Here is a 288,358-nt window from a genome sequence, read left to right on the forward strand (position 1 = left end):
GTGCTCTACGGGCTGTTCCCAGGGACGCACACCGAGACAAACATCAACTGCTGCTGGAGGACTATCAATTCGGTGAAAGACGCCCTTTGGTCTGCCCGAAACTTGCTGGTCTTCCAGCGCAAAGAGTTGTCCACCACCGAATGTTGCAGACTGGCACATTCCAAGGTCCAGGACTACGTGCTGAGGGACGCACTAAAGCTTGGGGCAGCCGCAGCAAAGGCTCAATGGGGAAAGACCACAGTGTAAGGTTCCCCCACCAAGCTGGACTGAGGGGCTGGAACCATGGGAAGCCCCTCGAACTGTATCGTTAATATTCTCAATTGCTGTAAATGTAAAACTGTAATTGACATGACAATTGTGAAACGGAAGGGTTGGGAAGAAACTCATGACATTATTGAAAGAAACTGATCTCTTTTGCAATCTTTGTATTTTTTCGTGCTGTTTGGAAACTGTTTGGCAATGTAATTTTTACAGATTTTTATGAATAAAGTATATTTTGGAAATAAAAAAAAAAAAAAAATGGTCAGTGGCGTCTTTGCCTCCTGTTGCTATAACTTATTTATCATCTCCAGCATGCCCTGTCAACAGCAGAAGATCACAAGTAGCCTGGGGCTCAGCATAGGCCTGACCACTCACAGGCCTCCCTGACGGTCAGGGGCCACTCTGTTTCAGCCTCAGTCAGCTGCCTGGGTGTGCGTGCAGTGCCTTCACCAGGGCCAGCTGAGATACATCTAAGGATACTGAGGGAAGAGAGGGTGGAAATCACAGAGGCACTGGCCATAATTTTTCAGTCTTCCTTAGACTTGGGGGTTGTGCCAGAAGATTAGAGAATTGCAAATGTTACACCCTTGTTCAAAAAAGGCTGTCAAGATAAGCCCAGCAACTACAGGCCAGTCAGTTTAACTTCGGTGGCGGGAAAACTTCTAGAAAAAATAATTTGGGACAAAATCAATAGTCACATGGACAAATGCAACTTAATTAAGGAAAGCCAGCATGGATTTATGAAGGGAAAATCATGTTTATCTAACTTGCTGGAGTCTTTTGAGGAGGTAACAGAGAGGGTTGATGAGTGCAATGTTGTTGCTGTTGTGTACATGGACTTTCAAAAGGCATTTGATACAGTGCCACACAACAGACTTGTGAGCAAACTTGTAGCACATGGAATGAAAGGGACAGGAGCAACAGGGATACGAAATTGGCTGACTGACAGGAAACAAACATTAGTGGTTAATGGATGCTTTTCGGCTGGAGCAAGGTTTGTCGTGGAGTTCCCAGGAATCAGTGTTGGGAGCCTTGCTTTTCCAAATATATATTAATGACCTAGGCCTTGGTGCACAGGACACAATTTCAAAGTTTGCAGATGATAGCAAACTTGGAAGCATTGTGAAGTGTGAGGAGGATAGTGTAGAACTTCAAAAGGCCATAGACATGTTGGTGGAATAGGCAGACAGGTGGTAGATGAAGTTCAATGCGGAGAAATGTGAAATGATTCATTTTGGGAGGAAGAACATTGAGACACAATATGGAATAAAGGGTACGATTCTAAAGCGGGTGCAGGAGCAGAGGGGCCCAGGTGTACATGTGCATCTGAAGGTGGCAGGACAGGTTCAGTCGCTACCTCAGCAGACACTGGGCCTTTGTAGTCTGTATAACTCCTTTCCCTTACCCTCCCTTACACCTCTGCAGTGCCTTAGGATGCTTCTCTACATTAAAAGGTGCTAAATAATTGCAAGTTTCTGTCGCTCACTGGATAACCCTCCTGAGATGGAGGCTTGGGGGTAAACACTCCAACATTTTTGACCTCAGGATGTCCCAAAGCACTTTTCAGCCAATCAAGTATTTTTTGAAGTGTAGTCATTAAATGTAGGAAACACAGGAGTCAATTTATTCCCAGCAAGGTCTCACGAAGAACAATGAAATAATGACCCGTTCGTCTGATTTTGAAGGTGTTGGTTGAGGAATAAATCTTGTTCAGGACACAAGATGTTTCCCTGCTCTTCCATCAAATAGTGCCATGGCATCTTTTACACTCTCCTGAGAGCATGGACAAAAAGAAACTTTCAAACAATTGAGACTGAAATCAACAGTATAAATGTGATTTGGAGAATTAAAATTTAAATGATTCTATTCTCTAAATCCTGCCTGAAAAGGAGCAAGAGATTAGTGTACGATTGTTGTGAAAAGAACAGACATCAGTGCAGCTACGGATGTAACAAACAACCGGGACAAAAGGGAACCTGCAGATTTGGTGTACTTGAATTTCCAAAAGGCATTAAATAGGCTGCCACATCAAAGGTTACTACACAAAATAAGAGTTCATGGTGTAGGGGGTAACATATTAGCATGGACAGAGGATTGGCTGGCTAACAGGGAGCAGAGAGTAGGAATAAATGGGTCATTTTCAGTTTGGCAGGATGTTACTAGTGGAGCGCCAGGGGGATCAGTGCTGGGGCCTCAACTATTTACAATCCACATCAATAACCTGAATGTAGGGACTGAATCTATGGTGGCTAAATTTGTAGATAACACTCTATTGTTTGAAAGTTTCTTTTTGTCCATGCTCTCAGGAGAGTGTAAAAGATGCCATGGCACTATTTGATGGAAGAGCAGGGAAGCATCTTGTGTCCTGAACAAGATTTATTCCTCAACCAACACCTTCAAAATCAGATGAACTGGTCCTTATTTCATTGTTCTTAGTGAGACCTTGCTGGGAATAAATTGACTCCTGTGTTTCCTACATTTAATGACTACACTTCAAAAAGTACTTGATTGGCTGAAAAGTGCTTTGGGACATTCTGAGGTCAAAAATGTTGGAGTGTTTACCCCCAAGCCTCCATCTCAGGAGGTTTATCCAGTGAGCGACAGAAACTTGCAATTATTTAGCACCTTTTAATGTAGAGAAGCATCCTAAGGCACTGCAGAGGTGTAAGGGAGGGGAAGGGAAAGGAGTTATACAATCTATAAAGGCCCTGTGTCTGCTGAGGTAGCTACTGTTCACTGAAATAGCAATAAAAGTCTTTGAATTAGTCTCGGCATCTCTGGGATAGGGAGAGGAAAGTTGGCCAGGAAACCCACCATGTTGCAGTCCAGAGACTCCTGCTTGAACTGATGACTTCACTGTCCAAGATCACCTGGGCTTTATGGTTGATATTGGAAATTGGTTCCTGTGGAACTGTATTGCACTAAAGAGAGGAAAAGCAATATTTAGTTATTTCTGGTGAATATATTCCCTCGTCGCACACCTCTGATGGTTTGAAAATCTGGTTTGAAATTGGAATTTGTTTACCGAATGTTGTTCGGGAGAACACGTGGGAGAGCAAATGGAGGCTGGCCACAAATGAAACACTGTCCAAGATCCATCATTAACCCCGATTAAAAGGTGAAAAAGTTCCTCTGCAGTTAGTGGTTAAAAAGTAATTTTCAAAGAAACAGAAACAAAAACTGTAGCAGTCAGTCATCTTCATTACACCCACCAGGCTGGATTCTGTGCTGGAGGCAGGACTCACTGCACCCATCCAAAAAGATGGGGAGAACCCCGCCTCTGTCTTTTTGTGCCCCCCAGCGGTGATCCTCCAGTCCTTTTGATTCAAGGTTTTAGAAGTTGAGATTTCCATCCCTTTAAAGACTTTAAAGAGACGGGCATCCTGCCTCCAAGAGCTGCTGGCCAATCAGAGGGCAGGCAGCTCAGCAGTATCAGCAGCGCCACCATGACCGGTGGCCACTGCCAGTACTGCTGAGGTCTCAGACCCAGGCCCAGCAGTGGAACCCCAGAACAGAGGTAGATGAGGTGGGGTCTTTGGGGCCAGTCCGGAAGGCTCCAGCAAGGATGGGGGGAGGTGGTCATTCAGTCCAGGAGAACAGGGGTTCCGGGGGGGTAAAGTTGTTCCACCTCCCACGGAGGAGGGACACCCCCCCTCAAAGCATGCAGGGAGAGCACCTTGTTTTACAAAGTGTCCTCCCTGCACGGTGGACGCCCCCCTCACTGCTGGTAACATCCCAGCGGCGACGGGAAGAGGCCTTGAATTGGCCATTAATTGGCCACTTGAAGGTGTCAATTGGCCTCTGGGCGCAAATGTGGTTGTCAGCCTATCCTGCCTCCAGGAAGATCGCTGGTAAACGGGGCCCTCTGGCCCGCCTTGCCCTCTGCTACTGGTCACAATACTCCGTGTCCCCCCGCCTCCGATTCTGCCTCACTGGGGCCCTAAAATCCCGGCCACCATTTTACATCATGTGGCCTAATACTGTTTTGGTGGTTGCATATAGTTGATGTGTGTTGCCTTCATAGAGGATGAAAAAATCAAGTCTGGAACATACAGGAAATTAGATTTAGACCACCATCCTGAAAGATTCTTTAAAAATTATTTACACTGTTACTTGATTTCATGTTAATCACCAAAGTTTGTGCAGCTTGCTATTCTGGCACCTTGAATATCCTTACCCTTCTCTTCTTCTTATATTCTCTGTGGCAAACCTTAAAGACTTAAACCATCTTATTTGCATCCATAGAAACAGGAGGCCTCTCAGGCCATTCAATCAAATCATAACTATTTTCTCTCTCAATTCCATTCTTTGGAATCTCAATTCCATTTTTTCCATTGCCTTTTAGCCATGACCCAACAAAACAATCTACCTCTCAGCCTTGAAATTTTGAATTAACCCAGCATTCCTAGCCTTTTAGAAGTTCCAGATTTCCATGCTCTTTGTATGAACAACTGCATCCCAATTTCACACCTAAATAGCTTAGCTCGAATTTTCAGATTGTGCCACCTTTTTTGGAATTCCCCCACCAGAGGAAATTATCTTCATTTATCCCAATAAATCCCTTTATCATCTTAAACAAATCAATGGTAACACTTCAACCTCCTAAACTCAAGTTTATAAGCCAAGTTTATGCAATCGATCCGAATAATGTCACCCTTTAACCCACCATATCATTCTGTGCAGTACCTCCTGCACAACCAATCTACCCATCCTGAGGTGCCCTAAACTGAATGCAGTATTCCAGATAGAGTCTGATCAAGGCTCTGCACAACTGAAGCATCACTTCCTCTCTTTTGTATGAAACCTCCTTGAGAGGCCAACATTCCATTAGCTTTTTGATTACTTTTAATATCTATGAACTAGCTTTTAGTTATTTGAACAAAGACACAAAATCTCTCCGTTTATTCACCTCTCCTAATCTCCCACCACTAAGAAACTATTCCAATTTCTTTCTCTTTTATATAAAGTGGTTTACCTCACACTTCCCCATTTTGAACTCCATCCGCCAATTCTACCTACTCACTTAATCCGTTTATGTCCCTTTATAACTTCTGGTAGTCATCTGCACAACTTACTGTGTCTCCTAACTTAGTGCCATCTTCAAACTTAGATATGTAACTCCATTCCTTCATCTAATTCATTGATGTATATGCTGAAAAGTTGACGTCCCAATGCTGATACTTGGGGAGCACCAATTGTCACCTCCCACCAATCAGATAATGAACCCTCATCCACACTACCTCCTACCTCCCAACCAATTACCGATCAATGCCACAAGCTTACCTCGATTTCTGGGTGTCTTTGACCAAAAAACATAAAAAGAACTGAGAAATAGGAGCAGGAGAAAACCATTCAGCCCTTTTGAGCCTGCTCCAACATTCAATAAGATCATGGCTAATCTTCTACCTCAACTCCAGCTTCCCACACCCTCCACATAGCCCTTAATTTCCTTAGTCTCCAAGAATCTATTGATCTCTATCTTGATTATATTCACCGACTGAACATCCACTGCCTTCTGGAGTTAAAGATTCCAAAGATTCACAACCCTCTGAGTGAACAAATGTTTCATCTCAGTTTCATTTCATCTCTTATTCAGAGACTGTGATCCTCAGTTCTAGGGTCAGCAGCCAGGGAAACATCCTCCCAGCATCCACTCTATCAAACTCCTTAAGAATTTCATCCATTTCAATGAGATCACCTCTCATTTTTCGAAACCCATCTAGCTCACTAATAACCTTAAGGGAAGAAAATCTGTCGTCATTACCTGGTCTGACCTACATGTGACTCCAGACCCATAGCAAAATAGTTGATTCTTAACTGCCCTCTGAAATGGCCGAGCAAGCCTCTCAGTTGTATCAAATTGCTATAGAAATGTTGAAAAAGAATGAAATTGGACAGACTACCTGGCATCGACCAAAGCACTGGAAACAAAGGCAGACTCTGCTCAATCGACCCTGCAAAGTCCTCCTCACTAACATCAGAGGAGTTGTGCCAAAATTGGGAGAGCTGTCCCACAGACTAGACAAACAGCAGTTTGACATATCATACTCACAGAATCATACCTTACAGTCAATGTCCCAGACCCCTCCATCACTATCCCTGGATATGTGCTGTCTCAGCAGCAGGACAGATCCAACAGAGGTGGCAGCACAGTGGTATACAGTTGGAAGGGAGTGGCCCTGGGAGTCCTAAACATGTGGTTCAGACCTCATGAAGTCTCGTGATATCAGGTAAAAGCAATCCTCCTGCTGATTGCTACCTACTGCCCTCCTTCAACTGAAGAATCAGGACTCCTCCATGTTGAACACCACTTGGAACAAATACTGAGAGTGCAAAGGCACAGAATGTCTGGGTGGGGGACTTCAATGTCCACCACCAAGAGTGGCTTGGTAGCACCACTACTGACTAAGCTGGCAGAGTACTGAAGGACATATCTGCTAGGCTGCGCCTGCGGCAGGTGGTGAGAGAACCAACAAGAGGGAAAAACTTACTTGACCTCATCCTCACCGATCTACATGCCACAGATGCATCTGACCATGGTAGTATTGGCAGAAGTGACCACTACACAGTCCTTGTGTGGACGATGTTTCAGTTGTCCCACTGAGGATCCCTTCCATTGTACTGTGTGGCACCACCACCGCATTAAATGGGATTGATTCAGAACAAATCTAGCAGCACAAAACTGGGCATCCATGAGGCTCTTTGGGCCATCAACAGCACAAGTGTATTCAACTACAATCTGTAACCTCACGGCCTGGCATATCCCTCACCATACCATTACCAGGGATTCAATCTTAGTTCAGTGATCCGTGCAGGAGAGCAGGCCAGGAACAGCACCTGGCATACCTAAAGATGAGGTGTCAACCTAGTGAAACAACAACACTGGACTACATGCAAACAGCAGAAGCAGCATACGATAGGCAGAGCAAAGCAATCCCACAACCAAAGGATCAGATCAAAGCCCTGCAGTCCTGCACATCCTATCATGATACCAATAAATGGCTGAATGCACTGGATACAGCAAAGGCTATGGTACTAACAATGTTCAGGCTGTAGTACTGAAGATTTGTGCTCCAGAACTATCTGTGCCATGAGCCAAGTTGTTCCAGTACAGCTAATAGGCTGGCATCGACCTGACAATGTGGAATATTGTCCGGGTATGTCCTGTCCACAAAAAAAAGAACAAATCCAATCCAGCCAATTACCACCCCATCGGTCTACTCTCAATCAACAGCAAAGAGATGGAAGGTGTCATTGTCAGTGCGATCAAACAGCACTTATTCAGCAGTAATCTGCTTACCGATGCTTAGTTTGGGTTCCACCAGGCCCACTCAATTCCAGACCTCATCACAGCCTTGTCCAATAAGGGATAAAATAAGTGAATTCAAGAGATGAGGCAAGAGTGATTATCCTTGACATCAAGGCAGCATTTAGCCGAGAATGGCATCAAAGAGCTCCAGCAAAATTGAAGTCAGAGTCATTTACAGCATAGAAGGAGGCCAGTTGGCCCATCAAGTTCATGCTGGCTCTCCAAACTTGGAAGTATATTTGGTCCCCACATCCAAATCATTTATATAGATTGTGAACAGCTGTGGCCCAAGCACTGATCCTTGTGGTATCCCACTAGTAAAAGCCTGCCATCCTGAGAATGACCTGTCTATTCCTACTCTTTGCTTTCTGTCTGTTAACCAATTCTCAATCCAAAACAGTACATTACCTCCAATCCCATTTTGTTTACTAACCTCCTGTGTGGGACCTTATCAAAAGCCTTCTGAAAATCCACATACAGCACATCCACTGGTTCTCCTTTATCTATGCTACAAGTAACATTCTCAAAAAACTCCAACAGTTTTGTCAAATCTGATTTCCCTTTCATCAATTCATGGTGATTCTGTCCAATCATATCGTTATTTTCCAAGTGTCTAATTATCACATCTTTTATAATAGATTCTAACATTTTCCCCACGACTGGAGTCAAACTAACAGGTCTGTAGTTCTCCGTTTTCTCTCTCACTCCTTTCTTAAATAGTTGGGTTACATTTGCTACTTTCCAGTCTGCAAGAACCCTTCCAGAATCTATAGAATTTTGAAAGATAGCCCCTCTAATGCATCCACCATCTCGAAAGCCACCTCTTTCAATAATCTGGGATGTAGCTCATCTGGTCCAGGGGATTTATCAACTTTCAATCCAATTAATTTTTCGGGTCCACCTCTTTATTTATACTAATTTCTTTCATTGTTACAAGTCCCTTGGTTTCCCTGGTACTTCTGGGGGATTTTCTGTATCTTCCTCCGTGAAGACAAACACAAAGTCATTGTTTAGTCTCTCTACCACAAAGTGTCCTGTCTCCACCTGTAATGGACCCACATTTGTCCGAACGAATCTGTTTATTTTCACAGACCTAAAGAAGCTTTTACAATTGCTTTTATGTTTCTCACTGGTTTGCATTCATAGTCTCTTTTCCCTTTCTTTATCCTTTGCTGGAATCTAAGTTGTTCCCAATCCTCAGGCTAACCACTTTTTCCAGCAACCTTATAAACCACTTCCTTTCATCTAATGCAATCTTTACCTTCTTTTGTTAGCCACATCATCAACCAGAAACTTAACTGGACCAGCCATATAATTACCGTGCTACAAGAGCAGGTCAGAGGCTGGAAATTCTGCAGCGTTTAAATCACCTCCTGACTCTCCAAAGCCCGTCCACCATCCACAAGGCACAAGTCAGGAGTGTGATGGAATGCTCTCCACTTGCCTGGATGAGTGCAGCTCCGACAACACAAAAAGCTCGACAGCATCCAAGACAAAATAGCCCGCTTGATCCATCACTGTCATAAAGTGACAACAGTGTAACCACCTGCAAGATGCACTGCAGCAACTCACCAAGTCTCCTTTGACAGCACCTTCCAAACCTGTGACCTCTATCACTAGGTGGACAAGGGCAGCAGACACATGGGAATAACACCTCTTGCAAATTCCCCTCCAAGCCACACACCATCCTGATTTGAAGCTATATCGCATTTCCTTTACGGTCGCTGGGTCAAAATCCTGGAACCTCCTTCCTAATAGCATAGGGGTTCAAGAAGGCAGCTCACCATCACCTTCTCAAGGGCAATTAAGGATGGGCAACAAGTGCTGGCCTTGCCATCAATGCTCACATCCCATGAATAAATTTAAAAATTCTTGGCAATCTAGGCCTAGTTTACTCTGTCTCTCCTCATAACAGAATCCCCTCATCCTAGCAATTAGCGTAGTAAACCATTGTTGCACTCCCTCCAAGCGAAGTGTATCCTCCCTTACAATATGATGACCAAAACTATAAACAGTATTGCAGGTGTGATCTAACTAAGACCCTATCCACGGTTGTCATTAGATTTCTTCACTCTATTACAAAGGGATTGGTGATTTAAAGGATATCACACTATTTGCCTTCTGTCTCTACATGTTAACTTGCTGATTTGTGAACAAGAACACCCAGCTTCCTCTGAATACCAACATTTCCTCGTCCCTCAATTGAATATTCTGTTTTTTTATTTCTCCTTCCACAGTGAAAACATTTACTTTTACCAATAACCACTTGTATGGAATAAAAATTGAAAGTGCTGGAAATGCTCAGCAGGTGCCTGAAACATTAACTCTGCTTCTCTCTCCACAGATGCTGAGTATTTCCAGCACTTTCTGTTTTTATTGCAGATTTCCAGCATCTGCAGTATTCTGCTTTTATTTACCTCTTTTATGGAACCTTATCAAATGCCTTCTGGAAGCTCATATACACAACATCCACAGACATTTCCTTATTTACCTCATTAGTGACTACCTCAAAAAATTCAACTAGATTAGTCAGACGTGACCTATCCTTCACAAATGCATGCTGACTCTCTGATCAGTTCATACTTGTCCAAATCCTCGGTCACTCTGTTTCTGATGATATGGCAGGGAAACTACTGGAATCAAATTTCAACTGATAAGTTTGCAGATTCCTGGTTTCTCCTTGCCTCTCTAAACAATAAATAATGGAAAGACATTTCCTAATACACACTCCAACCATACAATTGCAGAATCTAGAAAACTTTGGAAATTATATCCAACACACCTACAATTTCCTCATCTATTTCCTTCAAGTTCATTGAGTGGAATCCATCAACTCCTGGAAATTTGTCTCACGGAAATTCCATTATTTCTGCATTATCATTTTACTACTTGTATTCAATCCAATAGCTTCCTTCCCTGAATTTATTTTTTAGGTTTCCCAGTGTTGATAACATTTTAATCATCTTCTACTATGAAAACATATCAAACAGGTCTGCAGTTTCCTTATAGCTCCATTGTAGCCTCACCTCACCATATTCATTCTTAATATAGTTATCAAATTTTTACTGTTAGCTTTGACAGCTCTTGCAAGTTTTTTCTTCCACATTTCTTTTCGCACAGTTTATTAATTTGAAAGAAAGCACTTGAAACTTTCAGAATCTTGGCATGTCCCAAAGCAATGTACAGCCAATCAGGTACATTTGAGATGTGGTCATTGTTACAATGCAGGGAAACATAGCAGGCAATTTGCACACAGCCAGATCCCACAATCAGCAAAGAGATAATGACCAGAGAATCTGTTTTGGCTGGTTGAGGGATAAATATTGGCCAGGGCACCAGGGAAAATGCTCTTGCTCTTCTTCAAATCGTGCCATGGAAACTTATGGACAGTTGAAGGGGCAGACAGGAGTTCAGTTTAACGTAGTATCTGATATTTAGCACCTCTGACAGTGCAGCACTTCCTCAGGACTGAGCACAATTGTCAGCCTAGATTATGTGCTCAAATCTTTAGAACTCATGAACTTCTGATTGAGAGGTGAAGACTGCTGCCACTGTTGCAAGGGCGACACCTACTTCTGGCATCATTGTCATGGTATTGTGGTAATGGTCAGGGCTGGAAGCAGTAAAAGCCAAAAGGCTAAAAAGTTCACCACTGCCCTCCCTCCCTGCTGGTGCTACACAAATGTTTATTTTTTTTTTAACTGATCATTTTTATGCACTTCACTGCTCTGGCTCTAGATCTATATACAAGTCGTTAAGTACACACACACACAAACAATGAATGCAAAAATTAGCCAGGTCCTTGCTACAGTCATGACTTTTCTTTTGATAGTGATAACAAATGTTTGAATCGAAAATATTCTGTCCAATATAAAATGTTTAAATTGACAGATATGTATGTATCTATCTTTATATCTGTGGCAAAAGAGGTTGCTTCCATTCATTCACTTAGTTTTGCTTTAAACAATTACAAAGAAATACATAAGATCTGACAGCACAGAAACAGACCATATGGACCCAGCTAGTCTTTGCTGATGTTTATGCTCCAACATGTCTCCTCCCACCCAACTTCATCCCACCCTGTTAACATATCCTTCTATTCATTTCTCCCTCATGCACTTGTGACAAAAGTCTTGGTAGTGTTGAGTGTCATTGTCTTGTAAAATGTCGGGCCCTTTAACAGAACACTTGTACAGGATCCTCTGTCAGATATAATCAGTGATGAAGGTTTCCACAAGTGAATACTCCATCAGCCTTCACAACATATCGCTATTTAAGTAAACTTTGTTTCCATGTTTGCAAGAGTTTTTTTTTAAAAAGCAATGAATCCTAATGACCTTTGTTCCGTATGTTGTGCCAGTGACCTCACAATGGTCTGATTATTGCAGCATAGATCTGTAACCATGGGAAGTGTTTCAGTTATGACAACATAGTGAGCAAGGATTATAATCACCTTTTTGATTAAAAATAGCGGCACGATGACTTGTGAAGATGATATACAGTCAAATCTAAAATGTAAATGAGACCAGCATCAGATTGAAATCAAATCTAGATTAAACACGAAAGGTCAAAACAGGATTAATAAATGTGAACAGCAGACTTAAGTTTTCTTGCAGTCACTTATGCCTCTATTCCTTTGCCTTTTCAATGTCCACTTTGTCTTCCTCAAATATATAATACCATGTCCAGTCAACACTCGTCTATGTATTGATCCAAACTCAATCTCCCCACTCCAGTTGCCGACATGTAGTCCTCCATGGTTTCCATGTGCTTCTGATAGTCTCCCTGGCATAGATCCCCTTGTACTTGTGTTAAAATGGAGCATGGAGCATCTTCCTTCGTTTTATATCAGCTTTTCAATAAACCAATACCAGCGAGCATGGGCTCGCTGATAATTTGACATTTGCCCTGTTCCCTCAAGATCTGAATGACCTTATTAAAATGTCACAGGACAACCAACATGTGCCTACTCGAACAGCCTGGGATCTAATCCTTCGGCTACCTCAGTCACTGCTGTAATCTAGGAAAAGCACCAGCCAACTTGCACACAGCAAGCTCCCACAAACATTTTTCCCAGCAATGCGATAATGACCACATAATCTGTTTTAGTAATGTTGTTAGAAGGATAAATATTGGCCAAGACACTAGGGAGAACTCTACTGTTCTTATTTGAATAGTGCCACGAAATCTTATGACCACCTGGGGGGCAGACAGCGCATTGGTTTAAAGTTTCATCCTAAAGACAGCAACTCCAACAAAGCCACAGAAGAAACATTTTCCTGTTGGTCGACTTTAGGCATAAAGCAGACAATTTGTTTCTGATGGTGGGGAGGTGGGAATCATGACCAAATGAAATATAGACATAAATTCAACAGGATTACTCCCGTTGGCATTCATTCGTCCATGTCTCCCACATCTGAATCTGGACTCAAACTCGAATTTTTAGAAATTCTGGCCACACAAATTGATTTCAAAATACCTCAAATCTCTTCTCACGAGCGTGAGTAGCTCTTCGTATATTCTGTTCTTTCTCTCTGGTTGAACGATTATTAACTTTCCTAATCACAACTATTCAGGAAAAAAAAGTGATGCACACTTAAATGAAGCAGCACTGAAGTCTACGATGTTTCAACACATTGACTCAAGATGATATGAAGGGACCTAACAGCTATCCTCAGGTTTAAAGTGTGTTGACATGGTTACTGGTTTATGCTGTCATAGCCAGACCATTGTGAGGTCACCTGCACAATGTGCAGGACCAAAACTTATTGCATTTAAATATAAACATTGATAGCAAAGAAATGAAGTACACTGGAACAGTTATATGTTGCAAAGTTGGTGGAATATTTCACCTTTCATCACTGATTACATTTGACAGAGCTCCTGTGCCAATGTTCAGTTAGAGAACCCTATGTTTTACTAGATAATGATATTCAATACGACCAAGAGTTTTGATACAATTGCCAAAACCAAACATGAGGGATTGAATGGAAATGACCTCTATTGCCGCAGAGACATAAATATGTATTGGAGTATCTGGCATGTTAGTGTGTCAATTTAAATATCTTACAAAGTAGTTTGACTGGAGAGGCGAGGTTTGTTCTCCTTTGGTGGGTTTTGATGGAGTAAATAACGATGGGAAACAGATGGCACAGATTTAAGTTAATTGGCAAAAATTCTGGGGTGGTGGGGGGCGGGGTGCAGTGGGGATGAAGGAGAACGAGAATTTTTTGAATAAACATTGCAAGTTATGATCTGGAATCTACTGTCCAATGTTGGCGGGAGTCAATTCAGTCATGACTTTTATAGGGAAATTGGCTGTACACTTGAAAAGGAAAAATCTGCAGCGCTAAGGGGAAAAAACAGGGAATTAGACCAATTGGCTATTTCTCTCAAAAAGCTGGCAGTGCTCCGATGGGCCGAAAGGCCTCTTCCTGCGCTGTATGATTCTAAGAAAACTGGAGGTGCTTTAGCTGAGTCATGTGGGGATGGAGAGCAGCAAGCGCTTGGTGGTGGGGTAAGGGTGGGTTGGGGGTAGGAGGGGAGCGAGGAAGCGGACAATTCCAACATGATACCAGCTGCTTATCACGAATATTCTACCTGTACCAGGAACATGAAGGTGACTTTTAATTGTCATACAAACTTCTGCTGCAGGGAAGTCATTTTCAAAAGTAGAAGAAATCCTTTCTTATCATGAAACCGGTGCAACACTTTGATAATAGATTATTTTTTCTTCCGTTCCTGCCAATTTTCCTCCCTCCACTCAAAGAAAAGGTTGACTCCTTCTGTGCACGGTTCCATGTACCTGTAGCTTTGAGGCACTTCTCCAAAGCAGCCATTTGCATTTGAGCCAGGACAGTGAGTACTCGCAGCCTAACTGACCACACCGAGAGCAGAGGGGGGAAGCAAGAGAGAGATCACCAATCCAACAGAACCCACACCAGTGTCATACACACAAATGGATGTCACTAGACAGCAATCAGGAGCAAGGGCCATGATCATTTTGCCCTCCCTAATTAGAGGGTAGGTGAGGCCAATTGTGGCAATCCCACCACCATGCCAGCTGAGATGAACTAACATAGCAAAGAATGCAAATTGAATCTGGAACCTTCCTGGACTGCACTGAGTACTGCTGGAGGGCACAGAGTGTGAAGAAGGGAGTTCGGTAAAGAGGGGAACTATAAATTAATTAAGAAAAAATAAATTAAACTAATTTCACACAATAATGTTGGCAGGAAAGGTGATGTGTCAGGGAGGTAGTATGTGGAAGCTCCTGGATGCCACGGCAATCCATAGCAACCATGTCTGTAGTAAGTGTCTGTGGCTTGAGGAGCCTCGGCTCAGAGTAGCTGAGCTGGAGCCGGAGCTGTAGACACTGTGATGCATCGGGGAGTGGGAAAGTTACCTGAACACTTTGTTCCAGAAGGTAGTCACACCCCTCAGGATAGGGTTGTTTGTTTTGGTCACTGGTCAGGGTCAGGAGGGTGTGACTGCAAATCAGGCAGGTAAAGGGATCGAGAAGGTGGAAGTGGAAGAACCTCAGCCCTTGCAATTGGGCAACAAGTTTGAGGGTCTTGCGGCTTGTATGGACAAGATTGAGGGCTGTAGTGTGGATGAACAGACTGACCGTGGTACCATGGCTTAGGAAACCGTTCAAGTGGGGGGACAAAAAAAGAAAGTAGTGGTAGTAGGAGACATATAGTGAGGGAGAATGACACTGTTCTCTGCAGCAAACAGCGAAAGTCCAGAAGGCTGTGTTGCCTGCCTGGTGCCAGGGTTCGGGACAACTGCTTAGGGCGAGAGCGGAACTTACAATGGAATGGGGAAGGTCCAGCCTTCATGGTCCATGTAGGTACCAATGACGTAGGGAGGACAAGGAAAGAGGTTCTGCATAGTCAGTATGTGGAGCTTGGCACCAAATTAAGAAGCAGAACCGCAAAGGTAATAATCTCTGGATTATTACCTGAGCGACATGGAAATTGAAGTGGGGCAAATACGATTAGAGAAATGAATCCCTGGCTCAAAGACTGGTGTGGTAAAAGTGGGTTTCGGTTTGTGAGGCACTGGCACCAGTACTGATGAAAGTGGGGGCTATACCGTTGGGACAGTTTACATCTGAACTGTGCTTGGACCAGTGTTCTAGCTAGCCGCATAACTAGAGACGTAGAGATGGGTTTAAGCAAGGGATCAAATTTAGGAAGATGTCGTTAATCAAGGAGTTGAGACAAGGCCAGAGATAAAGGTATGAATATGGGAAAGATAAATACATGCCAAGACAGGAAGGGACAGTGAGTACAAATCTAAGAGTAAACCAGCAGACAGACTCGAGGTTACAAAAATAATAAAAGGACAAAACTAAAGGCTCTGTATCTGAATGCATGTAGCATTCAAAACAAAACAGATAAACAGATGGCGCAAATAGAAATAAATAAGTACCATCTGATAGCCATTACACAGACATGGCTGCAGGATAACATCGATTGGGATATGAATATTGCAAGGTATATGACATTTAGGAAGGAAAAGGAAGGTGGGAAAAGGTGGAGGGGTGGCTCTGTTAATTAATGATGGTATTCGCACAATAGAGAGGGATGACTTAAGTTCAGGAAACCAGGATGGAGAAGTGATTTGGATTGAGATGAGAAATGATAAAGGCAAGAAGTCACTTGTGGGAGTGATATACAGGCCCCCTAATAGTAACCACATGATAGATATTAAGGAAGAAATAATGGGTGCTTGTCAGAAAGATGCAGCGATAATCATTGGGGATTTCAATCTACATATAGACGGGAAAAATCAGATGGGCAAAGGTAGCCAAGATGAAGAGTTCATAAAATGTTGTCAGGATCGTTTCTGAGAACAGCATATTCTGGAGCCAACCAGAGAGCAGGCTATACTAGACCTGGTATTGTGCAATGAGATAGGAATAATTAATGTCCGAATAGCGAAGGTGCCCCTCGGCAGCAACGATCATAATATGATTGAATTTTACATTTAGTTTGAGGGAGAGAAGAATGGGTCTAAAACTTAAATAAGGGCAATTATAAGGGCATGAAAGCAGAGCTAGTAAAAGTCAACTGGCAAAGTATGTTAAGGGATAGGTCAATAGGGATGCAGTGGCAGACATTTAAGGGAATATTCCAGAATACACGGAATAGATACATTCCAATAAGAAATAAAAATTCCAAGGGGAGGACGCACTATCTGTGGTTAACTAAAAAGGTTAAAGATGGTATCAAACTTAATGAAAAAGCATATAATTTCACAAAGATGGATGGCAGGCCAGAAGATTGGACAGAATATAAAAAGGAACAAAGAACGACTAAAAGATTAATGAGGAGGGAAAAATTAGAGCACAAGAGAATGCTGGCTAGAAATATAAAAACAGATAGAAAGAATTTCTATAGATATGATTAAAAAGTTAACAAAGTGAGCGTTGGTCCAATAGAAAGTGAGTCTGGGGAATTAATAAGGGAAAATAAGGAGATGGCAGATGAATTGAACAGATATTTTGCATCAGTCTCCAATATAAAGGATACAAGTAACATCCCAGAAATAGCTGTAAATCAGGAAGTGGAAGGGAGGGGGGATCTCAAGAAAATTACAATCACCAGGAAAGTAATACTGAGCAAATTGTTGGAGCCGCAGGATGCCAAGTCCTCGGGTTCTGATGGACTTCATCCTAGGGTCTTAAAAGAAGTGGCTAGTGAGATAGTTGATGCTTTAGTTTTAATTTTCCAAAATTCCCTAGATTTGGGGAAGATTCCATGAGATTGGAAAATAGCCAATGTAACTTGTTTATTCAAAAAGTGAGGGAGACAGAAAGCAGGAAACTACAGGCCAGTTAGCTTAACATCTATCATAGAGAAAATGTTAGAAGTTATTTTGAAATATATATATAAATATATATAGTAGGGCACTTAGAAAAATTCAAGGTAATCAGACAGAGTCAACATAGTTTTGTGAAAGAGAAATCATGCTTAACCAATTTATTGGAGTACTTTGAAGAAGTAACGTACTGTGGATAAAAGGGAACTGGTAGATGTACTGTACTTAGACTTCCAGAAGGCATTTCATGAGGTGACACATCAAAGGTTATGGTGGAAAATAAAAGTTCATGCGTAGGGGGTAACGTTTTGGCATGGATAGAAGATTGATTAGCCAACAGGAAACAGAGAGTAGTATTGCAAGAGGTTTTATTTTTGCACTAAAATATTCGCATTTTATGTGTTTTAAAAACAGAAAAAAGGATTTTCAGTAGACTTGGACACCTGCAAATAGCTGGAATTTTTGGATGTTGACTTTGCATACAAGGATAGGAAAAACAAGCAATTTCAAAGAAACAGCAAGGGATTTTAACCTCCTGAGAGCAACACTTTGAATGACAGGGGAGACTGTTTGTCTGGTCACGTGATCAGTTCAGAAAGGCTTTTTACTTTCTCTTTATTCTTTTCTTTGGGCCTCCTTATCTCGAGAGACAATGGATACGCGCCTGGAGGTGGTCAGTGGTTTGTGAAGCAGCGCCTGGAGTGGCTATAAAGGCCAATTCTGGAGTGACAGGCTCTTCCACAGGTGCTGCAGAGAAATTTGTTTGTTGGGGCTGTTGCACAGTTGGCTCTCCCCTTGCGCCTCTGTCTTTTTTCCTGCCAACTACTAAGTCTCTTCGACTCGCCACAATTTAGCCCTGTCTTTATGGCTGCCCGCCAGCTCTGGCGACTGCTGGCAACTGACTCCCACGACTTGTGATCAATGTCACACGATTTCATGTCGCGTTTGCAGACGTCTTTATAACGGAGACATGGACGGCCGGTGGGTCTGATACCAGTGGCGAGCTCGCTGTACAATGTGTCTTTGGGGATCCTGCCATCTTCCATGCGGCTCACATGGCCAAGCCATCTCAAGCGCCGCTGACTCAGTAGTGTGTATAAGCTGGGGGTGTTGGCCGCTTCAAGGACTTCTGTGTTGGAGATATAGTCCTGCCACCTGATGCCAAGTATTCTCCGAAGGCAGCGAAGATGGAATGAATTGAGACGTCGCTCTTGGCTGGCATACGTTGTCCAGGCCTCGCTGCCGTAGAGCAAGGTACTGAGGACACAGGCCTGATACACTCGGACTTTTGTGTTCCGTGTCAGTGCGCCATTTTCCCACACTCTCTTGGCCAGTCTGGACATAGCAGTGGAAGCCTTACCCATGCGCTTGTTGATTTCTGCATCTAGAGACAGGTTACTGGTGATAGTTGAGCCTAGGTAGGTGAACTCTTGAACCACTTCCAGAGCGTGGTCGCCAATATTGATGGATGGAGCATTTCTGACGTCCTACCCCTTATGATTCAAGGAAGATCATTGAAGAGGCAGTTGATGACGGTTGGGCCCAGGACACTATCCCGAGGAGCTCCTGCAGTGATGACCTGGAGCTGAGAAGAGTGACCTCCAACAACCAAACCATCTTCCTTTGCGCTCGGTATGACTCCAACCAGCGGAGAGTTTTCCCCTTGATTCCCGTTGACTCCAGTTTTGCTTGGGCTGCTTCATGCCATACTCGGTCAAATGCTGCCTTGATGTCAAGGGCAGTCACTCTCACCTCAAGAAGCATTGAACAACTGTCCAATTGACATCTTTTAATCGATGATCATATTTAAACCTGTTCATCTTTTAAAATCAGATCGTAGCTTTCAAACTATTAAAAAGACCTTCAGCTGGTAAAGTGAATATGAGGTCCAATTTAAATATTCCTTTCTCTTCACACACACATAATTGGTCATTCTGAATTTATGGCAATGTCCCTTTGTGAAAACAAATTTATCAATTATATCCTAGTGCAGAAGTACAAGGTCATTAAACTAAACATTCAATTAAAAAGTAGTACAGGGATTAATTCCTGTTTTTCGGGTTCATAATTAATAGACAGGGGGATTAGGATCTGGAATGCACTGCCTGAGAGTGTGGTCGAGGCAGATTCAATCATGGCCCTCAAAATGGAATGGAATCATAGAAAAAAAATTGCAGGGCTACAGGGAAAAGGCAGGAGAGTGGCACTAGGTGAGTTGCTCTTTCACAGAGATGGCACGGATACGACAGTCTGAATGGCCTCTTTCTGTGTTGTAACCATTCTATGATTCTATGAAAATCCTCTAGCCAAAGCTAGCAATGTGTTAGAAAATCACATAAAATATCTATTAGATTTATGACTGCAGTGAAATCATTGCTGCTTGTCCGAATAAAAATGATAACTGTGGGAGAGGAATCACCTTAGAATTGATCATTTACATGGGTTGTTCTATGTGACTTCAGATACTTAGAAAGGCTGGATTCTCTTGGCTTGCTTACCCTGGCAGTACAATCCAAATCTCACACCATGAGCAACCCCTGCCCCACCCAAAATGATATTACATTTTTGCTGCACATGATTTCACACTCCTGCTTGGCTGTTCTTTATATTGAAATGGGAAAGCAACAGGAGCATGGCTTAGGGTGCAATGTTCCATCTTCCTCATGCCAGGGCAGGCTATTCTCAATCATGCTTTCATTCTGGTCCAAGAACAAGCAATTGTAAATTAGGTTTTTTCACTGGATGGCAACAATCCCTGAGAGTCTTTGCAAATCATTTATGAATTGGAAAGACAGCTGGACATCCTGTTGAGAATATGGCAGAATATGAATGATTTCCTTGGGGAAAGAGTGGAAATGTTAGTCAAAGACAATGCAGCCTGTTAATTTTAATATCAGGTGTGAAATGAGGATGTAACAATCCAGAACATCAATCGGAATAATATCCTAGGCATTACACATGCAAAATCTAATTATTCTGCTATTCTTCAGTGCATAGTTCATTTAGTCTTTTGTCAATTAAAGAAAGAAAGAATTGTCTTTCCTCAGGATGTCACAATTGATTGAGGCACTTTTGAAGTGCAGTCTGTGTTGTAGTGCAGGGAAACATGGAAGCCCATTAGCAACATCTGGCCATCTAGCACCTTGGTATTGACAAACTCTTTTGATTTTAACCAGTCTTTGAAACTAGGCTTTTAAAAACATCAGTTCAGACAGCAATGTTAACACTGTGAACTGCTCACCTCTTGGCGAGTTCATGAACCAGTCCATGATATATTCACACCAACAGAAGCATTAGGTAAGAAGTCTACCTCAGGAAGTTTTTACATGTAAATATATGCAAGTTTTACAGCAGTAAGTGTGGAAATTAAAATTAACATGACTTATCTTGGTTTTGGTTGGGGAATAACAGGCTGCATTGTCTTTGACTAACATTTCCAATCTTTCCCCAAGGAAGTCATTCATATTCTGCCATATTCTCAACAGGATGTCCAGGTGTCTTTCCAATTTAGAAATGATTTGCAAAGACTCTCAGGGATTGTTGCTATCCATTAATCTACACGCATCACTTAAATAAATAGCCATTGGGAACAGTTGTAAGAGGAATTCTGAAGGTAAAAGATCCAAAACTTGCAGCTTTTGTGTAGTTTCTTTATTTAACTGTGTCTATGAAATGCAGAGGTTTTGGGATTTCTCAACAATGAAGTACCTACCAGATAAGCCCACCAGCCTGTCATTCATTATTCTGAATGACCCTAAAATATCAGCTTAGATTCAATTTAACCCTGAGTGCTGTCATATTGTTTATCCAGAACTCGCAGAATTTTTTAAAATATATATGACAAAGTTCTGACACTCAAAATACTTCCACTTGCAGTGGGGGTAGGGTGCTTATCAATCCATTCAACTCTTTCTCCACTCCCAACCCTTCTTCTTCTTTGGCCTTCTTGTCTCGACAGACAATGGGTAAATGCCTAGATGTGGTCGGTGGTTTGTGGAGCAGCGCCTGGAGTGGCTATAAAGGCCAATTCTCGAGTGACAGACCCTTTCACAGACACTGCAGATAAAATTGGTTGTCGGGGCTGTTACACAGTTGGCTCCCTCCTTGCGCTTCTGTCTTTTTTCCTGCCAACAGCTAAGTCTCTTTGACTCGCCCCTCTTTAACCCCGCCTTTATAGCTGCCCACCAGCTCTGGCGATCGCTGGCAACAGTCACAGGACTTCATGTTGCGTTTGCAGCCGTCTTTAAAGCGGAGACATGGACGGCCGGTGGGTCTGATACCAGTGATGAGCTCGCTATACAATGTGTCCTTGGGGATCCTGCCATCTTCCATGCGGCTCACATGGCCAAGCCATCTCAAGTGTCGCTGGCTCAGTAGGGTGTATATGCTGGGGATGTTGGCCGCCTCGAGGACTTCTGCATTGGAGATATGGTCCTGCCACCTGATGCCAAGGATTCTCCGGAGGCAGCAAAGATGGAATGAATTGAGATGTCGCTCTTGGCTGACATACGTTGTCCAGGCCTCGCTGCCGTAGAGCACGGTACTGACGACACAGGCTTAATACATTCGGACTTTTGTGTTCTGTGTCAGTGCCCCAGTTTCCCACACTCTCTTGGCCAATCTGGACATAGCAGCGGACGCCTTTCCCATGCACTTGTTGATTTCTGCATCAAGAGACAGGTTACTGGTGATAGTTGAGCCTTGGTAGGTGAACTCTTGAACCACTTCCAGAGCGTGGTTGCCGATATTGATGGATGGAGCATTTCTGACGTCCTGTCCCATGATGTTCGTTTTCTTGAGGCTGATGGTTAGGCCAAATTCATTGCAGGCAGCCACAATCCTGCCTATGAGTCTCTGCAGACACTCTTCTGTGTGGGATGTTAATGCAGCATCGTCAGCAAAGAGGAGTTCCCTGATGAGGACCTTCCATACTTTGGTCTTCGCTCTAAGACGGGCAATGTTGAACAACCTGCCATTTGATCTTGAGTGGAGGAAAATTCCTTCTTCTGAAGACTTGAATGCATGTGAGAGCAGCAGGGAGATGAAGATCCCAAACAGTGTAGGTGCGAGAACACAGCCCTGTTTCACCCCATTCAGGATCGGAAAGGGGTCTGATGAGGCACCGCTATGCTGAATTCTGCCTTTAATATTGTCATGAAATGAGGTGATGATACTTAGTAGTTTTGGTGGACATCCGATCTTTGCTCGTAGTCTGAAGAGACCACGTCTGCTGACGAGGTCAAAGACTTTGGTGAGATCTATGAAAGTAATGTAGAGGGGCATCTGTTGTTCGCGGCATTTCTCCTGTGGCTGGCGAAGGGAAAACAGCATGTCAATGGTAGATCTCTCAGTGTGAAAGCCACACTCTGCCTCAGGGGAGACACGCTCAGCCAGCTTCTGGAGTCTTTTTAAAACGACTCGAGCAAAGACTTTCCCCACTATGCTGAGCAGGGAGATTCCACGGTAGTTGTTGCAGTCACTGCGGTCACCCTTGTTCTTATAAAGGGTGATGGTACTGGCATTGCGCATGTCCTGTAGTACTGCTCCCTTGTCCCAGCATAGGCAAAGCAATTCATGGAGTGCTGAGAGTTTAGCAGGCTTGGCACTCTTAATTATTTCAGGGGTAATACCGTCCTTCCCAGGGGTTTTTCCACTGGCTAGAGAATCAATGGCATCACTGAGTTCCGATTTTGTTGGCTGTTTGTCCAGCTCATCCATGACTGGCAGAGAATGGGCTGCATTGAGGGCGGTATCAGTGACAACATTTTCCCTGGAGTACAGTTCTTGGTAGTGCTTCACCCAGCGGTCCATTTGCTTGCGTTGGTCAATGATTGTGTCCCCTGATTTAGACTTGAGGGGGGTGATCTTCTTAATGGTTGGCCCAAAAGCTCTCTTAATGCCATCATACATTCGTCTGATGTTTCCAGTGTCGGAGGCTAGCTGAATATGACTGCATAAGTGTTGCCAGTAGTCATTTGCACAGCGTCTGGCTGTTCATTGTGCAGCGCTTCTGGCTACTTCAAGTGCTACGGATGTTAACTCGCTGGGGGCTTTCTTGTAGTTCAACAGTGCAAAGCGCTTAGCGGCTATGACAGGTTCCAGCTCTTCAAAGTGAGATTGAAACCAGTCTGCATTCTGCTTCTCACGTTTGCCATAGGTGGTTATTGCTGAGTCATAGATGGCGTCTCTGATGGGCCCATTTGGTCTCTGCATCTCCTGTAGGAGTGTTTTGAAGTGCTTTTTCAAGTGAATTTAGAAACTGATGGAACAGCTGTGGATAAGAAATTCTGCACTGAAATTCTTCCTCTTCTCCCCAGCCCTACTGAGAGAGAAAACATGAAACTGTCCCTGTGCAAACAAGCAGGAATCCATCTGTGAGAAAGAGTTGTCCCCCGAGGAAAGAGTCCAGAATTTGTAGGTACGGGAAAATTTGCTAAGATGAAACATTTGAGAAGACGTGTTCCCAGACGAGAAAAGGAGGAGGGGTAAAGAGGTAGAATAAGTATTGTGTGCTACAAAGTTCATCGTCACTGGGTCAAAATCCTAAAACCCTCTACCTAATAGCACTGTGAGAGTACCTTCATCACAAGTACTGCAGCGGTTCAGAAGACGGCTCATCACCACCTTCTCTAGGGCAATTAGGGATGGGCAATAAATGCTGACCTTGCTGCTAACACTCAGAACCCGAAAATTAGTTTTTAAAATAGGTGCAACTTGGGACTACAGATACGTAAAATGATTTGAACTAAAGACAAAACAATGTATAAGAGCAGGTATTGTGCCTTTACTGTTCTTAACCTGCGTTCATCATAATGGATCAGAGTCAGGCCAAGGGTGAAGGAAAAGGGGTGGGGGGGTGGATAGGCTAAAATTCAAAAATCTAAATACCCACCCCAACCCATCTTGAAATCCTACGTCCAGTTTTAATGGAGACAGGTTTGGGGGTGGATGACTAACCTGCTCTGGAGAGGCAGGCCAGTTAGTTAAATATAATAAGACTACTACCACAAATTTTAACAGACTCTTAGACTGAACACCTCCAGACTGGGCTTCCTGGGGCTCGGAAACCCAACAGCTGAAAGGCCGGACCAACAGCTAAGTGCTTTTCCAATACTGCTTCCCACCAGCCCTTCAAGCAAACCTGCTTTCCTCCCCTGGTTTCCAAGTTCCTTCTCTCCACTCAATTCAAAGCCCCCTCTCTCTGCACCCCCACTCCCATGATCTCTCCCTCTTTCTCTCCTCTCTGCTCCCGAGCTGAGGCTTACCCAACCGATAGGCATCAAGCCTCTCAATCTGGCCAGCTGTCACTTGAGCAACGGAGAAAAACATTGAGATGAGGACTTGCTGTTAAATTCAGCAGGATCTCCACCTTCCCCGCATTTCTGATTTCCACTGCCAGTGCAACCCGCATGCTCCCAACACTTCCTCCCCGCAAATATGAGGACCAAGGTTTCTGCTGGCAGTTTTAAGAAGTGAGGTCTTCTTTCGCAAAACACAGATACAATTCAAGTGGACTTGAGGAGAGATATTGCATAATGTTATTGCAAAACCTCTTGCACATTCACTCGAAGGCCCCTCACTTCCTCTTACACTTCTCAGTATTTTCCCATTAATCTTGTATTCCTTTGCCTTGTTTGACCTCCTCAAATGCATCACCTCACACCTCTCCAGGTTGAGTTCCATTTGCCACTTTTCTGCCCATCTGACCAGACCATCAATATCTTCCTGCAGCCTGCAGCTATCCTCCTCGCTATCTACCACACAGCCAGTCTTTGTGTCATCTGCAAACTTCTTGATCATGCCTGCTACATTTATGTCCAAATCATGAATATAATACCAGAAAAAGCAGGGGACCCAGTACTGATTCCTGCAGACTGCTGGTGGAAACAGCCTCCAGTTGCAAAAAGGGTCGCAGACCTGAAACTTTAACTCTGTTTCTCTCACCACAGATGCTGCCAGATCTGCTGAGTATTTCAGGCACTTGCTGTTCTCATTTCTGAGTTCGACCATCCGCAGTACTTTGCTCTTATAATTGAAGTCAGGTCATGTTTCCCAAGGAAAACCAAGCAGCTGTGGATGGAAGTGGCCGAGGAAGTGAGCAGCAGCAGTGTGATCTCTTAAACTTGGATACAGTGCCGCAAGAGATTCAATGATGACATAAGGTTCAGAAAGGTGACTTGTATCCCACTTTTAGGGCTGAATTTTATTAGCGTGCTGCACATCGCGGCAGCGTGCTTTAAACGTGGCAGCCTTCCGATACAGAAGCACCAGCGCTGAGCCCCGTGACATTGCATGCAGGGGCTCATTTAAATGGGGGGGGGTTTCAGAGCCGCTGCCCCTGATGATGTAGAGGGGACGGCTGCTCTGTCCCCGGCAATGGCGTCCAGTATCACCGCGCAGGCGCCGGTTCCATTTTTAAAGGACTTAGAGCCCTTCGCAAAAATTAGAATTTTTAAAGAGAAATGATTGTTACTTTACATGAAAAAAAATCATCAAAAGCTGGAGGCCCTCTCCCAACTCCCCCAAAGGTTGTTTTATATTCCAGTGTGACAAGCAATACATTTTTTTCCCACCCTGAACTGGCCCCCCCAACCTCCTTTTGCCCTTCAACCCCTTTTTACCATCCTCACGGCCAATAAAAAGGTTTTCCCCACTCCCCCACTCCCACCCTGATAATTTCGGTCCTCCCCCTTCTCCACCAGTGTCTCGCCTTGGAACTCCATACGGAGTTCCGAAGGCGCACAAGTTGCGGCTCGCGGCCGTAAAATCGACATGGGACGGCTGCCGGGACCAGACTAATGTTGATTAGCATCTTATCTTAATTAATTTTAATATTTAACATCTAAACAGACAACATTCACACACCCTCAGCTTACTGACATCTCACACCCATGTCTCACAGTTAACCTCCACATTTGGTGTCATTTCCTCCTCTCCACACATTCCATTTATCACACTCATAACTCTCTACTTTCCCTCCTTGCAGGAGAGAGTGCAAAACTCAAGGAAGAGGCAGAGAACTGGTGATAGCCCTCCAGTGTTTGCCACCCTGACGGCCACTGACAATGTGTGCCCACCAAGCCCACAGTGAAAGGAGGTCTTGCTCCAGGAGACAGCAGATGTCAGCAATGACCTCTTGTGAAAGCCTGAGCCTCATGAGGCACCAGTGCTCAGACACACTGAAAATGCTGATTCTTTGCCTCTGGCCCCAGTATTTGGAGTGTTGCCTCCTTCGAGCTGGATCTCTGTCCATCCCCTCTGTCATGTGATGCAACATGTAGCTAAGGAGAAGGCAGCTGATGCTGTTGCTGGTGTTGCTCCTGCTGCGCCTGCTTTTGTTGGTGTTGCTGGTGTTGTTGGTACTGTTCCTCTTGTTCCTCATCAGAGGTCCAAGGTATAGCTGCATAAGCTGCTTCCATGGTGCACTGAAGACAGGCAGCAGGAACAATCAGACCAAGTTGAATAAAGTCCAAAGTAAGTGAAATGACTTCCAAAAGCTTGGAAAACACCCGTGAAGCAGTGAAAGCACAATCTCAGAACAAGTGCTGCAAGCACAAGCCTTTGCCATAGACATGTCAATAGCTATGCAATTTCAATATTGAAAGCCTTTTAAGCTGATCAGTTTTATTGATCAATGGCTCCCCACTGTGCTCTTGTCTTGTTGACCCTGGTGAGTTCCACACAGTTCAGGAAACCCATGGTCACGTTGGTGATTTTTAGTCTTGATGACCCTCTTGCACAATTGTGGTGGCTAGTGTCCATCTCCAGAGCTCCTTATCAAGTGGAGAATTCCTGGGCCACTGTCAAACACACAACTATAGCCTGGAAATCACAGTCAGCAATATCATCACATGCATACATAACAACATAAAATAAGGCAGGGAATGCCTCTGTTCAAGGAACAGACAAAGGAATTTGATACAAGCTTCCTAACCATTCAGATGACATTATCCCACAGCACCATTTCCAGGTCCTTCAGTCTGGTACATTTTACACATCTGTCCATATTTCTTCAACTTAATTTTCCAGTTGTAAATCACTTTCCCACTCTGTTCACCTCATCTTTCAGCCTTGCCTCATTCTGTAAATCTTATTTGGCACTCTTTTGTCCTGCCTATTGCTACGAGAGTACTTTGACTTTTTTTTAAATTTTGAGGACTTGTGCTTTTAAAACTGAAAAAGATTCCATAGATGCTGGGTTTTGTGCTTTTTTAAAAAGAGGTCATCGGAAGGTCTTTTGGACTTGGTTTGTAAACAACCCTTACTGGAAGTCACTGTCTTCAGATAAGTACCCAGCAGGGGTGGCGGGTCGGGGGTGGCGGTACAGTTTGGCCTGGGGAAGATGTTTACTGAGAAGTGACAGGTCAAGATTTATAGGGAATTGGTGTGTGAACTGTTTTGAAGACTGTTGATTTTGCCTGCCAAAAAAAAGAAACACCCAACTCATCTCTTTCTCTCTATTTGAAAGAAACCCTGCATATTCAGTGTGACAGTCTCCTCTTTCCCTTTGTATTTGAAGAAATCCTGCATATTGAATGTGTGGGAACTAAAATTCCTAAAGTTGCACTTCTCCTGAGAAGCTGGAAAAACCTGCCGGATAAATCCTCGACGCCGCCTGAATGGATTGTTCCAGAAAAGGATCTCTGTGACCCATCACCGTATACCCAAATGCCAGACAAAAAAGGGCATTCAACATCTTTCAATTTCATTCAGATGTTGCTGTGAAGTGAAATGTTATAAGATTGAGCATTGTCCCATTATCCTTCTGTGTAAGCTAGCAAGGTGTGTTTTTGCAGTTAGACGACTAAGAGCCAGGGACAGGAACAATACCAAGTATTATGTGGAGAATGTGACAAAGTGAATTTGATATTGGAGATGTAGTGAAATGCTACCTCAGGACATCCTGAAATGCTTTACAACCAATGAAGTACTTTTGAAGTGTAGGCATAGTTGTAATATAGGAAACGTGACAGCTATTTTGGGCACAACAAGATCCACATGAGATAATGACCAGATAATCTTTTGTTAGTGATAGAATCATAGAAAGGTTACAGCACAGAAGGAGGCCACTCACCCAGTCCCACTCCCCCACCTTTTCCATGTAGACCTGCAATTTTTTTCTAATCAGCTAATTATCCAATTCCATTTTGAAAGCCATGATTGAATCTGCTTCGACCACACTCTCAGACAGATCATTCCAGATTTTACAATCGCTGTGAAAAGAAAGGTCTTCCTCATGTCAACATTGCTACTTTTGCCAATCACCTTAAATCGGTGTCCTCTGGTATTAGATCCGTTCAATGGGAACAATGTCTCCCCATCTACTCTATCCAGACCCTCATGATTTTAAACACTCCTATCAAATCTCCTCTTAATCTTCTCTTCTCCATGGAGAACAGCCCCAGATTCTCCAACTGATCCACATAACTGAAGTTCCCCATCCCTGATGTTGACTGAGGGAGAAATCTTGGCCAAGACGTTAGGGAGGACACACCTGCTCTTCTTCAAAGTAGTGTCATGGGATCTTTTATGCCCACCTGAGAGGGCAGAGATAGCCTTGGTTTAACGTCTCATCCCAAGGACAGCACTTCTGACAGTGCAGCACTCCCTTAGTATTCCACTGTAGTGTCATCATAGATTTTTGTGCTCGAGCCCCTGGCATGGGATTTGAGACCAAAATCTTCAAACTGAGATGATAGTGTTACCCACTGAACTGACACCTGCTCTGGCAGGTGGCCTGTCATTTGCAACCCCAGCGAACTATTCAGCCACTAATTGAGGGCAATGGCATCTATAATGTACAAAATAAATCCGAGGGATGCATTTTGGCAGGAGCAATCAGGCAGCCCCATACACTATGGAAAATCAGAGTTGAAATGGCAGAGTGGAACAATGGGATCTAGGGGTACAGAATAACCTATCATTAAAATTAGCAATGCAGGTTAACAAAACCATCAAAACTTCAAACAAAACACTGGAATTCATTTCGAGAGGGATAGAATTGAAAAGTAGAGAAGTTATGTTTAACTTGTACAGAATTTTAGTTTGACCACAGGATATAGAGACACAAGATACAAAAAAGATTTACTATGTATGATACAAAAACTGAGAGGTTATTACTATCAGGAAAGATTGAACAGGCTGGGGTTCTTTTCTCTATAAAAGAGAAGAATGAGGGGTAATGTGATAGATATCCTTTAAGATTTTGAAGGGGTTTGAAGGGGTAAATGTAGGGAAGATATTTCCAAATGGTCGGGGGGGGGGGGGGGGGGGGTGGGGGGCGGGGGAAGTCAAAACTAGGGAACCTAAATACAAGATAGTCAATAATAAATCCAATAGGGAATTTAGAAGGAACTTCTTTACTCAAAGAGTGGTTTGAATGTGAAAATCTCTATTGCATGGAGTGTTTGAGACAAATCACTTGGATGCATTTAAGGGGAAACTAGATAAGGATATGAGGGAGAAAGGAATAGAAGGATAAGCCGATGGGGTTACATGAAGTAGGGTAGGAGGAGGCTCATGTGGAACATAAACACTGGCATAGACTAGTTGGGCTGAATGGCCTGTTATTTACTGTAAAATGTAAAATTCTCTGAGTATTTATCCTGGATCAGTTCTACTCATTTTTATGAGATTCGATTTGTTTTCTTAGCAATCTGAATAGTAGCCAATGTGCACTGCTCAGGAAGTTTTCACTCCTCTAACAGCCTGTGTGTCTGTAAGGTGCAGCAGAAGCACAGACTGAACCCATTGCAGTTTATTTGGGTGGGAACATGTTAGGGCTTATTTTATGATTAGATACTTCCAGCAAGGAGTAGCAATCCCAGAGAGCAGTTTAGGAATTGTGAGCCTGTAGCCCATGATTTTCTGTCCAGAATAAGAACTGTGCTTTTCAGCCCTCTACCTCCTGTAAACACCACTCCTTGAATCAGCACTTTTATTTCCTTCTTTGAGTTTCTGCCTATGCTCCAGAAGTCAGTGGTGGAGCTACCAGGAATCCTCTAATATCTCTCCCCAGTTGGTCATTCTTCCCTGCTGAGCATGGACAATGAGTTCTAAGTCCTATCCTATCTTATCCTCACCAAGCATCGACAAGCTCATCCTTCTAGCAATCGATTGCTAGGTAGCTATCAGCAACAGGTGCCATGGCTGATTTTACACCTCCTTAGCTTGAGGATGCTGATGCCAACTTGAAATTCCTGTGTTAACCAAGTTGAGATCATGTGGCCCAGCACAAACTAGCAATTAAATCTAGAATTTGCCCAATGTATATATGGTTTGGAGTCACATTACTTGGTGGTGCTTACTCACTCAGTCATTGGGGTTGGCACATTTGAAAGAGCAGGAGGTCTATTTTGGAATATGAGCTAGGAACATAAGAACAGGAATAGGTCATTTAACCCCTCGAGCCTGTTCTGCCATTGAATTAGATCATGGCTGATATGTAGCCTAACTCCATCCACCTGCCTTAATTCCATAGCCCTTAATAATATTGCCTAACAAAAATCTATCAATCTCAGTTTTGAAATTTGCAGTTGACCCCCAGCCTCACAGCTTCTTGCAGGGGAGAGTTCCAGATTTTAAACTACCCTTTCTGTTAATATATGTCGAGTCTATGGGGGAGGGTTATCAGTTTGAATCTCAGCAATCTAGCGGTGATAGGATGGAATCTGAGCTTTATTTAACAGTAGTTTTGTCACGGCCGATTTGTGGTAATAACAAGAACGTATAAGTACTTCCTAACAGCATCCTGCCACCTCAGATGATGTACTCGACAGGTGGAAAAATGCTTCGTCAAACAAATCTGGCTGACAGCGAGTGAACCTACCTGCTGTGAACAATCAGTCAATCAAGGGTCATTGTCAGGTTAGATCGAATTTAGATTCAGGCCTCATCAATGAGATCCCAGTAGCCTACTTCTATTGTGAGCTCGACCAAGTCTACCACCAATAAAGAACCATTTCTACTGTAGAAATCATCAGACACTTGCATCTCTCATATTATTTTTTCTCAACAGATGCTATTTATGGTTAGGATCCTTCTGCTGAACTCTTCACTGCTTAACCATGCCCCCTCTTCGTGCCCACCGCCCAGATATATGTTAGTTACTTACGCTGGATGTTTAATGTACATGATGGGTAGAAATTCATCCAGTGGCAAGATCTTCCCTGAAGTCTCAGCTGCCACCAGTTTTTTTGGCTTCTTGCTGGGATATGACGGAGGCCAATGTCCAGTAGGAATAATCTGCTTCTACTCGGTTCATAATGCCAGGCAGACATTTTTAGCTGTTCCACTTGCACCTAGGTCCGACCAATGTAAATGAAGTAAAAACAATGGAAAATGTAAGTGACTTTGTGGGAAAGGAGCAGACCAAAAGGTTAAATATAATCCTGCATCCACTCCCGATCCTAAACTCAGTATGATGCATAGATAACTGAACAAGAGTGTTAAGAGAAAAATACTTCTAAAGTGTAATTCGACAACATATGATCATAGATATAACGCAAAATAATAGAAGTATTAACATAAAGGAATACTCAAGGACAGGCCTTAACATTTGCGTATTCACAATACTCACTTGCTTTGACCTGACAGTAACTGGTCTTCCAATTGGAATCATTATCTTCATACAGTTTGAGGCTGGACACTGGTTTATGGCATTGCATTGTTCAGCTTCTATTCCCAGTTTCCCATACTGAGCCTTATCATTTGACTCAAGAATGACATGAAGGTCCTCGCTCTGACCAGTAAGTCAGGTGCTTTGAAGTAAAAAGTAATTTAATTTATTTTACTCAAGGTGTAAACTGAAAGGAGCACTTTCCGTTCATTCCATCCAGTGCCAGGATCAACTGCTCCCAGGTCAGATAGAACACGGCTGTATGCAAAGTAAAGCCCCAAAGTGCTTCATCCCAAAATTAGAAGGGCAACATCTACTGCATCATCCTGTGGTCTCACTGAATGATATTCCTGATTTAGCACTGATTTAAGGGGGAGATTTTCTGTTGTGAGCCCATTCTGCCTAAAAGCTAAACTGAGACTGCCCACACTCATTTCCTTTCAGATCATTACAGTCAGCAGAGCAGACATTCATCCCATTGACCTAGGCTGGATTGGAATCAACACTCACAACTGAAAGGCCAATGTTCACCTGCCACATCAGATTGTCCGAAGAAGTTGAAGTCTTTTTTTTGATTTAAGCTTGGGAGCAGCATTTTTTGAAAAAAATATTCAGATATAAAGCCTGCGTTGAGCCATTTCAAAGAACATTTCTTAAAAATATGAAAGCAAGGGGGCTAATGCCAAGCCTATATAGATCCTGCAAAATTATATAATTGCATCTCCAAGCCCATAAAAATCAAAGCCATCTCTTTTTCATGGCTGTTTTGGGAGCAGCGTCCAGTGGCCCCTTTAAGCAAAACTGGTAAGGCCTCTCTATGCCCAGTAATACCGGGCAGAGTGTCATTACACGTATGCCTGCCCGCTGGTACTAGAAAATTGAGCTGGGTCCTACAAACAGCACAGGGAATCGACTGAAATACTGTTGCAGAGACGTGGACTGGCCCCCTCTTTCAAGACCCTCTTGAAAGTCAGGTCAGGTGGGCCTTAAGGCCATAAGGCTGGATTTTATTCACACGCGGGCGAGAAATGGCGGCCTGCACGTGCAGGTCGTGTGCTGCTATGCCGCCGCGATGTTGTACACGGTGGCTCATGTAAATGCGCCAGTCGGCCCGTCCTCCACAATCACCTGCAGGGGAGGGGCTCTCCGATGCTGGCAATGCTACAGGGAGGCGGTGGCGTAGTGGTATTGTCACTGGACTAGTAACCCAGAAACCCAGGGTATTGCTCTGGAGACATGGGTTCAAATCCTACCACAGCAGAAAGTGGAATTTGAATTCAATTAATAGATCTGCAATTAAAACGCTGGTCTAATGATGGCCAGGAAACCATTGTCGATTGTTGTAAAAACCCATCTGGTTCACTAATGTCCTTAAGGGAAGGAAATCTGCTGTCCTTACCTGGTCTGGCCTACATGTGACTCCAGACCCACAGCAATGTGGTTGACTCTTACATGCCCTCTGAAATGGCCTCGCAAGCCAATCAGTTAGGGCAATTAGGGATGGACAATAAATGCTGGCCTGGCCAGCGTCGCCCACATCCCATGAATGAATTTTTAAAAAAATGACGTCAGTTGCCTGTGTGAAGGTGCTGCCACATTGGTAAGGGACGGCCAGCACCTTTGGGTCATTTACATTTTTAAAGACGTACCCTCCCCAATGTATCGATTAAAAATCTATTGCCCCTTTCCCACCCCACAGTAACAATTTAATTCAGCATTTGCCCTCTCCCCCCCACCCAAAACATTTCCATTCCATACTTGAACTTTCCCCCACCAAACTGAACAAAGTGCAGAGGAATACCGACCCTCCCCTACACCAGTGATGTAAATCTGACCCTGTCCCCTCACCCGCACTAAAAACATAAGATCCCCCCCTACCCCTCCACGGTGGCACCTGCTTTCCCTAGGTGGGAAAGTGAAGGCACGTGATTATTAGACAGAACATGAAATGGGAAATCATTGGGACATTTTAAAAAGGTAATGCATTAATTGTGGGGACTTTAATCTGCATATAGACTGTGACAATCAAATTGGCTACTGTGCTCGAGAAGATGAATTTGTAGAATGCTTTTGTGACAGTTTCTTGAGGCATGTAATGAGCAGGGTTAATAAGCAACATCATAGTAAAAGATCCACTGGGAAATAGTGATCATAATACCATTAAATTTCATGTTTAAATTTGAAAGTGAACACATTTCAATCACAAACAAGGATCTTAAACTTAAAGCCAATTGCGAAGGTATGAAGAGAGAACTGGCTAAGGCTAATTGTGTAAAAAGACTGAAAGGTATGATGGGAAATGAACAGTGGGAAACATTTAAAGAAACAATTCAAAGGGTGCAACAAAAATACATTCTGTTCAAAAACAAAAACTCATCACCAAAGACTCACTCAGGAAGTTAAGGAGAGTATTAGACTAAAAGAAGAGGCTTACAATGTTGCAAAAAATAGCAGAAAGTCTGAGGATTGGGAATGTTTTAAAAACCAGCAAAGGTCCACCAAAACGTTGATAAAAAGGGAAAATAAAGAACATGAGAGTAAACTAGCCAGCAATATAAAAACAGATTGTAAGAGCTTTTATAAGTACATAAAGAGGAAGAGAGTGGTTAAAGTAGACTTTGGTCCCTTAGTGGCAGAGACAGGAGAAATCATCATGGGGAATGAGGAAATGGCAGAGGCGTTGAGCAGATATTTTGTGTCTGTCTTCACAGTAGAAGACACAACGTCCGTACCAGAAATGGACAGTCACCTAGGGACTGAGGAAATTAAGGATATTGATATCGGTCGAGAAAAAGTCTTGGAGTGACTTGATAGACTAAAATCTGACAAGTCCCTGGCACAAGATGGCCTACAACCTAGGGTTCTAAAAGAGATAGCTGCAGAGATAGTGGATGCGCTGGCTATGATGTTACAGAATTCCTTATATTCAGGAATGGTCCCATCAGATTGGAAGTTGGCCAATGTTACACCGCTTTTCAAGAAAGGAGGTAGAGAGAAAACAGGGAACTACAGGCCAGTTAACCGAACATCAGTAGTTGGGAAAATGCTGTAAACTATTATTACAGAAGTCTTAACATTGCACTTGGAAAAGCATAGTATGATTAGATCAAGTCAGCATGGTTTTACGAAAGGGAGATCCTGTTTGACAAATTTATTAGTTGTTTGAGGATGTAACTATTAGAGTATTGGGGTAAATTAAGGGAAACCAGTAGGTGTAATAGACCTGGATTTTCAAAAGGCATTTGATAAGGTGGCACATAAAAGGTTAATTGGCAAGATAAGGGCTCATGGTAATAGGGTAATATATTTGTGTGGATACAGGATTGGTTAAACCGGTAAGTGTTGATGTTCAGAAAGACTTGGGGGCACTCGTACAAGGAACGCACAAAGTTAACATGCAGGTGCAGCAGACCTTTAGGAAGGCAAATGGCATGTTGGCCTTTATTGCAAGGGGATTGGAGTACAGGAATAAAGAAGTCTTATTAAAATTGTACAGGGCTTTGGTGAGACCACACCTGGAATACTGTGTGCTGTTTTGGTCTTCACATTTAAGAAAGGATAGACTTGCACTAAATTGGTGCCTGGGATGAGGGGCTTGTCCTATGATGAGAGGCTGAGTAAATTGGGCCTAAATTCTCTGGCGTTTAGAAGAATGACAGGCAATCAAATTGAGACATACAAGATTCTGAAAGGGCTTGAGGGGGTAGAAGCTAAGAGATTGTTCCCACTGGGCAGGGAATCTAGAACATGGGGAAACAGTCTCAGGATATGGGGTCAGTCATTCAGGACTGAGATGAGGAGAAATTACAATACTCAAAGAGTTGTGAATCTTTGGAATTCTCTACTCCAGAGGGTTGTGGATGCTCCATCAATGAATACATTTAAGGCTGTGATAGATAGATTTTTGGTCTTGCAGGGAATCAAGGGATATGGGGAGAGGGCAGAAAAGTGGAATTAAAACCCAAGATCAGCCATGATCATATTGAATGGCAGAGCAGGCTTGATGGGCCATTTAGTCTACAGTCATAGAGTTTTACAGCACAGAAACAGGCCCTTCGGCCCACCGCATCCATGCTGACCATAATGCCTATCTATACTAATTCCACCTGCCTGCATTAATTCCTTATCCCTCTCTGCCTTGCTCATCCAGATGCCTCTTAAATGTCACTACTGTTCCTGCCTCCACCACCTCCTCAGGCAGCTCATTCCAGATACCCATTATTCTTTGTGTGAAAAATTTACCCCTTTGATCCCCTTTCAACCTCCTCCCTCTCACCTTAAATCTGCGCCCTCTAGTTTTAGTCACCCCTACCATGGGAAATAGACTCTGGCAATCTACCCTATCTATGCCTCTCATAATTTTATACACCTCTATCATGTCCCCTCTCAGCCTCCTTTACTCCAGGGAAAACAGATCCAGCCTATCCAATCTCTCTTTATAACTACTTCTGCTTCTATTTCTTGTGTTCTTAAGTGCCGGCCGCTGCTCTGCAGATTGTGGGCTGAAGGTAAGATAGTTGTTTATTGGATTAAAATTTTTGCATTGCCCTTATTTAAATATATTGATCCGGGTCCCGTCGCCCAGCGGCGGGGGGGTGGGGATTGCGGGGTGGGGGCGACCATGGAGCCTCGCTGCCGGCAGGCATATCGCGCTCCGTGGCGGGCTACTGCCGGAACGATCTTCCGCACCCAACCCCACCAACATACCCACCCCTCCCCCTCCCAAATACCCGTCACGGAGTTCAACGTCAGGAGCTCAGTAAAATGCTGACCATAGAGGTATTTACAGTACAGAAGGAGGCCATTTGGCCCATCGAATCCATGCCAACTGTCCACGGAGCTATCCAGTCAGTCCCACTCCCCAGCTCGATCACCCTAGCCCTGTGAGTTTATTTCTCTCAGGTGGCTGTCCAATGTCCTCTTGAAGTCATTGATCGTCCCCACTTCCACCACACTTGTGAACAGCAAGTTCCAGGTCATCACCACCTGCTGTGTAAAAAGGTGCTTCCTCATATCCCGCTTGCATCTTTTGCCTAAAACTTTCAATCTGTGTCTCTGAGTCCATCTGCCATTTGTTAATGGGAATAGTTTTTCCCTGTCTAGCATATCTAAGACTGTCACAATCTTGCACACTTCGATTAAATCTCCCCTCAATCTCCTTTGTTCTAAGGAGAACAAACTCAGCTTTTCCAACCTAATATTGCACTAAACTTTTCCATCCCTGGAACCATTCTGGTATATCTGCTCAGCAGCCTCTCAATGACCCTTACATTCTGCCTGAAGTGTAGCCAGCCAGTGAACTGTCGTTTCCCTATTCTTCAATGTGAATGGGGAGGTTTTAAATGATTACTTTTCATCGGTGTTCACTATAGAGAAGGACGATGTAGGTGTAGGGATCAGAGAGGGGGATTGTGATATACTTGAAAATATTAACATTGAAAGGAAGGAATGTTTAGCTGTTTTAGTGAGCTTAAAAGTGGAGAAATCCTCAGGCCCATATGAGATGTATCCCAGGCTGTTGTGTGAGGCAAGGGAGGAGATAGCAGGGGCTTTGACACAAATTTTCAAATCCTCTCCGGCCACAGGAGAGGTACCAGAGGACTGGAGGACAGTGAATGTGGTACCATTATTCAAGAAGGGTAGCAGGGATAAACCAGGTAATTACGGGCCAGGAAATGAGAGTCTAACATCAGAGGTTGGGAAAATATTGGAAAACATTCTGAGGGACAGGATTAATCTCCACTTGGAGAGGCATGGATTAATCAGGGATAGTCAGCATGGGCTGAAGGGCCTGTTTCTGTGCTGTATAAATCTATGACTCTATGACACCCCAATAACTATACAATTAATTACCTGCCCTTTCCCCTGCCCAAAACACTTACCTTGTGCACCTGACCTTCCCCTCCCAAAGTTCACAAACTGTCAATTTTACCCCTTCCCACCATTCCCTACACCAATGAAAGGACTCTGACCCTGCTCCTCCCCTGCCGCACTGAAAATGTACCTGCTCCCCCCATCCCCATCAGTGTTCCACCTTGGATCCCTGAACGGGAATCCTAAGGCACGGAAGTGCAGGCCACCGGCACCAATATCACTCTGGGACAGACGGCAGGAGTGAGAAGGTAATTTATTTGTTCATTTAATATATTTTACATATTAAAATCTGGCTGACATCACCAAGCAGCGGGGGTGCCTGGGATGGCAGGTGGGCCGCCACGAGGTCTCGTCGCCGCTGGCAATATCGGGCCGGGCCTCCCCGGAGCCGAGGCCTATGGCAGGGCTCTGCCGGAGGCTAACCCCCATTATCGGGGAGTCTGTAAAATTCAGCCCAATAGGGCAGTAATAATGGGGGATTTCAAAAACATGAATATTAACTGGGATAGATTAGAGTGAAATGTGCAGAGGGGGCAGAATTCCTAAAATGCATTCAGCAGAACTTTTGTAGCCAGTACATAGCAAGCTCAGTGAGAGAGGGGGTGGTTCTGAACTTAATTTTAGGTAATGAAACTGGGCAGGCGGAAGGGCTATCTGTTGGGGAGCACTTTGCTGGAAGTGATCATAATTCAGTTAGATTTAGAGTAGTTATGGAAAAGGACAAAGACAGGCCAGGAATAAAAGTTCTCAATTGGGGAAAAGCTAATTTTACTTGGCTGAGATGTGATTTAGCTAAAGTGGACTGGAAACAGCTACTTGAAGGTAAATCAATGCCAGATCAGTCAGAGGTTTTCAAGGAAGAGATAGTGAGGGTGCAGAACAAGTATGTTCCCTTAAAGAGAAAGGGTGGGACTAACAAATCCATAATCCCTCGGATCTCAAGGGGTTTAAAGGAGAGGACAAAAAAGGGAAACTTATGACAGAGACCTCGGTCTCAATACTGCAGAAAACCAAGGGAAGTATAATAAGGGTCGGGGTGAAATTAAAAGAAGAAATTGGAAATCAAAGAGAGGACATGAAAAAATATTGGCAAGTAAAATCCAGGAAAACTTAAAGATGTTTTATAAATACACAAAGAGCAAGAGGATGGCTAAAGAATGAGTATGGCCAATTAATGACCATAAGGATAACCTGTGTGTGAGGAGGAGAATGTTGGTAGAGTTCTCAATGAATGCTTCACTCCTGTTTTTACAAAAGAGAGGGACGATACAGACAATGCAATCAGGGAGGAAGAGTGTAAAATATTAGTTGAAATTAACATAGTGACCGAGGAAGTATGAAGGGGTTTAACATCTTTGAAAGTGGATAATTCCCCAGGTCTGGATGAAAGGTATCTGGCCATCATTTTCCAATCCTCTTTCACTACAGGTATGGTGCCTGAGGACTGAAGGACAGCTAATGTTTATTGTTTAAAAAGGGAGAAAGGGATAGACCATGTAATTATAGGCCAGTCAGCCTAACCTCAGTGGTGGGAAAATTATTGGAAAAAATTCTGAGGGACAGGAAAATCTTCATTTACAAAGACACAATTTGTTAAGGGAAGGTCATGTCCAACTAACATGATTGAATGTTTTGAAGAGGTAGCAAGGAGGATTGATGAAAGTGCATTTGATGTGGTCTATATGAATTTAACAAGGTTTTTGATAAGGTCCCAAATGACAGATTATTCTTGAAATTAAAAGCCCATGGGATCCAAAGCAAGTTGGATCAAAGTTGATTCAGAGACAGGAAGTAAAGGGTAATGGTCGGCAGGTGTCTTTATGACTGGTTGGTTGATTCCAGTGGGGTTCCGCAGGGCTCAGTACTAGGTCCTTTGCTTTTTGTGGTATATGTCAATAATTTGGTCTTGAATGTATGGGATATGATTAAGAAGTTTGCAGTTGATACAAAAATTGGCCCTGTGGTTGATAATGAAGAAAATTGTAGACTGCAGGAAAATCTCAACTGGCTAGTCAGGTGAATGGAACAATGGCAAATGAGTTCAGTCGGAGAAGTGTGAGATAATAGATTTGAAGAAGGCTAACAAGGCAAGGGAATACACGATAAATGGTTGGATACTGAGAAATGTAGAGGAACAGAGGGACCTTGGAATGCACATTCACAGATCCCTGAAAGTGGCTGAACGGATAGATAAGGTGGTCAAGAAGGCATATGGGATACTTGCCTTTATGAGCTGAGGTGCAGAATATAAGAGCTGGGAGGTTATGCTGAAACTGTATAAAACACTAGTTAGGCCACAGCTGGAGTACTGTCAGCAGTTCTGTTCACCACACTATAGGAAAGATGTGATTGCACTGGTGAGGGTGCAGAGCAGGATGTTGCCTGGACTGGAGAATTTTAGTTATGAGGAAAAATTGGTTAGGATAGGTTGTTTTCTTTGGAACAGAGGAGGCTGAAGGGAGATCTAATTGAAGTGTATAAAATTCTGAGGTATCTAGATAGAGTGACTAGGAAGGCCCTGTTCCCCTTGATTGGGATGGGCGAGGGGAGTGGTCCATAACCAGGATTTAGGATAGGACTTGGCAGATTTAGAGGGGATTCAAGGGGAAACCTTTGCACCCAGAGGGTGCTGGGGATCTGGACCTCACTGCCTGAAAGGGTGGTAGAGGCAGAAACTCTCATAACATTTAAAAAGCACTTGAATATGCACCTGAAGAACCTACAAGGCTATTGTGGGCTGGCGTGGATATTATGAGTGGAATGGCCTCCTTCTGTGTTGTAGATTTCTATGATAGTTTGAGGCCATTTGGCCTGTCATGTCCATGCCAACTCTCTTTTTGTAAACAGATTACTGCTGAGAAAACGTATTTATTTTTTCTTTGACCCATGTGTGTTTGTGTTTATGTGTGTGTGTGTGTTTGTGTATGTGTGCTTGACTAATTTAGAAGGGAACTTTCATATTTCAATATGTGTGTTAATGCTTTGTATTTTTACTGAATAAGTATTGTTTTATAACAAATTAATTATTTCATTGTTTATTAAAGAAACCTGGTTTGTGGATTTTATTCTGAAATAAAAATAGAGTCTTTAATTGGCCACATCAGTGTTTGGGTAAACATTTAAATATAGGGCGGCACAGTGACGCAGTGGTTAGCACCGTAGCCTCACAGCTCCAGCGACCCGGGTTCAATTCTGGGTACTGCCTGTGTGGAGTTTGCAAGTTCTCCCTGTGTCTGCGTGGGTTTTCTCCGGGTGCTCCGGTTTCCTCCCGCAAGCCAAAAAACTTGCAGGTTGGTAGGTAAATTGACCATTATAAATTGCCACTAGTATAGGTGGGTGGTAGGGAAATGAAGGGACATGTGGTAGGAATATGGGATGAGTGTAGGATTAGTATAAATGGGCGGTTGATGGTCGGCACAGACTCGATGGGCCGAAGGGCCTGTTTCAGTGCTGTATCTCTAAACTAAACTAAACATACGTTGTGACCTGTGGAGAAATGGAACTAGAGAAAAACAGTGCACTCCTCCAGCCTCGGTCATAACATATAATTGGGGGCTCTGTGCGGGATAACCCAAAGCCGACAATGTGCAATTATAAGTGGGGTAATAATAATTGAAAAGGGGAAAAGGAAAACACCAGGTTTCCTGTGCATTAGAGTAAAGTTTACATTACCGGAATGGCTTTGTCAGTTGCTACAACCTTTCTGGAGAGGGAAGATTTATTCCTGAGTGATTTAACAATCTTAACCAAGGCTAGGCTAAAAGAATTGGCAGAAAAGTTGGAGTTAGAGTTAAAATCATTTGCGAAGAAAGCAGACTTGTTTTTTATTCGTTTATGGGGATGTGGGCGTCGCTGGCCAGGCCAACATTTATTGCCCATCCATAATTGCCCATGAGAAGGTGTTGGTGAGATTTCTTCTTGAACCATTGCAGTCCATGTGGGGTAGGTACACCCACAGTGCTGTTCGGAAGGCAGCTCCAGAATTTTGACCCAGTGATAGTGAAGGAATGGCAATATAATCCCAAGTCAGGATGGTGTGTGGCTTGGAGGGGAACTTGCAGGTGGTAGTGCTCCTATGTATCTACTGCCCTTGTCCTTTTAGGTGGCAGACGTCGTGGGTTTGGAAGATGCCGTCTAAGGTGCCTTGGTTTGTTGTTGCAGTGCGTCTTGTAGATGGTACACACTGCTGCCACTGTGCGTCGGAGGAGGAGGGAATGAATGTTGGTGAATGGGGTGCCAGTCAAGCGGGCTGCTTTGTCCTGGATGGTGTTGAGCTGCATGAGTGTTGTTGGAGCTGCAGCCGTCCAGGCAAGTGGGAAGTATTCCATCACACTCCTGACCTGTGCCTTGTTAAGGGTGGACAGCTTTGGGGAGTCAGGAGGTGTGTTACGCGCCACAGGATTCCTAGCCGCTGTCCTGCTCTTGTAGCCACGGTATTTATATGGCTACTCCAGTTCAGTTTCTGGTCCATGGCAACCCAGGTGATAGAGGGGGATTCAGTTATCGTAATGCCATTGGTCATTGCCTGGCACTTGAGTGGCGCGAATGTTACTTGCCATTTATCAGCCCAAGCCTGGATATTGTCCAGGTCTTGTTGCATTTCTACACGGACTGCTTCAGCATCTGAGGAGTCACAAATGGTGCTGAACATTGTGCAATCATCAACGAACATCCCCACTTCTGACCTTATGATTGAAGGAAGGTCATTGATGAAGCAGCTGAAGCCCAGGACAATAGCTGTATAAAATGCTAGTTAGGCCACAGCTGAGTACTGTGTACAGTTCTGGCACCACACTATAGGAAGGATGTGATTGCACTGGAGAGGGTGCAGAGGAGATTCACCAGGATGTTGCCTGGGCTGGAGCATTTCAGCTCTGAAGAGAGACTGAAAAGGTTGGGGTTGTTTTCCTTAGAGCAGAGAAGGCTGAGGGGAGATATGATTGAGGTATACAATATTAAGAGGGGCATTGATAGGTTAGGTAGGAAGAGATTTTTTCCCTTAGCGGAGCAGTTAATAACCAGGGGGCATAGATTTAAGGTAAGGTGCAGGAGGTTTAGAGGGGATTTGAGGAAAGGTTTTTTCACCCAGAGGGTGGTTTGAATCTGGAACGCACTGCCTGAAGAGGTGATGGAGGCAGGAACCCTCACAACATTTAAGAAGTATTTAGATGAGCACTTGAAATGCCATAGTATACAAGACTACGGGTCAAGTGCTGGAAAATGGGATTAGAATAGGTAGGTGCCTGATGGCCGGCAGACATGATGGGCTGAATGACCTGTTTCTGTGCTGTATAACTCTATGACTCTAAAATCCTGAGAAACCCCAGCACTCATGTCCTGGAGCTGAGATGATTGACCCTCAAAAACTACAAGCATCTTCCTTTGCGCTTGGTACGACTCCAACCAGTGGAGAGTTTCCCCCCGCCCCCGATTCCCATTGACTACAGTTTTGTTAGGGCTCCTTGACGTCATACTCTGTCAAATACTGCCTTGATGGTCAAGGTCAGTCACTCTTACCTCACCTCTTGAGTTCAGCTCTTTTGTCCATGCTTGAACAAAGGTTATAATGAGGTCTGGAGCTGACTGGCCCTGGCGGAACCTAAACTGAGCATCACTGAGTAGGTTATTGCTGAGCAAGTGCCGCTTGATAACACTGTCGACGACTCCTTCCATCACTTTACTGATGATCGAGAGTAGACTGATGGGGTGGTAATTGGCCAGATTGGATTTGTCCTACTTTTTGTGTACAGGACATACCTGGGCAATTTTCCACATTGCCGGCTAGATGCCAGTGGTGTAGCTGTACTGGAACAGCTTGGTAAGGGGTACAGCAAGTTCTGGAGGTAATAGCACACCATTTGAAATTGGAATGAGGAAAAGGCAATCCAGATGATAGTTCAGTTGAGTTAATTAGAATTCAGTTGCAGATGAAGCAGATTGAAGAGGAACAAGAAATGAAAAAAAACTTGGGAGCAAGCAGGGTGGCAGGAGAGAGAAAAAGAGAAAGAGAAGAAATGGAGCAAGAAAGGATATTGAAATTAAAAAAGCAAGAACTAAAAAAGGGTGGCCTTGACCCGGATGAAAATTCTAGTGAAGAAAGACCTGACTCCAACCCAGGACGCCACGGAGGGTTCTTGAAATTTTGTACTCGCCCACCCAATGATTGAGGAAAGGGGTACAGAGGCATTTTTATTTCTTTTGAAAAGATAGCTAGAAAGATGAAGTGGCCGAAGGAAAGCTGGATACTGCTCATGCAAAGCAGATGGATGGGCAGAGCTCATGAAGTTTATGCCATGCTTTCTGAGGGGGCTTCTGCAGATTATGAGATGGCAAGAAAGGCTATTCTCGTCGCTTATGAGTTAGTCCCTGAAGTTTACCGGCAGAAATTTCAGAACTTTGGAAACAGCCTGGGCAGAATTATACAGAATTTGAGAGGGTAAAGCAAATTAATTTTGCTCGTCGGATGCGAGCATGAAAGGTCAAGGCCACATATGAGACCCTTAGGGAAATAATTCTCTCGGAAAATTTACAAATTCACTCTCTCCGTTAGTACGAACCCATGTCGAGAACAAGAAGGTTCCAACAGCCAGACAGGCAGCTGAAATCGCTGATGATTTTGAGTTTGTTTACAAGCCCAAAGCCTTTCTCTAGCACCCTCACAAACCTGAGAAGGATAGAAGGTGAAAGGAAGGCAAGTAGCTGGGGATAAGAAGGGACAGCTGGGAATGTCCTCAGACCAGAAAGGAAGATGCCGAAAGTGGAAGTCAGGTTCGAAAGCCCAAGTTTTCACAAGGTGGGACTCCTTCATGCAGGGGTAAACCCATGGGACTCAATGAGGTACAAAGCTAATGCGGAGCAAGGGGCCCTGACAGAGAGTATGACAGATCAGGCTGAAGCTCTGACTGCAACTGTAAGGCCAAGTACAAAAACTGGTGTGAGTGCAGGGGACATGAACAGGATACCTGAGAGGTATAGGGAATTCTTGTCAAAAGAAAAAGAAACACCTTGGACTGGATTTTATAGAATCTCCGATGCCAGGAATGGTGGCGGAGGGGCCATGATGATCGCAATAGATGAGGCTTGCTACCGACCCCGATGCTGGCAGGCCCCATCCTGATCTGGGCGGCGAGGCCCAATGGCGCCGCCCCCCCAACTCTGGCGACGGGACCCGCATTAAAATATGTAAATTGTTACTTACCGTTCATTAATATGCAGGCCGCAGCGATCCAGGCACCAGGTTGTGATCGTCATTCGAAACTGAAGCACTGGCGTGCCTTCATGTTCACATCTGTAAAAAACTGACGGCATTGAAGCATCAGTCCTTGGAGCAGGCGACGGTGGGTGGGGTTCTCTGATGACCAGGACATAACTCTGCATGAAATGGGGTAAGTAAGTGGGGTTCTCCGATGACCAGGACATAACTCTGCATGAAATGGGGGAAGTAGGTGGGGTTCTCCGATGACCAGGACATAACTCTGCATGAAATGGGGGAAGTGGGTGGGGTTCTCCGATGACCAGGACATAACTCTGCATGAAATAAGGGCTGGGACATAACTCTGCATGAAATAAGGGAGGGATCTTCTAACGTAAAGGGAGTCACGCAACGCACGCTAACATTTGTTGGAGGGGGGTGGTGATGATGGGGGCTGACCCTGCAATTGGCTGTTTGGGGGAGGGGGGGAGCAATAGCACTTCATGACCCCTTTTGTGTGGGGTATGGGCTAGAAATGGTATGGGGTCAAAGGTCATGTGGCCGATGGTTGCATCCTCGCAACGTCAATAACATGACCGTGTTCATGCTTCTCCACTTTCATGCAAAGCTAGTATGGCCGATGTCATACCATACAGGTGATGATGGAACGAAAGTCTTTATGACCCTATGACTCGGTTATAAAATTAAAACCTGACCCAACAACAGCCAACCCGAACCGGACCTGAGCCTGAGTCCTTTAATTTTTTTAAATGCCCGACCCGACCCGAAAATAACAAACATATTATTGAAACAGATAAAAATTGTAGATTAAAACAAAAACAATACAAAACTAAACAGTCCAGTCCAGCCCAACCCGACCCGAGCCTGAATGCTGGATGCAGAATACAGACCCGACCTGACCTGACCCGAACCCGATAGATGTAGTTGGATTTGGTCGGGTTCGGGTCGGGTAGCCAGGCTTTAGATGGAATGCAGTTGAAGCACCAATGTACATCACTGTCAGGCCTGATATTTGCCGTTGATCCACTGAAGGCACCGAGTTCACCTGCAGCGTTCAGATGGGGCTGGTCCATCCTGACTCTCTTGATCCAAGTGCCGTGAGGAGCCAGCAACAGGCAGGCACAGCCCACGTAGCAGCTCATGGAAGGGAGCAACAGCAGCCACCAAGGCACTCTCGAAGCCTCAGAAGATTGCAGGTCGACAGGCCCCGTATGATATACCTGCACATGTCAGAGCACCAGTGTCAGAGGCGGCTGTGGATGTCCAGAGATGCTGAATGATGACCTGCAGCCAATGGGTTTTGCTGAACACCTTATGCCTGTGGCCCTCAAAGTCACCGCGGCTCTTACCTTCTGAGTTCCGCAACATTTGTGTTGAGATTTGGCTCTCATTCACAGTACTATTGTCCGTGGGGGTTGGGGGTCCTTCCCCATACTCCACAAAGTCCAGGTTTAAAGTCATGTTGTGGAGGGGGAGGGGATCGTGATCTTACCTCTGCCCCCTTTAATATCTCTTTTCTACGAGAGATATTACTTCCAATGAATCTTCTGCCGTGATGAGTGTATTGTAAGTTCCAGCCAAATTGTACATTTCTATAAAGTCTTTCTTTAAACAGTCTATACATTTGCATCCATCATCCCAAATCCCTTCTTACACAATCTTTCCGATTTTTCTCTTTTTACTTTTCGTTTTAACTTGCATGATAATTTTAACACATACAATATTGCAATCAATTGTGCAATTACTAGTACATGTGAAGCAATTCGAATCCAGGAAGGGATTTCAATATTAAACCCAGTATCCCACTCAGGTGGGGTAGTTATTCTGCTGATCCCATCTCTTGTGTCCCTATTTTTCTGTTCCAGAGTGTAATAATGCTTATGAGAGAGCTCCACTTCCTTTACCAGTTTTGTCAAATGCTCGGGTAATGATGGATATCATACCCAAAATGGACTATGTATTCGTGAAGGTTTGGTAAAGCATCAGTCACTGTTAGATTTACTGAGCTATGGAAGGACTGAGATAGGGATAATCCTTTCCTGTGAAATTGTACCTCGATCTGGGGTTTAAAACAAAAGATCGAGTCGTAAACTGGGCACCATGTGTCATTGTGTATCTATACTGGTAGCAGCACAGTAGGTTCCATTACCCTGATATGCAACCTGGGGAGGAATATGGTTCTGAGCCATCACCTCCATAGTACAGTTGATGGGCTGTGTACTTTCAGACTCAAACCCAATACTGGTCAGTCAGACTCATTGAGGTGATACTGATACAGCACTTCATGTGCGCCCCTTCCCCGACACCCTTTCAGATCAGTGCCAATCATAAGAGTTCCCCCACTTAGCCACATAAACCCTTTGCTCTTCCTTCCACCACTTGTTCTAACACAATTTCACACCCTGCTATCTCCCCATAATCCATCTGTATGTGTTGTTCCCCAATCTTTCCCAATCCCCAAATTCATCACCCTTTGCCTTGTCTGTCTTATGTAACCACTACCACCATCCCACGGGGATGCGTCCCTGACATTCTAGGCCACCTGCCTTCCCTCTGTCACCTGTACCTTGCTGGTTGTGATATATAATTTTGGGCAGGGCACTGATGATTCAACGAATATACCCAGTGTGATTGGAATACTTGGATGAATTTGACCTCAACCTACCCAGCCACCTTCCCTCAAGGAAGTATGTAGCTATCCCATCAGTGACCCATGTCTTACCCCGCTGTGTTACAGTGGGCCTGGCTCGTCCCATATACCCGTAAGTGAAAGACATCTCGGTGCGCCTTTGATCCGTCTGTCCTGCTCCAATCAGGATTATCATCACACTCAACCACAGGGTACTACCCGTCTTGTGTTCCTGGCTCAACTTTGCTTCTGCAGAAAAGGAAAAGAAAAGGAAATAGCATCACTCTGTGAGGAGTCTTCCCTCCACAGGTCAGACTTAGGTTATGTACAAATTTACACTACCTGAGAGATCTGACCCTCTCCACAGGTGAGATTTCCTGTTATGTTACTTTCCACTGTGCCGCAATCACCGTGTCCCCTTTTGTTTTTTCCCAGGTTGGTACTTTTTTGCGGTTCGTAGTCAGTGTGCGAGGAGGTGTCCAGGGCACCTTGGATCGGTGTGAGCGACTACCACTCCTTACCGTCCTGCTCACTAGGTCTTGCCTTTAAACAAATGAAACTCCCTTTTTCAAAATTAAAACCCTTTTATTTAAATTTTTCCCCCAAATTGTCCTATTCCACCCTTTAAATTCCTTTTGGCAAATGATCCTTTGTTCTTCCCATAGTTTTATTTATATTTTAGAGATACAACACTGAAACAGGCCCCTTTGGCCCACTGAGTCTGTGCTGTTCATCAACCACCCTAATACTAATCCTACATTAATCCCATATTCCTACCACATCCCCACCTTCCCTCAATTCCCCTACCACCTACCTACACTAGGGGCAATTTACAATGGCCAATTTACCTATCAACCTGCAAGTCATTGGCGATAGGAGGAAACCAGAGCACCCAGCAGAAACCCACGCGGTCACAGGGAGAACATGCAAACTCCGCACAGGCAGTACCCAGAACTAAACCCAGGTTGCTGGAGCTGTGAGGCTGCAGTGCTAACCACTGCGCCATTGTGCTGCCCAAGCCGTCTGAGTTTAAAACACACAGTTTGAGCATGTTTTTTTTTCCAGTCTCTAACTTGCATGTGTGAATTTCTGTCTGGAATAAAATCCCCACAAGTTTAACGAAACAAAATTCCATACGAATTGAAATTTGGATCCGAAATTCCAACTCAAATTTATAACTTCGAACAGCTACTCATTGCCATTACAGTTCCCTTTTAACAAGGTCACAATTCTTATTGTGAAATCCCCTTTAACCCAAAAGTAGTAAAACTTAGACTACAAAGTCACAATTTCAGAAAACAAACTTAAAACATACATCCTCCACACAGAACCTGTATTACACACACACATTCTCCTGCTGGTAACTTCCCACTTGCATTCTCCATTCACACACCTTAAACTTTATCCACTTAAATCAATCAACACATGTTATACAAAGAAACAAAAGAAAATAACTTAAGTTCTGGATTCTAAGGTCTTCTTTCTTCAAGGTCCCCTTTGAAGCAACTGTAAGTAGGAACTCAAGACAAGGTGAATTTTCAAAGTACAACTTCAGATGAAATTTAAACCTAACAGCAGCCTCACACAGCATGGGAGAGAACCCCCTATATCTCTATCTCTCAGAACAATGAAACAATCATTTTTTTCAGTTCAATATCCATGTTATCATAACTTCTTTCTCACTTTTACATCCATTAAAAAACCTCTTGAAACACATTAAACAACCAACTGTTTCAAAATCACATACAAAAACAGATCACAAGGGGTTAAACAACCTTGAAGTGACACAGACTCAGAGAAATCAGAGACATGAGTCACGCTTGCTCCCTCTCAGCACAAGAGCACAGCACAATTAGAGTTTAACACTTTCAACATCCATTCAGTGACAGACACTGAACATTGGAGCACAGACACACAAAATCAAACAGGACACTAATAAAACATACAAACAGAAAACTGAACCAACTCACACACACACAAGGTTTTCTTTTACTGTTCATGCAGTGTTTTAAAACCTGCCATGTGACTCTTCCGATTAACTTCCTCCAACCATTATCTTTCAATCCGAGCATCTTTCTCTGTCCTTTGCCCATAACCTTAGTTTAGTTTAGAGATACAGCACTGAAACAGGCCCTTCGGCCCGCCGAGTCTGTGCCAACCATCAACCACCCATTTATATACTAATCCTACACTAATCCCATATTCCTACCACATCCCCACCTGTCCTTATATTTCCCTACCACCTACCTGTACTAGGAACAATTTATAATGGCCAATTAACCTATCAACCCGCAAGTCTTTGGCCTGTGGGAGGAAACCGGAGCACCCGGAGGAAACCCACGCAGACACAGGGAGAACTTGCAAACTCCACACAGGCAGTACCCAGAATTGAACCCGGGCCGCTGGAGCTGTGAGGCTGCGGTGCTAACCACTGCGCCACTGTGCTGCTGTAATGCGGCCACCAGAAATTTCACTGGATCTTCTGCTTGCTCTTTCTCTGCCTCTACTGCCTGTGATTTCCACCCTGAGGAACTCCCGCTTCCTGATTTCCCCCCTTTCGGAGACTTACACTCCCTACTCCAGTGTCCCGTTTTCCCACAATTGAAACATGACTGGGATCTGTCTGCATTACCCACTTCTTGCTTCCATTCCTTTCCACCACTCACACTTCCCTTTATTTTGAGTACCTTTCCCTTTTGTTTATTCTCCTCCCCCCAGTCAGATTTAAAAGCCAGAGTCAGTTTCCTTAACACACCTGCCTCTGTATTTGTCTCACCCTCAGGGTCAAACCATGATTCTGCCCTTGCCCTGAACCGTGGCAAGCTGTTAGCGACTAGGGTCCTCAACCAATGATTCCTGGGAGCTCCTATCAGCTGCACTTGGGCGAGATTTCGTCCAGCAGCTTTCATTTATATGGGTCATAACCTATCCGCAAACGCCTGCAGTGCCTCGCCTGCTAGCTGTCTGGTCTGCTCAAGCTGCAAGAAGGACTGCTCTGATTATGTCCCAGCACCACTAACATTTCCTCCTTTAAACCGTCCCTGGTTCCCTTTCCCAACTTAGTAGCTGCAGACAGACTCTGATACAGCTTCCCATCTCGGGACAACAGGATCAGTTTCTTCATTTCCTCCTCATCTCAGTTATGAATTCCTCCTATCTGCTCTATGCTAACGAAATGGACAAAGGCATCCCCTCCAATCTTCAGTTTCGGCACACTGGTTAGTATTTCCCGCAACTGAAGGGTCGCATAGGGGAACACATAATCGCTCTGCAACGGCAGGGGTGGACCGAAGTTTTGCTGTCGCGGGGGCACATTGGTCTCGGTGGTCCTGGTGCCTCAGATGCCGGCTGACACTCTCTATACTGGGTCCCATCATCGGATGCCCTTCTCTCCACATCCCAGTCTATCCCAACTTCCCCTGGTGCCGTAAAACAAGCCATGCCCCTGGTGCTGGATAATCCTGGGTCAGCTTACAAATTTTCTCATTACATGGCCCGTGATCAGCCTCTTCATGTATCCGACTCTGAGCTACCCTGTATGCCACCTTGATATCCTTCAAATGCCCCTCAGCCTTGTCAGCTCTCTCCAAGTTCTTGGCACTTTCCTCATGCTGAGCCTGACCCTCCCTTTTACACTCTGTGACCTGGCACTGTAGGTACGCTATCGTATTCTTGGACATTTCCTCCTGTGCCTTCCTCTCCTGCATTTCCTTACTTAGATCTTCCATTAGCCGATTCACTACAGCCTCTGTCACTCGCCCTGTTCTCTGATTCCCTTTTTCCTATACTAACTGTTTAACCCTTTCTGTGAGAACTTGAATTTGTTTCTGCATAAACGGGAGCCAAATTGCTTTTCCTTTTGATTTCTTGTACTTGCTGCCACCTGTCCACTCTGCTGCCCTCTCCTGGGGACTGCCAGAATGCATCATTTCCAGCACCCATGGGTCAGAAAGGTTTAATTTGCTCCACACATACTGAGATACCCTATCCTCCATTGAGGGTTTCTTGCCTATGACCCTGTCCATAATTTTAATTTTGTTCTTAACCTAAAGTCTTGCCATGGTCGCTAAGACATTCCGTTCCCGTACCCCCTTACGACAGTTCTTGGACTTTAGGAATTACAAGAACAAAATTGCACACGACACAGGGTTTGGCTTAACCATGAATTGTTGTTTTATTGAATCCAATAATATCCCTAATACAGACGCCTCTCTGGTTAGTTGAAACAGAAATAAAACAAAACTGTCCTTCGTACAAAGCATTCTGCAGTAACTTAAAATTGACACCTCAATTCCGAGCTGAAGCCCTCAGTGATTTGACCACTGTTCCCAGTTATCCAAAACAAAGTCACTACTACTTGGCTCAAACTTCCCAGTTACCCAAAACAAAGTCACTACGACTTGGCTCAAACTTACAAATTTCAGGCAAAAACACTACGCTTTTGTCCCAAAACCCTCAGACTAAGATCACTACAATCTGGCTGAAAACACTTACAATCACCTACATGGCCGGTCGGTCCCGGTGTTGATTGTAGGTCCTGAGTCAAGATGACCAACTTTGACCCTTCTTCCGACTGCAGCCCCCACAGTACAAACCGCTTGAAGACTTGACTGAAAAACTTACAATCACCCGCATGCTGGTTATTGCCAATGTTGATTGTAGGCCTGGATCTGAGATGACCAGTCCCCATCCTTCTTCATATAACTGCAGTGCCAAACCCTTCGAGGAGGGGATTCCAATCCTACAGTTGTCACCTGCTGGCATGCATCATTAACACAGTAAAAAGTAGAAACACATTTAATGAGAAGTTAACAAAACATGTACGTTGCGCCCGTGATAATCCATATGTGTAAATGTGCCTTTGTTTAGGCGCTTGCAGGTGCCCATTCGCCGTGCAACCTCTGCACTAGCAGCTTGACTGGAAGCAGGCTGCTGTTCAGGACGTCCTTTGGCTTTAGATGACTAGGACGGTCATCCTCTGGGCTCACCAGGCTTGGAGGGCCCCGGCTGGCTGAGGGCGTCCTGAACCAGTGCAGGGCTCTCCTCTGACATCGTAGCTGCTGGAGCTGGACTCACCGGCAGAGGGGCTGAGGAGTCAGTGTCCACATTGGAATCGCCCTGAGGGGAGAGCCCACATATAGATGAATGGCTCTCCTCGTCCCTCTCAAGGCGTGTAGGAACCTCGCTATTCTCCTGACAAAGACCAGGTGCAGAGACAGTGTCCAGGCCACTGATCCCTCTCTCACCTAGCCACTGCTGCATCCAGCTTATGGCCAAGTCCCTGGTTTTCAGGTCAGCGTTCGTCTATGTGATGTGACTCTCCATGAGGGTCACCATCCTCTCCATGGAGGAAGCCATGTGTTCATTTGCTCGTCCGTGGCAGCTGTCATGGCCTGGATGGATCATGGCTGCGTATGGCATGTGGCATCTCTGGCAGATGTTGTCTTACCTCTCCCTGCAACTCCAGAGTCCTCTGTGCTGTCGACACCAGAGGGTCATCATCAACCTGGGGCTCAGCATAGGCCTGGCCACCCAAAGTCCTCCGACTGTCAGAGGCCTCAGCTGTCTCAGCTTCAGCCAACAGCTCGGGTGCATGTGTGGAGTTCTCACTAGCTTGTGACCCAGACTCTAGAGCTGAATACATTCCCACTGAGGTGAGTGTCTCTGCATTGGTGGAAGGTGCTGGCACTCTCCGGGACCTCCGATGCCACCTCAGAGCATCGCCCTGCCAGATACAATTGAAGAGCATAGTTTTAGGTTCACTGGTGTACATATCATTAACATGATGGCATTGTGTCCAATAATGACATATTTCTGATAATAACTGCGTTTGTCAAAGAGATGAATGTTCACCCTGGAAGCCAAGCTCCACCTCTGACATTGGACATCCTGCACGTAGTTTGAGGATCTCTTCTTCAGGCTGGGTCAGTGGTCAGATGTCCGGCACAGCTCCTCCAGTCATGGAGGACTCCCTCACATTGTGTGCACTCTTTGCCTGGAAGAGCAAGGATGTAGATGTTAACCATTGATTTACACTATATGACGCATTGCACAACAGGGCCGCTGCAATAAAAGGCGAATGACAGTCAGTGTGTCAGACAGACTCAGCCTGTCATGTAGGACCAAGCTCTGGGGCGCAAATGAGGGATTGACTCTTTCACATATGCATACACCCATGTGGCATCAATCCTCCCCGCCCGGCCTCTCTGTGTTTGACACGACAATGGCACTCACCTGCCACTCCAAACACGGGTAAGATGGGGCCCAAAGAAAAAAGTGCCACTTACCTTTGCCGAGCGAATGAGATCGTTCATCCTCTTGCGACACTGGATCCAGTCTCGGTGGGTGATCCAATGGCAGTTTACCTTCTCTGCAATCTCCATCCAGGCTTGCTTGGTCAGGCGGGAGGGCCTCTTCTTGCCATCGCTGGGGAAAAGAACGACACGCCTCATTCACACAGCCTGGAGGAGGCTGAGCAGGGAGGCATCGCTGAACTGTGGGGCCACCCTGAATCATACCACTGACATCTTTCAAAGTTGCAGGGGTGTTGTTGTCAAGATGTTTCTCTGGATTCAGCAGTGTGCAGACAAAATGGTTAGAGTTCACCTTTGTAAATAATGCAGGGCTGGCTGCCATTTAAACCTGGCGCCAGCACCTGATTAGTCGTCAACTGACGCCATTTACGCCATCGTTCAGCCCACCCCCTGTGTCATTGGGACGGGTCGATGCTGCGGCCATGCTAATGAGCTGCCACGCTTGGAATTGCCGATTCCGGCAGGAGGGTTTTAAAATACAGCCCCTTATCCTTCAAGTGATGCATGTAGACCTATAGTAATACTTACGGATACAGGAGCCACCCAAACTCTTTTGTTGGGTAAAGGCATAATATTTCCAACAGGGAGCACACCGAATGCCAAGGTTTTAATGAATGGTATCGGCAGAGAGCATGTACCTGTACCTTTGTATCTGGTGTACCTGGACTGTGACCAAATGTCTGGAACAGTAATCGTAGGAGTTGTCCATAGTAGTAACTTCTCGAATAGTCACGGAAAGACCAAGTGACGTCAAAGAGACAGAACAGTTGCAGGAAAAGGTTCCAGGAATTTTTCCTTCATGTGTAGTGATCTGAGCAATAGCGAAACAAGTTCCAGTGACGGAGGTCAATTAGCACCACAGATAACCCAATATCTGAAACTTTCTTTGAGAATTTAGATAATCCACAGGAAATGCTCCGTAAGTCTTCTCTGAACAAGGCTCAGCAAGCCGATCTCGAGTTAAGTAAAGTGGTACAAATGGCTCCAGATGAAGCTGAAGCAAAGGGAGTTCCAAAAGGCTACTATACTAAAAATGGTCATGATCTTTAGTGTGGCTTTTTCTTTGTCACACTGGAGAGGGAGTGATTGGAAAGGAATCAAAAATTATTAATTGAAGCAAAAAATGTTGTAATCCAAAACATTTTAAGGATTTTCCCGAAGTTTCTGTGCCTGACTTAAATCCTGTGAGTTCATTAGCATCATATCAATGATGTTTTAGGTTCAAGAAAATGTGCAGAGCAAAAGGGGCTGTGTGTGAACATAAAATTGTTTTTTATTTGTTTTGAGGCGCTTCACATTTAATTACTGTATGTTTGGCTGGAATGTTTACATTCTCCTCGTCTGTTGTCATGCTCACACAAGGGGTAATTATGAACTATAAAGTAAACTGAAGAATTAAATTCCAAAATGGACACACTTTTGCTACAAGACAAAATGGAGTAAGAGGCCAGGTGACCTCTCCTGTACTGAGAATATACTTGGTGACTTCTGGAGACTGAACTCATCGTCACACCTGGACCAGCTTGGAGAAAGCTTGAAATGCAATCAGTCCATTCGATGTTCATGGTACCTATCTTCAAGGATTGGGTTGACCATGACTTCACAGAGACTCCAAACTCCAAGCCAAGATAATAGGTGTGAAATACCACCACTTTATCAAGATGGGCAACATTCAACACCATTGTCTAACAATTGCCACACGTTGAGAGACATTGTATGAACATATCAGGGGAGAGTAGTTTTGGCCACTTGAAAGAAACCAAGCCTCATAAGGTTCTTTATTATAAAAGGGACTTTTATGTGCAGTAAGCCAGAGAGCAGGAGACAGAAAGCCAGCAGCTAGGAGGCTGAGAGATATCAATTCTAGCCAAGAAGAGAACCCTGACAAATTACGATCTTTAAAACAGAGGCAGAGGCTGAAAAGTGACCCTGAAAATTTCCCATCCAAGAAATTGTAACAGGATTTTATTTAGAGATACAGCATTGAAACAGGCCCTTCGGCCCACCAAGTCTGTGCTGACCAACAAGCACCCATTTATACGAATCCTACATTAACACCATATTCCCTTCCACATCCCCACCATTCTCCTACCACCTACCTATACTAGGGGCAATTTACAATGGCCAATTTACCTATCAACCTGCAAGTCTTTGGCTGTGGGAGGAAACTGGAGCACCCGGCAGAAACAAACGCGATCACAGGGAGAACTTGCAAACTCCGCACAAGCAGTACCCAAAACTGAAACCGGGTTGCTGGAGCTGTGAGGCTGCGGTGCTAACCACTGTGCCACTGTGCACCAATGAATTTTGACTGTATCTTAACCAAAGGAGTCGGCAGTAAAGAATTCAACAATGTGAATCTTTCCATGTTCCGACTTCAGTAACCAGGAAAAGGAAAAACTGGCCTGCACGTTTCAACATTTCCTCCCAGGAAAACCATCAAGGGTTCACAGTGAAATCTATTTAACCTATCGGACTTATCGGGGGAGACGGTGGCGTAGTGGTATTGTCACTGGAGGAGTAACCCAGAAACCCAGGGTATTGCTCTGGGGACATGGGTTCAAATCGCACCACAACAGAAGATGGAATTTGAATTCAATTAATAAATCAGGAATTAAAAGCTAGTCTAATGATGGCTATGAAACCATTGTCGATAGTTGTAAAAACCCAGCTGGTTTGCTAATGTCTTTCAGGGAAGGAAATCTGCTGTCCTTACCTGGTCTGGCCTACATGTGACTCCAGACCCACAGCAATGTGGTTGACTCTTATATGCCCTCTGAAATGGCCTAGAAAGCCACTCAGTTGTATCTAACCGCTACGAAGTCAATAAAAAGGAATGAAACCGGACGGACCACCCGGCATCAACCTCGGAACTGGAACCGACAATGGCAAACCCAGCCCTGTCAACCCTGCAAAGTCCTCCTTACTAACATCTGCGGGTTGTGCCAAAGTTGGGAGAGCTGTCCCACAGACTAGTCAAACAACGGCCTGACATAGTCATAGTCATGGAATCATACCTTACATACAAGGTCCCAGGCACTGCCATCACCATCCCCTCGTATGTCCTGTCCCACCGGCAGGACAGACCCAGCAGAGGTGGTGGCACAATGGTATACAGTAGGAAGGGAGTTGCCCTGGGAGCCCTCAACATCGACTCTGGATCCCATGAAGTCTCATGGCATCAGATCAAACATGGACAAGCAAATCTCCTGCTGATTACCACTTACCGCCCTCCCTCAACTGATGACTCAGTACTCCTCCATGTTGAACAATACTTGGAGGAAGCACTGAGGGTGGCAAGAGCACAACATGTATTCTGGGTGGGGGACTTCAATGTCCATCACTAAAAGTGGCTCGGTAGCACTACTACTGACCGAGCTGGCCGAGTCCTAAAGGACATATCTGCTTGACTGGGTTGCGGCAGGTGGTGAGGGAATCAAAAAGAGGGGAAAACATACTTGACCTTGTCCTCACCAATCTGCCTGCTGCAGATACATCTGTCCATGACAGTATTGGTAGGAGTGACCACCGCACAGTGCTTGTGGAGACGAAGTCCCACCTTCACATTGAGGATACCGTCCATCGTGTTGTGTGGCACTACCACCGTGCTAAATGGGATAGATTTCGAATCGATCTAGCAATGAAAACTGGGCATCCATGAGGCGCTGTGGGCCATCAGCAACAGCAGAATTGTACTCAACCACAATCTGTGACCTCATGGCCTGGCATATCCCCCACTCTACCATTACCATCAAGCCAGGAGACCAACCCTGGTTCAATGAAGAGTGCAGGAGGGCATGCCAGGAGCAGCACCAGGCACACCTCAAAATGAGGGGTCAACCTGGTGAAGCTGCAACACAGGATTATCAGCATGCCAACCTGCATAAGCAGCATGCGATAGACAGAGCTAAGCGATCCCATAACCAATGGATCAGATCTAAGCTCTGCAGTCCTGCCACATCCAGTCATGGATGGTGGTGGACAATTAAACAACTAACTGGAGGACGTGGCTCCACAAATATCCCCATCCTCAACGATGGGGGAGCCCAGCAAATCAGTGCAAAAGATAAGGCTGAACCATTTGCAACAATCTTCAGCCAGAAGTGCCGATTTGATGATCCATTTCGGCCTCCTCCTAAAGTTCCCAGCATCACAGATGCCAGACTTCAGCCAATTCGATTCACTCCATGTGATATCAAGCAATGACTGAAGGCACTGGGTACTGCAAAAGCTATAGGCCCTGATAATAGTCCGGCAATAGTACTGAAGACCTGTGCTCCAGAATTTGCCACGTGCCTAAGCAAGCTGTTCCAGTACAGCTACAACACTGGCATCTACCCTGCAATGTGAAAAATTGCCCAGGTATTTCCTGTACACAAAAAGCAAGACAAGTCCAACCTGGCCAATCACTGCCCCATCAGCCTCCTCTCATTCATCAGTAAAGTGATGGAAGGTGTCATCAACAGCGCCATCAAGCGGCACTTGCTTAGCAATAACCTGCTCAGTGACGCTCAGTTTGGGTTCCGCCAGGGCCACTCAGTTCCAGACCTCATTACAGCCTTGGTTCAAACATGGACAAAAGAGCTGAACTCAAGAGGTGAGGTGCGAGTGACTGCCCTTGACTTCAAGGCAGCATTTGACCGAGTATGGCATCAAGGAGCTCTGGCAAAATTGAGGTCAATGGGAATCGGGGGAAAACCCTCCGCTGGATGGAGTCATACCTAGTGCAAAGGAAGATGGTTGTGTTGTTGGAGGTCAATCATCTGAGCTCCAGGACATCACCGCAGGAGTTCCTCAGGGTAGTGTCCTAGGCCCAACCATCTTCAGATGCTTCATCAATGACCTTTCTTCAATCATAAGGTCAGAAGTGGGGATGTTCACTGATGATTTCACAATGTTCAGCACCATTCGTGACTCCTCAGATACTGAAGCAGTCCATGTAGAAATGCAGCAAGACCTGGACACTATCGAGGCTTAGGATGATAAGTGGCAAGTAACATTCGCGCCACACAAGTACCAGGCAATGACCATCTCCAACAAGAGAGAATCTAACCATCTCCCCTTACATTCAATGCCATTACCATCGCTGAATCTCCCACTATCAACATCCTAGGGGCTAACATTGACCAGAAACTGAACTGGAGTAGCCATATAAATACCGTGGCTACAAGAGCAGGTCAGAGGCTAGGAATCCTGAGGTAAGTAACTCACCTCCTGACTCCCCAAAGCATGTCCACCATCTACAAGGCACAAGTCAGTAGTGTGATGGAATACTCTGCACCTGCCTGGATGGGTGCAGCTCCAAAAACACTCAAGAAGCTCGACACCATGCAAGATAAAGCAGCCCACTTGATTGGCACCCCATCTACAAACATTCACTCCCTCCACCACCCACGCACAGTGGCAGCAGTGTGTACCATCTACAAGATGCACTGCAGCAATGCACCAAGGCTCCTCAGACAGCACCTTCCAAACCTGCGATCTCTACCAACTAGAAGGACAAGGGCAGCAAATGCATGGGAACACCACCACCTGCAAGTTACCTTCCAAGTCACACACCGTCCTGACTTGGAACTATATCGCCGTTCCTTCACTGTCGCTGGGTCAAAATCCTGGAACTCCCTTCCTAACAGCACTGTGGGTATACCTACCCCAAATGGACTGCAGCGGTTCAAGAAGGCAGCTCACCACCGCCTTCTCAAGGGCAATTAGTGATGGACAATAAATGCTGGCCTGGCCAGCGATGCCCACATCCCATGAATGAATTTTAAAAAATGCATGCTATCCTTTAATCTCTATCTTTTCTTGTGTGTGTGCGTGTAAGAATGGGTGAAGTTGCGAATTTTTGGATATTGTTTCAGAAATATTTATGTCTTTTAATCCTGCGGCAAAAACCTGTCATTTGACTGTTAATTTGACCAATAAGATGCTCAGGGTTGAAAATACTTTTGAAAACACTTTGTGTGCAGTCAATTGGGAGGTGAAAAGTGGAAATCATCCCTATCATCTTTCACCTGTCCATACCACCGTAGATGTTTTTCTTTCTTCATAGACTACTGGGTTGTGCAGTGTAGATAGCTCAATTGAGTTGGTCTGATTTTAATTTTTCATGCAAATCTACACAAGCAGCTAATGATGCCTGAAAACCCGCCGCTCTCCAGCACTCCTTCCCTTTGTTCTAATGCTGACAGAACTGTCTTTTTCCAGCTCACAATTTACTGGGGTCTAATCTTGCTTCTGAAATTATATGTCGATAAACAGAGTATGCGAAGGAGATGGGCTATTGTGTGGCCAGAACAGCGGTTAGAATTTTTTGCAGAGGACGTGGAAATGGACATTGGAAACAAAGGTTTAAGTTTGGGAATACAAACAGGAAAATCGTTGCTTTACATACAGTGGGAGGATTTGCAGCTGAACTCTGTGCCAGAAATGGACTTGTTCCACTAAGTTACTGTGTTGCTTGGCTTTGGTGTATGTAACAGGATTGCTAAAACTTCAGATCAGAGTGCTTCAACATCATGAAGAGGAAGATAACAAGTGGTTACCTTGGAAGCATAAATGGTAAAAGTTGGTTATGCTTCTCTTTGTGTTCCATTTAAGCATTGGGTCTAAGGGAACCAGTACCAAAGCACCTTCTGGCTAGCATTCCTTGTCACTTAATAAGTTGGCCTTAGTGTAGTGCCATGGCTGAAAAATATTACATTGTCCTTTCTGCTGACTATAAATTTTAAATGAAATTGATATTCCACAAGTTTTTTTTTCATGCTTGAGCTACAACAAAAATCCTTCATGATCTCATGGATCCTTAGTAAAGTCTGAGATTAAATTTTTAATTGATTCCTATTGTGCCAACATCAATTCGGCTTAATTTGCTTCTAGCCAAAGGGGAAACTGAAGCAAAAGATTTTCAACATGTGTCCTCGAAATGATGCTGTTTCTGTAATATCCATTTGGTACCAAAATTAAATCAAGATTGAGCCCTCGGGGTTTCCCAACATGTTGTCAGGAAGATGCTGGGTCATGAGTTGGGAGAGGATAGGACACTTTTCTCTCATTGGCATCTTGTACATTCATTCATGTATGTCATGCATACTGTGTCGTAGGTAACTAACTCCATATCATCTATCTCAGTTAGTTTAAACACTGATATGCGGATTTATATTGATTCTAAAACTAGAAACTTTTTCAACCTGTTTCACTGTGTGAAGGGATTCTGTGTTCTGGGTGTCAGGAATAACATGCAATGGGGAATGGCAAGTGTGTTGAATGTTTCTTTGCTCAAACTTTGAAATGGGAGCAGTTTGCATTTCTTGTCAATTTAATTAATGTCGCAAAGACTCCCTAAAGTGCTTGAAGTCCCCATGAGCTTTGCTGCGGAATACTTTCCTGCCATTTTGAGAGCAGTACATGGAGTAGACCCAGTTTCTTCAATTCTCCCTCCAGGGGTCTCTAATTAGACACAGCACTGTATTTGAATTCTAGCTGCAAAGTTTCAGCAGCTTCTCCAGAGGGATTTACTCTGTTTTGGGTTTGGTTCTTCTACATCGCAATTCAATCCAAGACAGGGTAAGAGAGGTAAAGGAAGGAGTGGTTTAAAATGTTACCTTGAAGGAAGTGCAGATACAACAAGCACCCAACAAGAGTGCAAGATGGTTGGGGGTGAATACAGTTTTATCTCCCTTCTTCCTTTCCTCCTCTGCAATAACTAATTTACATATATAGAAATGCCAATATCAGGATTACGCTGGGACCGAGATAGTTATGATATAGAGATTACATGACAATTGTCCATTCGATAACATCTGGAATACATTTACCCAAATTTGGTAAATAGGGTGTCGAGGACTAAAGCAAGGGAAAGTTGCAGCAAGATGTAACATCAAATGTTAGCAATAAAATTGAAGCTTCGCCATCTTCGGTAAATGCTGTAAATGTACTTGCATTCATCTTGTTGATGCTATTTACCAATAATTAATTATGGTCATGTTTACATGTGTGTTTTCATATTTAATCTAAAGCAAACTTCAGATACATCCTGTAAGCACTATTGCCCGGACGAGTGATCCCACAGACGCTTGCGTGAAATGTGCCTGTACAAATTATTTGTGGAAACATTTTTGAGCATTTACAGGGACTGGAGATGCTTATTCATAATCAAAGAAAGGCCTTTTTGTTGCCTTTGGATTCAATTTAGATTATTTTGACCTGGAGCTGTTCTTTCTGGTGTTTCAATTTTTTCCACCAAAGTAGTTTCACATCTGATATCTAATTGCAGTTGGAAATGATCTGCTGGGATTCTGGCCCAGCTGTTTACAGTAGGTCATTGCAAATCAGTGCTGATTTTAAGCTCAAATAACCTAACAGTGTAAAAGAAAAAAAACTCAATCAACACAGGACCACAGCCAAGATCTTTGGAATTTGATAAAGTTGCTGGTTATGTGGGCAGTACAAGGTTTGAAAAATAATATCGTTGAGGCAATCTAATTTTATTTATTGATGGTTTACTTGCCTTACAGTATACCTAATGCTTTTGAACATGGTAGTTAATGTGCAACAAATTCTCTACATGGAAATCCAAGTTACAGCTGTGATACAGAAGGGTACTGGGATGAAGGAATATTGAGTTTTCTGATAGTGGATGATCACGACTACATAGGCTTGAGGTTGAATGTTGAACTGGAAAGGCTGTGTTGTGCAGGTCATTTCAGGTTTGTTGGGAACCTTATTTTGCCCACAATACCTACTTCTTTCTCTCTTAACGCCATTGCCATTGAGCTGCTGTTCTCCGAACACCTTCCTCAGACCCGTCAGAGCTGGCGTTGCAGATCATTCTCTCATCCAGCATTATCCTTGTCATCATCATGGAACTCCCCAAACAAGTGTCCCTTTGAACCCTCTGTTCTAGTTAACAATTGCCCTATCTCTCACCTTTCATTTCTACCAGAGACTTGAATGTGTTGTTGTCTCCGAACCCTGCCTAACACTCCAGCTTCTTGTTGAATCCCGCCAATCGGATTACTGCTCCACTCACTGAAATAGCCCAAACCAAAGCCATGAACAACATTCTCTGTGCTGTGGCAGCGCATTCTCCCTCCTAGTCCTCCTTGACCTGCTCCCTGACACTCCTGCAACCTTTGACAAAGTTGACCGCACCATCCTTCTCTATCACCTTTCCTCTGTTCTCCGTATTAGTGCAACTATTTATTCACCACTCTCTCCACTTCTCCACTCCCATTATTATGTCCAACTACTTGCCTGACATTCAGTCTTGCACGAGCCATAATTCCTCCAGCCAGTCATTGACCCCTGTCACTCCATCATCACCCATTCTGTGAACCTCTCAGGTTAGTGTCCTGGCTGTAACCATTGTTGACAACTTTAGAGTCCAGTTCAATTCCATATCCTCTCCATGACAAAGACTGCCTCCACCCCTATCTCAGTCTAACTGCGCTAAAACCCTCATTCATATTTGTTCCCTCCAGACTTAACCAGACAAAATCTTCCGGGCCTGTTTCCTCCAGAAACTTCAGGTTTATCAAACTCTGCTGCTTTTATATCCTGATTTTTTCCCAAATATATCAGTGTACAAAACTAATGGTCATTAACCAATTAGCATAAGAATGTGTTTGTTGATAACGCAACCACTGGATGGTGTACTACTCATGCCTGACAAATGTACAGTATCATTGACTGAAATGCCGCTGTCAGTGATGTCAGCTGCCTGTAATAAAGATGGTGCTGCTCAGTCTCACACAGAAAAGTGCATGCACTCCGCAATGGCTTCTCTTCCCCGCTCCCTCCTGCCCAACCGTTCACACTTCCCTCCCACCCAACCACTCGGACAGTCGGTTAGTGGTGATGTCAGATTAATGTTGGCAAGTGTTCTGACACTCGGATGACGTCTGCGATCACTCTGCATTGTCAGGAGACAGTTTGTTAGTGTAAGCTAAGAACTAAAGAGAAACAGGAATAGGTCTTTCAGTCTCTTTGAATTATTCCTCCATACAATTCCATCATGGTTGATCTGTGTCTAATCTCCATTACCTTCCTTGATTCCGTAACACTTGCCTAGGACTGATTTAAACCCAGGATTCTGAGCTGTCACTAAGCCTTTGGCTGGGGTAACACCATAATTTGCTATAAAAAAATAGAATATACAGAGAAACTGATTTTTTTTGTTACAAAAGACTGGAATAGTCAACCTCTAAATTTTCTCCAGATCCAGAAAATCTGAAAGAGGTTGTCATGGACTGAGAGAGATAGGAAGTTTACAAAGTCCGACAGCACAAATATGCAAGTAGTGTAAGTTTTTTGTGTGTTTGTGTGGGGTGGGGGTACAGACTGTGTTATTCTTAATCAAAATAGAGTTTATTCAGCACAGTCAGAATTTACAATGCAATATTTAATAATGGCAGTAGTTATATAGCAGAGTGCAGAGTTTCCTCAGTCTTGCTTCCCGAGCCGCTGTGGCGCAGTCTCCTTTCTTCAAGTGTGCTGCTGATTGTAGTCTGTTTTTTCCTTCGAATCAGTTTGTTTCCATGGTTCTCAACCGCCTTCTTTTATCCTTCTCTGTGGTTTCCTCAAAGTCATATTAGTCCACAATCCAACATAGCTTGTATGATTAGTTCAGAGTTGATGTCATTGTCCATACCGTGTCTCTTTCTCTGCCAGCATGTACACACTAACAAATGGTTAACAAGTTCTTACAAAAGTTTAAAAGATCAGATTTTTACCAGTAGGGGCATAATTGTGGTTGTCATTAGGCATCCTGCCTTATCTCAAAAGCCACTTCTGCTATAACTGTCAAAGCCATTTCTGCAATCGTACTACAGCAGATACTCTCTTTAATAATCTTTGCAATATAGCATACAAATATACATTTCATAGCTTAGCAAACATAATTTCAGATATAAGGTATACAACTTAATCATAATGTAAGGCATTGACACACCTAGTACAAACACCCATTTAGCCCCTCACGCATGCTCAGCCATTCAATGAGATGATGGCTGATCTGTGACTTAACTCCATATACCTGTCTTTACCCAATATACCTTCACATATCCCTTAATACCTTCAATTAACAAACATCTATCAATCTTAGATTTAAAATTAACAATTAATCTAGCATCAGTTGCTGTTTGCAGAAGAGAGTTCCGAACTTCTACCATCTTTTTTGTGCAGAAGTGTTTTACTTCTGGAAGGTCTGACCTAATTTTTAGACTATGCCTCTAGTCTTAGGCTCCTTAAGAATGGAGAAGTTGGGACTGTTTTCTTTGGAGAAGAGAAAGTTGAGAGGAGATTTGATAGAGGTATTCAAGATCATGAGGGGTCTGGACAGGGTAGATAGGAAAAACTGTTCCCTTTGGTGGAAGGATCAAGAGCAAGAGGGCACAGATTTAAGGTCATTGGCAAAAGAAGCAAAAGTGACATGAGGAAAAACCTTTTCGCGCAGCAAGTGGTTCGGATCTGGAATGCACTGCCTGAGAGTGTGGTGGAGGCAGGTTCAATTGAGGCATTCAAGAGGGAATTGGATTGTTACCGGAAAAGAAAGAATGTGCAGGGGTATGGGGAGAAGGCCGGAGAGTGGTACTAGATAAATTGCTCTTTCGCAGAGCCAGCACAGACGGCAGGCCGAATGGCCTCCTTCTGTGCTGTCACAATTTTGTGATTCTGTGAACTAGCATTACTGTAAGATTTTCTTCAAAGCATCCATATTAAAATATAGCAACCCATAAATTCTGCAGCAGACGACAACTTGCACAATTTAATTGAAGCTAAACAGTAAAAACAGATTAACATAGCAGTTTATTCACCCCTTAATTCCCACAGTAGTTTCCACTGCCAAATTCTCAGTAGCTTTATTTGTATTCAGGTATCTGCACGGAGTAGAATCAATTGCCCAGGTAAGTGGGAAAACTGCTAGAATGATGCTTGATGGCAAAGGTTTATTCCTTATTTCCCCATAGCTAGTGAAGCTGCCTTGAAATATGAACAGTAGTTTCATGAAATAATGGATCTGAACATAAACAATATTTAATGTAATGTAGCAAGGGCATCGAATGGATTTTGTAAATAAATACTTGCAGCAATCACACTGTTATGGTGCAATTTCTCCTTCCTTTCTATTCCATGTATTTGAAACTTGAACAAGTGCACGATTGGACCTGTCCCAGATTTCCAGCTGTTAAGCCATGTCTTTCAAAAGTTACCCAATCTGATTTACATATTACATTGAATTCATTCACCCAACTGGTCTATGCTGGTGTTTTTATGCTCCACATGAGCATCCTCCCACCCTATTTCATCTAACCGTATCAGGTATACCCTTCTGTTCCTTTCTCCCATGTACTTATCCAGCTTCCCCTTAAATCCATCTATGCTATTTGCCTGATCTACCCCAGGTAGTAGTGAGTTCCACATTCTAACCACTTTTGAGTAAAGACATTTTTCCTGAATTCCCTATTAGATTTATTGTTATTCCTCACCAGTTAATTCTTCCATATTTCTTTCATTCACACTAATAGTTGACCTCCACAAATTTAAGTGACTTCTATATGATTCCCCCTGATGATATGGTACTGAGGAACAAATGGTTAATATTACATTGATAATTGGTCATAAAGGGGAAAATTTATATGATGTGATTTCTCGCTCCAGGTTTTGGAACTTCAGCAACAGCTGGCGACACTGTTTGTGAGGATGAGAGCTTCATGGATAGCATGTTTATAGATGTGGTCACCCCACAGCTTAAGAGTATGCAGGGAGAGAGGGAATGGGTGACCACCAGATAGTCAAGAAGAAACAGGCAGGTAGTGCAAGAGACCCCTGAATGTATTTCACTCTCCAAAAGGTATTCAGTTCTGAATACTGAGGAAAGTGATGGTTCATCTGGGGGATGTAGCCAGAGCTAAGGCCATGGCATCACAGGTGGATCAGTTGCACAGGGGGGCACAGGGAAGACTGGAAGAGCGCTAGTGATAGGCAATTTGATAGGGGAGCAGAGAGACATTTCTGTGGCCGCAGACATGAATCTAGGATGGTATGTCACTCCCTGGTGCCAAGGTCAAGGACGTCACTGAGCAGCCGCACAGCTTCCCGAGCATGGAGGTTGAACAGCCAGCAGTCGTGGTCCACGTTGGTACCAACAACGTGGGTAGGAAGACGGATGTGGTCCAGCAGAAAAAGTTTACTGAGCTAGGTAAGAAATTAGAAAGTAGGACCTCAAAAGTAGTCATCTCCAGATTACTCCCAGTGCCACGCGCAAGTGAGTACAGGAAAAGAAGGATAAGACAGATAAATGCGTGGCTGGAAAGTTGGTGCAGGAAGGTTTTAGATTCTTGGGACTGGCTCTAGGGGAGATGGGACCTGTACTGGCCGGACGGGCTGCACCTGAACAGAGCTGGGACTGAGTTCCTTGTGGGATGTTTTGCTAGTGCTGTTGGAGAGAATTTAAACTAGTCTGGCAGGGGGATGGGGACCTGAAGGTAGACTCAGTTGGGACAAAGTCAGAAATGAAAATGGAAGGCAGAAAATTAGTGGATGAATTTGGAAGGCAAAGGAAACAATGTTAAAAAAAGAGTTTGGCAGTGCTCAAGGATATCGACTTCAATGCAAGGAGTATAGCAATAAAACAGACGAGCTGAGGGCACAGATAGACACATGGCAGTATGATATCATAACTATTAATGAAACATGGCTAAAGGAGGGTCAGGAATGGCAGCTCAATGTTTCTGGTTACAGGGTTTTCAGATGCAAAAGGAAGGGGGACAAGAAAGGAGGGGGAGTGGCAATTTGGTTAAGGAAACTATTACAGCTCTGAGGAGGGATGATACGTTGGAAGGTTCATCAAATGAGGCCACCTGGATTGAGCTAAGGAACAAAAATGGGGCAATCACACTACTGGGAGTGTACAATAGACCCCCAAACAGTCAGAGGGAGATAGAAGATCAGATATGTAGGCAAATCTCTGAGAGGTGCAAAATCAATAGTGCAGTAATAGAGTAATAGTAGGGGATTTTAACTTCCCCAATATTAACTGGGATAGTTTAATTGTGAAAGGAATTGAGGGAGAATACTTGGGATGCATTCAGGAGAACTTTTTGCCCAGTATGTAGCAAGTTCAACAAGAGGGTGCAGTTTTGGACTTAGTTTTCAGAAATGATGCCGGGTAGGTGGAAGGAGTGGCAGTGGGAGAGCATTTTGGTGGTAGTGATCAGAATTCAGTCAGTTTTAACATAATTATGGAAAAGGACAAGGATAGAACAGGAGTTAAGAGTTCTCAAGGACTCCCACAGCTACCTTGACTACAATTCTTCACACCCTGCCTCCTATAAGGACTCCATTCCATTCTCCCAGTTTCTCTGTCTCCGACACATCTGCTCTGATGATGCTACCTTCCATGACAGCGCTTCTGATATGTCTTCCTTTTTCCTCAACTGAGGATTCCCCCCCCCCACCCGCCACATCTGCGGTTGACAGGGCCCTCAACCATGTCCAGCCCATTTCCGGCACCTCTACCCTCATGCCTTCCCCTCCTTCCCAGAACCATGACAGGGTTCCCCTTGTCCTCACTTTCTAGCCTCAGCCTTGATCCAAAGGATCATCCTCCGCCATTTCCACCACCTCCAGCATGATGCCACTACCAAAGGCATCTTCCCCTCCCTTCGCCTGTCAGCATTCCGAAGGGATTATTCCCTCCGCGACACTCTGGTCCCCTCCTCCATTACTCCCACCACTTCGTCCCCTTCCCACGGCAACTTCCCCTGCAAGCGCAGGAGGTGTAACACCTGCCCATCTCCTCTCTCCTCACTATCCAAGGCCCCAAACATTCCTTTCAGGTGAAGCAGCGATTTACTTGTGCCTCTTCCAATGTAGTATACTGTATTCGCTGCTCACAATGTGGTCTCCTCTACAGCTTAAGAGGGGAGACAAACGCAGAATGGGTGACCGCTTTGCGGAACATCTCCGCTCAGTCCGAAAGCATGACCCTGAGCTTCCGGTTGCTGGCCACTTCAACACCTCCCCCCCCCACCCCTGCTCTCATGCTCACATCTCTGTCCTGGAATTGCTGCAGTGTTCCAGTGAACATCAATGCAATCTCGAGGAACAGCATCTCATTTACCGATTAGGCACGCTACAGCCTGCCGGTCTGAACATTGAGTTCAATAATTTCAGAGCATGACGGGCCCCCCATTTTACTTTTATCTTTAGCTATGTTTTCTTTTTTTTGAGTTTATTTTATTTTAGTTTGTTCAGTTTGTTTCTACTATGCCTACCCACTTTTTTCATGTTTGTGCTGTTCGGTTTTCAGTCCATTAACACTCTATCTGTACCAATGCTTTGTCTATCAGCACACCATTAACATAGTGTTTGCCTTTGATCCATGACCTTCTGGTCAGCTATTCTGTGACCTTGTTCTATCAATACCTTCCCTTTTGTTATCTCTTGCCCCACCCCCACTTTACTTGCTTAAAATCTTTTACATTTCTTATATCTGCCAGTTCTGAAGAAGGGTCACTGACCTGAAACATTAACTCTGCTTCTCTCTCCACAGATGCTGCCAGACCTGCTGAATTTTTCCAGCACTTTCTGTTTTTATTTCAGATTTCCAGCATCTGCAGTATTTTGGTTTTATTTTAGTTATGAGTTCTCAATTGGGGCAAGGCTAATTTTACTAAGCTGAGGAGTGATTTAGCTAAAGCAGACTGGAAACAGTTACTTGAAGGTAAATCAATGTCAGAGCAGTGTGAAGTATTCAAAGGGGAGATTCAAGGGCGGCAGAGTAAATATGTTCCCACAAAGAAAAAGGGTGTGATGGCCAGATCTAAAGTCCCATGGATGTCAAGGAGGTTACAGGGTAAGATAAGGCAAAAAAGGAAAGCTTATGTCCGACACCGAGAAAGTGGAGGAGTGAAATCAAAAAGGAAATTAGGAAAGCAAAGAGAGGGCATGAAAGAATATTGGCAAGCAAAATCAAGGTGAATCCAAAGATGTTTTATCAATACATTAAGAGTAAAAGGATAAATAAGGAAAGAGTAGGGCCCATAAAAGATCAAAAAGGTAACCTATGTGTAGGGGTGGAAGATGTTGGTATAGTTCTTCATGAATACTTTGCATCTGTCTTTACAAAAGAGGGGACAATGCAAATATTGTAGTTAAGGAATATGGGTGTTAATTATTGGATGTGATAAACATAGGAAAAAAGGTAGCATTACTGGGATTCGTATCCTTGAAAACGGATAAACCACCAGGGCCGGATGAAATGTATCCCAGGCTGTTAAAAGAGGCCATGGAGGGTCTATCTATCATTTTCCAGTCCTCACTGAATACAGGTGTGGTGCCGGAGGATTGGAGGACTGCTAACATTGTACCGATAGACCAAATAATTACAGGCTAGTCAGTCTAACCTCAGTGGAGGGCCAATTATTGGAATCAATTCTGAGAGACAGGATACACTGTCACTTAAAAAGGCCAAGGATAGTCAGCATGGATTTGTTCCCTGGTCTGGCCTACATGTTTTTTTTTATTCATTCATGGGATGTGGGTGACGCTGGCCAGGCCAGCATTTATTACCCATCCCACTTGCCCTTGAGAAGGTGGTGGTGAGCTGCCTTCTTGAACTGCTGCAGTCCATTTGGGGTAAGTATACATTGCCATTAGGAAGGGAGTTCCAGGATTTTGACCCAGCGACAGTGAAGGAATGGTGATATAGTTCCAAGTCAGGATGGTGTGTGTCTTGGAGGGGAACTTGCAGGTGGTGGTGTTCCCATGTATTTGCTGCCCTTGTCCTTCTAGTTGGTAGAGGTCGCGGGTTTGGAAGGTTCTGTCTAAGGAGCCTTGGTGCATTTCTGCAGTTCATCTTGTAGATGCTACACACTGCTGCCACTGTGCGTTGGTGGTGGAGGGAGTGAATGTTTGTAGATGGGGTGCCAATCAAGTGGGCTGCTTTGTCTTGGATGGTGTCGAGCTTCTTGAGTGTTTTTGGAGCTGCACCCATCCAGGCAAGTGGAGAGTATTCCATCACAATCCTGACTTGTGCCTTGTAGATGGTGGACAGGCTTTGGGGAGTCAGGAGGTGAGTTACTCGCCTCAGGATTCCTAGCCTCTGACCTGCTCTTGTAGCCATGGTATTTATATGGCTACTCCAGTTCAGTTTCTGGTCAATGGTAGCCCCTAGGATGTTGATAGTGGGGGATTCAGCAATCGTAATGCCGTTGAATGTCAAGGGGAGATGGTTAGATTCTCTCCTGTTGGAGATGGTCATTGTCTGGTACTTGTGTGGCGTGAATGTTACTTGCCACTTATCAGCCCAAGCCTGTCTTTTGTCCAGGTTTTGCTGCATTTCTGCACGGACTGCTTCAGTATCTGAGGAGTCACGAATGGTGCTGAACATTGTGCAATCATCCGCGAACATCCCCACTTCTGACCTTATGATTGAAGGAAGGTCATTGATGAAACAGCTGAAGATGGTTGGGCCTAGGACACTGCCCTGAGGAACTCCTGCAGTGATGTCCTGGAGCTCAGATGATTGACCTCCAACAACCACAACCATCTTCCTTTGCGCTATGTCTGCCTCCAGCCAGTGGAGGGTTTCCCCCCTGATTCCCATTGACCTCACTTTTGCTCGGGCTCCTTGATGCCATACTCGGTCAAATGCTGCCTTGATGTCAAGGGCAGTCACTCTCACCTCACCTCTTGAGTGCAGCTCTTTTGACCATGTTTGAACCAAGTCTGTAATGAGGTCAGGAGCTGAGTGGCCCTGGCGGAACCCAAACTGAGCGTCACTGAGCAGGTTATTGCTAAGCAAGTGCCGCTTGATGGCACTGTTGATGACACCTTCCATCACTTTATTGATGATTGAGAGTAGGCTGATGAGGCAGCAATTGGCCGGGTTGGACTTGTCCTGCTTTTTGTGTACAGGACATACCCGGGCAATTTTCCACATTGCAGGGTAGATGCCAGTGTTGCAGCTGTACTGGAACAGCTTGGCTAGGCACGTGGCAAGTTCTGGAGCACAGGTCTTCAGTACTATTGCCGGAATATTGTCAGGATCCATAGCTTTTGCAGTATCCAGTGCCTTCAGTCGTTTCTTGATATCACGCGGAGTGAATCGAATTGGCTGAAGTCTGGCATCTGTGATGCTGGGGACTTCAGGTGGAGGCCGAGATGGATTATCAAATCAGCACTTCTGATTGAAGATTGTTGCAAATGCTTCAGCCTTATCTTTCGCACTGATGTGCTGGGCTCCCCCATCATTGAGGATGCCACCTCCTCCAGTTAGTTGTTTAATTGTCCACCACCATTCACGGCTGGATGTGGCAGGACTGCAGAGCTTAGATCTGATCCGTTGGTTATGGGATCGCTTAGCTCTGTCTATTGCATGCTGCTTATGCAATTTGGCACGCAGATAGTCCTGTGTTGCAGCTTCACCAGGTTGACACCTCATTTTGAGGTGTGCCTGGTGCTGCTCCTGGCATGCCCTCCTGCACTCTTCATTGAACCAGGGATGGTCTCCTGGCTTGATGGTAATGGTAGAGTGGGGGATATGCCGGGCCATGAGGTTACAGATTGTGGTTGAGTACAATTCTGCTGCTGCTGATGGCCCACAGCGCCTCATGGATGCCCAGTTTTACATTGCTAGATCTGTTCGAAATCTATCCCATTCAGCAGGGTGATAGTGCCACGCAACACGACGGATGGTATCCTCAATGTGAAGGCGGGAGTTCGTCTCCACAAGGACTGTGCGGTGGTCACTCCTACTAATACTGTCATGGACAGAAGCATTTGCAGCAGGCAGATTGGTGAGGACGAAATCAAGTATGTTTTTCCCTCGTGTTGGTTCCCCCACCACCTGCCGCAGACCCAGTCTAGAAGATATGTCCTTTTGGACTCCGCCAGCTCGGTCAGTAGTGGTGCTACCGAGCCACTCTTGGCGATGGACATTGAAGTCCCCCATCCAGAGTACATTTTGTGCCCTTGCCACCCTCAGTGCTTCCTCCAAGTGGTGTTCAACATGGAGGAGTACTGAGTCATCAGCTGAGGGAGGGCGGTAGGTGGTAATCAGTAGAGGTTACCTTGCCCATATTTGACCTGATGCAATGAGACCTCATGGGGTCCGGAGTCGATGTTGAGGACTCCCAGGGCAGCTCTACTCCCTACTGTATACCACTGTCCCGCCACCTCTGGTGGGTCTGTCCTCCCGGTGGGACAGGACATACCCGGGGATGGTGATGGCAGTGTTTGGGACATTGTCTGTAAGGTATGATTCCGTGAGTATGACCATGTCAGGCTGTTGCTTGACTAGTCTGTGGGACAGCTCTCCCAACTTTGGCACAAGCCCTCAGATGTTAGTAAGGAGGACTTTGCAGGGTCAACAGGGCTGTGTTTGCCGTTGTTGTTTCCGGTGCCGAGGTTGATGCTGGGTGGTCCGCCCGGTTTCATTCCTTTTTATTGACTTTGTAGCGGTTAGGTACAACTGAGGGTTTGCTAGGCCATTTCAGAGGGGATGTAAGAGTTAACCACATTGCTGTGGGTCTGGAGTCACATGTAGGCTTGACCAGGTAAGGACAGCAGATTTCCTTCCCTAAAGGACATTAGTGAACCAGATGGGTTTTTACAACAATCAACAATGGTTTCATGGCCATCATTAGACTAGCTTTTAATTCCAGATTTATTAATTTAATTCAAATTCCACCTTCTGCTGTGGTGAGATTCGCACCCTTGTCCCCAGAGAAATGCCCTGGGTCTCTGGGCTAGTAGTCCAGTGATAATACCACTACGCCACCGCCTACCCCAGACCCACAGCAATGTGGTAGACTCTAAAAAAAATGCTCTCTGAAATGGCCTAGCAAGCCACTCAATTCAAGAGCAATTAGGGATGGGCAATAAATGCTGGCTTAGCCAGCGATGCCCACATTCCATGAACGAATACAAAAAGACATCTTGTCTGACTAACTTGATTGAATTTTTTGAAGATGTAACAAGGAGAATTGATGAGGGTAGTGCAGTTGATGTAGTCTATATAGTGTCATAGAGTTATACAGCACAGAAACAGACCCTTCGGCCCATCGTGTCTGTGCCAGCCATCAAGCACCTTACGATTCTAATCTTTATTTTAGCAAGGCTTTTGACAAGGTCCCACATGGCACACTGGTTAAAAAAAAAGCCCATGGGTTCCCGGGAAATATCACAAACTGGATACAAAATTGGCTGTGGCAGTAAAACAAATTGTTGACGGGTCTTTTTGTGACTGGAAGGCTGTTTCCAGTGATATTCCACAAGGCTCAGTACCAGGGCCCCTGCTTTCTGTGGTAAATAATTAATGATTTGGACAGAAATGTAGGGACATGATCAAGAAGTTTGCAGATGACACAAAAATTGGCCTGTGGTTGATAGTGAGGAGGATAGCTGAAGACAGCAGGAAGATATCGATGGACTGGTCAGGTGGGCACAAAAGTGACAATTGGAATTCAATCTGGAGAAGTGTGAGGCGATGCCCTTCCTAACAGCACTGTGGAAGTACCTACCCCTCATAGACTGCAATGGTTCAAGAAGGCAGCTTACCACCACCTCTCAAGGGTAATTAGGGATGGGCAATAAATGCTGTCCTAACTAGCCACGCCCACGTCCCATGAATGAATAAAAAAAATTTGGGGAGGTCAAACCAGGCAAAGGAATACACAATTAAAGGGAGAATACTGAAAGGTGTAGAGGAAGTGAGGGAAGCAGTGTTTAAAAAGAGCAGCAGCAGCGGGAAAGAGACTGAGTGAGAGCAGCGGTGTTTAAAAAGAGCAGAGACGGCAGGAAAGAAGGAGACTGAGTGAGAGCGGCGGTGTTTAAAAACAGCAGTGACAGCGGGAAAGAAGGAGACTGAGTGAGACCAGTGGTGTTTAAAAAGTACAGCGACAGCGGGAAAGAAGGAGACTGAGTGAGACCAGCGGTGTTTAAAAAGAGCAGCGGCAGCGGGAAAGAAGGAGACTGAGTGAGAGCAGCGGTGTTTAAAAAGAGCAGCGACAGCGGGAGAGAAGGATACTGAGTGGGATCAGCGGTGTTTGAAAAGTGCAGCGACAGCGGGAGAGAAGGATACTGAGTGAGACCAGCGGTGTTTAAAAAGAGCAGCGGCAGCGGGCAAGAAGGAGACTGAGTGAGACCTGTGGTGTTTAAAAAGAGCAGAGACAGCGGGAAAGAAGGAGACTGAGTAAGACCAGCCAATAGTCCTCTTACCTTCCGGGGCAGGAGCAGAGAGGACCTGTGTGAGAGCAGTCAGAGCTCTTCCAGCGCGCCTGAGTTTTGAAAAAAAAAGCCGACAGTGACATCACAGGAGAGCTGCAAGATGATTGGTTGGTGAGTAGCAGCTGTTAGAATATCTCAAAAAAATAAGGGGAAAGTTGTTTTTTTTGTTGAAAATAAAACCTCTGGTGATAAGGTGAGCACTACTAAAGTGTTTTTTTAAGGACTTTATATTGAAGTGGGTAGAGCAAGGCCCCTCGTGTAATTAGTATTTTTTTAATTCAGGGAGTAACTAATTAACCTCAGGGTAAGTCATGACAGGAGAGCTCAGCCCCGTGATATGCTCCTCCTGCGCTATGTGGGAAATCAGGGACGCTTCCAGTGTCCCTGGTGACCTTGTGTACAGCAAGTGTATCTAGCTGCAGCTACTGGCTACCTGCATTGCGGAGCTGGAGCTGCGGGTGGATTCACTGTGGAGCATCCGTGATGCTGAGGAAGTCGTGGATAGCACGTTTAGTGAGGTGGTCACACCGCAGGTAATGGCTGTACAGGCAGAAAAGAGATGGGTGATCACCAGACGGAGTAGTAGGCGTAGGCAGGTAGTGCAGGAGTTCGCTGTGGCCATCCCTCCTCAAACAGATATACTGCTTTGGATACTGTTGGGGGGGGCGGGGATTACCTCCCAGGGGAAAGCAGCACCAGGCAAGCTCGCATCACCACGGAGGGCTCTGCTGCACAGCAGGGGAGGAAAAGGGTTGGAAGAGCTATGGTGATAGTGAATTCTATCGTAAGGGGTGCAGATAGACGTTTCTGTGGCCACAAACGAGACTCCAGGATGGTATGTTGCCTCCCTGGTGCTAGGGTAAAGGATGTCTCGGAGCGGCTGCAGGACATTCTGAAAGGGCAGGGTGAGCAGCCAGAGGTCGTGGTCCAAATTGGTACTAACGACATAGGCAGGAAAAGAGATGAGGTCCTGCAAAGTGAATGCAGGGAGTTAGGCAGAAGGTTAAAAAGCAGGACCTCGAGGGTTGTAATCTCAAGATTACTCCCTGTGCCACGTGCTAGTGAGGGTAGGAATAGGGTGATTAGGCAAATGAATGCGTGGCTGAAGAACTGGTGTAGGCGGGAAGGCTTCAGCTACTTGGATCATTGGGATCTCTTCTGGTGCAGAGGTGACCTGTACAAGAAGGACTGGTTGCATCTAAACTGGAGGGGGACCAATATCCTTGCGGGAAGATTTGCTAGCACTACTCCGGACTGTTTAAACTAGTCTTGCAGGGGGGTGGGACCCAAAGTAGCAGTCTCTCAGATAAGATAGTTGAGGCAAATGTAAAGGTTAAAGCAAGCAAGTCAAGTAGGCAGGCCGGACAGGGGCAGGACAGGGAGCGTGAAAGGTCTGGTAGGCTAAACTGCATTTACATTAACGCAAGAAACCTTACAGGTAAGGCAGATAAACTCAGAGAATGGATCGGTACATGGGATTGTGATATTATAGCTATTACAGAAAAGTGGTTGAGAGATGGGCAGGACTGGCAGCTCAATGTTCCGGAGTACCGATCCTTCTGGTGTGACAGACGTGGAGGTAAGAGAGGAGGGGCAGTTGCACTATTGATTAGGGAGGACATCACGGCAGTACTTAGGGAGGATATCCCAGGAGGAATGTCCAGCGAGGCCATATGGGTAGAACTCAGAAATAAGAAAGGGATTCCGGAGAAGGGTCACTGACCCGAAAAGTTAACTCTGCTTCTCTTTCCACAGATGCTGCCAGACCTGCTGAGTGGTTCCAGCATTTCTTGTTTTTATTTCAGATTTCCAGCATCTGCAGTATTTTGCTTTTAATATAATAAGAAAGGGGTGATCACTTTGATGGGATTATACTGTAGGCCCCCCAATAGTCAGAGGGAAGTGGAGGAGCATATATATAGGGAAATCACAGATAGGGGTAGGAATTATAGGGTTGTAATAGTAAGTGATTTTAACTTCCCTAATATTGACTGGGACTGCCTTAGTGCTAAGGGATCAGATGGGGAAGAATTTGTTAAGTGTGTGCAGGATAGTTTTCTGAAGCAGTATGTGGATGGCCCTACTAGAAAAGGGGCTACACACGATCTCCTCTTAGGAACTGAGGATGGGCAGGTGGGTGATGTGTCAGTGGGGGAGCACTTTGGGACCAATGACCATAACTCTATTAGCTTCAAGATAGATATGGAAAAGGGCAGGACTGGTCCTCAGGTTGAAGTCCTAAATTGGGGGAAGGCTAATTTTGATGGCATCAGACAGGAACTCTCAAAAGTTGAATGGGAGAGGCTGTTTACAGGTAAAGGGACATCTGGCAAGTGGGAGGCTTTTAAAAGTGAGATAGGAAGAGTTCAGGGCCGGCATGTTCCTGTTAGATGGAAGGGCAAGGCTGGCAATTTTAGGGAACCTTGGTTGACGTGGGATATTGAGGGTCTGGTCAGGACAAAGAAGGAAGCATATGTCAGGTATAGGCAGCTGGGATCGAGCGAGTCCCTCGAGGAATATAGGGGATGTAGGACTACACTTAATAAGGAAATTAGGAGGGTGAAAAGGGGCCATGAGATTTCCCTGGTAGATAAGATCAAGGAGAATCCTAAAAGATTCTATAAGTATATTAAGAGTAAAAGGGTAGCTAGGGAGAGAGTAGGTCCCATTAAGGATCAGTGTGGCAATCTATGTGTGGAGCCACAGAAAATGGGCGAGGTCTGAAATGAATATTTCTCGTCCGTATTTACCGTGGAGAAGGTCATGGAAGCTAGTGAGTTCAAGGGAGGGAACACCGATATCCTGGAGCATATCAACATTACAAAGGAGGAGGTGCTGGAGGCTTTGAAGCGCATTAAGGTGGATAAATCCCCAGGGCCTGACCAGGTGTATCCTAGGATGCTATGGGAAGCAAGGGAGGAGATTGCTGGGGCCCTGGCACAGATTTTTGTATCATCATTAGCCACGGGTGAGGTACCGGAAGACTGGAGGAAAGCTAATGTTGTGCCTTTATTTAAGAAGGGCAGCAGGGATAAGCCAGGGAACTACAGGCCGGTGAGCCTTACATCAGTGGTGGGAAAGTTATTGGAAGGGATTCTGAGAGACAGGATTTATATGCCTCTGGAGAGGCATGGTCTGATTATGGATAGTCAGCATGGCTTTGTGCGTGGGAAATCATGTCTCACGAATTTGATTGAGTTTTTCGAGGAGGTGACCAAGAGGATTGACGAGAGCAGGGCAATGGACGTTGTCTACATGGCCTTTAGCAAGGCCTTTGACAAGGTCCCGCATGATAGGCTGGTCCAGAAGGTTCGAACACATGGGATCCAGGGTGAGCTCGTAAATTGGATACAAAATTGGCTTGGTGATAGGAGGCAGAGGGTGGTAGTGGAGGGTTGTTTTTCAGATTGGAGGCCAGTTGTGTGCCGCAGGGATCGGTGCTGGGCCCTCTGTTGTTTGTCATATATATTAATGACTTGGATGTGAATGTAAGGGGCATGATTAATAAGTTTGCAGATGACACCGAAATTGGTGGTATAGTGGACAGTGAAGAAGGTTGTCTTTGGTTACAACAGGATATAGATCAACTGGGAAAGTGGGCAAGGGAGTGACAAATAGAATTTAACGCAGACAAGTGTGAAGTGATGCATTTTGGGAAGTTAAACCAGGGCAGGACATATACAGTGAATGGCAGGGCCCTGGGGAGTGTTCTTGCGCAGAGAGACCTTGGGGTGCAAGTACATAGTTCCCTGAAAGTGGCAACACAGGTTTACAGGGTGGTGAAGAAGGCATATGGCATGCTTGCCTTCATCGACCGAGGCACTGGGTACAAGAGTTGGGACATCATGTTACAGTTGTACATAACGTTGGTTAGGCCGCATTTGGAGCACTGTGTGCAGTTCTGGTCACCGCACTACAGGAAAGATGTGATTAAGTTAGAGAAGGTGCAGCAAAGATTCACAAGGATGTGCCCTGGTTTGGAGGGCTTGAGTTATAAAGAGAAACTGGATAGGCTGGGTCTGTTTTCCCTGGAGCGAAGGAGGCTGAGAGGGGTATATAAAATTATGAGAGGCATAGATAGGATAGATAGCCAGAGTCTGTTTCCCATGGTAGGGGTGACTAAAACTAGAGGGCATAGATTTAAGTTGAGAGAGAGAAGGTTTAAAGGGGATCAAAGGGGTAAATGTTTCACACAAAGAATAGTGGGTATCTGGAATGAGCTGCCTGAGGAGGTGGTGGAGGTAGGAACAGTAGTGACATTTAAGAGGCATCTGGACAGGTACTTGAATGAGCAAGGCGTAGAGGGATATGGAATTAATGCAGGCAGGTGGGATTAGTATAGATAGGCATTATGGGTCGGCATGGATGCAGTGGGCTGAAGGGCCTGTTTCTATGCTGTACGACTCTATGACCTTGGAGTGAAAGTCCACAGATCCCTGAAGGTAGCAGGACAGGTCGATATGGTGCTAAAGAAGGCACGTGGAATCCTTTCCTTTATTAACCTAAGGTATAGAATTCAAGAGCAGGCAGGTTATGTTGGAACTGTATAAAACATTAGATCGGCCACAATTGAGTACTGTGTGCAGTTCTGGTCACCTCATTACAGAAAGGATGTAATTGCACTAGAGGGTACAGAGGAGATTTACGAGGATGTTGCCAGGACTGGAAAATTGCAGTTATGAGGAAAGATTGGAAAGGCTGCGGTTGTTCTCCTTGGAGCACAGAAGGCTGAGGGGAGATCTGACTGAAATGTACAAAATTGTGATGGGCCTGCATAGAGTGGATATGAAGGCCTATTTACCTTAGCAGAGAGATCAGTCACTAGAGGGCATACATTTAAAGTGATTGGTAGAAAGATTAGAAGGGAGATGAGGAAATGTTTTTTCACTAAGAGAATGGTGGGTGTCTGGAACTCACTGCCTGAAAGGGTAGTAGTGGCAGAAACCCTCAACTCATTTAAAAGGTGTCTAGATATGCACCGAAAGTGCCATAACCTTCAGGGCAACGGACCAAATGCTGGAAGGTGGGATTAGGCTGGGTGGCTCATATTTCAGCTGGTGTAGACACAATGGGCCAAGTGGCCTCTTCCTGTGCCATAAACTTTCTATGATTCTATGAGTGCTCAGGTTGTGTCTGGATTCCAGTAACTCTCTGCATTGGTCACTAATCAGAAAATAGCACAATGCAAAGGGTGCTCTGATTATTTAATAGAAGGCATGTTGAGTATTCAAAACATTAAGCATTTAAAGGGAAACTAAATAAGTACATAAGGGAGAAAGGATTCAAATGAATATTTGTTCACAGCATCCACACATAGCTTGTAGTATAACAATGAGGTGGGAAGGGAGGGCTGGCGTCATTTTTAAAGGGCTTTTCAGCTCTTACATTTCATTTTAATTTTTAAACACACATTGCTTCATTGCTTGAAAATTTATTAACAATAATTAAATAAATGTTCCCAGCCCTTCTTCCCCCCTCCCACCCAATAACCTCATGTTTTATTCCTTGCCCTTTCCTCCCTGCAAAATACTTACCTTGTGCTCCCGACCTTCCCCCCCTCCCCCACCAAAGTTAATAAACTATGAACGTTACCCCTTCCCATCACCCTCGAGATCAACTGGAAACATTTAACCCTGCTCCTGCCCTGAAAACTTACCTGCTCTCCACCCCCCCCCCCCCCCCCCCGGCAACCAGTGTTCTGCCTTGGATCTCCAAACGAAAATCCGGAGGCACAGGAGTCCTGGCAACCGACCTAAATATTGCAGTAGGACGGCCGGCAGGAGCTGGTAAGTCTTTAATTTACATTCATTACCATATTTAAATCATGCTCGCATCGCCAAGTGGTGGAGGGGGGCGGTGGTGGCCACCATGAGGCTTCGCTGCCACAAACAATATGGGGCCGGGCCTTCCCGGCTTCGAGGCGGGCCTTTCCTGGAGGCATTTGCCAGGTCCCGCTGCCATGCCCTCCATTGGATTTCACAATGCTGATACTGATACTACTTTTTGTTTTATGATTAGTAATTTTGACTCTTCTGGATTTTGTTTAACAAGAGACTTGATAGCTGTGCATTCAGTTGAATAAGAAAAGATTGCTCTTTGAGTTTGATCCAAATTTTACAGGGATCGCTGAAGAACTGAAACTACTGTCATTGGTGGAAGTCCAGTTATGATAAAAAATTCTATGTTTTGTCTTTATGATGATATTGCTCTTTGTGTGCTCTGCCTGTACGGATTTTTGACAAAGTGGACTGTTGAAGAGTGCATGAAACAGAAAATGCCAGTAAGACACACAACAGGCCTTGGGTGTATCTGTGGTGAGAATGGACAAGTTCATGTCGTGGGTGTGAACCCACCCCGCAGACGTTGACTGATCCGCTGTGTGTTTGCAGCATTTTCTGTTCTTACTCGAAATGTGGTTCATGGTGACTGTTGCATTCCCAGTCCCAAGAAAATTGTAAATCACAACAGCAGATGCCATTTTTTTGCAGCATTTAAATTCTTCTCCTTGAAAGCACAGTTCCCTCTGGCAACCAGAGCTATCCATGGTTCTCCTGATCTGGGTGTGAAGTATTCTGTGTTCGGGTCACACCCCAGATGGTTCCAGTTGGTCCTGGGGATTTCAATCACCCCCTGCACATTATCTTTAGGCGAACTGTCACCATACCCGCCGCGTATAATTTTAGTCATGTACCCAGCTGCAGAAAACACATTTAGTTGAGGAAAAAGTGACTAGAATCGCAAAGGCACTGGGAATTCACATTTTGGTAAAGGAGGGGGTGTAGGACATGTCAAACATGACATCCATGTGCTGTGGAATAAATAACAGCTGGGAGCTAAGTGGTTCACTGGAAGAAAAATTGTATGATCCTGCGTTTCAGCTGACCCTGTGTGATGAAATAGTTTAAACAGAAACTGAGGCTGATTGAAAGTCTACTATGAAATACAAGACTAATTACTCAAGCGTAAAAGTGCAAGTTACAGGAAGAAATGGGCTGGATTTTGTTTCCCCGCTGCCAGGAGTGGTGGTGGGTGTAGAAAATGCATCTGGCACGGATGGGCCACGTGCCACCACACCAAAGCGATCTTCAGCCTGGTGGCTCATTACAATATGCAAGGTGGCCATCCCCCCTCCCCCCCAATCACGTGGTGGAGCCAGCCTTGGCGACACCGTGTATGGCGTCATCTATCTCTGCACAGGCACTGGCGCCATTTTTAAAGAGTTGCCAGCCCTGCTCAGAGACTGCAGAGTTAAACCCCTGTCCCCCACTCTACACCAAAAATAAATGTTTGTCCTGTTTTCCCCCCACACCGAAATTGCAGTTGACCCCTTTTTCCCAACAAGTGCACAAAGTTCATCGTTCACCACTTCCCCCCCCCCACCCCCAAACTGCACAAATTGCTATCTTCACCCTTCCCCGCTCCCCCCAACCTGCCCTGCAACTGAACAAAATGCAGAGGTCATCCCTTCACCAACCATCCCCCCAACCCTCCCCAGCTACATTAAAAATACTGAGTTCCCCCTTCCCACCTTGGTGGCACCGTCTTCAGGAAAGTGAAGGCCGAAGAGTGCCTCCCATCACACAGAAGATCCAGATCCGAGGGTAAGATGGTGGGGAAGTGTATTTAAATAGATACATGAGCTTTATTTAAGTATTTAAAGCAGGGTCTTGTCACCGAGCGGTGGAGGAGCCACCAGGGAGCTTTGCCGCCGCCGGGAAGATCGGGCCCAGCAATGCCGGCATTGGGCTCCATGGCAGGCCGCTACTGCCGCAATCTTTCACCCCCCCCAACACCACCCCCCCCCCCCCCCCCACCACGGAGCCTGACATCGGAAGCAGAACAAATTCAGCCCAATATGTGTATTACTATTGGCAAGTGATCTGTGATTCATCAGGTGCTGTAAAGCATTTATTGACTTGAGGAAGAGGTATGATTTAATTAAAGCTGTTTTTTTTTGCAGAGGGCGAACTACACTGCAATGCACAATAATTCCTGGTTTAATAAACTGCCTCGAGCTTTCAGGTTTTCAGGACCAGTTCTCCTTTCTTCTTGTTTGTTGGCATCCTTACATCTATGAAAGATGATGGACATACAGCAAACAATCCATTTAAATGGGGCGTCTTCTCTTGGTGCACCTTTGTTGATGGCTCTGAAGGCCATTCCTTAAGAGGCAGGTTCTGCCACAAGTGTTGCAGGTGAAGCTGTCAAGTGATGCTCTGAGTTGTTGTTTTTGACGTTGGCGCCTGTTGCCACGCTACCATAGCAACTAGTCATCATGGTAGTGCACACCAGTCCACAGGATGTGTCGCCATTTCCCTCTTTCACCAACTAGTGACTCAAGAGCGATAGTCAACATTTAGAGCCTTCAATTCACGCTTGCACGTATCCTTGGAGCAGAGCTTTGGGGGCCCCACTGGTCGTCTGGCCCCGGCTACCTCATCATACAGAAGGTCCTTGGGTATGCGACCGTCTTCTATCCTGCGGACTTGTTCAATCTACCGAAGCTGCCTTTGTTTGATTAGTGCCAACACACTTGGGAGCACTGCCTTTGAGAGGACTGATTTTTGTCCTGCCAGGAAATATCCATAAAGCACAACAGACAGTGAAGATGGAAATTATCGAGCTTCTTTTCCTGGTAGATGTAAGTTGCCCATGTTTCACAGCCATACAGCGAGGTGCTGAGAACACAGGCCTTATACACCATGAGCTTGGTCCTATGTGTCAGCTTGGTGTTACTCTATGCGCCTTTCGCAAGTCGGAAAAAGGTGGTAGCTGCTTTCCCTATGCGTGTATCAAGCTCTGCATCAAGGGACAGATTCTCTGTCACTGTGGACCCAAGGTAGCAGAACAGTAGTTTTGTTGAAAGAAACACAAGAAAGTAAGGATGGATTTGAAGTAAATCACAAATTTTGAATTTTCTGTCTTTCTGTTGCTTGCTGACATGGAGGAGCTAGCTGGGAGATGTTGGTGGGCATTACTGTGTGAGAGCTGAACTAACATGAAAAGTCGAGTCATCCCAGGTTAATGGCTGGCTGACTCCAATGTTAATTCCATTTCCACATTATCACCTGTAGTAACTCCCCCTGCAGATCAATTCTCTTGAAATCACTGTTCAATGAAAAAATTAAGGACAATAATAGGATTTTGAAGATGATTGGAATTCAACGTACAGTTTAATGTTGAAATTAAATTCCCCCTTCCTGGATGTACCACAGGCAAACTACCCACTGGTACCACATCCAGGTGTCAGCCTGAATACAGCATTGACAGTCCATTCAACCAGGTGGGGGTGCAGGGGTATTGCAGCAGGTCCAATCCTGCACTTGTCTTATGAAAATGCATACTTTTCAGAGAGAATTGCTGGATTGCAATCACTATGAATTCGAGCTGCTCTTTCTCCCCCTCCCCTTCCCCCGCCATTCCTGAAGTTAATTGTAATACTGCTATTACTGCTCCAACTGAACAGCTTTGAGCCTGGGATATTCTTGTTCTGTGTCAAGAGGGGAGCTGTTTGTTTTTTGTTTTTAAAAGGATAATGTTGACAGTTACTGGGAGTTAACCGAGAGCTGTTGGTGCACTTGAGTACAAAGAAATGCAATCACCTGCAAACCAGTCGTGTGTCTGCAATGTTTCAACTTTAACTGTTAAAGGAGATCATTTCACTAATACATGAAATGATCAGTTCCTTTCCAGTAAGAGTGAAAGGGTCCATATTCTGATGGATTTCCTTCCTATCTCTGTATCCTCCTCCAGCTCTGAAACACACAGGTATGTGATGCTCCTCCAATTCTGGCCTCTTGTGCATCCCTGAATTTCATTGTTGGCGACCATGCTTTCAGCTGCCTTGTCCCAAAGCCCTGGAATTCCCTCACAAAACCTCTCTGCCTCTCCACCTCTCTTCTCCTGTAAGACACTCCTCAAAATCGATCTTTTTAACCAAGCTTTTGGTGATGTGTCCTATTACCTCTTCATGTGGCTTGCTGTCAATTTTTGCCTGTTTCCATTCCTGTGAAGTACCTTGGAATGTTTTTACTATGTCAGAGATGCTATAGAAATGCAAGTTGTTGTTGAGATATCTTTTGTTGCATTGCACAAATTTTTTTTTCAACACCCTGTAGGTGGAAGGAGACCAAGTTCCTCCAGGTCACACCAGCAGTCAGTCAACAAAAAAGATCCGTGCAATAAAGGCCGACACGTTACAACAACTTGGAAACAATTTGTTGACAGCTTCTGGAGACGGTGATTCGAATTATACCAGAATCTGTTTGTTAACGTACCGAGCATTTGCTTCTCCAGAAGCTGTATTGGATCTGCTGCTGGACAGGTGAGAGCAAATAATCTTTGTTTAATGGCAATGACAGGATTCTTCAGCCAGGTTATTTTCATATCATGAATCTACCAATCTGGATAGGAATTACTGAAGACCATCTATTGCAAGTGTCAAAGTTCACTGCTCATGGGCTGGGTGTCCCTCCCAGTTCTCGATAAGAAGGGCAATGCTTTGCTGCTGGAAGCTCTCCTGGTACAATACCATCTAAACACTTCTTCTTTCAATGCCCTTTAGTGAAATGACGTACAGTCCATTCCTTACTGATGCCTTGCAACAAACATTGGTACATTCCAGGCTGTCGACTCAGTTAGACAGAAGTTATTTGAAGGCTAACAAAAGATTGTGCCCACTACATTTGGTCTTTGCACGTATTTACGTTTTTACCCAAATTCGCAATCAATAGACGACTATTCTAGTGTTTAATGTGGAAAAATGTTAAAATCTCATATTCTGTGACTTTCTTTTATATTCTCAAGCATTTGTGTAAGATATTTCTTAAAGAGGAAAATTTGTGAATGTTTTGGGCCCATCGAGCTGAATTTTACTGACCCCCCCCCCCCTCACAACATCAGGGGTCGTGGCGGGGGTGCAGGGGGCACCAGAAAATCCTTCCGAGACAGTCCCGCCACGGGCCTCGACCCTGGAAAGGTCCTGCCCCATTTTACTGGCAATGGCGAAGCCTCAGGGACCCCGCCGCTCGGCAAAAAAACTGCATCTGTAAATAAATTATAATTAAAGAATTATAACTCATCGTGATGGCTGTCCCATGCCAATATTCCAGCCGGATGCCGGAGGTCCTGCGCCTTCGGAGCGGAGATCCGAGGCATAACACAGCTGTGGAGAGGGGAGGAGTGAAATTTTCAGGGCAGGTGGGAGTTCTAGTGGGAAAACCTCCTACTCTTGGCTGAGGGGATGGTGGGAAGGGAGCGAACTTCAAAGGTAACGAAGTTCAGGGGGGAAAGTTCGGCATCAGAATAAAAGTTTGTTTGGGGGGCGGGGCGGTGGGACAAAGCAATTTATATATTGAGTACTCATTGTGGTGGCGGGGGGGGGGGATGGGTCGGTGGGCGGGCGGTAGGAGAGAGGATTCAAAGTGAGATTACAATTTTATTTTTATAAAGATGTAAATGACCTGTCAGGCATTTTTGCACTTTAAAAATGGTGCCGGCGCCTGCACGGTGGTGCCGGATACCATTGCTGGCAACGAAGCACCCTCCCCCTCGACATCATCAGGGGTGGGCAGTCCGCCCACTCCATGTTAATGAGCTGCCGTGCAAAGTATCGTGGCGGTTCCACAGCGCACGTCCCACACGTGCACCGCGCACTTTTCGAAGCTTGCTGCTGAGAACAGCGCCGAGCTATTAAAATTCAGCCCAGTGTTTCCTCCTTCATTTCCAGTAGGAAATATTTTCTGTTGCACAACCTTCCTGCAGCCTCATGAATTCAATGATTTGAGTTCTGCGTGGTTCTATAACTCCTCTTGATAACATCCTGTGACGAGCTGGTAGGTTGTATCTTTGCAAAAAGGCACGCCAGTTATTGCCAGCCCCCCACGTCCCACCTCCCGACATCCCCCCAACACCTGTCTCCCCCCAAAGAAGGAGGCACCCAGCATGCTGAGGCACTCCATCTAGTGGTTTACGGTACAATAGAATAAAGTATAACCTCAGAACTCAAATCCACAACCACGTGGCAATGTTTTTGCTTAATCTTTTACAAAATATCTAATTGATCTTGGTCCCATGCCAACGCAATGTTGAGTGCAAATCATACAAAATTTGAAATGTGCAGTGAATAATGATCTGGCACCTGTGTTAAAGTTTAACACAGTAACAGAGGCTTTCAGTGTGAGGCTGTATGTGTCAGTTGGAGCTACCTGCAACAAGTTGTACCCTGGATGTGTAAATGTCTGAGGGGGGAAGGTTATTTTCAGTAAAAGAGGGCTTTAAAACGGGCTTAAAGACGATCAAAGTGCTGAAATTGAGTGCAAAGAAAGAAGCTTTTATGGGAAATGTGTTGACAAAATCTTGGTTAAATAAAGTCTGCTTATGACTGAAATAGCAAGATACAACAAACAATTCTGCAACTGCAGCAGTTCAAATACATTTTAAACACCATCAGTGATTAGACTTTGGACTGAATTTTCCATGTCTGCCACCGAGATAGGCGGCCGACGTAAACTATGGCTGGCTGCCCGCGTGGATCACTCGACGCAGAGCCGGTGCAATATTAAAGGCAGCGGTCATTTAAATGGCGGGCATTCCATCCTCGACAATGGCATCAGGCGCCACTGTGCAGGCACCGACGCCATTTTTAAAGGGCTTCCTGCACTTCCATTTAATTTAAATATTTAAAGGACAATGATTGTAAAAAATTAAATAACATTATCCTGACCCTCTCCCACCGCCCTGCCAATGACCATGAAATTCATTACCTGCCCTCTCCCCCACCCCACGAAACACTTACCTTGTGCTCCCAACCTTCCCACCTGCAAAGTTTATCAACTTTAAACTTTACCCCTTCCCGTCACCCCCAGACCAATGAAATTAGTTTTACCCCACTCCGCAACCCCCCCCCCCACCCCACCGTCCTGCACTGAGAAATGTACCTGCTCCCCCGCCCCCACCAGTGTACCACCTTATATCACCAGATGGAGATCCAATGGCGCGGGAGTGCCGGAATCCCGCTCCAATATGGACGGACAGCGGGAGTGTTAAGTATTTAATTCATTAATTTTACTAAATTAACATATTTAAATTTTGGTCCCTTTGCTGACTGGTGGGTGGGGATGGGGGCTGCTGCCATGAGGCCTCACCGCCGCTGGCAATATTGGGCCGAAAATTTTCATTTGCTGTAAAATGTCAAAATGTAATTGGCATGACAAATGTGAAATGGAAGGGCTGTGAGGCAACTCATGATTGTAATGAAGCAACGGACCTCTTTTGCACGGTTTGCACGGTTTGTATTTTTTGACTTGGTGCTGTTTGAAACTGGTAATGTCATTTTACAGATTTTTATGAATAAAGTATATTTTGCAAATAAAAAAAAAATTCAGAATACAATAATGTGAAAGGAAATTGCTGGAGAGCCAGCAGTTCCTGTAAATTTATATAGGAACTTCCTCATGAAGGCATCCCATAGCAGTACAGTGAACATCCTGCCAGACCATAGCAATCACATTAAACATTGACTGCCTCTCTAATACTTACATTATTCCGAGAGATCAGAGAATTTAAAAAAAATTGTATCAGCACAAAACATCCAAAACTCTTCAACAGAAAATTGCTTGAATTTCAATATCAAGGTTTTGAGTTGTTTACCTCAAGTTGACAATTCTGGACTATACAGCCAGAGTAAAAGAAATGGGTTTCCCTCCTCCTTCCCCCTTGCTTTTTGTCCATCCGATCTTGCCAAGCCAGTCTCACTGCGGTGTCCTGTGAACTTCTTGTGAAAGTTTGAAAAAATAAATCACCATTTAGTGCAATCATACATCTAGATTGTGACATGTTCCTGGTATCCTGGCTTTGGCAGAACTCCCATTCTGTTGCCACTGAATGTTTTGCATTGTGCCATAATCTAACTTGCCCATCTGGCTCCTGAATTCATGAAGTCAAGTACTTTGTCCAAGTAATGTTTACTCATGTTCAAATTGTGATAGTTAAAAGCTTTCAATGGTATTCGACAGCAGGCAGCATCACATCCATGCAATTCTGCATAAATCATCAGAGATTAACAGGAACCTGGTTAAGTTTTTGCTCTTCACCAAGATTGCTGAGGTCATTTTAGTGCCCTGGATCAGGTCAGTTATCTGAGTAGAAGCTTGGGATTAAACCCAGGATTATTCTGGTGTGTACAGCCGATGAACTAAACTCAGAAATATTAGAGAGGAAGGAAAGAAAATGCATCAAAATATCTTTCCTAGAAACAGCCCATAATTGCAAATATGTATTAAGCTTTGGTGATAATTGGAGGATGTGCATTATGAGGAATGCTTGCTACATTGGTGTTCTCGATCAAACGTTAAGTTGTGTCTGCGATGCGCATTGAATGGGCAGTGCTTCATAAAGAGTTTGAGGTTTTTTGAAAGTTGAGAGAGTTGAACTTAGGGCCAAAGTTTGGGAATCTGTTTCAGTACTTGTGCAGTGGTTCATTCTTTCTTCTTTCCACCCCGACCCCACCATCACCATCACCACCACCCATGCCAATAAATCCTGGCAAATATAAAACAGCCAAATATTAAAGTTATGTTTAACTTAGAATGGTTCTATTTGGGTTCTGAATTTAATTTGGTGTCAGGCAGATATTCCAAGACTGGAAGTGAAGCATGCTGAACTGGACTAGATTAGAGCTTGGAGAGGAGGAATACACCCATGAGACAGCAAGGAAATAATTAGCTGGGATAACTGACATATTAGATTTTATCAAGGTTTGGGTTAAAGGGCTCAAATGTATTTAAACGGTCATAAAACAAATGGTTGTATATAATTTCTGTGTGTGAAATACGGCTGCCATTTTAAATTTTGTTTGAAGGGTCGTTGCTGGCTTCCTCCTCTCTCCCTGATTGTTCCATAGATTTAGATCCTAATCTGTACCTGATTGATTTGAATCGGCATGAAAGCTGGGCCTTAGCATCTGTGGATGGAGATGGAAAAATTGGGAATAGATCCATTGTTGATTTATTGTGTAAGAACTCCTGCTCTCCACAGGATGTGATGTCAAGGAATTGTGGAATGGACACCTTGTGTGCTGTATCATTCAACCATCGAGGCTGCCAAATGCTGACCAGTTGTTTCCATACTACAAAGAAGGAAGAAAAGGAGGAGGGCTGACAGTATTGATTTCAGGAGAATATTACAATACTGGAGAGACAGGATGTCCAAGAGGGGCCAAGGGCAGAATCGATTTGGTTAGAACTAAGAATCAACTGAGCTACCATTACACTGCTGGGTGTATTCTACAGACCACCAAGCAGTGGGAATGATATAGAGGAACCCATTTGCAAGGAAACTACAGAGGAGTGCAAGAATTATACCGTAGTTTTAATGAAGGATTTCAATGATCCTAATATAGGCTGTGATAGAAATAACAAAAAAGGGCAGAGAGTTTCAGAAGTGTGTTCAGGAGAATGTTCTGGAGCAGTATGTTTCCAGTGCAATGAGGAAGAAGGCATTGCTGGATCTGGTTCTAGGGAATGAGGTGGGTCAAGTGGATCAAGTGTCATTCGGGGAACATTCAGGAGACAATGATCATAGTACATAAGTGTTAGGTTAGCTATGGAACAAGACAAGGAACAATCCAGAGTAAAAATAATGAATTGGGGAAGGGCAAATTTCAACAGGGTGAGAATGGATCTGGGGCCCAGTTGAATTGGAACTAAAGATTAGCAGACAAAACCTGTCAACAATGAGTTATTTTATTTATTTATTTTGAGATACAGCACTGAAACAGGCCCTTTGGCCCACCAAGTCTGTGCCGACCAACAAACACCCATTTATACTAATCCTACATTAATCCCATATTCCCTACTATATCCCCACCATTCTCCTACCACCTACCTACACTAGGAGCAATTTACAATGGCCAATTTACCTATCAACCTGCAAGTCTTTGGCTGTGGGAGGAAACCGGAGCACCCGGCGGAAACCCACGCGGTCACAGGGAGAACTTGCAAACTCCGCACCCAGTACCCAGAACTGAACCCTGGTTGCTGGAACTGTGATACTGCAGTGCTAACCACTGCGCCACTGTGCCACCCAAATCTTTAATGAGAATAATGTTCAGATACAATGGAGGTCCATTCCCACAGGGGGCAAGGTAGTTGAAACAAAGCCAGAGCTCCCTGGATGATGAAAGGGACATGGTAAGATGAAGCATATTGCAGGTTGATATACAAGGGAGAACCAGGCTAAATATAGAATGTTCAGTAGGAAAGCGAGAAAAGAAATAAGAGCAACAAAGAGAGCATGAGAAGAGTCTGGCAGCTAAGATAAAGGGGAACCCAAAGTCTTCTATAGACATATAAATAAGAAAAGGGTGCTGAAAGAAGAGGTTGGGCCAATTCGGGATCAAAAAGGAGATTTGCACATGGAGGCAGAGGGCATGACTGAGGTACTAAATAAGGACTTTACATCTGTCTTTATCAAGGAAGATGCTGCCAAAGTAATAGTGAAAGAGGAGGTAGCTGAGATACAGAATGGGCTACAAATTGATAAGGAGGTATTAGAAAGACTTGATAAGTCACCGGGATCAGATCAGATTCATCTGAGGATACTGAGGGAAGTAAGAGTGGAAATTGCGGAGGCACTGGCCATAATTTTCCAATCCTCCCTTGATACAGGAGTGGTGCTGGAGGACTGGAGAACTGCAAACCTTGTACCCTTGTTTAAAAAAGGATGTTGGATAAATACAGCTACCACAGGCCATTCAGTTTAACCTCAGTGGTGGCAAAGCTTTTAGAAACGATAATCCAGGCCAAAATTAACAATCACTTGGACAAATGTGGATGAATTAAGGAAGCCAACATGTATTTGTTGAGACTGAATCACGTTTAACTAACTTGACTGAGTTTTTTGCTGAGGGTACTGCGGTCGATGTGGTGTACATGGACTTTCAAAAGGCGTTTCATAAAATGCTGCAAAACAGGCTTGTCAGTAAAGTTGAAGTCCATGGAATAAAAGGGAAGTGGCAGAATGGATACAAAGTTGGCTGAGTAACAGGAAACAGTCATGGGGAATGATTTTTTTTTTGGGTTGGAGGAAGGTATATACTGGGGTTCCCCAGGGATCTGTATTAGGACCACTGCTTTTCAATCTATATTAATGATCTTGACTTGAGTGCGCAGGACACAATTTTCAAGATTTTCAGATGTCAAAACTTGGAAGTAATGTGAACTGTGAGGAGGATGTTGTTGAACTTCCAGAGGACATAGATAGGCTGGTGGTCAGTCATGTGGCAGATGAAATTTGATACAGACTGTATGAAATTATACTTTTTGGGTAGAATTATTTTCTGCAGCACAACCTTCCTGCAGCCTCATGAATTGAATGATTTAGGTTCTGCATGGTTTTATGACTCCTCTTGATAACATCCTGTGACCAGACAGTAGGTTGTATCTTTGCAGAAAGGGAAGGCAGTTATTGCCAGTCCCCTTATTTACATCCACACTATGCCCCACTCCTGTCAAAATGAATATACCCAGCATGGTGAAGCACTCCATCTGCTGGTTTGGAATAGAACCTTGGAACTCAAATCCACAACCATGTGGCAGTATCTTTGCTTAATTTTTCACAAAATATCTAAATGATCTTGGCCCCATGCCAACGCAGTGTTTAATGTAAATCATGCAAAGTTTGAAATGTTCAGTGAATGGTTTACAACGATGATCAGGTATTATCAGGTATTGAAGTTTAACAGAGTGACAGAGACTTTCAGTGTGAGTCTCTATGTGGAGGTTGGAGCTACCTGCAACAAATTATACCCTGGATGTGTAAATGTCTGAGGGGGAAGGTTATTTTCAATAAAAGAGGGTTTTAAAATGGGCTTAATGACAATCAGAGTTTATGAAACGAGTGCAAAAAAAGAAGCTATTCTGGGAAATCTGTTGTCCAGATCTTGGTTAAATAAATGTCTGCTTAACACTGAAATATGCAAGATACGACAAATCCATTCTGCAGTAACAGAATTGAAAAACATTTTAAACACCATCAGTGATGAGCCTTTGGTTTCTCCCCCTCCTTTTCCACCACTTTGCATTCTTTACCTTCCTGTGCTCTAGATGTTGGTAGATTTGTTTGCCAGTTTATGTGCTTCTCAAATGGTGAATTGGGGTCACTGTTTAGAACTCAGTCAGGGCACAAAAGAATTTTCACCACTGCTGAGCTGATCACCTTCAGTTGATGTGCTCGGATTTTAGAGGAGCAAACAGTATTCAGGGAAAAGAGTTTCCAAATTTTCTTATGATTGTAAAGTTTAAGATAATTGGCAAATGAACCAGAGGAATTGAGAATTTTTCCTTTGAAGGGACTTGGCGAGTTGCTGCAGTGCATCTTGTGTATGGTGCACTCTGTTGCCACTTGTTTATGATGGTGGATGAGGTGCCAATCAAGCGGGCTGCTTTTGTCCTGGATGGCATCGAGCCTCTTGAGTGTTGTTGTTGCTGCACTCATCCAGGCAAAGGGAGACTATTCTATCACATTCCTGACTAGTGCCTTGTTGATGGTGGTTAGGCCCTGGGGAGTCAGAAGGTGAGTTACTCAGCACAGAATTCCAAGCCTCTGACCTGCTGTAATAGCTGCAGTATTTATACAGCTGGTCCAGTTGAGCTTCTGGTCAATGGTAACCTGAGATCTGAGTGACTGAGGGGGCAGCACAGTGGCGCAGTGGTTAGCACCGCAGCCTCACAGCTCCAGGAACCCGGGTTCAATTCTGGTTACTGCCTGTGCGGAGTTTGCAAGCTCTCCCTGTGACCGCGTCGGTTTTCGCGGGTGCTCCGGTTTCTTCCCACAGCCAAAAACTTGTAGGTGATAGGTAAATTGGCCATTGTAAATTGCCTAATGTAGGTAGGTGGTAGGGAATATGGCATTACTGTCGGGTTAGTATAAATGGGTGGTTGTTGGTCGGCACAGATTCGGTAGGCCAAAGGACTTGTTTCAGTGCTGTATCTCTAAATAAATAAATAAAAACCCTCGACCATCACCCTCTGCCTCCTGCCACGAAGCCAATGTTGGATCCAATTTGCCAAACTGCCCTGGATCCCATGGGCTCTCACCTTCTTAACTAATCTCCCATGCAGGACCTTAGCAAAAGCCTTACTGAAGTCCATGTAGACTACATCAACTGCTTTACCCTCATCTACACATCTAGTCACCTCCTTGAAAAATTCAATCAAGTTTGTTAGACATGATCTCCTCCTGACAAAGCCATGCTAACTATCCTTGATTAATCCCTGCCTCTCCAAGTGGAGATTAATCCTGTCCCTCAGAATTTTTCCAACAGTTTCCCAACCACTGATGTTAGACTCACCGGCCTGTAATTACTTGGATTATCCCTGTTACCCTTCTTGAATAATGGTACCGCATTTGTTGTCCTCCAATCCTCTGATACCTCTCCCGTGGCCAGAGAGGATTTTAAAATCTGTGGCAAAGCCCCTGCTATCTCCTCCCTTGCCTCACATAACAGCCCAGATACATCTCATCTGGGCCTGGGAATTTATCCACTTTTAAGCCTGCGAAAACCCCTAGTACTTCCTCCCATTCATTGCTAATTCGTTCAAGTATATTACAATCCCCCTCCCTGATCTCGACGCCTACATCATCCTTCTCCATAGTGAACACAGATGAAAAGTAATCTTTTAAAACCTCACCTACGTTCTCCAGCTCCACACACAGATTGCCACTTTGGTCCCTAATAGGCCCTACTCTTTCCCTGGTTATCCTCTTTCCCTGAATACACTTATAAAACACCTTGCGATTTTCCTTTATCTTGCCCGCCAGTGTTTTTTCATGTCCCCTCTTCACTCTCCTGATTAGTTTTTTAAGTAACCCCCTACACTTTCTATACTCCTCTCGGACCTCCTCTGTTTTCAGCCCTCTGAATCTGCCATAAGCCTCCTTTTTTTCCCTTATCCAATCCTCTAGATTCCTTGACATCCAGGGTTCCCTGGACTTGGTCCTACTCTTCAGCTTTATGGGAACATGTTGGCCTTGAACTCTCACTATTTCCTTTTCGAATGACTCCCACTGGTCTGATGTAGATTTTCCTACAAGTAGCTGCTCCCGGTCCACTTTGGCCAGATCATGTTTTATCATACTGAAATCGGCCTTCCCCCAATTCAGTACCTTTACTTCTGGTCCGTTTTTGTCCTTTTCCATAACTACCTTAAATCTTACAGAGTTATGGTCACTATCCCCAAAATGCTGCCCCACTGACAATTCTACCACTTGTCCGGCTTCATTCCCTAGGATTAGGTCCATACCGCCCCTTCTCTCGCAGGACTTTCTACGTGCTGGCACAAGAAGCTCCCTGTATGCATTTTAAGAATTCCGCCCCTTTTAAGCCTTCAGCACTCAGACTATCCCAGTTAATATTGGGAAAGTTGAAATCCTCTACTATTATTACCCTATTATTTTTACACCTGTCTGGGATTTGCCTACATATCTGCTCCTCTATCTCTCCCTGACTATTAGCAGGCCTGTAGTACACTCCCAGCCAAGTGAAAGCCCCCTTTTTGTTTTTAAGTTTTACCCATATGGACTCAGTTGAGGAACCTTCTAAGATATCATACCTCCTTACCGCAGTAATTGACTCCTTGATCAACGGTGCAATACCACCTCTTCTTTTACACCCTCCCCTGTCACGCCTGAAGATTCTATACCCTGGAATACTGAGCTGCCAGTCCTGCCCTTCCTTCTACCATGTCTCTGTGATAGCAATAATATCATATTCCCATGTGTTAACCAATGCCCTCAATTCATCTGCCTTACTTGTCAGACCCCTTGCGTTAAAATAAATGCAATTCAGCCTTGCATTATTCGCTTGTGCCTTGACAGGTCTATATTTGCTCTGCCTTCCAGACTGACTTATTTTCTCATCTATATTTGGCCGTGCATCACCCTCTACTGTACCTCCACTCTGTATCCCATCCTCCTGCCAAATTAGTTTCAACCCCCTCCTGCTCCACCCCACCACCACCCCCCCCCACCCAAACAGCACTAGTAAAACTCCCTGCAAGGATGTTGGTCCTGTTCCGGTTCAGGTGCAACCCGTCCGACTTGCACAGGTCCCACCTTCGCCAGAAACAGACCCAGTGATCCGGTAAACTAAAGTCCTATCTCCTGCACCATCTCTTCAGCCACGCATTCATCTGCTCCATCCTCCGATTCCTATACTCACCAGCACGTGCCACTTGGAGTAATCCAGAGATTACAACCTTTGAGGTCGTGCTTTTTAATCTGCTACCGGGCTCCCTAAATTCTTGTTGCAGGACCTCATCCCTCTTTCTACCTATGTCGTTGGTACCAATGTGAACCACGACCTCTGACTGTTCACCCTCCCCCTTCAGAATGTCCTGCAGCTGCTCCGCGACATCCTTGACCCTCGCACCAGGGAGGCAACATACCATCCTGGAGGCAGGTTTGCGGCCACAGAAACACCTGTCTCTACCCCTTATGATAGCTCTCCCGCTCTTTTTCCTCCCCTCCTGTGCAGCTGAGACACCCGTGGTGCCACAGACTTGGCTCTTGCTGCATTCCCTGAGAAGCTCTCTCCCCCAACTGTATCCAGGCGGAAAATCTGTTAGAGAGAGAGATGGACCCAGGGGACTCCTGCACTACCTAGTTCTTCTACTCTGCCTGGCGGTCACCCATTCCCTTTCTGCCTGAGCAGTCTTTACCTACAGTGTGACCACCTCCCTGTACGTGCTATCCACAAACATCTCAGCCTCGCGGATGCTCGACAGTGTCCCCAGCCGCTGCTCCAGAACTAAAGTGCCGATTTTGAGCAGCTGCAGCTGCAGAAAATTCCTGCACTCAAGTTCGCCCTGGACAATGGAAGTCTTCCCGACATCCCACATTGCACAGGAAAAGCACTCCACACTGCCGAGCTGCCCTGTCATGACTTACCCTTAATTTACTCATTTAAATTACTCATAAATTAGAGATTATTTACACTTGGGATCTTGATTCCCTAAAAAATCACTACTTACTAGAAAAAACTGTAGACCTTACCTTTCTCTTTACTTACCTTCCTATTTAGTGATACTCCCTAACAGTGGTTACAGTCCCAATATGGCTGCCACGGGCTGTGAATTTTCCTTGTCCCTCTGGTCTACATCTCAGGTCTGGGTCTTAAATCTCCATCACCCATCTTAAATGGCCACGCGTAGGTGGCAGGTCCTATGTGGGTGCAAGAACCAGGGCCACATCACAACTGAAGTGTAATGTAACCTGTATTCACATGGGAGCCATGACTAGAGAAACTGCAGGACTGTATAAAACACAGCAAAGTGAGAAAAACTGTGTCCTTGTGACTGCAACAGCAAAGAAGGAAGAGGTAAAGCCAAGTGCGTTAAAAACATCCAAATCTTTGAAGATCATTGATTCAAAAGAAATCCAAAAGAAGTCAACCAAACAGAATCTGTTTTCAATCAGTGGGCTGTGGAATGTGTTCCAAAATAGACATCAAAATAGATTTATTAACAGTTGTCCTTGAAGGGATCGCTGAGAAAAGTGAAAAATCTCAGCAGAATATATCAAATACAATCCATCATGCAGAGGAGGGGATCATTTCAACTGAAGACCATGAGCGACAGAGAGCCATGCAGACCACCTTAGAGCTTCTGAAAGTTTACTTGCAGAAGCTCAACGTCAGTAACCTTGCGTCTGGAAATATTATGGGGACTCTAATTGGACGATTGATGCTGTGCTGTGCAGACAGTTCGCTACCTGTGTGACAGATGGCCCTGGTCTCTGTGTACACCATCCTGTCCATTCAGTTATAATATGAAGGTACCGATCTGGATCAGCAACAGGAGCAGCTAGAGGATCTGAACACACTCAGAGAATAGTTAGACAACGATGACCTTTCAGTCCTCTTGCAAAAATACCATCAGATCGCAAAGGTAATTTCCAAGAATTTTCCCCATAACCAGCTGTGCAACTGCTCCTCATGGTCTTTAAAGGACTGTCTGACCAATACCCCAGCTGTTCCTTTGCAGCCGCTGTGCTCCTAAAAATCATTAAAAGGTAAGGCAGCAATCCGCGGGACTAGGTCTCAGAAATACTAGACATGCTGAGGGTTGGGTTGGAGTCAGTTCCTTATGAAGATGTAAAACGTTCAGTTCTATGTATTTTCACCATTTTGGCCTGGCACAATGTAGCAGCAGTTGTGTCCCATCTCCTCATCTCCCCCATCCCATCGGAGAAATTTGTCAGAGAAGTGTGAAGATCAGTGGCCGAAGACACAAAATGTGCAGTCAGGACTATCAAGGAGCTGGTGTACACACCTGGGAAAAGAACCTGCCCCATCAGTGGGACAGAAAACCCTATTCGACTGCTGTATCACTGGTTGCTGTCTGCGGGCTGTGTGAGAATACAACTAATCCTGAGCTGGCAGAGGCAGTTAATACATTATTCCCACTGATATTCAGTATCCTAATTATTCCCTTAACCAGCTGTGTTAATATTTCTCTGCTCGATCGTTCAGATACTGAATTGCAGCAGAGAGATTTTGCAGCCCTATTTCAAACATCATCAAGTTGGGATTTGTGTAAGAAGTGTGTACAGACACTAAAGGTCCTTCCAGGCCAAGCAACAAATGGGGACGTCGTTGAAAACATGAAGAGAAATGAAGGATGGCGCCAAAGGATGAAGCTGAGCCACTTCGACAAGGGGGTCGTTGTGTTGGCCACAGCAATGGCAGAACATGCTGGCTACAGTCTGCCGCATATTGTGAATCAACTGGCTTCTCACATCATTAGGCTCCAAGACTGTCAGGCAGTGACAGTAATCACCTCTTCGGTGAACTGCTGAAAGCTCCACTGGTTTCAGGGCCTTAGCTCACAGACACTGTGGTAAACAGTTTGATAAGGTATTTGCTGTATGTCTCTCCTGTTACCCAGTTGCTGTGTGTCTGGGCCCTGAGAAATATTAACTTTGGAGCTAAAAGACAGTCTTGGAGCGTGATGGACACAATGATTAGCCTGTTGGGGAATGAGCAGAACTCGGAGTTGCTAACGCATGTGGTGCTGTCCTGCCTGAGTAAGAACATAATCCAGCCAATGGCAAACACCATCCAGCTCTTTGTGGATCCAACCCTTATCAGAATTCAGCCATTCTTCAGGGCAAAGTCTGAGAAAGTGCGCGTGGAAGTATTCAACGTGTTGGGGAACTTGACCAAGTGCGGAATTGGAGGGTCCACCTCTTCTGTCTCTCAGCAGGTCCATTCCAACCTGGTGCACTTGTTGTTGCACTTCGATGGATTGGTTGAGGAGATCACCTGATCATGCAGTTTAATACTGTGGATGACCTGCCCAATCATTGGAACTGCGAAGGGATCCTCTTTAACTGAAAGATATTTGGAGGAGCCCAGCTGGAGTTACATGGACTTTCTCAGACGCATTTCATGCCTGTTGGTTCAAGATTTCCCAACGGGTGAATTCCTACGCCACGGATTGTGAATCATTTTTCAACAATGACCAGAAGCAGCTCTGAGATCACGCAAAGGCCTTTTCAACTTTCCTCCTGAGGCAGCCAGCATGTTACCGACTCAGCCGGTGGGCCACCGCCACCTGGTGGAAGAACTGTGCAATCAACTGCTGCTGTCGAGTCCCAGGATAAAGCCTACAGAGACCCAGGCCCCGATGCTCCTTCAACTCCTCCTCTTAACATCAAACTGATCCTCCCCTTAACATGATTTGTACATTTGTAAATTATTGTAAATAAATAAATATTTTGTTGCAGTAAATATTCTGTTGTGCCATTGTAATTATTGGTGGATCTTCACACAGTGCAGTTTCTCCTGATGAACACGCACACACACACTCACGCACGACTTTGAAACTCACACCATTTTATCGCAAGTGACACCCTCACTCACGATCTTACAAAAGGGCTCTGAAATATTGGGATTTATGACAGGCATTGAAATACCTCCCTTTCCGAGTCTGCTGCATTCTGTCCTGTCCCCGATTGATCATGTGACCAGAAAGGCTTCATGAACCTCCTGTAGATCCACGGGGAATAGGCCACAGATTTGTCACTACTAAATCCAGGACAAAGATTGCAGTTGACGGCCTGAGCTTGGTCGTGTGAGTGACTGGGAGTCAGAGGGAGGCAGCAGGCTGGGATTTGGTGCATTATGGACAGGGATCTACTGGATCCTTAGTGTTTAAACACAACATTGGTGTCAAATCTCTTAAGAGGAATCAGTTTGTAGCTTTCTCTAGAGCATGAGACTCAATGGCCAGATGACAATCTAATTAGGTTTGATACAAAAACTGAAAAGGAAAGGGGACAGTCAATGATAAATGATCGTTACTGGGGCCAATTTCAATAACTTAAAAAGAGAAGCAGCCCAGATCAATTGGAACGAAAAGATGGCATATAAGACAGTGCAGAAATCATGGGAAATGATTAAACTGGGGATGATTGAGGAACAAACTTCACAGAACAACATTTACAACTGATAGAGAGACTGAGCAATAACACAGAGAGAAATATATTGATAAACAACATACAGACAGGTAAAATCAAACACTTGGAAACTAAAAAAACACATATACAAAATGCATTCACAAATAACACATAGATATAAGTACACCTACAATAATACTCATTTTTTTTGTCTATCCAGACTATTTTGATTGTTCAGTTTAACACAGGCCTCTGTTGGTGGGTGATGCCTGTCGCACACAGAGGCACATGGGGAACGCAGAGGATTGGAGTGCGTGATGTACATAGGCTGTCAACTGTTGGTGGCTGCAGCGATGGCAGGCTGGGGTTTGGGAGAAGATAAACAGTGGAAGGTAAGGGAGCACAACAAAGTTACCCTGGCTGGAGAGATTGCTTTCATAAGGGATGAGATGGGATTGATGGGAGGGATGGAGATGGCATGAGAGGGATAGAAGGAATTGAATGAGGGTGGCATGGGATGGGAATAGCATGGGAATCATGAGAGGGAAGGCATGGGAAAGATAAAATGGCATGGAATTGGTATGGCATGAGATGGAGGGAATGGTAAGGCTGTGTGGCTGAGATGGTGGAATTTTGAGAAGGAGGGGATTTATTATTATTAAAAACTATTCTTGTGCTAAAAATGAAGATTCACCAGATTTGAATGAAAGAGTTTTGGAAAAGCTGCCATGATGGGGAAGCCATGTTGGATCATCCACGCAGCTCTCCTGGCTGAAGATGGTGGTAATTGCTTCAGTTATCTTCAGCCTTGTCTTTTGCACTCTCATGTAGGCTCTGCCATCGTTCAGGATGTGAATGTTCTCTGAGATTCCTCTTGTTGTTTAATTGTCAACCATCATTCACGGCTGAATTCATTGATCGTGCGATCGCTTTGCTGTCTAAAGCATGCTGCTCCCACTGTTCAGTCCTGTGTTGCAGCTTCACAAGTTACAACTCATTTTCAGGTACACCTGGTGTTCCTCCTGGCATATTCTTCTATACTCCTCATTGAACCAGGTTTGGTCTCCTGGCTTGATGGTAAAGGCAAAGTGAGGGATATGCTGGGCTGGAGATTGTGCTGTTGGCCCTGAGCACTTCATGGATGCCCAGTTTTGAGCTGCTAGATGTGTTCTTATTATATCCCATTTCGCACATTGACAGCACTACATAACACAATGGAGGGTGGGACTTTGACTCCACAAGGTCTCCGATCAATGCTGTTATGGACACATGCAACTGCGACAGGTAGACTGATGATGACGAGGTCAAGTAGACTTTTGCCTCACGGTGTTCTCATCACCTGGTGAAGCCCAGACTTGCAACCATATCCTTTAGAACTTGGCCAGTAATGCTGCTACCAAGCTGCTCTTGGTGATGGACATTGATACTTGCCCCTGATTAAGCTGGGAGGATTCAGTCTCCAAAACATGTGGTGCTATGGGATATTTAACACTGACCCCTCTGTTCTATCTCAAAGATGCAAGTTGCTGTTGTCACCAACACCTGCTTCTAAAAATGAGGCCTGTTGCCCAACGCTATTTGCCCTACTTCTCTGCTGCTGTCTCCTCCCTCTCAGGCCCGCCTGAACTTTGGGCCTTGAAGCTTCCAGCTCTACAATCCAAGAAACTGCATTCATGAAAATCAGTTACAGCATCCTTAAAATTATAGTTTTTGTATCTTCATACTTTTCCTTTTGAAGTAGTGTGTGGTAGTATAACGCTTTACAGGCTGATTTATAATCCACTAGGCTGCAACAGGAACACGTTTTATGACCGTAACCATCTTTACACCAGCCTGTAGGGTGGTAAATCCAATATGTCACTTAGCTGACATGAAAAAATCTCTGGATAATCAACCCAGAGCCTGAGCTCTGATCTCTATTCATGTGTACAGTTCATTGTGCTAAGGGCAGTGAGGGTTGAAATTGTGGAGGCACTAACCATAGTTTTTCAGTCTTGCTTAGACTCATTGGCGGTTTCAGAGGACTGGAGAATTACAAATGTTTCACCCTTGTTCAAAAAAGGCTCCAAAGATAAGTCCAGCAACTATAGGTCAGTCAGTTTCACTTCGGCGGTGGGTAAACTTCTAGAAATAATAATTCGGGACAAAATTAATTGTCACATGAACAAATGTGGGTTAATTAAGGAAAGCCAGCATGGGTTTCTTAAGGGAAAATCAGGTTTAACTAACTTTCTTGTGTTATTTGAGGAGGAAACAGAGAGGGTTGATGAGGGCAATGCAGTTGATGTGGTGTACACGGACTTCCATAAGGCGTTTGATTCAGTGCCACAGAACAGACTTGTGAGCAAAGTTATAGCTCTTGGAATAAAAGAGAGGTTGTAACATGGATACGGAATTGGCTGAGTGACAGGAAACAAACAGCAGTGGATAATAGATTTTATTTTGGCGAGAGGAAGGTTATCAGTGTTGGGACCCTTGCTTTTCCTGATATGTAATAATGACCTAGACCTTGGTGTACAGGGCACAAAGTCAAAGTCTGCAGATCAGATGAAACTAGGAAGCTTTGTGAACTGTGAGGAGGATAATGTGTAGAACTTCAAAAGGACAATATAAACTAAAGCGTATAATTCTAAAGGGGCTGCAGGAGCAGAGGGAAAGGTCCTCCTCAAAACCTGCCTCATTCGTTAGGTCACAAACACTATTATCTCCTTCCTTAGCTCCATGTTAATTGTTGACTGATTACACTTCTGTGAAGTAGCTTGGGATGTTTTTTTCAACATTAAAAGCACCGTATGAAAGCACTGTTGTTGTTTTTGTCATCGTCCTCATTATGATTCCTCCCTCAACAAATACTATCAAAAAATAAGCGATTGGATCATTCACCATACTGTCTGACATTGGTGGGGAAGATTAGCTGCAACTCGTTTATGTAACAGCAGCCACTGCTTCAATGTGATCTCCTCGACTGCTTTCAATTACCTGAGGGAGTCGGGGAATAATGGTTTTCTGCCTCTCCCAGGAAGTTATATAACTGTGGGGTGCTCTCAAAGCATCTAACCACGATGGACCAGGCATCCTGTGTTTGGGGTAGGCTTGATGGACTAGCTGGTCCTTTCCTGTCCATCAATTTTGTATGTTCATGGGCGGCACAGTGGCGCAGTGGTTAGCACCGCAGCCCCACAACTCCAGCGACCCGGGTTCGATTCTGGGTACTGCCTGTGCGGAGTTTGCAAGTTCTCCCCTGTGACCTCGTGGGTTTTCGCCGGGTGCTCTGGTTTCCTCCCACAGCCAAAGACTTGCAGGTTGATAGGTAAATTGGCCATTATAAATTAACCCTAGTACAGGTGGAAGGTGGGGATGTGAGAGGGTAATGGGATTAATATAAATGGGTGGTTGATGGTCGGCACAGACTCGGTGGGCCGAAGGACCTGTTTCAGTGCTGTATCTCTAAATAAATAAATAAATAAATATGTATTCTAGAAGTGATGTGCTTTGAGCTCTTTCACTGACATGATCACACATCATATACATCTTACCTAAAGGTGAAGGAGGTTTATGGTGGACCATCTGGCACTCAATGCCAGTTTTATTGGTGTCTTGGAGATCCTTGTGTAGCATCACCTTCTGTGTGAAGTAGCTTCAGTGATGTCACCCCTTACTTCCTGGAATGGCTCCATGGTAAAGATCAGGATGTTGTGAGTTCACACTGACCTTCGAGCTACTAGGCTCCAGGAATTTATGCTGCAAGCGGGTCAATCTGCAGCCACAGTCAGCAGGGTGGCGACCAGATCAATCTGGAGTTTAGGCAACCCCTCTCCTCCAACTTTGACCATGCAACTGACTCCTCGGACTGGATTTTATTTCTGCAGGCGACGTGCCAGAAGACGGGAGGGACAATCCTGCCTCGGCCCTTTATTGGACCCCCATCCGAATTCAACGGTAGGCAAGTTATTAACTTCCTGCTGTCCCCTTTAAGGGACAAGATCCTGGCCTGTGATTGGGTGGAAGCTCAGCACCACAGCAATGCCAGTGGGAGTGGTGGCCATTGCAGGTACTGCAGGAAGCTTGGGACCAGGATTAGCCATGGAGCCCCAGACTGCAGGTAAGTGGGGCTGGCTCACCTTGGCTAGTCAGGCATGCCCCGGGGAGGGGTGTTGGTGTCAGGGCAACCTTTGTTGCTGGGGACCATCCCTGGGCCACAGATTGGCCCCTGCAGCCTTCAGGGAGGACTGGATGGCCTCCCCATATGGCGGAAGCCCCAATCACCACCCCCCACCAGCCGCTGGTTAAATGCCAACTGTGACAGGAGCAGGCCCTTAATTGTCCACTTCGGATCTCAATGGTCACTGGGTGGAAAGACTGTTCTTGGCCTTCCCCCCAACCACTGAAAAAATTGAATGGCATTGGGAAGGCAACGGGCCCTCCACCCAGCAAACATCCCCTCGCTATTTAATGGGCCCCTCCACCTCCCTGCCCATCCCTTGAGGGCTGATAAAGTTCAGCCCCTTCTGTTTCCCCTTTGGTCACATCACCGGGTCTCCCTCTCAAAGATTTCGATGCCACTAATAAAAAAAATGGTTTTCCCAAAATGACAAACAAATTCACAATGGGTTCTATAAATGGTGATTCCTGTCCAAAGCAAGGGGAAGCTGTCATTTACTGTATTAGACTATGGATCTCCAGGATTCAAAATCAGGATAATTGGCAAGTGTGGGCAGCTGCTTGTTTGGCTTCAGAACTTGGTGTTCCACTGCCCTTTTAATGACAGGCCTGTGAAGGACCACTGTGTAGGCCACAACCAACGCTGTCGATAAGAGAAAATATACTTTCATGAAGACCCCCCACCTGCCAAGAATGGGGCTTATTAATGTTGTCATATTAACATTAATTTTAAAGTGTTGCTGGAGTGAAGAAATGACTTGTTTAAAAAGAGATCACCAGACACTTGGCTGCAGGACATTTGCATACTAAGAGACAGTGCTTGGAGAGACAAAAGAATTGCTCACTGATTCAATTAACAGAGATTGGGCTGGGTGACTGCGATCCACACCTTTTTGGTGTAAGATACAGCACAACACCCCGTCCCCTAACCAAAAGCTTTGGAATCCAGAAACTGCAGGAGCAGTTGATCTCAAATAAGGGATTAATCACATGATGAACCTGCTGGCCAAGTTGGGAGTTTTGAATTGTGCACACAGGACAGTGTCCAGCCCCACTGAAGTCGCTTAAACCTCTTTGCCTTACAATTGATCTGATGAAATGTCACAGACCTGAAATGTTAATTCTGCTTCTCTCTCCACAGTTGCTGCCTGATCTGAGTATTTCCAGCACTTTGTTTTTTAATTTCAGATTTCCAGCATCTGCAGTATTTTGCTTTTATGATTCTTCAAGTGTTCTGCTTTCATGTCCCTAATGATAGATTCTAGCAGTTTCCCATGATCTGACACTTGAACATCTTAATTTGGGGGAAATTCTGCTAGAACAGTTTGTCCAACACTCCCATTTCTACATCTCTTGTCATAAATACTTTGAGTGACTGTGGTGTTGTGGATGATTTATGGATGATTTTAATCTGCATATAGACTGGACAATTCAAACTGGCAAGGGTAGCATGGAAGACGAATTTGTAGAGTGCCTCCGGGATTGCTACTTCGAGCAATATGTTGCAGAACCTACCAGGGAACAGGCTATCTTAGATTTGGTATTGTGTAATGAGGCAGGATTAATAAGAGATCTTGTAGTTAAGGATCCTTTGGGGGAAGCGATCATAACATGGTAGAATTTCAAATTCAGCTTGAAGATGAGCAACTCAGGTCTCAAACCAGTGTCTTCAACTTAAGCAAGGGCAATTACAGAGGTATGAAGAAAGAGTTGTCTAAAGCGGGCTGGGAAGATAAACTACAGGGGAAGTCAGTAGATGAGCAGTGGCAGACTTTTAAGCAGATATTTCATAACACTCAGCAAACATTTATTCTAGTCAGAAGGAAGGACTCGAAGAGAACGATGAACCACACATGGATAACAAAGGATGTTAAGGAGAGTATCAAATCAAAAACAAAGGCGTGCAATGCAGCAAAAACGAGTGGTAGGCCAGAGGATTGGGAATTTTTTAGAAACCAGCAGCGGATGACTTAAAAAATAATAAAGGGGGACAAAATTGATTATGTGACTAAATTGGCAAGAAATATAAAAACAAACAGTAAGAGCTTCTACGGGTATATGAAAAGGAACAGAATAGCTAAAGCAAGTGTGGGACCCTTAGAGGATGAGACTGGGGAATTAATAACAGATAACAGGGAAATGGCAGATCATTTAAACCAATATTTTGCATCGGTCTTCACGGTGGAGGACACTATAAACATCCAACAATAATAGATGAACAAGGTGTAAATGGGAGGGAGGAACTTGTAATAATCTCTATCACGAGGGAAAAGGTGCTGGACAAACTGATGGGACTAAAGGCAGACAAGTCATCAGGACCTGATGGCCTGCATCCAATAGTTTTAAAAGAAGTGGCTGCAGAGATAGTGGAGGCATTGGTCATAATATACCAAAACTCACTGGATTCTGGTAGGGTACCAACGGATTGGAAAACCGCTAATGTGACACCCCGATTCAAGTAAGGAGGGAGACAGAAAGCAGGAAACTACAGACCAGTTAGCTTAACATCTGTCACTGGGAAAAAGCTAGAGTCCATTATTAAGGAAGAAATAGCAGGACATTTAGTAAAACATAATGCAATCAAACAGAGTCAACATGGTTTTATGAAAGGGAAATCATGTTTGACAAATTTGTTCGAGTTCTTTGAGGATATAACAAGCAGAGTGGATAAAGGGGAACCGGTAGATGTAGTGTGTTTGGATTTTCAGACGGCACCTTTTGATAAGGTGCCACATAAAAGGTTATTACACAAAATAAGAGCTCAGGGTATTGAGGGTAATGTGTTGGCATCGAACAAAGAACAGTACAGCACAGGAATAGGCCATTCGGCCCTCCAAGCCTGCGCCGATCATGATGCCTGCCGAAACTAACACCTTCTGCACTTCCGGGGCCCATATCCCTCTATTCCCTTCCTATTCATATATTTGTCAAGATGTCTCTTAAACGTCGCTATCGTATCTGCTTCCACCAACTCCACTGGCAGCAAGTTCCAGGCACTCACCACCCTCTGTTCAAAAAACATGCCTCGCACATCACCTCTAAACTTTGCCCCTCGCACCTTAAACCTATGTCCCCGAGTAACTGACTCTTCCACCCTGGGAAAAAGCTTCTGACTATCCACTCTGTCCATGCCGCTCATAACTCTGTAAACCTCTATCATGTCGCCCCTCCACCTCCGTCGTTCCAGTGAAAACAATCCAAGTTTTTCCAACCTCTCCTCATAGCTAATGCCCTCCAGACCAGGCAACATCCTGGTAAACCTAAAATAAAAGCAAAATACTGCAGATGCTGGAAATCTGAAATAAAAACAAGAAATGCTGGAACCACTCAGCAGGTCTGGCAGCATCTGTGGAAAGAAAAGCAGAGTTAACATTTCGGGGCAGTGAGTTCCGATGAAGGGTCACTGACCCGAAACGTTACCTCTGCTTTTCTTTCCACAGATGCTGCCAGACCTGCTGAGTGGTTCCAGCATTCCTTGTTTTTAATCCTGGTAAACTTCCTCTGTACCCTCTCCAAAGCCTCTACGTCCTTCTGGTAGTGTGGCGACCAGAATTGCACACAATATTCTAAGTGTGGCCTAACTAAGGTTCTGTACAGCTGCAACATGACTTGCCAATTTTTATACTCAATGCCCCGACCGATGAAGGCAAGCATGCCGTATGCCTTCTTGACTACCTTATCCACCTGCGTTGCCACTTTCAGTGACCTGTGGACCTGTACGCCCAGATCTCTCTGCCTGTCAATACTCCTAAGGGTTCTGCCATTTACTGTATACCTCCCACCTGCATTAGACCTTCCAAAATGCATTACCTCACATTTGTCCGGATTAAACTCCATCTGCCATTTCTCCGCCCAAGTATCCAACCGATCTATATCCTGCGGTGTCCTCTGACAATCCTCATTATTATCCGCAACTCCACCAACCTTTGTGTCGTCCGCAAACTTACTAATCAGACCAGCTACATTTTCCTCCAAATCATTTATATATACTGCAAACAGCAAAAGTCCCAGCACAGATCCCTGCGGAACACCACTAGTCACATCCCTCCATTCAGAAAAACACCCATCCACTGTTACCCTCTGTCTTCCACGACTGAGCCAGTTCTGTATCCATCTTGCCAGCTCACCTCTGATCCCGTGTGACTTCACCTTTTGCACCAGTCTGCCATGCGGGACCTTGTCAAAGGCTTTACTAAAGTCCATATAGACAACATCCACCGCCCTTCCCTCATCAATCATCTTCGTCACTTCCTCAAAAAACTCAATCAAATTAGTAAGACACGACCCCCCCACCCCTTCACAAAACCATGCTGTCTGTCGCTAATAAGTTTGTTTGTTTCCAAATGGGAGTAAATCCTGTCCCGAAGAATTCTCTCTAATAGTTTCCCTACCACTGACGTAAGGCTCACCGGCCGATAATTTCCTGGATTATCCTTACCACCCTTCTTAAACAAAGGAACAACATTGGCTATTCTCCAGTCCTCTGGGACCTCACCTGTAGCCAATGAGGATGCAAAGATTTCTGTCAAGGCCCCAGCAATTTCTTCCCTTGCCTCCCTCAGTATTCTAGGGTAGATCCCATCAGGCCCTGGGGACTTATCTACCTTAATGCTTTGCAAGACACCCAACACCACCTCCTTTTTGATAATGAGGTGACTGAGACTATCTGCACTCCCTTCCCTAGGCTCATCATCCACCAAGTCCTTCTCCTTGGTGAATACTGATGCAAAGTACTCATTTAGCACCTCACCCATTTCCTCTGGCTCCACGCATAGATTCCCATCTCTGTCCTTGAGTGGGCCAACCCTTTCCCTGGTTACCCTCTTGCTCTTTATCTATGTATAAAAAGCTTTGGGATTTTCCTTAATCCTGTTTGCCAATGACTTTTCATGACCCCTTTTAGCCCTCCTAACTCCTTGCTTAAGTTCCTTCCTACTGTCTTTATATTTCTCAAGTGCTTCATCTGTTCCTAGCCTTCCAGCCCTTACAAATGCTTCCTTTTTCTTTTTGACTGGGCTCACAATATCCCATGTTATCCAAGCTTCCCGAAACTTGCCAAAGTTGTCTTTCTTCCTCACAGGAACATGCTGGTCCTGGATTCTAATCGATTGAAGATTGGCTAACACCCAGAAGGCAGTGAGTCGGGATCAATGGGTCTTTTTCAGGTTGGAAAGCAGTAACTAGTGGGGTGCCACAAGGATTGGTCCTAGGGCCTCAACTATTTACTATCTATATTAATGACTTAGAGGAAGGGACAGAGTGTAGTGTATCCAAATTTGCTGAAGAAACAAAAATAGCTGGGAAGACATGTTGTGATGAGGACATAAAGAATCTGCAAAGGAATATAGATAGGTTAAGTGAGTGGGCAAAAACTTGGCAGATGATGTTCAATGTGGGAAATTGTGAGGTAATTTACTTTGGTAGGAAGAATAAAAAGGCAGATTATTATTTTGATGGAGAAAGACTACAAAATACTGCAGTGCAGAGGGATTTGGGTGTTCCTGTGCATGAAACACAAAAGGTTAGCATGCAGGTGCAGCAAGTAATTAGGAAGGCAAATAGAATTTTGGCCTCTATTGCAAGGGGTTAGAGTTTAAAAATCGGGAAGTCTTGTTACAACTGTACAAGGTGTTGGTGAGACCACACCTGGAGTACTGTGTACCGTTTTAGTCCCCGTATTTAAGGAAGGATATACTAGCATTGGAGGCATTTCAGAAAAGGTTCACTAGGCTGATTCCTGGGATGAAGGGGTTGTCTTATCAAGAACGGCAAAACAGAGTAGGCCTTTATTCATTGGAGTTTAGAAGAATGAGAGGTGATCTTATAGAAGCATATAAGATTTTAAGGGGGCTTGACAGGGTAAATGTTGAGAAGATGTTTCCAATAGTGCGGGAATCTCGAACGAGGGGACATATTTACAGAATAACGGGGCACACATTTAAAACTGAGATGCAAAGGAATTTCTTCTCTCAGAGGGTGGTGAATCTCTGGAATTCTCTGCCTCAGAGTTGTGGAGGCTAGATCACAAAATGTATTTAAGGAGGGGGTAGATAGATTTTTGAAATCTTGGGGAGTTAAGAGTTAGGCGGAGCAGGCCCGGAAGAGGATTGAGGCCTGGAACAGATCAGCCATGATCTTATTGAATGGCGGGGCAGGCTTGAGGGACTGAATGGCCTACTCCTGCTCCTATTTCTTATGCTCTTATTCAGAACAAACAGCTGCTCAGTCCAAATATGGCTGCCAAGGGCTGTGAATTTGCAATGTCCCTATGGTCTGCAGAGGCAAAGCCAAGTGCGTAAAAACATCCAAATCTTTGAAAATCACCTATTCGAAAGAAATCCAAAAGAGGTCAATCAAACAAAAGCTGATTTCAATCAGTGGGCTGTGGAATGAGTATAAAATGGACATCAAAGTAGATTTATTCACAACTGTCCTTGAAGAGATCGCTGAGAAAAATGAAAATTCTCAGCAGAATATATCAAATACAATCCATCATGCAGAGGAGGGGATCATTTCAACTGAAGACCATGAGCGACAGAGAGCCATGCAGACCACCTTAGAGCTTCTGAAAGTTTACTTGCAGAAGCTCAACGTCAGTAACCTTGCGTCTGGAAATATTATGGGGACTCTAATTGGACGATTGATGCTGCGCTGTGCAGACAGTTCGCTACCTGTGTGACAGATGGCCCTGGTCTCTGTGGACACCATCCTGTCCATTCAGTTATAATCTGAAGGTGCTGATCTGGATCAGTAACAGGAGCAGCTAGAGGATCTGAACACACTCAGAGAACAGTTAGACAACAATGACCTTTCAGTCCTCTTGCAAAAATGCCATCAGATCGCAAAGGTAATTTCCAAGAATTTTCCCCATAACCAGCTGTGCAACTGCTCCTCATGGTCTTTAAAGGACTGTCTGACCAACACCCCAGCTGTTCCTTTGCAGCCGCTGTGCTCGTAAAAATCATCATTAAAGGTGAGGCAGTGATCCACGGGACCAAGTCTCAGAAATACACGCTGAGGGTTAAGTTGGAGTCAGTTCCGTATAAAGATGTAAAACGTTCAGTTCTATGTATTTTCACCATTTTGGCCTGGCACAATATCGCAGCAGTGTGTCCCATCTCCTCATCTCCTCCATCCCTTCGGAGAAATTTGTCAGAGACATGTGGAGATCAGTGGCCGAACACACAAAATGTGCAGTCAGGACTATCAAGGAGCTGGTGTACACACTTGGGAAAAGCACCTGCCCCATCAGTGGGACAGAAAAACGTATTCAACCGCTGTATCACTGGTTGCTGTCTGCGGGCTGTGTGAGATTATCACTAAGCCTGTGTTGGCAGAGGTGGTGAATACATTATTTCCACTGATATTCAGTATCCTAATTATGTCCTTAACCAGCTGCGTTAATATTTCTCTGCTCGATCATTCAGATACTGAATCGCAGCAGAGAGATTTCGCAGCCCTATTTCAAACATCATCAAGTTGGGATTTGTGTAAGAAGTGTGTACAGACACTAAAGGTCCTTCGAAGCAAAGCAACAAATGGGGACATCGTTGAAAACATGAATACAAATGGAGGATCGTGCAAAATGATGAAGCTGAGCCACTTCGACAAGGGGGTCGTTCTGTTGGCCACAGCAATGGCAGAACATGCTGGCTACAGTCTGCCTCATATTGTGAACCAATTGGCTTCTCACATCATGAGGCTCCAAGACTGTCAGACAGTTACAGTAATCACATTCTTTAGAGAACTGCTAATAGCTTCAGGGCAGCAGCTCACGGACACTGTGGTAAACGGTTTGATAAGGTATGTCTCTCCTGTTACCCAGTTGCTGTGTGTCTGAGCCCTGAGAAATATTAACTTTGGAGCTAAAAGACGGTCTTGGAGCGTGATGGACACAATGATTAGACTGTTGGGGAATGAGCAGAACTCGGAGTTGCTAACGCATGTGGTGCTGTCCTGCCTGAGTAAGAACATAATCCAGTCAATGGCAAACACCATTCAGCTCTTTGTGGATCCAAATCTTACCAGAATTCAGCCACTCTTCAGGGCAGAGTCTGAGAAAGTGCGGGTGGAAGTATTCAACGTGTTGGGGAACTTGACCAAGTGCGTAATTGGAGGGTCCACATCTTTCTTCTCCCAGCAGGTCCATTCCAACCTGGTGCACTTGTTGTTGCACTTGGATGGATTGAGGAGATCACCTGATCATGCAGTTTAACACTGTGGATGATCTTCCGACTTATTGGATCTGCGAAGGGTTCTTGTTTAATTGAAAGATATCTAGATGACCCCAACTGGAGTTACATGGACTCCCTCATGACGCATGTCATGCCAGTTGGCTCAAGAATTCCCAACGGGTGAATGTCTTCGCCATGGATTGTGAATCATTTTTCAACAATGACCAGGAGCAGCTCTGAGATCAGGCAAAGGCCTTTTCAACTTTCCTCCTGAGGCAGCCAGCATGTTACCGACTCAGCCGGTGGGCCACCTGGTGGAAGAACTTTTTTTTATTTCCAAAATATACTTTATTCATAAAAATCTGTAAAAATTACATTCCCAAACAGTTTAAAACAGCATCAAGTCAAAAAATACAGAGTGCAAAGGTGATCAGTTTCCTTCTATACAATTATGAGTTGCCTCACAACCCTTCCATTTCATTGTCATGCCATATACATTTTTACATTTACAGCACACAAAATGTTCCCAATACAGTTCGAGGGGTTTCCCATGGATCCAGCCCCTCAGTTCAGCTTGGTGGGGGGGACCTTACACTGTGGTCTTTCCCCATTGAGCCTTTGCTGTGGCTGCCCCAAGCTTTAGTGCGACCCTCAGCACGTAGTCCTGGACCTTGGAATGTGCCAGTCTGCAACATTCGGTCGTGGACAACCCTTTGCACTGGAAGACCAGCAAGTTTCGGGCAGACCAAAGGGCGTCTTTCACCAAATTGATAGTCCTCCAGCAGCAGTTGATGTTTGTCTCGGCATGCGTCCCTGGGAACAGCCCGTCGAGCACAGACTCCTGTGTTACAGAGCTGCTTGGGATGAACCTCGACAAAAACCACTGCATCTCTTTACACACCTGCTTTGCAAAGACACATTCCAGGAGGAGGTGGGCAACCGTCTCTTCCCCACCACAGCCACCGCGGGGACATTGTGCAGAGGGGGCGAGACTTCGGGCGTGTATGAAGGATCTGACGGGAGGGATCTTCTCACCACCAGCCAAGCTATATCTTGGTGCTTGTTTGAAAGTTCTGGTGATGAAAGAACTGCGCAATCAACTGCTGTTGTCGAGTCCCAGAATAAAGCCTAGAGAGAGACCCAGGCCCCGACCCTCCTCCAGCTCCTCCTCTTAACATCAAACTGATCCTCCACTCAACATGATTTCTACATTTGTAAATTATTGTAAATAAATAAATATTTTGTTGCAATAAGTATTCTGTTGTGCCATTGTAATTATTGGTGGATCTCCAAACAGTGCTGTTTCTCCTGATGAACTCACACAAACTCACGCACAGACACCACACATTGTAACACACGCCATTTTATTGCAAGTGACACCCTCACTCACGATCTTCCAAAAGGGCTCTGAAATATTGGGTTTTTTGACAGACATTGAAATACCTACCTTTCCTAGTCTGCTGCATTCTGTCCAGCCCCCGATGGATCATATGACCAGAAAGGCTTCAGCATGTACGTGAAGCCTCCTGCAGATACTGGAGGAACGGGCCACCGACTTGTCAGTATAAAATCCAGGACAAAGATTGCAGATATTGTAGTAACAGAAATATTAGATACGAAAAGCACAGTGAGAGAGGAAGTACCAGAGGGTCTGACATCCTTGAGGGTGGATAAATCACCAGGGCCAGATGGATTGCATTCCAAGTTGTTAAAGGAAGACAGGGAGGAAATAACGGATGCGCTGAGGATCATCTTCAAATCCTCACCGGATACGGGTGAGGTGCCACAGGATTGGAGGTCTGTGAATGTTATTACCACTATATAAAAAGGATGCGAGGGATAGGCCAAATAATTATAGGCTGGTCAGTGTGACCTCAGTGGTGGGTAAATTATTAGAATCAATTTTGAGGGATAGGATAAACTGCCACTGAGAAAGGCATGGATCAATCAGATATAGTCAGCATGGATTTGCTGAGGGAAGGTCATGTCTTGCTAACTTGATTCAGGTTTTGGAAGTAAAAAGGATAGATGTGGGTAATGCAGTGGATGTGGTCTACATGGGTTTTATTAAGGCATTTGACAAGGTCCCGCATGGCAGTCTTGTCAGAAAATGAAAGCTCATGGGATACAGGGGAATGTGGCAGGTTGGATCCAAAATTGGCTCAGTGAGAGGAAACAAAGGATAGTAGTCAACGGGTGTTTTTGCGAATGGAAAGTGGTTTCCAGTGGTGTTCCACAGGGCTCAGCGTTGGGACCATTGCTGTTTGCGGTATATATTAATGATTTGGACTTAAATGTGGGAGGCATGATTGGGAAATTTGCTGATGCACAAAAATTGGCCTTGTAGTTGATAGTGAAGAGGATAACTATTTTTTAATGAGTGATAGCCAAATCTGGATGCAAGTGCTTCTTGAAAATGACTTCATTTGTGCTTTATGACCAATTGCAGGCGTGGAAACCTGGACAGTCCAAACTGTGAAGAACATGGAAAACTAAGATCTCAAGAAATGAGCGGCGTATTCAGAAAGTAAGTTCGATCTAATGTGTGCCTAAATTATGCTTCATGCAGATTCCAACAATGTGAAAAGAAATTGTTGGACAGCGGGCAGTTCCTGTAAAGTTATGTAGGAACTTCTTTTCCACAAAAGCATCCCATAGTAGTGTGGCGAACACCATTCCAGACCATAACAATCACATTAAAGAAGCCGCTTGACTACCTCTCTAATATTTGCATTATTCCTCGAGATCAGAGAGGTCAAAGAAGAATTGTGTCAACGCAAAAGTCAAAAGTGATAAGTCACCAGGACAAGATCAGATTCATCCGAGGATACTAAAGGAAGTAAGGGTCGAAATTGCAGAGGCACTGGCCATAATCTTTCAGTCCCCCTTAGATACAGGGTGGTTATGGAGGACTAGAGAATTGCAAATGTTATACCTTATGTTCAGAGAAGGGTGTAAGGATATGCGCATCAACTACAGACCAGTTAGTTTAACCTCAGTGGTGGGAAAGCTTTTAGAAAAGAAGGTCTGTGGCAAAATTAACAGTCACTTGGACAAATGTTGATTCATTTAGGAAAGCCAGCACATGTTTAATCATGTTTGTCTTGAATTTTTTTGATGAGGTCAGGGGTTGATGAGTGTAACGTGGTCCATATGGTGTACATGGGTTTCAAAAAGATATTTGATAATGTTCCACATAACAAATTTGTTAGCAAAGTTGAAGGCCATGGAAGAAAAGGGACAGTGACAGCACGGATTTGAAGTTGGTTGAGTGACAGGAAACAGACAGTAGTGATGAATAGTTTTTTTCTGGACTAGAGGAAAATATATAGTGAGGTTCCCCAGGGATCCATATTGGGACATTGCTTTTCTTGATCTATATTAATGACTTTGACTTGGGTGTGCAGAGCACATTTTCAAAATTTGCACTTGGGACAAAACTTGGAAGTATTATGAACTCGAGGAGGATAATGATAGACTTCAAGAGGACACAGTCAAGCTGGTGGAATCAGTGGACTTGTGGCAGATGAAATTTAATGCAGCAAATCAGTTTTGGTAGCAAGTGTTTTCTTTTGCACAACCATCCTGCAGCCTCATGAATTCAATGATTTGCATTCTGCACGGTTCTATAACACCTCTAGATAACACCCTGTAGCTAGCTGGTAAATTGTATCTTTGCAGCAAGGCAAGCCAGTTATAGTCAGCCGCTTTAACTCCATCTCCCTTCAACCACCCCTCCCCCAATAAAGGAGACGCTCAGCATGGTAAACCACTTCATCTGGTGGTTTGGGAAAGAAATGAAAAAAGCATACACATTGAACTCCTCCTTTTCCACCTCTTTTCATTCTTTCCATTCTTTGCTTTTCTGTGCTCTGGATGTTGGTGGAATTGTTTGCCAGTTTATGTGCTTCAAGAATGGTTAATTGGGGTCGCTGTTCAAAACTCAGTTAGGGCACACAAGAATTTTCACCACTGCTCAGCTGATAACTTTTTGGCCATAGCAATTACATTAAAGGAGATGATTGATTGCCTCTCTAATATTTGCCCTACATTCCTGGAGATTAGAGAGGTTTTTATCATACAAATTGTATCAACACAAACATCCAAAACTCTTCAGTGGAAAATTGCTCCTCCTTCAATATCAAGCTCTTGATTTTTTTTTACCTTAGATTGACATTGCTGGACTCCGCAGTCAGGGTAAAATATTGAAGAATTGGGCTCCTCTCCTCCTTCCCCCTCTCTTTATGCCCCACTCCACCACTCAATCTCACTATGAGGTCTAGCAAACTTCCTTTCAAAGTTTGAAGAAAAATGTAAATCATCATCTAGGTGCAGTCATACATCTGGAGCGTGACCTGTTCTTGGTAGACATTCAACTCTGTGTTGCTATTGAATGTTTTGCATTGTGTCACAATCTAACTTGCCCAGCTGACTCCTGAATTCATGGCTTCAAGTACATCCCCCAAGTGGTTATTATTCATGTCAAATCCTGATAGATAAATGCTTTCAAGAGCAGGCAGTTTCACATCCATGCAATTCTGCGGAAGCCATCAAAGATAAACAGGAACCCTAGTTAAGTTTATCCCCCCACCCAGATGCTGAGGTCATTTTACTGCTCTGGATCAAACATGTTAACTCAGGAGAGATATGGGATGAAACCCAGGATTATTCTGCTTTGTGCTGCTCTTTAACTAAACTCGGAGCTCGAAGTGGGGAAGCAAAGATAAAGCATCAAAACAGCTTTTCAACAAAACATCCCATAATTGCTAATGTGAAATTAAGCTCGGTGAAATTGGGGGCTGTGCATTATAAGAAATGCTTGCTAAACTGGTGCACTACATCAAACAATACATTGAGTTGTGTCCGCAATAAGGATTGTGTCGTAGTGGTCATAAAGAGCTTGAGTATTTTTTAAAGAGATAAGGGAGTTGACCCCTCACCCACTTTAGATGAGCAAAGCTAGTCCGTTAGACTACATTAGTCCTAATTAACATTACAAGGTACCTGTCTCTTGTACTGGGAGGTATGTAGTGATGAAGTACATACAGGGGCCAAAATACCACCATTTCCTAATTGAGGAAAGTCTAATTCATGTTAAAATACTGTGCTAGTTGGACATGTTGTTTGGCAAATTAACATCCACTTTAATCCAAGTTTCATGGGTGGAGGGAGGTTTGAAGCTGCTGTTTTTGTTTTAAACAGCAGAGTGGTTTTCAACATGTGAATATTGTGTTTATTCAAACAAATCTCAACAGCAACAACAACTGGTATTTATGTAGTTTCTTTAATGTAGTAAAACGTTCTAAGAAGCTTCAGAGGAGCATTATTTAACAAAGTTTGGCACCGAGCAACAGTAGGTTGCATTAGAGTAGATGCCCAAAAGCACAGTCAAAGAGGTAGGTTTTAAGGAGAGTCTTAAAGGAGGAGAGCAAGGCAGAGATTTAGAGGGGAATTTTATCGTGGCGGCGGAGGTCACGATGTCCAGAAAAATGGATGATGTGATCCCCACGTTGTCTCTGCTTCAGAAGGCTCACTGAATGTAGTGTCAATCAGGCACATACATGGACAGTGGCGGGATTTCTACAGGAGCAAGGACCTTGTCATTGAAAATCTCACATTGGAGAGCTGCCAGCCAATCAGATGCCAGAAACTGCAGCACCACTGTGGAGACCAAGGAGGGTCGCTGGACCCAGGCCACAGGTAGGTCAGAGTGGGAGGCGGGGCGGGGGGGGGGGGGGGGGGGGGGTGGGTGGAGAGTCGGGTTGGTAGCAAGGGCTTGGGAGAGGGGGATGGTTGGCTCTCAGCACACCCCACTCCCCCGCCCTTTCCCGATGTAGTGTCCCTTGTATAGGCACTAAGTGCCTTTACACTCCAGATCACGGTTTGCTATGTCGTGCTTCTCATGCAGCAACAGGGTCGCCTGTCGCATGGCCAATTGCGGCTGCAACGGGAAGAGACCCTTAACTGGGGGTTAACTGCCCAGTTAAGGGCCTCAATTGGTGGCGGTGGCAGGGGGGGGCGGTGGTGAGGGAGGCTGTTCATAGGCCTTCTTGCCCTGGACTAAATTTTGACAGAGGCGGGATGGTAGCGGCAACCCCTGCCCCGCCACCATCACAGCATATTTTATGTTCTCCCCACCTCCAAACCTGCCGCAGGGTAGATCATAAAATTCCCCCCTTCGGGTGGAGTTTCCAGAGCTCAGGGTCTTGGCATCTGAAGGCCCGGCCGCCATTGGTGAAACAATTAAAATCAGAGATGCTCAAGAGGCCACAATCGGAGGAAAGTAAGCAAAGTGCATCCATGCATAATTAACCTGAACTCCAGAATACTACAATTACACTATCCAAGATTGCACTTTCTCCAGTTCGATCACATCCTTACACTTTCTCCAGTGCCACCACCATCCAAGAGTACTTTCAGTGTCTACTTAAGAAGTGATGGTTTCAGAGACTGAAAGAATGATAATGAATCATGAAAGTAAATAATATAGTACAGTGCAGCTGATTAGAGATTTCAGATGACTCCGTAGGGATATAATTTTGTTGATGTGTAATGTGGGAAAATGTGGATTTGTCCACATTGGCAGGTCGAATAGAAATGCAGTATTATTATTATTTAAATGGAGAGACTGCAGAACTCTGTGGTACAGTAGGATCTGTCTATCCTGGTAGATGATTCACAAAAAGTATGCACGTTGAGCAAGTGATCAGGAAGTAAAATGGAATGTTGTCATTTATTGCAAGGGGAATGGAATATAAATGTCAGGAAGTTTTGCTACAGTTGTACAGGGCATTGGTGAGATCACACCGAGGGTACTGCGTAACATTTTGGTCCCCTTACTTAAGAAAGGATAAAACTGCATTCGAAGCAGTTCAGAGAAGGTTCACGCGACTGATTTCTGGGATGAAGTGGTTCTCTTATGAGGAAAAGTTGGACAGTTTGGCACTGTATCCATTGAAGTTTCAAAGTTTGAGTATTTTATTGAAACATATAAGATCTTGAGGGGACTTGACAGGAGGGATGCTGAAAGGATGTTTCCCCTTATGAGAGTGACCAGAACTAGGGGAAACAGTTTAAAAATTAGGTGTCTCCCATTTAAGACGGAGATGAGAAATCTTCCCCAGAGAGCAGTGGAGGCAGGGTCATTGAATATTTGTAAGGCAGAGTTAGATAGATTCTTGATTAACTCGGAGAGTTAAGACCAAAATCAGATCAGTCATGATCTTATCAAATGTGGAGCAAGCTCAAGGGGCCAAATCGCCTACTCCTGCTCCTAATTCAGATGTTTGTATGTATACATTGGAGATAGAGACTTCAGTTCTGTGGGACTACAGAAGAGTGCTTTGGGCCAAGTTTTCTAGACAGTACAGATTAAATTCTATGCATTGTGAGTCAGCGGAGTAGAGCCTCTTTAACTCAGTAATTTATTTCCACCTGAGATTTTGTTAATGGGGTATCCTCTCGTAGTGGCGATCTTTTGAACTGATTTTTCTTTTTAAACTTTTTCTGCAATGTCACTGGTTGAGTGTTTATTCAAGTCTATGTAACGTGTCCTCCTAAGCAGTATGAAAATGGTTAAGGAAGAGAGGCTTCCTTGACATAACAAATGAACTTTGGCTTCTTCTTCAGGTCATGTTTCCACTGTGTTTCAACCTAGAGATGCTGTTTTCTTTAACAAACATAACTACCACCCCCACCCCCAAACAAAATTAAAAATTTCCTTGGCCTTGCCCTTCTATTTCTGCAGCCTCCTCAAGCCCAATACTGGAATTTCTGTGTTCCTCCAATTCTACCCTTTTGTGCATCGACTGATGTTTGCAAAAATTATAGTACTTCATTTCCTAAGCTGTATGTTTTTACAGCCAATATGATTCAGCACCCTTAAAAATATGGCCCATCAAGGTTTTGGAACTGATGTAAAATAGCTTTTATCCCTGGATTTAACTATGCCAACTGACTTGAATGTTGTTGCACTGAAGTCAGATGATGTAAAGACAGTCCCTCCAGTACAAAATATTTCTACGAATATAAGGCTTTTACTGCATGACACTGCAGTCTACTGCAACCTGACCACCCACACCCCACCACACCCCCTGCCAGCTAGTTTAGTCGGAATGGAATCGGTTGTCTCCACAGAGCCCATGTTGGTCAACAGAATATGGAATTGCTGTGCAATAAGATTAGATTTGTTATATGTGCAGCTTTTAAAATGCATGTTCATCTATACCCAGTATTGGCAAGGGTCTGTAGAAGTGAAACCATGTGTTGCTGGAACAGCACTGTCAGTCTCACTAAGTCTCAATTGTTGTGTGAAAAAAATTTTGCTTTTGGAGCTTATTCTTGGCAAAATATAAAGTTCCTGTAACATACCCCCTCCATAAACTTCATCTCATCTAGAACTCTGTCCATATCCTAATTTGCATCAAGTCCCATCACTCCTGTGTTCACCGACCTACATTGTCTCCTGGTCTCCACCAACTCTGGCCTGTTGTGCATCTCCCACTTCCTTTGCCCCACCATTAGTATGGTCTTCAGCTGTCTAGGCCATAAGCTTAAAAATCCACCCCACAAACATCTCCACCTCTCTCCTTTAAGAAGCTCATGAAAAATCAATCTCTGGCCAAGCTTTTGGTCACCTATTATAATATCTTCATCTTTGTCTTGGTATCAGGTTTCGTGTGATTAACCTCCTGTGACGTGCCATGGGATGTTTTATTGTGTTAAAGGTTTGGGTTTCAATATTGTAATAGCTTCACTGTACAACTGATCGCTTGTTCTGCTTATTTTTTATGACAAGACCAATTAAACTGCCTAGTAAGTAATGCTATATGGTCACCAGTACTAAACAGGGAGCTGAAAGTGAGTGAGTGGCAAGCTGACTATATTGGAGCATCTCATTAGATATCCTTAACTATACCTGACTGTCCTCTATTATAGGAGTGTCCTTGAAGGTCGAGGCCAACGGAGCCATCATCCATCCCCCTCCAGCTTCGCAATTGGAGAAAGTTGAGGCTTCCTGATCTATGCGGGGCAGCCGGAGTTTGTCACACCTGTGGCAAATCTGGTCACATGGCAACCAAAGCACAGTCGTCTGCAAGAACTGCAAGAAGGAAGGCCATCAGACCAAGGACTGTAAACAGAATAAGTGCAGCAACCTGTGCTCTGGGGCAGGTCAGCTCTACAAAACCTGCCCCAAACATTGCCTCAGTTATGCTCAGGCGGCAAGGTCCAAGGAAAGGCCGGGAGAAGGAACAGTGAATACGTCTGGTGCTGGGAAGGAGACAAGCAATCCTCTCCACAGTGAGGAAAGTCTACCTGAGAAGGAGAAGAAAGGGGAGGCAGCTGCAAGCAGCGACCCAACACCTACCCCGTGCCCGGAAGCCGGGCAGACAGAATCAATAGAGGAGGAGGCAGCAGATGGACAAACTGGTCAGTGGCAAATGGTACAAAGGAAAACCACAAAGAAGAAACCTCCAAAAAAGGAAAAGGCCAGCACCCAAACCAGTGACAAGAGGAGGTTACCGTCTGAGACAGACTATGGCAGCTCCCCCGCATTGGACGAGGAAGGGCTGGAACGATGGCACCTGCAAAAGAAACGGCAGAACTCAAAGCAGCTGGAAGATAAAGCCCCCCAGCTCCAGGGTACTGGAAGCTGTGATGGGCCCAGTGTGCCCCAAACCCAGCGAGATGCCCAGCGCATCCAAGCTCCGGGACACCGAGAGCAATGAAGCATCTGGCGCACTGCAGCTCCAGGAAGCCAGGAGCAGCAATGTCTTCGAGGAGGAACGGAGGGGAAAAACACCAACAGCAGAGGACAGCCCAAGCCTTGCTGCCTAGAAGACCCCCCGTTGACACCCCAGCGGAACAAGACCCCCCCCCCCCCCACAATGTGTAACCAGGAGGGGTTTCTGAGCCCGACAAATGTGAAACAGCTTGTGTACACTATTGGTATGCAGGAACATACCCAAGGACAAGGACTAACAAGGACACCTGGTGTGGGAAGCAACACACAACTTTAAAATGGATATAAAGATTGCTTTGATTAACCTCGCCAAGGTCAAAGCTGACCTGCTGTTTCTGCGGGAGTATGGAATACCGCACCTCGGCACCTAGAGGCAATGGTCGCGATAGTGGTCACAAGGGTCATCAATCTGGTCGGGGGAAATGATTCCCATTCCTCTGGCCTTAGTATTCTGCTGTGGGGAAGCAACTTCATCATCTCCGAAGTTAAGGAGGTGGTGGGCAGTCGACTCCTCGTAGCAGATGTAATGTACAATACTGCTCTGCTCTGGGTGGTCAACGTTTACACCCTGGCTCAATGCAGCGAGCGGCTGACCATTTTCCACCAGCTCCCACTGCTGCTGACAACATCCAGACTGGTCATTCTAGGTGGTGGCTTCAACTGCATTATTAACGCAGCTGGAAGATCCAGCAAGGACCACAGCAAATTGGACGCTACGTCTAGATTCCTAATGGAAACAGTAAAAGAAGCCAAGCTGCACCACATCTTTAGCAACTCTGCAGATGGAGTGCAGCGTAGATACACCTGGTCAAGACTGGACGGGTCTGCCTGTTCCAGAATTGACTTCCTGTTTGTGTCCCGTGCTTTCATGGTCAGATCCACCAACGTCAAGCCTGTGTTCTTCTCTGACCACTGCCTCTTACTGGCCGACTGTCACTTACAAGACGACCAGCAGGCTAGCAGGGGAACATGGAAGCTCAATGTTATACTGCTCACCCCAGAAAATGTTGAGGAACTCAAAAGGAATTACAAACGTTGGACAACCATGAAACCCCTCTTTGAGTCTCCAGTGCATTGGCGGGAGGCGATCTAGGAGAATATCAAGAAGTTCTTTACCTTCAAAGGTGTTCAGAAAACGAGAGACACACAGAGGGAAATGTCCTGACTCCAAAAAAGAATGCAAAATCTGCTGTGGCTGCAGTCGATGGGGGTTGAGGTCAAGGAGGATCTCCAAGAGGTGAAGAGCCGGCAGGCCTCGCTCTTTGCCACGGAGGCTCCAAGATCATCTTCCGGTCCAGAGTCCGTTCCGTTCAGCAGGATGAGACGTGCTTGCGTTTTTTTCTTCCAAAAGGTACAGAGAGCTCTGTGATCAGCAGCCTGAAAGAAGAGAATGGCTCGGTAACATCTTCGCAGTCTGACATACAAAGAATTAGCAAATCCTTTTCTGCTGGGCTGTATGACGTGAAGCCCGGGGACAGCACGGCCTCCCAGTCATCTATCATGGAGGTCTTAGATGTCAGTATGCGGGAGAGCCTGGACAAACTGGCAAAGGCCATCAGGTCCTTCGAGACGAGTAAAACTCCCAGAAGCGACGGCTTACCGGTTGAGTTGTATTCGGCTCTGTGGGACTGGATCGGCCCAGACCTGCTGGAAGTATACAAGAGTATGCTTCTGACCAGCAGCATGTCAGAATCCATGAGGAAAGGCATTATCACCCTCATTAACAAGTGGAAGGGGTAGAGGCGGAGATCAGAAATTGGCGGCTCATCTCACTGCTGAATGGTGACTGCAAGATCCTGTCCAAAGTCATCATCAGTCGGGTCAAGTCTGCTCTGGAGTTGGTGATCCATCCTGACCAGACCTGTACTGTACCTGGCAGGAAGATCTCTGATAGTCTCCTGCTACTCAGGGATACGATTGCCTATGTACAGGACAGGAGGGTGGACACCTGCCTTATCAGCTTGGACCAGGAGAAGGCGTTTAACAGGATATTGCACACATACATGATGGACGTGCTCTCCAAAATGGGGCTTGGGGAGGGAATCCGCAATTAGATCAAACTGCTCTACACAAACATCAGTAGTGCAGTCTCAATCAATGGGTGGGAATCAGAAAGTTTTCCCGATCCAATCTGGAGTCAGGCAGGGCTGTCCTCTCTCCTCTGTCTTCTTTGTTTGCTGTATAGAACCCTTTTCTGAGTCCATTAGGAAGGATGTGGGCATTAGAGGAATGACAATCCCAGGCAGCGGAGGCACTCGGGTCAAAACCTCCCTGTACATGGACGACGTTGCTGTCTTCTGCTCGGATCCACTGTCCGTTCGCAGATTAATGAGCATCTGTGTCCAGTTCGAACTGGTCTCGGGAGTCAAAGTAAACAGCGGCAAGTGCGAGGCCATGTTCTTTGGGAACTGAGCCGACCGATCCTTTGTCCCGTTCACCGTCAGGTCAGACTACCTGAAGGTGCTGGGGATATGGTTCGGAAGGGCTGGGGTGTGCGCCAAAACTTGGAAGGAGCGAGTAGCCAGGGTACACCATAAACTCAGCTTCTGGGAGCAGCGATCTCTCTCCGCCGTGGGTAAGAACCTGGTCATCGGATCCGAGGTGCTCACGCTGTTGCTGTATGTGGCGCAGGTCTGGCCCATACCTCACTCCTGCACCGTGGCGGTCACCTGAGCCATTTTCCGCTTCATTTGGAGATGCTAAATGGACCGTGTCCACAGGGACACAATGTTCAAACCTCTGCATTAGGGCGGTAAAAACATACCCAACGTCGCCCTCAGCCTGATGATCACCTTCGTGTGCGGCTGCATCAAGCTGTGTGGAGAGCCCCAGTATGAAAACACCAAGTGTCATTATGTGCTGAGGTTCTATCTGTCCCCGGTGTTGTGAAGTATGGGTCTGGTCACATTGCCGCAGAATGCGGCATCCAGTTGGACCGTGCCGTATCACCTATCGTTCGTGGAAAAGGTTGTGCGGAAAAACACCTTTGACTACCAATCCATCAGGCAGTGGTCTTCACAGAATGTCCTCAAGGCCCGACTGCATAAGGAGATGGTGGATCCTGTCGGACGGTTCCCCGAGCAGACTGCCAAAGACATTTGGCAGAATCCCTCATCACCAGAACTTTCAAGCAAGCACCATGAGACGTAGCTTGGCAGGTGGTGAGAAGGGCCCTCCCCGTCAGATCCTTCCTGCATGTCCGGAGTCTTACCCCCTCTGCACGCTGCCCTCGAGGTGGCGGTGGTGGGGAAGAGACTGTTGCCCACCTCTTTCTGGAATGTACCTTTGCAAGCAGATGTGGAAAGAGATGCAGTGGTGTTTGTCGAGGTTCAAACCAAGCAGCTCTGTGCTCTACAGGCTGTTCCTAGAGACACACACCGAGATAAACATCAACTGCTTTTGGAGGACTATCAATTCGATGAAAGATTGGTCTGCCCGAAACTTGCTAATCTTCCAGCGCAAAGAGTTGTCCACGACCAAATGTTGCAGATTGGCACATTCCATGGTCCAGGACTATGTGCTGAGGGATGCACTAAAGCTTGGGGCAGCCGCCGCAAAGAATCAATGGGGAAAGACCACTGTGGAAGGGTCCTCCTGCCATAGTGAACTGAGGGGCTGGACCCATGGAAAACCGCTCAGGCTGTATACACTGAATATGGCTGAGCTGTAAAATGTACATGGCATGTAAAATGGAATGGAAGCAACTGACTCCTATAATTGAAGAAAACTGATTTCCTTTGCACTTTTTGGAATGTCAACTTAGTGCTGCTTTGAACTGCTTTGTAATGTATTTTTTACAGATTTTTATGAATAAAGTATATTTTTGAGAAAAAAATTATAGGAGTGTCCAAGCCTTGGCGATTTAGCCCTCAGAGCCCAAGCAACCAAGTCATCTTTATACTTGTAGCTTTTATTTGCTTGGTTCGTCCTGTTGGAATTTTGGTGAAGGTTTGTAAAGATCTTTTTGTAACCCACTTCTGCCTGACTGTTGGAAAAAGCCAAATCCGAACACAAAGACCTGTTTGTATAAGTATCTTCAAATGCATGCAAAATAATTTTATATAAGCCCTGAGGCTCATATATGTGACTGCCAAAGATGAAAACTTGGGAACGCCATCACCTCTAAGTCCCCTTCCAAGTCAAACACCATCATGATTTGGACATATTCTGCCGTTCCTTCAGCCTCATTGGGACAAAATCCTGGAGCTCCCTCCCTGATGGCACTGTGGGAGTACCTTCACCACATGGACTGCTGCAGTTCAAGAAAGTAGCTCAGCACCACCCTCTCAGGGCAACTAGGAATGGGCAATAAATACTGGCCTTGCTAGTGACACCCTTATCCCAAGAATAAATTACAAATAAACAGCCTTAATTTATTGAGTTTAAAATTACAACATTAGAAGCTTCCAAATTACCAGTTAGAATTTTATTTCTAAACATTTTTGCTTCTCCTGACAAACAGTTACTGACTCTGTCTTGCATGTATATTTCCAGCGCAATAGCCTCGATTCTGCAAGCCTGGCTGGACCAGTTTTCTGAAAACTTCAACATTCCAAATTACACATGCCTGCAGAAGATTCTCAAACACCTGAGGCAGACGATGCCAGGCTCAGAACTGGAGAAACAGGCCCAGAAACTCCTCGAACAATTTCAGCAGCAAGAAGTGGCAGAACAGGAGCTGGACAGTAAGATTAATCTTTGTGTAGCAATGAAAAAAATTGTTTCAATTTTAAAAGCTATGGAGGTGGAGGGTGGGACTGGGGGAGATATGTTCCCCTTTTTTGATGATGGCTGCAATTGCAATTCTGGAGCTTATTTTCAATTCATCACTGAGAAGTTATATTATACCATGCAGGTAGAGTAACATAAGAGCCAGAAACACTCTTACTCCAAATTCCATTCCTTCAAAAGAGAATCTGTTTTTTTGCTGTATTGCAAATCTCACCAGTCAGCTTTTGATGTAACATTTAAACTATTGTAGCAGGACAAAGGAACCAGTTAGAAGAGTTTTTTAAATGACCAGTTATTACAGTGTGGAATGCTTTACCTCAAATAACGTCATTTAAGAGGGAATTGGATCATCATTTGAACAATATAACAGGATCTGGGAAGCAGGACAGGAAAATGAGATTGCAGTTGATGGATCCAGTTGAGAGTAAGGACCAGCACAGACACCTTTGGCCAATTGACTGCCTTCTGTGTTGTAATTTCTGTGTTTCAAAGTGAAGCATCTTTAGAAAGAGCTTGAATTGCTGCCAGTTAAACTGTTAATTCCAGGGCTCAATGGTAACTCACAGGTATTGAGTATTTGAATCACTATGAAAGATAAGATGGTTTAATTATGCAATGGATTGTGATGGAATTAATTAAATTGGTGGAATGACGTTTTGCCACTTCGTTCACCAGTGATCTTTTAGACCAGTGTTGTGCAATGGAAATCACCAACGTGCCATACATTTGGCTCCGACAGAACCATTTTAGCCATCTGTACTAATTTTCACAAAAAACATCACAGTATTGCAGAATTACGAATTGGATTTGTCAGCACAAATGAAAGAATCAATTCTGAATGGAATAGTGATGCGCCCAAGTGTTCATTTAGGCATGATGTATAAAACTTTTCGTTTTGAATGGCAATCTGAAGTAAACTAATTCAAGACACCCACTGAATAGCCATGAGTTCCTGGAGAGTTTGCCACTCTGTCCACTGGCTTTGAAGTTCAGTTGTATTTCCTTTTGGATTTTTGAAATTACTTCAGAATTTATAGTTTATCTAAGTTGATTAGAAATGAATCACGGAGCGAGTGTTGTACTGATGTTGATTGGAAGAGGGAGTCGGGAAACCGGCCGGAAGATGACAGCAGGACGGTCGACAGAAGCAGGTGGGTAATTAATTCATTAAATAACATATTTAAATCCTGTTCCCATCGCTGAGCGGCAAGGGGGCCGCCACGAGGCCTCACCGGCATAATATGGGGCGGGGCCTTTCTGGCATTGAGGCCCACAGGCATTTTCTGGGCCCTCCCGCCACGACCGCTGATGTTGCAAGGGCTGGTAAAATCCAGCCCATGGACACTGGCAAACCATGTCTTTCAGCTTTAATTGTACCATTGCAAAGCAGCAAGGCTAATTGACCCTTAAATGGATAATTTTTGTCTTTACTTCAGTGTTTAAGTGGTCCATGGTACTGGAAACATCATTAATCTTTGTCTTTTTCACATTTGATCAGGAACTGTTCAACAAAGTAGTGGTCCACCACTGCCTGGGGTGCATCTGGTCTCAGCGGCACAAAAAGAAAAATCAGCACCTGGCATCTACCATCCGGGCCATGGTCATACAATTTAATATCATCACAAAATGTATGATCAGCACCATCCTCAAAGACGTCAAGCTGAAGCCAGACAAGAAAGCCAGGGTGATCGAGAAGTGGATCACTATTGCTGTGGTACTGTATTGTTTATCGATTAGCCTATGTGAAAGGCCAAAGCCCACAGTACGGGAAGCCACCAAGGTGGAAGAGAGTCTGTAAGTCAAGACCAAGCAGCTCAGGAATGGGTGATTAGATGTTAAGCTCAGGTTTTGAAAACTTATTAGATTGTAGGGGAGAGAAGATCTCAGGAAGGGAGGTTTATGAGGAAGAAGAGTCTGAATGCTTCTATAGTATGTTGAATCCTGGCACTATTTCCATTGGGCTAAGAGCTTATAGAGTAAATCAATCTAATTTGTGTTTATTCTCAATAAGCACCTCGTATATGCTAGAAATTGTATCCCTTAGCCTCAAATAATGGAGTAAACCGGATAACACACCCCTTCTTAATTCTCAGAGCCTATTACTGAAGTTGTTGTGCTGGCTCTTATGCATTAGAAATCCCACGGTCACATTGCAGTCAGGCGTCACTTAATTATACAAAACATGTGGCTTCGATGTGTCTGTTTTTTTAACTGAAATGCTTCAATGATCATCTTATATTTTAAAAAAGACAAAGCCATTGCTGGCTGGGCTCTGGTTCAACACCTCTAAGCCATGTCTAAACCAAGACTTTATAACTATTGATATCCCTGAGGGAAAATAAAGCAGCAACATGTCTGAGGAGGAATAGATTGGCATTACATAGCTAACATTTCATGCCTCAGATAATGCTTGCATTTGAAGATGAACATTTCAAACATATCTAATATTCTATGTGGAGGGGAAAAGTAAATTAATTTCAGGATTTTAATTGTACTTCAAAGATGAACTTGCCTATTAGGCATTGCATAGTAAACCCTGGCTACCCGACCCGAACCGGGTCTATATTCTGTGTCCAGCATTCGGACTTGGGTCAGGTTGGGCTGGACTGTACTGGCTCCATATTTTATAAATAAATGCATTATTACATTTTAGCAAGTATTTTTTCCACTTCTCAATGTTCAAATGGCTCCTATAATTACTTCCGATTACCGTGGATTCCACAGTAATCAGAAGTAATCTTCCATCCAACGTTAACAAGGCATGAAACGTGCAGTCTGCACTCTGCAGTGAGCAAGTGAGCATCCCTACGTCATCGCGTTTATGCTGTAATTAATACAACCAAAAGTGATTCTACAGTACACTAAGTATGGAGGCCGTTGATGTAAAATGAATGCTGTCTACGGGAGAATGTTTAGTAGTGGGAAGTTCTGTAGCCGGAGAAGATAAATCTTCCATCTGGAAACATTTTGACACTGTTGTTTGCCGTGATCGTAAAGGTTCCAGTGAATTTCAATGCAAATCTTGCAAACTTTTACTCAAATATGACAGCAAAAAGATGGGAAATTCATCTTTGCAGTGACACAAGTTATGTTGTACATAACTTCGTTTGAACATTCAAGCTCACAAGAAATCAGAAATTACAGACAAATGAATGAGCACAAGAGCTCATCAATGTGGGTGCTACATACGGTCGAGTATCAGCAACCACTATGTTACCAAATCCAAGTACAGTTTCAAGGTGTTGTGATGTGGTCAAAGAAAAGAGAAAACAACTAATTTCTCAAGATTATTGACACACTGAAGGCTGTGAATGTGGGAATGACAACTGACATATGGACGGACAAATACCGTAAAATCCATTATATGTTGCTAATTTGTCATTACATCACAGCAGATTTTAAACTTAATGCCAAAGTTTTCACAACAGCAATGTTTCCACTGGAGGACATCAGGCATAAGATTTTAAAGCTGCTCGTGAACACTTTTAAATTCGACCCAGCAAATTTAAATAAGTTAGTCTGGGTGACAGATCAGGGTGTTAACACAGTGCTTGCTCTTAGGCCATATCGAAGTCTGGATTGTCAGGACCACGTATATAACACGGTTCTTCAACATTCACTTGATCCAAAGGAATTAGCTTCTGAAGCTCTGGATGTTGTATAAACCATACGTCATGCCAAAGCCTTGGTGATATATGTTTAACAGTCTGGTCTTGCTGCACAGTTGTCTAAAACAGTAAATCCAATGGGAGAAACGAGGTACAGTACTGTGTATCTGACACTGAATTCAATTCAGGATATTTATCATGAGCTGCACGAGAAACTGGAACAGCCTGGGGAAAACTACAGGCTGGAAAACGTCACCCCCGATGTCTTGCAGTTTTTGGTTGATTTCCTCCAACCATTTTATGAAGCTCAGAGGGAACTCGAGGGAGACCAGTATCCTACACTGAATCTGGTAATTCCGTGGTTTGAGAAATGACTCTGTATGCCACTTTCTTCAGATATTCCAATGCAAGCAGTTGTCAAGCAACGGCAAAGAGAGTGGCTTCTGAAGAAAGTTGAAGTAAATGATGTGCACAAGAGAGCAACATTTCTCTGAACTAAATTTAATCAGCTGCGAATGTTGTCTGGCCATGATAGGGAAGAAGTTCATTCTGAAGTGCGCTGACTGATCAACAACTTTAAAACAGAAGACCCTGTGAAGCAAACGAAAGTGGTTGATGATGAACCTACAGCTGACCGAATTTGCTGAGTGGGAGAATGTTCATGAAGAAGTGAACACAAATGATGAAGTGCAGCAGTCCACAGCACAGAGGCCTGCTGTGCTGGCGATGCAAAAACGAGCATGACCTGTTGGGCTGGCGGAAGGAATACAGTGTTGCATACCCTAAATTGGCCATGCTGGCTAGAAGTATACTTTGCATTCTGGCGAGCAGTAGCAGCAGAGAGAAGAACTTCAGTGTAGTTGGAAGGACAATTGACCAGCGGAGGACTGCCCTTAAGCCTTCGACCCTGTTGACTCTATCCTTTTCTAACATGACAATTTATGAGACCTTTTTTCTTTTTTTTTGCTCGGTCTGTAACTGAGACTACCTACTTGCTATATCTGTAACTGAGACTATGAAATCAAATGTTCCCTAACTGTCTCTTGCCAGGTGAGAGTAGGCAATTTGTCTTCTTTTTAATCTACGTCTTGGCGCTTTTTTTCTGTTTTAATAACATGTCTGATATTATTAAATTTATTGCGACATTCCTGTCTGGTATTAAAAAAAATTAAAGGACACAGGCTCCAGTTGGGTTTGGTTTGGCTTTGATCGGATCGGGCCCAGGTCGGGTTTAAATGTTATACCTGAGCAGGCCTTTATTGCATAGTGTAGTTTGTTTACCACCTCCCCACCCCCTCCAACTCAGCTGGAATTCATTAATGTTTCCATTTCATTCTCCATTTTCTCCCTTCCAGTCTAAATTCTTGCTGCTGTATGATCCCATGCCCAAATGACTGCCCTCCAACATTTTGTGCTGAATGTTAGCATGCTAATCACTTGTGAAAAGGTGGACGAGACAGAGGAATCACATCTGAAGCCAGGTCTGTCCTTGTCATATATCTGAATACATGCACCTTCCCACAGGTATGATTGGAAAGAGGTCAGGAGTGGGAATTCTGACTGACTTATTTCTCTCGCTGCCTGCATTGGCCAAGGACATGGAGGACACTCCTGCTGCTGTCCTTGCTGATATCAGCTAACTCAGTATCAACAGTTTTATTTTAATCCAAACGTAGCTCATAAAATTTTCTGATTTTTGTATGCTTTTCATTAGATGGTTATCTTGTGCTGCCAGTCCTGCCCGTCTGCTCTTTATGCCAGAAATTACAATTTATTATTCAGCAGCCAAATGTAATGAGAAGGAAGGCTTCCCCCTCCCCTCTTTCCCCCCCACCACCCTACCCACCAACCTCTCCCCAAAAGAGTCTGTGTCTCGATCATGCTCAATTTGAAGCCCCCTTCGGTGTCAATCACCAAAGCTGTAGGCCATCTGTCAAAAGTTGACAGACGATGAACTGAATAGGTTGTTAAAGCAGCAAAATAAGTGAACAAACTTTGAGTTGGCAAGAAGTGTGAAAATGTTTTTTTCCATGAATCTGATTTTAATGCTGTTATTTTCACAGCTGACCTATTTGGTAGAACAGTTCAAAAGTCTGAGGTATCAGGAAACTAGCAGTCACTGATATTTACAAATAACTCTCTTCTTTTCCAAATAGAAATCCAGAATAATGAAGAATTTCTCCTCACTCCGGGCCATTGTTGCAGCCCTGCAGTCCAGTCCAATCTATAAATTGAAGACGACTTGGGCTGCTGTGTCAAAGTAAGTTCCTTTTCCTAAATAGCCATGTAATGTTTGTCATAAAAATGTGATGATGAGTTGCAGATTCTACCCTGAGCTTCCTTGCTCAGTGAGCTTCAGATTCTAGATGTGTTGGCAGGGCTACCAGAGACACTATGGTGCACCTCTAACAACTGGCTCATTGCCAGAAGTCTGTCATTATTTGGCTCAAGAATGAGGGTTACTGGGCAGTTTTCTTCAATAGAATAATAAAACTGTTCAGCAACTTAAACTTTAAACTATTGCGTTCCAAAATTGATCTGCTGTAACTGGCCATAAAATACTCTCTCTGTGGATATGTTGTGTGCAGTGATGTACGATGGTGGTTTGTATAGGATGCTAAAAGCACAGACGAGACAATCTTTTATCTGCTGTGGAAGAGCGCTAAACTCTTTAAAGCAACTTCCTGTAGTTTAATCCCTTTGCCACATACAATTTGATCCTGTCTGCATTTTTAGGTTTCTTGGAAGTTTCTCTTGCTGCCAGGAGATTTACCAAAGGCTACCTCATGCCCTGCATTGCATTTAGTTATGAGAAATTCTTAAACCCTTCCCAACCCCCCATTATCTCTGTTGTCTGTTACATGTCTGAGACATGCTTTGACAGCCATTGATTAATCTGCCTCTATTCTCTCATGATTAATTTGTCTCATTCTCTTGATTCGCAGCAGCATGGGATTGTTCGAGGAGCTTGAGGAACAATGCTGCCATCGAATTGATTATCATCTGGGTGAAGAGGTAAGATGCTGCACTTGGTCCAGTTTATCCATATTCATCGGGTGTTCAGTGTTTAAAAATAATACCTGCAATGTGTTAAATTGGTGGCTGACTGCATATGGGTGTTGTCAATCGATCAGGCAGCTGGGGAAATGTGCATTGTGTACTAGGTAAACATATTCTAACTTGGGTACGCTGACAATGATGCAAACTCAGTCATAAACACAGAAAGAGAATCTAATCTTTGAAATCTGAACTCTTTGACAAAGTTTAAAGTGGGACTTGTGCCAATGATTTTTCCTTTTGCTTTGCGTGGTGTGAGGGCCTTTTAATTGAGAACTAGCATTTTATCCAGGCAATGGGGGTCTCGACTTCCAAGATCTTCTCAACCTTCTTTCAAGAGAATAACCCCAGATTCTCCAATCTATCCACATAACTGAAATTCCCCCATCCCTGGAACCATTCGCCTAAATCTTTCCTCACACCCGCCATCACCCACCCCCCTGCCCCACCAATCGTCATTGCTACCACCAGGCTGTTGTTCAGTGCTTGGCTCCATAAAGAGAATTTTTTTTACCTCCTCTAGGCTTCCCTTTTTTAAACATGTTAATTTAAATCAATCAAGTGAATAAACTGTTCAATAGGATTTTATAAAGAATGATTGGGATGAATAACCAACACAGTCGTTATGAACATCAAGAAAAATCTTCCATTCGTATAATGGCTTCTCTGCCAGTTATAGCAAGTGTTCAGTGTGTTTTGTGAGTTTTAGAAAACATTAAGCAACTGAAACACTCAACCAAGTCCTCTGCATAAGGTATAGAATCTGGCATCATTATCGCCACTCTAAGATACCATCATTTTTGGTTCCCTATCCCCAAGTGCACTAAACTTAAAAGTGCTAATTTTCAAATCTTTACAGCCTTATTCCGCCTATTTCGTGAAACTTCCTGCTTCCACTCCCAATCATTGCTTCAATTCCTTCAGCCCAACTTTGGAACTCCTTAATTTCCTGACCGCCTCCACTTCTCTCCAGCTTGAAAACCTTCTGAAATCCCATCTTTGCAACCAAGTTTTCAGTCATCTCTCCTAACTCATCATGCTCATTGTCCATTCGTTTTTATCTATTTCATTCCTCCATTTGCAAAGTGACTAATTAATCCTGATATTGGTTAGTTATAAAAATCTTTGTGCCAAATTGCCACAACACTGCTCATTGTTACAGGCAGAAAATAGTCAAAGCATGGGTTTTCTGTCTAATTCCTAATTGATTTTAAATGTAGCTTTTTGTTCCGTATTTGAAAAGGACTGAATGTAGTATTTTTGTTGGAAGGATTTGAATCTGAGTTCTAAAAACATTAGTCTGTCAGATGCTCAGTTTTTCTGAACTCTAAGACAACAATGGGAAATTACGTATCTCTGAAATACATTCGTAGGCTGGATGGAAACCTTTGGTAGGCCAATTCTGGCCCGTGGGCCGTATGGGGGAGGCGGTGGCATAGTGGAATGTCACTGGACCAGTAATCCAGATGCCTAGGCTAATCATCTGAGGACATGGGTTTGAATCCCACCATGGCAGATGAGGAAATTTGAATCCAATTCATAAATCTAGAATTAAAAGTTAATCTGCTGGTGACCATGAAATCATTGTCAATTGTTGTAAAAATCCATCTTATTCACTAATATCCTTTCGGGAAGGAAATCTGCCATCCTTACCTGGTCTGATCTACATGTGACTCTTAAATGCCTTCAGTGGGCAATTAGGGATCAGCAATAAATGCTGGCCGAGCCAGCGAAGCCTACATCCCATTAACAAATAAATAAAAATGTTGGACAATCCTGATCTGGACCCGAAATAGATAATTTGGAGAGCCATCACAGGTGCAGAAGGCTAAATAGTTCCTAGGATGGGAGGATTGTCCTATGCGCAGAGATTGAGTAGACCTATACTGTCTTGAGTTTAGAAGAATGAGAAGTGATCTCATTGAAACACAAGATTCTGAGAGGGTTTGGGAGCATAGGTGCTGAGAGGCTGTTTTTCCCCTGGTTGGGGAGTCGAATGCCCTGGGGCATAGTCACAGAATAAGGGGTCAGCCATTTAGAACTGAGATGAAGAGAAATTTTTTCACTGCATGTTGTGAATCTTTGGAATTCTCAACCCCAGAAAGTTGTGGATGTTCAGTTGCTGAGTATATTCAAAGCTGAGATCAATAGCGGCACAGTGGTTAGCACCGCAGCCTCACAGCTTCAGCGACCTGGGTTCAATTCTGGGTACTGCCTGTGTGGAGTTTGCAAGTTCTCCCTGTGTCTGCGTGGGTTTCCTCCAGGTGCTCCGGTTTCCTCCCACAGCCAAAAGACTTGCAGGTTAATAGGTAAATTGTCCATTATAAATTGCCCCGAGTATAGGTAGGTGGTAGGGGAATATAGGGACAGGTGAGGATGTGGTAGGAATATGGGATTAGTGTAGGATTAGTATAAATGGGTGGTTAATGGTCGGCACAGACTCGGTGGGCCGAAGGGCCTGTTTCAGTGCTGTATCTCTAAATCAAATTAAATCAATATATTTTTGGACTCCGAGAGAATCCAGGGATGTGAAGATCAGGCAGGAAAGTGGAGTTGAGGTCTGAGATCAGCCATGACCCTATTGAATGGCAGAGCAAGCTCCTGGGGCTGATACGTTATCTTATGTTTTTCTGAACGCCCTTCTTCTGTATTGTAAAATTATACAAAACTAGCTGAGTTCCTGATAGCTGTCCATTAGCTCCTGCTGGAAAGTTGCATATCTGAGTATCAGATGAGGAGCCAAATGAACTCAGCGGTGATGCCCTCTAATGGAATAGGCTACAAACAGTCATCACCTAGGTTACCAAATGAAGGATGGCCTCTGGTTCTAACAAGTTCCAGCTATTAATTCAGTCAAACCTTTTAGGAGATGAGGAGAAAAAGAAAAAAAAAAGGATAGCAGACAATCTAATGTTTTGCCTGTATTTACAAATAAGTGAACTGCCTGTAGTTTAGGGTTGAAAGAGAGACAATATTGTATTTGACCAATGCTGTTTATGTGCATTCTCTTTGTATATAACTGAAGTGTTCACAATAAGTAAGAATGGTTAATGCTATTTATAACAGTAACACGTGGAAGAGCTCCTAACTTTCAATGACAAAGTTCCCCTTAGATTGAGATGGTTCATACAGTATAAACCAGGAATTGAACTTTGATAAAAGCAAAATACTGCGGATGCTGGAAATCTGAAACAAAAACAAGAAATGCTGGATTCACTCAGCAGGTCTGGCAGCATCTGTGGAAAGAGAAGCAGAGTTAACGTTTCGGGTCAGTGACCCTTCTTCGGAACTGACAAATATTAGAAAAGTCACAGATTATAAACAAGTGAGGTGGGGGTTGGGCAAGAGATAACAAAGGAGAAGGTGCAGATTGGACCAGGCCACATAGCTGACCAAAAGGTCACGGAGCAAAGGCAAACAATATGTTAATGGTGTGTTGAAAGACAAAGCATTAGTACAGATTAGGTGAACTTAGATTGAACTTTGAACTTTTTTGATCTATATGGATCTAGTTTTGTATGCCAGAACAAGAAGGGTTCCGAAGAAGGGTCACTGACCCGAAACGTTAACTCTGCTTCTCTTTCTACAGATGCTGCCAGACCTGCTGAGTGGTTCCAGCATTTCTTATTTTTATTTCAGATTTCCAGCATCCGCAGTATTTTGCTTTTAGTTTTGTATGCCATTGTATCATTCTGTATTAAATGTTCTATAGTTACAGATTGATTTTGTTACATATCAAAGGGAACAAGTTAATTATGGGTAGTATGTTTAGGAAATGTGGCAATTAACGTATTCAAAATGTGTTGAACAAATTTGCCTCTGTTTTATAGGATGTGATGCAAGGAATTGTGCCTTACCTGGGCACATTCCTCACAGATCTCACGATGGTGGACACTGCACTTCCAGATTATGTTGTCAGTCTATTTGTTTTACCACATGTTGGGATTCCTGCTTGGCTGATGGTTGCAATAGTTACCATATCAATGCAGGTTTCTTGAAGATGAGAATAAAAAAGTGACAATGAAATAACTACTGAGATTGATCAAAGGCATACATGTGAAAAAGTACACGCATGGCAATGGTAATTTAGTACTTTGCACTGTGAATCAAACACTGTAAATGAAGATGCATGCAAGTTACTATGCAGCGAGCCATGAATATAACGCTATTTTTTCTGTTTCCTGAAAATGTTGCATAAATTGCACACTTTTATTGTGTCCAGGTCATTTTCTGTTAATGGGACATCACGCACCATTTCATTCTCAAATAGTTGCTGACTTATGTAATCAACTTGGTGTTAATGAATTTGACTGCAGAGAAGGACCAGTCTATTGTACAAAATAATGATTTGGCAGTGGGTGTCTTACACCTTTGGTGTCGTATACATGATTGAGTTTTGCCACATACTAATTTGGAACCAAGTTTACAGGGCTTGTATTTCACTCGTGACCATTTTTGTGCACAATCGAACCTTTCTACAAATTGAATTTTTTTTTTGTCCTTGTTTGTCTCCTTACGGGTGCTTTGATTAACTTTGAAAAGAGATGCAGGGTTAGTATGAATTGCTACATTTTGGAAAACTTTCAAAGTTGTTTGTGGGGACAACATGCCCCTAAATGTTATTGGGCTTTCTTTTTCACTTGGGTGGTGGAGGTGACCAAAACTCAGGGCCATAAGTATAAGATAGTCCCCAATAAATCCAATTAAGAATTCAGGAGAAACCTCTTTACCCAGAGAATGGCTCGAGTACAGAACTTGCTACTGCAGGGAGTAGTTGCGATGAATAGCGCAGATGTCTTTCAGGAGAAGCTACACAAGTGCATGGGAGAGAAGGAAACAGAACGATATTCAGATAAGGTCAGATGAAGTAAGGTGGAGGAAATATAAACACTGGCACAGACCAGATGGGGGAAATAGCATTTTTCTGTTGTTAATTTGATGTAATTTACCTTCCAGTAGTCACTGCTAGGTACAGCCTACACCCGATGTTGATACGTGAATTAAATTTCTACTTAATTATGTCTAGGTGTGACTGGAAGTTTTTCATTAATCATGAAAGTGGATGGCTAATTTCTCAATATTTCACACAGTATTTTCCTTCAGAAGATAGACATCAGTTACATTCATGACATGTCAGAGATTCCAAGAGGGAGTGCAGCTCTTAGGTTAACACTGGTGATGGGCATTTTTCCTTCATATTTCTCACATTGCTGGTACCAACCTTTCAAACATGCATTTATTGCCATGGTTACTGTTGAGGATATCTGTAGTAATTTCATTTCATGTCACAGCATTCTGCAGAGAACCTGAAAATAATAACATGATAGGAATTTGACCATGTGGAAAGTAGTGACATTTCATTTTTGAAAGTGTAACGTGAGTTCCAATTTTCGCCTAGCCCAGGAATGGAGTGGTCAGATGCAGTTCAGCGACTCAAGTCAGCTAATACCCCGAAAAGCTATATTGTGTGAAGGGTGCAAATCTGGAGTTCGTTGTGGACTTAACGAATCGAATAATTCAGAATTTATCAGCATTATTCTGGTTTCTTTATTGTAATTCAAATAGGATTTTTCAAAAAATGCATTCACTGTTTTCTTTTACTGAAATCACCTTGGCTATGAAGCAGGAAAACTGGATAGGGTCTCCAGCTCCTAGTGTGCTAACCAGTGACACCTTCACCACCACATTTTCTCATGAAAAGCGAATATCAAAACAAAATTGAAGACAGGATCAGACATCATGGCTGTGATTCTCTCATGCTTGAAAATCCTGTCAACTCTCACTGTCCGGACTCCGCTAGGCAGAATCCTTCATTTGCTGAGGACTCCCAGTGCCTGTGGAATGCTATTCCGGTCAGAATTTAAACAAACTTTCTCTGGATACAAATGTCACTGGCAAAGCTGGCATTTATTTTGCATCCCTTATTGCCCTGAGAAGATGCAGGGGACAGGCCCTATCCTTGAGCTGCTGCTGTTATTTTGATGATAGTGCTTCCCCCAACAGTATTGGGTTGGGAATTTCAGGATTCGGACCCAACAATAAAGGAAGGATGGTGTTTGGCAATGTTTTGCAGTGATTACACAATACCATCATTTAGTCTTCTGTTGTGACCAGGTGAGAAAGGGGTCTAGGGTTCCCTTTCAGACTTCACCAGGTCTTAACATAACAGGGTTTAATTTTAAACACACCATGATTTTAGTTCACCCTTGGTGAATCCTTGTTCACTGCTTTCCAATTATAAGACAAAGAAACCAACACAAACAGGCTTTCTTAGGTTTAAAGAAGAAAAATTGAAATTTATTAAACTTAAACTCTAATTCGGTTGACACCTACGGATATATACTGCATGCTTGCATGCATACGCAATACACACATGCAAATAGAGACAAAAAAGAGAAGAAAACTGAAGTGGAAAAGTCTGAGGCAATATCTGATGAGTTGTTGTTACGGTTCTTCGAGCTCACTGCAGAATCCTTGACTGTAGGTAGATCTTGCTTTTTGTTGGGACCCAGTATTCTTAAACCTTGTTTGCTGGAGGAGGCTCTTCTCCCTTGGGGTTCATGTGTCTTCAGTGGATTCAGAGGCTTGTGAAAAAGAGATGGGAGCAGACAGGAGAGAGATCTTCTCAGTCCAAGAGCAACAGACCTTCTGCCCAATCCGTTTGTATAAATCAGACCAGTGAGAGTCATTCAAAAAGGAAATAGTGAGAGATCAGGGCCAACATGTTCCCGCAAAGGTAAAGGATAGGACCAACAAGTCCAGGGAACCCTGGATGTCAAGGGATATAGACGATTGTTTAAGGAAAAAAAAGGAGGCTGATGGCAGATTCAGAGCGCTGAAAACAGCGGAGGCCCTGGAGGAGTATAGGAAGTGTAGAGGGGTACTTAAAAAAGTAATTAGGAGAGCGAGAAGCGGACATGATAGAACACTGGAGGGCAAGATAAAGGAAAATCCCGAGGCGTTTTATAAGTATATTAAGGGCAAGAGGGTAACCAGGGAAAGAGTAGGGCCCATTAGGGACCATAGTGGCAATCTGTGTGTGGAGCCGGAGGACACAGCTGTGGTTTTAAATGATTATCTTTCATCTCTATTCACTTTGGAGAAGGACGATGTAGGTGTAGAGATCAGGGAAGGGGATTGTGATATACTTTAACAAATTAGCATTGAAAGGGAGGAAGTATTAGGTGTTTTAGCATGCTTAAAAGTGATAAATCCCCAGGCCCAGATGAGATGTATCCCAGGCTGTTAAGTGAGGCAATGGTGGAGACAGCAGGGGCTCTGACTCAAATTTTCAGAGGACTGGAGTACAGCAAATGTGGTACTATTATTCAAGAAGGGTAGCAGAGATAAACCATGTAATTACAGGTCAGTGATTCTAACATCAGTGATAGGCAAACTATTGGAAAATATTCTGAGGGACAGGATTAATCTCCACTTGGAGAGGCAGAGATTAATCAAGGATAGTCAGCATGGCTTTGTCAGGGGGAGACCATGTCTGACAAAACTTAATTGAATTTTTCGAGGAGGTGACTAGATGTGTAGATGAGAATAAAGCAGTTGATGTAGTCTACATGGACTTCAGTAAGGCTTTTGGGAGATTGGTAAAGAAGGTAAGAGCCCATGGGATCCAGGGCAATTTGGCAAATTAGATACAAAATTGGCTTTGTGGCAGGAGGCAGAGGGTGATGGTCAAGGGTTGCTTTTGCGATTGGAAGCCTGTGACCAGTGGTGTACTACAGGGATCAGTGCTGGGACCCTTGCTGTTTGTAGTGTACATTAATGATTTAGACGTGAATATAGGAAGTATGATCAGTAGTTCACAGATGACACAAAAATTGGTGGCGTTGTAAATAGTGAGGAGGAAGGCCTTAGAATACGGGACAATATAGATGGGCTGGTAAGATGGGCAGAGCAGTGGCAAATGGAATTGAATCCTGAGAAGTGTGAGGAATTTTGGGAGGATTAACAAGGCAAGGGAATAAGCAATGGATGGTAGGACCCTAGGAAGTACAGAGGGTCAGAGGGACCTTGGTGCAGTTGTCCATAGAAGGCAGCAGCACAGGTAGATAAGGTGGTTAGGAAGGCATACAGGATACTTACCTTTATTAGCTGAGGCATAGAATATAAGAGCAGAGAGGTTATGATGGAGCTGTATAAAACACTAGCTGGGCCTCAGCTGGAGTACTGTGTACTGTTCTGGGCAACACACTGCAGGAAGGATGTGATTGCACTGGCGAGGGTGCAGAGGAGATTCACCAGGATGTTGCCTGGGCTGGAGCATTTCAGCTATGAACAGAGACTGGATAGGCTAGGGTTGTTTTCCTTACAGCAGAGAAGACTGAGGGGGGAACCTGACTGAGGTGTACAATATTATGAGGGGCATTGATAGGATAGATAGGAAGAAACTTTTTCCCTTAGTGGAGGGGTCAGTAACCAGGGGGCATAGATTTAAGGTAAGGGGCTGGAGGTTTATCGGGGATTTGAGGAAAATGTTTTTTAACCAGAGGGTGGTTGGAATCGGGAACACAGTGCCCGAGGTGTGGTAGAGGCAGGAACCCTCACAACATTTAAGAAGTATTTAGATGAGCACTTGAAATGCCATAGCATACAAGGCTACTGGCCAAGTGGTGGAAAATGGGATTAGAATAGATAGGTGCTTGATGGCCGGTGCAGACACGATGGGCCAAATGGCCTGTTTCTGTGCTGTATAACTCTGACTCTATGACTTTAAATTCAAAAACTCAGGTTTCCCGGCAGGTTAGTCATGTGACTAGCTGATTTGACCATGTCCGTTTGTATATTTGGTCATCTTAGCAATCAACCTGGAATGTGAGCTCCCTCACCTTCAATGGCTGGTGATCAAAAGTCCATTGTGGGTTGAATGGGTCAGGGAGTGGCTGCTTTGTCCTTCGAAACACTGTCTGTTAATATGCAAATATCTTCTTCAGCCACGGCTGATGAGTTTAACATGTCCTTTCTCAACCATACTAACAGATTAAATTCAATGTTCTTGACAAAATTAATGTGCCTCATTCTTGGCAGGTGGGGACCTAGCATGAAACTTCACTACTGGTATCAGCAAAAGTGACCATATAGCTGTTGGATCAGAGTAAAAACCCAATTGGTTTACTAAAGTTCTTTAGGAAAAGAAACCTGACATTCTTACCTGACCTGGCCCATGCAGGGTCAACCCTTAACAGCCCTCTGAAGAAGCTTAGCAAGCCACTCAATTCTATCAAACTGTGACAAAAAGGCGGCCAGCACCGATCTTCTCAGGGATAACTGGGGACAGGGAATAAATTCTGGCCTTGCCAGCAATACTCATATCCCGAGAATGGATGAAAAAAACATTTTTTTTCAGCTATTCAGCCTATCCAACAATGGTGCAAACCCACAAACTTTTCTCCTGTGATTTGTTCTACCATCTGAACCTTGTAGCAAATTACAGTCCTCTTACTCCTAGCCATTCATATTTCTAGATCTGGATTACAGTTATATGCTTCATCCAATTAAAACTATCAGAACGAATGTGTAAATAACAATGTACATTTCCTCTGCTTTTCAGTGTTGGTGATCCTGGACAATGCCAATATGTTTTATGGTCGGCATCCTGCAAATTTTGGCTTTGTTCTGAGAAATCAAAACTCAGACAAACAGGTTAAGCTGCAAACTCAGTCATGCTTGACACTACCCAAAGCATCCAAAAAGGGAACAGTGAATGCACTGACAAAGCAAGATTACACTATGAGGAGAGTAACCTTTCATGCAGTTGTGATGACTATTCAGTATTGAAAACCCTGGAATATATGTGAATAAATCACCTTGGCAGAATTCTACGTAAATTACTCGACAACATGGAGAGCATTAACCGAACCCCAAACTCTAATGCAATGCTTGTCTGCTGTTGATATGTTTTGCACATCAGCCTTTTCAAAACAAGGCTGGGCTTTATACAGGATGGAGGATTGAACCGTCACCAGTGTCTGCAGGCTAGCCACAGACTTGATGAAGATTGTGTGCTTGTGAATCAGTTGAAAGAGAAAATAAACCTTTGTTACGTACGATTGTGTCGACAAATTGCGATTGAATTGGCTCGGGTTCTTCCATGGTCCTTTGTAACAAGTGAACCGTCTGCCATCCAGTCACTGGCTAGACGATGAATACTTCAACAAAAGTGTTTCGATTGGCCTTTGAATGCTTCAGCAGACTTTTCCTGCCTTCTCTCTTATTATTCCAGTGGTTTAATCTCTTCTGCATGCACTGAATCAGACTTGCCTTCAACGAAGGACAACTGCAAGAAATTAGGAAAAAGTTTATCATTGCCATTGATGTTGCACTTGATTTGAATTCATGTTCAGCTTTATATTGAACTCTTATTTTGTATATTGTTATGAGTCCATATTTATTGTTTACACTTGGAATCTATCTTTTAAAACTGAAGGGCTGAACTTTGGGTGTTTTTTTTGAAAGGCAGTTCAACAAAAGGTTGACCAGTAAACAAGTTCTTACTGGAAAGCATGTGAATACACAAACAGACATGGCCAAACCAGCTAGTCATATGTAAATAGCTTGAGTTCGCTGCTCATAACCACTCACATCTGCATGTTTCATGCATTGAGAGATCACCTACCTGAACCAGACAACCTGACCATTATTGAAAGCCGTATCCTGGAAATCAAGCCCAGTGATTGGGTAACAGCAGCGTTGCCATGTTTTTCCATCAGCTGATCAGAACAGAGTAACAAAGCCACACACACTTCAATAGTCCAGATGCTCTTTACAAAATATTATTGTGAACTATTTTCATTCATCATCTGCAAGGTCTTTTTTTCTTCTTCGAGGCACAGGGTTATACTGCACAGAAACAGGCCCTTTGGCCCCTCGTATCTGTGCCGGCCATCAAGCACTAAACTATTCTAATCCCATTTTCTAGCACTTGGCACCAGCCTGGAATGCTATGGCGTTTCAAGTGCTCATATAAATACTTCTTAAATGTTATGAGGGTTCCTGCCTCTACCACCTCTTCAGGCAGTGCATTCCAGATTCCAACCACCCTATGAGTGAAATCTTTTTTCCTCAAATCCCCTCTAATCCTCCTGCCCTTTCCCTTAAATCTATTCCCCCTGGTTATTGACCCCCCCCGGCTAAGGGAAAAAAGTTTCTTCCTATCTAACCTATCAATGCCCCTCATAATTTTGCGTACCTCAATCATGTCCCCCCTCAGCCTTCTCTGCTCTAAGGAAAACAACCCTAGCCTTTTCAGTCTCTCTTCATAGCTGAAATGCTCCAGCCCAGGCAACATCCTGGTAAATCTCCTCTGCACCCTCTCCAGGGCAATCACATCCTTCCTATAGTGTGGTGCCCAGAATTGTACACAGTACTCCAGTTGTGGCCTGACTCGCATTTTGTACAGCTTCCTGATTTGTACCAATGTTCACCACAAAGTTTTTTTTTAAAATGTATTTCTCGTCATCGAGAAAATGACAGTGGGCATATCCAAAGAATATCTGGTGCGGTCAGTATGATTTTCAATCCCGCCCAACCCTCTTGCACCACCACCACCACCCGCCCCCCATCCCAACCCCTCCATTTTAGTGTAAGAGTCAAAAAGTTATTCACCCAAGTGGTGATCTGAACAATCTGATTTCAAACTTCTTGTGTGACCAGATTCCACATTCCCTATTTTGTAATGTCTGCCCCCAGCCCATGCTGAAATGTCTGGCTTAATTTGCTGTTGCCTTTGGCATCTCCTCAATTTTCCTTGTATCCCCATCTACTCTCCTTCCCCATATCTATGTGTATCTATCTATCTCTTATCACCACTCGCTTGATCAGATTCAAAGTTGGTGTTCCGAAGGCTGCTATAATTCGAATCCCTAAGCTCTAACCAAACTAAAGTTTTTCAAAAGGTTTGAAACAATCTTTCCACTCAAGAAATCCAAATGAGTGACCTTTTCTACGATTGGAATAAAGTATTTTAAATACGACCAATTATTAATAAGTGAATAAGTTGATTTTGCTTTGAATTTGTAACATTGTATTCTTCTTCTCACTCTCTCCCTCTAAATGCATCTCTCTTATCTTGATTAAATTTATGAATGTGGAATTGTGGTAGCAGTTTTGCTGACCTTGGGGTCTACAGCTCTTTGCTTTAATGACTCGTTTGTCTGCAGCAACCCACACAGACGTTATCAACGGGCAAATGTGGTATCTGGAGTACGCACTAACTTAAGGAAAATAATAGCTTATTATGTACAGCCTCATGCGAAGCTGACCTCGGATTCTACATGGTGTATAGTCACGAAGGCCGTCCTGTGTCCATCTTGTAGTTTTGTAACTAATTGGGAAACTGTCAGCTCGGCATCTGTTGTACTATATAAATCCGCGGAGATCTGGAGCGCTTTGGAGTAGCACCGGACCGTGATTAGGAAAGGTGTGCTCCCCATGATATCATGCAATAAAATTTGTTAATGCTCAAGGTCTGAGCCCGGAGAATTTCTTTGACAATCAAATTTCTTCCCAAGTTAGGGAAAGACGCTGTGACAAGACGGAACGCCAGGAATAGTAAAACAATTAAGGTGACCTTGAGGGATTGACAACGGCGCCAGCGCTAGTTTGTCTTTGTTTGGTTTGTTGTTCATTTCTCCACAGATCATAGATCCGCGCTTCGGAACTGAGGAAGTGATTAAAGGGTCCGAAGATGGGGTCGATGAGTTCTAAACGTAAGAAAGAAGGGCCGCCCCCGGGGACAAGTAAACCATGTCCCACTGAGAAAGGCGGCCCACGTCCATTTGCCCCCTCGAGGAAGACGCAGAAGCGCCACGGTAAATACGTGCAATGTAAAACGAAGGTAGGAGACCCCCTGGTTCCGCCAGGGTCACCGGCCGTTATTGTTTGGAAGGAGACAGGCGACAGTAGATATGTTATCCCTTTCACCTCCGATCTATACGAGTGGTCCCACGGCAACTGGCCTTATGGAGGCTCCTTTAAATTGGAAAAGGTTGATTACTGGAGGACGTGTGTTGAGAGTGGGTGCGGCGACCCCTCCTGGGATAATGCTTACATGCTCCGGTGTTTAGATAAATTTAAAGAATTGCGAAAGGCCATCAGCCCCCTAAGCCTGAAGAAAGAAGAAAATCATTGACAAAGTTTATGGCAGAGTGAAATAAAAGACTATGTTTTAGAGTAAAAACAAGTTACTGTGTCTTTGATTCAAATGTGTGAATGTTGGAAGTGTCCACGAATGAATTGAATGTCTGGGATGTACAGCTTGTGTTCTGTACAAATTGTGTTCTGTAGAACTGACTGTTAACTCTTTGTTGTCTGGCTTTAATGTTGAAAGCATCAGTCTATTAAGTTGTTTGGAATTGAATGAGTGTGAAAAGTGATTGTTGAGTGTGTTCATTTCGATTTAAGATTGTGCACCCAGGAATGGGATATAAACTTGAATTATATTTTAAGTTAAAGTTTTATTATTTTAAAAGTTGGTTTTGCAACTGTGAAAAGGCAATGAACAATTTTCTAAGAAATAAGCTTCAGCCTTGAAGGTCTGAAGATGTTTGGCAGAAATCCAATTTGAAGTTGACAACTCCTGCTTTAATTGGAGTTCCAGTTTAAAATCTGTTCTAGTTTCTGGAGTTTAAATTAAAGACATGTTTTATTGACTGTTCAGGAGCAAATGTCAGGAATTGGATATTGGTTTAAGAGAGAGATGGATAAACAAAGGAGATATAGGAAAGATTCTGTCTGTTTAAAAAGCTGGTGTTAAATCTTTTGTTATAAGAATGTTAAATAACTTTTTCTTTAGTTTTTGGTTTTATTAGTCATTTGAAAAGGCGCCTGAAGAACAAGAAAAATGACGTAATTTACCTATCTTTTAAAATAAACACGTGCTATTCTGTTCTGTGTGTAGTTAATAAGTATTATAAGTTAATAAGTCTGAATTAAATTAATACTGTTAAGGTTAATTGACCTGTTAAGTTGAAAAACTGGAAATTTAATTTGTGGCCACAATGAACTTTCAAGTTTATTATGTCAAGTTTTGGAGGAGCCTTCAGTTCTGGACATAAGACTCGTTCATATAACATTGGCAGTTTTGGTTTTTAAATATTTATTGCAGTGAATTGGAATTTGGAATCATCTTTGTTATAAAAAAAAATCCTGGCATTAGAAACCTCTTACAAAAGATGCTAAAAATTTGAAAACAATTGCAGTTTGATCTAAAATGCTGTCTTTCCTGAAGGAGATGTTTTCCTTCGAAGTTGATAATGTTACTAATGATTTTGTTGTTTTCAAATCCTAAGGATAGAAAAAAAGTTTAAAATGGACAGTAGTTCTTTTCGATCAGAAAAGAAAGGTTACGTAAAGGTGACGCAGCTGAGAATGTTTTGCTCCGCCCCCTTGGAGACAAACAAAGAACTTAACCCTGCTGCAGCTTTTTGCATTGCTGAGAGTAAAATTTATACATATTGGACATTGTTAAATTTTAAATTTCTAAATTGACAGATACAAGTGTGCAAATTAACCCATTGGGCTCGGGGACAGAGCCACAATGGATTCTTTGTGGGTTTTTTTTTTAAAGCAGGTGACGGCAGGTTCCAAGGCCATGTGAGAACTGATGGCACAGCAAGAGATCCAGCAGCTTTGAGAATTTAAGAATTTAATTGCAGACATCAAATGCCATAGCATCTTTATCAATGAGACAAAGTGCTTGAGAAGGAGAGATAGTTGCAAGCACTTCTGTCTTTAATGTACAAAAAGTACAACCAAGTCTGGGCATAAGAAATTGGAATCAATAAACAAAATTTAATTGATATGAGTGGTTATTTAAAGCACTCAAAGGGAAATTTATCTGATATTTAAGAGGACAATCAAAGTTTTAGAAAATAAAAACAAAACAGTCTAAGTGGTTTACTGTGTTGGATATTAGCATTGGGTTCTTTAAGTTTACGTTCCAGGGACAACAGTTCACCTGGACGTGTCTCTCCCAGGGATTTTATAATAATTGATCGATATTCCACCTTCCTCCAGAAGGTCAGAGTGAAAGTTAAGCTGAAAAAGGCACAGATAATGAAGGAAAAGGTTTCTTATTTGGGAATAGTAGTAACACAGGGAAAGCATGAGATAGAGCAAAAGTGAGTGCAGACAATCCTCGAACTCCCCCTAGCGCAAGATATTAAAGTTCTAAAACAAAAGAGGACAGTTCCTATTCCAGGTTGTGAGATTAAACAGACAAAAAGCACCAACCCCCACGATTACCCCCACATCCGAATTACCGACGAGTAAGGTTACGACCCAGAAGTCACAAGTGACTGGTCTCCCTTGCCCTGCCTTAACTGCAGGACCAGAAAATGGATTTGCGATAATAAAAACTAATAAAATTGTATATGATAATATAAAGCTTGAGTTGGTACCGGTATTATTGAATATCTCAGATTGGAGGCAAATTGATGCAGGACAGGTGCCAGTTTGGATCAATGACACCCAGTTGGAGGACTTAGCTAGTCACACAAATGATAAAATTACCAGGTGCCAACTCAGAAAACTTAAGGTATGGAAAGGTCAGGAGTGTGTAAATACAGGATCTATGAGTATTGGAGTAGTGTTGGGAATACCTGTAATTCTGAGATAAGTTAGGGATGCAAATATACAAAGTAGAAAATATAGGAGTGATGAGGGGAAAAGATTACATAAAATACTATGATATATTACCCTATGTTATGGAAATGTTATGGAAATTGGAAAAGAGGTAATTGGAACAACATTGTCCATTGTCTGAGTGTAGTCTGGAAAACCAGGTGGTCATATGTCCTCATCCTATAAATAAAATGGCAGAATCAAAATGTGGATTTAATGCCACTGTAAATTGCAACATGGAGACTAGGAAAGCATTGTCAGGGTTAACCCATGTGGCCTATATGGAAAAGGGGAGATATTGCTTAACCACCACAGTGAAGGAGTACCAGTATGGACATAAACGGACTTGGCTGGTGAGCAACAGTACATTTTGGTTCAACCCACAAATACCAACCCGAGTAGGGAAGATGGAGTTGGTAGAGATACATAAACAAAAGACAGAAACGATAACTGTGACAGAAAGTATTAAGGAGGATTTGACAAATTACCTGCGGGACTATGAATATACTATTCAGCCATTGCCCACAGGCTTGGGTAGAGAGAGACAGCAGCTAGAAGTCATTGCTGTAGTGTACTACAATCTGGAACAACAGTCGAAGATGCTACAAGATGAGATTGACGATATAAATGGCAGGAGGACTTATAGAACTGGGGGTCAGACGTGCAGATACACCCCTGGTTTAGAATTGGGTATCATGGTATTATATGTGACCTACTTAATTTGGCAACGTTCGAAATTAATTAGGCGATGTAAGAGGATGTATGAACACAGGTTGGACAGCTACCCGAAAAGCAATTAGTGTTCGAACTTGCTCTGTCAAAGGACGAACAATTAGTTATGCCATAAAAGGGTAATTGTATAACCTTTTCATATATACTTAAAATGAATTAATGAATGATCAACGTACTCTAAGAATGGAATTGTATTATGTTTGCACAATCGATTATGTAACAGTGATGCTTAAATGAAATTGTAATTGTACAAGTGTACCACCTTTTATGTTGTAAACAAGTAATTGAAGCCCCTGCAAAACTTATGCCTTTACAGAGTTCCCGCAGGCCCCTCTTGTGGCACAAGCAGGCAACGTATTGAGTGCGACCCCTCCGGGTGTTGAAGGCTGTTTCTAGACAAATAGAGACCATCAAAGGCACCTAGGTGGGATCAAGGGAAGGATTCTTAAAAGTGTTTTGAAGAATCAATGGGGGGACTGTGAGAACAGAATTTTATGGGGACATTTAAGATGAAATAATTATAATCAATCATGTATTGCTAACAAGCTAGCTTCAGTGCTGCAGGGAGGGACAGCTTATCAGAAATGACTTCATAACTTCAGGGCTGCAGAGGCAACTTGGCCTTGCAGCTGGTACAGCGCAATAGCAGAGAGAGACATTGTGCTTCAGCAACACTCTTCTTATCTCATCACCCAGACATGACACATTCCTAAGGAACAGTTAGTGTGAGAAACATACTGACCAGGCAAACCCACGCCCCTTGTCCGAGGGTAGCTCAGCCTAACGTTCCCAGGGAGATAGGGGAATAAGAAACTGCTTGAGGAGAGGATGACAAGACAGTAAGTACCCCAATTAGACCCTGAGAACTATCCTTCTGATTCCGAGCCTCCACCGCCGGATAATCCCCCAGGACCTGCTCCTTTGATCTTATGATCAAAAACGAGGGATTGTGGTGGCAGTTTTGCTGACCTTGGGGTCTACAGCTCTTTGCTTTAACGACTCGTTTGTCTGCAGCAACCTGCTAAGCAAAACCGCAACCCACACAGACGTTATCAACGGGCGAATGTGGTATCTGGAGTACGCACTAACTTAAGGAAAATAATAGCTTGTTATATACAGCCTTATGCGAAGCTGACCTCGGATTCTACATGGTGTATAGTCACGAAGGCCGTCCTGTGTCTATCTTGTAGTTTTGTAACTAATTGGGAAACTGTCAGCTCGGCATCTGTTGTACTATATAAATCCGCGGAGATCTGGAGCGCTTTGGAGTAGCACCGGACCGTGATTAGGAAAGGTGTGCTCCCCATGATATCATGCAATAAAATTTGTTAATGCTCAAGGTCTGAGTCCGGAGAATTTCTTCGACAATCAAATTTCTTCAACAGGTGTGCTTTGGTCTAGATTTCCATGTTTTATACAATGGAGGCATTTTATTGGTGCTAGAATAATGGAATTCTGTGTTGGTGTTCCTATAATGGTGGAGTAGTTCCCAGACTTTCAATGAATTAATTTGGCATGTTCTGTTGTGTTAAGAAACAAAATTGTATTGTTGGCTGATTTTGCTGCTTCATGACATCCTGAAACATTTTATAACTAATGGATTGCTTTCAAATCGCAGCCATTTATGTAGGCAGATGTGGCTGTCAATTTGTGTCGGCTTGAATTATATGCTGAACTCCATACAGAGGATTCAACCCACAAAAAAATGCTACCAACAGTCCCAAACTGACATTAAGACAACATCATTGTTTGTAAAACTGAGCTCTTAATCTGTGATCTATCATCCCAATAAATTTAAAAATAGTAAATGCAAGAAAAGTTACTGCCCTTAGAAAGGACTCACTATTGTCTCGTTAAAAATCTTCAGCACAATAAATACTAAAAGTAGAACTGAGATTACTACCCTCCAGTGTTAGAATTAGCAGATATCCAAACAATCCTAAAGTGGAATCATTAAATGCAAATTTGTTTTTGTTCAGTAATGTATGACATAATATTAGTATTTACAGACCTCTGAGCTCAGACATCCTCATCCAGAGGATTGAAGTTGATAGCTGCAGTGGCGATCCATGTGACACATCCTGCTCCATATGGAAATGAGGCAATGAATTTATTAGGTAGTGAAGGTAACCCATGACAGGTGATGTAGGTGAGTTCTCAGCATTTCCACAATGAGTACATACCCATCATCTATGTTCGTAGTGGGGCTCGCCAAGAGTTACAATTACAAATTAAGATAAAGGTTATTTTTTCAATCCTCAGGCTAGGCCTGGCTGTATTCAGGTTTTTATCTATGTATTGGATATTTCTCTGCTATAAATTCTTTTAAACATTTGATGAGTAGAATTTCATAAACAGAATTAAATATTCAGACAATTAGGCTCGATTGACCTGCAAAAGACTTGAAGAACAATTCTTTTCAATAAAAATGGCAAACACCCTCTCTGGTTATTGAAATAATGGAATGAAGTGGTTTAGAAAACATCAGACTTTCATTGGCAGGCCATTAATTGTTGAAACGACCATTCTCTTGAATGACACCACCTTAATTTTTTTTGAATACATGCAATTTGCAACAGGCAGAGCATTCAGTTCATAAAGCAGTGAGTTGGTTTGGACCTTGTAGAGATTAGGTGAAACGAAGGAATGAAGAATTATGAACCAAAAATAGTCTGGAAGAGGACAGAAATGTGGCGGTGTAGATGCCTCATTTATAAAAGGTGGCTAAAACAGCGAGAGCTGAGAACACAAATATTTCTCAGTGAAGGACTGAAATGTAAATTAAACTCACTACAGCTAAGGCAGATTCCACATGTTTTGCATCTATTTACAGTTGCTTGTCATGAAATATATTGCATGGTAAGGACCAATAGTCTTGTGACTGAAACTGACTCAAGTAAATTTCATATACTGGATGGACTCCTGAAGATTTCACCTGCTTGAGATTTCCAAATTGGTAACACGAGGATCGCTGTACTGCAGGCAAGATTGTGAACTGTAAAATACATCTTTCCAGTCTCTAACTGGAGTTCAGAATTGTTATGAATGATCAGCAGTATTCTGCTACAGATTTATTATGTGCTAGAAGCTCAGTGCTGAGGAAGATGAAATTGGAATATAAACCTGAATCTTCTTGATTTTTGTCTAATTCCAGATACATGGTGTTGAATTTTCAATTGCCTCTGAGGCACATACAGGTGCAGGCGGCATTGAAAATAGCATGCTCGATGGCATCACTAGATCACAACATCTCTGGAACGCAACATGATTTTCAAAGGGAGGGCTGGAGGAGAGCAGGCAACCCTCAAATTAACTGACTGTTGAGCTCATTGTGAAGCTCATTAACAAGCTTTTGAGCAGCTGTTTTAGATTTTCAATTGGGGGGCATGGGGAAAACTGAGGGTCTGAGATATGTTAGGGTGCAGTTGTCATGAACACAACGGGGAGTCTCGAATGCTAATAGAGTGCTAATGGTCAACAAATTTAAGATGGAGATTTATGCTTGGCTTTTCAACCAGTGGCACAGAGTTGCCATCGCTGGTACCGAGGGGCTTGCATTTGTGAGCAGAGTGGTTGGACTTCTGAGAGGGACGTGAGGTTTCTGGCATCAACTGGGCATCAGAGGTTGTTAGAGGAAGCCTGGTGAATGAATAAGTTGTAGCTGATGGAGTTGTGATGGGAACAGGCTACTCTGACACTGGACAATGTAACGAGGAGGAGTTTCAGCAGGATGCATCCTCCTGGTCTGGAGGAGGCCAGAGGAGCTGCAGTGGGAAGAAGGCACTACCCAAGACATCAGCAGTACCTCGCAAGAGTCAGCCGGCTGCAAATGACAGAGTGCCAGTACTGTAGGAAGCTGCGTCTATCCAGGTAGATGGATGTTTGCACTCTGGTCCACAATGACCTGAGACTTCACGGCCCCCATGGCAGACCCCTACCTGAATTCCTCAAACTATTATTCATCTGGGTCTTTCAAACGATCAGCTGTGCAGCTGGAGGCATCTCATCATGCTATCAGGCAGGACATGGATGCCCTATTCTGGGGGCTGGTGTAGTGGTGGCGGTGGGAGAGACATCACATGCATTTTGAGACAGATGGGCCAACGCAGGCAAAGAGGACATTAGGGTTTGGTGCCATCTATGGATTCTTCAGATCCAGTGGGTCATCGATTGCACCCATAACACTATCAAGGCACCAACCAGCCAGCCAGCCAGATGCCTGAACAGAAATGTCTTCCACTCAATGAATGTCCAGATAGTCTATGACCACAGAAAATGCATCTTTCAGGTCTGCGCCTGGTTCCCAGGCAGGTGTCATGATGTCTTCATTCTTCCAGAGTCCCAGGTGCCATACCTCTCAAACCAACATCCAGGCTCTGTGGGTGGCTGCTGGGAGATAAGGGTTTTAACTTCCGAAAAGGTTGTGCCTATTGTGTGCACACTTTTAAGAGGTGTGGCTATGTTATCATGCCAGCAGAATAAGAGTTGTGATGCAACACAGCATGTGACTTCTGGGTTGGGACAGACTTAAGTAACAGGACAGTGAAGACCTGTGTGTACATGCAGAACATTCCTCAAATAAAGAATCCATGTTACTGCACTGCTGATCCCATCTTGAGTGGTCAGTGCTTTGAGCACAGTAGCATAGAGGCGAAGAGAACATGCAACAACTCCTGCGCCCATTCAGAACCCAGCCACGGATGCAGAGAGGCACTACAACCAAAACCATTTCCTGGCATGAACCTGCATTGAACAGACTATTGTTACCTTGAAGATGCGCTTCCGTTACCTTGACCACTCCGGTGGTGCCCTCAAGTATGAACCAGCCAGGTAGAGGCCTGCTCAGATTGGGAAAAAGGAACCCGACCCGAACCCAACCCAAGTCCCCCCGATTTAGCCCCAGGCCCGACCCGACTCGAACCTGACCTGACCATCCCCTTACTTACCATCCTGACACCGAACCTGCAAGAAGCTGCAGTACAAGTGCGATGACGTCATCGTGACATCACTCGCTCACTGCGCAGACTCAGTTTCATCCCAGACTCCCAGTTCAGGTAAGTTTTTTAATTTCAGTACTTAACAGCAGAGCATTTACCATGTGTGTCCGGCCCAACCCGACCTGACTCGACCTGAACTCAGCCCTACCCGACCAGAGTCTGAAAGACGGACCCTGAAGATGGGCCCGGCCCAACCCGAACCCCACACATGTTGTCGGGTCCCGTTGGGTTCGGGTCAGGTAGCAGGCCTCTACAGCCGGGGGGGTCTCATATGGTGGTCATTTGCCGTGCGCTGACAATATGAGAATACAAAAAAACCTGAGCTGGATGAAGAGAAGCTGGAACGCCACTCTTCCCCAGTGGAGATGATGAGGATGAGCAGAACGATAAAGGGGGAGCTCCAGAGGAGCCTGGCGCCCAGGCATTGGAGGAAGACCATCCCAGGTCTCACAGCAATTGGAGGCTTGCATGGCTGCAAGGGCCATGCTAATTCAGCAATGTTTCACTTGAGTTGCTCTCAGCCTTTTGCCAGATGACTTTGTAACTCACCTTCCATCAGAGAGAAATTATAGAACATACAGACACATCTGAATAATACCATTGCTCCCCAAACAGATTGTTATTGATGGAGACCCCATTTTCAATCTCCCACTACACAGACTGTGGCACTGCAGAAAACCCAGCCCCACTGACCACTGTCCCTTAACTCCATGACCTTTTTGACATCAAGCAATAACAACATGCAAGTCTGATCGTAGGCATAAGCAATTATTATCAAACAAAAAGTTAATGAACATATGACATGAAATAAAAAGGATGGGAGCTAAAAAAGATGGAATAGGCTCAGTGACAGGAAACAAAGAGTAATGGTTAAGGGATGTTTTTCGGGCTGGAGAAAGGTTTGCAGTGGAGTTCCCCAGGGGTCAGTGTTGTGACCCTTGATTTTCCTGATATATATTAATGAACAAGGCCTTGAAGTACAGGGAACAATTCCAAAGTCTGCAGATGATACAAATCATGGAAGCATTGTGAACTATGAAGAGGATGGTGTAGAACTGCAAAAGGATATAGACAAGTTCGTGGAATGGGCAGATAGGTGGCAGATGAAGTTCAATACAGAGAAATGTGAAATGATTCATTTTGGTAGGAAGAACATGGAGACACAATATAAAATAAAGGGTATAATTCTAAAGGGGGTGCAGGAGCAGAGGGACCTAGGTGTATATGTGCATAAGTCACTGAAGGTGGCAGGACAGGTCGAAAGAGCGGTTAATAAACCATACGGTATCCTGGGTTTTATTAATAGGGGCACCGAGTGCAAGAGCAAGGAAGTTACGTTGAACTTGTATAAGACACTAGTTCGGCCTCAGCTAGAGTACTGCATCCACTTCTGGGCGCCACACTTCTGAGCGCATTGGAGAGAAGACAGAAAAGTTTCACAAGAATGATTCCTGGGATGAGGAATTTCAATTTTGAAGACTGATTGGAGAAGTTGGGACTGTTTTCCCTGGAGAAGAGAAGGCTGAGAGGAGACTTGATAGAGGTATTCAAAATCATGAGGAGTCCAGACAGGGTAGATAGGGGAAAACTGTTCCTACTTGTGAAAGGATGGAGAATGAGGTGGATCGGATTTAAAGTAATGGGGAAGAGAAGAAAAGACAACGAGGAGAAACTTTTTCACACAGCGAGTGGTTGAGATCTGGAATGCGCTGCCTAAGAGTGTGATGGAGGCAGGTTCAATTGAAGCATTCAAAAGGGAATTAGACTGTTATATGAAAAGGAAGAATGTGCAGGGTTACGGGGAGAAGATGGGGAAATGGCTCTAGGTGAATTTCACTTTCGGAGAGCCGGTGCCGACACAATGGGTCAAATGCTCTCCTTCTGCACTGTAACAATTCTGTGAAACTGAGAAAACATCACTCACGTGACCCATTAAGTGCATCTTCCAGTCTGGCAGCTTGCGTTCTCGTCCACTACAGGATGCTCCCGCTGTGGCTGAGGGTGAGGTGGGGGGGAGCCTGCTCCCTTGCCTCTGCTCATGGCTGAGATGCCTGTGGCTTCCGTTCTCATTGTGGAGATGCCTGTGGGGTTCCTCGATAAGCTGCTGGGCCTCTATCCTTGCATGGGTAGCCTCTGTCACAGGGCCTTGCAGCATGGATGGTTTCTCAGGTCAGAGGGACGAGAAGGTGAGGGATGATGCCAGCACCCCTGAGAGGTAGCCCCCTCATCAGCTTCTTCGACTGCCTCAGCCCTTCCAGTGCACTTGCATGATGGATAAGGCCACCAGGTGAACGCAGCTGGCATCCACCGCCAAGCTTTCCTGCGCCATCAGCAACAGTGAGAAGTCAATGATACAGAGTGTGTCACTCCTTCTGTACATGTCAGCACCCTGCTCCTGCACCCACTCAGAGTAGTGCTGCATTATGGCTCTCCAAGAGGTTGGCACTCTCTCACAGGTGGAGCTCATGCACTCAAAACCCCAAGTAATAATAGGTACACAATGTGCTGCATGGATTCCTCCATCATCTGCTCCAGAAAAACCGGCCTTGTTTCTAACACCCAAGGCCCAGCATCTTCACCCAGCGGAGCTTGACTGTGTCTGTGCTCCATCCCCTGATGGGGATTGCCCACAGCTGACTCTGCCTCAATATCCTCCTACTGCTCATCGTGATGTGCAGTTCACCCAGTGCTCCATGTTCTAAGCTAAACTGAACCCACCAGGGTGTGTGTGTGTCTGTGGGTCGAAGGTGCAGAGGAATGATGTGACGGTGCACCTGGAACATCTCTCCCTGCCGGAGGAGGGGCAGCGCCAACATTCTGCTCCCCCTCCACTACTGGCCCTGTGGGATGCACAAGATGGTGATGAGAACTCAGGCTAGTCGGCAGGGACCTGAGCACAACCAAACCCATAGATTATAGCAGTTGTGAAGCCACAGCACGCACCTGTCCAAGACTTCTCCCTTGAATGATGTGCTCTCTTCTACAGGATAATGAGGGAAAGATTTATGAGTCGGCTACCCTCCCTCACCTATTCCAGAATGACATCCACATGAGAAGTCAGCCTCCTCAGTGATGCCCCCTTTACAATCATCCCATATTCAACTGGCCACTTGATCTGAAAAAGATAGGGAGAACTATAGACTCTCAGTCTGCTCAGCTCATGTGGAATACTGGTGCTTACAGATAGAGACTTGTCACCCGGGTGTCACTGGCCACTCACCTTTCCAGACCTTATTAAATCATTGAATCGCTTTCTGCACTGGACTCCTAATCCTTCTGGTGACTCCCCGGCTGCTGACCTCAGTCACCACCTCCATCCATGCCCTCTGTTTCTCGAGGTGGATTTCTTCTTCTGGATGCCAGGAACAAAACATCTCTCATGTCGGACACTGCATCAGTTAAACCTCAAGGGAGGCATTTAAAAATCGTGCTGATGTCCGGGGACGCCTGCCAGTGCCAGCACTGATCCTCAAGGTCCCTGCTGGTCCATTGCTTCAATGAATGGCAAGCCGTTCGCCTTTACAAAAGGCCCTCTGTTACTGGGTCCGGCCTCCAGGCCACTCCGGCGCCACTAACTGGATGGCAAACTCACCCACTGGCCCAATTAGGCCCTTTCTCTTTACAGCTGTTGCAAAGAAATAGAAGGAATTAAAAAAAACTTGGATTGAGATGCGAAGATGGAAGTCCTTTGTTTTGGTGAGGTGTCCCAAAGTCGAATAGGTGGCTGCCACTAGGAATCTTTCCCGGTGCTGCTGATGAACAGTCTGCTTGGATAGGCAAAGAATTTCAACTCTCCAAGGCTTTACATGGTGTTTCAGCAGGTGTGCAGTATCAGGGGGTTCAGTTCTAACATATTCAATGCGAAGTCCTTTTAAAGATGCAAGCTTGCTACAAACATCCAGGATGTCTTCAGGAGGCAAGAGTACAACTTCATACAGGTATCAGGCAGCCCCCACCTGCCAACAATGAGGCACATTGGTTTTGTCATATATACATTGATTTTGAACTGTTGCTGGAATGCGGAAATGACTTGAACAGATCAGCCGTGACTGGAAAGGACATTTGCATACAAACAGACAGTGCTTGTGTCAACAAAGGACCATTTCCTGACACATTTAACCCACAATGGATGTTGATCACGAGACAGTGATGGGGTGGGGAAGCGCATCCCAGGGCCTACTGGGATGATGCAATCCACAGGGGCCAGGACTGGTTGGACCAGCTGATCACATGACTAACTGGCTGTTCCAGGGTTTTTTGAACTAACCACAGATAGTTTGAACTCAGAATGTCCGTTTGCTCCTGGACTAAGAAGATCTCTCCTGTTTGCTCCCATCTCTTTCTCACAAGTCTCTGAATCCACTGAAGACACATAACCCCCAAGAGAGAAAAGTCTTCTACAGCGCACAAGTTTTAAGAGGAGTACTGGGCCCCAACGAAAAGCAAGACCTACCTACAATCAAGGATGCTACAGTGAGCTGAAAGAACCATAAGAAAAACTCTTCATATATAGCCTCAAACATTTCCACTTTATTTTTCTTCTCTTTTTACATGTGTGTATCGCGTATACATGCTAGCGTGGACACGTCGTGTATCTGTAAGCTTCAACCAAATTAAAGTTTAAATTTAATAAATTTCAACCTTTCTCCTTTAAACCTAAGAAACCTGTTTGTGCTGGTTTCTTTGCCTTATAATTTGAAAGTAGTGAACATGGATTCACCAAGGGGGAGCTAAAAACATGGTGTGTTTAAAATTAAACCCTGTTACGTTAAGATCAGGTGAAGGCTGAGAGGGATCCCGAGACACCTTTCTTATCTGGTCGTAACACAGGCTTTTGCTTTTCAAGAGCAGGGATTCTTCAAAGACAGGTAACAGTGGTCTGGATTTTCTTCTGATCCTGGCATATCTTCTGATAAGTCGATATCCAACTGCTCCTTTTAGTCCAAAAACAGCTGATTTTTTACAGTTCAAAGTGAAACTAATTTTTTCCAGACAAGTCCCATGATAATTAAATTCTGTCTTGTCAAAACACAAAAATAGCTCTCAAGTCAAATACCCTAATGTTGAATTGAAATCATATATTTTCCAGTAAAAACTTGTTTATTGGTCCACCTTTAAAAAAAAACACCCATAGTTCAACCTCTTCAGTTTTAAAATATAGATTCCAAGTTTTAACAAAACCTACAGAAACTCTCACAATACCTCCACCCTTGACTAAATGAAATGCCATTTTTGAATGCCTTTCATTGAAATGTATAAAAAAACAGAAGTTGAAAACATTCTAAAACACATTTTCCACACACATCCCCCATTCCCGATTTACTTGTGGTTAATACAATTACGTTTTGTGCCATCTTTGCTCATATAACTCAGTTAGATTTGTGATAAAGCACCGACAATAACATTATTTTTGCACGAAATTTAGACAATCTTTAAGTGATAGGGCTGCAACAGTAAACTCCAATGGAATATTCTGACATTCTGGGTTATAAATTCTCCACAAAGGTTAGTGGGTTATGATCAGTACATGCCAGCGTTTCTCTGGAATCATGGCAAATGCAGATTTCGAAATGTTTAAGAGCCAATAATAGACCCAACATTTATTTTTCCATGGTGGAATATCTTTTTTGATGTTGATTTATTTTTTTGAAAAGTATCCCACTGGTCGTTCTATGCCCAATTGATCATCTTGTAACAGGACTGCACCAACCCCCTGGTCACTAGCATTAATTGCTACCTTGAAAGGCTTCGTGAAATTTGGAGCAGCCAACACTGGTTCATTAAAGTGGCCTTGAGCTTTTCAAAAGATGCCTGGCACTCCCCTGACCACCCTACTTTGGTTTTCTTTTTCTGTAGCAAATCTATTAATGGAGCAGCTACAGTGCTGAAATTTGGTACAAACTTCCAGTAGAAACCACACATCCCCAAAAACCTCTTGGTTTCTTGCTTAGACTTAGGGGTAGTGAACTCCACCAAGGCTTGTACTTTCACCTTTCTTGGCAACACTTGTCTTTGTCTAACTATATCCCAAGGTAGGTCACTCTCACTTTTGTGAATTCACTTCCAGCCAAATTTACCACTAAAATGAGCTTCTTGTAACTTTTTTAAACCGAGTTTCTAGCTGTTTTAAGTGTTCCTTCCAAGAATAGACTGTATACCAGCACATCATCAGAATTAACTATAGTTAGGAACACTGACTACCACTTGTCTCATTAGTCTCTCAAAGGTTGCCAAAGCATTTTTTAGCCCGAATAGTATCACTCGGCACTGGGAAAGATCGTCTGGTGTGACAAAAGCTGATATTTCTTTAGCTTGGGGTGTTAAAGGAACTTGCCAGTATCCCTTTAACAAATCTATATTTGTATGTTAAGATGCCTCTGCTTGTTAAAAAAAGGTCTTTGATCTGGGTTCTTTGTTGTCCTGGTAACCAAGACCCTTGTCTTTAAGTGGAGTTGATGTAAGGTCACCTGATTTCTCGAATTCCATTTTAAGCAACATTAAAACCAGTTTTTAAAACAGTCATGCTACAAAGTCCAGCGTTCAAAACAAGCCTCACACACTCCTCCATTCACCACCACCCTTCACTCACGTAACAAAATTCTCGATCAAGGACTCCTACCTTTCATAAACTTCACCTCACCCTCACACACAGTTTCAAGCCTCACATTCACACCTGACAGCTTGCACACACTGCCAGGTATTCATCAATGACAGGTACATTGCACCACACTCACTGAAACATTTCCCTCTCTCTTGCATGACAAGGTGGTGGTATAACTAGACTGCAGCAGCTAACCGGCGGGTGTAGGCTCGGCTGTTTGTCCCCACCTTGATGGAGGAGACAGTGCTTGCAATTATTGGAGTAGCCGTAACTAATATCATGGCCAGAGATGGGGCTGAAATAATAGCAGATGTTCCCACTTAATCCACCTTCAGACATCCCACTTCCCCCTCATCCCACAATCTCTTCTGATTTACAAGTCACAGATAGGGTAAATATGCACCACTTGCTTTCCTTCTCAATCTCCTACCCTTGTGCCTTTCTCCTTTCAGCTACCCAAGAACGGTCACCTGGCCAGACAATGTTATGGGCGTGTCAAGTCCAAGAGCAGCAAGAAACTGATGACAATGAAATATTGTCACTCAATATCACATTCGCAGCCACTAACTCAGATATTGATCAGAGGTGAGATCTGCATGTGGTGAGACACCAGCCACAAGGGAAAGGATAGCACAAGTACCAATGCGCTGTCGGGCAAGGTCACATACGAGTTCTGTTGCAGAGGACTCAGATGAGGACTTTGATGGGGCAGAGTACAGACAAAGGCTGTTGGTTCAGCACAATGAAATACTTGGTGCCTTTTCAGGCCCGTCAGAAAGCCTGCGGTCGCTAAAGGCCTGCTTGTGTCTGCAAATGAAACCCGACTCGAGCCAAACAGAACTACATCTGACCCGAGCACAACCTGAGTCCTTCGATTTTTTCCCGCGCCCGACCCGACCACCGGAATAAAGTTGTTTATATTAAAGAGGTTGTGCTCTACCTTGGATGAGATCGACACTGCACACCAGTGCGGAGTCCAAATGCACATACCCCACCTTGGCGTCCTGGCTGTCACTGTGTCCGACCCAGCCCGAGCCCGAATGCCGGATTCGGAAGAGCAACCCAACCCGACCCCGACATGTCATCAGGTTGGTTGGGTTCGGGTTGGGTAGCGGTCACGGTCAAGGAACACGGAGGAGCCGGTTCCAACTTGGCAACTTCCAGCACCCAATAACAGTGGATGTTAGAAGGAAATTTCTACTTATTTTTTATTCGTTCATGGGATGTGGGCATCGTTGGCTCGGCCAGCATTTATTGCCCATCCCTAAGTGCCCTTGAGAAGGTGGTGGTGAGCTTCCTTCTTGAAATGCTACAGTCTTTGGGGTGTAGGTACACCCACTGTGCTGTTAGGAAGGGAGTTCCAGGGTTTTGACCCAGTGACAGTGGAGGAACGGTGATATAGCTCCAAGTCAGGATGGTGTGTATCTTGGAGAAGAATTTGCAGGTGGTGGTGTTCCCATGCATCTGCTACCCTTGTCTTTCCAGGTTGCAGTTTTGGAATGTGTCAAAGGAGCCTTGGTGAGTTGCAGCAGTGCATCTTGCTGACACTGTGCGTTGGTGGTGAAGGGGGTGAATGTTGTTGTTGGTGGATGAGGTGCCAGTCAAGTGGGTTGCTTTGTCCTGGATGGTGTCGAGCTTCTTGAGTGTTGTTGGAGCTGCTCCCATCCAAGCAAGTGGAAAGTATTGCATCACACTCCTGACTTCTGCCTTGTAGTTGGTGGGCAGGCATTGGGGGGACAGGTCAGTTAATCGCCGCAGAACTCCCTGCCTCTGACCTGCTCTTGTAGCTGCAGTATTTATGTGGCTGATCCAGTTTTTTGTCAATGGTAACCCCAGGATGTCAATAGTGGGAGATTCAGTGATGGCAATGTCATTGAACACCAAAGGGAGATAGTTGGAGATGGTCATTGCCTGGCACTTAAGTGGCAAGTAACATTGGCACTAAACATCAGTCCAAGCCTGGATGTTGTGCAGGTCTTGCTGCATATGGACACGGTCTGCTTCAGTATCTGAGGAGATGCAAATGGTACTGAACACTGTGCAATCATCAGTGAACATCCCCACTTCTGACCTTATGATGGAAGAAAGGTCATTGATGAAGTAGCTGAAGATGGTTGGGCCTGGAGCACTACCCTGAGGAACTCCTGCAGTCTTGTTATGGAGCTGAGATGAAATGATCATCCAATAACCATCTTCTTTCATGCTAGGTATGACACCAACCAGCCAAGAGCTTTCCCCCCACCCGATTCCCATTGTCTTCAGTTTTGTTAGGGCTCCTTGATGCCATACTCGGTCAAATGCTGCCTTGATGTCAAGGGCAGTCACTCTCACCTCACCTCGTGTTCAGTTCTTTCGTCCATGTTTGAACCAAGGCTGTAATGAGGTCTGGAGCCGAGTGGTCCTGGCGGAACCCAAACTGAGCATCACTGAGCAGGTTATTGCGAAGCAAGTGCCGCTTGAAAGCACTACCGACGACACCTTCCGTCGCTTGACTGATGAGATGGTAATTGGCCGGGTTCCTCCTCCTGTGTTTTGTGTATAGGACATACGTGGGCAATTTTCCACATTGCCAGGTAGATGCCAGTGTTGTAGCCGTACTGGAAAAGTTTGGCTGGGGGCGCGGCAAGTTCTGGAGTTCAGGTCTTCAGTACTATTGCTGGAATGTTGTCAGGGCCCATAGCCTTTGCAGTATCCAGCGCCTGCAGCCATTTCTTCATATCCCGTGGAGTGAATCAAATTGGTTAAAGACTGGCATCTATGATGCTGGGGAATTCAGGAGGCCGAAATGGTTCATGGTCATGCAATTTTCAATAATGGCCCTTTTTTAACTTCTAGTTTGTTTCAGCCCCAGGTTTTATTGAAGAAGAATCCATGTTTATATAGCACCTATCATGGCTTCAGATACTCAAACTGCTAAAAATATAAGGGATCTCCCATTTAAGATGGGGGTGAGGTGAATTTTTTTCTCTGAGGGTTGTTAATCCGTGGAATTCACTTCTTCAGAGAGCAGTTCAGGCAGGGTCATTGAATATATTCAGGATAAAGTTAGATAGATTTTTGATAGACAAAGGAGGCAAGTGTTATGAAGGGCAGACAGGAAAGCAGAGGTGTGGCCACATTCAATCAGCCATGATCTTATCAAATGACCTACTTCTGCTCCTAATTTCATGTATGTTCCTTTGTACGTATGTATGTCTTTTCACCATTGACACTCCACCAGTGCCCTTGCTGTTGCCTGTCCGTCAGCCAGCCCAGATTGCCACTTCCCATACTGAGATAGTGCAGTGTGAAACTGGGCCTTCTAGATTCAGATACTCGAGAGTGTCCTCCAAGGCCATCTGCAGTCTCCCCCAGTCAAGGTTGCAGCCACATTGGGAGCACTGCATAGGAGCACTGGGACAGTCTAAGCACCTGCAATACAGGCACCAAAGGAATGCACAAGGGTGATCACTTGACTTTTGTTTGGAATATTAGATGTTTTGCTTGATAAGGTCAGTTTGCAATGGTTCTGTGGTGGCTTTTATTTCCTCATTGCTTCCAAGAGGACACAGATGGTCACTAAGGTGTGGGAGTGTTGGTGAATGGGGAATTGGGATTATGCTCACTGGTACCTCAGTCCATGAGGTGATAACAGACAGCCTGGCTGGAAAGGGGATGTGTTTGCCTCCTGCCTTCCTCCTCCTCAGTCGCTCGCCTGATCCCTGGTGGAAAGGGCTGTGCCCTCATGATGTTGAGGTTGTACAGGATACAGCAGACCATGACTAATCGTGACACATGCTACAACGAGGGCTCCTCCAAAGTGGTCCAGGCAGCGGAGCCACTTCTTGAAGAACCCAATCACTTTATGACGTTTCAGATAGCAAACATGGCTTTTCTTTATATGCAGGCTGCCCATAGTGATAGGTGATTCAATAGACAGGGGAACAGACAGACGTTTCTGGAGCCGCAGACGTGAATCCAGGATGGGTTGTTGCCTCCCTTGTGCCAAGGTCAAGGATGTCACTGAGCGGCTGCAGGGCATCCTGAAGGGGGAGGGGGAACAGCCAGCCGTCATGCTCCACATTGGAACCAACAACATAGGTAGAAAAAGGGATGTGGTCCTGCAGTCAGAATTTAGGGAGCTAGATAAGAAATTAGAAAACTGGACCGCAAAAGTAATAATCTCCGGATTACTCCCAGTGCCATGCATAAGTGAGTACAGAATAGAAGGATAAGACAAATGAATGTGTGGCTGGAGAGATGCTGCATGAGGGAGGGTTTTAGATTCCTGGGACATTGGGACCGGCTCTGGGGAAAGATGGGACCTGAACATGCCGGAGGGGTTGCACCTGAAAAGAGCCGGGACGGAGTTCCTTGAGGGATGTTTTGCTAGTCATGTTGGGGTGGGTTTAAACTAGTTTGGCAGGGGAATGGGGACCTGAGGGTAGACTCAACTGGGACAAAATCAGAAATGAAGGCTGAAAATTAATGGACGAGTCTGGAAGACAGAGGAAACAAAGGTGAGAAAATAAAAAAGAGTTTTGCAGTGCTCAGGGGTATCTATTTTAATGCAAGCAGTATAGAAAATAAAGCTGATGGCACAGATAAACACATGGTAGTAAGATATCCTAGCTATTACAGAAACTGCTATGCCTATGCTGGGACGAGGGAGCAGTACCCCAGGACATGCGCGATGCCAATATCATCACCCTCTATAAAAACAAAGGTGATCGCGGTGACTGCAGCAACTACCGTGGAATCTCCCTGCTCAGCATAGTGGGGAAAGTCTTTGCTCGAGTCGCTCTAAACAGGCTCCAGAAGCTGGCCGAGCGCATCTACCCTGAGGCACAGTGTGACTTTCGTGCAGAGAGATCGACCGTTGACATGCTGTTCTCCCTTCATCAGATACAGGAGAAATGCCGTGAACAACAGATGCCCCTCTACATTGCTTTCACTGATCTCACCAAAGCCTTTGACCTCGTCAGCAGACGTGGTGTCTTCAGACTACTAGAAAAGATTGGATGCCCACCAAAGCTACGAAGTATCATCACCTTATTCCATGACAATATGAAAGGCACAATTCAACATGGTGACTCCTCATCGGAGCCCTTTCCTATCCTGAGTGACGTGAAACAGGGCTGCGTTCTTGCACCCACACTTTTTGGGATTTTCTTCTCCCTGCTGCTTTCACATGCGTTCAAGTCTTTTGAAGAAGGAATTTTCCTCCACACAAGATCAGGGGGCAGGTTGTTCAACCTTGCCTGTCTAACAGCGAAGTCCAAAGTACGGAAAGTCCTCATCAGGGAACTCCTCTTTGCTGACGATGCTGCTTTAACATCTCACACTGAAGAGTGCCTGCAGAGTCTCATCGACAGGTTTGCGGCTGCCTGCAATGAATTTGGCCTAACCATCAGCCTCAAGAAAACGAACATCATGGGGCAGGACGTCAGAAATGCTCCATCCATCAATATTGGCGACCACGCTCTGGGAGTGGTTCAAGAGTTCACCTACCTAGGCTCAACTATCACCAGTAACCTGTCTCTAGATGCAGAAATCAACAAGCCCATGGGAAAGGCTTCCACTGCTATGTCCAGAATGGCCAAGAGAGTGTGGGAAAATGGCACACTGACACGGAACACAAAAGTCCGAGTGTATCAGGCCTGTGTCCTCAGTACCTTGCTCTACAGCAGCGAGGTCTGGACAACGTATGTCAGCCAAGAGCGACATCTCAACTCATTCCATCTTCGCTGCCTCCGGAGAATACTTGGCATCAGGTGGCAGGACCGTATCTCCAACACAGAAGTCCTCGAGGCGGCCAACATCCCCAGCTTCTTCACACTACTGAGTCAGCGGCGCTTGAGATGGCTTGGCCATGTGAGCCGCATGGAAGATGGCAGGATCCCCAAAGACACATTGTACAGCGAGCTCACCACTGGTTTCAGACCCACCGGCCGTCCATGTCTCCGCTTTCAAGACGTCTGCAAACGCGACATGAAATCCTATGACATTGATCACAAGTCGTGGGAATCAGTTGCCAGCATTCGCCAGAGCTGGCGGGCAGCCATAAAGACGGGGCGAAAGTGTGGCGAGTCGAAGAGACTTAGTAGTTGGCAGGAAAAAAGACAGAGGTGCAAGGGGAGAGCCCACTGACCACCTCCAGGCGCTTATCCATTGTCTCTCGAGATAATGAGGCCAAAGAAAGGAAGACAGAAGCATGGCTTAAGGAGGGACAGGAATGGCATTTCAACGAGCCTGGTTACAGGATTTTCAGGTGCAATGGGGAGGAGGAATAAGAAAGGAGAGAAGTATCAATTTTGGTCAAGGAAACTATTACAGCTGTGAGGAGGGATGATATGTTGGAAGGTTCATCAAATGAAGCCATATGGATTCAGCTGAGGAACAAAAACAGGGCAATCATACTGCTGGAATGGAACTATAGACCCCCAAACAGTCAGAGGGAGATACAAGAGCAGATATGCAGGCAAGTCTCTGAGAAATGCAAGAACAATAGGGCAGTAATAGTAGGGGATTTTAACTACCCCAATATTAACTGGGATAGTTTTACTGTGAAAGGAATTGAGGGAGCAGAATTCTTGAGGTGCATTCAGGAGAACCTTTTTTGTCCAGTGTGTAGCAAGTCCAACAAGAGAGGGCGCAGTTTTAGACTTAGTTTTGGGATATGAAGATGGGCAGGTGGAAGGGGTGGCAGTGGGAGAGCATTTTGGTGGTAGTGATCATAATTCAGTCAGTTTTATAACTATGGAAAAGGACAGAGAAAGAAGAGGAGTTAGAGTTCTCAATTGGGGAAAGGACAATTTTACTAAACTGAGGAGTGATTTTGTGAAAGTGGACTGGAAACAGCTACTTGAAGGTAAATTAGTGTCAGAACAGTGGGAAGCATTCAAAGGGGAGATTCAAGGGGTTCAGAGTAAACATGTTACCACAAAGAAAAAAGGATGAGACGGCTAAAACTAGAGCCCTATGGATGTCAAGGGGCTTACAGGGTATAATAAGGCAGAAAAGGAAAGCTTATGTCCGACACCGAGAACTCAATACTATAGAAAGGCAAGAGAAGTACAGAAAGCGGAGGGGTGAAATCAAAAAGGAAATTAGGAAAGCAAAGCAAGGGCACGAAAGAATATTGGCAAGCAAAATCAAGGTGAACCCAAAGATAATTTATCAATACATTATGGGTAAGAGGATAACTAAGGAGAGAGTAGGACCCATAAAAGACCAAAAAGGTAACCTATGCGTAGGGGCAGAAAATGTTGGTATGGTTCTTAATGAATACTTTGCGTCTGTCTTCACAAAAGAGGGGGACGATGCAGATATTGCAGTTGAGGAGGAGTGTGAAGTATTGGATATGATAAACCGAGGGAGAGAGGAAGAATTAATGGGATTAGCATCCTTGAAAGTTGATAAATCACCAGGTCCAGATAAAATGTACTCTAGGCTGTGAAAAGAAGCAAGAGAGGAAATAGTAGAAGGCTTGACCATCATTTTCCAGTCCTCACTAGATACAGATGTCGCGTCGGAGAATTGGAGAACTGCTAACGTTGTACCTCCATTTAAAAACGGAGACAAGGATAGACTGAATACTTACAGCCAGTCAGTCTAACCTCAGCAGTGGGAAAACCATTGGAATGTATTCTGAGAGGCAGGATAAACTGTCACTTAGAGGGGCACAAATTAACCAAGGATAATCAGCATGGATTTGTTAAGGGAAGATCTTGTTTGACCAACTTGATCAAATTTTTTGAAGTAGTAACAAGGAAGATAGATAAGGGTGCTGCAGCTGGTGTGGTCTACATGGATTTTAGCAAGGCTTTTGACAAGGTCCCACATGGCAGACTGGTTAAAAAAATAAAGTCCTATGGGATCCAGGGAAATGCAACAAGGTGGATACCAAATTGGTACAGTGGCAGGAAACAAAGGGTAATTATTGACATGTTTTAGGTACTGAGGGCTGTTTCCAGTGATGTTCCGCAGGGCTCAGGACTGGGTCCCCTGCTTTTTGTGTCTATTAATAATTTGAACGTGAAGATAGGGGGCATAATCAAGAAGTTTGCAGACGACACAAAGATTTGCCATGTGGTAGATAGCGAGGAGGATAGACTCAAAAGGAGTCTGGATATACACCTCAAGTGCAGTAATCTGCAGGGCTACGGACCAAACGTTGGAAGGTGGGATTAGAATAGGTGGATTGTTTTTCGGCCGGCACAAAGACGATGGGCCAAGTGGCCTCTTTCTGTGCCTTAAACTTCGATGATTTTACGTGTGCATGGGACGCACACCAATGGCATAACCCAGGTGGTCAGTGGATAGCCCTGATGGCCCAGCAGCCATCCTCTGGTTTGACATGGTGGCTCAGCAGTTTGGCACAGAATAAAGACATCTTAACTGCTGCCAGGATACCAGCTATTTACCAACATGATCTACTGAGCATGGTTGCATCCCAACTGCACATTCAGAAAGTGGAACCCTTTATGATTGTGGTTCATCTCTGCATTTCGACACGACACTCACAAAGCAATGTGTGTGCAATAAATGGCACCTGCACCATAGGGATCCCAGCTATCCTGGTGAAGCTATGTGCATGCTTCGCTGCTTCTCTCTGGTCAGAGACAATGTAATGTACTCCCCTCTCCTGATATAAAGAGTGTCCATCACTTCACTCCTGCAGCAACCAACAGCCAAACTGGGAGATGTTAAGAAATGCTGCCTGCTTCAGTCTGAAAGTATCCTCACACAATGAAATTCAGGGCCATGGTCACCTTCAAAGCCACTAACAGCACCATTCTTGTCCTGCTCTGAGGCTGCAGGTCTGGTTGCAAGAGGTGGCAGACTTCCGTGAGCACCTCCTTTGTAAAGCAGAGACATCACACACACTGATCCTGGCTGAGGTTGAAGTAAGAAAAATGCTTCCAGAAGACCCCAGGTTGATAAGGCCTCCTACTGAGAGCCCTTCTTCCCCCTCCTCCTCTGCCCTCTTGCAGCAGCTTGTCTTCCTCCATGTTGCCTCTGCTCATTCTCCCAGTCATGCTGCAGACCAAGGAGGATGGAAACTTACTGAACCCATGACCGGGAGCCAGTGGTCTGATCAGAACCCTTGAAGTCAGAACCAAGACCTTCACCACGTGCAACACCAGTCCCCGTCGACTTCACCAACTTTAAATGGCAGTAAAAACTCACCTCTACAAACTCAGACAGAGCCAGTAGAAATCAGTCAGTAACTAACCTGAGCATAGGTGACAATCACTTTAAACAGAGCTGATGGGAGATTCCTTCCTGCTGCTAAACACATATTCAGCTGTGTGTTTAAGACAGGGCATTCCGCCAAGCAGCGAGGTTGGAAATGGCAGCGCTGGTGTCAAATCAGCATCACACACTGACTGACGTCATGATCTGCCTACTCTCCATACTTGTGGTGCATGCTTCTAACGCACACGCTATTGCCCTCATCAAAATGGTTTCTGGAAGAGGCTGTGCCAGAGGTGAGCATGGGTCGTGGTCACTTGTTTGGCAGCAAAACAGACCCTGTAGTGTGAAAACTACAGGCACTATGGAACCAAATTTCTGGCCAGTGTGAGCCAGGAGCACATGGATGAGGAGGACAGTACGATAAGCAACATGAATAAACAGCCTGTACAAAATACTGGAGCTGTTCTGTGAAACTTGCAGAATACATCTTTATTTTCTATCACTTCAAGCAGGAGCCTCGAACCGATGCACAAGTTGCCAAGTGCCATCCATTAGCAGCGATGAGCTTTCATTTTAGTTTATAAATATGGAGAGTTTTGAGCTGTCACTCTTTGAAAATAAACTCAGATGAATGTTTAAACAGGTTTGCAACTTGTTTCCCTCCCTGACATTTTCCCATTGCTTTACAACCGTTGCTACATCTTCTTGATGTTCCAATATAATCCAGGTCAGATAGGTCTTTATAGAATAGAGGATTCAGAGGAGCAGTGCTTGTCATGACATTTCACTGGAGTGGAAGTGAAGTTGTGCATTATCTATAGAATAAAGGTCTTACTGTAGAGGTGATGAGCGTCAAAAACTGAGTCAATATTGTAAATGACATAAGAGCTGTAAGTAAATTCTACTGAGAGCCTTGTGATAGAGACTATGTTATCATTTCCTACACATAACACATCCCTTCTAGAACTTTCAAGCCCTGAGTTTAACCGGAGGGACAGCCAGGAATCTCCTCACTCCGGGCCCGATGATTTTATCACCGGATTAGTATTTGGCAGAGGTTCTGCTCCTCCGGGCCCACAAAGATTCCACTGAAAACTTCAATCAAAATACTTGCCATGGCCTTTTCTGTCCACTCTGCTGACTCTCATTCGATCTGACTGTGGGCTTTGAGCCCTCACTGACCTCCTGATATTCTGAATGAATATTGTGCCCAGTTGCTCAGCCTAAACGACTGACACTGAACACGTCTGCGGCTCCGGCTCTGGGAAGCCTCCCTCTCAGTCACGTGGTCGGGCCCTTGAAGTGACCGTTAGTGGCCGGTCACGTGGGAACATTTAAACCGGCTGAGCACTGAAGCAAAGCGCTGGGCAGCTGTAAAATCAAATAGTGTCTGACAAAATAAACCTTACAGCTACCCTGCCTTCATTAAAAAGGCTGTTTGACTTTCCTGATCGATATTTGAGGAGGAAAAGAGGCTGGAAAGACACTTTTGTCATGATGATGTTGCAGGCTTGTGGCACAGTGCTGATGTGATCTACCTCAGAGTGTTAAAATAAAGCTCAGCCAACACTTTATCGGATGAAGACATTTAATTTCTCTTGTTCCATTTTAAAGGCACATTTTCTTGCATCAATTGCCTTGGTGAATGAGATTTCTGAAAATATTTGGAAGTCATCTAAAATATGGCTGTAAAGATTTAAAGGAGGGAACAAGCATTGAGTGAGATGGCTGTGCAAAGCAGACGACTCAGTTGGGATTATCCAGTGTCCTCCACTCCACATCGTGGTCGGCTCGCTGAACATTCTTTAACCATTCCCACAGTATCTCTGTTGTGTTATCAACGTTGTGGTCCATGTCAAGCCTGTGGAAAGATGCAGATAAAATCATCATTGGATAAATAAAGTCAACCGGAGTCTGCAGCCACACCCGACCTCACAGACAAAATGAAAAGAAGCTGAGCCAGTTGCTGCTGACTGCACTGCTTCAAAGGTCAGAAAGCTGGATGGGTTGGGGTGTTGGAGATCCAGATCATTGCTGAGTAGATTTGAGAGGAGAAAAAGCTTGCAATATGGTCTGATCTTCTAAAAGTAAAAGAAAAGTGCTCTCTTCATAATCTTAACACCGTTTTCGTCTTTGAGTCTTCAGAAATCTCACCGCAGCCAACATGTTGCATGTTCCTTGAACCTCTGTGTCTGTATAGACTGTACACAAAGACTGTCACTCAAGATGAGATCAGTAATGCAGTATTGTGGGTTCTTTGTTAATTACTGAGAGAGCAGCAAATACATTGAGATAGTAACTGTACACGTGTATCATCAAGACTGACCAACACTCAATCACATGTTGTGTTACATTATAACTCTTACATAACTAACATGATCTTGTAGCCACACATCTGAATGGTGTACACACACAACAGTTACCTGACAATCACACATGAATGATTCATTGTCGAAAATAAGTACAAAGAAATATTTAAAAAGAAAATGTTTTGATTTTGTTCATGGGATGTGGATGTTGCTGGCTGGCCAGCATTTATTGCCCATCACTAATTGCCTCGAGAAGGTGATGGTGAGCTGCCTTCTTGAACTGCTGCAGCCCATGTGGAGTAGGTGCACCCCCAGTGCTGTTAGAACAAAGAACAGTACAGCACAGGAACAGGCCATTCGGCCCTCCAAGCCTGCGCCAATCTTGATGCCTGCCAAAACTAACACCTTCTGCACTTCCGGGGTCCGTATCCCTCTATTCCCATCCTATTCATGTATTTGTCAAGATGCCTCTTAAACGTCTCTCTGGTACCTGCTTCCACCACCTCCCCCGGAAACAAGTTCCATGCACTCACCACCCTCTGTGTAAAGAACTTGCCTCGCACATCCCCTCTAAACTTTGCCCCTCTCACCTTAAACCTATGTCTCCTAGTAACTGACTCTTCCAACCTGGGAAAAAGATTCTGACTATCCACTCTGTCCATGCCGCTTATCACTTTGTCAACCTCTATCATGTCGCCCCTCCACCTCCGTCGTTCCAGTGAAAACAATCTGAGTTTATCCAACCTCTCCTCATAGCTAATGCCCTCCAGACCAGGCAACATCCTGGTAAACCTCTTCTGTACCCTCTCCAAAGCCTCCACGTCCTTCTGGTAGTGTGGCGACCAGAATTGCACGCAATATTCTAAGTGTGGCGTAACTAAAGTTCTGTACAGCTGCAGCATGACTTGCCGATTTTTATATTCTATGCCCCGACGGATGAAGGCAAGCATGCCGTATGCCTTCTTGACTACCTTATCCACCTGCGTTGCCACTTTCAGTGACCTGTGGACCTGAACGCCCAGATCTCTCTGCCTGTCATTACTCCTAAGGGTTCTACAAATTAATGTATACTTCCCACCTGCATTAGACCTTCCAAAATGCATTACCTCACATTTGTCCAAATTCAACACCATCTGCCATTTCTCCGCCCAAGTCTCCAACCGATCTATATCCTGCTGTATCCTCTGACAATCCTCATCACTGTCCGCAACTCCACCAACCTTTGTGTCGTCTGTAAACTTACTAATCAGACCAGCTACATTTTCCTCCAAATCATTTATATATACTGCAAACAGCAAAGGTCCCAGCACTGATCCCTGCGGAACACCACTAGTCACATCCCTCCATTCAGAAAAGCACCCTTCCACTGCTACCCTCTGTCTTCTATGACTGAGCCAGTTCTGTATCCATCTTGCCAGCTGCCCTCTGATCCCATGTGACTTCACCTTTTGTATCAGTCAGCCATGAGGGACCTTATCAAAGGCTTTACTGAAGACCATATAGATAACATCCACTGCCCTTCCTTCATCAATCATCTTTGTCACTTCCTCAAAAAACTCAATCAAATTAGTGAGGCACGACCTCCCCTTCACAAAACCATGCTGCCTCTCGCTCATAAGTCCATTTGTTTCCAAATGGGAGTAAAACCTGTCCCGAAGGCAGGGAGTTGCAGGACTTTGACCCAGCAACAGTCAAAAACGATATAGTTCCAAGTCAGGATGGTGTGTGGCTTGGAGGGGAACTTGCAGGTGGTGGTGTTCCCTTGCATCTGCTCCCCTTGTCTTTCTCGGTGGAAGAGGTCGCAGGTTTGGAAGGTGCTGTCTAAGTAGCCTTAGTGCATTGCTGCAGTACATCTTGTAGATGGTACACACTGCTGTATTTTATTGAAGTTTTCAGTGCATTGGTGGTGGAGGGAGGGAATGTTAGTGTATGGGGTGCCAATCTAGTGGGCTGCTTTGTCCTGGATGGTGTCGAGCTTCTTGAGTGCTGTTGCAGCTGCACCCATCCAGGCAAGTAGACAGACATTGGAGGGTGAATGGGCGGGAGGTGGAGAGACAGAGGATTTGGACGATTTGGTGAGGGTGGGTGGAGGTGCGTGGGTAAGGTGCGTTTGGTAAAAAGTGTCATCGTGATGTTGCAGCCATCATGAGGTGTGGGGCATGCTTGATGCACCAGCTGATCTTTTCCTACCTCTTAATTTATATGGTTGCGTCCTATCAAATCCTTTTAAAATTTTATATCCTCAATCACATCACCCCTCAATCTCCTACACTTGAGAAGTTACAATCCATTTTTCATTTGCTCTGAGCTTGAGGAGCTCTCAGACAACAGGGAATAAACCTTGCTAGCTTTTCCTGTTAACTGGCCCTGTAGCAGGAGAGTCCAAGTTCCTTCAGACCACTTTAACTAATCTACAAACTTCTCAAAGGATATGAAGAAGACTTCAGTATCATCTTCTTCAAATCTGAGTACTTACCAGGAATACTTTAAGAAGTCAAAGCTTGTCTCTGAACTAGGATCATTTGAATTATCAGCATCTTCTCCACTATGTAAAGATGATTTTCCCCTAGCCAATTCAATCTGTCTCATTTCACGATCTTTTTGTGCTTGTAGTTCCTTCTCAAATTTTTCTCTCTGGAAAGCATTCTCTCTATTTCTCCTCTCATTCCTCATTTGTCACCTGAAATTCTAACTCAAGCCTCTGCTCTTCCAGGTGAATTTTTGCTGAGGTGACCTGGTCTGTTTCAGGTTCTCGATCTTCTGCCTGTTCCAGTTCTGGGGTGAGGGAGAAATGCTCAGCCAGCACTTTTAGCACCTCGGGTCTTTTTGCCCTTTCCCTCACACGAAGTTCCACCTGGTCAGCTACTGCTCTGAACTGTTTGATGTTTAAGGTAGCTCACTTATGCCAAGTTAAATCATCCTGTTCTTCAAATTATTTCACTTACAGCCAGCCATTCTATTTTTTACTGTTAATATACGCGAAGCCTGCTGCTGTAATCCTTTTTATTGAAAGAAACAATTTCAGCGATTATACTTTTCCCTCTTTCTTCCAATTTATTCTTTTAAGTTCAGATTCAGCTAATTTAAGTCCAGTTGGTTTGGATCGTGGATGCAGTTCCCAATTCTTTTACAGACAGAATTGAGAGAGAACTGAAACCCCTGTTCTTTTCCCTTTACTGCCCAGAATCAGTGTGTTTTTGAAAAGGAAGATTTGTGTGTTTCTGAACTCCTGAGTGTATAGCCAATTTGAATAAGCAGCAGCACGCTTTTCGTCAGTTTAAATAAAGAGGATTATTTTTATTCACATGTTCACCCTGAAAGTCTGACACGAGGTCACTCACCACACACACACTCAAGAAAGAAAGGCATTAAAGAGGATAGTCTACTTTTACAAATTACAAGCAAAGGAACAGTTTGTAATTCACCTGATTTGTCTTGTCTTGGGGAAAAGGCATGCATTGTGGGCCCAGTGAAGAAGGTGTTTTTACTGCTGAAATGTAATTAGGTGAATTCGATAGCCGATGTTGTACATCGAAGTCGTTGCAGGATTCTCTCAGAGATGGATTTTCAGCAAGTCATGAAGATAGTTGCTTGTACTCTCATTATTTGGAGGTTGGTTTTCTGTACTGGTGGATTTGAAAAGAAACAGTCTTGGAGACCTTACAGATATTACAGTTTCCTGTTCTTTTAAGGCACGTTCGTACTGCCTGGTCTGCTTGCTACTTCTTTCCTGAAGATTGTATTATAACGATCTTTACAAGGAGACCAATATAGCTGCCCCACCATGTGACTTCTCACAGCTCCTTTGCCAAATATGGTGGGGGTCTAGTTTTATTAGCTCCATTTTGGTTTATTGTTGTAAGATATTCATCCTGAGAAGGGTTAAGGAAATCAGTTTCTTTGTCCTCGGAGAAAACCATTCAATTCAAGAATGTCTCCTGATGGTTTCAGGATCGACGTTGGTGACACCTCTTCATGAGTTTTTGAATACACAGATCAGGCCAGCAGGGAGGTGGGGAGAGGAGCAGAGAGGAGTGGAGAGGAACAGAGAGGTGGGGAGAGGAGCAGAGAGGAGTGGAGTGTGAAGAAGCGATCTTCTGGAATGCCTTCAGTGCTGAACTTACTCCGTTGGGCATTCTGCAGTACTGAAACACACATTCATGAGTAACAAAAGCTGTAAGTTATCGGCTTTGTTCTGCTCGAGGTATCTGAAGATAACTCCCTTGCATATCAAGCTTTGTGAGGATTGTGGAGGTATGAAATGATGCTGACAGTTCTTGAATTGTAGGAAGTGGTTACTTTTCTGGTATGATAGCTTTATTGACCGCCTTAAGGTCAATGAATAGTCTAATTTTGCCATTTTTTCTTTGTTGAATGACTAGATTTGATATCCACAGCAATGAATCGATTTAGTCAATTATGCCATCTGTTCCTAGTCGTTTCAGCTCCTGTGACACTTCAGCATGGATTGCAAATGGCAACTGCATCAAATGTTGTGAAACTGGTTGATTGAATGTGTCAATGCAAGGAACATGACAGTAGCCCTTGATCTTCCCAAATCCAGTAAATAAGGAAGGATACTGGTGTGTATAATCTGCATCGTCAATCCTGTTAATGTGTGCTGCAGCAGACCTTTAAGCTTGAATCCAAGCCTATTGAAAAGGTTTACCCCATAAGGTTTCGGCCTTTGGCTACATAGAAAATGAACCTGTCTAGGGTGATATTTTTACAGCGTACTGAAACTGTGATCATTTCCAAAACTGAAATGATAATGTACTCATAAGCTTGAAGTGTGTCTGTTGCAGGAGTGAGAGAGAATTGCAAAAAATACTGATTCTAGAGTTTGTCACTCAAAATAAGATACTTTCACGCCAACATCAATAAGAAATGACAAAGGGATGGCTGCGATCTCGACTGAGCTCTCCTTAAAATGACCTGGTGCTTTACTTTTTGTGATGGTATATACATGTTATACCTCACTCTCAGGAAGAGACTCCCCCCATGTGTCGAACTGATGACGTCTTTTTCTTTGACGACCTGCAAATCTTTGCAAAATGGTTCCACTTTAAACATGAATTACACTTTTTCCCTCGAGTGGGACATGGTCTTGTGACTTGATGAGCATTTCCACAATATGGGCACAGTTTTGAAGGTAACTGACCTTGATGGGACACCTTTGATGAGGTTGTTAAAGTCTCTTTGTCCTTAACCCCTGCACTGAAACTGGTTGGAGAAGCTGTGTCTGCAACCCTGAGTCGAAGGATGCATGTTTGTGTAACCTCTTTGAATCTAACATGGCAGATTTGATTTGGACTGCCAAGGTTGTGGTGTTTTCCAAGCTTAAATCTTCATCCTCCATGAGGAGGCATTCCCTAATTCATGGAATTGAAGCCTTTTCAATTAATTGGTCACAAATTAGTTCATTGCTTAGTGTGCCAAATTTACATGTAGATGCCTATTGCTGCAATGCTGCCCGTAGTGTTTAATGGACTCACCATGTCTCTGCGATCTCTGGTGGAATGTATCTGGCTCTATCATCACACTTTTCTTTGGCCCGCAGTATTTTTCAAGAGCACTTACTGCTGTATCAAACTTAGACGTATCTTCTGTGAACTGCTTGAATATGCGCTGTCTTTCTGCTCACAATGTACAGGATCGCTTTCTTGTGAATCGCTGCTGCATCTTGGCTGTCAATCCCCAAGGCAAGCAAGTAGGTCTTGAATCCCGAAATCCACCACTTGCAGGACATGGGAGGATTTCCTGGCTTTGAGAGAAATGGTTCTGAAGCTGATAAAGTGAAACATTGCTCAACCAGCCTCGTAGTCACTTCTTAATGGTTGAAAATTAGAGGGAGCGAGAGAGAGAGATGGAGCTAGAGTATGGCAGAAAGAATACAATGTTACAAATACTAAGCAAAATCAATTCATTCAGTTACTTACTAATTATTCCTAGTTTTTAAAATATTTTCCTTCCAATCTTATTTGAGGGAAAGTCACTCATTTGGATTTGTTAGCGTGGGAAGATTGTTTCAAACTTTTAAAAAAAACTCTTGTTATGCGCAGGTGAGGAGGGGTCGAATGGCTCTCCTCTTGTCCCTCTCCTTGCTTGATGGCAACAGAGTTTTTCTTTTAAGCAGTAGGTGTGCCTCCCAATTCAATGAGTGTTTAACCCTTTTAGGTGCTATGATCATAAAAGAACCAATCGGACAGGTTTTCTTGAGTTTAAACAAGAAAGAGTCAGTTTATTATACTTCAAATCAAAACCCGATCTAAGTAAAATAATAAACTATGCTCCAACTTTTACACACATACACACACATGCATGCACACACACACACGAATAGGCTGCAGACTGAAGAAAAATAGATTGGTTGGATTAGAGTCCAGACAAATAAAAGAATAAAGGGCTCAATTTTATCAGCCCCTCAATGCCGCAGGTTGCGGCACACGGACTGGCAAAGTTCTGCGGGGTGAGGCCTGCCTTGACGCATGACGTCGAGAAAGGATGCCGCATCTTAATAGCAGTGGGGGGACCTCAGTGCGACCCTCCCTCCGTAAACAGTGTACGCACTGCGTTTGTTTGTGTTTGTGAAGGAGCAATGGCACTCCAGTCACCCTGTCCGTGGGCAGGGTGCCAGAAAGGGTAGGGAGCATTAAGCTTATATGGATGGTGGGGGCAATCAATGCAGCTGGAAGATCTTGATGTGGTCAAGCTGTACCACTCTGAGTGTTGGCCAAGCTGGGCAATGCCATGCCATGCCACATAGTTGATCCATGAAAGCAGCTGATGTACCCGTCAACACCAATCCCTGCCCTGGAAATAGGAATGGCTCATCCTACATTGTGTGATCCTCTGCTCTTGCGTATCCGTTTGCACCAGAGGCAAAATCAACAGGCAGGTGCGATCCATGTAGAGGCCCCCGGTCGTGAGCAGCAACCCCCAAGGGGAGCTCGCCTTTACGATTGCCGTGCATCTACAGGCCCTGCATGACATGCCATCAGATGTCAGAGTACTAGTGTCAGAGGAGTTTGTGTGTGTAGAGAAGGTGGTGACATGTCTCTGTGCCCTGATCAAGGATGATCTGCAGCCCATGGGCTTTGGTGGAAATCCCATGTCATTGTTCCTCATCATGGCAGCGGTTCTCAAGCTTGACGCCTTTGCAGCTTTTCAGGGGCCTACCAGAGACCTTTGTGGGGTCACACAGTCAGCAGTGCACCGCTGCATCAGGGAGGTCACCAATGCCCTGCACTGGAGGGCCAGTGAGTATGTCCACTTCAGGACAGACTCTCACAGCTAGGCCCAGAGGGTCACCGGTTTCGCCACCATTGCCAGATAACCAAAGGTTTTAGGGTTTAGAGATTGCACCCATGTGGCCATCAGGCCTCCTGCCAGGCTACCACCTGCAGATGTCATCATTAAAGGAATCGTCTCAATCTGGGTGAAGCTGGTAAGTGATCACCGGAGATGCTTCATGAAAACCTGTGCCTGCTTCACAGACAGCTGCCATGACGCCTGAGACCTGTGCCATTCCCAGCTGCCGCCTCTGTTCACTGAACTGGCTCAAATGGAGGGGTGGCTTCTTGGAGATAAGGGCTATCCCTTGTAGACATGGCTCCTGACACCAGTGAGAGACCCCAAAACTGCTGCAGAGGAGAGATACAATGCCAGTCACTGAGCTAAAAGAGCTGCCATTGAGCAGGAGATTGACATGCTGAAAGAGCTTTTCCAATGCCTGTACGGATAGGGAGATGCCCTGCACAACTACGCACCCAATAGGGGCCAGGTCTGGCATGATGAGGAGAGACATCAACAGCATTCCTCCTTGGACTATGAGGACACTGAGGACCGACAACATCATTAATAAGTGAGAATGTTGACTAAAAACCTCAACCTACCCCTAGTGTAAATTAAAAAGTGTAAAGAACATCTTAAAACTATGTACTATGGGGCCTAATGCCCCTCCAGATCCTTCTTCACTTCCCTCTGACCCCACCCCTTCTGATCTGACCCCTTGCCGTGCAATCACTATACTCTCTGACCTCCCTTTCTCTGATGCTGAACATTCTGTACTCAGCAAGGACTCAGTTTTATCCCCTTACGCCCCCACTTCAATGACATTCGCACTGGGCATGACATTGCGCTCGTCTTCTGTCGCCTCTGCCTCCGGGCTCACTTCTTTGACCAGGAATCCTTACCCCGATCAGTAGACCCATTCATCTGCCTCCAGCATTCTCCCTCTACTGGGACCCCTCCGCGGCCTCTTACCCGCTCTTGATCTTTTCTTTGAAAACTGTCGGTGAGACATTGGTCACCTCAATTTCTCTGCCCCTCTCACTCACTCTAACCTGTCCCCCTCTGAACCTGAGGCACTCCGTTCTCTCAGGTCTAACCCTGACATGGTCATCAAACATGCAGACAAGGGTGGTGCTGCTGTTGTGTGGCATACCGACCTCTGCCTTGCAGAGGCTCAGCGCCAACTCTCAGACACTTCTTTATACCTCCCTCTGGACCATGACCCCACCACCGAACATCAAGCTACTGTCCACAGGACTGTCACTGACCTCATCTCCTCTGGAGATCTTCCCTCTACAGCATCCAACCTCAAAGCACCACAACCCCGGACAGGCTGCTTCTACCTCCTTCCCAAAATCCACAAACAGGACTGTACCGGCAGACCCATTGTGTCAGCCTGCTCCTGCCCCACTGAACTTATTTCTTCCTATCTTGACTATCTTTTCTCCGCTGGTCCAGTCTCTTCCCACCTACATCCGTGACTCTTCTGATGCCCCACCTCATTTTGACAATTTCCAGTTTCCTGGCCCCAACCGGCTCCTCTTCACTATGGACGTCCAATCTCTCTACACCTCCATCCCCCACCAGGACGGTTTGAGGGGTCTCCGCTTCTTCCTGAACACAGGCCCAACCAGTCCCCATCCTCCTCCGCCTGGCTGAACTTGTTCTCACATTGAACAACTTCTCCTTCAACTCCACTCACTTCCTTCAAATAAAAGGTGTTGCTATGGGTACCGCATGGGTCCTAGTTATGCCTGTCTTTTTGTGGGATATGTCGAACATTCCTTGTTCCAGTCCTACTCAGGTCCCCTCCCCCACCTCTTTTTCCGGTATATTGATGACTGTATCGGTGCTGTTTCCTGCCCCCGCCCCAAACTGGAAAACTTTATCAACTTTGCTTCTAATTTCCACCCTTCTCTCACCTTTACATGGTCCATCTCCGACGCTTCCCTTCCCTTCCTTGACTTCTCTATCTCTATTTCTGGGGATAGGCTGTTCACTAATATCCACAGCTACCTTGACTACACTTCTTCACTCCCCGCCTCCTGTCAGGACTCCATTCCATTCTCCCAGTTTCTCTGTCTCCGACGCATATGCTCTGATGATGCTGCATTCCATGACAGCGCTTCTGATATGTCTTCCTTTTTCTTCAACCGAGGATTCCCCCCCCACTGCGGTTGACAGGGCCCTCAACCGTGTCCGCCCCATTTCCCGCACCTCTACCCTCACACCTTCCCCTCCCTCCCAGAACCGCGACAGGGTTCCCCTTGTTCTCACTTTCCACCCCATCACCCTCCATATCCGAAGGATCATCCTCTGCCATTTCTGCCACCTCCAGCATGATGCCACTACCAAAGGCATCTTCCCCTGTCAGCATTCCAAAGGTATTGTTTCCTCCGTGACACCCTGGTCCACTCCTCCATTACCCCCACCACCTCATCCCCTTCCCACGGCACCTCCCCTGCAATCGCAGGAGGTGCAATACCTGCCCATCTCCTCTCTCCTCACTATCCAAGGCCCCAAACCCTCCTTTCACGTGAAGCAGCGATTTACTTGTACTTCTTTCAATGTAGTATTCGCTGCTCACAGTGTGGTCTTCTCCACATCAGAGAGACCGAAAGCAGACTGGGTGACCGTTTTGCGGAACACCTCCGCTCCGTCCGCAAGCAGGACCCCGAGCTTCTTGTTGCTTGCCATTTCAACACTCCCCCCTGCTCTCATGCTCACATCTCTGTCCTGGGATGCTGCAGTGTTCCAGTGAACATCAACGCAAGCTCGAGGAACAGCATCTCATTTAATGATTAGGCACACAACAGCATGCCGGCCTGAAAATTGAGTTCAATAATTTCGGTGCGTGACAGGCCCCCCATTTTACTTTTATTTTTAGTTATTTTTTCTTTTTCTTTTTTAAATTTTTTTTTGTGTTCATTTTGTTTTATTTCATCTCAGTTCAGTTTGCTTACCCACCGTTTTTTTTCTTGTTGGTACCTGTGGCTGTTCAATTTTCAGTCCGTTAACATCCTATCTGTACCAATGCTTTGTCTTTCAACACACCATTAACATATAGTTTGCCTTTGCTGCACGACCTTCTGGTCAGCTATTCTGTGACATTGTCCTATCTACACCTTCTCCTTTGTTATCTCTTGCCCCACCCCTGCTTTACTTGCTTATAACCTTTCACATTTCTAATATTTGCCAGTTCTGAAGAAGGGTCACTGACCTGAAACGTTAACTCTGCTTCTCTCTCCACAGATGCTGCCTGACGTGCTGGGTTTCTCCAGCACTTTCTGCTTTGCTGCCAGATTGACAGCAGCCCCAGTCTTCAACAGAGAGCTAAGTATTTGTTGGACAACTGTCAGGAAGCAGGTGCAGGGGCGCTTTAAATAGGGCCCCAGCACCTGCTGCACAGCTATCAACAGGTTCCTCACTTTGCCAGATTCCCGTCTCTCCCCACGTAATATGGGGGGCAGGGGACGGCTAATCGCAGTGATGCTAATGAGCCCCTGTGCGAAATATCACGGGGCTTTGGCAGTCGCAGCTGAATGCGGGCACCCCGCAGAGTTCAAAGTCTCTGTCTGCAGCAATGATAAACTTGGGTGTTTTGCAGCCCCAGGCAGGGTTTGAATTTACAGCGCTGCCTGGAGAGAGAGAGACAGACAGACCCACTACTTGCATCTGCACTGGTCAAAAGCAGGTGCTTGTCTCCCGTAGTGAAAAGAAACTGCCAATTTTCACACAGATGGAAAGACTGTCATGTCATGGCTGTCCAATGTTTTCTCTCTTTTGTAATTTAGTTAGATCATGTCTGGATTCCAATCTCTCAAGGCCCCACTGTTTCAGTGTTTACCCTTTGAAGTTAGTCTCCAACAGTGTTAATGTTCCAAGATGGCTTTGAATGTCTTGTTAATGGAGGTAAGGCAGAGCTCATTCAAAATTCGCAAGCCATTGTTCTGGTGGGAAATTAATCAGATATTCGTCTCTGCCTTGATACACTGGTATGTGAGATATTTCAATGCAAATTGTGGTGGCCATTTTAGCTGCTTTCTTTTTCAAGTTTAATTCAGGTTTCCAACCAATGGATTAAAAAAATCATTCGGCGTAGCACATGTTTATAACACTCTCCAGTTTGGTTCAAGCTTATTCAAATCATTCAACTCATAGCAACCTCGGAACACCAACTTTGAAACTGATCAAGCTAGTGGTGATAGAGATAAATAGATACACATAGAAGGGTCACTGACCCGAAACGTTAACTCTCCTCTTTCCACAGATGCTGCCAGACCTGCTGAGTGGTTCCAGCATTTCTTGTTTTTATTACACATAGAATTTGGGAAGGAGAGAAGACTGGGATACAAGGAAAACTGAGGAAATACCATAGGCAACAGCAAAAAAATCCAGACATTTCAGCATGGGATGGGGGCAGACAATATAAAATAGGGAATGTGGAAGTGGCCACACAAGAAGTTGTAAATCAAATTGTTCAGACCACCACTTAGGTGAATATCTTTTTGCCTCTTACACTGAAATGGAGGATGGTGGGGGCAGGGAGGGCGGTGGGGGGTTGGAGGTGTGGGCTGATGTTGGAAGTCATACTGACCAGACCAAATAGTCTGTGGGTATGCCCAGTGTCATTTTACAGCTGATGATCAATAATAAAATAATAAAAAAATTCGTACTGGGGAAAACTGGGACAAATCAGGAGGAAAAACAAAGACCTTGCATATGAGGAATGCAAACCAGCGACTAGACTATTGAAGTGTATGTGGTTTTGTTACTCTGTTTTGATCAGCTGTTGTAAAAACATGGTAACACTGCTGTTACCCAGTCACTGGCCTTGGTTTCGAGGATACGGCTATCAATAAAGGTCAGATGGTCTCATTCAAGTAGGTGAGCTCTCAATGCATGAAACATGCAGATGGCAGTAATTATGGGCAGTGAAGTAACATTATTTATATATGAAGTACACACATCATACCAGAACTTTGCTTCCATTTCAAAATAAAATCACGGAGCATTTATGCACTGAAATTTATTTTAGTAACTTTTTAAAACAAATTACATAATATAAAAGGAATATGGAAAATATTTACAAAAATGTACACTTAGAAAATTTCACAAATAACTCAGATGATTTCCTTTAATATCTGTGTCGACTGTTGTTGGCAAAGCCCAGATTCTGAACCTTTTTATAGTGAGTGGCTTTCTGTAATTGTGTCTGATTAGTAAATCCTTTACAGGGCACCAAGTGATGGATAGGAGGAGGAAAGAAAATACATTGGCCTCCCGAAACCAGGGTAATGAGCTCCATAAAGACCCTCCTCATCACAGCACATAGATTCAGATTGGGAAAGGACACTGGAACAGTGTGTGTGGAAGACACTAGAAATGTTAAAGTGCTTCAACACTTGCTTTCTCTGCTGGTTAATTTACACATAGTGCAAAACTGAATTTGATAGGGTCTCATATACTGTTAAGACATTCTTGGAATTTTTGCTACTTTGAAGGGATTTTGTTTTGGATAAATCTATTGAGTGAACATACAGAATCAATGCTGTCCTACACCTGTGAAGTGATTGCACGAAAATGAAGAGGTCAAGGAATTAGTGTCTTATTCGGATCTTGAACATCAAGGCCCCTGCACTTTCACTCACAAAGGGTATTGCTTATTCTTTTAACAGATCACTGTAGGCTAGCCCACACTAGATAATGGCAGTTTCAAGTAATTGAACACAAATAAGGATAAATGGGGGACAAAAATAAGTGTAAAAGTATTCATATCTCAGGGATCTGGTCCCCCCTCTGCATCCTTTGAAGATTTCTTTCCCAAACAAGGCTAACATTTACAAATATATATATACATTGTCATGCAGGCCCCCACCAGCCAAGAATGAGGCACATTAATTTCACCACATGCACGTTAAACTTCAAATTGTTGCTGGGAAAAGAGGGCCTATTACAAGAAATTCCAGGCCCCTAGCCTGGAAAATACATTTTTGCGAACTAGCAGACAGTGTTGGCACAAAGGAACCAGTCCCTGCTCCCGACACACAGAAGACATGGTCAGACTACTTTAGTCACATAAATAATTATAATATAGCATCTGCAGTATTGTGCTTTTATTTTAGTCACCTGACTAACTGGCTGTTGCAGGTTTTGAACTCGCCACAGTGAATTTGAAGACAGAAAGCTACTGGCTCCTGGATTGAGAACATCTCTCTCCTGTCTGCTCTCATTTCATTCTTCCCAGCTTTGGAATCCATTGAAGACACAAGAACCCCAAGAGAGAGAAATGTCTCCAACAGTGAGCAAAGTTTAAGAAGAATACTGGGCCCCAATGAAAAGCAAGAATTACCTACAAGAAAGAACTACCTACAAAAGGACTCTATAGTGAGCTCGAAGCACAGTAACAAGAAACTGTTCAGAGATTGCCTCAAAGTTCTCCACTTGATTTTTCTTCTGCTCTTTCTGTCTCTATTTGCATGTGCCCATCGCGTATGCATGCGAGCTAAAGGATTATCGTTTTTAATCCAAGACTTTATTTGCCACGATTAAAACCCCAGTTGGGGGGAAATGGCTGTGAAAAGAACAGTGTTTAAAACACAATTACCAGAGGACAGGCTGTTGGTCTCACATCAGAAAGGACAAGCTTTTCAAATGCTAAACCAAAACCCACTCCACCCAACAGAGACATTGCCTTCTGCTCTCAACCAGCCACCCACATCATCACTGGCTCCAAGGTGCCTAAGTAGACAATGAAATCCACTGGTTTTATATATAATCAAGTCAATCGGACAACAGAACCCATCGGAAGCAGTTCACACTTCGTATAGTACTCAACTAGATGATGCAAGACCAACAGTTCCCATTGTCCGTCCTCCCCACTCCCCCACCGAAACCAGCCAGATGAAAATACCACAGATTCAAACAAAGCTTTCTCACCAGGGACATGACAAGATCAGTCAGAAAAAAGGGAACATTCCGATTTTGGTGGAAAAAGCAAGACCGCTGAAACAGTAGAAGTGAAGCAGCCTGAGGAAGGAGAGGATTGAACAGTTGATGTCAAATGGACAGCAGCCACACAGCTCTACAGGACAGAAGATCAGAGCACGCTGCTCCCTCTACAACCAGGACCAAAGGAAGTTGCATGCCCTAAGGAATGGTTACAGCCCCAAGGACTTTGATCATAGAAGACACGACCCGGCATTCAAAGTCAGCAGGGTGAGCAGCCTGCAGAATACTCAACTCACAGTCATGTGGAGAGTTACCTCTGCATGTCCCGACCAAACTTTAGAAAAGGGGGTTAGTGTAGTGTTGGGAATTAACCGACTGTGAGTTAGGGAACACAGAGGGGCTTAGTTTAAGAAGTCCAAGGGGAAGTAATCGATTTGTTGTTAGTCATATAGGAACATTAGCATGGGTTTTGCCACACTGAGATCCGCAGTACATATTGAACATACTTTCATTATTCGAAATCTGAAACCTGCATCGATTGCATTATTCATCATCCTTCAGTGTGATTCATGAAGGTAAGCCCAGACCTTCGACCGTAAATAAGTGGGTTCGGTTGTGACCAGCAAGGCTAAATGAACCTCACACAATCGGAAACACTCTGCAGAGCGTGGGGCATGATGTGTATCCGTAGGCGTTAACCGAATTACCATTTAAATTTTAATAAATTTGACTTTTCTTCTTTAAACCTAAAAAAGCCTGTTTGTGCTCATTTCTTTGCCTTATATTTGGAAAGTGGTGAACAAGGATTCACCAAAGGGGGAGCTCAAAACACGGCATGTTTAAAAGTAAAGCCTGTTACAGGAAGACCAGGTGAAGGCTGAAGCGGATCCCCAGACACCTTTCTCACCTGGTCATAATAGAAATTTGGGTGCCTGTGTCCGTAACTTTACCCATAGACAAACAAGAGAAATTGGAAATGGGAAACCTAATTGTTCACAATCAAAAAGAGCAAGTTTTCAATACAGGTTTTCTCCTGGTCGTGTGTGATTGAATACTAACATGTCTGCAACTGAAGCTAGCAGCTCTCCAAGCCAGGGTGAAGTAACTTGGGATAACTTAAAAGCACTGTCTATGGAGGTGTTGAGGAACACGGCTGAGCAGTGTGGGATCACAGTACTAGGAAGTCTGAACTCCGAAGGCTAGTGGCCAACTATTGTCTCCTTGAATCTGAAGAAGCAGAAACAGGGTCAGAAGCAGAATTCGACAGGGTATTGTTGGCAAAGGTACAATTGGAACAGCGGAAACTTGGCTTTGAGGAAAGAGAGTGGGAGAAAGAGAGAACCTTCCAAAGGAATGTGAAGAGAAAGAGAGAGCCTTCCAAAAAAGAATGGGAAAAGAAAGAGAGAGCCTTCCAGAAAGGAATGAGAAGAGAATGAAAGGCAAAAGAGAGAGAAAGACAGGAGAAGGAACAAGAGAGAGAGGAGCGAGAGAGAGAAAGAATATTCCAGAAAGAATCCGAAGAAAGAGAGCTGAAGCGGCTTGAGTTAACTCAGGGGTGACAGAGTAACCTCAGTGCAAGCATGGCCAATATGGAGGAGCATAATTCAGGCTGGGCAAAAAATTGCTAAAACTTACATAACTAATGCCAAAATTCAATGATGAAGATGTGGAGGCCTTTTTTGTGTCTTTTGAGAAACTGGCAAGGCAGCTGAAATGGCCAGCTGAGACCTGGTCTCTTTTACTTCAAAGCAAGCAAACTGGAAAAGCCCATGAGGTTCATTCCTTGTTGCTAGATAAGAGTTCAGCAAATTATGCACTGACCAAAAAGGCTATCCTTGGGGCATATGAACCCTCAGGAAGCAAGCTAATCAAACCTACCTGGAGTTTAAAAGAAGTAAGCAGCTGGCTTTTGACCAGTGGCTGAGGGCTCTTAAAATACCGCAAAGCTATGTGAATCTCAGGGAAGTAGTTCTGTTGGAGGAATTAAAAATCTCTCTCCCACTCTCAATAAAGACCCATATAGTGGAGCAGTGCGTCCAGAGAGGCTGGCAAGAGGCCATTCTGGCTGATGTGTTTGCTTTAATTTATCGGTCGGTTTCCCAGGGGAAAACCTTTCCTAATCACTCCCACAAATCCGAAAAGGACAAAGGGTGGGAAGGTGATCTCCACCCAGGCAATCCTGGGAGAGAAAGGAAAGCAGGAGACACAGGGGGCCCTCCTCCAGACAAAAAGGAAGGTGCAGTGAGCAAGAGTGAGACTCGGAGACCTGTGTGCTTCCATTGTAATAAAGCAGGGTATTTAAAAGCTGACTGCTGGAAACTAAAGGGAAAATCGATAGGATTAATCAGGGCACACCTGCTCAGTGAAGACGGGGACCTGGTGCAAAACACAGAACAAGCTGTGGCTTTAACTGCAGCAAGAATGCAACCCAGGAAGCTTACTACAGCCAGTGCTGGAAAAGCTGATAGGATTCCTGAAGGCTATCAGGGTTTTGTGTTTGAAGGGAAATTAACCCCATACCCCTCGAGTGAGGCCAGCAAGCCCAGAGTAATTCTCAGGGACACAGGACCCACTAGATCCCTTTTACTGGGAAAAGGCCTGACCTTTCCCCCAGGGAGTGCAGTGAATACCAAAATGGTTGTGAATGGTGTTGGAGGGCAGTGTATAACTGTACCTGATTACCGGGTGCACCTGGAGTGCAACGTTGTTTCGAGATCAGTGACCGTAGGGATTGTCCCTAGTTTGTCTGTGGACAAGATTGACCTGTTCCGTGGTAATGATCTGGCGAGGGTGAAGGTGGTAGCCCCAACCCCCCCACCAAGTAGTGAAAGAAAGACCACAGGAGGTCAGAAAGACAGGGCAGTGGCAGGAGATGGTCTCCTGCAGTTTCCCTGAATGTGTAGTGGATCGGGCCATGATCAAACCAGCTCCCCCAGAAATTACTGCATTTGCACTGCAGGCAGATGACCATGAGGTCTGCCTGTCCGAGACATTCTTTGGAAAGTTAGAAGACCCAGGGAATGAATTAAATGGATTATCCCTAGCTGTGGCTCAGCAAGCTGACCCAGTATTGCGAGAGTTAGCATGGGTTGTCTGGTCTGAAAGAGAAGCAGAGGGAGTCCCTAATTGCTACTATTTAAAGAATGAGGTACTGATGAGGAAATGGAGTTCTCCTCACAGACCTGAGAGCAAGGAGAGGGCATTAGTTCACCAATTAGTGGTTCCGCAGAGGTACCGGTTGGAAATATTAAGAAGGGCCTACGAGACCACAGTGGCTGTACATGTCAGTATACGAAAGACCAAAGCCCGCATAAGACAGCAGTTTGACTGGCCAAAACTGCACAAAGATATGGCGGAGTACTGGAGGAGTTGCTACATATGGCAGATTGAGGGGAAACCCCGACCTACGATGAAACATGCATCCCTATGTCCTGTACTGGTGTTAGGCAGACCCTCCATCTGAAGGCTGGTGCACTGTAAGGGACCTCGACCAAGAACAAAAAGGGACAGGCAGGTGCAAGGCTGGCAAAAGTTCAGAAAAAGTAGGGGAAAAAGTGACCAAGAGGGCAGGTTAAAGGAAGCCCGAGAGAAAGTCCTGAAGAAAATCCCTACTGTCTGGTCAGCCAACCCCGAAAAGTGTGAAAAGTTGGACCCACATCCTCCTACGTAAATGCAGACTCTAGAAGCACCCCACCAGAATTGCTAACATCATTTACAGGAACCTGCAGCGATAAAGAGAGACCTCTAGGGGAGGCACAGAAACCATGAGGGTGATGCCTCACCTAGCCAAAGTGCCACAGGAGAATACGGTCAAGTCTGCACAACTACCTACAGGTATGAGTGTCTCAGAGAACAAAGGGCAGATTAACAAAGAATTTTCCCTTACAGTCAGAGAAAAAGGGAACCAAACATCCCCTGAAGTAATTGGGCATTGGGCAAACTGAAGAAAAGCTTCCCCAAAGAACCACCTGGTTGCTGGGATGCCAAAAAGGGGAAATTAAAGCAGCACCCAGAAAAGACAATTTTATTAAGCTTTAAGATTTATGAATGCATGGAAATGAATGAGCGAAATACATGGTTTTCTTTCTCTCGCACCTTTTAATGAAATATCTTTTTTTCAAATCGCATTTCATTCCCCAGGGTCTGAAGGTGTTGTGCAGGCCCCCACCAGCCAAGAATGAGGCACATAAATTTTGCCACATGGACATTAAACTTCAAATTGTTGCTGGGAAGAAAAGAGGGTCTATTACAAGGAATTGCCAGGCCCCTAGCCGGAAAGACATTTTTGCACACTAGCAGACAATGTTGGAATAAAGGAACCTGTCCCTCCTCCCAGTACACAGAAGACATGATCAGACCAGTTTAGTCATATGACGAACTGGCTGTTGCAGGTTTTGAACTCGCCACAGAGAATCTGAAGACAGAAAGCTGCTGGCTCCTGGATTGGGAACATCTCTATCTTGTCTCCTCTCATCTCATTCTCCCCAGCTTTGGAATCCATTGTAGACAATGGAACCCTAAAAGAGAGAAATGTCTCCTACAGGGAACAAGGTTTAAGAAGAATACTGGGCCCCAACGAAAAGCAAGAATTACCTCCAGCAAGAACTGCCTACAAAAGGACTCTACAGTGAGTTCGAAGCACAGTAACAAGAAACTGTTCAGAGATTGCCTCAGACCTCTTCACTTTATCTTTCTTCTGCTCTTTTCTGTCTCTATTTGCATGTGCATATCGCGTATGCATGCTAGCGAGGGGCGCGGCGTGTATCCGTAGGCGTTAACCGGATTAGAGTTCAAATTTAAGTTTTAATAAATTTCACTTCTCTTTAAACCTAAGAATGCCTGTTTGTGCTCATTTCTTTGTCTTATAATTGGAAAGCGGTGAACAAGGATTCACCAAGAGGGAGCTCAAAACACAGTGTGTTTCAAATTAAATCCTGCTGCAGTAGTCCAGGTGAAGGTTGAAAAGGAGCCCTCGACACCTTTCTCACTTAGTCATAACAATGTATACAAAATAACAGTAAAATATAAAGCTGAACATGAATTCAAAACAATTGGAACATAATGGCAATCATAAACTTTTTTCTAATTTCTTGCAGTTGTCCTTTGTTGAAGATAAGTTTGATTCTGTGCCTGCAGAAGAGATTGAAGAACTGGAAAAATAAGAGAAGGCAGGAAAGGTCTGCTAAAGATCTCAAGGGCTATCCCACTACTGAGTGGTAGATCACACCTGCATAAAACGTTTGTCTCCTCACAGTGTAATCCTGCTTAGTGTATGCATCAAGGTTCCCTCTTTGGGTGCTCTGGGTAGTGTCGAGCACGATTGCGTTTGCAGCCAAGCCAGTTCGTCTGTGTTTGGAATTCTCAGGAGAAGGTCAAGGTTCGCAGGGTACCAAGCACGGAACACATTGGCCTTCTCTGATATCACCAACTCTGAAAAGCAGGAGAAATGTACATTGGTATTTACACATACATTTTTATCGTGTTGATTGGATAAAGCATCCAACTATAATCTAGATGTAGAATTATGAATGGCTGAGAGTAATAGGATTAGAATTTGTTGCAAGGATTCAGAATGTATCACAAACCCACAAGTGAAAAGTTTGAAGGTTTACACCATTATTGCATAGGCCCAATAACTGAAAAGAAAAACATTTTAAAATCCATTCTCAGGATATGAGTATTGCTGGCACAACCAGAATTTATTCCCTGTCCTTAGTTACCCCCCCCCCCCCCGAGAAGATCAGTACTGGCTGCCTTTTTCGTCACAGTTTGATAGAATTAGGTGGCTTGCTAAGCCTCTTCAGAGGGCAGTTAAGGGTCAACCATGCATGGGCCAGGCCAGGTAAGGATATCAGGTTTCCTTTCTTAAAGAACATGAATGAACAATTGGGTTTTTACTCTGGTCCAACAGTTAAACAGCTATTGAGTTACCACTGCAAAACATTGACAAACGTCATTCTTCCTTCATTGTTGGGTCTGAATCTTGGAATTCCCCACCTAATACAAATGGGGAAACACCATCATCAAAAAAACAGCAGCGGCTCAATGATAGGGCCTGTCCCACCACCTTCTCAGGGCAATGAGGGATGAACAATAAATGACAGCTTTACCAGTGATGCTTGTATCCAGAGAATTTTTTAAAACTCTGACTGGAATATCATTCCACAGGCACTGGGAATCCTCACCTAATGAGGCCTTCTGCTTGGTGGAATCTGGACAGTGGGAGTTGACAGGATTTTTAATCATGAGAGAATCACAGCCATGAAGGCTGATCCTGTCTTCAACTTTTTTCTGGTCTCCACTTTTCACCAGAAAAGGTGGTGGGGAGGGTGTCACTGATTAGCACATTAGGTGCTGAGGACCCCATTGAATCTTCCTGCTTCATCGTCAAGGTGCTCTGCAGCCAACTGAAAAAAGATGGTTCTCGATTTCAGTAAAATAAAATGTTTAATGCATTGTTGAATAATCAATTTGAATTACAATGAAGAAACCAGAATAATGCTGATAAATTCTGAATTATTTTTAGTTAAATCCACAATCAACTCCAGATTTTTACCTATGACACAATATATCTTTTCGAGGGATTAGCTGACATGAGCCACTAAACTGGAGGAGGCTTTATGCTTTCATTAGGTGCTGACAAATAGCTTGTTACTGAGTAATGTGAAGCTAAATGACTCCAAGTTGGATCCTGCTGAGTGCAGTTGGGTTAGTTCAATTATAAGAATCTGGATTTTCCCAGCTTTTTGTGAAATCAGAAGAAAATATAAATCTGCTGGCAGAGGTTTATGTATCTTTTGGGATAGATTTATCAAATTGAGACAATTTTCACCCCTCACCTCGATCTTGTGAAATGGTCTGTGTGAACTGAGAATTCTCTGGAGGTTCTGTTTCCAGGGTCTGATTGGATGAGGCTCTCTGCAAAATAACAGGTGTCCTATCTTGGTCAGTAACATGAAGAAATAGAAAATTAATTACATTTCATGAATATATTTTATAAAAAGTGCAAAACCTTTCCAAAAGGCAAGGTTCGCAAGTGTTCTGTCTCAGCAACCTCTTCTCAAAGTATGTGAGACAAGGCTTCAATATCATCATCTTCAAATTTGGATACTAACCAGGAATAGCGTAAGAAATCACAGCTTGTCTCTGGACTAGGATCATTTAAATTACCAGCGGCTTCTCCACTACGTAAAGACAATTTTTCCCTCACCAATTCTATCTGTCTGATTTCACTGTCTTTTTGTGCTTGTAATTCCTTCTCAAACTTTTCCCTCTGGAAAGCACTCTCTCTCTCCCTCTCCTCTCATTCCTCCTTTCTCACCTGAAATTCGAACTCAAAGCTGTGGTTGTTCTCCTTACAGCAGAGAAGGTGATGTGAAGATTTGATACAGGCTGTAAAGGCTGATTAGATCAGTAATAAGATGAAAATTCTGACCATTCGTTGCCTTTATACACCCACTCTGCTGTATTAAAAATTCCCATTTCATATCTTGCAATGGACTGATTCCATGTTTTCAATCAAAGAGGCTTGAAATAATTTTTCCCAACATAAAATATACGAGTGGGTCATTAAGTTATATGGCCAGCGTGTTACCCATGTGACCAATATTGTTTAGATTTGAATAGTCATTTTTGAATCAGTCACATGGTGACAATTCTATTTTGGACTGTACCTTTCTCCACTCCTATTTTTCATTTGCTCTCTTCCCATCTTTGAAACTTCACGTGAGCCAAGGCCAAGGAAGAAAAACTGTTCAAGGACTCTGCTATTATTACTCAATTAACTAACAGGAGGTGCCTGTGGTTAGCTACACACTAATTGTAGAACCCAGCGTTCAATCTGTACCTGCTTGGGACATTGTTGCAATCAGGTACAAGGATGGGGAGAAATCAGAAATTAATAGATTTCAGCTCATTCCCTGAATAAGGGTATGAGTGTGCCACACCTTGGTGTGGCCTGTACATTTAATGAGTAATGTCAGCAAAACTCAAACAGTATTGCAACATTCCAAAAGAAAGTTGAAATGATGGCCAAAATACTCAAGAGACAGAAAAGATATCAACAATGTGGAAATTAGACATTGCGAATTAGCACTAATAGCAGCCACACCGCCATCTTCAATATGACTAGATGGCAACAAATGGTCTGAGGTAATTTTTTTCTTAAATACAAGAGGAACTTTTTTTAAATGTCTGTGAATATATTGACCGAAGCAACAGCCATTGAGCAGCATGAACATGACTAATAGAAACAATCCATGTACTTACCAAAGTGCTTTGGTGCAGATCGTCATCCTCTTGCCTGATTCCGATGTTATCGTGGCCATTCTTCTGCCTGCACCCAGGAAATGCCACTTTTGAAATGCAGGCAGTCACTGAGGCAGAACACTTGAGAGCCCAATTGCCGGAAGTTGTTCTAACAGAACACTTCTGAATCCAACTGCAGACGGCTGCGAAGATGGAACGCCTGGGAACCTTGGGAGTGTGGGACGATGATGATGATGATGACGACACACTACTCAGCGAGGATGATACTCTCGAGGAGACAGTGTCCACAGGGCGAATGGGTGAATGAGACGATAATTCAGATGACTGCAGAAATTTGTTTTTGATAAAGTGTGTCAATGATTATATCTCAGAAAGTTCCCTCTTCCCAGTTACATCTATTGTGCCATGAAACTCCCTGGCACTTACCACACCCCACCCCGCAAAAAAAATGGAGGCATTGTGGATACAACAGCTTGGTCTTGAGAAGGGGAAGTAATGCATGATTCCATGATAGTTAAACTGTGAAATCTTTCCATTGGTTTTCCTCCCTCGCTCAGCCAAAATCTGCTCCGAAGAATGATGCCGCCATCTCACATCCACTGGTTGATAAGCCAACATTGACAGTTCATCATTTAGCACGTTTGTAAATTACCCAGTTAGATTGTTAGCACATGGCATGCACAAATTCATCACGGCCATTACATTTGAATACTTATGCTACTGTTTTAACTCTAAGTTATCAAATAATCCCTTTGCTTTTCAGTTGAACACTCAGTATTTGAACACTCCTATATCTATGCAGATATTTACTTGCCTGCCTCACCCAGTTACTCATTGTAACTTTGCAGCATCCACCTATATAGGATGAAGTTAAAACATATCCTGTGGTGCTGCTCGGCTTGAACAAGTCAAGAAAGAGCATGAGTGCAAAAAAGTATTGGTGAGCTTGCCTGAATGAGAAAGCCAGCCAGCGCACATGCAGGCAAGAGCTCGAGAGACAGAAAGAGACAGCAAGAACTAGAAATAGAGAGAGTTAGAAGTAAGGAAATTAGGAGTCAAATCACTCAGTTCATTCTAATGCAGCTCTTACCAGGTGAGTGCAGAATATTGGTAATGAAGAAGCAATAAAGGCACTGAAGAGGGGGTGTATAAGGACCAAAAGAGGAGAATCCATAAATAGGGAGGGTATTTTAAAGCAGAAATAGGACCCTAAAGATGCAGAACAGATATAATAATGGTTAACTGAACTGCTAAAAGACTGAATTGCTGAAATTTCCAGGGAACAGGTGAGAGACACTTTCTACTAAAACCAATGATACCAGCTTACTGATAAACTTCCAGGAAACACCACCCTTCTGTAGAGAAGATGCTAAATAGCAACTAAAGGTCAACTATAGAAAAAACAAAGCCTGCATTCAAGAGGGAATCTGGTGTGCATGCAGGGAGGTGTATTACGTTGTTGCGATTTGGGCAGCAGTTTACTAGATTTGATCCCAAAATACCGTTTTTGATGGACTATGCACTTTAAGCTGCTACAGTCACAGCCCAGGTGCTAACTTTATGGTCAACCATGAAGTCATTAATGATCTTAAAAGAATTAAAATTAAAGATTTTGGTTATTAGTGTGACAATATGTTTTAACACGCAAAGCTTCCTTCGAACATATTTAAAGGATATAAAATATTACACAAAACAAGCCAAGCTTGTATTTCACATAAATCAAATCACTGACCCAGTCCATGTTCTCCCCCGAGCTCCCGCTCTGAGGGGATTTCGGCTGGTCACTGCTCTTGCTTGGAGTGCTGTCTGTGACATCTGTCCCGTGAAATAGCCGACATGAGGGAAAGGGATTCATCAGCAAAAACACTGAAAGAATACTAAAGTTGCTACGCTGTACAGAAAGAGTTTACTGCTGATTCAGGTAGCACTTGGTAGTTGGTCACTCAACAATGGCCCGATATAATGAATAGTTTTTGCAATTTATTAGAATCACCTGCTCGATTCCATCCTGGGCCTGTAATGCAACTTATTGAAATAAAAACAGAAAATGCTGAAAATACTCAGGAAGTCTGGCAGCATCTCTGGAGAGAGAAACTGAGTTAGTGTTTCATGTCTGTGATCTTTCATTAGATCCCATTTATATTTTGATCACAAAGAATTACATTTGAAAAAGGTTCTGTCAGAGGTAGTAACAGTAATAATAACTTTATTTATCTCGCTTTTATCAACATCATAAAATTGTCCAAGATGCATCACAGGAGTGTCAGGCCATAAATTTTGTCAGCCGGTCACATGAAGATAAGGTATATTTTTATGTTAACAGCATTTTGGAATCTGGCAATGCTTTTGTATAGAACTGTCTGCATTAAGGCAGTAAAGTTTCAATGTACAGGTATTTGATTTCTGTGCCTGATTGAAGTAAAGACCTGCTCAGGTTAGGGAAAAAGAACCCAACCCAAACCAGACCGAACCACAGTGGACCCGAGCCCGACCCGGCCTGAGTCCCTCCGATTTTGCCCCAAGCCCGACCCGAGCCCGACTCGACTATCCCTTTACTTACCTTCCGACTCGGAACGTCCAGGAAGCTGCAGCATGTGTGTGATGGCATCATAGAGACGTCACTCACTAACTGCACACACTCAGTTTCCCTGCTTGACGTCCCGCACTCCCAGCTCAGGTACGTTTTATTTAATTTTAATACTGACCAGCAGAGCAATAACCATCTGTGTCCGGCCTGACCCGGACCCGGACCCGAACCCGGCCCGACCTGAGCCCGAAAGCCGGACCTGGAAGAGGGGCCCAACCCGACCTGAACCCAACACATGTCGTCGGGTCCCGGTCGGGTCACAGGCCTTTACATTGAAGTCCAAATCATTGATATATCCTGCAAAAAGCAAGGGACCTGGTACTGAACCCTGCAGAACCCATTTGGAAACAGTCTTCCAGTCACAAAAACACCCATCAACCATTATCCTTTGTTTCCTGCCTCTGAGCCAATTTTGAATCCATCTTGTCACTTTGCCTTGGTCCCCTGGGCTTTTTCTTTCATGACCAGTCTGTCATCTGGGACTTTATCATAAACCTAGGTATAATCCATATAGACTACATCAAATGCACTACCCTCATCGACCCTCCTTGTTTCCTCTTCAAAAAATTCAATCACGTTAGTCAGACACAACCTTCCCTTAACAAATCCATGCTGAATATCTTTGACTAATCCATGTATGACTAAATGAAGATTTATCCTGTCCCTCAGAGCTTTTTCCAATATTTTTCCCACCACCGGAGGTAGGCTGACTGGCCTATAATTACTCGGTCTATTCCTTTCTCCCGTTTTAAACAATGGGACAATGTGAACTGTCCTCCAGTCCTCTGGCACCACACCTGTAGACAGAGAATATTGGAAAATGATGGTCAGAGCCTCTGCTGTTTCTTCTCTTGCTTCATTTAACAGCCTAGGATGCATTTCATCTGGGCTTGGTGATTTAACCACTTTCAAACATGTTAAATCCCTTAATATCTCATCTCATTATATTAGTTTTATCTAACATTGCACACTCCTCCTCCCTGATTGCAATTTCTGTATCATCCCTCTCTTTAGTGAAAACAAATGCGAATCCTCCTCCTTCATCCACAGGTTACCCTGGTGGACCCAAATAGGCTCTACTCTTTCTTTCATTATAATCCTGCCTTTCTGTATTTATAAAACAACCTTTAGTTTTCTTGATTTTACTTGACTTGCCAATTTTTTTCATGCCCTATCTTTGCTTTCCTAATTTCCTTTTTAATTTCACCCCTACACTTTTTATACTCCTCTCGATTTTCTGCCTTGGTATCTGTCATTAATCTTCCTGTTTTACTTTATCCTCTCCTTTCAGCCCCTTGACATCCACAAGACTCTGGATTTGTTAGTCCCACCCTTTTTCTTTAAGGGAACATATTTCTTTAAGGGCGGCACAGTGGCGCAGTGGTTAGCACCGCAGCCTCACAGCTCCAGGGACCTGGGTTCGATTCTGGGTACTGCCTGTGCGGAGTTTGCAAGTTCTCCCTGTGTCAGCGTGGGTTTCCTCCGGGTGCTCCGGTTTCCTCCCACATGCCAAAGACTTGCAGGTTGATAGGTTAATTGGCCATTATAAATTGCCCCTAGTATAGGTAGGTGGTAGGGAAATATATAGGGACAGGTGGGGATGTGGTAGGAATATGGGATTAGTGTAGGATTAGTATAAATGGGTGGTTGATGGTCGGCACAGACTTGGTGGGCCGAAGGGCCTGTTTCAGTGCTGTATCTCTCTCTAAACTAAACTTGCTCTGAACCCTCACTATCTCTTCCTTGAATGCCTCCCACTGATCCAGCACTGATTTACTTTCAAGTAACTGTTTCCAATCCCATATAGCTAAATCACATTTCAGCTTAGTAAAATTAGCTTTCCCCAGTTGAGAACTTTTATTCCTGGTCTGTCTTTGTCCTTTTCCATAACTATTCTAAATCAAACTGAATTATGATCACTTCCATCAAAGTGCGCCCCGTCCGATCCCCCTTCCACCTGCCCAGCTTCATTCCCTAAAATTTTGTCCAGTCTCACAATCCCTCTTTTTGGACTTGATACATACTGGATAACAATGTTCTCCTCAATGCATTTGAAGAATTCTGTGACCACTGAGTCTTTCACATAAACTCTACCCCAGTTAATATTGGGGCAGTTGAAATCCCCCACTGTTTAATTGTTTTTGCAGTTCTGAAATTTGTCCACATATTTGCTCTTCTCTCTCCTAACAGTTTCAGGGTCTATAGCACACTCCCAGTAGTGTGATTGCCCCTGTTTTGTTCTTCAGTTCAACCCATATGGCAACATTTGTTTATCCTTCTACCATATCTTCTCTCCTCACAGCTATAATTGTTTCTTTAATCAATATTGCAACTCACCCCCTCCTGAGATATCCCCATCTCTGTCTCGTCTGAAAACCCTGTAACTAGGAATGTTGAGCTGCCATTCCTGCCCTTCTTTCAGCCATGTCTCAGTAATCGCTATAATATCATACTGCCATGTGTCAATCTGTGCTGTCAGCTCATCTGCCTTATTTCCTCAACTTGTATTGAAGGATATATTATTTAGCTCTGTCAAACTCCCTTGTTTATTTTCTAACCTTCGTTTTCTCTGCCTTCCAAAGACGCTGACTAATTTACTGCCTTCCATTTCGAACTTTTCTTCTCTCTCTTCTGAATCTACTCTCAGGTTCCCATCCCTGTGCTCAGCTAGTTTAAACTCTCCCCAACAGCACGAGTAAAACTCACTGCGAGGATATTGGTCCCGGCCCTGTTGATTTGCAAACAGTCCGTCTTGTACAGGTCCCACCTCCTCCAGAAGCAGTCCCAAAGCCTCAGGAATCTAAAGCCCTCCCTCCTGCATAATCTCTCCAGCTCTATGTATTCATCAGTTCTATCTTCCTATTTCTGTAATCACTAATACGTGGCACTGGGAGTAATCTGGAGATTAATACTTTTGAGGTTCTGCTTTTCAATCTCCCTCCAAGCTGCCTAAATTCTGCTTCAGAACCTCATCCCTCCTTCTGCCTCTGTCATTGGTGCCAATATGGACCACGACCTCTGGCTGTTCACTCTCCCCCGTCAGAATGTCCTGCAGTCGCTCAGTGATATCCTTGTCCCTGGCACCAGGGAGGCAACATACCATCATGGAGACACCTCTGCAGTCACAGAAGTGCCTGTCTATTCTCCTCACTATCGAATCCCCTCCCACTATTGCTCTTCCACTCTTCTTCCTCCCTCCCTGTACAGCTGAGTCACCCATGGTGCTGTGGACTTGGCTCTGCCTGCACTCCCCAGTGGAACCATCACTCTGACCAGTATTCAGAACTGAATACCAGTTGGAGAGTGAGATGCACTCATGGGATCACTGTCCTGCATGCCTGGTCCTCCTTGTTCTTCTGGCCCTCACCCATTCCCCCTCTGCCAGCACATTTTTAAACTGTAGGGTGACCACCTCCAGAAAGCTCTCAGCCTCGTGGATGCTGCATAGTGACTCCAGTCAGTGCTCAAACTCCGAAACCCAGAGCTCGAGCTGCTGTAACCGGTGACACTTCCTGTACATGTGGTCATCCAGGTCATGAGAAGTGTCCAGGATTTCCCACATGACACAGGATGTGTATTCCACAGGGCTGAGGTTCCCTGCCATGTTTTACTTTCTAGACTATTATCTAGAAACACTTAGAGCTGATCACCAGGTCTCGCTGTCTCCCGCTCCATCACTCTACTGCTCCGTGTTTTGTCAAAGATCAGAATAGAATCTCTTCAGTCATTGCACTGAATTCCCTCAATCCCCAATTCTCCGAGTTAGGTATCTTTTGAAGCAGTACTCCATCAAGCTGGACTTGGTGCTGGGCTGCTGGGTGAGCCTGCAAGCCCCTTTGAGCACTGGCATCCACAGCCATGATGGCAGCAGTCTGAGCCTGTGTGGCAGCAAGCTCAGATTACAATACCACAGTCTGAGCTTCGACTGGAGCACTCAGACATTGGGGTGGCCTCTACTTGTACTGCAATTCACTCATCCATGTCTCTGATACTCTGGAAATGTTAATCTGCTCACTTGTGTTTATATTATTCAAATCATCAGAGGAATTTGTAACAGCAATATAATCATGGAGCTTCAGAGGGCAATGTAACCATTGGAACAGGATGATTTGAAGGGATAGAGAGGAATAAAGAGCCTTTGCTGGCTCCATGTGGTTATTCTGATATCACTTTTATGTATCTTTGATGTCCTCTGATTCAGTGGCAGTATGAATGGAATGTAGATGTAGATAAAGTAGAATTAAGATAAGACTTGTGAGTGAAACACTGCATGTTGTATTCATACTGGATTGTGAAGTGTGATGTTCCTGAGTACACAGACTGGATTGTGAAGTGTGATGTATCTGAGTACACAGACTGGATTGTGAAGTGTTATGTACCTGAGTACACAGACTGGACTGTGAAGTGTGATGTACCTGAGTACACAGACTGGACTGTGAAGTGTGATGTACCTGAGTACACAGTCTGGACTGTGAAGTGTGATGTACCTGAGTACACAGACTGGACTGTGAAGTGTGATGTACCTGAGTACACAGACTGGACTGTGAAGTGTGATGTACCTGAGTACACAGACTCAACTGTGAAGTACCAAAACATGGGAGGAGCGAGTAGCCAAGGTACGACAAAAGTTGGGCATGTGGGGGCAGCGATCTCTCTCCATTGTGGGTAAGAACCTGGTCATCAGGTGCGAGGCGCTCACGTTGTTGCTCTACGTGGCGCAGGTCTGGCCCATATCCCACTCCTGCGCCGTGGCAGTCACCCGAGCCATTTTCCGCTTCGTCTGGGGATCTAAAATGGACCGGGTCCGGAGGGACACGATGTTCAAATCTCTGGACATGGGCGGGAAAAATGTACCCAACGTGGCCCTCATCCTGATGACCACCTTCGTGTGCGGCTGCATCAAGCTATGTGTAGATCCCCAGTACGCAAACTCCAAGTGTCACTACGTGCTGAGGTTCTATCTGTCCCCGGTGTTGCGAAGGATGGGCCTGGTCACATTGCCGCGGAACGCACCATGCAGTTGGGCGGCGCCGTACCACCTATCCTTCGTGGAGCAGTTTCTGCGGAAAAACATCTTTGACCACCGGTCCATCAGGCAGTGGTCTGCACGGAATGTCCTCAAGGCCCTACGGGAAAAGGAAACGGTGGATCCTGTCGGATGGTTCCCCGAGCAGACCGTCAAAGTCATTTGGCGGAATGCCTCATCACCAGAACTTTCAAACAAGCACCAAGACGTAGCTTGGCTGGTGGTGAGAAGGGCCCTCCCCGTCAGATCCTTCATGCACACCCGAAGTCTCGCCCCCTCCGCACAGTGCCCCCGCGTTGGCTGTGGTGGGGAAGAGACGGTCGCCCACCTCCTCCTGGAATGTGCCTTTGCAAAGCAGGTGTGGAAAGAGATGCAGTGGTTTTTGTCAAGGTTCATCCCAAGCAGCTCTGTAACACAGGAGTCTGTGCTCTACGGGCTGTTCCCAGGGACGCACACCGAGACAAACATCAACTGCTGCTGGAGGACTATCAATTCGGTGAAAGACGCCCTTTGGTCTGCCCGAAACTTGCTGGTCTTCCAGCGCAAAGAGTTGTCCACCACCGAATGTTGCAGACTGGCACATTCCAAGGTCCAGGACTACGTGCTGAGGGACGCACTAAAGCTTGGGGCAGCCGCAGCAAAGGCTCAATGGGGAAAGACCACAGTGTAAGGTTCCCCCACCAAGCTGGACTGAGGGGCTGGATCCATGGGAAACCCCTCGAACTGTATCGTTAATATTCTCAATTGCTGTAAATGTAAAACTGTAATTGACATGACAATTGTGAAACGGAGGGGTTGGGAAGAAACTCATGACAGTATTGAAGGAAACTGATCTCCCTTGCAATGTTTGTATTTTTTGGTGCAGTTTGGAAACTGTTTGGCAATGTAATTTTTACAGATTTTTATGAATAAAGTATATTTTGGAAATAAAAAAAAAAAGTACCTGAGTACACAGACTGGATTGTGAAGTGTGATGTACCTGAGTACACAGACTGGACTGTGAAGTGTGATGTTCCTGAGTACACAGACTGGATTGTGAAGTGTGATGTACCTGAGTACACAGACTCAACTGTGAAGTGTGATGTACCTGAGTACACAGACTGGACTGTGAAGTGTGATGTACCTGAGTACACAGACTGGACTGTGAAGTGTGATGTACCTGAGTACACAGACTGGACTGTGAAGTGTGATGTACCTGAGTACACAGACTGGATTGTGAAGTGTGATGTACCTGAGTACACAGACTGGATTGTGAAGTGTGATGTACCTGAGTACACAGACTGGACTGTGAAGTGTGATGTACCTGAGTACACAGACTGGACTGTGAAGTGTGATGTACCTGAGTACACAGACTGGATTGTGAAGTGTGATGTTCCTGAGAACACAGACTGGATTGTGAAGTGTGATGTACCTGAGTACACAGACTGGATGGTGAAGTGTGATGTACCTGAGTATGCAGACCGGATTGTGAATTGTGATGTTCCTGAGTACATAGATTGGATTGTGAAGTGTGATGTACCTGAGTACACAGACTGGATTGTGAAGTGTGATGTACCTGAGTACACAGACTGGACTGTGAAGTGTGATGTACCTGAGTACACAGACTGGATTGTGAAGTGTGATCTACTTGAGGACACAGACTGGATTGTGAAGTGTGATGTACCTGAGAACACAGACTGGACTGTGACGTGTGATGTACCTGAGTACACAGACTGGATTGTGAAGTGTGATGTACCTGAGTACACAGATTGGATTGTGAAGTGTGATGTTCCTGAGTACACAGACTGGATTGTGAAGTGTGATGTATCTGAGTACACAGACTGGATTGTGAAGTGTGATGTACCTGAGTACACAGACTGGATTGTGAAGTGTGATCCAGTTGAGTACACAGACTGGATTGTGAAGTATGATGTATCTGAGTACACAGACTGGATTGTGAAGTGTGATGTATCTGAGTACACAGACTGGATTGTGAAGTGTGATGTACCTGAGTACACAGACTGGATTGTGAAGTGTGATCTACTTGAGTACACAGACTGGATTGTGAAGTGTGATGTACCTGAGTACACAGACTGGACTGTGAAGTGTGATGTACCTGAGTACACAGACTGGATTGTGAAGTGTGATGTACCTGAGTACACAGACTCAACTGTGAAGTGTGATGTACCTGAGTACACAGACTGGACTGTGAAGTGTGATGTACCTGAGTACACAGACTGGACTGTGAAGTGTGATGTACCTGAGTACACAGACTGGACTGTGAAGTGTGATGTACCTGAGTACACAGACTGGATTGTGAAGTGTGATGTACCTGAGTACACAGACTGGATTGTGAAGTGTGATGTACCTGAGTACACAGACTGGACTGTGAAGTGTGATGTACCTGAGTACACAGACTGGACTGTGAAGTGTGATGTACCTGAGTACACAGACTGGATTGTGAAGTGTGATGTTCCTGAGAACACAGACTGGATTGTGAAGTGTGATGTACCTGAGTACACAGACTGGATGGTGAAGTGTGATGTACCTGAGTATGCAGACCGGATTGTGAATTGTGATGTTCCTGAGTACATAGATTGGATTGTGAAGTGTGATGTACCTGAGTACACAGACTGGATTGTGAAGTGTGATGTACCTGAGTACACAGACTGGACTGTGAAGTGTGATGTACCTGAGTACACAGACTGGATTGTGAAGTGTGATCTACTTGAGGACACAGGCTGGATTGTGAAGTGTGATGTACCTGAGTACACAGACTGGACTGTGACGTGTGATGTACCTGAATACACAGACTGGATTGTGAAGTGTGATGTACCTGAGTACACAGATTGGATTGTGAAGTGTGATGTTCCTGAGTACACAGACTGGATTGTGAAGTGTGATGTATCTGAGTACACAGACTGGATTGTGAAGTGTGATGTACCTGAGTACACAGACTGGATTGTGAAGTGTGATCTAGTTGAGTACACAGACTGGATTGTGAAGTGTGATGTATCTGAGTACACAGACTGGATTGTGAAGTGTGATGTATCTGAGTACACAGACTGGATTGTGAAGTGTGATGTACCTGAGTACACAGACTGGATTGTGAAGTGTGATCTACTTGAGTACACAGACTGGATTGTGAAGTGTGATGTATCTGAGTACACAGACTGGATTGTGAAGTGTGATGTTCCTGAGTACACAGACTGGATTGTGAAGTGTGATGTATCTGAGTACACAGACTGGATTGTGAAGTGTGATGTATCTGAGTACACAGACTGGATTGTGAAGTGTGATGTACCTGAGTACACAGACTGGATTGTGAAGTGTGATCTACTTGAGTACACAGACTGGATTGTGAAGTGTGATGTATCTGAGTACACAGACTGGATTGTGAAGTGTGATGTTCCTGAGTACACAGACTGGATTGTGAAGTGTGATGTATCTGAGTACACAGACTGGATTGTGAAGTGTGATGTATCTGAGTACACAGACTGGATTGTGAAGTGTGATGTTCCTGAGTACACAGACTGGATTGTGAAGTGTGATGTATCTGAGTGCACAGACTGGACTGTGAAGTGTGATCTACTTGAGTACACAGACTGGACTGTGAAGTGTGATGTACCTGAAAACACAGGCTGGAGAGCAGAGAGAGGGCTCCCAAGTTTCCCGATGTGACACTGGAGACATTAATAGAGGAGGTACAAAGGAGGAGAGAATCAATGTTTGCACAAGGAGCCAGGAGGCCCTCAAAGCAAAACTCTCAGAAGAGAATGGGAGCGATGACCAGGGAGGTCAATTCCTGGAGTCTGGACCTGAGGACCTGACAGCAGTGTCGCGAGAAGTTCAGTGACCTCACAGGGTGGTCAAGGTCAGTGAATGTATCTTCACAGGACATCTCCCACCAAGCACAGCACCAACCTCTCCTCCTGCTCATTGTACCACACCCCCATCACTCACCCAGTAACAATCCCGAGCACTCAGGATTCACTCCTGACAGTCAAATACTCCACCTCACCCTCACACACCCACCAATGCATCCTAACCGCAACCCCCACCCCCTGAAGAACCATGGTATCTCTGCTCCTACCCACCTCCACTGTTCATGCCTCTGTCATCCTTGAAGCCCCTCCCTCCCCTGGCATTCTGTTTGGCATCATTTAAACTGCAGCAATATTATTCAGTTCAGATTTCCTTTAAAAGGGACAGCCTGCCTTTAAGAAGAGCAGCCTGGCTGCAAAACATGGTTTGTGAACAACACAACTGGGACCCTCTGAGGAACACAGAGGCTGTCATCAGCATCTGTAAACAATTTCTGCTCATCTTGTTCACATCTTGTTAACTTAATTCTGCTTATTGTTAAAACATGAAATCAACATCTCAACATTGTCCAACTTTAGCACAGCCTGTCTGCATATATTACTCAACAGGATATATCTTTACTGACAAGGAGACCTTTTTAAATATAATAATGACACATTTCTGATAATCATATTCATAAAGTTTTTATTCTCCCTTTCATTAGTTCTATGCTCATTGACACAATGCTGTGGTTTCTACTTTGCCAAATGTAGTAGCCATTTGTAATGTTTTTGGTGCTGTTCAAATTTATTTCATCAAACTTACACTTAAAATATGCAGACATTATTCTGAATGGTATTAAATGTAACAAACTCAGGTCTGACTCCCAGCAGCTCAAATAGAGGGAGGGATGGAGCTCAGACAGAGGGAGGGATGGAGCTCAGACACAGGGAGGGATGAAGCTCAGATAGAGGGAGGGATGGAGCTCAGACAGAGGGAGGGATGGAGCTCAGACACAGGGAGGGATGAAGCTCAGATAGAGGGAGGGATGGAGCTCAGACAGAGGGAGGGATGGAGCTCAGACAGAGGGAGGGATGGAGCTCAGATAGAGGGAGGGATGGAGCTCAGATAGATGGAGGGATGGAGATCAGATAGAGGGAGGGATGGAGCTCGGATGGAGGGAGGGATGGAGCTCAGATAGAGGGAGGGATGGAGCTCAGACAGAGGGAGGGATGGAGCTCGGACACAGGGAGGGATGAAGCTCAGATAGAGTGAGGGATGGAGCTCAGACAGAGGGAGGGATGGAGCTCAGATAGAGGGAGGGATGGAGCTCAGATAGATGGAGGGATGGAGATCAGATAGAGGGAGGGATGGAGCTCGGATGGAGGGAGGGATGGAGCTCAGGGAGGTGTGTATCTGAGAGGAAAGAGGATGTCCCTCCACCAATCCATGCAGCTCCCTGCTCCCCCATCCTGACGACAGTCTCCACTATTACAGTTCGATGGTTTTCACCTTGTACGTTTTACTGATGTGATGGATGAATGGAGCCTTGGCTGGAGACGGCACTGGATGGACGGAGCCCTGGCTGGAGCCTGCACTGGATGAATGGAGCCCTGGCTGGAGACTGCACTGGATGAATGGAGCCCTGGCTGGAGACTGCACTGGATGAATGGAGCCCTGGCTAGAGACTGCACTGGATGAATGGAGCCCTGGCTGGAGACGGCACTGGATGAATGGAGCCCTGGCTGGAGACTGCAGTGGATGAATGGAGCCCTGGCTGCAGACTGCAGTGGATGAATGGAGCCTTGGCTGGAGACTGCACTGGATGAATGGAACCCTGGCTGGAGACTGCACTGGATGAATGGAGCCCTGGCTAGAGACTGCACTGGATGAATGGAGCCCTGGCTGGAGACGGCACTGGATGAATGGAGCCCTGGCTGGAGACTGCAGTGGTTGAATGGAGCCCTGGCTGCAGACTGCAGTGGATGAATGGAGCCTTGGCTGGAGACTGCACTGGATGAATGGAACCCTGGCTGGAGACTGCACTGGATGAATGGAGCCTTGGCTGGAGACTGCACTGGATGAATGGAGCCCTGGCCTGGAGACTGCACTGGATGAATGGAGCCCTGACTGGAGACTGCACTGGATGAATGGAGCCCTGGCTGGAGACTGCACTGGATGAATGGAGCCCTGGCTGGAGACTGCATTGGATGAATGGAGGCCTGGCTGGAGACTGCACTGGATGAATGGAGCCCTGGCTGGAGACTGCATTGGATGAATGGACCCCTGACTGGAGACTGCACTGGATGAATGGAGCCCTGGCTGGAGACTGCATTGGATGAATGGAGCCCTGGCTGGAGACTGCACTGGATGAATGGAGCCCTGGCTGGAAACTGCATTGGATGAATGGAGCCCTGGCTGGAGACTGCACTGGATGAATGGAGCCCTGGCTGGAGACTGCACTGGATGAATGGAGCCCTGGCTGGAGAATGCACTGGATGAATGGAGCCTTGGTTGGAGACTGCACTGGATGAACGGAGCCCTGGCTGGAGACTGCACTGGATGAATGGAGCCCTGGCTGGAGACTGCACTGGATGGATTAAAGGAAAATGTACATTTTAAATACAGCAACTCAGAGACTAGTCAGGGAGGGTGGGACAGTAACCAGTTCATGTTGCGCCCATAGCCAAGCTGTTCCAGTTCAGGTACAACACTGGCATCTACCCTGCAATGTGGAAAATTGCCCAGGTATGTCCTATACACAAAAAGCTGGACAAATCCAACCCGGCCAATTACCGCCCCATCAGCCGACTCGCAATCATCGGTAAAGTGATGGAAGGTGTCATCAACAGTGCCATCAAGCGGCACCTGCTTAGCAATAACCAGCTCAGTGACGCTCAGTTTGGGTTCCGCTAGGGCCACTCAGCTCCTGACCTCATTACAGCCTTGGTTCAAACATGGACAAAAGAGCTGAACTCAAGAGGTGAGGTGAGAGTGACCGCCCTTGACATCAAGGCAGCATTTGACAGAGTATGGCATCAAAGAGCCCGAGCAAAACTGAGGTCAATGGGAATCAGGGGGAAACCCTCCACTGGCTGGAGTCATACCTAGCACAAAGGAAGATGGTTGTGGTTGTTGGAGATCAATCATCTGAGCTCCAGGACAACACTGCAGGAGTTCTGTAGGGTAGTGTCCTGGGCCCAACCATCTTCAGCTGCTTCATCAATGAGCTTCCTTCAATTATAAGGTCAGAAGTGGGGATGTTCGCTGATGATTGCACAATGTTCAGCACCATTTGTGACTCCTCAGATACTGAAGCAGTCCGTGTAGAAATGCAGCAAGACCTGGACAATATCCAGGCTTGGGCTAATAAGTGGCAAGTAACATTCGCGCCACACAAGTGCCAGGCACTGACCATCTCCAACAAGTAAGAATCTAAATATTTTCCCTTGACATTCAATGGCATTACAATCGCGGAATGCTCCACAATCAATATCCTGGGGGTTACCATTGACCAGAAACTGAACTGAAGTAGCCATATAAATACCGTGGCTACAAGAGCAGGTCAGAGGCTAGGAATCCTGTGGCGGGTAACTCACCTCCTGACTCCCCAAAGCCTGTCCACCATCTACAAGGCACAAGTCAGGAGTGTGATGGAATACTCTCCACTTGCCTGGATGGGTACAGCTCCAACAACACTCAAGAAGCTGGATACCATCCAGGACAAAGCAGCCTGCTTGATTGGCACCCCATCCACAAACATTCACTCCCTCCACAAGAGACCTACAATGGCAGCAGTGTGTACCATCTACAAGATGCACTGCAGTAAGACACCAAGCCTCCTTAGGCAACACCTTCCAAACCTGTGACATCTACCACCTAGATGGACAAGGGCAGCAGATGCATGGGAACACGACCACCTGCAAGTTCCCCTCCAAGTCACACACCATCCTGACTTGGAACTATATTCCCATTTCTTCACTGTCGTTGGGTCAAAATCCTGGAACTCCCTTCTTAACAGCACTGTGGGTATACCTACCCCAAATGGACTGCAGCGGTTCAAGAAGGCAGCTCACCATCACCTTCTCAAGGGCAATTAGGGATGGACAATAAATGCTGGCCTAGCCAGTGATGCCCACATCCCATGAATGAATAAGAAAAAACATGTACAGGAGCTGACACAGAGTCTATCTCTCTCTCTCTCTCTCCATCTCACTCTCTCTTTCTATCTATCTCTCTCAATCTCTGTCCCATCCTCTACCTCTGATGGTGTTCTATGGGTGTGAGTGTTTAATATAAGGTGGTGTTTGTCAGTATATTTTCTCTACTGTATGGTTTATGAACATGGTGAGAGGGGATAAGGGGTCTGTTCTTTGATGTGCGGCAGTGATGTCTGTCCCAGTGACTCAGACTGTGATGCTGTTGTTTTCTGTGACTGACACTATGATATCGATTGTAATTTCACTCAGTGTGACAGGAGGTTACATGGCTTGATCAGTGGTGAGGGCGGAGCAGACTGAACAAGGAGCTGTAATCATCAGTCACTGCCGAACACCTTCACACACACCGCACAGTCCGGAAACTTCTTCACTAAATATTCTTTCAGCTCCTTAATTACAGCCCTGGACCTGAAAAAGGAAAAAGAGAAAGACATCTTTTAGAGAGGGTCCTGGACACAATGCAGACTGTGCATTACCCACTAATGACACTACCTCCATATTTAACTCATTGTTTAAACTCCAGCACACCTCCTGTTCCAATCCACATGTTTCAGCCAAAAAGCAGTATAATTCTACAGCACAGGAGGAGGCCGTTCAGCCCTCGTCTCTCTGACGGCTGTTTGCTTGAGTAATTCACGACTAACATCTCAGTTTAACATCTGTTTTGGGGAAGTTATTTGAATCTGTTATTAGGGACAGAATGACTGACAAATATAAACTGATCAGAGAGAGTCAGCACGGATTTAAAAAGGGTGAAACATGTTTAACTAACCGAGTTGTATTTTTTGAAGCGGTCACTAATGTGGTCGATAAGGGAATGTCTATGGATGTTATTTATATGGATTTCCAGAAGGCATTTGAGAAGGTTCCACACAAGAGACTGTTCGCAAAATGGAAGCATATGGAATGTGAGGAAATGTTTTGACATGGGTAAGGAATTGGTTAGGAGGTAGGAGACAGAGAGTAGGGATAATGTGTATTTACTCCAATTAGCAAGATGTGAATCGTGGTGTCCCCAGGGATCTGTGCTGGAGCCTCAACTTTTCACTATATTGATCAATGACTTGGATGAAGGAATAGAGACATCTATCCAAGATTGCTGATGACACTAAGTTCAGCAGCTTGGAGGAGGTTCCAGAGATAGGGAGGGATTTGATAACAAGGATGAGAATTTTAAAACTGAGCCATTGCCGAACCAGGAGACAATGTTGTCCAATGAGCATCGAGGTGATGGGGGAACAGGACAGGACTTTCTGCGAGTTCGAACGCAGGCAGCAGAGTTTTAGATGAGATCAAGTTTACAGTGGGTAGAATGTGTGAGACCTGTCAGGAGAGCATTGGAATACTCAAGTCTAGAGGTAATAAATGCATGGATGAGGGTTTCAGCAGTGGATGAGCTGAGGTGTGGTAGAAACTGGTAATGTTAGCAATGTGGAAATAGGTGGTTTTCGTGATGATGTGGTTTATGTGGTCAGTAACACATCTCAGCATCAACTACAATGCCATGGCTGTGAACTGCCTGGTTCAGTCTCAGACAGTCCCTGGGAGAGGGATGGAATCAGTGGCTCGGGAATGGAGTTTGTGATGGGGACCGAAGACAATGGCAGATGGAGTTCAATGTGGACAGTGTGAGGTCATCCAGTTTGGACCTGAGAAAGATAAATCAGAGTAATTTCTAAATGGTGAGAAGCTGAGAACTGTGGAGGAACAGAGAGATTTAAGGGTCCAAGTACAGAAAGTACTAAAATCTAGTGACAGGTACAAAACATATTGAATAAGGCTAATGGAATGTTGGTCTTTCTATCAAGGGGACTGGAATACAAAGGGGTTTTACTCCAGTTGAATAAAGCTCTGGTTTAACTGCATCTGGAGTAACTGTGTTCAGTTCTGGGCCCCGCACCTCAGGAAGGAGAGATTGGCCTTGGAGGGGGTGCAGCACAGATTCACCAGAATGATACCGGGACTGAAAGGGTTAAATTATCAGGACAGATTGTATAGACTAGGCTTGTATTCCCTTGAGTTCAGAGAATTTAGGGGTGATCTCATTGAGGTATTTAAGATGAATAAAGGATTAAAATGATTCAGAGAGATCAAGAGAAACTGTTTCCTCTGGTGGGGGAGTCAAGAGTATTCAGAGAATTCACTAAACAATCAGCTTTGATCTTCCCAATGTGTTTCCCAGTGAGACTGGGTCCTCAGTGCTGACTGCTCTCAGCTGCTGTTATTTTCACTGATTGGACGGTTATTATTAGAGACTCAGACCACAGCAGAAATCCCCAATGTAAAAAATAACTGCAAAGACTGTCAGTTCGGAAGATTGAAACTTAACCAACAGAGGAAGTGAAAGAAGGAGCTTGGAGCAGCTGGACGTTTGTTAATGACACGGGAGAAAACTGTGAACCGCACACACTATCTAGAATTTTACAGCACAGAAGGAGGCCATTCAGCCCATCGTGCCTGTGAGCTACCCAATTAGTCCCACTGCCCCTCTCTGGCCCAAAAACCCAGCAAATCTTTCCTTTTCAGGTATATCTCCAATTCCCTCTTCGAGACCTGGGCCCACAGTACGAGACTGTCCCTAACCTGGGCTCGAAATTGGCATCTCATTCATTCATTGGAAGACAAAATGCCTGGTGTGGGAAATGGAGCTCAGGACTCCGAACATTCCCTCTCCCCTCCTGAGCGACACTTCATGCTGGGGTGACAGTTCCATGGGCCCCGACAGCACATTCCTACCTCACCCACTTCCCCATTCTGTGTCTATAAGCCTGGACCCTGTCAACAGGATATTTGACTACAGGGACCATCACCACTGTATCCAATTCTGTCCCCACCCGAAATCCACACCCAACTTGAATTTATATAGCGCCTATAATATACAAAACGTCACAAGATGCTTCACAGAGCTGCAGTATGAGGAACGGAGGAGGTGGTGAGGGGTCTTTAGGAAGAGTGATCAAAGGCTTGGGTGAAAGGATAGAGTTTGATGGAGCAGAGAGAGACCTGGAGAGGGAGAGGGATTAATGGCGGGAGTTCAGAGAGCAGGGCCGAGGCATCTGAAGACCCTGCTGTCAATGGTGGGATGAAGGAAGCAGCGATGGGCAGGAAAGCAGTGTCAGAAGATGGAAGAGTGAGAGAGGGAATGTGAGTCTGCAGCAGGAGGCAAAGGTAGGGAGGAGTGAGGCCATGGAGGAAAACAGAGGCCCATGTTTACTGGTCCCTATTGGAGGCCCAGTGGGATGGAGGCCCATGTTTACTGGTCCCTATTGGATGCCCAGTGGGATGGAGGCCCATGTTTACTGGTCCCTATTGGATGCCCAGTGGGAAGGAGGCCCATGTTTACTGGTCCCTATTGGATGCCCAGTGGGAAGGAGGCCCATGTTTACTGGTCCCTATTGGAGGTCCAGTGGGAAGGAGGCCCATGTTTACTGGTCCCTATTGGATGCCCAGTGGGATGGAGGCCCATGTTTACTGGTCCCTATTGGAGGTCCAGTGGGAAGGAGGCCCATGTTTACTGGTCCCTATTGGATGCCCAGTGGGAAGGAGGCCCATGTTTGCTGGTCCCTATTGGATGCCCAGTGGGAAGGAGGCCCATGTTTACTGGTCCCTATTGGAGGTCCAGTGGGAAGGAGGCCCATGTTTACTGGTCCCTATTGGATGCCCAGTGGGAAGGAGGCCCATGTTTACTGGTCCCTATTGGATGCCCAGTGGGAAGGAGGCCCATGTTTACTGGTCCCTATTGGAGGTCCAGTGGGAAGGAGGCCCATGTTTACTGGTCCCTATTGGAGGTCCAGTGGGAAGGAGGCCCATGTTTACTGGTCCCTATTGGATGCCCAGTGGGAAGGAGGCCCATGTTTACTGGTCCCTATTGGAGGTCCAGTGGGAAGGAGGCCCATGTTTACTGGTCCCTATTGGAGGACCAATGGAACATGGACACTATGGTTGATGTGGAGGACAGCTCCTTCATGTTGTAAATGTTTGATTGTCCGCCCCTCATCCCAGTAAAACTCCAATGACCTGGAGCCTGACCATGGAAGGGGATGGAGACGGGAAGGGATTTGAACATGTTATGAGCTGACAGGATGGGGCAGTGGGTCAGACTCTGTCCTGTCCCTCCAGCTCACACTGATGGGGTGAGGATCTCCTCTCTCTGCTGGGCCTTCATGAAATGAGCTTTCTGTCCAAACCAGTCCCATTGAGAATAGGCCAACAGCACAGAACTGTCCTAAATTTGACAATAATCTGCCAGTCTTACTGAGAGAGGCCAAAGCATGGTCACTGTGGGGAATGGGGCCTTACTCCAGGAGAAGGCATGTTTCTGGTGTCAAGGGTTAACATCCATTGGTGGGGCAGAGCAGAGGGAGTTTTACCCTTCATTTAACTGTGCTCCACCTGGGAGACTGTGGGAAAGAGAGAGTGAGGTGGAGGCTGTGAGACAGAGAGAGATAGAGAGGGAGACATTTAACTGCTGCACCAGGCCTCAAAGTGTTCCAGTCTCCAGTAATAACTCCTGTTTTAGAGATCAGTTACAGAATTACAGAACAATGGAGGGTGGGAGAGAGATGAGTAGGCAGAGGAACAAGGACAGAGAGATAGAGAGATAGGGAGGGAGAGAGACAGAGACAGGGAGACAGGGAGAGGAGGAGAGAGCAAAATAGGGAGAGTGAGATTGGAAGAACAAGATGGGGAGACAGGCAAAGAGTGAGGGAGAGAGAGATGAGTAGGCAGAAAGACAAAGACACAGACAGAGAGAGATACAGACAGAGAATGAGGGAGAGAGAGCGGACAGAGAGCAGGCAGAGAGACAAAGAGTGAGAGGTAGGGATGGGGAGAAGCAGAAAAAGAGAGAAAGAGATATGGAGAGAGAGACAAGGAGAATGAGGGAAGGGGAGTGAGAAAGATTTCAGGAGGGTGGGGGAGAGAGAGACAGTGAGTGAGAGGGAGAGGGCAAAAGAGGGAAAGGGATTGAGATAGGAGATAAAGAGGCAGAGAGAGAGGGGGTGAGAAATAGAAGGAGGGAGGTAGTGAGGGAAACAGAAAGAGAGAAGAGGAAGTGAGAGTTGCTGACGTGCCTTTCTCTGGGTGATACCATTTACATACTGAGAAACAGGCAGTCAGACTCTCACAGGCTGCAGCTTTATAAAGCAGAGCCCAGTGAAGGGAGAGTTTATCAGTAACCAGGCACAGAGACAGGAGCAGACACCATGATTTCACCCATCCAGCTGATCTGGCCTCTGGCATTCTGCGTCGCAGGTACAAATCTCTCTCCTTCCACGGTTAATATTTTCCTGCTGTTTGTTTCAGTCCAATTCTACTGACTTGTGATTGGAAAGAAAATGATGAAACAAGAGGAGCGGTCACTGTCTCTAACAATATTTCATTTTACAGGGTCTTTCTGTGACAGTTCTTACTTCACTCTGTTTCTCTATTACCCCTCAGGTATCAGTGGAGACACCATCATCATGACCCAGTCTCCACCGGCACTGTCAGTGACACTGGGACAGACCGCAACGATCACCTGTACGGCCAGCCAGTCCGTTAGCAATTATGTAGCTTGGTATCAGCAGCGAGACGGTCAGAAACCCACTCTCCTGATCTATTATGCAACAACTCGATACACAGGAATATCCGAACGATTCACCGGCAGTCAACAGAACCTCAAATTCACTCTGACAATCAGTAATGTACAGAATGAGGATGTCGCAGATTATTACTGTCAGCAAGGTTACAGCAGCACCGACACAGTGAGACAGAGCCGTACAAAAACCTCAATACACACAGTCCCACCTCCTGTACTGACACATCCCACAGTTATATATAATATATAATAATGGACACACAGTCCCACCTCCAGCACTGACACGGCCCACAGTTATATATAATATATAATAATGGACACACAGTCCCACCTCCTGTACTGACACATCCCACAGTTATATATAATATATAATAATGGACACACAGTCCCACCTCCAGCACTGACACGGCCCACAGTTATATATAATATATAATAATGGATACACAGTCCCACCTCCTGTACTGACACGGCCCACAGTTATATATAATATATAATAATGAACACACAGTCCCACCTCCTGTACTGACGCATCCCACAGTTATATATAATATATAATAATGAACACACAGTCCCACCTCCTGTACTGACGCATCCCACAGTTATATATAATATATAATAATGAACACACAGTCCCACCTCCTGTACTGACACATCCCACAGTTATATATAATATATAATAATGGACACACAGTCCCACCTCCAGCACTGACACGGCCCACAGTTATATATAATATATAATAATGAACACACAGTCCCACCTCCTGTACTGACACATCCCACAGTTATATATAATATATAATAATGGACACACAGTCCCACCTCCAGCACTGACACGGCCCACAGTTATATATAATATATAATAATGGATACACAGTCCCACCTCCTGTACTGACACATCCCACAGTTATATATAATATATAATAATGAACACACAGTCCCACCTCCTGTACTGACACATCCCACAGTTATATATAATATATAATAATGGACACACAGTCCCACCTCCAGCACTGACACGGCCCACAGTTATATATAATATATAATAATGGATACACAGTCCCACCTCCTGTACTGACACGGCCCACAGTTATATATAATATATAATAATGAACACACAGTCCCACCTCCTGTACTGACGCATCCCACAGTTATATATAATATATAATAATGAACACACAGTCCCACCTCCTGTACTGACGCATCCCACAGTTATATATAATATATAATAATGGACACACAGTCCCACCTCCTGTACTGACACATTCCACAGTTATATATAATATATAACAATGGACACACCGTCCCACCTCCTGAACTGACACGGCCCACAGTTATATATAATATATAGTAATGGACACACAGTCCCACCTCCTGTACTGACACATCCCACAGTTATATATAATATATAATAATGAACACACAGTCCCACCTCCTGTACTGACACATCCCACAGTTATATATAATATATAATAATGAACACACAGTCCCACCTCCTGTACTGACACGTCCCACAGTTATATATAATATATAATAATGGACACACAGTCCCACCTCCTGTACTGACACATTCCACAGTTATATATAATATATAACAATGGACACACCGTCCCACCTCCTGAACTGACACGGCCCACAGTTATATATAATATATAATAATGGACACACAGTCCCACCTCCTGTACTGACACATCCCACAGTTATATATAATATATAATAATGAACACACAGTCCCACCTCCTGTACTGACACATCCCACAGTTATATATAATATATAATAATGGACACACAGTCCCACCTCCAGCACTGACACGGCCCACAGTTATATATAATATATAATAATGGACACACAGTCCCACCTCCAGCACTGACACGGCCCACAGTTATATATAATATATAATAATGGATACACAGTCCCACCTCCTGCACTGACACATCCCACAGTTATATATAATATATAATAATGGATACACAGTCCCACCTCCTGTACTGACACATCCCACAGTTATATATAATATATAATAATGGACACACAGTCCCACCTCCAGCACTGACACGGCCCACAGTTATATATAATATATAATAAAGGACACACAGTCCCACCTCCTGTACTGACACGGCCCACAGTTATATATAATATATAATAATGAACACACAGTCCCACCTCCTGTACTGACGCATCCCACAGTTATATATAATATATAATAATGGACGCACAGTCCCACCTCCTATACTGACGCATCCCACAGTTATATATAATATATAATAATGGACACACAGTCCCACCTCCTGTACTGACATGGCCCACAGTTATATATAATATATAATAATGAACACACAGTCCCACCTCCTGTACTGACGCATCCCACAGTTATATATAATATATAATAATGGACACACATTCCCACCTCCTGTACTGACACGGCCCACAGTTATATATAATATATAATAATGAACACACAGTCCCAACCCCTGCACTGACACGTCCCACAGTTATATATAATATATAATAATGGATACACAGTCCCAAGCCCTGCACTGACATGTCCCACAGTTATATATAATATATCATAATGAACACACAGTCCCACCTCCTGTACTGACACATCCCACAGTTATATATAATATATAATAATGGACACACAGTCCCACCTCCCGCACTGACACATCCCACAGTTATATATAATATATAATAATGGACACACAGTCCCACCTCCTGTACTGACGCATCCCACAGTTATATATAATATATAATAATGGACACACAGTCCCACCTCCTGTACTGACGCATCCCACAGTAATATATAATATATAATAATGGACACACAGTCCCACCTCCTGTACTGACACATCCCACAGTTATATATAATATATAATAATGGACACACAGTCCCACCTCCAGCACTGACACGGCCCACAGTTATATATAATATATAATAATGGACACACAGTCCCACCTCCTGTACTGACGCATCCCACAGTTATATACAATATATAATAATGGACACACAGTCCCACCTCCTGTACTGACGCATCCCACAGTTATATATAATATATAATAATGGACACACAGTCCCACCTCCAGCACTGACACGGCCCACAGTTATATATAATATATAATAATGGACACACAGTCCCACCTCCTGTACTGACACATCCCACAGTTATATATAATATATAATAATGGATACACAGTCCCACCTCCTGTACTGACACGGCCCACAGTTATATATAATATATAATAATGGACACACAGTCCCACCTCCAGCACTGACACGGCCCACAGTTATATATAATATATAATAATGGATACACAGTCCCACCTCCTGTACTGACACGGCCCACAGTTATATATAATATATAATAATGAACACACAGTCCCACCTCCTGTACTGACGCATCCCACAGTTATATATAATATATAATAATGGACGCACAGTCCCACCTCCTATACTGACGCATCCCACAGTTATATATAATATATAATAATGGACACACAGTCCCACCTCCTGTACTGACACGGCCCACAGTTATATATAATATATAATAATGAACACACAGTCCCACCTCCTGTCCTGACGCATCCCACAGTTATATATAATATATAATAATGGACACACATTCCCACCTCCTGTACTGACACGGCCCACAGTTATATATAATATATAATAATGAACACACAGTCCCAACCCCTGCACTGACACGTCCCACAGTTATATATAATATATAATAATGGATACACAGTCCCAACCCCTGCACTGACACGTCCCACAGTTATATATAATATATAATAATGAACACACAGTCCCAACCCCTGCACTGACACGTCCCACAGTTATATATAATATATAATAATGGACACACAGTCCCACCTCCTGTACTGACACATCCCACAGTTATATATAATATATAATAATGGATACACAGTCCCAAGCCCTGCACTGACACGTCCCACAGTTATATATAATATATCATAATGAACACACATTCCCACCTCCTGTACTGACACATCCCACAGTTATATATAATATATAATAATGGACACACAGTCCCACCTCCCGCACTGACACATCCCACAGTTATATATAATATATAATAATGGAGACACAGTCCCACCTCCTGCACTGACACATCCCACAGTTATATATAATATATAATAATGGATACACAGTCCCACCTCCTGTACTGACACATCCCACAGTTATATATAATATATAATAATGGATACACAGTCCCACCTCCTGTACTGACACATCCCACAGTTATATATAATATATAATAATGGATACACAGTCCCAACCCCTGTACTGACACGTCCCACAGTTATATATAATATATAATAATGGACACACAGTCCCACCTCCTGTACTGACACATCCCACAGTTATATATAATATATAATAATGGACACACAGTCCCACCTCCTGCACTGACACATCCCACAGTTATATATAATATATAATAATGGATACACAGTCCCACCTCCTGTACTGACACGTCCCACAGTTATATATAATATATAATTATGGACACACCGTCCCACCTCCTGTACTGCCACATCACACAGTTATATATGATATATAATAATGGACAGACAGTCCCACCTCCTATACTGACAAATCCCACAGTTATATATAATATATAATAATGGACACATGGTTCCACCTCCTGCACTGACACGTTCCACAGCTTTATATATAAAATATAATAATGGACACACAGTCCCACCTCCTGTACTGACACATCCCACAGTTATATATAATATATAATAATGGACAACAGTCCCACCTCCCGCACTGACACATCCCACAGTTGTATATAATATATAATAAGGGACACACATTGCCACCTCCTGCACTGACACATCCCACAGTTATATATAATATATAATAATGGACTCACAGTCCCACCTCCTCTACTGACACAACCCACAGTTATATATTATATATAATAATGGACACATGGTCCCACCTCCCGCACTGACACATCCCACAGTTATATATAATAGATAATAATGGACACATGGTCCCACCTCCCGCACTGACACATCCCACAGTTATATGTAATATATAATATTGGACACACAGTCCCACCTCCCGCACTGACACATCCCACAGTTACATATAATATATAATAATGGACACACAGTCCCACCTCCTCTACTGACACATCCCACAGTTATATACAATATATAATAATGGACACACGGTCCCACCACCTGCACTGACACATCCCACAGTTATATATAATATATAATATTGGACACACAGTCCCACCTCCTGTACTGACACATCCCACTGTTCTCTATAATATATATTAATGGACACACAGTCCCACCTCCTCGACTGACACGTTCCACAGTTATATATAATATATAATAATGGGCACACAGTCCCACCTCCTGTACTGACACATCACACAGTTATATATAATATATAATAATGGACACACAGTCCCACCTCCTGTACTGACATATCCCACAATTATATATAATATATAATAATGGACAAACAGTCCCACCTCCTGTACTGACACATCCCACAGTTATATATAATCTTATCATGGACACACAGTCCCACCTCCTGTACTGACACATCCCACAGTTATATATAATATATAATAATGGACACAGAGTCCCACCTCCTGTACTGACACATCTCACAGTCATATGTCATATACAATAATGGACACACAGTCCCACCTCCGATACTGACATATTCCACATTTATATATAATATATAATAATGGACACACAGTCCCACCTCCTGTACTGACACGTCCCACAGTTATAAATAATATTATAATGGACACACAGTCCCACCGCCTGTACTGACACAACCGACAGTTATATATAATATATAATAATAGACACACAGTCCCACCTCCCGCACTGACACATCCCACAGTTATATATGATATATAATAATTGACTCACAGTCCCACCTACTGTACTGACACATCCCACAGTTATATATAATATATAATAATGGACACACAGTCCCACCTCCTGCACTGACACATCCCACAGTTATATATAATATATCATATTGGACACACAGTCCCACCTCCCGCACTGAGACATCCCACAGTTATATATAATCTATAATAATGAACACACAGTCCCAGCTCCTGTACTGACACATCCCACAGTTATATGTAATATATAATAATGGACACACAGTCCCACCTCCTGTACTGAAACATCCCTCAGTTATATATAATATATAATAATGGACACACAGTCCCACCTCCTATACTGACATATCCCACAGTTATATATAATATATAATAATGGATACACAGTCCCACCTCCTGTACTGACACGTCCCACAGTTATATATAATATATAATTATGGACACACAGTCCCACCTCCTGCACTGACACGTCCCACAGTTATATATAATATATAATTATGGACACACAGTCCCACCTCCTGCACTGACAGATCCCACAGTTATATATAAGATATAATTATGGACACACAGTCCCACCTCCTATACTGAGATATCCCACAGTTATATATAATATATAATAATGGATACACAGTCCCACCTCCTGTACTGACACATCTCACAGTTATATATCATATATAATAATGGACACACAGTCCTACCTTCTGTACTGACACATCTCACAGTTATATATCATATACAATAATAGACACACAGTCCCACCTCCTGTACTGACACATCCCACAGTTATATATAATATATAATAATGGACACACAGTCCCACCTTCTGTACTGACACATCTCACAGTTATATAACATATACAATAATAGACACACAGTCCCACCTCCTGTACTGACACATCCCACAGTTATATATAATATATAATAATGGACACACAGTCCCACCTCCTGTACTGACACATCCCACAGTTATATATAATATATAATAATGGACACACAGTCCCACCTTCTGTACTGACACATCTCACAGTTATATATAATCTACAATAATGGACACACAGTCCCACCTCCTGTACTGACATATCCCACAATTATATATAATATATAATAATAGACACACAGTCCCACCTCCTGTACTGACACATCCCACAGTTATATATAATATATAATAATGGACACACAGTCCCACCTCCTGTACTGACACATCCCACAGTTATATATAATATTCTAATGGACACACAGTCCCACCTCCTGTACTGACACGTCCCACAGTTATATATAATATGTAATAATAAACACACATTCCCACCTCCTGTACTGACACAACCGACAGTTATATATATTAGATAATAATGGACACACAGTCCCACCTCCTCGACTGACACGTTCCACAGTTATATTTGATATATAATAATGGACACATGGTTCCACCTCCTGCACTGACACGTTCCACAGCTTTATATATAAAATATAATAATGGACAACAGTCCCACCTCCTGCACTGACACATCCCACAATTATATAGAATATATAATAATGGACTCACAGTCCCACCTCCTCCACTGACACAACCCACAGTTATATATAATATATAATAATGGACACACAGTCCCAGCTCCCGCACTGACACATCCCACAGTTATATATAATATATAATAATGGACACACAGTCCCACGTCCCGCACTGACACATCCCACAGTTATATATAATACATAATATTGGACACACAGTCCCACCTCCTGCACTGACACATCCCACAGTTATACATAATATATAATATTGGACACACAGTCCCACCTCCTCTACTGACACAACCCACAGTTATACATAATATATAATATTGGACACACAGTCCCACCTCCTGCACTGACACATCCCACAATTATATATTATATATAATAATGGACTCACAGTCCCACCTCCTCTACTGACACAACCCACAGTTATACATAATATATAATTATGGACACACAGTCCCACCTCCTGCACTGACACGTCCCACAGTTATATATAATATATAATTATGGACACACAGTCCCACCTCCTGCACTGACATATCCCACAGTTATATATAATATATAATTCTGGACACACAGTCCCACCTCCTATACTGAGATATCCCACAGTTATATATAATATATAATAATGGATACACAGTCCCACCTCCTGTACTGACACATCTCACAGTTATATATCATATATAATAATGGACACACAGTCCTACCTTCTGTACTGACACATCTCACAGTTATATATCATATACAATAATAGACACACAGTCCCACCTCCTGTACTGACACATCCCACAGTTATATATAATATATAATAATGGACACACAGTCCCACCTTCTGTACTGACACATCTCACAGTTATATAACATATACAATAATAGACACACAGTCCCACCTCCTGTACTGACACATCCCACAGTTATATGTAATATATAATAATGGACACACAGTCCCACCTCCTGTACTGACACATCCCACAGTTATATATAATATATAATAATGGACACACAGTCCCACCTTCTGTACTGACACATCTCACAGTTATATATAATCTACAATAATGGGCACACAGTCCCACCTCCTGTACTGACATATCCCACAATTATATATAATATATAATAATAGACACACAGTCCCACCTCCTGTACTGACACATCCCACAGTTATATATAATATTATAATGGACACACAGTCCCACCTCCTGTACTGACACGTCCCACAGTTATATATAATATGTAATAATAAACACACATTCCCACCTCCTGTACAGACACAACCGACAGTTATATATATTATATAATAATGGACACACAGTCCCACCTCCTCGACTGACACGTTCCACAGTTATATTTGATATATAATAATGGACACATGGTTCCACCTCCTGCACTGACACGTTCCACAGCTTTATATATAAAATATAATAATGGACAACAGTTCCACCTCCTGCACTGACACATCCCACAATTATATATTATATGTAATAATGGACTCACAGTCCCACCTCCTCTACTGACACAACCCACAGTTATATATAATATATAATAATGGACACACAGTCCCACCTCCCGCACTGACACATCCCACAGTTATATATAATATATAATAATGGACACACAGTCCCACCTCCCGCACTGACACATCCCACAGTTATATATAATATATAATATTGGACACACAGTCCCACCTCCTCTACTGACACAACCCACAGTTATACATAATATATAATATTGGACACACAGTCCCACCTCCTGCACTGACACATCCCACAATTATATATTATATATAATAATGGACTCACAGTCCCACCTCCTCTACTGACACAACCCACAGTTATACATATTATATAATATTGGACACACAGTCCCACCTCCCGCACTGACACATCCCACAGTTATACATAATATATAATATTGGATACACAGTCCCACCTCCCGCACTGACACATCCCACAATTATATATTATATATAATAATGGACTCACAGTCCCACCTCCTCTACTGACACAACCCACAGTTATATATAATATATAATAATGGACACACAGTCCCACCTCCCGCACTGACACATCCCACAATTATATATTATATATAATAATGGACTCACAGTCCCACCTCCTCTACTGACACAACCCACAGTTATATATAATATATAATATTGGACACACAGTCCCACCTCCCGCACTGACACATCCCACAGTTATATATAATATATAATATTGGACACACAGTCCCACCTCCTGCACTGACACATCCCACAATTATATATTATATATAATAATGGACTCACAGTCCCACCTCCCGCACTGACACATCCCACAGTTATATATAATAGATAATAATGGACACACAGTCCCACCTCCTGCTCTGACACATCCCACATTTATATATAATATATAATAATGGACACACAGTCCCACCTCCCGCACTGACACATCCCACTGTTATATCTAATAATAATAATGGACACACAGTCCCACTCCTGTACTGACACATCCCACAGTTGTATATAATATATTATAATCGACACACAGTCCCACCTCCCGCACTGACACATCCCACAGTTATATATAATATATAATAATGGACACACAGTCCCACCTCCTGTCCTGACACTTCCCTCAGTTATATATAATATATAATAATGGACACACAGTCCCACCTCCTGCACTGACACATCCCACAGTTATATATAATATATAATAATGGACACACAGTCCCACCCCCTGTACTGACACATCCCACTGTCATCTAGAATATATAATAATGGGCTCACAGTCCCACGTCCTGTACTGACACATCCCACAGTTATATATAATATATAATAATGGACACACAGTCCCACCTCCTGCACTGACACATCCCACATTTATATATAATATATAATAATGGACACACAGTCCCACCTCCTGTACTGACACATTCAACAGTTATATATAATATATAATAATGGACACACAGTCCCACCTCCTGTACTGACACATCCCACAGTTATATCTAATATATAATAATGGACACACAGTCCCACCTCCTGGACTGACACGTCCCACAGTTATATATAAGACATAATATTGGACACACAGTCCCACCTCCTGTACTGACACATCCGACAGTTATATATAATATATAATATTGGACACACAGCCCCACCTCCTGTCCTGACAGATCCCACTGTTACCTAGAATATATAATAATGGGCTCACAGTCCCAAGTCCTGTACTGACACATCCCACAGTTATATATAATATATGTTCATGGACACACAGTCCCACCTCCCGCACTGACACATCCCACAGTTATGTATAAGACATAATATTGGACACACAGTCCCACCTCCTGTACTGACACATCCGACAGTTATCTAGAATATATAATAATGGACACACAGTCCCACCTCCCACACTGACACATCCGACAGTTATATATAATAGATAATAATGGACACACAGTCCCACCTCCTGCACTGACACATCCCACATTTATATATGATATATAATAATGGACACACAGTCCCACCTCCCGCACTGACGCATCCCACAGTTATATATAATATATAATATTGGACGCACAGTCCCACCTCCTCGACTGACACGTTCGACAGTTATATATAATATATAATAATGGACACACAGTCCCACCTCCTGTACTGACACATCCCACAGTTATATATAATATATAATAATGGACACACGGTCCCACCTCCCGCACTGACACATCCCACAATTATATATAATATATAATAATGGACACACAGTCCCACCTCCTCGACTGACACTTTCCACAGTTATATATAATATATAATAATGGACGCATAGTCCCACCTCCCACACTGACACGTTCCACAGTTATATATAATATATAATAATGGACACACAGTCCCACCTCCCGCACTGACACATCCCACAGTTATATATAATATATAATATTGGACACACAGTCCCACCTCCTGCACTGACACATCCCACAATTATATATTATATATAATAATGGACTCACAGTCCCACCTCCTCTACTGACACAACCCACAGTTATACATAATATATAATATTGGACACACAGTCCCACCTCCTGCACTGACACATCCCACAGTTATACATAATATATAATATTGGATACACAGTCCCACCTCCCGCACTGACACATCCCACAATTATATATTATATATAATAATGGACTCACAGTCCCACCTCCTCTACTGACACAACCCACAGTTATATATAATATATAATAATGGACACACAGTCCCACCTCCCGCACTGACACATCCCACAATTATATATTATATATAATAATGGACTCACAGTCCCACCTCCTCTACTGACACAACCCACAGTTATATATAATATATAATATTGGACACACAGTCCTACCTCCCGCACTGACACATCCCACAGTTATATATAATATATAATATTGGACACACAGTCCCACCTCCTGCACTGACACATCCCACAATTATATATTATATATAATAATGGACTCACAGTCCCACCTCCTCTACTGACACAACCCACAGTTATATATAATATATAATAATGGACACACAGTCCCACCTCCCGCACTGACACATCCCACAGTTATATATAATATATAATAATGGACACACAGTCCCACCTCCCGCACTGACACATCCCACAGTTATATATAATAGATAATAATGGACACACAGTCCCACCTCCTGCACTGACACATCCCACATTTATATATTATATATAATAATGGACACAAAATCCCACCTCCCGCTCTGACACATCCCACAGTTATATATAATATATAATAATCGACACACAGTCCCACCTCCTGCACAGACACATCCCACAGTTATATATAATAATAATAATGGACACACAGTCGCACCTCCTGTACTGACACATCCCTCAGTTATATATAATATATAATAATGGACACACAGTCCCACCTCCTGTACTGAAACATCCCACAGTTGTATATAATATATTATAATCGACACACAGTCCCACCTCCCGCACTGACACATCCCACAGTTATATATAATATATAATAATGGACACACAGTCCCACCTCCTGTCCTGACACATCCCTCAGTTATATATAATATATAATAATGGACACACAGTCCCGCCTCCTGCACTGACACATCCCATAGTTATATATAATATATAATAATGGACACACAGTCCCACCCCCTGTACTGACACATCCCACTGTTATCTAGAATATATAATAATGGGCTCACAGTCCCACGTCCTGTACTGACACATCCCACAGTTATATATAATATATGTTCATGGACACACAGTCCCACCTCCCGCACTGACACATCCCACAGTTATATATAATATATAATAATGGACACACAGTCCCACCTCCTGCACTGACACATCCCACATTTATATATAATATATAATAATGGACACACAGTCCCACCTCCTGTACTGACACATCCCACAGTTATATTTAATATATAATAATGGACACACAGTCCCACCTCCTGTACTGACACATCCCACAGTTATATCTAATATATAATAATGGACACACAGTCCCACCTCCTGGACTGACACGTCCCACAGTGATATATAAGACATAATATTGGACACACAGTCCCACCTCCTGTACTGACACATCCGACAGTTATATATAATATATAATATTGGACACACAGCACCACCTCCTGTCCTGACAGATCCCACTGTTATCTAGAATATATAATAATGGGCTCACAGTCCCACGTCCTGTACTGACACATCCCACAGTTATATATAAGACATAATATTGGACACACAGTCCCACCTCCTGGACTGACACATCCGACAGTTATCTAGAATATATAATAATGGACACACAGTCCCACCTCCTGCACTGACACATCCGACAGTTATATATTATATATAATAATGGACACACAGTCCCACCTCCTGTACTGACACATCCCACAGTTATATATAACATATAATAATGGACACACAGTCCCACCTCCCGCACTGACACATCCCACAGTTATATATAATATATAATAATGGACGCACAGTCCCACCTCCTCGACTGACACGTTCCACAGTTATATATAATATATAATAATGGACACACAGTCCCACCTCCCGCACTGACACATCCCACAGTTATATATAATATATAATAATGGACACACAGTCCCACCTCCTCGACAGACACTTTCCACAGTTATATATAATATATAATAAGGGACGCACAGTCCCACCTCCTCGACTGACACCTTCCACAGTTATATATAATATATAATAATGGAGACATAGTCCCACCTCCTTGATTTACACGTTCCACAGTTATATATAATATATAGTAATGGACACACAGTCCCACCTCCCGCACTGACACATCCCACAGTTATATATAATATCTAATAATGGACGCACAGTCCCACCTCCTCGACTGACACGTTCCACAGTTATATATAATATATAATAATGGACACACAGTCCCACCTCCCGCACTGACACATCCCACAGTTACATATAATATATAATAATGGACGCACAGTACCACCTCCTCGACTGACACGTTCCACAGTTATATATAATATATAATAATGGACACACAGTCCCACCTCCCGCACTGACACATCCCACAGTTATATATAATATATAATAATGGACGCACAGTCCCACCTCCTCGACTGACACGTTCCACAGTTATATATAATATATAATATTGGAAACACAGTCCCACCTCCCATTATGACACATCCGACAGTTATATATAATATATAATATTGGACACACAGCCCCACCTCCTGTCCTGACAGATCCCACTGTTATCTAGAATATATAATAATGGGCTCACAGTCCCAAGTCCTGTACTGACACATCCCACAGTTATATATAATATATGTTCATGGACACACAGTCCCACCTCCCGCACTGACACATCCCACAGTTATATATAAGACATAATATTGGACACACAGTCCCACCTCCTGTACTGACACATTCCACAGTTATCTAGAATATATAATAATGGACACACATTCCCACCTCCCGCACTGACACATCCGACAGTTATATATAATATATAATAATGGACACACAGTCCCACCTCCTGCACTGACACATCCCACAGTTATATATAATATATAATAATGGACACACAGTCCCACCTCCTGTACTGACACATCCCACATTTATATATGATATATAATAATGGACACACAGTCCCACCTCCTGTACTGACACATCCGACAGTTATCTAGAATATATAATAATGGACACACAGTCCCACCTCCCGCACTGACACATCCGACAGTTATATATAATATATAATAATGGACACACAGTCCCACCTCCTGCACTGACACATCCCACAGTTATATATAATATATAATAATGGACACACAGTCCCACCTCCTGTACTGACACATCCCACATTTATATATGATATATAATAATGGACACACAGTCCCACCTCGCGCACTGACACATCCCACAGTTATATATAATATATAATATTGGACGCACAGTCCCACCTCCTCGACTGACACGTTCGACAGTTATATATAATATATAATAATGGACACACAGTCCCACCTCCTGGACTGACACATCCCACAGTTATATATAATATATAATAATGGACACACAGTCCCACCTCCCGCACTGACACATCCCACAGTTATATATAATATATAATAATGAACACACAGTCCCACCTCCTCGACTGACACTTTCCACAGTTATATATAATATATAATAATGGACGCATAGTCCCACCTCCCACACTGACACGTTCCACAGTTATATATAATATATAATAATGGACACACAGTCCCACCTCCCGCACTGACACATCCCACAGTTATATATAATATATAATATTGGACACACAGTCCCACCTCCTGCACTGACACATCCCACAGTTATATATAATATATAATAATGGACACACAGTCCCACCTCCCGCACTGACACATCCCACAGTTATATATAATATATAATAATGGACACACAGTCCCACCTCCTGGACTGACACATCCCACAGTTATATATCATATATAATAATGGACACACAGTCCCACCTCCCGCACTGACACATCCCACAGTTATATATAATATATAATAATGGACACACAGTCCCACCTCCTCGACTGACACTTTCCACAGTTATATATAATATATAATAATGGACGCATAGTCCCACCTCCCACACTGACACGTTCCACAGTTATATATAATATATAATAATGGACACACAGTCCCACCTCCTGCACTGACACATCCCACAATTATATATTATATATAATAATGGACTCACAGTCCCACCTCCTCTACTGACACAACCCACAGTTATACATAATATATAATATTGGACTCACAGTCCCACCTCCTCTACTGACACAACCCACAGTTATATATAATATATAATAATGGACACACAGTCCCACCTCCCGCACTGACACATCCCACAATTATATATTATATATAATAATGGACTCACAGTCCCACCTCCTCTACTGACACAACCCACAGTTATATATAATATATAATATTGGACACACAGACCCACCTCCTGCACTGACATATCCCACAGTTATATATAATATATAATTATGGACACACAGTCCCACCTCCTATACTGAGATATCCCACAGTTATATATAATATATAATAATGGATACACAGTCCCACCTCCTGTACTGACACATCTCTCAGTTATATATCATATATAATAATGGACACACAGTCCTACCTTCTGTACTGACACATCTCACAGTTATATATCATATACAATAATAGACACACAGTCCCACCTCCTGTACTGACACATCCCACAGTTATATATAATATATAATAATGGACACACAGTCCCACCTTCTGTACTGACACATCTCACAGTTATATAACATATACAATAATAGACACACAGTCCCACCTCCTGTACTGACACATCCCACAGTTATATATAATATATAATAATGGACACACAGTCCCACCTCCTGTACTGACACATCCCACAGTTATATATAATATATAATAATGGACACACAGTCCCACCTTCTGTACTGACACATCTCACAGTTATATATAATCTACAATAATGGACACACAGTCCCACCTCCTGTACTGACATATCCCACAATTATATATAATATATAATAATAGACACACAGTCCCACCTCCTGTACTGACACGTCCCACAGTTATATATAATATGTAATAATAAACACACATTCCCACCTCCTGTACTGACACAACCGACAGTTATATATATTATATAATAATGGACACACAGTCCCACCTCCTCGACTGACACGTTCCACAGTTATATTTGATATATAATAATGGACACATGGTTCCACCTCCTGCACTGACACGTTCCACAGCTTTATATATAAAATATAATAATGGACAACAGTTCCACCTCCTGCACTGACACATCCCACAATTATATATTATATGTAATAATGGACTCACAGTCCCACCTCCTCTACTGACACAACCCACAGTTATATATAATATATAATAATGGACACACAGTCCCACCTCCCGCACTGACACATCCCACAGTTATATATAATATATAATAATGGACACACAGTCCCACCTCCCGCACTGACACATCCCACAGTTATATATAATATATAATATTGGACACACAGTCCCACCTCCCGCACTGACACATCCCACAGTTATATATAATATATAATATTGGACACACAGTCCCACCTCCTCTACTGACACAACCCACAGTTATACATAATATATAATATTGGACACACAGTCCCACCTCCTGCACTGACACATCCCACAATTATATATTATATATAATAATGGACTCACAGTCCCACCTCCTCTACTGACACAACCCACAGTTATACATAATATATAATATTGGACACACAGTCCCACCTCCTGCACTGACACATCCCACAATTATATATTATATATAATAATGGACTCACAGTCCCACCTCCTCTACTGACACAACCCACAGTTATACATAATATATAATATTGGACACACAGTCCCACCTCCCGCACTGACACATCCCACAGTTATACATGATATATAATATTGGATACACAGTCCCACCTCCTGCACTGACACATCCCACAATTATATATTATATATAATAATGGACTCACAGTCCCACCTCCTCTACTGACACAACCCACAGTTATATATAATATATAATAATGGACACACAGTCCCACCTCCCGCACTGACACATCCCACAATTATATATTATATATAATAATGGACTCACAGTCCCACCTCCTCTACTGACACAACCCACAGTTATATATAATATATAATATTGGACACACAGTCCCACCTCCCGCACTGACACATCCCACAGTTATATATAATATATAATATTGGACACACAGTCCCACCTCCTGCACTGACACATCCCACAATTATATATTATATATAATAATGGACTCACAGTCCCACCTCCCGCACTGACACATCCCACAGTTATATATAATAGATAATAATGGACACACAGTCCCACCTCCTGCTCTGACACATCCCACATTTATATATAATATATAATAATGGACACACAGTCCCACCTCCCGCACTGACACATCCCACAGTTATATATAATATATAATAATCGACACACAGTCCCACCTCCTGTACTGACACATCCCACAGTTCTATATAATATATTATAATCGACACACAGTCCCACCTCCCGCACTGACACATCCCACAGTTATATATAATATATAATAATGGACACACAGTCCCACCTCCTGTCCTGACACATCCCTCAGTTATATATAATATATAATAATGGACACACAGTCCCACCTCCTGCACTGACACATCCCACAGTTATATATAATATATAATAATGGACACACAGTCCCACCCCCTGTACTGACACATCCCACTGTTATCTAGAATATATAATAATGGGCTCACAGTCCCACGTCCTGTACTGACACATCCCACAGTTATATATAATATATAATAATGGACACACAGTCCCACCTCCTGCACTGACACATCCCACATTTATATATAATATATAATAATGGACACACAGTCCCACCTCCTGTACTGACACATTCAACAGTTATATATAATATATAATAATGGACACACAGTCCCACCTCCTGTACTGACACATCCCACAGTTATATCTAATATATAATAATGGACACACAGTCCCACCTCCTGGACTGACACGTCCCACAGTTATATATAAGACATAATATTGGACACACAGTCCCACCTCCTGTACTGACACCTCCGACAGTTATATATAATATATAATATTGGACACACAGCCCCACCTCCTGTCCTGACAGATCCCACAGTTACCTAGAATATATAATAATGGGCTCACAGTCCCAAGTCCTGTACTGACACATCCCACAGTTATATATAATATATGTTCATGGACACACAGTCCCACCTCCCGCACTGACACATCCCACAGTTATGTATAAGACATAATATTGGACACACAGTCCCACCTCCTGTACTGACACATCCGACAGTTATCTAGAATATATAATAATGGACACACAGTCCCACCTCCCGCACTGACACATCCGACAGTTATATATAATATATAATAATGGACACACAGTCCCACCTCCTGCACTGACACATCCCACATTTATATATGATATATAATAATGGACACACAGTCCCACCTCCCGCACTGACGCATCCCACAGTTATATATAATATATAATATTGGACGCACAGTCCCACCTCCTCGACTGACACGTTCGACAGTTATATATAATATATAATAATGGACACACAGTCCCACCTCCTGTACTGACACATCCCACAGTTATATATAATATATAATAATGGACACACGGTCCCACCTCCCGCACTGACACATCCCACAATTATATATAATATATAATAATGGACACACAGTCCCACCTCCTCGACTGACACTTTCCACAGTTATATATAATATATAATAATGGACGCATAGTCCCACCTCCCACACTGACACGTTCCACAGTTATATATTATATATAATAATGGACTCACAGTCCCACCTCCTCTACTGACACAACCCACAGTTATACATAATATATAATATTGGACACACAGTCCCACCTCCTGCACTGACACATCCCACAGTTATACATAATATATAATATTGGATACACAGTCCCACCTCCCGCACTGACACATCCCACAATTATATATTATATATAATAATGGACTCACAGTCCCACCTCCTCTACTGACACAACCCACAGTTATATATAATATATAATATTGGACACACAGTCCTACCTCCCGCACTGACACATCCCACAGTTATATATAATATATAATATTGGACACACAGTCCCACCTCCTGCACTGACACATCCCACAATTATATATTATATATAATAATGGACTCACAGTCCCACCTCCTCTACTGACACAACCCACAGTTATATATAATATATAATAATGGACACACAGTCCCACCTCCCGCACTGACACATCCCACAGTTATATATAATATATAATAATGGACACACAGTCCCACCTCCCGCACTGACACATCCCACAGTTATATATAATAGATAAGAATGGACACACAGTCCCACCTCCTGCACTGACACATCCCACATTTATATATTATATATAATAATGGACACAAAATCCCACCTCCCGCTCTGACACATCCCACAGTTATATATAATATATAATAATGGACACACAGTCCCACCTCCTGCACAGACACATCCCACAGTTATATATAATAATAATAATGGACACACAGTCGCACCTCCTGTACTGACACATCCCTCAGTTATATATAATATATAATAATGGACACACAGTCCCACCTCCTGTACTGACACATCCCACAGTTGTATATAATATATTATAATCGACACACAGTCCCACCTCCCGCACTGACACATCCCACAGTTATATATAATATATAATAATGGACACACAGTCCCACCTCCTGTCCTGACACATCCCTCAGTTATATATAATATATAATAATGGACACACAGTCCCACCTCCTGCACTGACACATCCCACAGTTATATATAATATATAATAATGGACACACAGTCCCACCCCCTGTACTGACACATCCCACTGTTATCTAGAATATATAATAATGGGCTCACAGTCCCACGTCCTGTACTGACACATCCCACAGTTATATATAATATATGTTCATGGACACACAGTCCCACCTCCCGCACTGACACATCCCACAGTTATATATAATATATAATAATGGACACACAGTCCCACCTCCTGCACTGACACATCCCACATTTATATATAATATATAATAATGGACACACAGTCCCACCTCCTGTACTGACACATCCCACAGTTATATTTAATATATAATAATGGACACACAGTCCCACCTCCTGTACTGACACATCCCACAGTTATATCTAATATATAATAATGGACACACAGTCCCACCTCCTGGACTGACACGTCCCACAGTGATATATAAGACATAATATTGGACACACAGTCCCACCTCCTGTACTGACACATCCGACAGTTATATATAATATATAATATTGGGCACACAGCACCACCTCCTGTCCTGACAGATCCCACTGTTATCTAGAATATATAATAATGGGCTCACAGTCCCACGTCCTGTACTGACACATCCCACAGTTATATATAAGACATAATATTGGACACACAGTCCCACCTCCTGTACTGACACATCCGACAGTTATCTAGAATATATAATAATGGACACACAGTCCCACCTCCTGCACTGACACATCCGACAGTTATATATAATATATAATAATGGACACACAGTCCCACCTCCCGCACTGACACATCCCACAGTTATATATAATATATAATAATGGACGCACAGTCCCACCTCCTCGACTGACACGTTCCACAGTTATATATAATATATAATAATGGACACACAGTCCCACCTCCTGTACTGACACATCCCACAGTTATATATAACATATAATAATGGACACACAGTCCCACCTCCCGCACTGACACATCCCACAGTTATATATAATATATAATAATGGACACACAGTCCCACCTCCTCGACTGACACTTTCCACAGTTATATATAATATATAATAAGGGACGCACAGTCCCACCTCCTCGACTGACACCTTCCACAGTTATATATAATATATAATAATGGAGACACAGTCCCACCTCCTTGATTTACACGTTCCACAGTTATATATAATATATAGTAATGGACACACAGTCCCACCTCCTGCACTGACACATCCCACAGTTATATATAATATATAATAATGGACGCACCGTGCCACCTCCTCGACTGACACGTTCCACAGTTATATATAATATATAATAATGGACAGACAGTCCCACCTCCCGCACTGACACATCCCACAGTTACATATAATATATAATAATGGACGCACAGTACCACCTCCTCGACTGACACGTTCCACAGTTATATATAATATATAATAATGGACACACAGTCCCACCTCCCGCACTGACACATCCCACAGTTATATATAATATATAATAATGGACGCACAGTCCCACCTCCTCGACTGACACGTTCCACAGTTATATATAATATATAATATTGGAAACACAGTCCCACCTCCCATTATGACACATCCGACAGTTATATATAATATATAATATTGGACACACAGCCCCACCTCCTGTCCTGACAGATCCCACTGTTATCTAGAATATATAATAATGGGCTCACAGTCCCAAGTCCTGTACTGACACATCCCACAGTTATATATAATATATGTTCATGGACACACAGTCCCACCTCCCGCACTGACACATCCCACAGTTATATATAAGACATAATATTGGACACACAGTCCCACCTCCTGTACTGACACATCCGACAGTTATCTAGAATATATAATAATGGACACACAGTCCCACCTCCCGCACTGACACATCCGACAGTTATATATAATATATAATAATGGACACACAGTCCCACCTCCTGCACTGACACATCCCACAGTTATATATAATATATAATAATGGACACACAGTCCCACCTCCTGTACTGACACATCCCACATTTATATATGATATATAATAATGGACACACAGTCCCACCTCCTGTACTGACACATCCGACAGTTATCTAGAATATATAATAATGGACACACAGTCCCACCTCCCGCACTGACACATCCGACAGTTATATATAATATATAATAATGGACACACAGTCCCACCTCCTGCACTGACACATCCCACAGTTATATATAATATATAATAATGGACACACAGTCCCACCTCCTGTACTGACACATCCCACATTTATATATGATATATAATAATGGACACACAGTCCCACCTCCCGCACTGACACATCCCACAGTTATATATAATATATAATATTGGACGCACAGTCCCACCTCCTCGACTGACATGTTCGACAGTTATATATAATATATAATAATGGACACACAGTCCCACCTCCTGGACTGACACATCCCACAGTTATATATAATATATAATAATGGACACACAGTCCCACCTCCCGCACTGACACATCCCACAGTTATATATAATATATAATAATGGACACACAGTCCCACCTCCTCGACTGACACTTTCCACAGTTATATATAATATATAATAATGGACGCATAGTCCCACCTCCCACACTGACACGTTCCACAGTTATATATAACATATAATAATGGACACACAGTCCCACCTCCCGCACTGACACATCCCACAGTTATATATAATATATAATATTGGACACACAGTCCCACCTCCTGCACTGACACATCCCACAATTATATATTATATATAATAATGGACTCACAGTCCCACCTCCTCGACTGACACAACCCACAGTTATACATAATATATAATATTGGACACACAGTCCCACCTCCTGCACTGACACATCCCACAGTTATACATAATATATAATATTGGATACACAGTCCCACCTCCCGCACTGACACATCCCACAATTATATATTATATATAATAATGGACTCACAGTCCCACCTCCTCTACTGACACAACCCACAGTTATATATAATATATAATAATGGACACACAGTCCCACCTCCCGCACTGACACATCCCACAATTATATATTATATATAATAATGGACTCACAGTCCCACCTCCTCTACTGACACAACCCACAGTTATATATAATATATAATATTGGACACACAGTCCTACCTCCCGCACTGACACATCCCACAGTTATATATAATATATAATATTGGACACACAGTCCCACCTCCTGCACTGACACATCCCACAATTATATATTATATATAATAATGGACTCACAGTCCCACCTCCTCTACTGACACAACCCACAGTTATATATAATATAAAATAATGGATACACAGTCCCACCTCCCGCACTGACACATCCCACAGTTATATATAATAGATAATAATGGACACACAGTCCCACCTCCTGCACTGACACATCCCACATTTATATATTATATATAATAATGGACACAAAATCCCACCTCCCGCTCTGACACATCCCACAGTTATATATAATATATAATAATCGACATACAGTCCCACCTACTGCACTGACATATCCCACAGTTATATATAATAATAATAATGGACACACAGTCGCACCTCCTGTACTGACACATCCCACAGTTGTATATAATATATTATAATCGACACACAGTCCCACCTCCTGTCCTGACACATCCCTCAGTTATATATAATATATAATAATGGACACACAGTCCCACCTCCTGCACTGACACATCCCACAGTTATATATAATATATAATAATGGACACACAGTCCCACCCCCTGTACTGACACATCCCACTGTTATCTAGAATATATAATAATGGGCTCACAGTCCCACGTCCTGTACTGACACATCCCACAGTTATATATAATATATGTTCATGGACACACAGTCCCACCTCCCGCACTGACACATCCCACAGTTATATATAATATATAATAATGGGCACACAGTCCCACCTCCTGTACTGACACATCCCACAGTTAAATTTAATATATAATAATGGACACACAGTCCCACCTCCTGTACTGACACATCCCACAGTTATATCTAATATATAATAATGGACACACAGTCCCACCTCCTGGACTGACACGTCCCACAGTTATATATAAGACATAATATTGGACACACAGTCCCACCTCCTGTACTGACACATCCCACAGTTATATATAATATATAATAATGGACACACAGCCCCACCTCCCGCACTGACACATCCCACAGTTATATATAATATATAATAATGGACACACAGTCCCACCTCCTCGACTGACACTTTCCACAGTTATATATAATATATAATAATGGACGCATAGTCCCACCTCCCACACTGACACGTTCCACAGTTATATATAAGACATAATATTGGACACACAGTCCCACCTCCTGTACTGACACATCCCACAGTTATATATAATATATAATAATGGACACACAGTCCCACCTCCCGCACTGACACATCCCACAGTTATATATAATATATAATAATGGACACACAGTCCCACCTCCTCGACTGACACTTTCCACAGTTATATATAATATATAATAATGGACGCATAGTCCCACCTCCCACACTGACTCGTTCCACAGTTATATATAATATATAATAATGGACACACAGTCCCACCTCCCGCACTGACACATCCCACAGTTATATATAATATATAATATTGGACACACAGTCCCACCTCCTGCACTGACACATCCCACAATTATATATTATATATAATAATGGACTCACAGTCCCACCTCCTCTACTGACACAACCCACAGTTATATATAATATATAATAATGGACACACAGTCCCACCTCCCGCACTGACACATCCCACAGTTATATATAATATATAATAATTGACACACAGTCCCACCTCCCGCACTGACACATCCCACAGTTATATATAATAGATAATAATGGACACACAGTCCCACCTCCTGCACTGACACATCCCACATTTATATATTATATATAATAATGGACACAAAATCCCACCTCCCGCTCTGACACATCCCACAGTTATATATAATATCTAATAATCGACAGACAGTCCCACCTCCTGTCCTGACACATCCCTCAGTTATATATAATATATAATAATGGACACACAGTCCCACCTCCTGCACTGACACATCCCACAGTTATATATAATATATAATAATGGACACACAGTCCCACCCCCTGTACTGACACATCCCACTGTTATCTAGAATATATAATAATGGGCTCACAGTCCCACGTCCTGTACTGACACATCCCACAGTTATATATAATATATGTTCATGGACACACAGTCCCACCTCCCGCACTGACACATCCCACAGTTATATATAATATATAATAATGGACACACAGTCCCACCTCCTGCACTGACACATCCCACATTTATATATAATATATAATAATGGACACACAGTCCCACCTCCTGTACTGACACATCCCACAGTTATATTTAATATATAATAATGGACACACAGTCCCACCTCCTGTACTGACACATCCCACAGTTATATCTAATATATAATAATGGACACACAGTCCCACCTCCTGGACTGACACGTCCCACAGTTATATATAAGACATAATATTGGACACACAGTCCCACCTCCTGTACTGACACATCCGACAGTTATATATAATATATAATATTGGACAGACAGCCCCACCTCCTGTCCTGACAGATCCCACTGTTATCTAGAATATATAATAATGGGCTCACAGTCCCACGTCCTGTACTGACACATCCCACAGTTATATATAATATATGTTCATGGACACACAGTCCCACCTCCCGCACTGACACATCCCACAGTTATATATAAGACATAATATTGGACACACGGTCCCACCTCCTGTACTGACACATCCGACAGTTATCTAGAATATATAATCATGGACACACAGTCCCACCTCCCGCACTGACACATCCGACAGTTATATATAATATATAATAATGGACACACAGTCCCACCTCCTGCACTGACACATCCCACATTTATATATGATATATAATAATGGACACACAGTCCCACCTCCCGAACTGACACATCCCACAGTTATATATAATATATAATAATGGACGCACAGTCCCACCTCCTCGACTGACACGTTCCACAGTTATATATAATATATAATAATGGACACACAGTCCCACCTCCTGTACTGACACATCCCACAGTTATATATAATATATAATAATGGACACACAGTCCCACCTCCCGCACTGACACATCCCACAGTTATATATAATATATAATAATGGACACACAGTCCCACCTCCTCGACTGACACTTTCCACAGTTATATATAATATATAATAAGGGACGCACAGTCCCACCTCCTCGACTGACACGTTCCACAGTTATATATAATATATAATAATGGACACACAGCCCCACCTCCTGTCCTGACAGATCCCACTGTTATCTAGAATATATAATAATGGGCTCACAGTCCCAAGTCCTGTACTGACACATCCCACAGTTATATATAATATATGTTCATGGACACACAGTCCCACCTCCCGCACTGACACATCCCACAGTTATATATAAGACATAATATTGGACACACAGTCCCACCTCCTGTACTGACACATCCGACAGTTATCTAGAATATATAATAATGGACACACAGTCCCACCTCCCGCACTGACACATCCGACAGTTATATATAATATATAATAATGGACACACAGTCCCACCTCCTGCACTGACACATCCCACAGTTATATATAATATATAATAATGGACACACAGTCCCACCTCCTGTACTGACACATCCCACATTTATATATGATATATAATAATGGACACACAGTCCCACCTCCTGTACTGACACATCCGACAGTTATCTAGAATATATAATAATGGACACACAGTCCCACCTCCCGCACTGACACATCCGACAGTTATATATAATATATAATAATGGACACACAGTCCCACCTCCTGCACTGACACATCCCACAGTTATATATAATATATAATAATGGACACACAGTCCCACCTCCTGTACTGACACATCCCACATTTATATATGATATATAATAATGGACACACAGTCCCACCTCCCGCACTGACACATCCCACAGTTATATATAATATATAATATTGGACGCACAGTCCCACCTCCTCGACTGACATGTTCGACAGTTATATATAATATATAATAATGGACACACAGTCCCACCTCCTGGACTGACACATCCCACAGTTATATATAATATATAATAATGGACACACAGTCCCACCTCCCGCACTGACACATCCCACAGTTATATATAATATATAATAATGGACACACAGTCCCACCTCCTCGACTGACACTTTCCACAGTTATATATAATATATAATAATGGACGCATAGTCCCACCTCCCACACTGACACGTTCCACAGTTATATATAACATATAATAATGGACACACAGTCCCACCTCCCGCACTGACACATCCCACAGTTATATATAATATATAATATTGGACACACAGTCCCACCTCCTGCACTGACACATCCCACAATTATATATTATATATAATAATGGACTCACAGTCCCACCTCCTCGACTGACACAACCCACAGTTATACATAATATATAATATTGGACACACAGTCCCACCTCCTGCACTGACACATCCCACAGTTATACATAATATATAATATTGGATACACAGTCCCACCTCCCGCACTGACACATCCCACAATTATATATTATATATAATAATGGACTCACAGTCCCACCTCCTCTACTGACACAACCCACAGTTATATATAATATATAATAATGGACACACAGTCCCACCTCCCGCACTGACACATCCCACAATTATATATTATATATAATAATGGACTCACAGTCCCACCTCCTCTACTGACACAACCCACAGTTATATATAATATATAATATTGGACACACAGTCCTACCTCCCGCACTGACACATCCCACAGTTATATATAATATATAATATTGGACACACAGTCCCACCTCCTGCACTGACACATCCCACAATTATATATTATATATAATAATGGACTCACAGTCCCACCTCCTCTACTGACACAACCCACAGTTATATATAATATAAAATAATGGATACACAGTCCCACCTCCCGCACTGACACATCCCACAGTTATATATAATAGATAATAATGGACACACAGTCCCACCTCCTGCACTGACACATCCCACATTTATATATTATATATAATAATGGACACAAAATCCCACCTCCCGCTCTGACACATCCCACAGTTATATATAATATATAATAATCGACATACAGTCCCACCTACTGCACTGACATATCCCACAGTTATATATAATAATAATAATGGACACACAGTCGCACCTCCTGTACTGACACATCCCACAGTTGTATATAATATATTATAATCGACACACAGTCCCACCTCCTGTCCTGACACATCCCTCAGTTATATATAATATATAATAATGGACACACAGTCCCACCTCCTGCACTGACACATCCCACAGTTATATATAATATATAATAATGGACACACAGTCCCACCCCCTGTACTGACACATCCCACTGTTATCTAGAATATATAATAATGGGCTCACAGTCCCACGTCCTGTACTGACACATCCCACAGTTATATATAATATATGTTCATGGACACACAGTCCCACCTCCCGCACTGACACATCCCACAGTTATATATAATATATAATAATGGGCACACAGTCCCACCTCCTGTACTGACACATCCCACAGTTAAATTTAATATATAATAATGGACACACAGTCCCACCTCCTGTACTGACACATCCCACAGTTATATCTAATATATAATAATGGACACACAGTCCCACCTCCTGGACTGACACGTCCCACAGTTATATATAAGACATAATATTGGACACACAGTCCCACCTCCTGTACTGACACATCCCACAGTTATATATAATATATAATAATGGACACACAGTCCCACCTCCCGCACTGACACATCCCACAGTTATATATAATATATAATAATGGACACACAGTCCCACCTCCTCGACTGACACTTTCCACAGTTATATATAATATATAATAATGGACGCATAGTCCCACCTCCCACACTGACACGTTCCACAGTTATATATAAGACATAATATTGGACACACAGTCCCACCTCCTGTACTGACACATCCCACAGTTATATATAATATATAATAATGGACACACAGTCCCACCTCCCGCACTGACACATCCCACAGTTATATATAATATATAATAATGGACACACAGTCCCACCTCCTCGACTGACACTTTCCACAGTTATATATAATATATAATAATGGACGCATAGTCCCACCTCCCACACTGACTCGTTCCACAGTTATATATAATATATAATAATGGACACACAGTCCCACCTCCCGCACTGACACATCCCACAGTTATATATAATATATAATATTGGACACACAGTCCCACCTCCTGCACTGACACATCCCACAATTATATATTATATATAATAATGGACTCACAGTCCCACCTCCTCTACTGACACAACCCACAGTTATATATAATATATAATAATGGACACACAGTCCCACCTCCCGCACTGACACATCCCACAGTTATATATAATATATAATAATTGACACACAGTCCCACCTCCCGCACTGACACATCCCACAGTTATATATAATAGATAATAATGGACACACAGTCCCACCTCCTGCACTGACACATCCCACATTTATATATTATATATAATAATGGACACAAAATCCCACCTCCCGCACTGACACATCCCACAGTTATATATAATATATAATAATCGACAGACAGTCCCACCTCCTGTCCTGACACATCCCTCAGTTATATATAATATATAATAATGGACACACAGTCCCACCTCCTGCACTGACACATCCCACAGTTATATATAATATATAATAATGGACACACAGTCCCACCCCCTGTACTGACACATCCCACTGTTATCTAGAATATATAATAATGGGCTCACAGTCCCACGTCCTGTACTGACACATCCCACAGTTATATATAATATATGTTCATGGACACACAGTCCCACCTCCCGCACTGACACATCCCACAGTTATATATAATATATAATAATGGACACACAGTCCCACCTCCTGCACTGACACATCCCACATTTATATATAATATATAATAATGGACACACAGTCCCACCTCCTGTACTGACACATCCCACAGTTATATTTAATATATAATAATGGACACACAGTCCCACCTCCTGTACTGACACATCCCACAGTTATATCTAATATATAATAATGGACACACAGTCCCACCTCCTGGACTGACACGTCCCACAGTTATATATAAGACATAATATTGGACACACAGTCCCACCTCCTGTACTGACACATCCGACAGTTATATATAATATATAATATTGGACAGACAGCCCCACCTCCTGTCCTGACAGATCCCACTGTTATCTAGAATATATAATAATGGGCTCACAGTCCCACGTCCTGTACTGACACATCCCACAGTTATATATAATATATGTTCATGGACACACAGTCCCACCTCCCGCACTGACACATCCCACAGTTATATATAAGACATAATATTGGACACACGGTCCCACCTCCTGTACTGACACATCCGACAGTTATCTAGAATATATAATCATGGACACACAGTCCCACCTCCCGCACTGACACATCCGACAGTTATATATAATATATAATAATGGACACACAGTCCCACCTCCTGCACTGACACATCCCACATTTATATATGATATATAATAATGGACACACAGTCCCACCTCCCGAACTGACACATCCCACAGTTATATATAATATATAATAATGGACGCACAGTCCCACCTCCTCGACTGACACGTTCCACAGTTATATATAATATATAATAATGGACACACAGTCCCACCTCCTGTACTGACACATCCCACAGTTATATATAATATATAATAATGGACACACAGTCCCACCTCCCGCACTGACACATCCCACAGTTATATATAATATATAATAATGGACACACAGTCCCACCTCCTCGACTGACACTTTCCACAGTTATATATAATATATAATAAGGGACGCACAGTCCCACCTCCTCGACTGACACGTTCCACAGTTATATATAATATATAATAATGGACGCACAGTCCCACCTCCTCGACTGACACATTCCACAGTTATATATAATATATAATAATGGACGCATAGTCCCACCTCCCACACTGACACGTTCCACAGTTATATATAATATATAATAATGGACACACAGTCCCACCTCCCGCACTGACACATCCCACAGTTATATATAATATATAATATTGGACACACAGTCCCACCTCCTGCACTGACACATCCCACAATTATATATTATATATAATAATGGACTCACAGTCCCACCTCCTCTACTGACACAACCCACAGTTATACATAATATATAATATTGGACACACAGTCCCACCTCCTGCACTGACACATCCCACAATTATATATTATATATAATAATGGACTCACAGTCCCACCTCCTGCACTGACACATCCCACAGTTATACATAATATATAATATTGGATACACAGTCCCACCTCCCGCACTGACACATCCCACAATTATATATTATATATAATAATGGACTCACAGTCCCACCTCCTCTACTGACACAACCCACAGTTATATATAATATATAATAATGGACACACAGTCCCACCTCCCGCACTGACACATCCCACAATTATATATTATATATAATAATGGACTCACAGTCCCACCTCCTCTACTGACACAACCCACAGTTATATATAATATATAATAATGGATACACAGTCCCACCTCCCGCACTGACACATCCCACAGTTATATATAATAGATAATAATGGACACACAGTCCCACCTCCTGCACTGAAAAATCCCACATTTATATATTATATATAATAATGGACACAAAATCCCACCTCCCGCTCTGACACATCCCACAGTTATATATAATATATAATAATCGACATACAGTCCCACCTCCTGCACTGACATATCCCACAGTTATATATAATAATAATAATGGACACACAGTCGCACCTCCTGTACTGACACATCCCACAGTTGTATATAATATATTATAATCGACACACAGTCCCACCTCCCGCACTGACCCATCCCACAGTTATATATAATATATAATAATGGACACACAGTCCCACCTCCTGTCCTGACACATCCCTCAGTTATATATAATATATAATAATGGACACACAGTCCCACCTCCTGCACTGACACATCCCACAGTTATATATAATATATAATAATGGACACACAGTCCCACCCCCTGTACTGACACATCCCACTGTTATCTAGAATATATAATAATGGGCTCACAGTCCCACGTCCTGTACTGACACATCCCACAGTTATATATAATATATGTTCATGGACACACAGTCCCACCTCCCGCACTGACACATCCCACAGTTATATATAATATATAATAATGGACACACAGTCCCACCTCCTGCACTGACACATCCCACATTTATATATAATATATAATAATGGACACACAGTCCCACCTCCTGTACTGACACATCCCACAGTTATATTTAATATATAATAATGGACACACAGTCCCACCTCCTGTACTGACACATTCCACAGTTATATCTAATATATAATAATGGACACACAGTCCCACCTCCTGGACTGACACGTCCCACAGTTATATATAAGACATAATATTGGACACACAGTCCCACCTCCTGTACTGACACATCCCACAGTTATATATAATATATAATAATGGACACACAGTCCCACCTCCCGCACTGACACATCCCACAGTTATATATAATATATAATAATGGACACACAGTCCCACCTCCTCGACTGACACTTTCCACAGTTATATATAATATATAATAATGGACGCATAGTCCCACCTCCCACACTGACACGTTCCACAGTTATATATAATATATAATAATGGACACACAGTCCCACCTCCCGCAATGACACATCCCACAGTTATATATAATATATAATATTGGACACACAGTCCCACCTCCTGCACTGACACATCCCACAATTATATATTATATATAATAATGGACTCACAGTCCCACCTCCTCTACTGACACAACCCACAGTTATATATAATATATAATAATGGACACACAGTCCCACCTCCCGCACTGACACATCCCACAGTTATATATAATATATAATAATGGACACACAGTCCCACCTCCCGCACTGACACATCCCACAGTTATATATAATAGATAATAATGGACACACAGTCCCACCTCCTGCACTGACACATCCCACATTTATATATTATATATAATAATGGACACAAAATCCCACCTCCCGCTCTGACACATCCCACAGTTATATATAATATATAATAATGGACGCATAGTCCCACCTCCCACACTGACACGTTCCACAGTTATATATAATATATAATAATGGACACACAGTCCCACCTCCCGCACTGACACATCCCACAGTTATATATAATATATAATATTGGACACACAGTCCCACCTCCTGCACTGACACATCCCACAATTATATATTATATATAATAATGGACTCACAGTCCCACCTCCTCTACTGACACAACCCACAGTTATATATAATATATAATAATGGACACACAGTCCCACCTCCCGCACTGACACATCCCACAGTTATATATAATATATAATAATGGACACACAGTCCCACCTCCCGCACTGACACATCCCACAGTTATATATAATAGATAATAATGGACACACAGTCCCACCTCCTGCACTGACACATCCCACATTTATATATTATATATAATAATGGACACAAAATCCCACCTCCCGCTCTGACACATCCCTCAGTTATATATAATATATAATAATGGACACACAGTCCCACCTCCTGCACTGACACATCCCACAGTTATATATAAAATATAATAATGGACACACAGTCCCACCCCCTGTACTGACACATCCCACTGTTATCTAGAATATATAATAATGGGCTCACAGTCCCACGTCCTGTAATGACACATCCCACAGTTATATATAATATATGTTCATGGACACACAGTCCCACCTCCCGCACTGACACATCCCACAGTTATATATAATATATAATAATGGACACACAGTCCCACCTCCTGTACTGACACATCCCACATTTATATATAATATATAATAATGGACACACAGTCCCACCTCCTGCACTGACACATCCCACAGTTATATATAATATATAATAATGGACACACAGTCCCACCTCCTGCACTGACACATCCCACATTTATATATAATATATAATAATGGACACACAGTCCCACCTCCTGCACTGACACATCCCACAGTTATATATAATATATAATAATGGACACACAGTCCCACCTCCTGCACTGACACATCCCACATTTATATATAATATATAATAATGGACACACAGTCCCACCTCCTGTACTGACACATCCCACAGTTATATTTAATATATAATAATGGACACACAGTCCCACCTCCTGTACTGACACATCCCACAGTTATATCTAATATATAATAATGGACACACAGTCCCACCTCCTGGACTGACACGTCCCACAGTTATATATAATATATAATATTGGACAGACAGCCCCACCTCCTGTCCTGACAGATCCCACTGTTATCTAGAATATATAATAATGGGCTCACAGTCCCATGTCCTGTACTGACACATCCCACAGTTATATATAATATATGTTCATGGACACACAGTCCCACCTCCCGCACTGACACATCCCACAGTTATATATAAGACATAATATTGGACACACAGTCCCACCTCCTGTACTGACACATCCGACAGTTATCTAGAATATATAATAATGGACACACAGTCCCACCTCCCGCACTGACACATCCGACAGTTATATATAATATATAATAATGGACACACAGTCCCACCTCCTGCACTGACACATCCCACATTTATATATGATATATAATAATGGAAACACAGTCCCACCTCCCGAACTGACACATCCCACAGTTATATATAATATATAATAATGGACGCACAGTCCCACCTCCTCGACTGACACGTTCCACAGTTATATATAATATATAATAATGGACACACAGTCCCACCTCCTGTACTGACACATCCCACAGTTATATATAATATATAATAATGGACACACAGTCCCACCTCCCGCACTGACACATCCCACAGTTATATATAATATATAATAATGGACACACAGTCCCACCTCCTGCACTGACACATCCCACAGTTATATATAATATATATTAATGGACGCACCGTGCCACCTCCTCGACTGACACGTTCCACAGTTATATATAATATATAATAATGGACAGACAGTCCCACCTCCCGCACTGACACATCCCACAGTTATATATAATATATAATAATGGACACACAGTCCCACCTCCTGTACTGACACATCCTACAGTTATATATAATATATAATAATGGACACACAGTCCCACCTCCCGCACTGACACATCCCACAATTATATATAGTATATAATAATGGACACACAGTCCCACCTCCCGAACTGACACATCCCACAGTTATATATAATATATAATAATGGACGCACAGTCCCACCTCCTCGACTGACACATCCCACAGTTATATATAATATATAATAATGGACGCACAGTCCCACCTCCTCGACTGACACGTTCCACAGTTATATATAATATATAATAATGGACACACAGTCCCACCTCCTGCACTGACACATCCCACAGTTATATATAATATATAATAATGGACACACAGTCCCACCTCCTGTACTGACACATCCCACAGTTATATATAATATATAATAATGGACACACAGTCCCACCTCCCGCACTGACACATCCCACAGTTATATATAATATATAATAATGGACACACAGTCCCACCTCCTCGACTGACACTTTCCACAGTTATATATAATATATAATAAGGGACGCACAGTCCCACCTCCTCGACTGACACGTTCCACAGTTATATATAATATATAATAATGGAGACACAGTCCCACTTCCTTGATTTACACGTTCCACAGTTATATATAATATATAGTAATGGACACACAGTCCCACCTCCCGCACTGACACATCCCACAATTATATATAGTATATAATAATGGACACACAGTCCCACCTCCCGAACTGACACATCCCACAGTTATATATAATATATAATAATGGACGCACAGTCCCACCTCCTCGACTGACACGTTCCACAGTTATATATAATATATGATAATGGACACACAGTCCCACCTCCTGTACTGACACATCCCACAGTTATATATAATATATAATAATGGACACACAGTCCCACCTCCCGCACTGACACATCCCACAGTTATATATAATATATAATAATGGACACACAGTCCCACCTCCTCGACTGACACTTTCCACAGTTATATATAATATATAATAAGGGACGCACAGTCCCACCTCCTCGACTGACACGTTCCACAGTTATATATAATATATAATAATGGAGACACAGTCCCACTTCCTTGATTTACACGTTCCACAGTTATATATAATATATAGTAATGGACACACAGTCCCACCTCCCGCACTGACACATCCCACAGTTATATATAATATATAATAATGGACGCACAGTCCCACCTCCTCGACTGACACGTTCCACAGTTATATATAATATATAATAATGGACACACAGTCCCACCTCCTGCACTGACACATCCCACAGTTATATATAATATATAATAATGGACACACAGTCCCACCTCCTGCACTGACACATCCCACAGTTATATATAATATATAATAATGGACACACAGTCCCACCTCCTCGACTGACACTTTCCACAGTTATATATAATATATAATAAGGGACGCACAGTCCCACCTCCTCGACTGACACGTTCCACAGTTATATATAATATATAATAATGGAGACACAGTCCCACTTCCTTGATTTACACGTTCCACAGTTATATATAATATATAGTAATGGACACACAGTCCCACCTCCCGCACTGACACATCCCACAATTATATATTATATATAATAATGGACTCACAGTCCCACCTCCTCTACTGACACAACCCACAGTTATATATAATATATAATAATGGACACACAGTCCCACCTCCCGCACTGACACATCCCACAGTTATATATAATATATAATAATGGACACACAGTCCCACCTCCCGCACTGACACATCCCACAGTTATATATAATAGATAATAATGGACACACAGTCCCACCTCCTGCACTGACACATCCCACATTTATATATTATATATAATAATGGACACAAAATCCCACCTCCCGCTCTGACACATCCCTCAGTTATATATAATATATAATAATGGACACACAGTCCCACCTCCTGCACTGACACATCCCACAGTTATATATAAAATATAATAATGGACACACAGTCCCACCCCCTGTACTGACACATCCCACTGTTATCTAGAATATATAATAATGGGCTCACAGTCCCACGTCCTGTAATGACACATCCCACAGTTATATATAATATATGTTCATGGACACACAGTCCCACCTCCCGCACTGACACATCCCACAGTTATATATAATATATAATAATGGACACACAGTCCCACCTCCTGTACTGACACATCCCACATTTATATATAATATATAATAATGGACACACAGTCCCACCTCCTGCACTGACACATCCCACAGTTATATATAATATATAATAATGGACACACAGTCCCACCTCCTGCACTGACACATCCCACATTTATATATAATATATAATAATGGATACACAGTCCCACCTCCTGCACTGACACATCCCACAGTTATATATAATATATAATAATGGACACACAGTCCCACCTCCTGCACTGACACATCCCACATTTATATATAATATATAATAATGGACACACAGTCCCACCTCCTGTACTGACACATCCCACAGTTATATTTAATATATAATAATGGACACACAGTCCCACCTCCTGTACTGACACATCCCACAGTTATATCTAATATATAATAATGGACACACAGTCCCACCTCCTGGACTGACACGTCCCACAGTTATATATAATATATAATATTGGACAGACAGCCCCACCTCCTGTCCTGACAGATCCCACTGTTATCTAGAATATATAATAATGGGCTCACAGTCCCATGTCCTGTACTGACACATCCCACAGTTATATATAATATATGTTCATGGACACACAGTCCCACCTCCCGCACTGACACATCCCACAGTTATATATAAGACATAATATTGGACACACAGTCCCACCTCCTGTACTGACACATCCGACAGTTATCTAGAATATATAATAATGGACACACAGTCCCACCTCCCGCACTGACACATCCGACAGTTATATATAATATATAATAATGGACACACAGTCCCACCTCCTGCACTGACACATCCCACATTTATATATGATATATAATAATGGAAACACAGTCCCACCTCCCGAACTGACACATCCCACAGTTATATATAATATATAATAATGGACGCACAGTCCCACCTCCTCGACTGACACGTTCCACAGTTATATATAATATATAATAATGGACACACAGTCCCACCTCCTGTACTGACACATCCCACAGTTATAAATAATATATAATAATGGACACACAGTCCCACCTCCCGCACTGACACATCCCACAGTTATATATAATATATAATAATGGACACACAGTCCCACCTCCTGCACTGACACATCCCACAGTTATATATAATATATATTAATGGACGCACCGTGCCACCTCCTCGACTGACACGTTCCACAGTTATATATAATATATAATAATGGACAGACAGTCCCACCTCCCGCACTGACACATCCCACAGTTATATATAATATATAATAATGGACACACAGTCCCACCTCCTGTACTGACACATCCTACAGTTATATATAATATATAATAATGGACACACAGTCCCACCTCCCGCACTGACACATCCCACAATTATATATAGTATATAATAATGGACACACAGTCCCACCTCCCGAACTGACACATCCCACAGTTATATATAATATATAATAATGGACGCACAGTCCCACCTCCTCGACTGACACATCCCACAGTTATATATAATATATAATAATGGACGCACAGTCCCACCTCCTCGACTGACACGTTCCACAGTTATATATAATATATAATAATGGACACACAGTCCCACCTCCTGTACTGACACATCCCACAGTTATATATAATATATAATAATGGACACACAGTCCCACCTCCCGCACTGACACATCCCACAGTTATATATAATATATAATAATGGACACACAGTCCCACCTCCTCGACTGACACTTTCCACAGTTATATATAATATATAATAAGGGACGCACAGTCCCACCTCCTCGACTGACACGTTCCACAGTTATATATAATATATAATAATGGAGACACAGTCCCACTTCCTTGATTTACACGTTCCACAGTTATATATAATATATAGTAATGGACACACAGTCCCACCTCCCGCACTGACACATCCCACAATTATATATAGTATATAATAATGGACACACAGTCCCACCTCCCGAACTGACACATCCCACAGTTATATATAATATATAATAATGGACACACAGTCCCACCTCCCGCACTGACACATCCCACAGTTATATATAATATATAATAATGGACACACAGTCCCACCTCCTCGACTGACACTTTCCACAGTTATATATAATATATAATAATGGACGCACAGTCCCACCTCCTCGACTGACACGTTCCACAGTTATATATAATATATAATAATGGAGACACAGTCCCACTTCCTTGATTTACACGTTCCACAGTTATATATAATATATAGTAATGGACACACAGTCCCACCTCCCGCACTGACACATCCCACAGTTATATATAATATATAATAATGGACGCACAGTCCCACCTCCTCGACTGACACGTTCCACAGTTATATATAATATATAATAATGGACACACAGTCCCACCTCCTGCACTGACACATCCCACAGTTATATATAATATATAATAATGGACACACAGTCCCACCTCCTGTACTGACACATCCCACAGTTATATATAATATATAATAATGGACACACAGTCCCACCTCCCGCACTGACACATCCCGCAGTTATATATAATATATAATAATGGACACACAGTCCCACCTCCTCGACTGACACTTTCCACAGTTATATATAATATATAATAAGGGACGCACAGTCCCACCTCCTCGACTGACACGTTCCACAGTTATATATAATATATAATAATGGAGACACAGTCCCACTTCCTTGATTTACACGTTCCACAGTTATATATAATATATAGTAATGGACACACAGTCCCACCTCCCGCACTGACACATCCCACAGTTATATATAATATATAATAATGGACGCACAGTCCCACCTCCTCGACTGACACGTTCCACAGTTATATATAATATATAATAATGGACACACAGTCCCACCTCCTGCACTGACACATCCCACAGTTATATATAATATATAATAATGGACGCACCGTGCCACCTCCTCGACTGACACGTTCCACAGTTATATATAATATATAATAATGGACAGACAGTCCCACCTCCCGCACTGACACATCCCACAGTTATATATAATATATAATAATGGACGCACAGTACCACCTCCTCGACTGACACGTTCCACAGTTATATATAATATATAATAATGGACACACAGTCCCACCTCCCGCACTGACACATCCCACAGTTATATATAATATATAATAATGGAAACACAGTCCCACCTCCCGCACTGAAACATCCCACAGTTATATATAATATATAATAATGGACACACTGTCCCACCACCTGCACTGACACATCCCACAGTTATATATAATATATAATAATGGACACACAGTCCCACCTCCCGCACTGAAACATCCCACAGTTATATATAATATATAATAATGGACGCACAGTCCCACCTCCTGTACTGACACATCCCACAGTTATATATAATATATAATAATGGACGCACAGTCCCACCTCCTGTACTGACACATCCCACAGTTATATATAATATATAATAATGGACACACTGTCCCACCACCTGCACTGACACATCCCACAGTTATATATAATATATAATAATGGACACACAGTCCCACCTCCTCGACTGACACGTTCCACAGTTATATATAATATATAATAATGGACACACAGTCCCACCACCTGTACTGACACGTCCCACAGTTATATATAATAATAATAATGGACACACAGTCCCACCTCCTGCACTGACACATCCCACAGTTATATATAATAATAATAATGGACACACAGTCCCACCTCCTGTACTGACACATCCCACAGTTATATATAATATATAATAATGGACACACAGTCCCACCACCTGTACTGACACATCCGACAGTTATATATAATATATAATAATGGACACACAGTCCCACCTCCCGCACTGACACATCCCGCAGTTATATATAGTATATAATAATGGACACACAGTCCCACCTCCCGCACTGACACATCCCACAGTTATATATAGTATATAATAATGGACACACAGTCCCACCTCCCGCACTGACACATCTGACAGTTATATATAGTATATAATAATGGACACCCAGTCCCACCTCCCGCACTGACATCCCACAGTTATATATAATATATAATAATGGACACACAGTCCCACCTCCAGTCCTGACACATCCCACAGTTATATATAATATATAATAATGGATACACAGTCCCACCTCCCGCACTGACATCCCACAGTTATATATAATATATAATAATGGACGCACAGTCCCACCTCCTGCACTGACACATCCCACAGTTATATATAATATATAATAATGGACACACAGTCCCACTTCCCGCACTGACACATCCCACAGTTATATATAATATATAATAATGGACGCACAGTCCCACCTACCCGACTGACATGTTCCACATTTATATATAATATATAATAATGGACTCACAGCCCACCTCCCGCACTGACACATTCCACAGTTATAGATAATATATAATAATGAACACACAGTCCCACCTCCTCGACTGACACGTTCCACAGTTATATATCATATATAATAATGGACGCACAGTCCCACCTACCCGACTGACATGTTCCACATTTATATATAATATATAATAATGGACTCACAGCCCACCTCCCGCACTGACACATCCCACAGTTATAGATAATATATAATAATGGACACACAGTCCCACCTCCCGCACTGACACATCCCACAGTTATATATAATATATAATAATGGATGCACAGTCCCACCTCCTCGACTGACACGTTCCACAGTTATATATAATATATAATAAGGGACGCACAGTCCCACCTCCTCGACTGACACGTTCCACAGTTATATATAATATATAATAAGGGACGCACAGTCCCACCTCCTCGACTAACACGTTCCACAGTTATATATAATATATAATAAGGGACGCACAGTCCCACCTCCTCGACTGACACGTTCCACAGTTATATATAATATATAATAAGGGACGCACAGTCCCACCTCCTCGACTAACACGTTCCACAGTTATATATAATATATAATAAGGGACGCACAGTCCCACCTCCTCGACTGACACGTTCCACTGTTATATATAATATATAATATGGGACGCACAGTCCCACCTCCCGCACTGACACATCCCACAGTTATAGATAATGTATAATAATGGACACACAGTCCGACCTCCTGCACTGACACATCCCACAGTTATATATAATATATAATAATGGACACACAGTCCCACCTCCTGCACTGACACATCCCACAGTTATATATAATATATAATAATGGACGCACAGTCCCACCTCCTGCACTGACACATCCCACAGTTATATATAATATATATTAATGGACACGCAGTCCCACCTCCTGCACTGACACATCCCACAGTTATATATAATATATAATAATGGACACACAGTCCCAATTTCTCTACTGACACATCCACCGTTATATATAATATATAATAATGGACACACAGTCCCAATTTCACTACTGACACATCCACAGTTATATATAATATATAATAATGGATACACAGTCCCACCTCCTGTACTGACACATCCCACAGTTATATATAATATATAATAATGGACACACAGTCCCACCTCCTGTACTGACACATCCCACAGTTATATATAATATATAATAATGGACACACAGTCCCACCTCCTGTACTGACACATCCCACAGTTATATATAATATATAATAATGGACACACAGTCACACCTCCTGCACTGACACATCCCACAGTTATATATAATATATAATAATGGACACACAGTCCCACCTCCTGTACTGACACATCCCACAGTTATAAATAATATATAATAATGGACACACAGTCCCACCTCCTGTACTGACACATCCCACAGTTATATATAATATATAATAATGGACACACAGTCCCACCTCCTGTACCGACACATCCCACAGTTATATTTATTATATAATAAACAGACCTTCTATTAAAACAGTTGCTTCAATCTCCTGTCTTATCTATCTGGGAAATATTTGCTGTTTTGTGCATTGCTGCCACATGTGTCGATGAGAGTGTTGACAGAAACATTCCCCTGAACGGTGTGAGGAATTGAGAAAGGATGGAGGAGTTTAGAGAGGACGAGGAGCTGCTGTCTTCATCAGTGAGAATCTCACAGCTCTGGAGATTTGACATTTTGCTTCATTCGATTCTCTCTGGGTTCTCGTGGAGTCGCTTCATGAGCACAGACTAATTATTGATCATTATTATTGACCCCCCATCCCAGGTCAGACACCCCAGGTCAGTTACTATGGAAACAGGTTTCTTATCATCTGATTGGACAATCTGGATGACACAATTTTCACCAATCAAAATCCAATTTAGAAAAGTGTCGAAATGAATAAAACTGAAATCATAAATAGAAAGCAAACTGAACAAATTAAAGCCTGATGTTATTTCCACGATCCACTACACACTCCTGTCCCTGTGGTGCCCACTGCAGCCTTCAGGCCTCAAGTGACCCAGCAGACACCCCCTGCTCCTTCTCCAGGGCCACCCGGGTGGGGACAATGCCATGGTAGAGAGACTGGCAGCCAGTGCCACCACCCCATGGGTCCCATCCAACTCGGGCCTGTGGATGGACACCTTGGCCAGGCCCAGGAGCAGACCCACGAGGAGGGGCCTCCAACCTGCCCAGTCCCCTCTGCACTGGGTGGCCAAAGATCAGGAGTGTGGGCCTGAATTAGAACCAGAGGATGAGGAGCAGCCCCTTCAAATAATGGAACAGGGGCCACAACCTCTCCCACTCCATGTAGACATGATCCACCGACTCTGAAACTCACTGTTTTCAAATGGTCCATGAGGAAGACCAGAGTCAGCAACAGAAACATCACATTTACAGAAACACTCCTCCCCTTTTCTCCAGGGCACAGGCAGGTGAGCTCGGTTAGCTGGGAGATTTTCATTTTCCAGGAATTGAGTGGCTCCAGGTTTTTCCATCTGATGTGGTGGGAAGAGCAGCTGGAAGATTTATCATCGACAAGTAGAATTCCCAACTTTCCCAAGCACGGCAGCATGGAATTCAAACAGAGAGAGAGAGTGAAGCAGAGACAGCAGGAGAGAGAGAGAAACAGAGACAGTGGGAGAGAGAGAATGACAGAAAGAGAGACAGTGAGAGAGAGAGAGAGAGATAAAGAGAGACAGTAGGAGAGAGAGAGAAAGTGCTAGAGAGAGACAGATAGAGAGAGAGAAAGAGTGAGAGAAAGAGAATGAGAGAAAGAGAGAGAGGGAGATAGTGAGATAGACAGAGGGAAAGAGCACAAGAGGGACAGCGTGAGAGAGAGAGATGGCTGGTTGGCCCAGTGGACATTGGGACTCTGACTTCTGGCCTATATGAGGGTCCCGAGCCTGCCCATGTCATCAGCACTCGCCGGAGCAACTTTCTGGGAGGCAGCCTCTTAATTGGTCACCTCCACACTCACTGTCCTATTAATGATGGCAGTCAGGCTCCCGAGCCTGCAGGCCCAATCAGAGGGCCCACAGTGATGTCAGGCTGGCAGCTCCACCGGGAGAGGTGGGCCCTGCTGAAACAGGCAGGCGAGAGTGAGGGCCCCTCAACATGGAGACGCCCTTGGCTGCCTGCAGAGGAATAGTAAAATAAAAAGGGCTGAAGCCAGTTGGGCCATCAGGTTGAAGAGGGTTAGGGTTAGGAAACTCCTCCACAGGATTATTAACAGGCGGGACTGCAGCTTTTCATCCCTGTAGCTCTGTCATTGGGACATAGAGTCTCCGTCTCCGATGGTCCCCTGGCCTGCTGCCGGGAGGCCTCCTCCATTGAGCTGGTGGCCTCCGCACTCGGGGGTGGGGAGGCCGCTCCGACGTTGGTAAAATACCAGCACCGGCTCAAAAATGGCCCCTAAATGTGAACTTCATTGCTCGAATTGTCTGCCCATCTCCATGGAGGCAGCAGATGACCGGTTCCCAGTACACCCATGGGAAAGTAACCCGGAGGCGGGAATGTGTCAGGGAGCCATGTTGACACGGCTCGTCGTATTTTTCCCAGTCCTGCCCAACCTCCAAATGAGAACCCCGTCTCCATGGCACCGGGAGAATTCATCCCAGTCTGTTAGAGACAGAGAGAGAGAAAGTGAGAGAGAGAGAAAGAGAGAGAGAGTGAGAGGGAGAAAAAGAGAGACAGAGTGAGAAAGAGAGACAAAGTGAGAGAGTGAGAGAGAGAGAAAGAGAGAGATAGTGAGAGGGAGAAAAAGAGAGACAGAGTGAGACTGAATGAGAGAGAGTGAGAGTGAGAAAGAGAGTGAGTGAGAGAGAGAGAAAGAGAGAGACAGTGAGAGGGAGAAAAAGAGAGACAGAGTGAGAGAGTGAGAGAGAGTGAGAAATAGAGACAGAGTGAGAGAGAGACAGAGTGAGAGAGTGAGAGAGAGAGAAAGAGAGAGATAGTGAGAGGGAGAAAAAGAGAGACAGAGTGAGGCAGAATGAGAGAGTGAGAGTGAGAAAGAGAGAGAGAGTGAGAGAGAAAGAAAGAGAGAGACAGTGAGAGGGAGAAAAAGAGAGACAGAGTGAGGGAGTGAGAGAGAGTGAGAAAGAGAGACAGAGTGAGTGAGAGAAAGAGAGAGACAGATTGAGAGAGAGTGTGAGAGAGAGAGAGCGTGTGACAGAGACAGAGTAACAGGGAGTGAGAGAGAGGGACATAATGAGAGAGTGAAAGAGACAGAGTGAGAGAAAACAATGAGAGAGAGACAGAATGTGAGAGAAACCCAAAGTAGCAGAGACAGAGTGTGACACACTGTGAATGACACACACAGACAGAGACAGACAGAAGCACACATAGAGACAGAGACAAATAGATATATATAGAGAGAGTGTGAGAGACAGAGACACACATACACACAGGCAAAGAGTGACAGAGAAAGAGACACAGTGACAGTGAAAGACAGAGAGAGGGTGAGAGTGAGTGAGTGAAACAGAGAGCAGAGGATATTGTACAGCCCCTGCACTGGAAGCTGTCAGTGTGGTTTACGTTCGGTAAAGGAACCAAGCTCAGACTGAGTAAGTAAACCTCAATCCTCCGTTATTAATCCTTTAAATACTGAAACTTTCGAAAACACAAATGCTGAATAGTGGAAGGTGTTAGTAAGGAGCTGCAGTCAATGAAATGGTTCATTGAAGAGCACTGTGTATAACAGGGTGCCCAGCTGTATTTCTTTAGTTACATTCCCCCTTTAACCAGCAAGATATAAGTAACCAACTTTTACCGAGTGTGTAGAGGAGATCTGGAAGTTTGCAGACTGTGGTCACATTCCTGCTCCATGGAGTGAAATCCCTCACTAGACTCCTGCCAGTCTCAGTGTGAGCTCTGGGTCTCTGTCACAGTCTCTGATAGAACTGATCTCAGCACCAGCACAGTGAGACACCAAGGTCCCACCTCCCCCAAATTTAACTCTGCTCTGTCCACTCCCTGCTTATCTCTTGTCAAAGTTCTGATGACAAACAGCGACAGCAGGGCTCCCAATCCAGTGGCTTCAGTGTTCCAGGGTTTTGGGGAGACTCTCAGTTGCTTTGTCTTTGGGTCAAGTTCAGGTCGATTGTTCTGACCAGGTGATGAAAGTCTCTAGGGGTCTTTCACAGCCTTCACCTGGTCTTACTGTAACAAGATTTAATTTGAAACACACTGTGTGAGGCAAAGAAATGAGCACAAACAGGTTTTCTTAGGTTTAAAGAAGAAAGGTGAAATTTATTAAAACTTAAACTAAAACTCTAATTCAGTTAACGCGTACGGATACACGCCATGCCCCATGCTAGCATGCATATGCGATACACACATGCAAATAGAGACAGAAAAGAGCAGAAGAAAAATAAAGTGCAGAGGTTTGAGGCAATCTCTGAAGAGAGTTTTTGTTACTGTGCTTTGAGCTCACTGTAGTCCTTGCTTGTCGGTAGGTGTTGCTTTTCATTGGGGCCCAGTATTCTTCTTAAACCTTGTTCACTGTGGGAGACTTTTCCCTCTTGCGGTTCATATGTCTTCAATGATTCCTGAAGCTGGTCAGAGAGATGAAAGCCAATGGGAGAGAGACAGTGGCAAGCCAGCCATGAAAAGTCTTTTCAGTCCAGGAGCAAACAGCTTTCTGAGTTCAAATTCTCTGTGGCAAGTTCAAATTCAAAAAACTACAACAGCCAGTTAGTCATGTGACTAAACTGGTCTGGCCATGTCCGATGGTGTAGTCGGCCATCTTAGCAGTCAAGCTGGAATGGGAGCTCCTCCATCCTCAAAGTCCATTGTGGATTGAATTTGTCAGGAAATGGTCTTTTGTCCCTTCCAAGTTCTGTCTGTTATTATGCCAATGTCTTTCCAGTCAAGGGCCTGGTGTTGTTTTTTAAAAACAAGTTATTTCTTTACTCCAGCAACAGATTAAAAAGCAGTGTTCATATGGTGAAATTAATGTGCCTCATTCTTGGCAGGTGGGGGCCTGCATGACACTGATATTTATCTCTGAACCGATGTCACTGAAAATGTTCATTTACCTCATTGCTGTTTGTGGGATCTTGCTGTGCACAAATTGTCTGCCACATTTCCTGCATTCAAACAGTGACTGCTCTTTAAACAAGTCCTTCATTGTCTGTAAATGACTTTGGGAGGTCCTGAGGTGTGAAATACCCGACATAAATACAAGTCTTTCTTTTCTTTTTATTAACCGGGAGCTCCCACAATACCCTGTTGATTAAAGCTGAACCCAGCAGAAAATCCACAGAAAACTGACTAATGTTTGTCTGATTTGTCTGTGTGTTTATTAGACATGACTGAGCAGATAGCAAGAGTTTCAGCAGCAACAAAGGTGTTACTCTAGTGCCCCTCCCACTTTCCCCATCGACTTACATAATACTTACGGGGAAAGGGCTCAGCACCTGCCATCGACTGGTTAAATGTCACCCCTCTAGACTACAGGTCTCCCGTAATCTGCTCTCCATCTCTCTCCTGAAGGCACTATCTCTGGCTGGGGCACAGCTCCACCCTCCCCAAGTGGCCTCATTCCTCCAAGTGTGAGCCGGGAGGTTGAGAATGGCAGGCTATTCGACTGTGAGGTTTTAGTGTTGCCTCAGTGGGTAGCACTCTCACCTCTGAGTCAGAATGTCGTGGCTTCAGGTCCCACTCCAGAGGCTGGAGCACATAATCCAGGCTGACACTGCAGTGCAGTATTGAGGGAGTGCTGCATTGTCAGAGGTGCTGTCTTTCAGTTGAGACAAACTGACGTCTGCCCTCTCAGGTGGATGTAAAGGATCCCACTGCGCTATTAGAAGAGCAGGGGAATTCTCCCCGGTGTTCTGGACAATGTTTATCACTCAACCAACGGCACTGAAAATCAGATGATCTGCTCATTATCACTCAGCTGTCTGGGATCTTGCTGTGCACAATTGGCCGTAAAACACTTTGGGACATCCTGAGGTAGTGACAGGCACTATAGAAATGCAAGTCTTTCTTTGAGTTTGGAGGCTCCTGATCCTGACCCTCGCGCACACTCTCACCTTCCAGGCGTCATGGGATCATTTGGAGCAGTGACTCTGCCTGACCCCAGTACACTGAGACTGATTATAACCTCACCCTTGACCTCACCCCAGTGTTGGACAAGAAGGTTTTAAATGAAATCTAAAACCTTCTACACCGACACCCAACATGAATCCTTTCTGACATGTGTTGATACAAGTCTGCTCCAGTGTTCTCGGAGAAAGTTCTCCGGATGTGTGTGTGATCTGAGATTTGTTAACACTGAGCCTGTTTCCTCCGGATCGACTGATCTATAGTTCGAGCTTCCTGTCAGGTTAACAGTGTCTTAAAGGGACACTGAGTCTTTAAACACTCTTACTATTAACCATTTCAGTGCTGAATTGGTGATAAACCTTCATTAGAGACGTTTAAACAGAGAAACATAGAAAGATTTACAATGCAGATGAGGCCATTCGGCCCATGGTGTCCATGCCAGCTGAAAATGAGTTAACAAACCTAATCCCACTTTCCAGCTCTTATTCCCATATCCCTGTAGGTTTCGGCACCTCAAGTGCATATCCAAGTGTTTTTTCAATGTGATGAGAGTTTCTGCCTCTACCACCCTTTCAGGCAGTGAGTTCCAGACCCCCAACACCCTCTGGGTGAAAATATTACTCCTCAATTCACCTCTCATCCTTCCACCAATTAATTTAAATCTATGCCGCTGGGTTATTGACCTCTCTGCTGCGGGAAGTAGGTCCTTCCTATCCACTCTATCTAGGCCCCTCATAATTTTATACACCTCAATTAAATCTCCCCTCAGTCTCCTCTGTTCCAGAGATAACAATCCCAGCCGATCCTATCTTTCCTCATAGGTAAAATTCTCCATTCCTGGTAACATCCTCGTAAATCTCCTCTGTACCCCCTCTTGTTTGATCACATCCTTCCTGTAATGTGGTAACCAGAACTGTACACAGTTTTCTAGCTGTGGTCTAACTAGTGTTTTCTACAGTTCTGGCATAACCTCCTTACCCTTATACTCCAGGCCTCAGCGAATAAGGGCAAGCATCCCGTAAGCCTTCTTAACCACCTTATCGAGCTGTCCTGCTACCTTCAGGGATCTGTGGACATGAACTCCAAGGTCCCTCAGTTCCTCTACACTTCTCAGTATCATCCCATTTATTGGATATTCCTTTGCCTCGTTTGTCCTCCCCAAATGCATTACCTCACATTTCTCTGGACTGAATTCCATTTGCTATTTTTCTGCCCACCTGACCAGTCCATTGATATCTTCCTGCAGTCTACAGCCTTTTTCCTCATTATCAACCGCAAGGCCTATTTTTGTATCATCTGCAAACTTCTTAATACCCCTTCCATTTAAATCTAAATCATTGAAAGATACTATAATCAGCAGTGGACCCAGTACTGAGCCCTGCAGAACCCCACTGAAAACAGCTTTCCACTCACAAAAACACCCGTTGACAATAAAACTTTGCTTCCTGTCACTGACTCAATTTTTGATCCAATTTCCCACTTTTCCTTGGATCCCATGGGCTTTTAATTTTCTGACCAGTCTGCCATGTGGGATCTTATCAAAGGCCTTGCTAAAATCCATGTAGACTCTTTCAAACATGACGCCCACTTTGACACTCCTTGTAACCTCCTCATGAAATGTAATCGTTAGTCAGACACAAACTTCCCTTAACAAATCCATGCTGACTGTCCTGAATTAATCCCGTGCTTCTCTAAATGATGGTTTTTACTGTCTCTCAGAACTTTTTCCAATAATTTTCCCACTGCCGAGGTTATGCTGACTGATCTGTAATTACTTGGTCCATCCATTCTTTCCTTTTTAAACAACAGTAGAACATTAGCAGTCCTCCAGTCCTCAGGTACCATGCCTTTAACCAGAGAGAATTGGAAAATGAGGATCAGAGCCTCCGCTATTTCTTCCATTGCTTCTTTTGCAGCCTGGGATACATTTCACCTGGGCCTGGTGATTTATCCATTTTCAAGGATGTGAAACACCTTAATATTTCCTCCCTCACTAAGTTTATCCCATCCAAGATTTTACACTCCTCCTCCTTCACTACAATGTCTGCTTTGTCACTCTCTGTGAAAAAAGGCACAAAGTATTCATTCAGAAACATGTCCACATCCTCCGCCTCCACACACAGGTTAGGTTTTTGGACTCCAATTTACCCCGCTCTTTTCTTAGTGATTCTCCGGCTCTTTATGTATTTATTAAACATCTTTGGGTTTTCCTTGATTTTACTAGCTCATATTTTTTCATGTCCTCTCTTTGTTTCCCTAATTTCCTTTTCAATTTCACCCCTGAACTCTCTACACTTCTCCAGGTTTTCTGCAGTATCAAGATCTCAGTATCCGATATAAGTTTCCCTTTTGTACCTTATCCTACTGTGTATGCTCTTTGCCATCTGCGGTAAATGGAGATTTGGGAGTCTCACCCTTTTTCTTTGTGGGAACATGTTTGTTCTGAGCCCTCACTATCTCCTCCTTGAATGCCTCCCACTGCTCTGACACTGATTTACCTTCAAGTAGCTGTTTCCAGTCTAATTCTGACAAATCACATCTCAGCTTAGTAAAATTGGCCTTTCCCCAGTTTAAAACTTTTACTCTTGGTCCATCTTTATCCTTTTCTATAACTGCTCTAAATCTAACTGAATTATAATCACTGCCACTAAAACACTCTCACATTGATCCCCTTCCACCTGCCCAGATTCATTCCTGAAAACTAAGTCCAGAACTGTATCTTCTCTTGTTGGTCTTTCTACTGATGAGAAAAGTTCTCCCGAATGTATTTTAGGAATTCTGCACCCTCTGTACCTTTTATACTGAATTTATCCCAGTTAATATTTGGAAAGTTGAAATCCCCTCCTATTACTGGCCTGTTGTTTCTGCACTTTTCAGTAATTTGCCGACACATTTGCTCTTCTCTCTCCCTCTGACTGTTTGAGGGTCTATAGCAGGAGTCTGGAACCTGCGACTCCGGAGCCACATGTGACTCTTTAACAGCTCATTTACAGCTGCCAACCTTTTCCAGTTGGAATACATTAACATGAAAAAGGCCGAAAAAATTCAGTCAAGGAAAGTAAACTGTGTTTTTATTGTGGGGATAAAAGGCTAATCATTATGTTGTACTTTATAGTTTCAAATGATTATTTAAATGAAAAGCATCATCATTGTCTAAATGAACTTGTTTGAGTGGTACAGCTTCCATTGGAGGAACAGCTTTTATGTTTGTGACCATTATTGTTTCTAATATCACTGAGATGATAAATTATTCTGCTATTAGAAACTTCTTTTTTATTACGAGAATCAATAGCTGAAAAAATTGTCTTAATTCTGCACATCTGAATTTAAATTTTTTTTTTAAATTTTGACTTTACTGACAAAATTATACAAAAACAAGTCAAAAAAATGCAATAATTCAGAGTGAAACCTATTCTGATTTTGACTTTTTTTCTATTGATACATAAATTCAATACATGTATTTTATTTATTATATATACAAAGTGTGCATTCTACCAGAGACACTTGGCAATTTAGAAGGTATTTGGTTTAGAAATGCTGAATTTTGGTCTTGACACTGCCAGTAGTTTTTATTTTAGGTAATATTTTTGAAAACAGTCTCTTCAGGTAATAAAGGTTACCGACCCCTGGTCTATATATAGTGCAGCAATGTGATTGCCCCTTTTTTGTTCCTACGTTCATTCAAATGTCCTCATTCGATGATCCTGCTTGAATATCATCCCTCCTCACAGCTGCGATTTTTTCTTTTGACTAATATTGTGAAACCCTTCTCCTTTTTTCTCTCCCTCTCTATCCCATTGGGAAACTCAGTATCAGGAATATTGAGCTGCCATTCCTGCCCTTCTTTCAGACTCATTTCAGTAATAACTGTCATCAAGGCAGCATTTGAGTCTGGAATCAAGAAGCCCGAGCAAAACTAGAGTCAGTGTGAATCAGGGGGAAATCTCTCAACTGTTTGGAGTCATACCTAGCGCAAAGGAAGATAGCTGTGGTTGTTGGAGGTCAATCATCTCAGCTCCAGGACGTCACTGCAGGAGTTCCTCAGCATAGTGTCCGAGGCCCAACCATCTTCAGCTGCTTCATCAATGACCTTCCCTCCACCATAAGGTCAGAAGAGGGGATGTTCGCTAATGATTGCACAACCTTCAGCACCATTCGCGAATCCACAGAAACGGAAACAGACTATCTAGAAATGCAGCAAAACCTGGACACTGTCCACGCTTGGGCTGATAAGTAACAAGTAACATTCGCGTCACACAAGTGAAAGGCAATGACTATCTCAAATAAGAAAGAATCTAACCATCTCCCCTTGACATTCAATGGCATTACGATCGCTGAATCCCCCACTATCAACATCCTGAGGGTTACCATTGACCAGAACCTGAACTGCAGTAGCCCTGTAAATACTGTGGCTACAAGAGCAGGTCAAAGGCTGGCCACCTAGGAGGAAAGGCCAGCAGTTGTATGGGAACACCAACACCTGCAAGTTCTCCTCCAAGCCACACACCATCCTGACTTGGAACTATATCGCCGTTCCTTCACTGTCACTGGGTCAAAATCCTGGAACTCCCTGCCTAACAGCACTGTGGGTGTACCTACCCCACATGGACTGCAGCAGTTCAAGAAGGCAGCTCACCACCACCTTCTCAAGGGCTATTAGTGATGGGCAATAAATGCTGGCCTGGCCAGCGACGCCCACATCCCATGAATGAATAAAAAAAACTACCATATCATACTTCCAAGAGCAGTCGAACACAATTTAACCAGTTGAACATCAAACCATCCACTGTCTTTGTATTTTAGACTAAACCTAGCAAGCGAGGCAAATTAAGAAGTGATGGTGCTCATTTCTAACGATTCAACACCAGCCGTAGTTCATTAACTCAGCTGTCTGTTATCTGATGTGACATATCCAAACACAGAAACACCCACAGAAACATACACATAAATATACACATAGAACATACAAATATACACAGAGAATACACAAATGTACAGACAGAACACACAAATAAATACATAAGACACACAAATATATACAGAGGACACACAAATATACTGACAAAAGACACAAATATATACATAAAACACACAAATATATACAGAGAGCAAAAAATATACAAATAGAACACAGAAATACACAAACATGCAGTGATTAACAGTTTTTCTCTTCTCTTTCAGGCCGAGAGAAGTCTCAACCCACACTGACCCTGATGCCCCCCTCGCCGGAGGAGGTCAAGGCCAAGGGCACTGCCACCCTGGTGTGCCTTGCCGATCACTTCTATCCCGATGAAGTGGGGGTGGAGTGGAAGAAGGATGGTGCAGCCATTTCGGCCGGAGTTCAGACCAGCAATTACCTGCGAGCTTCGGACAGCACCTACAGTGTCAGCAGCCTGCTGACCCTCTCTGGCTCTGACTGGGAGTCCAACGCCCGCTTCTCCTGTGCCCTCACCCACGAGACCCTGTCCTCTCCCCTCAGTAAGAGTGTGAGCAGATCAGAATGTGTGTAGAATGTTAGAGACAGTCCGCAGAGGAGACACAACTTTAAATATAACAGGGGTGAGCTGGGAGGATAAAGGTCATTGTCAGCACGGAATTTCAACTCTCTTCCTTCTCGTGACTGGGTCTGAGACACCTCTGAGGATCAGGGGTTAAGGCACTAAATTGGGACAGTGTAGAGGGGGCTTTTCTCTGTATCTAACCCGTACTGTACCTGCCCTGGGAGTATTTGATTGGACAATGTAGACGGAGCTTTACTCTGTATCTAACCCGTACTGTACCTGCCCTGGGAGTGTTTGATTGGACAATGTAGACTCGTGATGCCAAGTAAAACCTCTCTAAGATGCTGAAGACTGTCAGCTGAGCTAAAATAATATGAACCTCAGAAGTCACCGCTCAGTAAACCAGACCTCCTTCCTGCTCACCCTGCAGTTACAATTTCAAGTTTAGTCTCTGTTTAAAGCGACAGGATTCTCATGTTATTGAGAAAATCTCCACAACTGTTTTAATAAACCTTCATTCTCCCTGTGAATTTCTCCAGCTTCCTCTCACTGAGCTGTTTATTCAAGTCTTTTTACTGTAAATGTAAATCTGTAAAAGGTAATAAACATTAAGAATATTCAGTAAATGTCTCGGGAGTACTTTGGAAATGTCCCACATTCCTGTCAGTTGATTGGCTGTATTTCAGCAAGTGATTCTAATGATTGGCTGGTTGAACTCTCAATCAATAGCACATTAGCATAAGATTTGATTACAAACATAAATACAAACATATGAATTAGGAGCAGGAGAAGGCCACTCGGCCCCTCGAACCTGCTCCACCATTCAATAAGATCATGGCTGATCTGATTGTAATCTCAACACCACATTCCCTCCTACCCATGATAACCTTTCACCCCCTTGCTTATCAAGAATCTATCCACCTCTGCCTTAAAAATATTTATAGACTCTGCTTCCATCGCCTTTTGAGAAAGAGAGTTCCAAAGAGTCACGACCCTTGGAAATAAAAGAATTCTCAACTCTGTATTAAATGGGTGACACTTTATTTTTAAATAGTGACCCCAAGTTCTAGTTTCTTCAACAAGAAGAAACAACCTTTCCACATCCACCCTGTCAAAACCCCTCAGGAATCTTATATGTCTCCATCAAGTCACCTCTTACTCTTCTAAACTCCAGTGGATATAAACCTAACCTGTCCAACCTTTCCTCAGAGGAAAACCTGCACATTCCAAGTATTAGTCTAATAAACCTTCTCTGAACTGATTCCAACACATTTACATCCTGTAGGTGTGTGTTTCGGAGTGTGTGTGGGTTACCCAATACTGACTGTAGGTGTGTGTCTCTGAGTGTGTGTGGGTTACCCAGTACTGTATGTCGGTGTGTGTGTCTGAGTGTGTGTGGGTTACACAGTACTGTCTGTAGGTGTGTGTGTCTGTGTGTGTGTGGGTTACCCTGTACTGTCTGTAGGTGTGTGTGTCTGCGTGTGTGTGGGTTACCCTGTACTGTATGTAGGTGTGTGTGTGTCTGCGTGTGTGTGGGTTACCCTGTACTGTCTGTAGGTGTGTGTGTCTGCGTGTGTGTGGGTTCCCCTGTACTGTATGTAGGTGTGTGTGTCTGCGTGTGTGTGGGTTACCCTGTACTGTCTGTAGGTGTGTGTGTCTGAGTGTGTGTGGGTTACCCAGTACTGTCTGTAGGTGTGTGTGTCTGAGTGTGTGTGGGTTACCCTGTCCTGTCTGTAGGTGTGTGTCTCTGAGTGTGTGTGGGTTACCCAGTACTGTCTGTAGGTGTGTGTGTCTGAGTGTGTGTGGGTTACCCTGTCCTGTCTGTAGGTGTGTGTCTGCGTGTGTGTGGGTTACCCTGTACTGTATGTAGGTGTGTGTGTCTGCGTGTGTGTGGGTTACCCTGTACTGTATGTAGGTGTGTGTGTCTGCGTGTGTGTGGGTTACCCAGTACTGTCTGTAGGTGTGTGAGTCTGAGTGTGGGTGTGTTATAGAATCATAGAGTTATACAGCACAGAACCAGGCCCTTCAGCCCATCGTGTCTTTGCCAACCATCAAGCACCTATCTATTCTAATCACATTTTCTGGCACTTGGCCCGTAGCCTTGTATGCTATGGCATTTCAAGTGCTCATCTAAATACATCTTAAATGTTGTGAGGGTTCCTGCCTCTACCAAGTGTTCAGGCAGTGCGTTCCAGATTCGCACCACCCTCTGGGTGAAAATTCTTTTCCTCTAAGCCTCCTGCCTCTTAGCTTCAATCTATGCACACTGGTTATTGACCCCTCCACTAAGGCAAAAGGTTTCTTCCTATCGATCCTATCAATGCACCTCATAATTTTATATACCTCAATCAGGTCCTCCATCAGCCTTCTCTGCTCTAAGGAAAACAACCCTAGCCTATCCAGTCTCTCTTCCTAGCTATCCAGTACTCTCAGTAGGTGTGTATGTCTAAGTATGTGTGTATTACACAGTGCAGTCTGTCGGTGGGTTCCTCTGAGTATGGGTCTGTTACCCAGTACTGTCTGTAGGTGTGTGTCTCTGAGTGTGGGTGTGTTACCCAGTACTGTCTGTAGGTGCGTGTCTCTGAGTATGTGTCTTACCCAGTACTGTCTGCAGGTGTGTGTCTCTGAGTGTGGGTGTGTTACCCAGTATTGTCTGTAGGTGTGTGTCTCTGAGTTTGAGTGTGTTACCCAGTACTGTCTGTAGGTGTGTGTCTCTGAGTTTGAGTGTGTTACCCAGTACTGTCTGTAGGTGTGTATCTCTGATTGTGGGTGAGTTACCCAGTTCTGTCGGCAGGTGTGTATCTCTGAGTGTGGGTGTGCTACCCAGTTCTGTCTGGAGGTGTGTATCTCTGAGTTTGGGTGTGTTAGCCTGTACTGTCTGTAGGTGTGTGTTTCTGAGTGTGGGTGTGTTACCCAGTACTGTCTGTAGGTGAGTGTCTCTGAGTGTGGGTGTGTTACCCAGTACTGTCTGTAGGTGTGTGTCTCTGAGTTTGAGTGTGTTACCCAGTCCTGTCTATAGGTGTGTATCTCTGATTGTGGGTGAGTTACCCAGTTCTGTCGGTAGGTGTGTATCTCTGAGTGTGGGTGTGTTACCCAGTTCTGTCTGGAGGTGTGTATCTCTGAGTGTGGGTGTGTTACCCAGTACTGTCTGTAGTTGTGTATCTCTGAGTGTGGGTGTGTTACCCAGTTCTGTATGGAAGTATGTCTCTCTGAGTGTGGGTGTGTTACCCAGTACTGTCTGTAGGTGTGTATCTCTGAGTGTGGGTGTGTTACCCAGTTCTGTCTGGAGGTGTGTATCTCTGAGTGTGGGTGTGTTACCCAGTACTGTCTGTAGGTTTGTGTCTCTGAGTGTGGATGTGTTACCCAGTACTGTCTGTAGGTGTGTGTCTCTGAGTGTGGGTGTGTTACCCAGTACTGTCTGTAGGTGTGTGTCTCTGAGTTTGAGTGTGTTACCCAGTACTGTCTGTAGGTGTGTGTCTCTGAGTGTGAGTGTGTTACCCAGTACTGTCTGTAGGTGTGTGTCTCTGAGTTTGAGTGTGTTACCCAGTACTGTCTGTAGGTGTGTGTCTCTGAGTGTGAGTGTGTTACCCAGTACTGTCTGTAGGTGTGTGTCTCTGAGTTTGAGTGTGTTACCCAGTACTGTCTGTAGGTGTGTGTCTCTGAGTTTGAGTGTGTTACCCAGTACTGTCTTTAGGTGTGTATCTCTGAGTTTGAGTGTGTTACCCAGTACTGTCTGTAGGTGTGTGTCTCTGAGTTTGAGTGTGTTACCCAGTACTGTCTGTAGGTGTGTGTCTCTGAGTTTGAGTGTGTTCCCCAGAACTGTCTGTAGGTGTGTGTCTCTGAGTTTGAGTGTGTTACACAGTACTGTCTGTAGGTGTGTGTCTCTGAGTGTGGGTGTGTTACCCAGTACTGTCTGTAGGTGTGTGTCTCTGAGTTTGAGTGTGTTACCCAGTACTGTCTGTAGGTGTGTGTCTCTGAGTTTGAGTGTGTTACCCAGTACTGTCTTGAGGTGTGTGTCTCTGAGTTTGAGTGTGTTACCCAGTACTGTCTGTAGGTGTGTGTCTCTGAGTTTGAGTGTGTTACCCAGTACTGTCTGTAGGTGTGTGTCTCTGAGTTTGAGTGTGTTACCCAGTACTGTCTGTAGGTGTGTGTCTCTGAGTTTGAGTGTGTTACCCAGTACTGTCTGTCGGTGTGTGTCTCTGAGTTTGAGTGTGTTACCCAGTACTGTCTGTAGGTGTGTATCTCTGAGTTTGAGTGTGTTACCCAGTACTGTCTGTAGGTGTTTGTCTCTGAGTTTGAGTGTGTTACCCAGTCCTGTCTGTCGGTGTGTGTCTCTGAGTTTGAGTGTGTTACCCAGTACTGTCTTTAGGTGTGTGTCTCTGAGTTTGAGTGTGTTACCCAGTACTGTCTGTAGGTGTGTGTCTCTGAGTTTGAGTGTGTTACCCAGTACTGTCTGTAGGTGTGTATCTCTGAGTTTGAGTATGTTACCCAGTACTGTCTGTAGGTGTGTGTCTCAGAGTTTGAGTGTGTTACCCAGTACTGTCTGTAGGTGTGTGTCTCTGAGTTTGAGTGTGTTACCCAGTACTGTCTGTAGGTGTGTGTCTCTGAGTTTGAGTGTGTTACCCAGTACTGTCTGTAGGTGTGTGTCTCTGAGTTTGAGTGTGTTACCCAGTACTGTCTGTAGGTGTGTGTCTCTGAGTTTGAGTGTGTTACCCAGTACTGTCTGTAGGTGTGTGTCTCTGAGTTTGAGTGTGTTACCCAGTACTGTCTGTAGGTGTGTGTCTCTGAGTTTGAGTGTGTTACCCAGTACTGTCTGTAGGTGTGGCTGCTACGTTTTGAAGATGCAATGGCACGTTTCACTATCACAGACGTCACAAGGAAAAAGGCCTTACTTTGACACTTGGAGGTGAAGAATTAGAATATGGTTTTCCAGCATACGGCCCATGGGCCAGACTTCAGCCCTTCAAAGCACTTCGGTGGGCAGCTCTATTTTTGTGAGGATCCCCGACCCACACAACGTGGCTGTGCCCAGCGGGAGAGTGTCATTCACATCCTGTCTCTGTAATCCACATTGATGGAGAATGAACAGATGGGGAATGGGCAGCAGAGACAGGGGAGCCGGGATTGGAGAGCGGGGAGTGGAAAGCGGGGAGTGGAGCGTGGAGTGGGGATTGGAGAACGGACAGTGGGGAGTGGAGAGCGTGGAGTGGGGAGTGGTGAACGGACAGTGGGGAGTGGAGAGCGTGGAGTGGGGAGTGGAGAACGGACAGTGGGGAGTGGAGAGCGTGGAGTGGAGAACGGTCAGTGGGGAGTGGAGAGCGTGGAGTGGAGAACGGACAGTGGGGAGTGGAGAGCGTGGAATGGGGAGTGGAGAAAGGACAGTGGGGAGTGGAGTGCGTGGAGTGGGGAGTGGAGAAAGGACAGTGCAGAGTGGAGAGCGTGGAGTGGAGAACGGACAGTGGGGAGTGGAGAGCGTGGAATGGGGAGTGGAGAAAGGACAGTGGGGAGTGGAGAGCGTGGAGTGGAGAACGGACAGTGCAGAGTGGAGAGCGTGAAGTGGGGAGTGGAGTGTGGGTAGTGGGGAGAGGAGAGTGGGCAGTGGAGAGTGGGCAGTGGAGAGTGGGCAGTGGAGGGTGGGGAGCAGGGATCAGGGACTGGGGAGCAGGCAGTGAGGAGGAGGGAATGAGAGACAAACAGAGAAAGAGAGCAGGGAGTAAGAGAAAGAAGGGGCAGAGAGAGAGGGAGAGAGAGAGACAGAGAGAGGGGATAGTGGGACAGACAGAGGGAGACTGATAGAGAGAGTGGGGAGACAGAGGTAGGGGAGAGGGTGGGACTGAGAGGGGGAGAGAGAGATGGAGGGGGGAAAGAGAGACAGAGAGATACAGAGAGCAAGAGGAGAGAGGAAGAAAGATCAATATCTCTCTGACACATGGACATCATTCTGGAATACACTGCATCGCTACGTCAAGTGTGTGGGCAGAGATTGAGTATTAATGCAAGCAAAACAATGTCAGGTAGGTCACTAAATCAATGTTCAACATAGTAATGAGAAAGTAAGTCAATAAATTACTTCTCATTTAAAGCTTCTTCATAAAAATGCACATTTGTTATAGTTTTCATACAAGGATACATTTTTAATGCCTTTATCGTCCGAAATGTTCTCACTGGCCCCCTACTGGAGGGTAAAAATTGTAATCTGGCCCCTGACATGAAAAGGTTGGACATCCCTGCTATCAAATCACGAAACTGGAAAGACGTGATCGAGAAATGTCTACAGATTAATTCTGACACACTGCAAGATCTTCACACCAATGTTCGAAATGAGCTCACTGTTACAACTACATCTGATCTCATATTACACAACAACTGTATGGTCATTCCACACTCATTAAGAGAATGTGTTGTTAATAAAGGACACCAGGGAATAGTCACTAGCAAACAACTCCTTAGGCAAATGGTTTGGGTTCCAGGAATGAACTGCATGGCAGTGATAAAATCAATCAGTGTTTACCATGTCAACTACCCACAATGTCAAATCTTCATGATCCTCTCGTGATGTCTGAACTACCTCCAGGACCAGGGATTGTGTCAGTGTTGATTTCACAGATTTACCCACAGGTGAACACCTGCTTGTTGTTACTGACGACTACAGCAGATTCCCAATCGTGGAATTAGTTAAGTCAACTCCAACAAAAGCAGTGATTCCAAAGCTTGACCAGATCTTTACCTTGTTTGGAATTCCTCAAACAGTAAGAAGTGACAATGAACCCCCATTCAACAGCAATGAGTTCAGTAAATTCACAAACTACCTAGTGTTCACTCATAGGGAAATCACACCCCATTGGCCAAGAGCTAATGGAGAAGTCGAGACATTTATGTGAACCTTGAAAATAATGATACGTACAGCTACAGCTGTGAACAAGTCATGGGAGCAAGAGTTCTATCACTTTCTTCATAATTACAGAGTGACTCCAAACTCAACTACTGGAAAACCTCCAGTTACTCTCATCTTTACACATCCTCTGTGCACACGTCTTCCTCAATTACCCTATGGAGATAATGATCAACATATACATCAACACGATCGATATCAGAAGGATAGATTGAAGGTAAATGCAGAACGAAACATGAAACTTCGAGGCTACACCACTAAAACCAGGTGATAAAGTACTTGTGAAACGTGATGGTCATGTTGGAAAACAAACAACCCCTTATAACATCCAACCATTTGTTGTGACCAGCACAAAAGGATCAATGATCACTGCTGAGCACGATTCACAAATTATCACAAGAAACGTGTCATTCTTCAAACACTGAAAACACCTCTTGTAAACATTGAATCCAATTTCAGCATCGACACCTCCGATGAAGAACATGAGTTAAATGAGACTTCACCTGATGTCAGACAATATCCTACTTGTGAGAGAAAATGCCCATCATACATAGGTGACTACATAACGAAGTGAACTATTTATGTGTAAGTTTATACTTTACATTTTTGGAAACAAACCATTGACACATACTACATCTCTCATTTACTGAGAAGGGGAGGAATGTCGTGTTGCAGTGTTTTGAAATTGCATTGTACATTTTGTTAACTTGAAGCCACTGCAGAACACACAGGCTAGCAAAGGGAAAGTGGAAATAAAACAGAATAAAGAAGAAGCCTTTGTGTTTAACAGCCTGCAGTCTCAGTCTCACATATCTCATCCTAAACTCGGCTAAACCTCACTAAGGCCCGAGGACGTCACTCTCCGTTGGGCTGGAGTGGGCTGTGAGTGATTGGGCAGTGGAGAGGATCGTCACCCTCTTGGCATCGTGAGGGCAGAAGAACAGGGGGCGAGGCTGCCACGGACAATTGGGTGGCCATGTGACCAGCGGGAAGGCAGCCAGGCCTCTGGCTTTGCTGGACCATTATGTAAATCAAGTGCTCTGTGTTCTCCCACTCTGCAGTATGAGCACTCAAACAGCGGCCACAGGAATGGCTGCCGTGGTGAGTTTAAATTGGACTCACAACTGAGCTGCCCCCCAAAACCCCCGTTCCTGCATTAATTAACTGGTCACCACTGTGAAACCCAGAACTCATTTCTGTTTTCCCCCAGGGACGGGTTTGGGACCCGGAAACAGTCCCGATGTCCGTTTCCTGCCCCCGATATGAAAATCCAGCCCCATCCACCTGATTGGACAGATTTAAAGAGGGAAGTCTGGGGAAAATGGGCACAGAGTAATGAGGCAAAAATACATTCACACTTTGGAGAGGAAAGGGAGATGAGTGATGGGGTAGTTTACAAGGACACATTGGTTGAGTGTGGATTTTTTGAGGTGATGGTGATGATGATGATTTTGAGAGCGAGGGGGTCATTACCTGTGGAAAGCCCGAACCTCTGATACCTGAACTCTCCCAGTGAAGCTTTCCCTCGGCTACTTTATCTCTCTCATCATGGCTCCAAACTGTAATCTGAATAATTCCAACGGTTTTCCCTCTGTTTCCTTGTTTTCCTTATTATTCCAAACATATTCCCCTCTGAGTCAGGAATATTTACCTGATCGATGTTGTAATTTTTCTGTCACTACTTTCCATTAATGTCATCAGCTTTTACCATCGAATCCGAGAATCACACAACACTGCAGGAGGCCATTCAGCCCCTCGGGCCTGTTGTTGGAATCTGCTTTGATCTACATTTTTTTAATTCTTTCTTGGGATGTGGGTGCCGCTGGCCAGGCCAGCATTTATTGCCCATCCCTAATTGCCCTTGAGAAGGTGGTGGTGAGCTGCCTTCTTGAACTGCTGCAGTCCGTGTGGTGTAGGTGAACCCACAGTGCTGTTAGGAAGGGAGTTCCAGGATTTTGACCCAGTGACAGTGAAGGAACAGCGATATACTTCCAGGTCAGGATGGTGTGTGGATTGGAGGGGAAATTACAGGTGGTGCTGTTCCCATGTATTTGCTGCCCTTGTCCTTCTTGGTGGTAGAGTTCGTGGGTTTGGAAGGTGCTGTCGAAGGAGACTTGGTGCGTTGCTGCAGTGCATCTTGTTTATTTTGAAGGAAGCCTTTATACCCCAGGCCCCTGTTATTTTGCTGAGGGGGCCTTTATTCCTCAGGTCCCCTTTGAAATGCATTTTATAAAATAACTTGATTAAAAACAGATAAATAGAACAAAAATCTAATTAAAATGCCATTCTCAGCATTGATGATGCACTCCAGCCCCTGCGATGACCACCGGTCGCAGAAGGCCTCAATTGAACCCGCGGACACCGCTTGCTCCTTCTCCAGGGACACCCAGGCGTGAACATAACCTGGGAAGAGGAGCAGGCAATCAAGGCGGATGGACCACCTGACGGTCCGCAGCCTGGACCTGTGAATTGCCAACTTGGCCAGGCCCAGGAGCAGACCCATGAGGAGATCCTTCCCCCGGCCCACGCCCCTCCGCCCCGGGTGGCCAAAGATCAGGAACGTGGGACTGAAGTGCAGCCAAAACTTGAGGAGCAGCCCCTTCAAGTACTCAAAGAGGGGCAGCAACCTCGCACATTCCATATAAACATGGAACACAAACTTGTCCAGGCTGCAGAAATTACAGGCGGCCTGGGGGTCCGTGAACCTACTTAAAAGACTAGTGCATGGGACTGCCCTGTGCAGCACCCTCCACCCCAGGTCCCCCATGTAAAGGGGGAAGACTCCTGCTTAGAGAGACCTCCACTGTGGTTTCCCCTCGCTGCCAGATGTCAACACGGACTGCCAGGCCATGTCCGGCCCGCTGACGAGGGCGAGGAAGTAGAGAGTGTGCAGGAATAGCCTGGACAGAAAACACCTCCACGCCGATTGGAATGGCACGGAGGGCATTTCCAAGAAGCGGCTCGGTTTGTGCGAGACCGGCTCCCGAGGACGGTTTTGGGGCCTCGGTCCGATGAGCAGTTCCGCCGAATGGGGCTCAGTTCTGCTGGGAACGCTTCGCTCTCCCGTGTCCCCTCGTCACCTGCAATGAGGGGCGTCCCAGAGGCTTCAGCTACTCCTTCACCCATTGGTCCGTCGCCGGAGCTGGCCACCAGGACAGCCGAGGCGTTCTCCTCCGCCAACGAGGGAACGCGCTGACTGGAGGCGACCATGTTCCAGACTCTGAATAGATCCCGGTAAAAGACAGGCAACTCCCTCAGAGAGGCACAGCTAACGTTCTCCACTGGGAGCTGCGTGTTGTCTTAAAGGCAGTGCCCTTGGCAGCACACCCCATCTGGGAGGTAGCTCCGTGTACAGGGTCTGAAGGCGGAGCTTCACAGCCTGGGTCCAGACGCATACCAGCGACTGGCCGCCCTCCTCAATTGGGAGACTCAGGACCGCAGCAGAGACCCAGTGTTTCCTCTTGCCCCAGAAGAAATCGACGAGCTTCTTCTGGATCTTGGTGGCAAATGCAGGGGGCGGAGCCAAAATGGCCAACCATACCACAGCATCAAGGCCACCAGTTGGTTTATGACCAGCGCACGGCCCCTGTCGGAAAGAACTCGGAGCAGTCCTGTCCAGCGCCCCAGCCAACTGGTGACTTTCGCCTCCAATTCCTGCCAGTTTGCCGGCCAGGCTTCCTCAGCGGGGCGAAGTTGGAGTCCCAGATAGAGGAGGTGCATGGTGCTCCACGCAAAAGGTGTCAACTCCTCCGGCAGTGAGTCGACCCGCCACTGACCCACCAGGAATCTGGAATATTTCTCCCAACTGATCCTTGGGGAGGACGTGGGAAAGGTCTGCCGGCAGTCACGCATCCTCCGCAAGTCAATGGGACCTATGATCGTGAGGAGCACGTCATCGGCGTAAGCCAAGAGGACAACCTGCATGGCCAGCCCTTCAACTTCCTGTGAAGCAAGCACAGGAATGGCCCCACACAGATGGTGTACAATTGGCTGGAAATGAGGCATCCCTGGCGCACTCCTCTCCCAAAGCGAAGGGGCAGCGTCAAGGACCAGTTAACTTTGACCAGACACTCTGCAGTGACGTATAAAAATCGTACCCGGGCCACAAAATGTGGCCCAAGTCTGAATGCGCGCAGAGCCCTGAAAAGGTATTCTTGATCCAAACTGTCGAACGCCTTCTCCTGATCAAGGGAGAGAAAGGCGATCAACAGAGCAATCCTCTGGAAAAGCTGGATCAGGTCTCGGACGAGGAGGATGTTGTCCTGGATGGACAGGCCCTGAATATTGTAGAACTGGTCGGGGTGGATCATGTGGGCCAGCACAGAGCCCAGGCTGGTACTGAGGTCGGAGACCGGACTTTAAGCAAGTGGAGATTGCGCCTCTTCAGCAGCAGGACGATGACCGACCTGCACCACGAGAGGGGCATCTCGCCGGTCGCCTGCATTTCCACCAACACCCACACGTAATCGTCCCCCAGAACCCATGCATAATCGTCCCCCAGGATGTCCCAGAACATCCTGAGGAACTCCACGGTCAGCCCATCCAGCCCCAGGGAGTTGCCCTTCGCGAGCTGGTGCAGGGCACCAGTCAGCTCTGCCAACGTGAGCGGGGTCTCCAATCCTTTGGCACCGTCCGGGCTGACCTGCGGCAGGTCCTCCCACAAAACTCTGCTTGCATCCTCGTTGGATGGATCCGGAGAGAATAACACACTGTAATAGGTGTGGACCAGGAGGCCCATTCCCTCCCGATTCGTGATGGAGGATCCGTCATCAGACAGCAGCTCAACGAGCTGCTTAATGACGCCCTGCCATTTTTCCAGCGAGTAGAAGAAGGGTCATGCGTGGTCCAAATCTTCCAGTATCTGGATCCACGACCTCAGGGACACGCCTCGGACTCTACTAGCTGCAGGTCCCTCAGCGCGCCCTTCTTCTCTTTGTACACCTGCCAAAGGGCCGGGTCCATCTGGACATTGTGTTCTGTCCCAGGGCAGCTCCATCTGGACATTGTGTTCCATCCCAGGGCAGCTCCATCTGGACATTGTGTTCTTCCCCAGGGCAGCTCCATCTGGACATTGTGTTCTTCCCCAGGGCAGCTCCATCTGGACATTGTGTTCTCCCCCAGGGCAGCTCCATCTGGACATTGTGTTCCATCCCAGGGCAGCTCCATCTGGACATTGTGTTCTTCCCCAGGACAGCTCCATCTGGACATTGTGTTCTGTCCCAGGGCAGCTCCATCTGGACATTGTGTTCTGTCCCAGGGCAGCTCCATCTGGACATTGTGTTCCATCCCAGGGCAGCTCCATCTGGACATTGTGTTCTTCCCCAGGACAGCTCCATCTGGACATTGTGTTCTGTCCCAGGGCAGCTCCATCTGGACATTGTGTTCTGTCCCAGGGCAGCTCCATCTGGACATTGTGTTCTGTCCCAGGGCAGCTCCATCTGGACATTGTGTTCCATCCCAGGGCAGCTCCATCTGGACATTGTGTTCTTCCCCAGGGCAGCTCCATCTGGACATTGTGTTCTTCCCCAGGGCAGCTCCATCTGGACATTGTGTTCTGTCCCAGGGCAGCTCCATCTGGACATTGTGTTCTGTCCCAGGGCAGCTCCATCTGGACATTGTGTTCTGTCCCATGGCAGCTCCATTTGGACATTGTGTTCACCCCCAGGGCAGCTCCATCTGGACATTGTGTTCACCCCCCGGGCAGCTCCATCTGGACATTCTGTTCTTCCCCAGGGCAGCTCCATCTGGACATTGTGTTCTGTCCCAGGGCAGCTCCATCTGGACATTGTGTTCTTCCCCAGGGCAGCACCATCTAGACATTGTGTTCTTCCCCAGGGCAGCTCCATCTGGACATTGTGTTCTGTCCCAGGGCAGCTCCATCTGGACATTGTGTTCACCCCCAGGGCAGCTCCATCTGGACATTGTGTTCACCCCCAGGGCAGCTCCATCTGGACATTGTGTTCACCCCCCGGGCAGCTCCATCTGGACATTGTGTTCTGTCCCAGGACAGCTCCTTCTGGACATTGTGTTCTTCCCCAGGACAGCTCCATCTGGACATTGTGTTCTGTCCCAGGACAGCTCCATCTGGACATTGTGTTCTTCCCCAGGACAGCTCCATCTGGACATTGTGTTCTGTCCCAGGACAGCTCCATCTGGACATTGTGTTCTTCCCCAGGGCAGCTCCATCTGGACATTGTGTTCTTCCCCAGGGCAGCTCCTTCTGGACATTGTGTTCTTCCCCAGGACAGCTCCATCTGGACATTGTGTTCACCCCCCGGGCAGCTCCATCTGGACATTGTGTTCTGTCCCAGGACAGCTCCTTCTGGACATTGTGTTCTTCCCCAGGACAGCTCCATCTGGACATTGTGTTCTTCCCCAGGGCAGCTCCATCTGGACATTGTGTTCTTCCCCAGGACAGCTCCATCTGGACATTGTGTTCTCCCCCAGGGCAGCTCCATCTGGACATTGTGTTCACCCCCAGGGCAGCTCCATCTGGACATTGTGTTCACCCCCAGGACAGCTCCATCTGGACATTGTGTTCTGTCCCAGGGCAGCTCCATCTGGACATTGTGTTCTGTCCCAGGGCAGCTCCATCTGGACATTGTGTTCTGTCCCAGGGCAGCTCCATCTGGACATTGTGTTCTGTCCCAGGGCAGCTCCATCTGGACATTGTGTTCTTCCCCAGGGCAGCTCCATCTGGACATTGTGTTCACCCCCAGGACAGCTCCATCTGGACATTGTGTTCTGTCCCAGGGCAGCTCCATCTGGACATTGTGTTCTGTCCCAGGGCAGCTCCATCTGGACATTGTGTTCTGTCCCAGGGCAGTTCCATCTGGACATTGTGTTCTGTCCCAGAGCAGCTCCATCTGGACATTGTGTTCTGTCCCAGGGCAGCTCCATCTGGACATTGTGTTCTGTCCCAGGGCAGCTCCATCTGGACATTGTGTTCTGTCCCAGGGCAGCTCCATCTGGACATTGTGTTCTGTCTCAGGGCAGCTCCATCTGGACATTGTGTTCTGTCCCAGGGCAGCTCCATCTGGACATTGTGTTCTGTCCCAGGGCAGCTCCATCTGGACATTGTGTTCTGTCCCAGGGCAGCTCCATCTGGACATTGTGTTCTTCCCCAGAGCAGCTCCATCTGGACATTGTGTTCTGTCCCAGGACAGCTCCATCTGGACATTGTGTTCTTCCCCAGGACAGCTCCATCTGGACATTGTGTTCTGTCCCAGGACAGCTCCATCTGGACATTGTGTTCTTCCCCAGGGCAGCTCCATCTGGACATTGTGTTCTGTCCCAGGACAGCTCCTTCTGGACATTGTGTTCTTCCCCAGGGCAGCTCCATCTGGACATTGTGTTCTTCCCCAGGACAGCTCCTTCTGGACATTGTGTTCTTCCCCAGGGCAGCTCCATCTGGACATTGTGTTCTTCCCCAGGGCAGCTCCATCTGGACATTGTGTTCTTCCCCAGGGCAGCTCCATCTGGACATTGTGTTCTTCCCCAGGACAGCTCCATCTGGACATTGTGTTCACCCCCCGGGCAGCTCCATCTGGACATTGTGTTCTGTCCCAGGACAGCTCCTTCTGGACATTGTGTTCTTCCCCAGGACAGCTCCATCTGGACATTGTGTTCTTCCCCAGGACAGCTCCATCTGGACATTGTGTTCACCCCCCGGGCAGCTCCATCTGGACATTGTGTTCTGTCCCAGGACAGCTCCTTCTGGACATTGTGTTCTTCCCCAGGACAGCTCCATCTGGACATTGTGTTCTTCCCCAGGGCAGCTCCATCTGGACATTGTGTTCTGTCCCAGGGCAGCTCCATCTGGACATTGTGTTCTGTCCCAGGGCAGCTCCATCTGGACATTGTGTTCTGTCCCAGGGCAGCTCCATCTGGACATTGTGTTCTGTCCCATAGCAGCTCCATCTGGACATTGTGTTCCGTCCCAGGGCAGCTCCATCTGGACATTGTGTTCTCCCCCAGGGCAGCTTCATCTTGACATTGTGTTCTCACCCAGGGCAGCTCCATCTGGACATTGTGTTCTGTCCCAGGGCAGCTCCATCTGGACATTGTGTTCTGTCCCAGGGCAGCTCCATCTGGACATTGTGTTCTCCCCCAGGGCAGCTTCATCTGGACATTGTGTTCTGTCCCAGGGTAGCTCCATCTGGACATTGTGTTCTGTCCCAGGACAGCTCCATCTGGACATTGTGTTCTGTCCCAGGGCATTTCCATCTGGACATTGTGTTCTCCCCGAGGGCAGCTTCATCTTGACATTGTGTTCTGTCCCAGGGCAGCTCCATCTGGACATTGTGTTCTGTCCCAGGGCAGCTCCATCTGGACATTGTGTTCTGTCCCATAGCAGCTCCATCTGGACATTGTGTTCCGTCCCAGGGCAGCTCCATCTGGACATTGTGTTCTCCCCCAGGGCAGCTCCATCTGGACATTGTGTTCTGTCCCAGGGCAGCTCCATCTGGACATTGTGTTCTGTCCCAGGGCAGCTCCATCTGGACTTTCTCCCAAAGTTAAACTTCACATAGTATTCCACACAAATTACAATGTTGTCTGTCTCTAGAAGATTCATGGTGAAATGTCCAGCTCTCTGACTCTGTGCTGTTCTCCCATGTGAATTACACTGCACCACTGGGTAACAATACATCCTGGTATGTTGGTTGCTCCCATGTCCTTTTTGGCCATTGAGCATTCACAATGTCCATTAAGGAAAGGAGCTCTGGTTACTGGAGAACAGTGAGTTTGGAAGTTGTGACTGAGACCTTTCTCTGATTGTTGTGTCTTCTGAGAGTTGGAACTGGTGAGTCTGATTGTACATCAGAACCAGCATCAGTCAGATTCAATGTTAGGAGGTTGAGCGATGGAATTACTTTCCAGTTTTAAGGCACAATTATCGGCCACTGGAACTCTGTATAAATTCTACAATAGTGTAACAGGACAAGATTCCAGGTCTCAGACTTAGCAATGAGCTGAAAAGTCACAGAAAGGTGCAGACAAAAAGCAAGTTCCAGGTCTACAGCACTCTCATTGACAGAACGCAACCTCCCAGTGCTTACAGTCCACAGGAGACAGGGAAAACTGGGATAGAAACTTGGAAAATTTACAAGTT

At 44.2% G+C, this 288,358-nt stretch overlaps 3 protein-coding genes, 1 long non-coding RNA gene and 1 pseudogene across 8 annotated transcripts in view; 3 read left to right on the forward strand and 2 right to left on the reverse strand.

The window, feature by feature from the left end:
• The first annotated feature begins 56,881 nt into the window (after window positions 1-56,881).
• On the forward strand, window positions 56,882-128,282 carry LOC137373265 (ral guanine nucleotide dissociation stimulator-like 1; annotated as a pseudogene).
• A 320-nt stretch (window positions 128,283-128,602) lies between these two features.
• Window positions 128,603-135,240, forward strand: LOC137373266 (ral guanine nucleotide dissociation stimulator-like 1). The gene is made up of 5 exons (XM_068038115.1): window positions 128,603-128,696; window positions 128,982-129,259; window positions 133,310-133,413; window positions 134,099-134,168; window positions 135,070-135,240. Exons 1-5 carry the CDS (start codon window positions 128,603-128,605, stop codon window positions 135,238-135,240), a joined length of 717 nt encoding a protein of 238 aa, XP_067894216.1.
• Window positions 135,241-137,947: 2,707 nt separating this feature from the next.
• LOC137373140 (uncharacterized) lies at window positions 137,948-172,794 on the reverse strand. The gene is made up of 3 exons (XR_010975607.1): window positions 172,471-172,794; window positions 144,273-144,501; window positions 137,948-139,516 (listed from the first exon to the last, which is right to left on the reverse strand). It is a non-coding gene; the product is annotated as an uncharacterized lncRNA (long non-coding RNA).
• A 13,177-nt stretch (window positions 172,795-185,971) lies between these two features.
• The window catches only part of LOC137373141 (ral guanine nucleotide dissociation stimulator-like 1), a 114,698-nt gene continuing 12,311 nt past the window's right edge, over window positions 185,972-288,358 (reverse strand). Inside the window, exons 1-5 of one of the 5 annotated variants that reach the window (XM_068037989.1) lie at window positions 264,575-264,863; window positions 209,086-212,201; window positions 196,178-196,501; window positions 194,749-194,827; window positions 185,972-193,339 (exon numbers count right to left, since the gene is read on the reverse strand). In XM_068037989.1, coding sequence (XP_067894090.1) covers window positions 193,158-193,339; window positions 194,749-194,827; window positions 196,178-196,501; window positions 209,086-209,844 — 1,344 coding nt within the window. In that variant the 5' untranslated portion in view covers window positions 209,845-212,201; window positions 264,575-264,863 and the 3' untranslated portion in view covers window positions 185,972-193,157. Of the gene's footprint in view, window positions 193,340-194,748; window positions 194,828-196,177; window positions 196,777-197,909; window positions 203,923-209,085; window positions 212,202-262,144; window positions 262,192-264,574; window positions 264,864-288,358 lie in introns of those variants that run through there. The other 4 variants (XM_068037991.1, XR_010975608.1, XM_068037990.1 and 1 more) reach the window with 4 other exon arrangements.
• Window positions 216,946-272,980, forward strand: LOC137373142 (immunoglobulin kappa light chain-like). The gene is made up of 4 exons (XM_068037994.1): window positions 216,946-217,046; window positions 217,233-217,537; window positions 264,308-264,368; window positions 272,035-272,980. Exons 1-4 carry the CDS (start codon window positions 216,998-217,000, stop codon window positions 272,361-272,363), a joined length of 744 nt encoding a protein of 247 aa, XP_067894095.1. The 5' UTR covers window positions 216,946-216,997; the 3' UTR covers window positions 272,364-272,980.

Source organism: Heterodontus francisci, chromosome 8 (assembly GCF_036365525.1).
Source record: "Heterodontus francisci isolate sHetFra1 chromosome 8, sHetFra1.hap1, whole genome shotgun sequence".
Classification (NCBI taxonomy): domain Eukaryota; kingdom Metazoa; phylum Chordata; class Chondrichthyes; order Heterodontiformes; family Heterodontidae; genus Heterodontus; species Heterodontus francisci.

Coding starts and splice junctions, on each gene's coding strand:
- LOC137373266 (XM_068038115.1), top strand. CDS start 128,603: ATGAATCACGGAGCGAGTGTTGTACTGATGTTGATTGGAAGAGGGAGT. Junction 133,414..134,098: donor ACTTGGGCTGCTGTGTCAAA/GTAAGTTCCTTT, acceptor CTTGATTCGCAG/CAGCATGGGATTGTTCGAGG. Junction 134,169..135,069: donor ATTATCATCTGGGTGAAGAG/GTAAGATGCTGC, acceptor AAATCTTTACAG/CCTTATTCCGCCTATTTCGT.
- LOC137373142 (XM_068037994.1), top strand. CDS start 216,998: ATGATTTCACCCATCCAGCTGATCTGGCCTCTGGCATTCTGCGTCGCA. Junction 217,047..217,232: donor TCTGGCATTCTGCGTCGCAG/GTACAAATCTCT, acceptor ATTACCCCTCAG/GTATCAGTGGAGACACCATC. Junction 217,538..264,307: donor GTTACAGCAGCACCGACACA/GTGAGACAGAGC, acceptor GATATTGTACAG/CCCCTGCACTGGAAGCTGTC.